The sequence below is a fragment of the Sarcophilus harrisii genome, chromosome 6 (genome assembly GCF_902635505.1).
Source record: "Sarcophilus harrisii chromosome 6, mSarHar1.11, whole genome shotgun sequence".
In the NCBI taxonomy this organism is placed as follows: Eukaryota; Metazoa; Chordata; class Mammalia; order Dasyuromorphia; family Dasyuridae; genus Sarcophilus; species Sarcophilus harrisii.
The window spans coordinates 17510394-17798751 of NC_045431.1; the positions used below are offsets into that span (position 1 = coordinate 17510394).

The 288358-nt window shown below is 34.5% G+C and overlaps 1 protein-coding gene across 1 annotated transcript; it reads left to right on the forward strand.

The window, feature by feature from the left end:
* Positions 1-105163: 105163 nt before the first annotated feature.
* LOC100915232 (polyserase-2-like) lies at positions 105164-111670 on the forward strand. The gene is made up of 14 exons (XM_031942636.1): positions 105164-105254; positions 106797-106832; positions 107132-107300; positions 107693-107994; positions 108375-108547; positions 108931-109165; positions 109242-109371; positions 109530-109768; positions 109858-110018; positions 110119-110350; positions 110588-110723; positions 110819-111060; positions 111213-111334; positions 111506-111670. Exons 1-14 carry the CDS (start codon positions 105164-105166, stop codon positions 111668-111670), a joined length of 2433 nt encoding a protein of 810 aa, XP_031798496.1.
* Positions 111671-288358: the final 176688 nt, after the last annotated feature.

Here is a 288358-nt window from a genome sequence, read left to right on the forward strand (position 1 = left end):
CAACATATCTTTTCATTCAAATTTTACAAACAAATATGACTCATCTGTTCATTGTGAAGTGAGAGGATACAGAAATCTCATTTTAAGGTCACCTCAGACTTCCCTATTAATAGTAAACATAGGGGCAGCTAGTTGGTGCAGTGGATAGAGCACCAATCCTGAACTCAGGAGGACCTGAGTTCAAATTTGATCTCAGAAGCTTAACACCTCCTGGCTATGTGACCCTGGGCAAGTCACAACCCCAATTGCCTCCGCAAACAAACAAACAATCAAAAAAAAGTAAACATAGATTCTCCAAAAGGAGGAAGAATTGATGGCTTAACACTGAATTTATCAGCTTAATTTTCTAATCTCACCATTTTCTTTAATGGAAGAAACCAGCTCCATACTTTTCTTTCATCAAAAGGTATTTGTGTTTATTTAATCTAAAGTGTTTATAGCTTTGCAATCTGAATAATGCTGACTAGTCTATTTTTCATGTTTGAAATGTATGTATATGTGTTTATGTGTCGATCGATATCTATAGTCATTGCTATATTCATCTATAGCTTTATTTAGCCTGTATCTATCTGTACATTTATAAACATCCACATCTATTCATCAACATCATATGTATAAAATTTTGATTTCAAACATTTACAGAATTTTATTAACACACTCATTTCCACATTCGTGTTGACAACTGGGCACATCTGGACTCTATACAGTAGAGAAAAAAAAAGAATGCAAGATTTTCCAGAGACTAGTAATCTACGAGGTGCTTCACTATTTTTGCTTGCCCTTCAGAAGAAGCATTACAAGAACACTCTCAAAATTTCTCTGAAGAACTTTTGTATGGATTATAAGACATGGAAGAAAATGGCAAAGGACTATCCATCATGATGTGCCTACATCCAAGAAGGCACTGTGCTATCTGAGTCAGAATCACAATAGCTCAAAAGCAATGTGAGATGTGAGAGAGGTTTCTCAGAAGATGATGGAATAGACTGGTAAATTTTAAGCTCCCCCAATTTCCTCCCATAAATACAAGAAATTTGCACCTCAGGGCAAATATATAACGCTATGAGAGACCAAGAAATAACAAAGCAGATTGTAAAAAATGAGAAAATAAAACACACAGGAATATTATTGCCCAATTGTGAAACCTCCCCATATGAAAGAAAAAACTTTGCAAAAAAAAAAAAAAAATCAAGTAGACTGGAGCTACAATTAAAATTGTATAACACTCAGCAGCAGCTATAATAAAAGACCACAGGTCCTGGAATCATATCTACTGACAATCTAAAAAGATAGATCTGGAGCGAAAAATATTATATCCAGCAAAATTATCTATACTTTTGAATGAGAGAAAAAAAAAAAAAAAAAAAAAAAAAAACAGCGGATCTCCAATTAACTTTCAGATTTTCAGGACATTCAAACAAACCCAGACTTAACAGAAAATTTAACATATAGCAGCTAATATCAAAAATCAATGTTAAGGAACTCAACATGGACAAAGAGTTTAAACCTGGACAAATTGTTTATATTTTTATTTTTTACAAAAGAAATATTATATGTTTAAGATTTATATCAGCAATAGGGTGGCTCAAAAGAAAGATTGGTGTAGTTAAGGTAAAAATAGTAATCATGTTATAGAAATTAGATACAGAGAAAGAATGGACATAGAAGATACACACACACACACACATCCACCCTTCACACATACCCATTTTCTTGATCTGGTCATTTCTTTTTATATATTTATATATTTTGAATCCTCCCTGATATTCTGCTAGGTGCTTTATTTTGTTTTGTATTCCTTTTTCTATTTTTCTTTTTTTTTCTTTGAATTTTTTCAAATGAAATAAATTTAGAAAAAGAAATATGAGGAGATGTATCCACCAATTAGTGTATGGCTGAATAAATATAGTATATTAATATAATAGAATACTATTGTGATAAAGGAAATGAAGGAAAAGACACTATTTCCGAGAAGCCTGGAAAGAATGACATGGATTGATGAACAGTAAAGTGAGAAAATAGAAATGAACTGTTTTGAAAGACTTAAAAACTTTCAAAAAGGTAATGACCCATCATAAATGCAGAATGTTCCTAGTTCTTGACAAAGAAGTAATGTACAAACAAAAAGAATAAAATGACATTTTTGGACTGAGGCTATTATGCATATTGTTTATTCTTGACTAAGTTTATATGTTACAACAATTGTGTTTTTCTTTTTTTTTTTAAGTAGGGAGAAGAGGTAGGAGGAATAAAATGCTTAATAATTTTAAAAAGTTAAAATTGAAGTTAAAAAGTAAAAGAAAGAAAATAAATGTGAAATGAGCAAATCTAGAAATATATGAATCTCCAAAGTTTAAATGGATTATTTGTACCCTACCTGTGTTTGAGCCTTCCAAGCTCTTGTTGGACTGATCAAACACAGTGGGAAACATTGTAATTTGACTCTAACTTTGTGCTATCATTGGTCCTTTTTGAGTATGAATGACAAAAAAAAAAAAGAAGAAGAAGAAGAAGAAAGAGCTCCTTATGTATTTGATAAATATCATTTTGTACCTACTCCCATACTCCCATTATCCCAGACTCTTTAAGAATCTCAAACCATCCACAAAGCAAATGTCACTGATGGATTATTTCAAGCTGAAGTGTCCTTCACAGTTTTCAATGCCATCCATTCATCATGAAGGATGGATCGTTGGAGGCAATGCCAATATCTTGCCAATCTCAGCATCTTCTGACAACAGTGACTAAAGTCTCAGCAATCTCTCCCTTGATTTTCAGAAGGTGGCCAACATAGAGAGATTTACAGAAATATAATATATAGTATAATACCCTTATATTGCCATCTGACACAGACAAAGGTAAAAGAATAGTTAAAAAACGTTTTATTTTTGAGAATTTTTTAAACTATGCAGTATTTATGATACTGTGGATTTCAAGTTATAAATAATAAATATTGTATGAAATCAACATGTTTATTCTTTTTATAAGATGTTAGCATAAGAGGTCATATAATTCTAGAGAATTATTAGCGAGAAAAATGTTTTGCATGTTAACAATTTTATTTTATGTAGTACATTGTATGGGATATTTCAGAAAAGTATATTTTATTAGAATTCATATCTTCTTATAAAGAATCTTATTCAGAAAAGTGTATTTTTAGTAATATGTAGTGTAAAATTTTACTTTTTGGTAGTTGTGTGAACCAAGTCCCCTGCTTTCCATAGGTTCAGTTGATCAATATTCATGTTTTTTACTTTTGCTCCATTTCCTACCTCCATGGTAGTTGAAAATTAATTGTATGTGTATAAGTGCATGTAACTCTATACACATACATGCATGCAGCCATGTTTGTATATTCACAAATATACAATACATAATGTGGATTACAGTGCATATATTACATATGAATATATCTCTGTTATCAATATATATATTTTACATGTCTATGTATAATCTCATGTATATATATATATATATATATATATATGTCTTTGTGTGCATGGTTGCATGTCTAGCTATATAGAGATCAATCACTCACTGAGAAATTATGCTATAGAGTAGAATTGCAATGTTTTGTGTATATGTACAATACATACACACGTACTCCCACAATGTTCTGTGAAACACAATACACACCCACCCACCTCCAGTTCCAGACCTAAGGCAATGTGTCCCAGCCCCACAAAGCTTCATGGCCAGAACTTTCATTAAAGGGGGTTCAGGAAAAGGTATAACAATGAGGGAGAAAAAAAGGGACAAAAGAAACTTTGTATGTATCTAGCTCCCCTCCTCCCCACATCCATTCCCCCAGCATGGGAGACAATAAAGCCTTTTTAGATACATCCTTGGTATTCTCAGTAACTGTAGTGTGTTTCTCTGCGACCTATAGCAGATAGGAGAGAGATGTAATGATTACATCATAAATTTAAGAGCTAATAATTTTTAATTCTAAGTGTCTTTGAGTATATTTGGGCTGGAAGAAGAAGGATTATACTTATTCTTCTTGGCTTCAGAGGGCAGAACTAAAGCCAAATTTGTCAGTAAATCTGTCAGTAAACATTTGTTAAGCACTTACTACGTTGTACGAGCTGGGCTAAGTGCTAGTGATACACAGAAAGACAAATGACAGTCCCTAGTCTAACAAGAAGACAACATGTCAACAGCAGCCCACAAACAAGACACAGAAGATAAATTGGAGATCATTGACAGAAGAAAGGCACCAGCATTAAGGAGATTGAGAAAGCTTCTTGGGAAAGTTAGGATTCTAGCTGAGACTTGAAGGAAACCAGGGGAGATAAATAAAGGAAGTGAAGAGGGAGAGATTTTCAGGCATGGGAAGACAACTAGCAAAACTGCCGGAGATCATGAAATGATATTTTGTATGAGAAGAGTAACAAAGAAGATATTGTTGCTGCAGCAGAGAGTAGGTTGGAGGGAATAATATCTAAAAGGAAAAGGTTAGGAGGTGGGGCAAGGATGAAAAGAGTTTTGAGTGCCCCAAAGAAGGTTTTCTCATTGGTTGTAGACATATTAATAGGAAGTCACTTTGACTTTATTGAAATGGTAGATCATATGTACAATTATAACTGCAATTTAAGAAGAAAAGAGAGCTGAGGAGATAATGGGATGGAGTAGGATACTTGAAGCAATTTTTTTAGCAATTATCCAGGCAAGAGATAATGATAAGCTTCTCCAAAGAGGGGGTAGTATCAAAGGAGAGAAGGAAATGTATGTGAAGGATATAGGATATTATAAAGGGAAAACCAATAGGATTTAGCCACAGATTGGATAGGATGAGAGTGAGAGAGAGTAAGGAACCAAGGAGAGCACCTAGGTGACCAGGAAAATGTTAGTCATCACCAGAATACAGAAGTTTTGCAGGCATGTTTGTATGTATGACTGACCAATGGAATTCTTTGAAAAGAAAACTCTGATAGATTTAATTTTTTTTTTAAATTTGAAGATTCTTTCTTCAAGCAAAAGATGCTTTTGTTTAATGGTTTCCCATTTTGTATTTCTGTGGCTTTGGAGAGTAATTGCAAAGTACTGATCTTTAGCTCAGAAACGCAAGCCCAGAATATTCAAGATCCCATTGATCCCAGATGAGAAGTTTGAGTGTGAGGACTCAGACAGGGTCTTCAAAGTCCAAATCCAGCAGACTTTCTATGGTCTCATGTTGCCCCTACAAATACTGTATAAATAAGATCATAAGACTATGTAGGTGTCAAGTAGCTTAGAAATCATTGTGTTTGACTCAATGCCCTCGACTTTAAAAATGAGGAGCATGAGTCCACTGAAACCTTTTTTCTTGCCCAAGAAACTGAGGACTCAGTTTCTTCATCTGTAAAACAAATATAACCATTCCTTTAAGATGTCCCCAAAAGGCTGTTGGAAGGCTTAAATGAGGTGGTATGTAAAAAGCAATCACTAGATTAGAGCCTTGGGTCTTAAATCGGGAAGTGTCACATATGGCCTCAGATACTTTCTTAGCGGTGTCACTCTGAGCAATTCACTGAATGGTTCTAATTCAGTTTCCTCATTTATAAAATGAAGATCATAATTACAACACCTACCTACCAGGGTATTGTGAGAAGAAAATGGGATAACTTTTATGGTGACGTTGTTGAATTAAATTGAATGATTAAATTGAATGGAATTTCTGTCTATATTTTGAGGCCCAACTTAAATTTTACCTCCTCTATGAAACCTTCCTTGGCTCCCAAGTGCTACCTCTTCCAGCTACACCTAATACTTTGCTTATATCTCTCATTCATTTACCATTGTTTATTTTTAATGCATAAATTTTATTTCACTTTTTAGATTTTAGCATTCATTTTTGTAAAATTTTGAGTTCCATATTTTTCTCCTTCTCCTTTATCCTTTCACTCTCCCCAAGAGAGCAAACATTTTGATATGAACAATCATATTAAACATATTCCCACATTAGGTGTGTGATAAAAGAATCAGAAAAAGAGGGAAAAAACACACAAAAAACCCCCAAAGAAGTGAAAATAATATACTTCAATTTCCATTCAGACTCCATAGCATTTCTCTGGATGCACATAGTATTTTCCATCATGAGTCATTTGCCATTGATTTTTTGATACCTTGTTTATTTGTACATATGATAGATTTCCCCAACTACCATAAAAGTTTACAAATTATACAGAACATATATAGATCCAACGCATCACCTAGTATTTAAGTTAGTACCCCAAATATGGTTAGCCTTTAATATTGAATGAATAATATGACAAAAGATAATATATGTGTAATTTTTAAAAAACCAGAATCTTAATGCCTTAATTTGAAATAATCAATGGAAACAATATTCTTTGAATATGGAACTTTTATCATACCTTTTGAAGTTTACTCCTTTGATTATAGCATGGGGTGTTCTGTGAGGGGTAGCTTGGAGCTCTGTTTTATCTTTGTGAAAGACGAAGTAAGACAAAAAGGATTCATCAATCTATTTAACAATATATTCTACAATTATTTATTGAGCAATTATCCAAACTGTGGTTTTTGAAGCAGAAATTAAGGTTTGGAATTTTAAAATTCTTTCCCTTTCTTATTTAAAAAATGATTACTTTATGTGGAGATTTTTTTTTTCAGGAATCAAATAACATGATTTATAACTAATGCTTAATGTTACTTGGGGAGCTCTTGCCTTGATATTTTGCATTTACCTGACACTTCTCCAAGTAAGCCTTGCTAATTCTCATTCTCCTATTCCCTTAATAAGCCTAGAGTGAGTATTTGATACTCTTTCAATTGCTTTGCCTTCATATTCCAATGAGAGAGAGCTCAATAATTGTATTAATGCTACTGCATCAGTGAATAAAGCCACATTATAATAATATTCAAATGAAAAATTGGCATTTTATACCTTTGCTTTGTAGAACTTGAGAATTTTGCAAGCTTCCTGCAAAAAATTCATTTAATGAATATTTATTGAAAGTGATAAATGGCATACTGTAAGGGACCCTGGACTATCAACCAGGTGACCTGCATCTTAGTCTTTGCTTTCCTACTAACTAGCTGTGTGCTTTGGGGCAAGAACTTAACCTCTCCAGGACTCATTTTCCACAACTTTAAAATGAGTAAATTGGCTCAAATTATCTCCAAAGTTCCTTAAGGCTTCCATATGGAACAATTTGAAGTACCAGCTGGTTTAGGAGTATGATTCAAGACCTCTGAGGAATATGAAAGTAATGGAAGAGCCTACAGTCTAGTTCCAGAGGTATATCATAGAATAAAACCCAAGGGAAAACAAAAGTTAACAAAGAGGAAACAAGGAGGTGAAATGGATTTGGATTTACTGGATCTGGTTTCAAATTGTAGCTCTAGGGCTTAAGCCTGTGCATCCTGACAATTCATTATAAATGACCAGACTATCATCCCCTAGAGATTGTTTATGTGTCTAGGAGGTGGTTTTTTGGTGAATTTATTTATTCAATTTTCCCCCCAGTAAAATTTCATCCATTTTGAGTTTCCAAGGGGGAATGACATTGTTTTTTATGTCCAAAAAGTAAAATCTCCCATCCCAAATTTATGAATTTCTGGTTGTGAGTTCTTTGAGGCAAGCACTACAAACATGAAATATTTAATGTAAAACATTGTACAATAGAGTGATTGTCACCAGTTAACATATGCATTTGGTTAATCATCCAACATATTTTCTAGCTTTCTTCTTTAGCATTTAGGAACCAGCCTGAAAGAGTTGATGAGGCATCTCAAAGGACATCATTTCTTCTCAGGGAACAATGTATATTCTCATTCCTTAGGAATGGCCTGATTCATTTAGAAAGTCTCTATACCTGGCACAAGGCTCTACTTAAAATTTCTGGGATTTTCACATAATGAAAAATAATTATTCTTTCTCATTATAGAGAAAGACAAAAACCAAAATAGGTTTTTTTTTTTGCACTTTTTTTAACTTTATTTTTTGCTAAGGATGTCTTATATTGTAATTCTTTAGAAAGCCTTTCTCTGTCCCCTCTGATGTTTGATTTTTGGCCCTTGGCAAGTCTCTTAATCAGTTTGCCTAAGTTTCCTAGCTTGTAAAATAAGTATAATATGAACAGGTACTGCTTAGGGTTGTTGCAAGGATCAAATGCTCTATTAATTGTAAAGGGCTTAGCACAGTCTGGCATATAATAAGCCCCATATAAATGTTAGGTATCATTATAATCTCCATCATCAGTATCATTATAATTATGTCTAAAACACCTCCAGTTCCCACTTGAGCAGCTTCACCTTCACTGGTTCCATGTTTTGCTGAACAGGAGCTTCCTGACGGTGCTTTCAGCCTCCAGATTTGTCAACAGCTGGAGAGCTCAATATTATCTTCTCTTAGCATCTCTAGAAAGTAACTCATAACAGCATCCTACTAATATTAATGATTTTCTTTCATTGTAACATTGATCAGGACATGGTTCTTTCAGCCATCTTGTTAGGCTTTCCAGGGTTAAAATCTAGGTTTTCCAGTGGGGGAGGGGGGGGGAGAGATGAGAATGATTTTGGAAATGGGAAAATGTAACCAAGGATAGAGTTCTCTCCAGAGAACTAAACGATAATCTCTAATTACTCTACATATGTCTTTCCTTAAAACACCAGGGAAATATACAGACCAGGTTCCAGGGAGACTCCCGGGTTTTATGCAGTTTTTCAAACCCATAATTCCATTCACAAATGAATAGGAATAAGGAGAGGGATGAGAGCTGTGATTTCATTGATTTAGGGAAATCCCAGGTAAGAAAATGTTTTCTAAGGTAAGGATAGTATCTTCCTTGTAATTTAGAGACTTAAACAGTTGCCTAAAACATCGATAAGTTAAATTATTTACCTAAGATCACACAGCCAATAGATATCAGAAGAAACATTCGAAAGCAGGTCTTCCTGAATTCAAGAGCTGTTCTTTATAGCACTAATATTGTTAATTATAATAAAATCACAATAGGGTTGCAACTAATCTACGATAAATTGTACCTTTCATTGGGAACCTTGATATGTAAAACAAAAGCATCATCAAAGCAATGGGATTTAATATCAGAATCTTGACCTGATATAATCTGAATGCTGAATACCTCCTTCAGAGTCCAACCCATTCTTTTAATATGTTCTATCTTATAAAGGTAAAATGTCTTTAATTAGAGGGAGAGTTTTTCCTGGTTTAAGGTGGCTTTGTACATTGTTCCATGGTTTTGCTCCAAAGGTGCAGAAATATAGATTAATAAATGTCAGAGTGAGAGGAATGTCTTTGAAATCCCATGAATCCTTTAATATCAACGTTACACAGTTTTTGTGTATTAAGTATCTAAAATGAGAAACTAGCCTTAATGACTATGCTCAGGTCAAGATACCTCTGGCTGCTTTCACAAGGGAATGTTAGAATGATTTGGTGAAAAGAGAATATTAGGTTCAGCAGTTCACATTTCTTTGTCTTGTTGTTGGGTATTTTTTCCCCTTCCAGTTAAGCTAAATTTAAAGTAACCTGTTCTTATTGTGAGTAGGACAACTAACAAAACCCTACCTCCTACTAAAATAATTAAATATATGAAAATGGAAACTAAATCTATTTATCCAATTCAGATTTTGTTTTAATTTTGAAGGCAATGGATCATGAAATGAATGAGAAAAGAGAGACAGAGAGCAAGACAGACAGAGGGAAGAGGGAGAGAGAGGAAGGGAAAGGAAAAAAAATAATTATCTTAGTTTCTATATCTCTTACTAGAGATGGGGAATTCTCCTACACCGATTTGTTCTCCATATAAAAGGTTAAGCAGAACAAATTTGACACTTTAGAAAGCATAAAGCCTATAAATGAGTTGGAAGTTATACTGCTAGTGAGAGTCAGAATGAAGCAAAGTCCTTCTCATTATTACCAAAGTTTTGCACCCACGCCAAATCTGTACTTGGGCAGACTCACCATTTGTGGTCGTAGTGTATTTGTGACCAGTTAACTTAGAATAAGTTGCCATGTAAAGTAGGGACTATCCTCACAGATAGAACAGCCCACCCTAGCAGTCACAAAACATGAGAGCAATGGTGTGGATATAGTGCTGGATTTATATGATAATGGTGTGGATATAGTGCTGGATTTATATAATAATGGTGTGGATATAGAGCTGGATTTATATAATAAATAGAACACGAAGGAGGATTTTCTGTGCAAATCCAAAGGGGATGAGGCCCTATTTAGCGAGGGTCTCCATCTGCTTCAGCTTGAGGTAACCTTGTGTTGGTTGCACTGAGCCCTAACATACCATAAGGTTTCCTCAAAGGCAGCTGTGGTGATTCAAAATTATTCAGACCATCTTGTCACATTAGAAATATAAAATAGATAAAGCAAATGTTCACAAGATGATGACACATCATTGGAAGGACAAGCCCATTGAGTTAGACCATTACAGACTGACATGGCAGATGGGCAATGAACCGGGCTCATAACTGAAGAGAGGAGGGGATTGAACTGATTTGAATTTGGGAAAATGTGCAGCAATCCCAGCAATCCCAAGTTGCTGCATACATGACAAAATCGACTTTAAAATATTAGTATTCTCTTGATCATTTTATATGAATGACTCATGGAGCGCCACAGTCTTGGAAAAAAAAAAACTGCAGGAAACTCAAAGATCAATCAGATTTTTTTTTTGGGGGGAGAGTAGAAGAGGGATATAAATAGGTTACAGCATATTATGGATACTTAGTCATTTAAATACATAACCCAGGGTATTTATGATCTCAAATTGTCACCATTATTTCCATTTTACAGATGAACAAATTGAGAGTCAGAGAGAACAGATAGTGTATGTCCACATATGTGTAGGAAGTTAGCTTGAGATCAGTTAAGTTCTGTTCTCTTCTACCTATTTATTTATTTGGGAACTGTGATTTTTCTCTAAAAGGCTACAGAAAGGTTACTTTCTCAGTCTTCTAACAATCTAGACAAATTAATTCCCAAGCAGAGGATTCCATAGAAATGGAGTTCCCTGGTGTTGCTGTGACCATCTGTGGAACATCAAATCTCCCAGTGATTGTGGCAAGCTAACAGAGGACCTACAGGACTTCAGCTAGCCTAGCACGTCATAGGAATGAGTGGTTCGGGTCTTAAACTCCTAAGTTTAGAGGTGGAAGATTATTGTTTCTAACCTCTTTCTTTGGAAGGTGAAGAAAGTAAGCAAAGAAAGTTTAGGAACTGGCTGAGGGTCATTAAACTGGCTCCTGTCTGAGTCATTTGAATGCAAGTCTCCCTGACTCAGCTTATTTGTACTTAGGGTAGAAAGTGGAAAGAATGCTGAGCTCAGTCAGAAGAGTTAGGCTCAGGTATAAACCCTAGAATTTACTTAGGCATATGATGTGGAGACAGTTGTGTAACTTTGCTGAGCTTCAGTTTCCCCATCTGTAAAATGGGAATAATAATGAGACTCAGTAATAAGAGTGGAAAGTCAGTTTGGAATCATTTACCAGGTATGAATCCTGGCTCTATTGGAATCATTTACCAGGTGTGAATCCTGGCTCTGCTCTCTACATAACTTTGGGAAAATCACTTCCATTTGGACTATTTCCTCCTCCATAAAATGGGCAGGTTGAGTGAAATTATCTCTTCATTCTCTTCTGATGTGAGATAATATGATCCTATGACTTGAGCCATCCACCTCAGATATTTATTGTGAGAATCACAGTGAAGTAATTATAAAAAAGATATTTGTAACTGTGAAATGCTAAGCTGAGCATTATGTGTATACGACTTACCAGAGCTAGTTAATGCCAAAATAAGAAAATTTTTCATTAGTCATCTCCATAACATTACTAAATTATGACAAGCCTTGATCACATAAAGATTTAGAGTACGGGGAGCAGCTAGGTGGTGTAATGGATAGAGCACCAATCCTGAAGTCAGGAGGACTTGAGTTCAAATCTGGTCTCAAACATTTAATACTTCCTAGCTGTGTGATCCTGGGCAAATGACTTAACCCCAGTTGCCTCAGGAAAAAAATAATATTTAGAATATAGTTTGGGTTAGGAGGAATATTAAATATTTCATTGACCCAAATCTTTACAAAATCATTTGAAAATCCTTTGGTAAAAATATTAGAAATATTTAGAATATTAGAATTTAGAAAAATAGAAAATATTAGAAATATTTAGAATATTAGAATTTAGAAAAATAGAAAATATTAGAATAGCAGGATCCATTTCTTTAGTAAGTGCTTACTATATTAGAAAAAAATCAGTTCCTCATGTGACTCAAAGAACAGATACTATAAAATAGGAATAGGGCATGCATGTAGATATATAAATTAGAAAGGCTTCAATCTTCTATAAAATAGGAATATGACATACACACAGACATATATCTGGAAAGGTTTCCATCTTCTATAAAATAGGAACATAACATGCACCCAGATGTATATGTCTGGAAAAGCTTCATGGAGAATGGGAGAATAAAGAGTTAAGGCAAGGGGCAGACATGAGGAAGAAAGGCATGCTAGCTATGGCATGTATAGTATGTTTTGTCAAAAAAAAAATAGGATTATATTAGAGGGAGTGATTTCAGTTCTTCATTCCTGTGACTCAGTGAAGAACATATTGGATATGATCAAGAGAACATTTTCTTCTCTTTCCCTCTCTGCCTTGTGATATTTGCTCGGAAAATTGAAAATACGGCCAGTCCTGTTCACAGAGAATGTCTCAAATCACTTTTTCCCTGAGAAAGAGCAATCAGTGGCCATTTATCCATCCTTCCCATGGCGCCCAGGAAAGGGCTATGCATGAGAAGAAACCCATGTCCAGCAGCATGTTTGGCTGGGCTCTTTGTGAGGAGGCCATTCCTGCCCTGGCACCGAGAGGACAAATCTGTGTTCACCAAGAAAACCCAGTGCGCTGGAGCTGGCTGCCACAGCCGTTCCCTTACTTTCATTTATCATTTCAAGCTGCGTTATTTTGATGGCTTTTCAGCTGCAAGACGACTGGTGCTGATGCAGAGATAATGAAATCCTGAAAGCATCAAACATCAGGGATGTCTGTAGTGGGTAATGGGCATCCTTCCTCAGTTTATTAACTCCAGCTGTGCTGTTTGACAGTTTTTGTGAAGAGGTACAGCACCATTTGGGAATAACTGAGCAGAGAATAAAGAAGCCAGTGTCAGGAGGTAAACTGGTTCACACATTATCTCTAGTACCTTGGTAACATGAGAAAAAATCAGGCCCCCACTTTCCCATTAAAAAAAGAAAGAAAGAAAGAAAGAAAAAAGGCACCAATCCAATTCTAGCATGAGACAAAGTGACCAATAGGTTTCAGTCCCTGGAGGTGTGTCTCCCTCAGTGATTACACTAGTCCTTGATAATGGATGTCAGTGTTTATGTTCTCTGACAGGACTCATTGAAATCTCCAGAAACTGTCAGAATCAACGTATGTAATAAAGGTCTAGAGAGTGATTTCTCCCACATTGTAGCTTATTGATAGAGTGAGTGAAGGATTTCTCTCTCTCTCTCCTCTCTCTCTCTCTCTCTCTCTCTCTCTCTCTCTCTCTCTCTTTCTCTCTATCTCTCTCTCTCTTTCTCTCTCCTCCTTCTCCTCCTCCTCCTCCTCTTCTTCCTCCTTCTCCTTCTCCTCTTTCTCCTCCTTTTTCTCTTCCTTCTTCTCTTCCTTCCTCCATCCTTCCCTTTCTCTCACTCTTTTTCTCTTTCTTTTACTTTCTCTCTTCTCTTTCTCTATTACTCCCTCTGTATCTTTATGTCTCTCTCTCTTTTATGCTGCATGAAGTAGTAGTTTTACTCAGTAGAGAGAATGCATTTGGCAATATTTTGTTCTTCAAGATCTCACTTTCTATTTTGAATGCAAGGGAAGTTCTTATCGTCCAGTGAATAGAATAATGGAAAAGTCACTGGGGATCCATTCAATATTCCAACTTGCCTTCCACAAAATTAAAAATAAAAAGAGGAAAATAGAGATATTGTTGAAACAATGTAGGAAGAAACTCTATTTTTGCTTGAAATTATCTAACTTGTATCCAGAGTGAATTTCCCACCTGTATAGAATCATGGCACCTCAGATTTGAAAAGAACTTCAGATGTCATCTAGTTCAACCTAGAGAAAAACAAAAATTCCTTCTACAAGATATTCCCTTTTCCAGATTTTCCTTAAAAAACCTCAAGTGAGAGGACAATCCATAACCTTCTGAGTCAGCCCATTGCACATTTGAATAGAATCTTTTTTTTTCATGCTTTAATAGTATTTTTATTTTTCCAAATATATGCATAGATAACTCAACTTTTACGTTATAAAATTTTGGGTTCCAAATGTTTTCCCTTTCCTCCTCCCTCCCCTCTCCTCAAGATAGGAAGCAATTTGACATAACATAAACATGTACAATTTTTCTAAACATGTTTCCATATTTGTCATGCTATGCCAAAAAATCAAATTCAAAAAGAACAAAAGCACAATAAAGGAAATAAACAAGCAAAGAAACAACAACAAAGGTGAAAATACTAAACTTTCACCAACATTGTATTAGTTTCCCGGTTTTCCCACATGCCCTCCAACATTCAGCATTATCTTTACCTGTCTTCTTAGCCAATCTGTGAGGTATGTAGTAGTAACTCAAAGTTGTCTTAATTTGCATTTCTCTAATTAGTAGTGATTTAGAGCATCTTTTCATATGACTAGAAATGGTTTCAGTTTCTCCATCTGAAAATTATCTGTTCATATGCTTTGACCATTTATCAACTGAGGAATGGACTTATTGAATAGCATCTTTGTAAGGAAGATAGTCCTCATATCGAAACTAAATCTAGCCCTGCAACTCCCACCGGGTAACCTATAAGAAGCAACCGTGTGGTGCATTGAAGAGACCATCAGGTCTGCAGTCAGGAAGACATGGGATCAAATACAGCCTCAGTTGCCTCTTTATGTATCTCTGGGCAAGTCACTGAAGTCTCACTTTTCTTATCTGTAAAATGAGAATAATAATACTGTTTCATAGGAGAATTATGAAAATAAAATGAAAATATTTGTAAAGCACTTGTGTTTATCCTTTGTTCTCAAAGAGGGCCATGATATTGGAGAGGTGATGTCATGGCATGCAAATGAATTGGATTTAAGTGAGGAAGGGCTGTACAATGGGTGCAGTGGCAAGATATAGATCAGAATGACTAGAGTTGGCCCTGGATTCAGTGGGAGATCTTGACCTTTTTAAGCTGCAGTCTTTAACAGGTCTCAATCTGACTGAGACAACTCCCCATCAGTGATGAAGGCTGGATCTGTAAAGCACTTAGCATAGTGTCTAACACATGATAGGTGCTATATAAAAGTTGTTGTTATTATTATTATTCCTCTATTTATCTTCTGGAGTTAAGCTAAATAAATTCAATCCTTTTTTCCATGTGACAGTTCTTGAAATTCTTAAAGAAAATAATTCTGTCATCCCCTAAATATCATGGTATGTTCTGCTTTCAATTAGCATGATTTCCTGGCCTTTGATTATTCTAGTTAATACATTCTGGATCTTCTCCAAATTACCAGTATCCCTTCTAAAACACAATATCCAAGTAGTAATTAACTAGTAATTTGGAGCGAGATTATCATTCCCCCAATCACAGATCTTCCACCACTCAATGCAGCATAAGCTTCTAGCTTTTGTTCTGGGGAGTATGTGGGGGAGGTAGGATTCAAAAACACACCTGCCATATCATTCTTTTCATTTATATTGAACATGCAAAAAATCTTTCTTCAAATGAACTTCTGCATAGCCCTATCTCCCCATTTTGTACTTGAGAAGTTGTTTTTGGACACGTGAAAGTTTTCTTATTAATCTCTAATATCTCACTTTTAAGTAGATTATTCTTGATTTTATTGTATTCTGTTTACCTCTGCCTCTTAGAATCCCAAACTTCAGAGTTATATTAAATTGCCATGTACAACATCCGGCCTTTCGCTATCCTCCGCAGCTACCAAATCTTCCCACCTGATATGACCTTGCCATTTAAAAAATATTCTTCCATGTGTATATACTTCAATATACTTACATGCACATGTGTTGTTTCTCACAGTAAGTTGTAAGTATTTCAACTGCTTTGAGATTTTATTCAAGTATTTATTCAAGAGCATGAATTTAATGTTTAGTTTTTTTTTTTTTAATTGATTGCTTGTGGACATAGTTTCTAGTAGATTATTTTTTGCTTTGTTTTTGGCTTGAAAGCACTATTATTTTATGAGTGTATAATTCCTACAATGGTTTTATTTAGATATTTATTATTGGTGAGGGAATGAGAGGGCACGTAATTAAAAGGAATCCTTTGTTTCTTGAAAAAAAAATTAGATGTCCTTTGCAGAGTCAAAGTATCTTATACACATTATCTCGTCAACAATTTTGATTTAAAAAATAATTTATGTCCTTTGCATTGTATATATGAGGAAATAGAGAGTCAGCATGCTTACACAGTTAATATGTGACAAGGCAAGCACCTGAGACTCTTGTTTTTATACTCCAAAGCCTTTCTCTTCAGAACTTTTCCATTATATCAAACTTTCTTCTCTTTCTTTGAAAGCTACTCTCAAAAACCTTTGTACCAATCCTAGCACCTCAGGACAGATGTCCTATTTGATCTGATAAAATTCTCAGTCATATGGGCCCTCAACTACAAGGGCTTAATTAACATTCAGCAATATGCAGACTTCTCTCAGTGTGATTTACAATGACTGAGTCAGATCTTCAGTAAGAACCAAAAAGACCCAAAAATAGCAAAGTGGCAATGCTGCTTAAGGTTACCACTTATGATCAAATTCTGAATCTGTTTCTTACTAACTTTTTACTTTAGGCAAGTCTCTCTAAGGCTCATTTTCCCTATCTGCACAATGGTTATAGCAATACCTCCTTCTCCCCTGGTAATTGTGAAAATAAATTGAAGTAATATGTGCAAAGAACTTTCAATCTTTAAGGCACTAAATAAATACCTGCTGTTATTATTATTATTTTCTATCATATCATTATTCTTACATTCTCTTCCTATGTGTGATAAATGAAATATCTGACTGTGAACTGGGTCTATGATATATTTATTACTTTTTTATTCCTAAATATTCAACTACCAGGGTTTGCGAAGTTCCTTAAATAATATAGATCCTTTTTGAATTATCCTATTACATAGTGATTACTACATAGCCATTTAAGTCATCAGAAGATAATAGATTTAGAGTTTACAGGACTTCGAACATATGCTCCGAGTCCAATTTACCGACCACCATTTTATAGATGACGAAACCGAGGATCATAGAGTGAAAGTGGTTTGTCCACATCATGCACAGGTGTTCAGAGGCCCCCTTTGAACCCAGATTCTCTAGCATCACAGTTAGTATTCAAATACCTTAGATGCAATCTTGAATTATTTTTTTCCTCTACTAGTTTTTCCATATTGTTTCCCAGAGCTCTTATTTGAAAGGGGAAAAAAAATCCCAGGAAACTGAAAGGGGGATAAAAGTTAATCTCAGTTTTCTTCTCATTCCAAGACTATAACAAAATTATGATGATAAAATGAAAATGGTTACAGGACCAGAAATCAAAGCTGTTGCAAGAGAAATGTGAGACAGAAGGGAAGGAAATCAAAGAGGGGCACAGGAGGAAGGATACCAGATGGGAAAGAGGAATATTGGTACTAAAAAACATTACCTGATAACTACTTAATTTTAGTCAATGATACTTAAATCATTGATTTTACAAAAAAAAAAAAAAAAAGGATTACTTTTAATCTACAGTTCTCAGATACATGGATGAAGTACTTCCTAATTTAAAAATGAAATATCATACTTTGTTTTACGGCCCAGGAAGTGACCCTGGAAATAATGGCCAAATTCCTTCCTGTTCTTGAATCTTCATTATAAATGGTATTTCAATAAACCACTGCTTTTTATTAGGGAAAAAAAACTCAAAGAAAAGCAGGAAATAGATTTCTTAAAATATCTTGTCCAGTGCCGAAGGTTCTCTTTTAAATCTGAAAGATATTGCACAAATATTACATTCATTTCTGAAAAACAATTTTTTTCAATTTCATTTTTCTTCCCTGATCCATTGGGCAATTTTTTTTAGCATTCAGTGTATTGCCCCCAAAGAGTATGAAAGGAGAGAAAAGTTATGATGACATCCTGATTCAAGCTTCCTTATATAAAGGTTTCAATAGGAGTCATCATAATGGATCAGGAAGCATCTGCTAGCTCAGTGGTATAAGATTTTGCTTTTCATTCACCCTTCATAGTTCATTGTTACTGGCTTTCCTCAAAAGATACTTTATGGACTAATCTTTAGTCTGAAAATTCATTTGAAATACATTCAGAAAACCAGGGACAAGTAAATAAATAAACACTTGAATGAATGACTCATTAATGAATGAAAAATTAATGAACTACTAAGAAGTAAAGGCATGAGGAAGGATTCAAAGACAAGTCTTGCTTTTTACTATTTACTTCTGTCACTTGTCAATAAAATCAGAGAATTTCACATTTTAGAGGAAAGAGAGGACTTAGAAGTTGTGTGGTCCAAACTACATCTTTAAAAAATAAGCTCAATCCTCTCTATTGTATACATGATGAGTGGCCATGCCGTATTTATTTGAAGACCTCCAATGAGAATAAGCTCAAGACAGCCCATTCCATTTTCAAATTGTTCTAGTTTGAAGGAATTAATTCTCTTTCCCCCTCACCCTGCTGTCCCTTTTTGCACTGGAATTCACCTCTCTACGATATCTATCTGTTCATTCTTCCTAGTTCTCGATGGTTTTGCAGACGTAAAACAAAAGAAAACAATTAACTATTCCATCTGAATACTTTTCAATATTTGAAGACAGATGTTATATCCCATCTACTGAATGTTTTTTTATCTTAGCTAAGCATCCTCAGGTTTTTAAGTGATTCCTCCTATGGCACAGTCTTATTCTTTTGGGAATATAGAGATTCTGAATATACTCTGATCATAGCAGGATACAGTGGGTCAATCACCATGCTTTTATCTAAATTATATATGTCTTAAATTCAATTTAAGATTAAATTATACACATATATGTTATATTGCATTGTATCATATCATACCATATTATGTAACGTTCTTATATAGAAATATTTTTCCTATTTTTGGCATCATGTTGTCGATTCATTGAGTTTTCAATTTACTCAACCCCCCAGATTTATTTTTTTTTCCTCAAGTACCATTGTCTCTCTTTGTCTTCACCTTATCCTGTACTCTTACAATAATTCTTTATGGACTCAAATATAAGAATTTGTCATAAGCAGAAAGTTTCCCTACTTAAAAATCCATAAGAGAACCAGTAATCATTTGCCTTCAGAATCCTTTCTGTTCAATTAAAGAAGAGTTCTAGAAAGTGTCTCATAGTTGTTGATGTTTACTCAATAGAATGCAAAGAGTTCAGGATGACTGCTTACATAGCCAAATATAGGATTCACATAAACTCTGATAACAACAACAATAATGATACAACCAAGGAGATTCGATTTTTGTATGCTCTTATTTTATAAAATGTTTAACATGAAACTCCAAAACTTGTAACAAGACTCCAGTGTCCCAGGAACAAGTCAAAAAATAGGATACATGGGTCATAACAACTCTGGAAAATGTTACAGAATTTATACAGAGGAAGACTTTTAAAAAGTGTTTTTAATGGCTCTACTCAAGATACCTTATGATAACCTGTTAACTCTCATCTGAGGAAATAACAATGCTCCCAAGTACTAATTTACTTCCCCTCCTTCCTCATGGTTTATGATAGAGCCTTAGTTATTAACCTATTCTTCAGATACGCTGGAAAATCTTTGTGGCTGAACTGAAACCTCTTGCTGTGAGAGTGACAGTGTCTTTCAAATTGTGTCATTGCAAAAATGTAACATTATGAGAAAGTCTGAGCTGTCCTTAAAAAATTTGGGGTATCTTACACCAGAATTTTCTGTCCAGTGGATTCCCATTTCTACTTTCCATTCTGTCTCTAAGATATCTGGGAGCCATCATTTATGGCATCTAGAAATAGAAAATCTAACCTTTTCATCATCATGGTATTCAGTTTACCTGATGATTCTTTTTTTTTAAGTTAAATTTAACACTAATTATGAAATAAGAAAAAACAAAATAGAAAAAAGACAGAAAAGAAAAAAAAAAAAAAAACAAAATATTGTCATGTAGCCAGCAGAACATCAGGAAGGATTCAAAATATGTAATGATAAATTTCCATTTCAAGAAAGCATATATAATAATAGAGTATATATTCATGACAGTGCATCTCTGCTGTCTTATAGGTTATTATTTTGTTTTAAGCTGCATATTTTTTACATTATTCTTTTTTCCCCTTTCATTCCTCCCACTTCCGCCAAGCAGGCTAGAGTTAAGCACAGGCATATTTACTAATATATAAATACATAGATACATTCACACACACAATACAACACATATATACACATTAACGTCTACCTGCATATACATACACACACACACATACATACACAGTTACACATATGTAGATATGCACCTAAAACAATATTGATATGACTGACTTATAATGTATTCAATATCTTGATTGAAACTTTAAATTTCACTTTCAGATCCATGATTGCTACTTTTTTTTCCCTAATGAATTCTACTTCTGACCTTTATTATAGTGTTTATTTTTACTTATTTATTTCCTACCCCTGCTTACCTAATGATTCTTAAAATTTTTCTCCTTGCTCTATTTTCTGGGTGAGTTGTTATTGCAATGAGCTACTTTAGTTTTTCTTTTTCTTCAATTTGTGGCATTGGTGTACTAATTTTCATGGCTTCATGCAGTCATAGTTTTCCCTTTGCACCATTCTAATTTTCAAGTTGTTGCTTGGGCACGGTTTTATACCTTTTATACTAAGCTAATTCCCTTTCCAATCCTTCCATAGTTCTCCTTTCTTTTCCATTTTTCCCATATTTCTTTTATTTAACACACACACACACACACACACACACATATACACACACACTTTCAATCTTTTTAAAATTTACTTCATTTCCTATAGGAGTTCTAGTTGAGCTTGTTTCCCAGCTGGGATTTTCTCTGAGGATTTACATGTAATTGTTTAAAACCCATTCTCTTCTTCTGGATTAGTATCTTGAACTTCCTTCCTACCATAATAGCTTTTTATGGTAGGATTCTTTTTTGTTTGTTTATTCATTTAGCCAACCTATTCCCTCACAATATGACTTGATGTCAAAGTGGGCTTTACTGATCCTTTGGAGGGAAGGTTGATCACGTTGCTGCTTTTGTGTTATTGAGTGTTGTATTATTGTAGGATCCCAGGGACAGAGTGGAGACCTGCAGGCTTTCACAACTACCAAATAATAATCTAGAAAAAGTATGATTTCTTTCCCTGGGATTCAAACTCTCTAAGTTTCTGACCTCAGTTTGGATCTGTGCGAGACCGTTAGACTCAGCCTGTATGAGTTAGTTTAATCCTGACAAATCAATGAAGTAAGTGTTGTCATTACCTTCATTTTACAAATGGTGAGATAGAAGTTGAGAGAGGTTAAATGACTTGATCAGAAGTGCACAGCTCCTAAGTGTGTAAGACAGAATTTGAACTTAGGTGTTTCTGATTAACTCAAACATTTATACTCTAGGCTACCCAACTGCCTCTGGACTTTGGTTTTCACACACATAAAGATCAGAGCATTCATCCTTCTTATTTTAAGGTCTTTGCCAGCTCAACATTAGGAGTCAGTAACTAATTCCCAATGTGTGAAAACTTCAGTTTAAAGATAGCTAAAAATAAAAATTTACATGGAAGCTCATTGCCAGCACTATGTTTTATGAGCAACTTAATCTAATTAAAGCTAAAGAAAAACAAAGCTTTTAGCTTCCAGATTAATAAAGGGGAAAAGGCTTTGACTATCAGAATGTTAATTTGAACCACTGAAAACAAAAGTGCTCTATCTAAATAGTAACTCTTGTTGTTGTGCCTACTGACTGATTGGAGAGATATTGCAAATTTCTCAAATCCCAAGAGCCAGCCTTTGAAAATGGTGGAAATGTCTTTTTAAACTATCTTCAGTAAAATGGAAGAAGGGGAAATGCTTGTTCTGTATATTGTGATTCATATACCTTGGATTAGTTTGACTGATTTACTGCTGAGCTCTTTTACTGGGAGGAGACTCCATCAGCATGGAAATCTCTTAGTGTTGTGAGGGAGAATTAATGTTTTCAAAGATTTAGCATCTAAACAAAAATGAAAAGTCACAATACCCATAGTTCATGGGTACATTTAAATGCACACAAAACCCACATTTTATCAAGTATTCAAAGGCCTCCATGATTTCATTGATTTGAATGTTCCCTCCAACTATACATATCGCATGTGCATTTGTCTATCTTGTGTGACTTGTCCTTCTATAAGTATGATTTAGTCTGATATATATATATATACACATATTTATTTATATGTACATGTATATGTATATATGAACAGATATATATTTATATTTAATTATCTTATATTATTTGTATTAATTAATATTAAATCACATTAAATTATTATTAATTTATTAATTGCAGTAATTATTAATTACAATTATTAATATTAATTATATTTTAATTATTGATATTAACTATAATCTTATTTGGCATTAATTATAACACACACTCAAATATATAGTACATAAAAATTCTATAAGCCTTCAGATAGATTCCAACTTAGTTCCTTTTCTACTTTGCAGAAATGTTTATGATGTTACACCTACACACATCTCTGGATATAAATATATATTTGTGTGATGGATATATATGTATATCCATATCTCTATCTGTATTTGAGCATTTGATTGGTGAGCCAAGAGAGTCACACTAGTCATTCCCTTGAGAAGAAATTGATTGGAGAGGGAGAAGAAACAGGTAGGACTTCTGTCTCCAATAGTGTCCTCTGCCTGTAAACTTGGAAAAGTTGGGAGACTTTACCTCCTCATTAGAATTCTAGTGGTCTCCCTGGGATAGCATCACAACTGCTGAACTCAGTCTCCTCCATAGCTGATGACAGTGTCTTCATCTGAAATAGACAGTTAGGAAAGGCTGCTTCAGAGCTCTACAGGGAGCCCAGCAGAAAGCTGTCCTCTGCTTAAGGGAAACTCCATAAATTATCTTCCAATAAACTATGTGCTTCTAATTTGAGCTTCCTTTCTCCTGGACCATTGGTAATGCCCTACCATCGTGGTAAACCAGTCAGAGTTTGTGTTCTGCGGCAACACCTTTGGGAACCTAAGATTACTTCCGTAGCTCCATGTCATGATACGGTAGCAGAATAGGATGTTGTAGGAGAATTTGCTCTTCTGTATATTGTATTACTATATATTATATGACATTATACAATTTATATTCTGATAGAATCAAAAATATTTGACAAATATATACATATATATCTATATACCCATGTAATGCCAAAGTTCCCTTTTAATGGGGTGACCAGTTCCTCCAATTGTCCTATTTGGTAATTCTGCCTTAGGTTATGACCATCCCCTCTTAATGGTTGAGATAAAGGTGTTATAGACATTCCTTAATGTCATTAGAATATCAGTAACCTCCTTCTATGAGGTGGTCCCCACCTAGGTCTCTCCTTTATGTCTTTGTTCTTATTATTCCATAAAAGGCTCCCTGCCTGGAGACTCGGGGCTAGACTCTTTGACATGATAGTCTTGTCTAGCCCTGGGATCAACATGGATGCATTGGTCCCAGTATTTCTCTCTATTTAATAAATTATTGAATTGGTCTCTAATCTCTGTCTTGCTCAGTTTCTTTGGCATTACACCCATACATATATATATATGTATGTATGTATATATATATATATATACACACATATTCATACACACACACACACACACACACACACACACATATATATATTTCAAGAGAGAAGTTAAATAGTTTTTAGATAGAGGAAAAAAATACCAGCTGACAAAATAGTTACTAACCTTTTAATCCACAGATATCATTTTTAGGTATATAGTCAAGAGGATCCACTGTAAAAAAAGAATGACTTTGTATATCATATAAACTTAGATTTTCTTGCAGCATTTTAAAAAACAATACTAAAGAAATGCTAACCAACAACCAACTAGATACCCACTGATTGGGGAATAGCTAAAAAATGTCGTACATGAATATATTAATTCTCAATTAGTAAGAACAATGAATGTCGTGAAGTAGTTTCAATATTTCACTTTTCCATTGGAATGAGACAAATGATTATAATTTACATATAATTATAAGTTCTAATAGAGCAAATCTGAATAATATGACCATTTCATGGAATTTGTTATTCACACTAATCAGGATCTAAGGAATAGCACTGTGTCTTAAGAAATGATAAATATAGGAATTTAAAGTAAGGAAAATTTTATATCAACTGATGCAAATTAAATTAAAAGGAATAATGACTATAACAGTTAGTCAGTGAGTCAATAAACATTTATTAAGCATCTAGGTATTCTTAGCAAAGTGCTAAGTCTGGGGGATACAAAATTATAAAAGCTAGTCCCTCCTCTCAAGGAACTCAGAACGTATACATTTGTAAATAGACCTATCTTCTAAACATTGCCCTTGGCTGGCATTTCTCTTTGCTTGTTAAGATCAAGATTTTGCTGATGAAGAAGCTTCTTGGGAATTTTGTCCTCTGTGTTGTACAAATTCTACTGTAAACATTAGAGGTCAGCTTTGCTAGGAAGACTGACTTCCTCAGTGGCAAGGTCCTGGCAGAGAATAGCAAGAGGTTTTCTTTTTCTTTTTTTTTTTTTTTTAAATTTAATAGCCTTTTATTTACAGGATATATACATGGGTAACTTTACAGCATTAACAATTGCCAAACCTCTTGTTCCAATTTTTCACCTCTTACCCCCCCACCCCCTCCCCTAAATGGCAGGATGACCAGTAGATAGCAAGAGGTTTTCACTGAGAAAAAGGTCTCTTCACGGAAGGCCAGAGTCCTGGTAGGCAACTGTCCCAAGGGGAGAGGTCCCTTGGCATGGCATAATTACTACTCCGGACTTCTGCAAGGAAATGAGTTTAAAATTGCCTTTTTTTATACCAAATTTGAGACTGGAGTTTCAATTAAATGAGATTCCTTCAATGTTATCACTGCCCCCAGGCCTAGATTTCCAGTTGGATGAGATCAATTAAGTTCCAGCTAAGTAGGAGTGCTCCTGGACTAATTTTCAGCTCAATAGAGGGTGCAGCTAGTCCCACCAAGAAAACCAAAAGAAGCCACTTTGTCTTGATTCCCTGAGGTGCTCCCCCCCCCGGGGAGAATTTCTCAGAAGTCAAGGAGGACAGTTTCAGTGTTCACCCCCATCATTTCCTCCCTTCCTCCTTTCCTCCCTCCCTTCCTTTCTCCCTCCTTTCTTTCCTCCCTCCCTCCCTTTTTCCCTTTCTTCCTCCCTTCCTCCCTTCCTTCCTTCCTCCCTTCCTTCCTTCTTCCTTTCCTTCCTCCCTCCCTTCCTTCCTTCCTCCCTGCCTGCCTCCCTCTCTCCTTCTTTCCCTCCCTTTCTCCCTCTTCCCTTTTTCCCCTGAAACACAAAAAATTGCCTTTTGAGACTTAATTGGCTTCAAAGGCTGAGTCCTGCTTCCTGCTGGCTTTCTCCTTGCCCTCTCCCCCATACCTCATGGTATCTTTCTCCTTGTTAGAGCTATCTGACTCTTTTAGGCTACTAAACTCCTCTGTGGATTTAGCCTGCCAGTCAGGGCATACTCCCACCTCATGATGTATTCCCTTTCTTCTGGTTAATTGTGATTTCCACTAGGGAAATTGTCTTTTCCCTTGTTAATTGTTAAAACCCTTTTCCTTGCTAACTATATGTCTCTTAAATCTATTTATTATTTACCATTTCTGGTGTTTATTTTACCTCTTCATTTTGTCTATAACCTCTTCTTTGAATGAATTAATAAGTGCTTCCTATGTGTTAAACTCAGGGGACACAAATACAGCAACAAAGACAGCACTTATTTTGTGGGAGCATACATATCAATGGGACAAACACATCAGGTCTTTGTCACCAAGAAGGAAAACTGACTCTGGTCTTGTAATTTCCTGGGCATAGTGAATGGAGCTTTGAGGAAATAGATTGCCATAGGCCATCTAAGAGCTATGGAGGAGTTTATTTGATGGTGATTAAATGCTCCTAGACCTAGAGGGGACAGATTAAAGTTCATTAAGGTGAGATAGTTGCTGAAGAAATTGTAGATGAGGTAAGAAGTAAGAATGAGAATGAAAATTTCTGGGTTTTTCCCATTCAGAAAAAATGAATGATCCATTTGGAGAAAAAGTCCACAGATTAGAAGTACCAAGGAGGCTTGTGCTGCTCCAAGAAGAATCTGAGGTGGGAAGAGGAAGGAATCATCTTTTTGTTTAGTTGTAACTCCAGAATTTTTGTTTATTTTTTTTTTAATTTTGCCCCAGGGCTACCTCTATCAAATTTGAGCCATACCTCAGGAATAAGACTCCATGTGATAATATCTCACATCTCCTTTCTCATTTCTTGTTAAACTTCTTGAGAAAGCTCTGGAATCAGCTCAAATGGACTTGTGAGAGCCAATTGTTAAAATCATTTATTTGAGTATTTACATCCCAGAAATCAGTACACTACAAGTTAGGGTTTGATAAATTATTTTGCTGATTGTTTAGACTTAAGAAAGTCAAGGAGACAATAGGAATTATGCAGATTAAATTGAAAAGCACAACATGCATATACTATTTTTCCAGAGAATCTATTATTAAATATTTACCAACATATTCCTAGAAAGAACTATATAGTGCTGACAATGAGGTCGAGGTGGCAATATCTGTAATAAATGACATTACTGGACTGATTTTCAGCTCAATAGATGGTGCAGCTAGTCCCACCAAGAAAACAAAAAGAAATTACTTTGTTTTGATTCCCTGAGGTAGCCCCTCCCAGGAGAATCTCCCAAGGGAAAAAAAAATGAGACAAATTCACAATAGCCATTCTCTTTTTCAAAAGAAAGGATTTTTTTAGAAGAAGAGTTTACAGACAAAAAAATAATAATAATAATAATAAGGCACAAGGAGTGGTCAATAGGAAAGAGTTGGGAGTGAGGAAAAAGACAGGTTCCCCTGGGCAACTCACAATTAACCAAGGAGAAAGGAAGTACTCCATGAGATGGGAGAAAGCCATTGATTAAGAGGTGATTACTAACCAAAGTTAGCTAGAATAAGGACAAAAGCTCCATTAAAGAGGGCGTTCTATGCCAGAGAGAGGATAACCTTATAGGGGGCTTAATCCATAAGAGAATTTACCAAAGATCTTCATGATAAACAGATATTTTATAGGGGAAATACAGCTTTGGGGTTCAGTTGCAAATGGGAACTCTAAAGGAGGGGTAAGGAGCCAAACCTGAAAGTTCAGAGGGAGGGGTGGATGGTACCTGGGGAAAGGTACCTAATTAATATCTCAAAAGTTTGAAGATACCCAGAGGTTAGGGGATAGACAGTGGAGATTGCTGAGGAGCTCTTTCCTAAATAGTCTGGGAATTATCTGATAATAGAATGATCTGATAATAGCTTCTTCCTGACAGAAGAAGAAAGTAAGTAATATCAATACCATTTGTTTTCCTCTCACTCTTTTCTTAACCTTATTTGCCCCTTCCCCCTTAGTTTCCCTAACCTTTTTTAAGAGTCAGGAATATTGTGCGCCCTTAACAAAAGAGACTGGCTTTATGTATGGGAAGAATGCCAGTATTGACAGAGTTCAAGCTGTAGGATTATAGATTTAGAGCTGCAAGGGCCCTCAGAAGTCATATTTTCTAACCTCGTTTTTTGAAGTGAGGAAATAAGGCAGACAAAGAGCCTTGGCTAGTATTACACAGGTAAGAAGTAGCAGAGTAAGGTTGGCTCTTACATCCAGATTCCAAATTTTCCATCCTTTTCAACATCCCCTGCAGCTCCCCATTAATAAATCCAACTGATTTATCAAAGATATCACATTTCAATTACCAGGAGTTCAATCAGTTTGTAGGGGGTCCAAAAACTTCCATTTCATAGCACCCTCCCTATCCATCTATGTTCTCCACTACGTCCAATGGAGAAACGTGCTGCAGATGAATGACATCCATATTATATTTTGTTGTTGTTTCATAGAGACCAATTTGCTGACCTTGAATGGCCCAGTCGTTGGCTAAGCTGGATTGTAGAATCAGTCCGGTACCAGACCGATGGTCACTGCCGGTATCATTTTTGAAAACTCAAAGCTGCTCCCATTGGAGGAAATGATTCAAAATATCTCAAAGTGGGAGCACATTTACTGCAACTCCCACAACATGAAATTAAGTAATAGATCACACTTAATGAAGCACAGTCTGAGACGCCTAATAATTCTCTAAGAATACAAAATTGGTTTCCCCCAATTTTTTATACTATACAAGCTTGAATTTACAAGTAAGATTGCCATACAATGAGGTACATCCTAGTTTTATTATCTTACATTGTCAGAGAACTGTGGGATTTGGCTTTTATTTAGGATGCATGCCCTCTTTATTTTCTTTCAGATTTATGACTTTAACAAAGAAAATCAAAAGTGCACATCTTTTTCTAAAAGTCTCTTCATTATCTTCTGAATAAAGACAATCAAGAACATTTGTTTAAACTGCTTTAATATTAATAAAAGTCATTAGCCTATGCTCCAGAGAATGATTTTAAAGACTTCAAGGTAACAAAGTACTATAAATCCTCTCAGCCCAGGTGTGACAAAGTTAGGAAAACAATACATATCCTTTTCTTTATATGTGGGACAGAAAAGCAAATACAGGATATTATTTGGAAAAGCAAAAAAAGAAAATCAAAGTATTTCCTCTGTATCCTGATTTTATTTCTCCATCTGCCTTTTTTGGGAGTTGTGTTTTTTTTTTTTTTTTTCTGTTCTGTTCTGATTTTGATAATGATGTTTTAATGACTGATGATGTAATGATTCTGGAAAAGTAAGATATTATAATCATTGTTTTATTAAAAAGGAAAAGGGAATTAGAGGAACACAAAGGGCTTAAATGATGTTTTCCTGGTCACAACCACTTTCAGACCAGAAGAACAACAAAACAATTTTCTTGCCCACTTACACTAAATTTTTCTTTTCTAGACCATATTGCCTCTATCCTTTCTCAGATTCTATTTAGGAAATAAAAATAAAAATAATAATAATAATAATATTCTGTTAGGGATAGATATTACATATTAAATATATTTATCATTGTGTCTATGCTGACTTTCTTGTTTCTCTTTTTAATCTTCCACTCTATTTTTAATCTATTGTCTGTAGTTAATATGAAATACTGATCTTTCCCCTCTTTTCTTTCAAGAATAAACAAACTAGACCCTGAGAAATCCTTCTTCTCAAGTATGGATACTTCAAGGTCAGGAATCCAGCATTAATTCAATCACCTCAGCATCCTTGAAGATGAGGTAAACAGTACAGGAATGCCAAAAGGGAAAGGGAGAAGCCTGGATGACCTGTGACAGTGAAAATATCATAATATGCATCTCAGGCACATCTTGTTCCTCCCTTAAGGGACAAACAAGAACATAATGTTTTCTTCTAATTAAGTGGACTGGAGGCTTCAGTTAATAAAAAGTCAGCTGAATGATGCAGACAGTGGCGAGCCCTGCCTTATACTCCTTTGCCACATACGAGGAACTGAAAGCAAAATAGTGCACGGTAATTGTTGCTTTAGAAATTACATCAATAGTTCTGATTTAATTAAACAGAACCTGTAGGCGAAACTGCCTCCAGAGGTTGAAACTCCAGTACTGGCTTATGTTGCTATTTCTCTTTTAATTGACGCTCAATAGCTCCCTTACTCTTCCATTTTCCCTAGCTTTGCTTAGCCTGGATGTCCCAGAATAGGAGCCCTTTGACAGCATTTCCCCTTGAGAACAAATAACTTTTCATGCTACGTGGCTGTAAGTTTATCTTATTTACAAATATTGTATTTACTAATATTACTTCATTGGATCTACCCAATAACCGTGAAAAGTATCATTATAATCCCATTTCATAGCTGAAGAAACTGAGGCAGGAAGAATTTGATGTGCCCAAGGTGGCACACTTAGTGTATCTCTGAGATTGAAAATGAATTTGTTGTGACCCTGGGCAAGTTACTTACCCAACTGCCTCAGCAAAAATAAATAAATAAATTTAAAATTTAAAAAGAAAATGAATTTGTATCTTCTTGAGTGTAGGCCTCCAAGCCCAGGGCTCTCTCCACTAAACTAGCAGCTGGGCTTTCTTAGCAAGAATCAAGTCATTTGGCCCAGATGAAAAGAAGCGTATATTGGTGGGAAAAAACCAAAAACAACAAACCCTTCTCCTGCATGTATTATTACCTGAACAGCATATTAGGAAGAAATGAGAAGTGAGCTGGAATAAAGCCTTAAAGAACATCAAATATTTGCTCTGTCGAAGGAAGAAAAAAGAAAAATTGTTAGAAGAAATTAAGTTATGCCAGTTTCACACTAGAGCTAAATCCCCATGGAACTTTATTTTTATGATTAATTATAAATGCCAACTTCATTATATGTGTTAATATAACAGGACCATATTTCAGCTTCTGAATATACCTAAACTAATCTTCCTTTTTTTCTTTCAAAAAGCTTTTTGTTTTCACTATCCAAATAGATACTTATTTTTGCAATATTCTTTCAGTCATCCTCTATTCTGATAATTGTGAGCTTTATATTCTGTGCTCAGGTAGTAATGCACTCACCTAGAGTCATGAAAAAACTATTTTAATTAGGGATTAGTGATTGATAAAGTCTTTAGATATATGTGTCAAGATAAGGAAATATTTAGGAGGAGCTGCCAAGATGGGGAGTAGCAGGAAGAAACTCCTGACATCTCCAAACTAACTCTTCCAAATTGATCTATACAATACAACAGACCAAATGCTGATAGGAAAATCCAGGAACAATCAGGGATTGATTTTTCCAGCTTGGATAAGTTTAGGGACTCAGAGAGCATTGCAGATGGTATTTGGCCAAGACGACCCATGGTTCCTCTCCAAGGGAGATATCATGCACCAGGTCAAGAAGAAGTATGTACATTTTTTGTGGGGAGTAGCAACAGGCACCCACTGGAAATTCTCTTGTTTTCTAGCCAGTTTCCAATCCTAGGTTTATTTGAGTTTAAATTTAACTTAAATTTAATTTTAAAAAATAATTTTAATTAAATTTGAATATTTAATTGAAGAGGTAATTTATGAAGGGCAAAGATAGACCCTACTCTGAGTAAAAAGCAAGGAACAAGTCCAGATGCTGTCCACATGGTTGATTCTCACTACCTCCTCCGACCTGAGCCATTTCTAGGATCTGTGAATTTTAGCTCATCATTTCTTCTCTATTCCTCTCCATTGCCACCACCAACTCACTCCTGGACTCTCTCTCTCCACTTCCGTCAGTCCTCCAAATTGATCTTTCAACAGCTCAGATCTGGCCAGAACTCTACTCAATCAACCCATAATTCCCTATCATCTCCAGGATGAAATATAAACCCTCTGTTTGGTATCAAAGTCTTTTGTGACCTGATGCTCCCCTATCTCACTGTCCATCCATGCTTTCATCCAATCAATACTCTCCAATGCAACGGCACTGGCCAACCTAAGAGACTCTGTTCTCTTCCAGTTCTTGGCAAAAAACACTTCAAGTCCTGCCTGTGAGCATTGTCCCTCAGGCCTCCAATTCTCCTGTTCCTCATCTCTACCTTCTAACTTCCATGACTTTTTTAAAAGTCCCAGTTAAAATCCCCCCTGCTACCAGAAGCATGTTCAGAACCCCTCTAGTCCTAGAGCTTTCCCTCTGCTGAGAATATACAATTTATCCTGCATCATCCCTTTGCACATCCTTGTACACAAGTAGTCTCTCATCACTCATTCATTTCTCTCCCTATCAGGAACTAATTAGCATCTGGAATATTAACAAATGTTTAATGTCTATGAGATGTCTCTCATCAGACCCTGAGGACCTTAAAAGTTGAGTCTCTCTTTTTCCTTTCTTCGCAATTCTAAAACTTAGCACAGTGCTTGCAGGCCCCCTCCCTCCATCCCCCCCAGGAAGGGAGTGATATCTCAAACCCTGCTTCCAGGTCCCACTGAAAACTTCAAAGTTATAACCAGAACAGAGCAAAAAGAAATCCACATTTCTCTTATTTTGACTCTTCAGTAGTTCCTAAAGAGTCAATAGAAACTTTTCTGAAATAATATTTCTCCCAATTACATGTAAAATAATTTTTTAACATTAAAAAATATATATTAGTTCCAAAATCTATCTTTCACTCCAGTTCCTCTCCACTCCCTGAGATGGTAAAGAATCTGATACAGGTTTTACATATGCAGTCATTTAAACATTTCCATATTAGTTGTTTTGTGAAAGAAAACTGAAACAAAAAAAAGCAAAAAAAAAAAAAACCCAGTATGTTTTGGGACATCAGTTCTTTCTCTCAGGACAGATACAGATTTACATATATGCATGTGTATTTATACTTACATATCTATTTGTGTATACATACATACAAACATGGACACACACACACACACACACACACACACACACACAAATTACCCTTGACTTTTTTTTTTTCTCCCAAAACTTTCACATCTGTTCTTTTGGAAACTTTTGCTGCCAAGACTTAGAGAATCCTCTAGGTGAGAGATGCTATCACTTTGATCCAGAAATGTCAAGTAAACAAGGTCACAGACAGGTTGCAAGGGATTATGTCAAGAGGTAGAACCTGTCATAGTTGTCATGTGAATTTGAGAAACCATGGGGAACTTTTCAAAAGGTTCAGAAAATTCTTGGTGAGAGAGCAACGTGACCAGGAGTGCTGGTGGTGAGCTCAAGTTGCAAGCCACGTTGCTCAAGAGTCTTTGCAATCTTTAGCACTTCAAGCAATGGAGAGAAGAAATTCTACAGATAATCTCCCTATCCCATTTTAAATCTGTAATTTAAACTTTTTTCCAGTGGAAGACTATGCATGTAAATTCGTGTACATATATAGCTTTGTTTTCTGGAGGGAAAAGGAGATGCTAAGACCAATAGAGACCAAAAAAAGGATTTGGACTGGGTATCAAATGTTACACAGAGATAGGTGCTCATTCATTTCTCTCACACTATCAGGAACTAATTAGGATCTGGAATATTAACAAATGTTTGATGTCTATTTGACTAAAGTTTTTTTGTTTTAATTTCCTGAGGGAAGGACAAACACAGGAATTTTTAGGGTGGGAGTGGCAACATGTTGATTTGTAATTCTTATCTCTAGAGGCAGTTTAAGGTGCCTGGATAGAGTCCTGGGCTAGAGTACTTGAGTTCCAATTAAGCCTCAGACAGTTACTACTTATAAACTGACCAAGTCATTTCACTTACACCTTCCTCAGCCATAAAATGGGATAATAATACGATAGTTGTGTGGATAATGATATATTTGTAAAAAGGATCCTTAGCAGAGCAACTGGCACATAATCAGTGCTTAATAAATGTTAGCTAGAGTTCTTCCTAGTTAGTTTCATTTGGGGAAATAGTTAAGCCAAGAATTAGTCCTTTATAAGACTGTGACCTGGTTTGTCCATTTTTGTTTAGGTTTCTGATATCAAATGTGGATAGAATCATTTTTTGATTCCATTCTTTACTTTATGATTCAACCCTACTAGCTAGCTTGTTTTCTTTTTCTTCCTTTCTTTTGCTTCTTTCTTTCTTTCTCTTTTCTACTTTCTTTCTCTCTTTCCTTCCTTCCTTCCTTCCTTCTTTCCTTCCTTCCTTTCCTTTCCTTTCCTTTCCTTTCCTTTCCTTTCCTTTCCTTTCCTTTCCTTTCCTTCCTTCCTTCCTTCCTTCCTTCCTTCCTTCATTCCTTCCTTCCTCCTTTCCTCCCTCCCTCCTTCCTTCCCTCCCTCCTTTCTTCCCTCCCTCCTTTCTTTCTTTCTTTCCTTCTTTCTTTCTTTCTTTCTTTCTTTCTTTCTTTCTTTCTTTCTTTCTTTCTTTCTTTCTTTCTTTCTTTCTTTCTTTCTTTCTTTCTTTTCCTTTCTTCCTCCTCCTCCTCTTCTTATTTCTTCTTGTTCTTCTACTTCTTCCTTTTTCTTGTTCTTATTCTTCTCCATCACCTTCTTCTTTCTCCTTTCTTTTTTCTTATTTCTTCTTCTTCCGTGAATCAATTCCATCTTCTGACTCTTATTTCCCATTTTTTGATCCTCCATTCCTGAGAAGCTTTCCCACTTCACTTTTGTTTCTTGATTTACCTGGTTTCCTTAGATTCAACTCAAATCCCAACTTCTACTGGAAAGCTTTTCTGGACACCCCATACACCCTGGGATTATCTTTTAAGGTTGCTGTACCTGCTTCTTTGTAACCTCATTCGTATTTTCTTTGCAAAGATAATGGAGTGGTTTGCCAATTCCTTCTCCAGTTAATATTAGAGATGAAAAAAGTGAAGCAAACAAGTATCTTGGCCTGGGTCACATAGCCAGTTAAGTGTTTAGGGCCAGATTTTAATTCAGAAAGATATCTCTTTCTGACTCTAGGTCTGGCACTCTATGTACTAGGCCCCAAGGTACTATCTACTATTTATTTATTAAATATAAACATAACACATAAATGTACACACCAATGATATGAGCACATTTTTATTTGCTTGTTCTGTCCCCTTTTAGAATGCAAGCACAATTAAAAGTTTGTTTGAAAAAAAAAAAAGATACAAAATCACCGAGGAAAATATCACTTCAAAAAATCAGAATTGCCCTAATAATGAAAAAGGGGCACAAAAATTCATTGAAAAAAAGAATTCTTTTAAAAGCAGAATAGGCCAAATTTTTTAAAAAGAGCTTTTCTGAAGAAAAGAACTTTTCAAAAAACTGAATTGACAAAATGAAAAAAAAAAAAAACAGGTTAAAAAACTCATTGAAGAAAATAATTTCTTTATTTTCCTTATCTCAATTCTATTTTTTGATTATTTACTCATTTTTAAAAAAAATTATAATATTTTATACAAAGCAAACCATCACATCCAATTCATTCTGCTGCTTGTAGAGGATTACTTCATAGTTACTAGATTTAAAGAAAATAACTTCTTAAAAATTACTTTGACAAGTAGAAACTAATGATTCCATGCACCTTCAAGAAACAAAGTCAAGAGAAAAAAAAAAGAAAAGATTATGAAAAATCTCATTGGAAAAAGAACTGATTTGGAAAATAGATTAAGAAAACATAATTCAAACATTACTGAAGTATGAAGTATTATCAAAAAATAAAAAGCAGCCTAGACATCATATTTCAAGAAATTGTCAAGAAAAACTGCCCTGATATCCAGAGAATAAAATAGAAATGGAAAATAATTCTCCAGTCTTCTCTAAATAACAACTTTCAGAAATATTACAGTCAAATTCTCAAACTCACAGTTCAAAAAGAAAATATTTGAAGCGCTTAGAAACCATTCAAATACCATGAAGTCACACTCAGGATCACATAAAATTTAGCAGCTATCACATGTCTTAGAGGATGATATTCTGGAAGGCAAAAAAGCAGGGATTATAACAAAAATAACTTGAGTTAATACTTCAGGCAAAAAGAAAGATTTAATAAATTGAGGAATTCTAAGCATTCCTAAAGAAAAAAATAGTGCTGAACAGAAAATTGATGTTTAAACAGAAGATTCAAGAGAACCAGTAAAAATTAAGCAGAAAAGACAAATTAGAAGTGATTCTATAAGTTTAAACTATTCATGTTCCACACAGGAAGGTGACACATAACTTCTAAGAATTTTTTCATTATTAGAGCAATCAAAAGGAAGGTAGATTAGGTAGAAGAATGATTGTGAGTTGATGATGTTGGAGGGATCTCTAAAAATAATATCGAGTTGTTCAAGAGGGATGCAGTGAGAGAAAGAGTAAAGATGTGAAATGAAGAAAAATTACATAAAGGAGATGTACAAGAAAGAGTTTTTCTAGTAGAATGGAAAATGGGAAAAGGTGGTGGTGGGCAATGATTGAAACTCAACTATCATCAGAATTGGTTCAAAAACGGAAGGATATATGTTTGTGTGTGAGAAATCTAACCCAATAGGGAGATGATGGGGAAGGAAATAAGAAATATTAGGGTAAAAGCAGATGATAAGAGGAAGGGTAAATTGGGCAGGCATTGGTCAGAAGTAAGATAGACTTTTGAGAAGAGATAGTATAAAAAGAAAGATAAAATGAGAAAAATGGGATGGAGCAGAAATGCCCAGTTAATGATCATAACTATGAGTGTGAATAATGTGAGCTAACCCAAACAGCAGAAGCAGATTGCAGAGTGGATGGAAACAAGAATCCAACAATATTTTGTATACAAGAGACATACTTTGGGACAGAAACACACACACACACAAATACAGTTAAAATAAAGGGCTGGAGCAGAATCTAATATCCTTTAGCTGAAGTGAAAAAGGCACGGGAAGCAATTATGGCCTAAGATAAATAAAAACCAAACTAAGCCTAATTGAAAGAGATAATCATAGAAATTACATTTTGCTAAAAGATATCATAGACAATAAAGTAATATATCAATCTATTTATTTTTACAGCAAGTCCCTGATAAATGCCTAATTTTTCAAATATAAAGGTAACTGAGTCAAATAGTAAAGGTCATTCCCCGATTCATAGATGGCCAAAAGATTTGAACAAAGAGTTTTCAGAAGAAATCAAAGCTAACTACAGTCATATATATAAAGAAACTAATCTGTAAAATATAATCGCAATTTTTTGTGGTGACAGAGAATTGGAATTTGAGGGGATGCTCATCACTTGGGGAATGGCTAGATAAGTTGTAGATGATTGTCATGTAGTACTAGTATGCTATGAGAAGGTGCAATTTCAGAAAAAAAGAACAGCAAAACTTATATGAACTGATGCAAAATGAAGTGAAAACTGAGAGGTTGTTATGCACAGTAACATCAATATTGTAATGATGATCATGTGTGAAAGACCTGGCTACTCTGATCAATACGTTCTGACCAAAAACAATTCTAAAGGATTCAGGATGGAAAATGATATCCCCCCTCCAGAGAGAGAACTAATGAAGTCAGTAAGCATAGGAATATGATTTTCTCACTTTTTTGCTTTATTTATTTATTTGCAATATGGCTAATATGGAAATGTGTTTTGCATGATTTCCCATGAATAATTGATATCATATTGTTTGTCTTCTCAGTAGGTGGGGGAGTAGGTAGAAGGGAGGGAGAAAATCTGGAACTCAAAATGTCAAAAGGAAAAATTGTTGAAAATAAATATTAAATTTTTAAAAAATCTGTTACTCCAGGCCCAGTGCAGCTAAGACCAGCCTTATTAGACACATGTTAAACATTCATATTAAGCTAATACTCTGTACCACCATATATTCCACAAGTGCTCACTAGTTTGGAAAGATTTTAATTTAGCAAATGAAAAGCTCCATTAGCATTGGCCAGGCAGAGAGTTAGATATCACTGTGGTATGACAAGATCTACTGTTCACAGTGCCATTTTCATAGCAAATTTGACCCTGGTGGATTTTCTGTTTGAGGACATTTTCCCTAATTAACCAGCGGAAATAAAATCCTCGGCAGAGATCTGGGGAAGCTGGAGGCTTCTGTCCAGCTATCCTTTTCTCCCAAAGCCAGAAGGCAAGAGGAAAACTACCTGAACTATCAGGGGAGGCTCTGCTGCATGGCTGAGACTGGGATGGGATGGACATCAATCAATTATTCATCAAGTAATTAATAGTCTTATGTGCTGTAGCTCAGGACCTGTGGCCAGCTACTACTTAATGAAGTACTTTGTTTGAATAAAACTTTGACCAAGCTTAGAATATTTATTTTTAAAAATGCTATTTTTTCTGGTGTCTTCTTGGAACAGAAAAAAAAAGTATATTTGTTGGCTTGTCTTTTCTCACAAACATATTATGTTTATCCCACCCTGGGCTTTGGTGATCCCGCTGCCTGGTGATGCCTCAGGAAAAGAAGCCTCCAACTCCCCCCAAGGCTGCTTCTTTCCCTTCTATCTTTGCAACCTGGAGAGAGCATCTGCTTGAAGCTGCCAGGTTATTCTCCTCACCCCTGGGAAGCACAACAGGGAAGCTCATTTTCCTCTGCATTTGGGAGAGGAAGGAAGCTGCTGCTCTTCTGAACTTGAGGGGAAAATTCAGGCTCAGCGGGCAATATGGAATCATGGGATAGCAAACTAGGCTTCTTGAAACTCAGTCCTAAAAGTAGATGCGAAATCTGTCACTGAATTGTGACAATTGTTGAGCCATTAAAAGAAAAATCCCATCCTGCGTGGAAAGCTTCTTCCTCCCTTTCTGAAATTGGAGAGTATTTGAAGTCAGTCATGGTAGAGTAGAAAAATAGGCTAGATTTGGTATCTGAGGACCCACACAGGGACGTGTTCATGTCTCCCTATGGCTGAGAACAAATCTGGTGACTTCCCAGCTAACTTTTCTGCAAAGTAAGGGAGTTGGTTTACATAACCTTAAATGGCACTTCTCCTCATCCAACCATTCTGCAGAGCAATTTGTAATTATGCCCAAAGGGCAAGCAAATGTCCTTTGATCCAGTAATACCATGACTAGGGCTACATCCCAGAGATTATGAAAAGAGGGGAAAGGACCTACATGTGCAAAAATATTTACAGTGGCAAAGAATTGAAAATGGAGCGAACATCCATCAGTAGGGAAATGGCTGGATAAGTTGTGGTATATGAAGGCGAAGGAGTGCTATTGTGCTATAAGAAATGATGAGCAGGTGGATTTCAGAAAAAAAGTAAATAAAATCAAAAAAATGTAACTTGGAAAGACTTACATAAACTGATGCTGAGTGAAGTGAGCAGAACTCGGAGAACATTGTACGGTAACATTATGCAGTGATAGATTTTCCTCTTTTTAGCAATGCAATGATCCAAGAGAATTCCAAATAATAAATAACGCCATCCACATCCAAAGGAAAACAAAACAAAACTCAGGAGCCTGAATGCAGCTGGTAACTACCTCTACAGAGGTAGCATGGTACATTGTCAATTGGTTCCAGAAGGAACAATGTGTGGCTGAAACATCAAGGATCAAACTAATGTTTCCCATAAGGAGCATCTTCAGTCCTCAGCTAACCATTCCTCCCCACCCAGTTCCCCAAAGGAACAAAGATGGCTTCTGACTACAAGAAACAAGCCAGCCTAGCTGGGCTTCTCACACTTTCGGAGAAGAACCATGACCTTTCTCCTCTCCCCTGCCTGACACTGTCCTTAGGGGTGTTGGAGGACTTGGGGAGGTTGGATGTGGAGGTTCTTGTGCCCTTCACACCAGGCTGCCACCTGAGGCCCAGGCTCTGAAGAGTCCTGGCTCATCTGTTGCCATCACTGTCACCTGAGGTCTGCTTTGACCTGTGCTCACTGCTGCTCCTTCTCCTGCTGCTCTATATCCCTTCCAGTGTATTATTTTAGAAGCCAGGAGACTCAGTACTCTGAAGGAAACCTTCTTCCCCCCACCTCAGCATTGTGGGTTCCAACTGGCAGGAGTCACCTTACCTGGGGACGAGCTTCCCCCAGCTGAGAGCAAGAACGCATTGGTGGACACTGGGCGCACTACCTGGCCAACCTCACAACCAAGACAACAGCCAAGTGGCCAAGCACCAAGCAATCAATCAAGTGCCTAAGCCTTTATTTTCTTGCTAAAATGCATCAAATACTGAAATAGATGAAATTTGAAGCAGACCAACGCCGAGATACCCCATTTTTTTCTTTTTTTGTGGTTTTTCATTTTGATTCTTCTTTCACATCACTAATGTGAAAATATGATTAATATGATTGTACACATATAACCTATGTCACATTGCTGGCTGTCTTGAAGAACAGGGAAAGAAGGAAGAGAGAAAAACTGAGAACTCAAAATCTTATAAAAAATGTAAAAAACTATCTTTACATGTAATCAGAAAAAAAATACGATTAAATGGGAAAAATAAGAGTTTTCAAACTTTTTGTCATCAGGAGGCCTTTAAAACAAAACATTCCCCCCCCCCCCCCAAAGAGTTTATTTTCATGTTTACCATATTAGGAATTAAAACATTTTAATATTATTATTAAAATAGTTTTGACCACACAGATCTCTAAATAGAATCTCTCAAGGATCTCCTGATTTACTTTAAGAACTTCTGATGTGGAAGATATCACTTCTATGAAGTCTTATTTTTTTTAAGAGTAACTGTTCTTGGAAGAGCCGTGACATGTAACTGCTAGAAATTATCAATATAACTAGCCTGATATAAAACCCAGTTATCGCCTCACATTTCCTGCTACAGATTTAAGAAACAGAAACACTCAGGCAAAGTATAAGTATTTATTAGGACCCTATTATACATTAAATACTATGTTGGGACATGTATACATACAGAGATATAAAATGTGATCTCTGGGCTCTAAGAACTAAGATCCTCTTGGTCTTCCTTCTCCATATATTTCAACTCTTACTTTCAAAGCTGAGAGGCCTCAGAGCTTGACTATATCTCTCCCAAAGGATTCTAGAGGAATATTAGGGAATAATTCTCTTATATCATCATCACTAGTTCCTGCCAGTATGCTTCCCCCAAGATTTTCACTTGAGAATCAGTTGGTCAGACATCTTCAGTACCTTTCAGAAAGGAGTATTTTCTGAGGAGACATAATAAGCATATTGTTCAGTCATTTTTTTAGTCCTATCCAACTCTTTTTTTTCATTTTTAATTAATAATTAAATGTACCATTTAATAGTAAGTCTATTCATTTTTAATATACTTTGTTTTATGAATCATGTTGGTAGAGAAAAATCTGAGAAAAAGGGAAAAACTATGGAAAAAAATTTTTTTTTAAAAAAAGTCAATTTAGCATGTGTTGATTTACATTTAGCTTCCTTAGTTCTTTTGCTAGATACAAATGACATTTTTGTTCCAAGTCTGTTGGGCTTGCTTCGGATCACTGAATCACTGAGAAGAACCAAGTCTTTCACAATCGATCAATCCCACATTCTTGCTGTTACTATGTACAAAGTATTCCTGGTTCTGCTGGTTTTGCTCAACATCAGTTCAGGTCAATCTTTCCAGGCCTTTCTATAATTAGCTTGTTCATCATTTTAAAAAGAACAATAATATTCTATTACCATCATACGCCACAACTTGTAATACCGAAGAAACTGAGCAAGACAGAGATTAGAGACCAATTCAATAATTTATTAAATGGAGAGAAATACTGGGACCAATGGATCCATGTTGATCCCAGGGCTAGACGAGACTATCATCTCAGAGTCTAGCCCCCGGGGCAGTGAGCTCTTTATGGAATAACAAAAATAATGACATTACTGATATTCTAATGACATCTGAAATGGATAAACCTTTATCTTGTCAAACATTAAGGAATGTCTATAAAACTTTTATCTCAAACATTAAGAGGGGACAGTTATAACCTAAGACAGAATAACAAAATAGGACAATTGGAGGAACTGGTCACCCCATTAAAAGGGGACTTTGGCATAACAAACTTGTTCAGCCATTCCACAATCGATGAACATCTACTCATTTTCCAATTCTTTGCTATCACAAAAAGAGCAGCTACAAACACTTTTCTGTATATGGATCCTTTTCCCTCTTTTATGATTTCCTTGGGATACAGACCCAGTAATGGCACTGCTGGATCAAAGGGGAAGCACAATTTGATGGCCCTTTGGGCATAGTTCCAGATTACTCTCCAGAATTGTTGGATTTTCACAACCCCACCAACAAGGCATTATTGTCTCCTTTTTCCCCACATCCCCTGCAACATTTATCATTATCTTTTTTTTGTCATCTTAGCCAAAGTGAGAGGTGTGAGGTCCTACCTCAGAGTTGTTTTAATTTGCATTTCTCTAATCAATAGTGATTTAGAGCATTTTTCATATAACTATAAATGGTTTTAATTTAGTCATAGGAAAATCGTTCATATCCTTTGACCATTTATCAGTTGGGGAATGATGTGTGTTTTTATAAATTTGACACAGTTCTTTATTTATTTTAGAAATGAGACCTTTGCAAGAAATATTGGCTGTAAAGTTTGTTTTTTTCCCCCCAGCTTTGTACGTCCCTTTTAATCTTGTTTCTATTGGTTTTGTTGTGCAAAATCTTTTTAATTTAATGTGATCCAAGTTGTCCATTTTGCCCTTTGTAATGTTTTCTAATTTTTCTTTGATTCCTCCCTTCTCCAAAGATCTGATAGGCAAATTATCCCTTGTTCTCCTAATTTGCTTATGGTATCACACTTTTGGCCCAAATCATGTACCCATTTTGACCTTGTTTTGGTATGGCATGTGAGATGTGGGTCTATGCTGAGTTTCTGACATATTATTTTCCAGTTTTTCTCTGTCCAACTCTCATGATCCCATTTGGGGTTTGCTTGGAAAAGATTCTAGAGAGACTTACTATTTTCTTCTCCAGCTCCTTTTACAAATGTAAAAACAGGCTAGTAAGTGGTCAGACAACCAGTAAGTGCCTGAGGCCAGATTTAAATTCAGGAAAAATAAACCTTCCTGACTCCCAGCCTGATACTCAATCCACCTCACTTAGTTGGAACAAAATATTCTCTGTCAAGTCTGTGATACACTTTCCCACTGTCCTATCTAGGGAAAAGTGATTTCAGGCTTGGAGAGTACTTATGGTAGTAGTTACTCTGAACCTGCTTACTCTTCTAGTATTCATGATTTACTTAAATTGCCCTTAACCACAGTGAATCTGCATTCTGTCTTTGCCTCTAGATAAGAGTACAACTTCCTGCCCATCTAGGAAATTGTTTGGGAAGATAGGACAACCAACCTCCCCTGAACCCTGGGAACTTTGAAGGTCTTCCTCCAGCCAAGGGGAAATCCCTGGGTTAGGCAGACATGGAAGTCCCCATTCCAACCTACTTATTCTGAGTGCTCAAAGGAAAATTGATTGGACATTTTATTGCTTATCTTAAAAGTTATGGGACTGAATAAATAAAATCATCCTATTTCCCCGTCTATAGGAAAATAATCACTGATTTCAAAACAATGGCTTTGTTCTAGTGATTTTGTATAAGTAAATCATAAATGTTTTACTTAAAACATTTCAGATTTTTATACTATTTCCATTTATTTTGGGTAAATTCTGTTTTGCTAAATAAGGTAAATGAATTCTTTGGAAATATAAACTGTGGGATATAAAGTAATGGAAATCAAGTCAGAATGATGGGTAGACATTTTTGGATAAGTAATAATTTTAGGTTTCTATTGATGAGTAGTGAAATGTAAGGTGGGGTCATATTATAGAGAAAAGGAGATTGATGATTAGAGAAAAAAAAAAGAAATATAAGAGTAGAAACAATAAAGTTTCAGAAGTTCAAGAGATTTTAGCAACCAGTCAAGTGATGGAAAAACCTGGAATCAGAAGTTTATGATATCATTAATATGAGTAAATTTTAGGAATACATGGTGTATATCACTAGGGTAACTGTTGTTAGTACTCTGTCTTTTATAATGTTCACAATGTTTTTTTTTTTTTTTTTCAATTCTACATCAGATTAGAAAAAAGTTCTATTATTTTCTTGTAGAAATCAACCTGATTCCTGAATAAATATGTAAGTTAAACTCTAGGAAAGTACTTCTGGGATTTACCATACTTGTACTTATTCACTCTTCTAAAAATGAGTTATTGATCACAGAGTATTACTACAGTTAACTTTATGCTGTTCAGGACCCTTGGGAAGCCTTGAGATCACCTTGAGAAAAGATGTAATTAAAAAAAAAAAAAGGCTGCTGACCATATTAACAAAGCATTTGGGTCCATTAGAGGCTCAATTCTTTAACCCAGACAGAATTTAGATATCTCCAGGCAACTGCAAATTCAAGTATTTGAGACTCCTAAAGCTTGGGACCTGCAATTATATTTAATAATAATCCCTTTAATTTGTCTAGCTTTTTACACAAAATGCTTTTCAAATTATGAATTCATTTTCTCCTCAGTCAGATCCTATGAGGTCAGATATTATTATACCCACTGTTTAATAAATGAAGAAACTAAGACCATGTAACCTTAAAATATTTGCCCAAAATTATATAATTTGGCCACAGATTAAAGAATAGAAAGTACTATTCCCCCCCCCCCCCATTCCACAGTATCTTTTCCATTAAACAAAATTTATTTGAGTTGTCATCAAATAGCTTAAATATGTCATCACTTTTAATTGTTCAAAAATACTTCACTAATCTAAGTTTATTACATCCTCAAAACTCTGAGCTAGGTCTTGGCTGAGATATAAAGGTTAGACATTCATTGATCTCAGTGATTTTAATGATCTAATAGATCATAATCTTACCATCAATTGGCACATGTTTAGTGACTATTGTTTGTAGATTTATAATGCTAGGTAATGGGGATAATAGATAATTTTATATTTTCAGATTTCCATTCCTGATTTAAGGAATCATCATCTTGGATATTATCTATCATTCTGAAATATCTCACTGAAGTATGTCTATAATGGAAAGTCTTAAGCTCTGCCTTTTAGGATATTATAATCAGCTTTTTCTTTGCTTTTTAAAATGTCTTGGATCCCTGAAAATTTAGCTGCTCAAAATCAATATGCACAATGTTTTATTTCAGCACCATTTTTTATATGACAATGTCCCTCTCAATTTTTGCATCCTATTCTCTTACACAAATAAGCAAGATATTTTCCTGAGATGTTACCAAAAATAATGACTATTTCTTTAGAATTCTCTCTCTCTCTCTCACACACACACATATATATTTTTATTTGGCTTAGATTCTCTTTACTAGACCTGTTGCATAGTTTCCTAATTATGTTAGGGGTTGCAATGTTACCATGAGGATTACATGATATCATATATCTGAAAGCTCTCCATAAATGACAAAGGCTCTATAAATATATGGTGTTATCATTACTAAAATGTATGAACATGACTTTGAAATAAGTTGTCTGGTCCCCAGTCTGCCGGCTATAGTCCTGTTTCCAGGGTCCACATGTTCAGATTGTGTTGTGATAGTTTTCTCAGCTGCCTGCTCATGTCATTTGTCTCAGGCATTATTGATGAAAATGTGCGAAGGGAATAGGCAAGCTTTAACAAAACACTTTCTACAGCAGATCCAAGATGCATTCATTACATAGCCAAGGTGTGGAATATGTAAGATCCCACTGTGTCTACTGATGGCTGATAAAACAAAATAAAACTTTATATAGTAATGGCTTAAAGTTGTTGGTTTTTTTTTTTTTTTTTCTTCTTCAAATCAAATCTCCATTTCTATGAACTCCTTTGTATGTGGACATTTCCTTCAAAAATGCTATCTCAGTCCATACTGTGGGACTCTCCTCTGTATGTTCCCATTCAAATAGGGGTTCATCTAATTCACTTTCTCTTGACCTCAGCCGGATGAAAATAATTTGGCTTATTGTTCCAAAAAAGGATAGTTAAGGAGAAAAAAAATCAAAACATCTCAGAACTAGATAAGAAAGGGGGATGAATAGAAGAGCAGATAATGAAAGCAAAAATTATGTAATTGATGTAGATTAATGTGTAAATTCATTCTTTCAATAAGTGTGGGATGCTCACTGTTTATTTTTCACCCTTGCTATATAACCAGATCAAGGTTTTTTTTTAAATTTTCATTATTTTTCCTTTTTTAGAGGTTTTATATACGTATAAATAAATATGTTTATATATATATGTATATGGAGAGAGAGAGAGAAAGATAGAGAGAAGTATAGGTAGATAGATCTTAATGATACCCTTTACACAGAGCTTCTCTTGCACAGGCCCTTGGTTGTAATGTGAGATCACCTACTTACACCCTCTCAGTATTTTGTGCTCTTTGGATGATCCTCAACTTTTGACATCTCTGAGAATGTCATGTTCTGTGACCCTTTACTACACATTTGAATTAGTGATGTAAAAGAGGTTTTAATATTCTCCTCTAACAATGTGTCTCTCATGGATGTGTCAACATTAAACAAGATTTTTTTTGAAGAATATAAAAACAGAGAAAACCTTGTTCAACAAGTCCCTGATTGTTACTATCTAGCGAAGCATAAAATAGAAAAATGTATGCTCAGCATAGGAATTGGCTATTGTCATTGAGAAGATTTAGCTCGCAGTCCAAATTGAAGAAGGAGACTGTAGATGGTTATGTCCTTTCACTACTCTTGGCTGCCAATGAAATTGCACCAAACGACTCAGACCCTGGGATGTTGTCGAATTTCCTAAATGAAATCCAGGTTCATTAAAAATAATCTGTCTTATCTTTCCAAAAGAGGGACAGTTAAGGAGAAAAAAATCAAAACATCTCAGAATTAGACAAGGTAGATGAGTGGAAGAGCAGCTATTGAAAGCAAAAGTTATGTAACTGATGCAGATTAATTTGTAAATTCAGTTCTTTGAGTAAATATTGCTGCTGCTCTGATGTCTTTACTTCCAAGGAAGATCAAAGGAACATATACTTAGTTGATAGACAATTTTTAGGACTTCACAGGAAACCACTATAACTAAATAGCATCTAAAAAAAGCTCCTCTTAATGATAATTTATTTTTCCATTCCCAAGGGTACATTTTTCTTCAATTCCAAATTTATGTGCTTTGGAGAGATTGTAAGGCATTACCCTTAAAGAGAAAAAAAATTGTTTGCCTTTCAGTCAGAATTGAATAGCAAGTTTTTCAACTGTAAGTTGTCAAGATCATAAACACCATTCTTGGTTTCTAACCCACTTGCCGACTGGGAGTTTCTTTAGAAATGATGGGGGGTAGCTCCTGCTGGCTTCTTATTCCTATAATCAGAGCATCCACTTAAAGAAACCATTTATTATTCTCCAGATATACTTTCTCTAAGATTTTCTAGCAAGCACATACGCACGTGTGTACATACACACACATACACAACCTGTTGCTTTCTCTCTGAACTAGTTGTGTTGACTTGAATTACTTGGTAGAGTATGTAGCTCTCCATGTCATTTACTAGGATAACGAAGCTTCACAACAATTATGTATGTTTCCCAGAATATAAGTTTTCTTGATTCTCTATTTTAACCCTCTAGAAAACCTTTGCCACGCTGCTTAATGGTTTTCCAAAATTGTAAGATTTCTATGCTTATCTGGAAACACAGCAGTGATGATGTGATTTTTTCAAGTATGTATCTGATTTAATGGAGATTTTTTTTCTCTTCACTTTGGTAGGAATCATCCTCATTATTCTTTTCTAAAAAGTTTGACCTAGAATTGAAAGAGATCTCAGAGGCTATCTAGTCTCCTAGACTTGCAGATGAGCAAACTGAGACCTCAGGAGGTTAAATGATGCACCCAAGACCACCTAGTAAGCAGGTGAAGTAAAGTTTGAATCCAGGTTATATTGATGCCAGTCAGGAGTCTTTCTACTTTACCACTCTCCTTGCTAAGCACTAAGCAGAGAGGGATCAGTAAAGGTCAGGCAGTTTGTGATTTTGTGGAATGAATTCAGATTGAATAAAACTGAATAAGGGCTACAGGTTTCTCATCAGGGAATCCCAACCACTTGTGTCTCTCCACTGAATAGACCTTTAGAAGTCATTTGTAGTTTCCCTGACTGGTTACTGGATTTATACTAGGAGACTAAGCAGTGGATAGAGTTAACTCTTTAGCAGCTGAATGACCTAGGGCAAAGCACTCCATCAAACTTGCCCTCAGCTTCTGCCTTGCTAAGATGAATGCAATGAACAAGAGCATCTCTAAGGTCTCTTTTAGTTCTGACACTGTGGTTCCTGAAATTCATATCTCCAGAAAGGATTATTTTTAATTAAATGTTTTGTGACATATATGTATATGTGTGTGTATTATATATATATATATATATATATGTATATATATATATATATATATATATATTACACACACATATATGCAATAAGATCCTATAGAACTGGATGGGATTGGTAGATTGAAATCCTGATAAGATTACTCCCTGAGGGAAGTAGGGAAGGAAGGGCACGGATGGCAATCAGCTCAGCCTTACAGTCCTGCCTTCTGTGGATGTCTTGAGTAACCCCACCTTACCTCATCCAATCAGAAAGACAAGTACTGATGTCAAACCCTGTGGTTAAATTTCCCCTATAAATCTGTCCATGGCTAATGGAATTTGCCTATCATGGTAATCTACATCCTTTCTCCCATGCTTCATTGGTATCTTTGCCCTTCTCATAGCTAACTAATTCTTCTTCTTTTTTTTAAACTAATGCTTTTAGGATGCTAAACTTCTCCTATGGATTTAGCTTGCCAATCAGGGACATACTCTCACCTCATAGTGTATTTCCTTTCTCTTGGTTAATTATGAATTCCCTTAGGGGAACTTGTCTTTTCCCTCATTAATTGTTAAAATCCATTTCTTTGCTAACTATATGTTCTTCCATATATATTTCATATTTACCACTTTATGTCTTCATCTGGTCTATAACCTCTTCTCATGAATAAATGTACCTTCTGGCAAGGAAAAAGCCCTTGTGAGTTCTTCATGTGAATTGCTCTGGATCCCCATACTTTGATGCTCAATCTCCTCGTGTGGTACCAATTGCATCACCACAGTCTCATCATTTGGTATCTTCACCAACCCTACCATATGGTGTGCCTACATCACTCATTCTAAGCTCATATATGCATATTGTGTATTTGTGTACATATGAACATATATATATGTATATAGAATTCTTTTATAAAAATCCAATTTTTTTAAAAAAAAGTTTCCTCATTGCCTAGCTTCCCTCCTACAGTCTAGAGAGTTTTCTCCATCTGAAGTCTGCCTCTACAGAATGATGTTAGGAAAAAGTATTAATTTTTTTTTTTTATGGTTTATGGTAAAGGGGACATGAATGACATCTGCCTTTGTTATTACAGTCAAACAGCTCTGTAAGGATGTGAGGATGAGCATGGGTCTAGAAGACCTCAGTATTATCATAGTATCATAGACATAGATAGAGATGATCTAGTCAAACTTTATTTCACAAATGTTGGGTCTTTAGTCACTTGGTCAGTCAATAGATATTTGCCAGGACGTTGTACTGAGCTCTGGGGAGACAGAGCAAGGTAAAAGAGAACCCTTGAATTCATATTCTAGTGGGGAAATAACATGCAAATAGAAATGGCCAAACAAGCCCCAGAGAGGTGAAATAGGAAATGATAAAAGACACTTAGTGTGAAAAGGAATGGGAAAAGCATCTCCTGGAAGATGGGATGTCCATAGAAATCCAGCAGAAGGATCGTACCCTGTTCAAGGGCACACTAATAATGAGTGGAGCTGGTTTTTCAACTCAAGTCATCTTAACTCCCGAGCTCTTTTCCCAATGCCAGAAAGGCTTGTGTTCAATTTTGACAAATTTTGATCTGCTTTTGTAAAAAGACAGAGATGTTCATATGCATGGGTTAGAGTTTGGGAAATATCGTAGAAAGACACAACTGTTATGTGTGTGACTATAGATTGTAGATTTTGTTAGTTATAAAAAGTAAACTCTTCTTCATTCTCAAACTAGTTCCTCAGTTTGAAATCAGTTAAGTGTTTCAGGACTACCAGGGTAATATTTTCTTTCTGAAGAGCAATTATTAAAAAGCTCCCTTGGAGAGTTGTCTGATTTCTGTTTGTCCCTTTAGAGATTATTAGTTTTTGTATTTTTGCACTAATGTGCATTTTTTCCAATAATTCTTATTGTGGTCATTTAAATTCACCCTAATTACCAGGATGGCACCTTTGAATATCAAACTAATTTCTGCAATAGTTCTTGATGATAGTTGGCTATTCATCCAGGGGTCCAAATGAGATGAATTAATGAGGTTGGTGAATAAAGGTGAAGATTTTATTTGGAGGGGAAAAAAACCTTCATAGATTTTATTCATCAAAGTAGGTATTTGATTAAGGCGTACTCCAGACTACTCAGCATTTTATTGGCTGTGCTGGTAATCCAAACTCATGTAAAATTAGCATATACAAACATGAGGTTTAACAATCAGATATACTTGGGAAACTACATTCTATTGGCTTAAATACCTAGTAGTTATAGACAGTGTTGAATCTGAAATAAGTCCCTTTTTTAATAGTTGCTCCTATTAGTATGAACATATTTGAGGGGGATTCCATTATGGGCTCAGAATTTTTCAGAGGGTGTTTAAATATCTTGTAGGACTTTTAACATCCCCATCACCTCCACCCCACCATTTACAGATACTTTAGATCACAGCTGAAGTTCCTCTAGTATTTCAGCCTTCATTTTTTACTACCTTTGGGTTTCTCTAATCCAATGGAAATACTTTTGCAGCACAAAGCAAATTGTAAGTGCTTTTAATTAACACCCATTTGCAGGTCAAATTTGAGTGCTTTTGTCAAGAATACTTGTAAATCCTTGAATGCTTCTTATACTGGGAACCTTGAAGCTTTGGAAGAAGCAGCACTTCTTGTTCTATGGTCTCCCCCTCCTTCTTGTTCCCTGTATCACTGACTTCTTTTTGATTTTCTTACCTTGGCTGGCTTGATATTTGAATGCTAGTTCTACTTTCCAGGTAAAAAGGTAATGGTTGAAAATGATTAAGCGTGAATGATTGATTGAATCCTGCAGCTGGCTTGCTTCTTTCTACATACTGTCCCTTCATTTTTAATCCTGTGTCTTGTGAATCCAGGGTACGCTTTTCTCTGCGATTATGTAAATTCAAATTGGCCAATATATATCATTGAGGAACTTATGATATTCTTGAGTGCTGTTTGCTGGCTTTCTGTGATAAAGCATAGTTTCATTTATATGTGATAGCTAATGGTTGTATAATCTTTGCAAAAGCAAATGTTACAAATAAATTATAGATCTGATATAATTTCTTACCTATGTTGATTGAATTATGTGACAGATGTGGAAAGAAGGAAAAAAGAAATGAAAGAGAGAAAGAGAAAGAAGGAAAAGCAAAAGAAAGAAAAAAGGAAGCGAGCAAAAAAAAAAAACTGGATATGCTGGTAAATATTTAACAGCTGGAGGAAATTGTATATAAAACACATTTTTGACTTTAATCTGTTTTATTAGGATTTTCTTCAATACTTTCATAAGTCTAGAGCAGCAAAACAGTAAATGAAGCCCTGATTTGGAGCATTTGCTGAGGTATAAATGCTGACGGTAAAAATTTAACAATTGACTTTTGAGAGTCATTACAAGTTGGTTCTACTATCCCTTAGATATAGATGTGGAAATTAAGGTTCTATGTTCAAGACTGTAGAGCTATATTAAACATGTTTTATTAAATGGCAAATACAGGCCTCAAAACCAGGTCTGTGGGGTTCCATTTCCAATGTTCTTTCCACTAGACTGTATTCAGGGTCAGAAAATCACAAACCTGAAGTTGGGAAGGACATCAAAAGCCAGCTCCTCCAGTTCTCTTATTTTACAGATGAAGGATTAAGCCTAGAGAGAGAAAAACAATATTTCCAAAGTCACACACGTGGTAGGGAGCAGAGATGGGGTTCAAATCCAGCTCCTGATCCTTAATTTTTTTTTCTCTCCCTTTTTTCTTTCCTCTCTACACAAGCTTCAGTCATGGCCTTATACAAGTCTTTCACATACCCCTGTTTAACTCTGCTTGTTAGAAATCCTTCCTCAGGTTCAAGCTTGCTATTCTTGCCAATAAATTTTACTAAAGTGGAGACCACAGAGATCTCTGGGGTTTATGATGAGGTCTTCATGTTGGGTGTGGTTGGCAGAGGAATTAAATGAACCCCTAAGGCTAGCAGGAAGAAGGCTTTGATAGTGGAGATCAGTTCCTTGGTCCCACCCTCTACAGGTAAAACAGTCAGAAATCCAAATTATGTCAAGAGCCCGAGGTTTAATTTTCCCTATAAAACAGCTCATGGCCCATGGCTTTGTTGCTAAATCCTTTGGATGAGCCCACCATGGCTCTCAGCCTGGTGGTTCCTTTTCCCTTCCCCCTCCAGGGATATCTCCCCTAACTCCACTTTGCTTCCCAGCCCCCCTTCAGGATTTGGCTGGCCAGCTTGATATGAGCTTGGGGGGTGGGGAGGCCCCAGGGATGGGAAGGAAGGATCAGATAAATGGAGAGCTAGATCTTGTTGGAAAAACTAGAAAGAGCTTAAGAAAGTGAAAGGGTATCATGGTGTTCTATCCTTAAGTTTCAAATAGTGTGTATTGACTATTTAAATGTCAAGGTTTAGGGAACTGGGGAAATCCATAAATGCCAGAACAGGACCTTTGGATTTTAGACTAGAAGAGACTTTAGAGATAATTCTCTTCCACCTACATCATTCCTTATTTTGGAAGATATCTGAGGCCTAGAGAGAGGAAGTAATTTACTTCTATTATGCAACTCAGGTGCTGCTGCATCCACATTCAGGGTCCCATGCACCCCACCTTCCAAGGCCAGGAATAAGTGGCCACTTTTCTTGGCTACTGGGATCAGAGACACTCTCTGTGACTGACTTGCGGCAGGTTTTTATTCCTGACCTTGGCCTTCTTAATTCAGTTCTTTAGCCCAAGAAACTAAGGCCTCTTCCTCCCTCAGAGGGTCAGTTTCTCTCGGTGACTTTGGGCATTATTCTGACAAATGGAGATTATGCCGGTAAAGGGCTTTGAGCTAACTGTGTGAGAGGTACAGCAAGCCCAGAGTATTATTGATGGAAAAAATGGAGAAGTGTATTATGCACAGCAATAAAATGAAGGTGACCTTGACTGTACAGCAGGGTGGAAATAATGGTAAACAGACTTTGTTTGTTTGAATGGAGTCTCTAAACCACAAACCGATCTGAAACACTGGTACCCAGAAGCTTCTGGACTGACAATAAATGCTTCACTCATTTACCAAGAATATCTAAGAGCTGTCAGCTGAATGTGCGCCCTGATTTTTCTCACTCGGTGTAAGTTCAGTGACTTCAGCACGGCAAGAGTCAGCGCTGTCTCTTCACAGTTTAGAGAAATGCTGCAATAACACCTTCCTTTATCAGAGATGATGAACCAACGTCTAGTGCCCTGTCAGGTATTGATGATAGCCATTGTTTGGGATGCCATTTCTTACTTTTTGTGCCAAAAAGAAAAAAAAAAATGGATTGAGTCAGAGGACTTGCATTCAGATTCTGATTCTGCTACTTCTGAACTGTTTGAGTTTGAGCAAACCAGGTTATGAACCTGTTTTTAAATCTATAAAAATGATGTTAGACCGGATTTTTCACTACTTTTTGCTCTTTCTCTCTCTCTCTGTCGGTATCTGTCTCTCTTCCCTTCTGCATCTCCATCCCCATTCCCTATTGTCAAGGCAGGAAAGGACTGGGGAAGACCATAAACAGTGACTAATACATGCCTTGTACTCTGTAGACCAGCCCTAGTACTCTATGCATTATGGCATCAACTAGCAGCAAAAATTCTTGTCACATGTGATTGAGGCCCAGAACTTGTCCCCAAGGCACTTACAAGCTGTAAGAATTTATTCTCTTAAGTCAATCTGAAGATAAATAGGAAAAGCAAGCATTCTGTTCTAGGTGGTGAAGGGAAGCTGGTGGGGACAATTGCAAGGGGCATTCACAGAAGGAAATGTCCCCCTAGTCTTCGCCAGTTGGAGAAGACTAAGGAGGAAGTAGAAAATAAAGGAGAAGTACAAGTTATAAAGGGGAAGTAGAATAATAAATATTTGATTTATTATATATATACTTATAATTTATATATTATATTTTATTTAATATTTTATTATAATTAATTTATAATAAATATTCTGTAATAAAGTAGAAGCAAGACTGTAAAACCACCTTATACATACAAAATTGACTTTACTGAAGAATTTTGAAAGAAATCTGCATCTTCCCAAACAAAACAAACACAAAAATAAAACTATTATCACAAAAACAACAACAACAAAAAAAACACAATAGTTAACTATTGTGTACAAGCACTTTGCTTTCTCTCTGTTCCTGCCTCTTGGTTCAGTGGTCTCCCACCCAAAACAAACAAACAAAACACTTTATAGAAAAAATCTTCCTAGTGAAAGCACCAAGGCAGCCACTTGGCTTGAGACCTTCAGGGTCAAGAGAGGTGACCTTTCTTTATGCTCATTTACCTGGCTCTGTCCCCTGTTTCCTTCTGCAGGTTCCTTGTCCTCTCTTATCTGTGTCCAATCCTTAAATGTCTACCCCAAGTGTCCACCAGGTCCTCATGTGATTGTTATAAGTTAATCTTCCTTCTAAATCCTGTCTATTCTCTCCCCACTGTGTGTTGACCTCTCCCTCCAAGGCTATGGCCCACTCTTTGTCTCCCTCCAGAGAAAATTTAAATCATTTGAAAATCATTTTCTGTAGAAATCCCCTCAGGTAAAAGGAGAACTGTCCCATAGGACCTAGGAGACTGGAGGATTTGTGAGCCTGAAAGAGAAGCAACGTGAACAAAGAAGAGCAATTCAATATTATAAACATTACTGGCAAAAGGATTTGGAATTTAGGTCAACTTCCCTCCTCACGCAGCAACTTTTGATCAATCAAATGCCTGCTGAATAAAGCTGACTCATGCATTTTGACTTTCTTCCAGAATAAATGGTATTTATGAAGCCCTTTTTAAGTGTCGAACCCCAGGCTAAGTGCCGGGACCACTAATACTTGCCCTCACAAATCTTATATTCTAAAAGGGAGGGTGATAGGAGGACATCACAGCACAATATAGAGTGGATCTCCTGAGGGGCGTTTCTCTACTTCCAGGGGCGTCATTTATCTGATGAAAGCTGGAAGAGTGGGGAGAGAGAATGATGAAAAAATGGCTGGAATCCAAGTCTGTCTAAGACTAGGTGGGTCCAGTGGGACACAGGAGCCATTCACCCACCCATCAGAATATCTGCGGCTCCAGAGTGGGAGAGACAGTGGAAACATTTCCGAAACAAAGCAAGGCAAATTGATATTTAAAGGAGATTAATATGGAAGTAGACTAGGGTATAGAACCAATGGGGAAGGAACTAGAAGTAGGAGAGCCGTAGGGAAACTCTTACTCATTGTCTGGTGATCGCTGATATGTCAGGGTGGATGTGGAAAGGAAGGGCAAAATAATAAAACAATTTCCTTGTTTTTATTGTCCAGCAATGGACATAAATGACAACCTGAGCTAAAACATTTAAAATACTATATAGAAATGATCCCTGCTGATCTTCTTATAAATATGGCTTGAAGTCAAATTAGAGTAAGATTTGGAGAATCTGTATCTTTTTGCTATGTTTTAAAATCAGAATAAAGAGGCCTTTTTTCCTTTAAGAGAAACATATATATATATATATATATATATATATATACACATTACATACATATGTGTGCATTTACATAAATGCACACGCACTCCTATATAGACACATACATATATTTCCTTCACTTTTCTTTCAAAAAAAAAAAATCTCTGCACTGTTTATGATAGTCATCTTCTTAGGCTCTGATTTTTTTTGTCAGTAATATTCACTCATGTACGGGAGACAGATTTCAGCAATGCTAGCCATTTTAAAAGCGGTTACATACTCCAGGGCATGTTTTATACTTTAATAGCATTACTTGTGGGGTTCTGGAAAGCACTCAGACTTTATCCTTAGTAAAATTGGACCCATTATATTGTAATGTGTACCCTGAAGTACATTACATTGCCAATAAATAGTGACCTTCTTTAGCATATAGCACAGGCTAGCATATTAAAATTAGCCAACTAAGGAGCTTAATATGCTAACTTTAACTTCAAGCTTAAAGTATGATGCATTTGACTCGGAGGCTGTGTCAATGGTACAATACCATTTCTTCCATTCGGGGTGTGTACATTCAGCTAGTTCTGCCATATTAGCCAACTTATTTCACACGTTCCGCAGCCGGTGCCCGTCAGCTGTCCTAATGACTGACATAAAAATTAATCACCTTCAAAATAGCTGATTATGGGGTCTAAGTGGCACTGGGTGGAATTGTTAGCTGAGGAAATAGTGCTTGGAATTCCTACTCAACTTTCTGAGAAGCCTCCGATCCCTGGGGAAGCACATGAAAATAAGAGCCTAGACTTATGGGAAGTTGAAATATCACGACAACACGTTGTTATCTTGTTGGCAACATATAAAAAGCACATAATAACCCTGGTGTTGCTTTGTTAAATATGTTGTTCTATCATATCTGTGGAGCTTCCAAAATTGGAAAAGTTCCAAACCCCTTTTTGTATGAATTTGCTTGAAGCTGTAAATCTCTCGTTCTTTCCTTATCTACTCCCAGAACCCATCTGGAAATAAGGAAAAAGACGAGACCTATGACTTCTTTGGGAAGGAGAATTCCCAAATGAGAAAACATTCTTTATGGATGCAGGTTGGGACTTTCCCTGCCATTTGTAGTCTTAGAGTATCACCTAACAGGGGTCCTCAAACTACGGCCCATGGGCCCAATGCAGCAGCTGAGGACCATTATCCCCCTCACCCAGGGCTATGAAGTTTCTTTATTAAAAGGCCCACAAAACAAAGTTTTTGTTTTTACTAGAGTCCTGCCCTCCAACAGTCTGAGGAACAGTGAACTGGCCCCCTATTTAAAAAGTTTGAGGATCCCTGGAGAACATTGTGAAGTTAATTGACTCATGCAGGATCACACTGCTGGGTGATTGATTGAAGGTAGACTGGAATCCAGGCCAAGTCCTAAACTGTCTGTTTTTCTTCCTCTCCTGAAATTTATAGTTCTCTAATCTCTCAAGCAGCTGCAGCAATCCACTCTCTTAAAATCCATTGGCCCAGATGTTGTAGGGAATCAACCCCAAATCACCCATCCGTTCATTCAACAAACCTTTACTTTTCTATTATATAGAGGTATAAAATGAAAATTTTATAGATATAAAGCTTGATAAAAAATTATAAAATAGAGATATAAAAATGAAAATAATACAAATAATGGTATTCCAGTAGCTTACAATCTAAGAGAAGGAAAGGCATATAGATAAGTGACTGTGAAATGGAAGGGAGTAAGAAAAGCATCAAGAAGAAACTGAAACAAAATAAGAAATTGGAGGAAGGTGGGCCAATTTTCACTTGGGTTAAAGAAGAGTATCATAGAGGCTATGGGGCTAGTTTGGGATATTAATGAAGGAAATGCAAGATTTGCAGGTAGAAGACTGGGGCTCAAATGTAGCTTTTCTATTTAAAATATGTGTACTTACAGCCAAGATATTTAACTCCTTTTTGACTCAGTTTTCTCATCTGTAATATGAGAATATTGGTCTAGATGACTGACAAATGAAGTCCCTTTTCCACTCTAAATTTAGGATTTTATGACAGTGGACAAGAAAATTATTGAGAGATGAAAATGGGCTTTGCTAAGTTCCTTCCTGATATATTCAGTTATTGAACTCCTTCGAGCAGGTCAAGACCTGGATTGAAGAGAATTCTAATTTGACTGACAGGCTATATCAAGGATTTAGCAGAAGGCAAGTAAAAGTCAATTGCTTGTGGAGGGACTTAAATTCCAGTCATCAGTAGTTTTTATTTTATTTTATGTAGGTAATAAGGCAATATTGAAACAGAAGAGTGGAAAGTGTTCAGAGTGCTACATTAAGAAGATAATCGTTGTGGTAGTATACAGGATGGATGGGAAGAAAGGACAGTTTAGAGTTAGAGGTAGCTACAGAAAGGAGCAAAAGCTCTCTCATCACCGATGAGCAGGTAGATCCTTGTCTTGTAAGTTGCTATTTTTATGGGTCTCTGATGGAACACCCTAGACTTCATTTCGTTCGATAGAGACGTGTCTTTGGCTTTGGGAAGTTTCATCCTTTGGAATGATGCCCTAAATCATTGTCCATTAAAAGCTTACAAATAAGCCCTACTTTAAAAGTTAATCTGTGAGCAATATAAGTTGGCTGGTTAAGGAAAACCTATCTGGTGACCTCATCTAATGGATAATTGGATTGTGTCCATCAGTGTGCCTTAGTGAAAAACAGACACAAAGCTCAGAACTAAGAGTTAGGAGTCTGAATACTAGTCTTGGTTTTGCCTTCATATGTTGTGTGATTTGGGCATCTTACTCCATCAGCTCTTTCCTTTTTTTTTTGAAAATTAAACAATTTGGGCCAGATGATGGTTCAGATCCTTTCTAACTCTAAAAGATTATAATTCATCAAGCTAATCTCATATGCCCCAATAACAACATTAAAAAGCCTAATACAGTTTTAAGATGCATTATTAGAAGTATAGTGTTCAGGGAGTAATTCCAATTTTTTTCTTTTCTGGTCTTACATAATTTAGTTTTGATCACCTCATTTTTAGAAGGTTTTGTTCAGTTTTGATGACCATATTTTCAAGAGGACATAGAAAAGCTATGTTACTAGTAACTTTTAAAGCAACTTATTCATAAAAAAAAATTTTTAAGTTTAATCTCCATCATAAACATTTTCTACATCACCTTTTACATTTTCTTTTCCTTGTAGATGAGTGATAATTATTAAATACCAAACTAGCATAACACTCTCATTTCATAGACTAGGAAATTGAGACCTTTCTAAGGCAATGTTTTATCCACAGTCACACTTGAGCCAAAGTTCGTTAGCTTCAAAGTCACTGGAGGGACAGCCAAGGTAGAAATAGGGCACCGGAATGAAGGAGACTTGTCACAATGACATTCTCAGTATTATTTTTGAAATAAGACATACAAGAAAATCATTACTTAAGTAGCAAGCTAACAGTTTTCATTAAATTGAGTCCGCTGAAAATAGGGGCAACATCTTTAAGTTTCAGATTCGGTATCTTGAGATCTAATTCCCAGCTCCAAACCCTAGATAAAATGTCTAAACCATTTATCTGCATATGTAGTATGATATTTAATCAGTGTCTATATATGTGATATGTACTCTTATAGCAGTTGCTTAATTTTTCTAGAATTGGCATTCTTTTCAGAAAATTAAAAAGAATCATAAGTTTGGAGGTTATTTCTCAAAGTAAAGTATTTTAAAATCTTAAGCCTATAAGAAAGTAATTTTAAAAGTTCTATTATTTTCATACTTTCAGATAGCTTACAAGTATTTTTTTTCAAGTACACTCAATATATGTAATGAGGAAATATAAAATTCTTTCAATCTATCACAAATTGTAAAATGGGAAATTGCTCTCTAATAATGCTTCTCTACTATTCACACATCAAATGACCCTTTTATGTTACTCAGAGGAAATCTCGTGTTGTCATGCTATAGCTATTAACTTGAAATTTAATTTGTGCTAATAGGCCTTAGGTGGATAAAGAACAAAATTAAGTTACTGATTTCATGTCAGATTCTATAGCTCATAGAAAATGAGAATAAATATGCTATATTATTTTATGTATATGAAGGAAATGGGCCTTTTTTCCTTTTCTTTTTTTTGAGGAAATAAACCAGAGCTCTAGTTCCAATTTTATCACTAATGATTTTCTGTTATTTATCATAAAAAATGTAAACATCCTTTTTAATGGCCATGCATTTCAGTCTTAATTAATTTCCTTTCAACTGTTTAATCTACATATTTTATGCTACATTTCTACAATGTGGGTAGGTCTATAAGCCTCATTTTTGCTGTTTGTTTTTTACATGTATTTAAGATTTTTTTTATTTTTCCCTCTATTACTCCTCTGAAGTAGAGCAAAAACATCTGGAATAAGATTGCCTTTAACTGAGACTCAGGTTTCAACTAGTTTTCGGAATCTGGGAAGAATCATGTCATTTCTCTGTTCTTTCTTGTCTTTCTTCTAATTTTATCCTGAAATCCCATTGGGATGATTATATCTCCAGGTGTATTTTCTTTAAATTGGCTCTGTAACTACTCTCCATTTCATAAAATGATATTGATCATAATTACTGGTCATCCTTCTTCATATGAGTTTACAATTAAGTTCATATCCTGAACCATGTTTTCCTTAGTTGCCATATAACTTTGATTGGCAAATAAATCAAATGACTGCTAGCTAAGGCGCTGGATAATTTTTTTTTTTTGGTTCCTGAGATACGATAATTGATTTACATAGTTACCTTTTAGATGGAATCATTGTAGTCTTTGTCCATCCCTTTCTTCTCTCCATATCTTTATTTTCTTCTTGTTTAAATAGAGCAAAATAGAGATTTAATAGTACACTATAGTTTTTTTTTTTGCTTACTTTTATTACGTCTACTTTTGTGCTAATTTTTGTTTTTGTTTTAAGAAGTTGTTGCATTGATTGCACATAGATGCCTGATTCAAGAAAAACTCATATTGTCAAAACCCCTTTAATTAATGTCAAAATACAATAATTTTAATTTTTGTGATTTTTTTTTTTTTTTGTGCTCTACATGTTCACCATTTCTTAGGGAAAGTTTTTTTTTTTTTTTTTAATAATATAAAAGTATAAAGTTCCTGTATATGCTAATTTCTCTCATTACTAACCCCAAATAAATATTTCTCACTAACCTCAACTATGTTCTTTTTGCATTGAAGTCAATGAATATCACTGCATATATAATGGCACAAAATTAGTCAAACATTATTCAAAGCTTATCTATGAAACACATATCTTGGAGAAACACTGCAGAAGAAAAACGAGTTGATTTCTGAATTAAATCATGAGTAGGAGAGTGAGCTTGGTTGCTTTTTAGAAATTGCAAAGAAGTTGACAAAGTTTCCTTCGACCCAAAGACAATAAGAAGTATAATTTCATGGATTATTGCTCATCTCTTGATAAGTATAAGCAAAATGACAGCTATGAAGGTAAATGAAGTTTACATGCTAATATTTTCAACAAGGAGTGAAAATGGAAAGACCTCTAGTCCTTCTTTTACTTGTATCAATATGATTGTATTTATTATTGTATTTAAACAAACTTCTTAGTCTGCTACCTAAAACTATTCATAATTTGGCTCCCATCCATCATTTCAGGCTTATTTCCTATTTATCTCCTTTACCCTTTATAGTTCCTCCAGTCCTTAGAAAATGAGTAAGTAGTTCCCTGTTCTAATCCTGACATCCATGGTCTTGTATGTTTGACACATAGTTTCTCTTCCATGCCAAAAATGACCTTTTTAAAAATCCTTTCTTCCTTCAAGTCTTAATTGGGGAAATAACTTTCTCTTTATAAATTTCTCTGATTTCCAGTTTCCATGCTTCCTGCCACCCCCCAAAAAATTAATAATGGTCTCTTCTACCAAGAAGATTCTCAGGGCACTTCCTATAGTTTTTTCCCTGTCCCACAGACATTCCTGCTTTCTGTGTATGTATAAGATGTCCCCAAAGTCTCAGTAGAAATTTAAGCTATTGAAGCATATCTCTCACAGGATTATTGTAAGGATCAAATGAGATAATATATGTAAAGTGCTTAGCATGGTCCCCGGTCCAAATAGGTCCCATTTGTATGTGAGACAGGGAGTTGACGTCATATATCATTCCAGTCCCTCAGCTGTGTTTTGCTACATGTTGAACAGGTGTTTTGTTTTATTTCGTTTTTCAATCTGTAGTAATTTTGTTCCGGTTCCATGTTTCATTTATTAAATACTTACTACTTGCTAGCATGTCCTAAGTGCTGAGGGTAGAAAGATAAAGAAATAAAAATAATTCTCTCTATCTCTCCCTGAGAAGATAAAGAGCTCACAGTCCAATGGAAAAGACAACATAAAAGATATTTAGGATAAATTAGAGAGAAACCGAGAGGGAAGGCATTAAAACAAAGTCAATTTGAGAAAAGCTTCTTTCCAAAGGTGGGACTTTAGTGGAGCCTTAAAGAAAGTTAGGGAAGCCTGGCATAATCTCCCTTCCCCACCTGTAATTGCTGGTGATGATGATTCGCTCCTGTATCTGCAAATAATTCGGCATGACAACTATTCCCTAATGCTTGTGGCGCAGATTAAAATGAGAATCCTTTTACAGGTATGAGTTGAAATAGCCATCCAGATCAGAAATCCCTTCCAACTCCAAAGTTCTATTATTTCATGTTCTGTTTTGCATTTGCAATTCTCTGATCTTTAATTTAAATAATATTTCAAATGATTGCTATTATTGTTCTGTTACTTTGAAAACTGCCCGTTACATCATTTTACCTATTACAGATTTATTGTTATAAATTTGTCAGACTTTTGTAAATTCTGGAAGTCAGATTTCTATCAGATATATTTATCCCAATCTTTTATTTTTTTCAATCTAGTTTTCTTCTTACTTTATAAAGTAAATGTCAGCTGGTATTCAAAACCAGACCAAACTACATGCAGAACCCTGAGCATCTTTCTCACATGCAACTTTCACATACTCCTGTTGTCATGACAACAAATCTTTTCTCCCCTCCCTCCCTCCCAACCCCCTTCTCCAAACACAAGCCTCAGATTACTTCCTTTCCTTTCCACCACTCTCACCTACCTTTGTTTCTTATGTTTAGGCTCTTGATTCTGTTGGTTAAGGCTGCCTTTAATCTTGCTGCAAATATAAGTGATGGGCCATAGAGTATAATTTCCTACAGGGCTCAAAACTCTCTCAAGGATCGGCTGAGGTCTTGACCAAAGTGACATTTCCTTGGGAGCCAGAGATTGTTCTGACCTGTGGGTGATGCAGGTGGATGCCCCCTGAAGCTGACACTCTACAACTGTAGCTGGGGATATACACAGGTGATTATGGGAGCATCCCTTCAATTCAATGAATACTTATTATGTATATTCACTAGTTCATTCTGTCATAATTTTCCCTTCTACAGAGACTCTATGATAGCTGAGTATCCTCACTTTCCCTTTCCTCTCTGATTTTCTCCAATTTTCTAACGTGTCATTGTTCAAGGCATCTTTTATTTTGCATTTTCTGATTTATTTTCTGCAGCTACACTTAACATCTGGAAGGAAAACACATTATCTGCATGGTCTGTCATGAGAAATGTTTATCTTTTTGGAAATATAATTAAGAAGCTGGGGGTGTGGCCATGTGGGTGGTACTTAGTGACTTAGACATCTGGATGTTTGCTTATACCCCACCATAGGGGAAGGGAAATATCCTATGGATGCTATTGCATCGACACTACATGGGAGAAGGACTCTTCATTTTACTGTAATGAGAATTTTATTGGCCATGTGCATGAAAGTTAATAGTCCTACAGGTAGATTCTCACTTTTGAGGTCTTTCTGAAGAGCTTTGGGTTGATAAGCAAAATAGAATTGCAGTAGCTTTAAAGAAAAGTGGGGTACACAGATTTAGAGCCACCTCCACCCCAAATGTTAACATGGTTTGTGCCTGAGCTGTGGGAGAGGCTCCAGCTGGGGTTGGTCTGATCAGCCACAGTCCAACACCTTGTAACATGACCCCAACAAAGTGATCTCATTTTGATCCTCTTGGAGAATGAAATATAACAAGCCACTGATAGGTAGATTCTATTTTTAATGGTTACTATTTGACATTGTAATGTCTAGGATGATCCAGTGCAGGAAACTCTTAATATTTAAACAAATAAAATTTATTTTAATGCTCCTGCTCAGGATATTAGTGCTTCCCCTGCTTCCCATCCTTCCTTTTCACTGCTCTCATCACTACCCTCTTTCTACATTAATCCTTTTTGTTAAGGAAAGACACAATTGGAAGCAAACCAAAGTAGATAAAAGAAACATTACCCTGATGTCGAGGAGTTATTGACCCTAAATAGATCCTATCCTGCTTGCCTCCCAGATTGGTGTAAGAGACATTTTGTAAACTACTCTACAAATGGGCATCATTAATTCATGTAATAAGCAAATAAAAATTTCATAGTGCTATTATTCCCATTTTACAGATGAAGCAACGGAATCCCAGACTAGGTTGATGACTTATTTCCCTAAACTAATGCAAATAACACTTAGATACTCATCAAAGCTTCATTCAATTGACCCTTATTCTTGAGATATTGATGATTAATGGGAATTAACTAAAAGGATCAGATCCAATACCAAAGCAATTTATTTTTGAACCTGAAGCTTAATAACAGACATTGTGTTAATTAGCTTAGAATTACTACTGGATATCACGCCAATCTTTTTTGTTCACTCATTTCAATTATGTACAAATCTTCATTCAAGTCATGATTTTTATGTTGTACTTTTAGAAACCGTTACAAAGAAGGAGATAAGATTAGGTTGGAACCAAAATTAAGTTGGAGCTATGCATGTCTTTGGCTCAGGTCTCTGTTTGCAAGGTCCAGTGAGACTATATGTGAGAGTGTCACTTTTTCCTTTAGTAGTTTCCATACTACTAACACTACTCTGTATTTCTCCCACCTCCCCATTCATCCTATTACAATCTCTGCTCTCTTGTAGAGCCACAAAGACTACCCCTTACCACTATTTTGCTTTTCTCCCAAGACATTTCAGCCAAATTCATGGTCAAGTTTCCTTTTTATTTTTATTTTCCATTGGGAACACATATATCCATGGGATATGTTTTGTGTTGCTTGTCCCAGTCATGTGTCCCACCTACATCCTCTAAACATGTCTGTGCGCTTGAGTGTGTGCACATTATGCTTCTGTATTTGGAGTTTGATTCAGTTCAGCCTTCACTGTCTGTGACAACCAGTCTTGACTAAAGCCAACAATAATCAGAATCCCCAAATGAAATATTTCTTATTTTTCGGGAGCTCATCTTCCTGCACAGTGCACCCTGATGGTAACCTGGTACATCTAGATGTGCCATGGCTTCTCACCCTTCCAACTCTGACTAAGCAAGGCTGTGAGCAGACTAATCAAGGTTTCCAAAGTTAATTTAGAATTCCCTTCCTTTCCCCGCAGGAGGTTCCATTTCCAACACCATCGCAGTCTCTCCCTTTTCCCCATTGCTGTAATGCTTATTCCTCCTCCTAGTCCCAGGGTCTCTTTGGAGCTTGAGAAGAAAAGGATGATAAATGGGATTTTCTTTTCTTTAACCTGAGCAGCATCTAAAACCTCCTTTTTCTGCTTTGCCAGCAGCTGTGTATCTTATTTGAACGGATTTCTTATCCTTACCTTTCCTCATCGTAAAGACAGGATGACAAAACTTGCAGATTGCCTGGGACCATCTTGATTTCAAGAAAAAGACATCAATAAAACATTTTATTAACAAGGCTCTACAAAGGGGATATCTTCTACCAGACCTAGTCTCCCAGTTTTTGATTCAGAGACCGCATACTGTCTTTACAAGTCAATCTCCTCCAGGGCCAATTTCACAATTAAAAGTAGAAGGGTCATGTTGTTGGCTCTCCTCATGTGCATTGTATTTTTGAAAAGAGGTACCCGGTGTGATGGAGGGTCTCTCCTCTGCATCCTGAGTGTATGGAGGTTGGGTGCCATCAATTCTGTATTAATTAAGACTGGATTTCTCACAGCTGTTCATGATTTCCTTTAAAACAGGTCTCATTTCTTTGAGGCACTAGGACCAGGGGTCAGGCTTATTTGGCACAGCTGCTTTAATGACTAGCTTGGCAAATGATTTCTTTTCATTAATGACTATTTAGAGACAAAGAGAAGTCGGCAGGGTGCAGGAGATGAAGTCAAGATGAGAAGAAATACTGATTACCGATAGATGAACAAGCAGACATCTGTTACCTTTGGATTCCTGCACAGAAAAGGTTACAAAAAAGAAGGGAAAAAACACCCTGGTCCAACAGAGTATGTGTGGGCCACATGGACTGAAATAAGTGAAGAGGAGCTGAGGGTTATTCAGAAATTGGATTTCTGGTTCCTGGATCTCTGAGTCACAGATAAGTTGTAGGGTTATGACAAAGAATGGACAGGTCTGGCGCACTCTGGATGGTCCCTCCAAATCAGCGACATACAACACAGCTGTCTGAATGCTGCTGGTCTGACCTTTCCACGTTAAAAATTGTTCAATGATCAATATCTCTTCTTCTTTCTTTCTTTTTTTTCCAGCTTGGCACAAGAAATGGGCTTCTTTTTTTCTGCTTCCTGCACATCCAGTCCCCGATCTCGGCTTTTCTCTACTTTAACCTTTCTATGAACAAAAATCAAACATTTCAGATTTATTTAGAAAGATTATGGAGTAGACCTATAATAAATACATCTAGATCAGCTACCTAAAATAATTAGGTGTGGTGGAGTTTTAAGGCTGTCACTCCTTCTGAAGGCTAATTTATTGGTACTGGAAAATAGGGTAGAATAAAAGAGCATTACTTGACCCCAAATCAGGAGAATTGGGGTCCAGTTTCAGTCACCTATGAGACTTGTAAGTGAAATCATCGAATCTCTCTGGACTTCAGTTTACTTATCTCTTAATGGAATTGTAGACTATAGATTTAAAGCTGGAGGAGACCTCAGAAGTTATTTATTCCTAGAGCTGTGATCTAAGCCTCCATCTTCCAAGTCTAAATTCAGGACTGCTTTTTGGACCCAATGATCTCCCAAGCTCCTTCTGCTAGAAAAACGGTTCTGTGATTTTTTTGACCTCCATCTCTCTGTGTTATGCTATCAGCATGAACTCTGTTCCATAGGAGTTTACAAATGGGGGGGAAAAATCCTCCTAAGTTGCAAACCTCACCAGAAAAGTCACTTTTAATTGGATAGGAATTATGCCATTAGGTGTGACAAGATGGAAGGGTTTCGCGGGCTAATATTTCAGCCGAAATGCAGCCTCTTGCTTCTAATCCCTCTCGAGCGTTATCTCATGATTACCAAACACCCCACTTAGATATGCCTTATTAGTTTCTTTTTTGGATATCTTCATTCTTAGGAAAACATACATCTGTATGCTGGAAGATGATGATGTTGGCAGTTTCAAATACTGAGCAGCCGTTTCAGCTGAACTCAGTAATTCACATAAATTAATCTATCCCTTTACATTAATCTGCAGGCCAATCAGAACGGTCCTTTAATCCAAGGAGTGTTATAAAGCAGTTTAAATCGCCCTAGTCCAGGTGCCTTTCACTGTTTAATGGAAAAGTAACAAGAAAAATTTAATTTTAAGATTATTAAGTATTTATGCCAGGGGCTGGGAGGTATCACCTAGCAACTACAGGGCCTACCGAGGAAATCTAATAAATAGCAGCTCATCCTTTCTGTCAACGGAGATCAAATAATCAAGACAAGCGAAGTGCAAGTGCTGATGACATTGAGGGGATTGGATGATAAAGGACAAGAGCATTTAAAGAAGACAAAGGGTAGATTGAGACAATGCAATATGTCTCGTAAAATTACTAGGAAGATGCACAACTTGATGAAACACATCTGAATGTAGTGAAATGTTTGGGGGGAAGGGAGAGGGGGAGGGAGAAAAGGATTTGAAGAAAATTTGAGAAAATGGAGAATGAAGATATGGGATAAATGTAGGCAAAGTGCAGAAGTAGGGGGAAAAAAAACTAAGTAAGATGCTGTCGAGACATCCGCCTTGGTGAGGTTTATAAAAAGAAGGGCAGAAAGATTAAAATTTTATCAGATAGCTGAAGGGATTGTGGCGTTTATAAGTTTTAACACAAGAATCTACTTTGCAGAGGCCTGTATGAGGTTGTTAGTGTTAGGTACTGGGTGAGGGCGGGTGGATAGGAGGAGTTTGGCAAAGGTCACTCAGAAGTTCTTCCAGTAAAAGTTGATTGATCCATCAACATGCATTTATTAAGCACCTGCTAATATCCATTAAGCTCTGCACTGGATATTAAGGAAATAGGGTAGATCAGAAAAGACAGGTAGTTCTTTGTACCTCTAGAACAGTCCTTTGGATCCCTGTCACAAAAATATAGTCCTTTAAGAATATTTGGGCAGATCTCAAGAAATGTAAATCTATCTTTTATAAAAATAGAAAGGTTCTAGTAAAACTAAGAGGACTTTGAAAAATCATGGAAGCCAGGCTGAAGCTGTTGTTCTGTTTTTCATTTTGAAAATTAATATGTCTATGTATTCTCAGGTTGTGGATGTGAACATGTCAAAAAAAGATCCATTTCCCTTGATCTTTCAGTCTCAACGAGTACCAATGACATTATTAAACCGATGTCTTGATTTGCTGGTGAATTGAATGTAAGTGAAGCAGATCTGTGCTAAGGCATCGCCCTCCCTCTGCTCCAGTCATAAAACCTAAGGCCAAATGACTGGTGATGGGCCCAGGATACAGTGGGTGACCTCGGCCTTTCTAAATTCAGGCTCTATTTCCATGCTAATAAGAAACTAGGGGGAGTGTGGCAGGAAAGTGGTGGGGGGAGATATGTCTCATAGTTTATTTTTTATTTTTGCTTTTAAACATGTAGGCTGAAGAATGTGACAAGGACTGGGAAGGGTAAACATTTGGAAATGGCTTCTATTCAACATGTTCATCTTGAATCATGAATTGTCAAAGGGACGTGATTAATAGTTAAGATATTCATATCCAGATACTATTATTGCTTTTAAAAAATGATCGTTGGACACAAAGTGATAGGGATTAAAAATGGGTTAAAATGGTCTCTAACCTTAAGGATCTTGGAGGCTAATAGGAAGGTAAGGAATATACAAAAGCACTATAATTATCAATCTAAGGACCTGAAGATGAGTATGATGGATAAAACATAGGAAAAAATAGAGATATAGTTTTCATGGAAGATTTGTCATTAAACTAGTTTTTGCATGATCAGGAAAACTCAAAGAAGAGACAACAGCATTTCTATTGTATTCTGAAGCAAGGATGTATCTCATAGGATTAAAAATTAGCTAAGAAAGTGGCCTTAATTAGACCATCTATGCCAACCCCTCGTTTTATAAATATGGAAAATATGAAAGCTAGAATGGTTAGATGATTTGGCCAAGATTATTTAAGGGATTAGGTAAGAGGGGCAACTCTCAGAGATCCTCTGAGAGTAAATCCCACTCTTTCCAACATGCCCCACTAAATAGTCAGCTTTTGACAGTGCAATCCAAAAAAAAGTTGAAATGAATTCAGACTGTAGAGGTCCTTGAATAGCAGAATAAGAAAGTTGGGTATTTATTTCCCCCTGATCACTTAGGGATGTGTTCTTTCTGAGGGATGTTATAATTGATTATAAAAAATATTGTAATTAATAATCATGTTTTAAAATGAAATGAATAGTATACAAACAATGGATGAGAGGTACTTGAAAGTCTAATTTTAGAGAAAATGCTATGTCTGAGCTAGCAAAAAGGGACAATAATACTAATGAAAAGAAGAAGAATGAGAATGATGAGGATGATGATAATAATAGTATGTAACAGTTATACAGCATTTATTGTATGCAAATCTTGGGAGATGGGGGGCTCCAACTATCTGTATTTTACAGATGAGGAAACTGAGGCAAATAAAGGTTAAGAAACTTATCCAGGTGATACAGCTAGGTGGCATTATAATAGATAGAACAATAGAGTCAAGAGAACTTGAATTCAAACTAAGCCTCAGACACTCAACACTTAGAAGTTGTGTGATCCTGGGCAAGTCACTTAACCTTTAATTGCCTCACAAAAGGAAAAAAAAAAAAAAATATATATATATATATATACACACACACACACACACACACACACACACATTTAAAAGAAACTAGCTAGTGAAACCTGGGTCTTCCTCACTTTCAGAAGCAATGCTCCATCTACTTTGCCATCTAAATGGCCCCAACATGACTTATTACTGCTGTATCTTGAAATCCATATTTTTTAGCTTGTGTTATTTCTAAAGGTCTATGATCATTTAGTTATTCCCATCATCCTGTCTAGTAAGTAGGTCAGTGTGTTCTGCTTGTAAGAAGAACATATGTTCTTTTCATATAACTTCATTTTGCTTCTCTTTTGTCAGATTGTTCTTCTCTTCCATATATTTAAAGTCCCACTTATTTATCTCTTTTCCATCTTTGAGGAGGCTGATCATGATGGAAGTGGATTTAAGTAGTTTTCTGTTTTCTAATGTAAAAAAATTCTACTTATTTTATGTGCTCTGCAGGCCACAAAGTCTGCCGTTTGCTCCTTTTTTCCTTCTTTTAAGATGATTATTTCTCTCTTGAATCATTTGAGAATATTCTGTCAAAGTTTCATGTTGTTTCGGAAATCCATATGGTTCTCTGTCTCATCAGGTATGGGTTCAATTTCCTCTGTCTTGCAAAAATGTTTAGAGATGTGTCCTGTCATTTAGTAGTCTTGGCTTTTCTGTTTGATCTATCTGTTCACGATAACTTTTTTTTCCCTCCCGAGATCTTCACTGGTTTAGTATACTTTGGTTTGTGCTTTTTTTCCATATGTCCCCCTATTGTTCATTTTCTGATTGTTTCTTTGATGACACATGCTCCAGATGGCAGATTTCCATGCTCTTTCAGGCTTCTTTTACAGTGGGGAATTCACTTGTTGCTGACTTCATTTCCTTCTCCCTCAGACTTTGAGGAGGACAGAACTGTCAATAGAAGGATGCCAGATCACTTTCTTCAGGCCTAGTACATCCCTAAACATGTGTTGATACCCTGATTCCATTTCTACTTTTATTTAATTTACCTCAGCACACTCAGTATTCTCACAGGGTCTGGAACTTATTAAGTGTTTAGTAAATAGTTGATTGCAATCAATTCCTTTTATTTTTTTTTTTTAAATCAAAGATTGTTTCATTTTTGAGTTGAATTGTTTTATTTCTTTTGAAATTAAATATAAAAAACGCAAAAAAGTATATTCACATGTACAAAGCACAACATAAAAAGAGGATTCAATAAAAAATCATGAATTTTCATTTCAGTTTACTTTTTTGAAAAAAAAATATAATAAATGTTATACATTGTTTTCAAAGCTACCCTGCCTTTCTGTGCTTTCATTTGTTTCTGATGGGCATTTTTAATTTTTCACTCCTGCCCTTCCTACCTCATCTTAGAGAATGCTACATTAGATGTAAATGTGTGTGTGTGTGTGTGTGTCTGTGTATGTGTGTGTGTATAAAAGCATTCCATATTTTAATGTTTCTATTTTTCTAGACATGGGTAACATTTTCCTTCATAGGTCACTTATAGTTAATTTGTGTATTGGTAATAATCAAAATGACTTAGTCATTCAAATCTACATCTACAATGTCGTCTTGGTGCGGCTCATTTAATTTTTCATTATTTCATGGGTTTTAATTTTTAAGGATGCTACATATCTAGTTTTCTTTTGCTGTTCTTTCTGCTCACCAACTTCCCTTCCAGCCTATCCAGATCTAATATAAATGGTTTCTACATGAGCAGAGTTGAATATTGCTCTCTATAGAATTCTTAGTGATTAAAGAAAAAATCGGTTCAAAAGAGAACATAAATAGCAACTCATGACATAAGAGAACTCCTTACTGGTGGAATACAGATGCTAAATTAAAGGTTAATCAGCAAAAATTTTAATCATGCCATTTTGGAACTGTTCCAGTTATAGCACCTCTGGTTGATAATGGCTTTCTTTTTTTGTTTTTAACTAAGGTTTGACTTTTATATAAGTTTTGATAGTGCGCTTATTTGCAAGTTATATTAAGGTGAAAACATCTACATGATATACCTTTAATTAATTTTTAATGAAGTATCAAAAGTATATAAGGCTTCATTTAAAAATCACATTGCAATAGACTGAACAAAGCACAAATAAAATGATTTTCTGAACCGTATTTCTTAATTTAAAATAATTTACTTTTCAGGTTAAACAAATATGTCATTAATATTTTATTAAATTTAATTTACTCAAATTTCATAATTTTATTAAATTGTATAAGTTTTAGCACAAATATTTGTAAAAGCTATTTCATAATCTTTGGGGAATTGGAGTTCAATTTTATTTGAAATTCAGAATTCATTTCAGGATGAAGTAGAGTTGACTGATACTTCTCAATCTGATAGATTTTCAAATGCATTAAATATCTGAATTGTGTAATATAGTTATACATTGCATTTCAAGATTCAGAGTGTGAGATAGATGATCAAAATAAATGAAAATAAAGACAAAGTTATCATGGATTTGTTTTTCTTTCATGTATTTGAAGAACCATTCTTAAAAAGACAGTGACAAAATATATAACAATTTATCTTTAGGAAGCATCTTGTTACAATGTTTTAGATTTATATTTATAATTTCCATGTTCCTACTCAATGATCTTTCTTTTCACATTTAAAGACTTGGCTCACAAGAAACATCTAAGGAGGATATTACTTTTGTGCTTTGAAAGATGTAATTTTGTCACTTGGGTTGTTCTATCTATCATTGTCACTATACCGTTTCATACTATGTGATCCATATGTAAGTTTTTCCATGAGTCCTCAATAGACATTTTCCTGCCAGTGTCAGAATCCTTTTTCTTAGAGTTTTAAATCATCACAGATATAAATGGATCATTTGTTGTCACTCATGATGTTAAGATTATTTCCTTTAGTTTTTATGAGTTTTTTCTTGACATTATATATATAATATATATATTATAAAAATTATGAGTTTAGTGAGAACAATTGTTTCAAATTATTTAGGCCAAATAAATCTAGAATTTTTCCTGTGCTTCGATTTGGTGACATAGGTGATGGAAAAGTTTTGTAATCATTTTATCAAAGTTGAAATATAAGCTCTGCCTCCCACTATTTATGTAACACTAGGGATGTCCCTTAGCTGATTTTACATACAAAGAAAATGAAATTAGTCCAGGATTATGCAGAATGATGATACTTGTTGCCCCGTGGACAATGGGTGGGCCTATATTTTCTCATTTATTGGAAGAAAACAGCATAATTCCAAAGAATGGAAAGAATTAATTCATTATGTATAATATGGGAATTACCCTCTGAGATTGCATCTAAGAAAAAACTTCTGTGATAACAAGTATAATTTCATAAACTTTGAAGGAGATATTTTTAGCAGCAGCTTTTCTCTGAGACCTTTTCTAGAAGTTTAAGTAGACAAGCCTACCTCTTTCTAACACAGGTCTGAAATATGAAGAATACAGAGAAAATGATACATTTATATATAAAGAATGAATAACTGAGAGAATAGCATTCTAAGCAACTAGAAAAATAGAAATAACATCAGGAAAAAATGAAAATGAATTCTGTGAAATTATTATTAATCTTTGGTTCAAATAAGAGAAATGAATTATTTTTCTCTCTCTTTTGTCAATGTAAGGAATTATGAGTGGAGAAAATTGCTTATAATGTCTGACGTGGAAGATTGTCTAGTTTGTGAAATGGTTATTATTGTTATCCTTTGTTTTTGCTTTTTTTTTTTTTTTAAAGGATGTCCCTTACGAGGGGGAAAAAATCAAGAAATAAAAATAATTTTAATAAACAATATTATACCCAGTTAGGCTATTACAAATGGCCCAAGTGGGAAATGTTCCTGAGTTGGCATTCACCAGATTTGAATGTTAAGGCTATTGAAAGTCACTCTTAAGCCATATAGCTTTTCCTAAAATCAATAATGCTGCAGCATCCCGGTATGGATGTCCTCTTGTATTGGGAAAGTCTTGGCTAACACCTGTTTACACTTATTTATTGGATAATAGTCCTAAAGAAAAGATGATGTCAATATATTTTCCCCTATTGCTAGTCACAATTTTCTTCTAGGATTTGGGTTTTAGGTAGAAAAGAAAAGTAGTACAATAGAACAGTCAGGAAAGCAGAAACATGGCGGTGTGAATTGGCCCCTAAACAGCTTAGGTTAATAAATTAAAATGACCACACTGTGTACTCTAAATGTGTGTTCATTTAATCTCCCTCCCCAAACGCATCTTTCCAATTCTGTCTCGTGACTAGCCATTTTATCTTGCTTCAGTGATTGATTAGTCTTTAGTTTAGGCATGTATTTTTAAATGGAATGAGGAGATGACTAACAGTATGATATATCAAGTTAAAAACAATAAGTGAATCCTTCTAATTGGATCTTCTCAAAAATATATGGAGTAAACCAGCTTACTGTATATGGAAAAAAGTGTCCCAGAAGCCAGAGAAGAAAATTATTTGTTGCCATGATGGCCCCCATCAATAGTGCAAGCTCTATGAAAGCACACACACACACACACACACACACACACACACACAGAAATACACACACACATACTCACCAACATCTGATTCAAGTGTTGAGATGAATTTTGATAACAATGGTGAATGAAGACCCATAAATCTTGATATGGAATCTAGGCTTTGTTCCTTAACAGATTATGTGAGAGGAAGAGAAGAGAAGGGAACTGGCATTTATCTGCCCAGGAATGTGTTAGTAACATGTTATATAGGATTATATAATATTATGTTTGTTGTGCATATTATTTCATGTAAATCACTTAAGTGCTCTGGGACTCAGTCTTTTCATTTCCAAAGTGGGAGGTTTGATAGTATCATATGAATAGAGCTGGACATAGTGTTAGAATTTAGCTCATTAGGATTTAATTAAACCTGGGATCTATTCACTTTTTAAAATTTATTTTTCTTGATTTATTCCATTATATATTTCTCAATTATAAATAAACTTTCTAAATTTCCATTTAAAAAAAATTTTGAGTTCCAAATTTTCTCTCTTCCTCTTGCCCCTCTCCCATCCATTGAGTAGGCAGCTAAAATCTGTGAACTTAATCAGCTTAAAGTTAACTGAATCAACTTATAGTTGATTTCTTCATAATCCTATGTACATAAGCCTTCATATACTTCATAATGTTATTTTGAGAAGATGTCTGTAGACTTCTCCAGATGGCCAAAGGAATCTGTGACACATAAAAAAGTAGACTCCCTGAGATTCTAGTGCTAACCCTCATTTTATATATGTAAAAGAAATAAAGGCACAGAAAGAATAAATAATTTATCCAAACTCCTACTCCTACTACCTCTATCTGGATTTAAACCAGGATCCTCTTGATTCCAAGGTCAGCACGGTACCTGGCACATATTAGGAATACAGAAATGCTTACTCCCCAATCACTGACTCATAGTCATGGAGTCAATCTTTCCATTCCTGCCCAAGAATAGGTAAAAGGAGAAACCATAAGGTGAGCAGAATTGGAGAAGATTAGCAGGCTTATCAGTCACTATTACTTCAAAGCAAAAACCTTGAATTATCCTTACTGCTGCCAAGGATTATGGGAATTTGCAATGAAATGACTGCTTGTTCTTCAAATTTACCTCTCTATGGTTACATACTCTACTCATTTCTTTATCTAATATTTTGTATAACTTGTTTTTAGGCCTTACCCATAAAAACATGAACTAAGGCATCAGTGAGATAAATGCAAATTTAATTTTGGCAAATGAGTCAAGTTATTAATGCTCTTAAGTTGGGGTTCTGAACATCAACTTGTGATTATATTCCTACTTGTTTAATATTAATTTCACAAAGCAGCTAAGGGATATATTGCCCCTGGATTTAAAAAAGAAAAAGGTATAGTTATGACATCAACAGTTATTGATGTTAAATAATGTCGTCTTAAAGTGTAGAAGCCAGTGTTCTGGAGAACTGATTGTTAGTTCTCCAGCATTTGGGGGCTCATATACAAACCCCAAACTCAGGCAGTCTTGTCTCTCATTTTTACCTTTTAATAAAAGTAGCATTAAGTGAAGCAAGAAGCACAGACAGAAGCTTCATTTGTTGAATTGGTCATAGGCGGCTGACACTAAGAGTAGGAAATAGATGGGGAAAAGATATGGTCAAAAAACCTGAGCACTGAGTTTGTGATCTTAAAGCTGGTACAATTCTAAGAGAAAGCAAGGTTGAAGAAATAGTTGTGTAAGTGGGAGACTTAAAAGGACTAGAAATGAAAGTATTCTGGAGTAGATAAGATCCAGAAGCTGGAAATCTTGGCTGCTTAGTCATTTGAAGACCTAGAAGATGCTGAGTCAATGAGCATTTAAAGTGCCTACTATCTCTCTCCTAGGTATTGTGATTCATACCTCATTCCACATGTAGGCACAGTCTAGTCTTATTGGCTATAAGCACTTTGGGTTAGGAGAAATCTTGAAGGTTATAATGAAGCCTAAATTAGAGAGATGTGATCTAAAACCGGGGACTGCTGAGGTGCCAAAGCCTTGGGCAGATGCAGTGTGCCTCTGGTGCTCAGAATGGCTTTTACAATAAGTGCATTAAGGAAGCCCCATCCAGGGAGGCAGAGGCAAAATGCCAGCCAGGTTAGAGCTCTTGAAGCAGCAGCCAGCTCCCAAGGAGTCTCTTCCAGTACACAGAGGCTAAAGAGAAGGGATCATCATTTTACAAAGAGACAAGAATGATAGTACCAGAATCACCTGAACAGGAAAGCAAACAATGTGTATAAAAATCATAATGTCTGGGGGGGAGCGTTGCACGTCCATTTTGACTTATAGGAATGACTATTATATTTTAATATTTATAAAGTACTTTAATTCCCACCAAAACCTATGAGACCAATAATGCAAACATTTTTGTTCCTTTTTATAGATGAGGCAACTGAGACTTGGGGAAATCAAGTGATGGCCTAGAGTCACATAGTAAGAAAGTGATGGGACCTAAAACTGAACTCTGTTTTCTGCCTTCTGGGTAAGTACTAGGATAACTCATGAGGGATGTCTTGCTATAAATTGTGATTGTACAACAATGGAGGATGGAAGCTAGAGGCTAAGCTATATTCTCTGTCCAAAGAGGTCTTTTTAAAAATGAATTTTCATCTATGGTTTACAAGGAAAACATTATATAACTCCCGGGAAAAGAAGATTTGGAGTAATGAGAATTTTGAGCATCATAATAGCCATAACCTTTTTTAATTTAGTTTTTTCTTATTTATTTCTCTTATAATTTAATTCTTGACTGTATTCTGTCATTTTAATTTGCTACTTCTCAAACATTAATTTGCTCTTATTAATCTCTTTAGTAATTATATTGGTTTACAGGCTATTTTTAGTCATTTTATGATAAACATGATAAATGTTTGAAATAGTGTTTATCAAACTCCCTTTCATTCATCCTTTTTAAAGGAGCAAACTACTTCTTTATATCTTTCTGGTTTGTATTGAGGACTGGAATGAATGTACTTGATCTCTTTTATCTACCACCATCTATATATGCATAGAATAGTATTACTTGGAGGGGCTCTATTTTATAGATTGGCAATCAACAAAATGGTGGTTAAGGCTAAATCTCAAGGGATGTGATCAATTATACAGGATGCTTGTAAAAGGTTCCATCTCACCTTCTCATCTATAGCCAATGTGTTTCCAACTCACCTACCATTACCTTTCAGCAATCCCTATCCCATTTCTTCCCTTTGTCTCTGGAACCTCAGATTCTTTCCCTCCAGTTTCCCTCCCGTCAAAATCAGCCTCGGACTTGCAGGACATTATAACCTTACAATTTTAGATCACACACAATAGCACATGCACAGATTCATTTTTGGATGCCACTAGGTACCTCCCTCCCCCAATTTGTACTGCCCCACATATTCACTCTGGGAGAATTCTCCAGTGTGGTAGATCATCTTCTGACAAGATAGGGATCTGTCCATTAAGCTCCAATAGAAAGGGACCAATGAATAAAAATTCCACCTTCCCTGTCTTCATTTTTAATGAAACACAGTAAATCACAGAGGATGTTGGATGGATATTGTTCTCATCATGTTACATTCCTCTTTAATGTACTCTTCTCCCTACCTTCCCTATTTCTCTTTAAGTTGACAGCATCCTTCCATCTCTCAGGCTCAAAACCTCATTGTCATCTCTGATTCTTCATCCTTCCTGCCTCTAATTTTCTTTTCTTTTCTTTTTTACATTGTGACATATTAAATAGTAGTGAAATTTTGCTGTTTCTTCCTCTTGCGAAAAATTTTGCATCTTTTCCCTTTCCCTTTCTCATGTGGTACAAGTCCTCACTTCTTGTTTAGACTATTGCAGTAGGCTCTAAGTTGATTTTCCTAGTTCAAATTTTATCTCATTACAAATCATTTTGCAAATTATTATGAAAGGCATATATATATATATATATATTCAGATATGTATATAAAACCAAGCCACTCCCCTACTCCATAAACTGAATTTATATTTCATTTTAGCACATCTTTTAACATTTTACCTTTTATATGTTTTATTATGTATACAAGCATTATCATAGTTATACATATGCAATTAATACATACATAAATATGAACATATTGGGGGGGTGCATACTCAACAATATTTTACTGGTAGGAATTACTATAATTAAAATAGCTTGAAGACTATAGATATGAATATCAGTCTTCCTCTGGGGAAGAGCCTAGTGTAAGAAACCTTTGTGTATGTTCTTAATCTTATACCTGCAACTGCTGCTTTAACCTCCAAGAATTTCTTATGTTACTTTGAAAAGCCATAGAGGATATAGAATTTCGTACCCGTGAGCCCTAGAATTCTTGATTTTCTGCTCTCATGAATCATTATAATGTATTTCTGAAAGAGATAAGAACTGAGTTGATTATATGTAGAATCAAATTGTTGATTATCAAGTAGAATTATTGCTCATCACAAGCTCCTTTAAGTCAGGGACTATTTTCAGTTTTTCAGGTGTTTTTTTTTTTTTTTCTTTTGGTATCCTCAGAACAAAAAAAAGAGCATAGAGAAGATATTTGATAAATGCCAGTTGATTTAAACTAAATAAAACTAAATAATGTGTTATAGGATATGATTCACTGGACCAATTTTTTGGTGGTGGGAAGACAATGAGTCGTGATGGGGAAGAATCCTTAGCTTGGACGTAGATGTAGCTCTCGTCCTCAGCTTTGGCACTTTGACACTATGTGATACTGGATAAGTTACTCAGTTTTACAGAACCTCAGTTTATACAGAAAGGAAGAATGTTTATAATATTTATAATAGTTACCCCAGGAGGTTGTTATGTTAAGAAAGTTTTTTTTTTAATAGAATGTAATATAGAAACATGCTGAGTTATTATTATTCCTTTCTCCAACAAACTGTGGTTAAACACGCTTTCTGTTCAATAACACATGCTAACTACTAGGGGAAATAAAAAAGATTAAAAAGAGAAAAAGGTATATTCGTGCTGTTAATAGCTTAATCTATTGGGATATTATAATTTAATTCACATACAAATAAAATATGAAAAATATACGCAAAGCCTACAGAAAAGAGACAAAAAGAGATTACTTTCAATTGGGGGAGGGAATCAAGGAGGACTTCATGGAAGATCCTCCATCTGAACCTTGACAGATGTACAGAAAGTTAAGAGGCAAAAAATAGCATAGCAATGGATATTCTAGAAATCAAAAAAATATATATGAACACCTTGGATAGAGGAAGACATGATTCTATGAAAATTTTCAACCAACACTGACTTTTTCACATAGCTGCCAGGATCCACAGGAATAGTTAGTAGGACAATCACAATGGTTCATTTGGAAGATTAAACCGGTAGCTGTGAAGGGAGCTAGGTTGTATGGTGAAAAGAGTACTAGTCATAAAGTCAACAATACTTGAGTTCAAATGTGGCCTCAGAAACTTATAGCCATGTAAACCTGGGCAAGTCATTTAATCTCTTTGACTCATTTTCCACTTCTGTAAAATGGAGACGATAATAACATCTATTTTACATGGTTGCTGTGAGGGTAAAATGAGTGAACATATGTAAAGCAATTTGTAAATCATTGAATGGTTCATCTTTTTTTTCATTTTTCATTTTTTATTAAGGCTTTTAATTTTCAAAACATGTATGAATATTTTTCTTTTTATTTTCTTTTTAATAAAGCATGAATGATTCATTTTTATGAAATGAAATCTCATAGAGCTCTGAATAAATGCTAATTATTCTTATTTTTATCATTAGTTAGGATATATATTAGAGTGGAGGAATAATGAAGGCATGGATGAAGTGTGTGATTGGGAAAGCTATGAACAAGTCATGGTGACATTACTGACAACAACAACAAGGGTAATTGCCTATTAAGTTAGAGGAATCTTCATTGGGAAGTTCATTTGACAGCCTGTTTGATAGTCTCCTACGGGGATAAGAGGATGGTGTAATGCATCTAGCCCCATAACACATCTCGCATGGAGCCATGTGTCCATTAAACTCTGTTAAAAACATATAGTGATAATGAGGTAACTAACATAAAGCAGGTGTCCTAGGTGAATTAAAAATAATTCACTATATATTTCTGCAGGACATTAGCCTTAGAGTATGGACAAAAAGCTGCCCTATGATGTGAGGAATTCATTCACACTGGGTCCTAAGGGAAGACAAGGAAACTATTATTTTTAAGACTCTCAGATCCTGAGATAGCAGTTTTGATCAAACCCCACTCATAACTTACCAGTGACTTTTGTGACATTATCAGAGAAAATGTGTTCCTTTAGTTTCAAATGAAATAGAGGGATTACATATCCCCACCATCAGATATATAACAAATGCTGTAAAGCTTTGCAAGAAAATATGAGCTGCAGTGTTTAGGTAATGCCTGCTAACTGTGTACTATTGATTTCTATGCCAAGGATAAATTTAAGAAAGACGAGAAAAATGTGAGCAAGTACTTGAAAATTGAAAATAAATCCACTATTGAGAAGATCATTCTCTTTTCAGGATTTACAATGTAATATTGTGTTTACTCCTATGCCATTATCCAAAAAGAAAAGAAAAAAGAAAAAGAACCCTGAACGGAAGCCAACTTGTCCAAGGCACATTTGAAAAAGCACACCTTCTTTGGCATCTTGAATAAATTGGTCAGCCAGTCTCGGCTAAACACCACAAATAAAGGAAAATCCACTGCCTTCAGAAACCTATCGCTGAACTGTAAGGTTTCCATGCTTATGTCCTAGTGCTGAAGCAATAGCTTCCTCTGCAACTGTCATCGATTACTCTAAGTTTGGTCTTCTAGGAATAAGCTAAACAAGTATAGATCCTTTTCTGTAGTGAGACTCATCATATACTTGAAGAAAGAAATTAGGTCTCTCCTAAATATTTTTCTCCTTATATTAATGAGAGTCTCACCTTTCCATCTATACTCAGCTTGTCTCCAGCTCACCTTCCATTATCTTTTAGCAGTTCCTATCCTATTTCTTCCCTTTATTTCTAGAACCTCTGATTCTTTCCCTCCACATTCTTCCAGTCAAAATCAGCATCAGATTTGCAGAGAAGTTATAAGCTAACAGATTTTTAGATCACACACAATATTGCTGATTCTTTTTTTTTCTTTTATTTAATAGCCTTTTATTTACAGGTTATATGTATGGGTAATTTTACAGCATTAACAATTGCCAAACCTCTTGTTCCAATTTTTCACCTCTTACCCCTCACCCCCTCCCCCAGATGGCAGGATGACTAGTAGATGTTAAATATATTAAAATATAAATTAGATACACAATAAGTATACATGACCAAACCGTTATTTTGCTGTACAAAAAAAATCAGACTCTGAAATATTGCACAATTAGCTTGTGAAGGAAATCAAAAATGCAGGTGGGCAAAAATATAGGGCTTGGGAATTCAATGTAATGGTTTTTAGTCATCTCCCAGAGTTCTTTCTCTGGGCGTATTGCTGATTCTTTTAACTAATTCTCATAGCCTGGTTCGAGTTCCCTCCCCATCTGCTTACTTTCTTTTTGGGCATACTCCAGATTGTCGCTGTCCTTCCTAAAGTGTGAACTGAAAGTGCTATTCAATGGGTAAACCAGAATGCAATGGAACTATTATTGCCTCAATAATAGCCCTAGTTTTGCAAACTGGGCTTCAGTTAATGCAATCTAAATTCTGTTAGTTTTTTTTTTTTTTTTTTTTTTTTTTTTTTTTTTTTTTTTTTTTTTTTTTACTTTTTAAAAATTTTATTAAAGCTTTTTATTTTTCAAAACACACTCATGGATAATTCTTTGACATTAATTTTTGCAAAACTTGTGTTCCAATTTTTCCTCCTTTTCCCCCACCCCTTCCCCTAGATGGCAAGTAGTCCAATATATATTAAACATGGTATAAATATATGTTAAATCCAATATATGCATACATATTTATACAGTTATTTTGATGCACAAGAAAAATGAAGTCAAACCAGAAAAAAATGAGAAAGAAAATAAAATGCGAGCGAAAAGAGTGAAAATGCGATATTGTGATCCACCCACGGTTCCCACAGAACTCTCTCTGGGTGCAGATGGCTCTCTTCATCACAAGATCATTGAAGCTAATCTGAATTATCTCATTGTTGAAGACAGCCACACATCCATCAGAAATTCTATAGGTTTATTTGGCTACCTCTTATCAAGGTAATTATGGACTAATATTGAGATAGATAGGTGTAGTAAGGTTTTAGATTTGTGGTATTGGCAAATAGAAAGAATAGACTTAAGATATGCAAGGATAATTGCTGGACAATTCAGGGGGATCTTCAAGGCAGTTAGGTGGAATAATAGAGAGCTTGGAATTAGGAAAACCTTGGTTCACATGTGACTTCAGGTGCTTACTAGCATTGTGATTCTGAGTAAAAGATGTAAACTCTTTTTTCTTATTGACTTCATTTCCTTAACTGTAAAATTACCATCTATTTCCTAGAATTGATATGAGGATTAGATAAGATAATATTGTAAAACATTTAGCACAATGCTGGATATATAGTGAATACTTAGAAAATGCTTTTTCCTTCTCTTCCTTCAAGGGGAATCATTGATGATGATGATGACAAAGTGTAACAAGCCCCATAACATACTTAATGGAATACACATGTCCATTAATGTCTGTAAATGTTCAGTTTTATGATCCATAAATTCTATGTTGATTTTATAACACATCAAAAACTCAGGTATTTCTCATACGGATTGTTGGATAGCTTCATTTGCCCTATCTACGTCTCTGTGTATGCACAATTCTATTCCTTTTTTGAAACTGTGTAAAACTTCATTTTTTGGCCTATTAATTTTTTTTCTCATTAAGTTTCTTTAATGGCTCTATAACTTTGAAATACTTTTGGATTCTGATTTTGCCACCTGATGCATTAACCTTCTCTGAGATTTGGGACATTCACAAACTGTAAGTATATCACTAATATTTTTATGGACATTACTGATGAAAACCTCAGAATTTTTTAACCTCAGTTTTCTCTCCTATAAAATGGGATGGAAAGGATGAATTAAAGTTCCTTCCAACTCTAACTATACATTTCTTCAGTTTGACTTTGATCAGTTAACCATTAATTTGCAGTTTTGTTATTAGACCAATTTAGAACAAATGTAAATGTATTATCAGCTGAGTTACATCTCTTCAAGTTGTCTGTTTGATACAAACTTCATGCCACAATTCTGGAATTCTTCTCTGTCATCAAAGGAAGGGATGTCAGTCTGACATGAACTATTCTTGAAGATACCTTTTCATCATCACTTTAGATTCCAAATGCCCGCAACTTTTCTTTTAAGAAATTATTTCTAGGATGGGGAGGAATCAATGTTAAGCCCTCTATCAATCATTTGAAGCAATTTATTCTCATTCTGTTAGTGAAAATTGGGATCCCTTTTACAAGTCATTTACAATCCAGTCTTGCAGCATCTCTTCTTCAACATGTTCCCAATGGCTTAGCTCCTACAATTTTTGTCATTAGCCTGGTGTGTAGTTCATCCAGACCTTGTGACTTGAAGTCACTAAAATAGACATTTGCTCTCTTACTATTGCCTTACCTATCTTGGACTTCAATTTTCTTTTTTTAAATTAGCAAATACTGACGTTCCTTTGATACTTCTTTTTATTTTATTTTTAAATACACATTTCTTTGCGAATCATGCTGGGAGAGAAAAATCAGAACAAAAGGGAAAAAACCATGGGAGAGAAAAAAATAGAAAAAAACAAAGAAGTAAAAACAGCATGTATTGATGATTTACATTCAGGCTCCTTAGTTCTTTTTCTGGATGCAGATGGGTTTTTTTCTATCCAAAGTCTATTAGGATTACTTTTGATCACTGAACCACTGAGAAGAATCAAATCTTTCATAGTTGATCATTGTGCAATCCTGCTGTTAATGTGTAGAATTCAATACTGATTCTACTTCAGCATCAGTTCTAGTAAATCTTTCTAGATCTTTCTAAAATAAGCTTCTTATTATTTTTATAGAACAAAGAAATTCCACTACCTTCATATTTCACAACTTATTCAGCCATTCCCCAGTTGATGGGCATCTACTCATTTTCCAATTCTTTGCTGAAACAAAAAGAGCTTCTACAAACATTTTTGCGCATATGGGTCCTTTTCCCTCCTTTATGATTTCCATGCAATACAGATCTAGTAGTGACACTTCTGGCTAAAAGGGAATGCACAGTTTCATAGTCCTTTGGGCATAATTCCAAATTGTTCTCCAGAATGGTTGGATCATTTTATAACAACAGTTCATTTGTGTCCCCGTTTTCCCACATCCCCTCCAACATTTATCATTGCCTTTTCTTTTCATCTTAGCCAATCTGAGAGGTGTGAAGTGGTACCTCAGAATTGTTTTAATTTGCATTTTTCTAATCAATAGTGATTTAGAGCATTTTTCATATGATCATAGATGGCTTTAATTTCATCAACTGACAATTTTCTGTTCATATCCTTTGACCTTTTATCAATTGGGGAATGACTTGTATCCTTATAAATTTGACACAGATCTTTTTATATTTTAGAAATGAGACCTTTATAGAAACACTGACTTTATACTTCACTTTTAATCTTGTTTATATTGGTTTTGTTTGTGCAAAAACCTTTTTAATTTAATTTAATCAAAGTTGCCCATTTTGCATTTCATAATGTGCTTCTCTAGTTCTTCTTTGGTCATAAATTCCTCTCTTCTCCAAAGATCTGATAGGTAAATTATCCCTTGATCTCCTAATTTGCTTATGGTTCCCACCCTTTATCCCCAAATCATATGCCCATTTTGACTTTATATTGGTATAGGGTGTAAGATGTAGGTCTATGCCAAGTTTCTGACATATTATTTTTTTCCCAGCAATTTTTATCAAATAGTTCTCATCCTAGAACCTGGAGTTTATGGGTTTATCAAATATGATATTACTATAAACATTGATTATTGTGTCATGTGCATCTAACCTATTCCACTTATCTATCACTCTATTTCTTAGCCAGTACCAAATGGTTTTTGATGACTGCTGCTATATAATGTAGTTACATATCTGGTACTGCTAAACCACCATCCTTTGTATTTTTTTCCATTAATTCCCTTGATATTCTTGACCTTTTGTTCTTCCTCAATTTTCTTTCAATTGATTTTGCTGTATATTTCCTAATTTGAAGATCTTTCATACTGTTGGAAGCAAAATAATTTCTTTCTTCCATGTGGTAGCCATTATGTTCATGACATTCTTTGGGAGCAGCTGCGTTTTCCCTTTGGTTTTGTTCTCAGCTCTAACATAGCTGAAAATGTCCTTTTTATTCGACTTAATTTTCATCATTTGTCATAGAGCATTTGATGAGAGTCAGGTGATCTTTCATCTTGATTTTTTTTTCTGTTGGTTCTATTTTCTTCATTCTAGAATATATATCACTTGATCCAGGTTCATAAGATCATAGAATTAAATCTGGAATGTATCTTAGAAGTCATCTGGTTTAGTTCACTCATTTTATAAATCACAAAACTGAGATTTATAAAAATTAAAAACTTACTAAAGGACACAAAGGTACTAGGGGCCAGAATAGGGATTAGAATCCAGGTTCTCTTACACAAATCTATACTCTTTCTATTTTGCTATATTGCATCTACAAATTGTTCCTATTCTCCCATTTCCTACTCTATTTTCCAGCTATTTGATAATTCTACCTCTACAAAATCTCTTGCATTTATTCCTTCCTCTATCTTAATTGCCTCATGAGGCTCTACTTACCCCTAGCCTGGACTGTTATAATTGCTTTTTAATTGAACTGTTCTTTTTCCAAACTGTTAACCACTCAGCTGCCAAAATAGCCTAAACAAAGCATAAATCTAACCAATTTACTCTCCAATTAAAAAAAAAAAATCATCAAGACTCTCTTTTGTCTGTAAAATAACATGCAATACTTCTCAGGTTGACATTTAAAGCTAATATTAATAAAATCTCAGTTTTAGCCAAAATGTCCTCCTTGCAGTTCCTTGAACATAAGATTCCATCTGTTCCCTTTATGCATTTACACAAGGTGTCCTGGAACTTAGTCTTCTCTCTCCTCTGTTTTATAGTTATCTTTGTTTATTTAGTTTTCTACAAAAGTCACCTCAGAGGTTTGCTCCTGGCTAGAATCTTGCTAAAACCCCAAAATCTTCAGCAAAAATGTGGTTTTCATCCTTATCTTTCTTAAATGATTATAATTTTGGACTTGTTTTATCTGAAATAATAATTGCCTTCCTTTGCTCATATTTTTTAGTGCTCAATCTATTTTTTCTCTAGTCCTTTATTTTAATTATGTTTAGTTTTTATGTTTGAAAAGATTTTTTATAGATAGCATTCTGTTGGATTTTCCTTTTTTAATCCATTGTTTTAATCCCTTCCATTTTACCAGTGAATTCATCCCCTTTACACTTATAGTTATAATAGTTAATTATTTTCCTCCATTTTGTCTTGTACTTTTCTCTTTACTTCCCTCTCTCCAGTTGTTATCTGTCCTCCAAGTTTAAGATTTTCTTTGCTTATGACTAATCTCTCCCTGAAACTCTCCTCTTTCTATATTTCCATTTTGTCTCTTATTCTGATTTATATTGTTTTTCAGTTCCGTTGTGTCTGTTTCTTTGTGACTTCTTCTAAGGTTTTCTTAGCAAAGATACTGGAGAGGTTCACTATGTTCTTGTTCTGCGAATTAAGGCAAATAGAGGATAAGTGATTTGCCCAGCTATTGAATGTCCGCAACCGAATTCGAACTAAGGTTTTCCAGAATCTCAGCTAAGCATTCTGTCCACTGAATCTCCTAGCTGCTTTTATTCCTAGCTATATCCCTGATGAATTGAATGCACGTCTATATTAAAATCTCTGTGTGTATATGTGTGGTGAATGTATGTTTGTATTTTTCTTTCTCTTATGACCATTATGATGAACGTGTAGTTCAAGTGATACTTAGTACTGTCTCTCCATTCCTCCCATGTTTGCAAATAATTACTTGTGCAATCTGGTTCTTTCTTAATGGATTCCTCGTTTTTTTTTTTTTTTTTCATGTATTTTCCTTACTTTATCTTTCCTGCTACCATTTTAATTTTTATTACAGCATCCTCAAGAAATTATAAAATGGTTTAAAGTGCATTATTGTTAAAGAATCATTCCTGTGGCTTGTTTTTTTAAGATTTTAAAATAATATCTATCCTCTCTATTATAATGTAAATCATACATATTTAGAAAATAACTTCTGATTTTTCATTTTCTCTTTTTTCATTTTTCTTCCATATTTTTTCATTCTTTTTCTCTTTTCTCTCATATTTACATATATTTATCATTTTTTTTGAACTCCTGGTATTCTACCAAAGAGGGTCTTTCACAAACCTAGCAACAAAGGACTTTTAAGGAATCTCCTTTACTAGGAAAGTATGTATACATCCTTAGCTCTAATTGGTAAATTCATTTTTAAGAGACAAAATGTGGCAGAAAATTCTGGAATTTGAATTAGGAATATTGGTATCTTGATCCTTACTATATGTTACATTACCAGGAAAAGTCTCAGCATCTCAGATCTTTTAAAATTACCTCATCAGAAAAATAGAAATAGTAAGCTATCTTTGTGTTCTTTATAGGTTTCAAAAAATTTAGTAAACTCTAGTTAACTTTGGTCAAGAGATTTGCAGACATTAAGGAATTATACAAATGTAAACTGTGGAGTATTGTAGTAATAACTTATCTTCATAAGACCAATAATAGATAATCATAGAATTTAGGTTCAAGTCTTTCCTCTGTCACTTAATCATATGATCTTTGACAAGACTCAATTTCCTCACTTTTCATATGACATTAAGAGCACTTGATCTACCTTGCAAGATATTGTGATACCAAACTGAATAGTATATGTAGAACACAAATATTCTATTAAAATCAGCGGTGGAATCATCAATATCAATATCTTTATCCTATTAAAAATAATTGAGGATCTGTTCAAAGAGTTTCTATTTGTGTGGTTTGTAGCTATAGATATTGATCACATTAAAAATAAAAACTAATTATGAATTTGTAGACTCTCTGAAAGGATTTCAGAGATTCCCAGGATGCTCAGGACCAGACTTTGAGAACCACTGTAAGATGAAGACTTTAAGTTGACAATCTGAATTGGTAGAAGGGATTTCCTCACCAACAATAGAGCAGTTCTACTCGGAAGAAATCATGGATCCACTCCCCAAATATTTGTTTCATCATATCCCTTTGGAATTATTGAATTGCCAACAAGCAAATGAAGTTAAAGAATTAAGTAAGCCCTGGCAAATAAGGTCCCTTTGTATTCAGATTATAGGGGTAGAAATACTTACTATTACTGTTCAGAAGTTTTCAGCTCAAAAGATAAAATGGAAAAGTAAGTCTTGAGGAGTTCTCCAGTTTGGAGAAAGCAAGAGTCTTTATAAATGAATCTTGACTTGTATTTGATCCAACTGAAGAACTTCTATAAGAACTTGAGCACCCCAAAACTCTTGATCTTAGTTTCTACTAAATCAAACTTTTGCCCATTTTTCATTTTAGAAAAATGATTCTAAGTTAAAAAAAATCAGTCAAAATATCCAAATTATTTTTTTCACTGGATTGGGGTAGGTCTCAAACATTTTCTATGCCTAGGATGCTATGTAAAGTTTTAGAGCATAACAACATTAACTGTAAATCATTTTTCCCCACTAAGGCTATAAAACAGCAATAAGAGAAACACCTGCAGAGTCCCAAACAACAAATAGCCCTAGCTCTCAGAGGAATGTTTAGGGAATCACAATAATTTTAAAAAATGAAGTGATTTCCTTTGTTACTGCCTTTATTGAAATGCGAAAAGCTTCATGTACCTGGACCCAGATTGCAAAGTATGCATTACCAGGTTGACTTGTTAAACTCTTAGGCTCATTAGTACCACATTTAAGCCTGTGGCCTATCAAATATTACAAGAAATGAATCAGAAACAAAACCATTCCATTAGCTCTAATAAATGGTCTTTAGAAATCTAACTGGAGGTAATTCTCTGAGGGACTGACCAGGGAAATAATTCAATGAGTTGTATGGATCCTGAAATAAGTGTTTCATGTCCTAGTTGTACTGAAAATATAGATTATCTAGAGAAACGGTAGCCGTACCACCATTTTCAGAACATGTGTTCATTAATTTATAACAACTACTTGTTATACAACTATTGTGGACAATAAATGATGCTGGGAAAAATGCAAGGCAAATTAAAACATAGCTTTGCCTCCATAGAGTTAACATGAGGCAATACAGCATATTAACAAATGTCTAATTTTGTGCCATCGCTCTACAGCAGATGTGATATCAGATAGTGAGTATATTGTGGGAGGTCTGAGGAAGAAATGGTCAGTAAATTAAAATGTGTTGGTTGCGGGGCAGAAGGGGTGAAGTGGGCAGTAGAATTGAAGCCGCTAATAGTTCCTGTTGTTATCATGCAGAAATATCCCATCAGGGCTTTACATCAGCCCAGTTAGCCTCTGAGTGGCTGACGGCAATGTATGATAAAGGCTCTTGTTTTCAACTGCTTACAGAACAAGGAAAAGCAGATTGTGAGAATTGTGAAAGGAGAGTTTTCATGGTGAAGAAGCAAATTTGGTATGCCACATATTAAATTCTTCAAGACTGCTTGTCTAGCATTATTCACAGTTCTGCCTGGAGAGATTCCATTATTTGCTTAATTCCCTGAAGGTGCTGGAATTTGGGGGAAGTCATCTTCTACATAAATGCATACAAGATATGAAATGTATTATAGAACCTCTTCTTGCAAGGAGCCCAAAGCCTTTGATAAGTATCAATGTTATTAAAGGATAATTGGCAAGGAATTTTATTTCTTATTTTGAGAACAAGAGGAACTTGGGAACAAGAGCCTCCGTATCTTTGACAGGCCAGGGAGCAGGTAAAAAGTACCTCGGTGGCAGAGTTGTGAAGTAAATCTGATTCTCTTGGTATTCTCCCTTCTCCTCTCATAAACTGATCTTTTCCCTAAGGTGTAATATTTCTCCAATTAGAAATCTGAAGTGGGCAGACCACCTTGTCACTTTGGCATTTAACTTTAGAACATGTGTTTAGACCTTTCTTGATTTTGATTCTGAGAAATGAGTGATAACCTAATTTTCTTTCGGTGATCTTGCAGGCTTCTGAGACTCACCTGATCCAGTCTTGTCATTTTCTGTTTATCTAAAAGCCCAGGAAGCCATTTGATGGGGTGCCACATCTGTTGGATCTGGCTGAATGATCTCTGTGGTTTTTAAGGTACCACATTACAATGTCCCTTCTCCTTTATTTTTTCAGTACTTGCTTCACTTAGCTATGGAAATAAGCCATAATAAATCAGACCAGCTCATAAACATTTTGCAATTGAATAGTGAGGCAGTCATGATCTTCTTAGCTATCATTTCAATCTTGATATTCAGCAACTCTCTTGTGGCTTCGCTACTGGGAGTCAGTGATCTTGAGGGTAATCAAAAGAGGACAGATGACTGAAGTCCCTTGCCTTTGGATTAATTCCTAGATGGTAGTTCAAGGCTATGTTGCCTTCTCAGGCTCTGACCTCCCAGAATACACTTGTGGGGATGTATGGGCATCCCATGCTTTATCCAAAATAAGTTCAAATGCTCTCCCCTTGCGTTTGCTTAAGGTAAAAAAAATCTTTATTTTTATAAACCAAATACCAATATATTCATGCAGCTGAAACATTTTGTTTGTTTAGATGAATAAAGCAATGTTTATTAAGACACACAGTTCTGTGATAGTATAGTAGTATATGTAATAGTAGTATATAGCTCTTGTAATGAAAAGGAAAAAAAATGGAGACAGCTTTTTTTTATGAATAGAAGTTAAATTGACCATGAATGAAATTTAGGCAGCAAAATTAAGTAATGGGGAAAAAAATCTAAACTCATCAAGATGTGATCACCTGGCAGAGGCTGGATAGTAGAATAGACTCAGAAACCTAGCCAAACTGTCTCAACATTCCCTTCCAAAAATCTCAAAATAATATCTTAGATTGAATTTTGTGGTGGCAGAGACAACAAAAGGTCATAGTGAGAAGTTTTGTAAGTCTGTGATAATTCTGGAGGTTATCTGGAGAGGTCTCAGAAACTCTGACAGTATCCAGAATACACACAGTGATAACAATAGTGGGCCATACAGGTGTTTGTAACAGCAACAGAAGCCCACCCAGAAACAGTAAGGAGGGTTTGGAAACTTGATTAGAAAGAGATTATATAAGGTGGTATTAAATTCAAGATTGGGAGCTCTTTACAATTAATTCTTTGCCTCTGTACAGTTCCAGGTGGAAGAGATACTTTTGATTATTTGCAGGGAATAAGGGGAAGCCTGCAGGGAAGCAGGGGAGCTTTTTTGGGTAAAGAACAGAGCGGCATCTGCTCTTCTTGCTCTATCATACCACCTTGGAAGCATGAAAATTTGCAAACTCCCAGAATTAGTCCCCCAAATGCCAGAAGCTTGTAGCCGTGCCTCCCTGCCTACAGTTAAGCAAAGTCCAACTTTAGCATAAAGTTCAAAATAGACTTAAAAATGAGCAAATAACAAAAAAAGCAGAAAGAGGAGCTAGAGGAGAAAGAGGAGCAGGAGGAAGAAGCAGTAGAGAACAACAACAATATGACAGTGGATACCTATTATAATTGCTGGCAAAATCAACATGCAAAATCAGAAGATAATAATAATGTAAAAATAAGACCCAATGAAAACATGAATTGAACCCAATAGGAATTCCCGGAGGCATTAAAGAAAGGGATGAGTAGTAGAAGAAAGACTGGAAAAATAAAGGAAAGTTATTAAAGAAAATCATGAAAAGCAAATAAACAGCTTGATTAGAGGTACAAAAATTATTGAAGAAAGTAACATCTTAAAAAGAATTGTTGATGAAATGGTAAAGGGGGAAATCACTGAAATAAAAAATTTCTTAAAAAGGAAGAATTGATAAATTAGGAAAAGAAGAAGCACAGAATGTCCCTAAAAATAGAATTCCTGAGTAGTGGAGCCAAGAAGCCAAGGATAGCATGAAGTTGCCTTAGCTCTCCCCAGTTTCCCTCAGAAACGATGTTAAATGAAGCTTCTGAAGAGATTCTAGAATAATAGAATATCTAAAAAAAGATGGAATAAAACAATTTTCTAGCTTAATATAATTTGGAAAGACTTCAGCATCAGGTCAGAAGGCAAATTTCTAGTCCTTGAAACCAGGTAACAATAGGTGCATCTAGCTTGGACTACTCTAGCATGGTAAGCAAGTCATCAAATATTGAAGGCTCCAGTCCTCAAAGTTAGAGACTCTACCCATGTTTCCCAGCACAAAAAGCTTGGGACAGTCTTGTGCCCTAGAAGCAGAGTTCAAGTTTGAAAGTCACAAAATATGCAAAGAAAAACAAAACTCACAAGAAACAAGAGTAAAAAACAAAACAAGACAACTAATATTGTGACAGGGAAGATCAAAACACCAACTCAAAAGAAGTCAAAAATGCCTATGTATGAAACCTCAAAGGGAAATATGAATTGGTTTCAAGCCTAAGAAGCCTTCTTGAAAGAACTCATAAATGACTTTAACAATCAAATAAGAGAGTTAAAAGAAAACTTGGGAGGGAAATGAGAATTATGAAAGAAGTCAACAGTTTGGAAAAGGAAGGACAAAAATTGGCTGAAGAAATATTTCCTTAAAAATACACGTGGCCGAATAAGAAAAAAATCCACCAAAGAAAGCAACTCCTTTAAAAGTAGAATTCTTCAAATGGAAAAGGAGGTGTGAGAGCCAACTGATGCAAACCATACCTTAAAAATTAGAACTGGGCAAATGGAAGCTAATGATTCTGAGAGATCAAGAATGAGTCAAACAAAAACAATTAAAAAAAATAGAAGAAAATATAAAATACCTCTGGTAGACAACTCCCAGGAAGCTCCAGATTTCAGTACCTGAGATGTTCCCCTCCTCCAGGTTAATCAAGGGTGCATTTAAGCTTGAAATCATGTGAAAACATAAGGTCCTGGCACAATTATTGAGACATTGTAAACTTGGCACAAGATTGAGTCCCTAAAAACTAACAATATGCTTCAGAAAGTTAGATCAGAGAAAGTAAAAATCAGGGTTGGCCACAGAACAATGCCTTTCATATTATATGGTTTTAAAATATATAAGCAACATAATTTATCTTACTAAACAGCTCTGTTGAATTATCAGCAATATATTTTCAACTGCCATTAGCCCATTTGTGTTGTGCTGGTTACAACAACCTCATTGGGAAAAAAAAAAACAATCAACATGAAAAATATACTTAGAAAAGATAATTTAAGATTTAAGGTACTTGAAAACCAATGCTGAAAAAAAGAACCTAGACAGCATTTTTCAAGAAACCATGAAAGAAAACTGCCCTGATATCCTAGAACCACAGGGTAATACGGTCATTAAAAGAATCCACTAATCACTTGCTGAAAGTGATACCAAAACGAAAACTCAAAGGAATATTGTAGCTAAGTTGCAGAATTATTAGGTCAAGGAAAAAATGCTGCAAGTAATTAGAAAGAAATATCAAGTAGTCACAGTCAAGAATATCCAGGATTTAGTCGTTTCTACATTAAAGGACAGCAAAAGGCTACAACTAAGAGTTAAGTATCTAGCACATAATGTTTATGGGGAAATATGTACTTTCAACAAAATAGGACATTTTCAATCATTTCTGATGAAAAATAGAACTAAATAGAAAATTTGATTTCCAAATATAGACTAAAGAAAAGCATGAACAAGTAAACAGGACAGGAAAAAAAAAACATGCTATTTAAAGGTTAAATTGGAAGAAAATACTTGTAATTCTAGAGAATTGTATCTTTATTAGGGTGATTAGAATAGACAGAGAGTGTGGTACTATGTTGATTTTGTTATGATGATATTAAAAAAAATTGGTAGAAATTGTATCACAAGAAGAGGAAGGGGGAGGGGGTGAAAGGGGTTAAATTACACTAGAAGGAGAGGCACAGAATACCTGTTTTGTGAAAAGAGCAGATTTGACTCAAAGAGGGAATAACATATGCACTCACTTGGGATAGACTTTTCTTACCCTATAAGAAAGTAGGAAAAGGGAAATAAAAGGTAGAATGAGTGGATAAAAGGGAGGGCAGAATTAATAAAAAAAAGGAAAAAGAGAAGAGAGGAGGAATGGAGAAGGAAGGACAGATTAAAGGAGGTAGTAGTCAGAAGCAAAACACTAATGAAGAGAGACAGGGTTCAAAGAGAGAAAAAATATAACCCGGGGAGAAATTAGGATGGAATACATTAATAATCATAATTGTGAATATCAACGGGATGAACTCTCATAAAATGGAAGTAGATAGCATAGTGGATTACAATCAGAATCCTACAATATGTTGTTTACAAGAAACACAATTGAAATAGAGACACATGCAGAGTAAGGGTAGAGGTAGCAATCTGGATCTCAGAAAAAAGAATAATTCTAATTAAAAGAGATAAAAAAAGAAACTACATCTTGATAAAAGGTATCATAGACAATAAAGTTGGTTTGTTGTTCTTTTTTCTTGAAGAGGACTATGTTACAATAAAGTTAATAGGTACAACTGTGGCTGATCAGACCAATAACAGCTTGGGAATGCACTGCCACAAGTCAGACACAAATATCCCCTATGAACCTTTGGAGTGGATTCTCTAACTTTGCACATCTGAACTAATGTAATCCTGCTTTGTTCATAGAGCACAGCACCTTCTTTGTGAGGGCACACCATGATGTTTTCATGTTATATAATCCATTCAGATAATGAAGTAATATCAGTATTAAATGTATAGGCAGCAAGTTGTATAGCATCCAAATGCTTAGATAAAATGAGCGACGGAGAAATAGACAGCAAAACTATACTAATAGGGGATCTCAACTTTCCCCTCTCAGGATTAGATAAATCTAACCAAAAATAAACAAAAAAGAAGTTAAGGTGATGGATAGATTAGAAAAGTTAGATAATATTGATCTCTTGAGCAAATTGAATAAGGATAGAAATGAATATATCTTTTTTCTCAGTGATCCATGACACCTACAATAAAATTGAGAATATATCACAGCATAAAAATCTCACAATCAAATGGATAATGGCAGAAATGTTAAAGGCATCTTTTTTTAGATCATAATACAATAAAATTACATGCAATGAAGGGACACAGAAAGACTAAAAACTAATTGGAAATTTAAAAATTTAATCCAAAGAATGAATAGGTCCAAAAGAAATGACCAATATTTTGTTGCAAGAGGATGCCAATAATGAGACAATACTCTAAAACTTATAGGATGCAGTAAAATCAGTTCTTAGAGAAAATGTTATATCTCTAAATACATAAATAAAATCTCATAAAAAAAAGACTAATAAACTGAGCAGGCAACTAAAATAAGCTAGAAAAAATATTAAAAATCTCCAATTAAATTTCAAATTAGAAATTCTGAAAATCTGAGCAGAGTTTAATAAAATTGAAAACAAGAAAACAATTACACTAATAAATAAAGCTAAAAACTGGTTTTGTGAAAAAAAAAACAAAATAAAAAACAGAATGGCTTCAGAAAAAAATCTGGAAATATGTATATAAATGAACTCAAACACAGAAATAGCATAATGACAATCAACTGGAAAAGATGTAGTTACTCTGATCCATATTTGCTATAAGATTACTTCAAAGGATTTATTACAAAAAAATGCTACCTCTGGAGAGAAAAAAGAACTCTAAATACAAATTAAAGTATATATATTTTTTTACTTTTTTCTTACTATTTCTGTACAAAATATCTAATGTGGAATTTCATTTTGCATGATTTCACATATATTATTGATATCATATTGCTTATCTTCTAAATGTATGGAGAAAGGACTGGAAAAAAGGGACAGACTTTGGAATTCCAAATTTAAAACTAAGAGTGTTAAAATTAAACCAGTAATAAATTTGAAAAGGAAAAAAGAACATAATCCATTGAGAGATGGGACTTTTTCTTTTTGTGCATATTTATATATTCAGTGGTCAACAAAAGGTCTGGACATAGAAGTTGCTTAAAAATATTTATGGACTTGCTTTGAAATAATAGTTATATAAAAGCATGTGATTTAATATTATGTCACATGCTTCAAAAGCCTAGTATTATCTGAATGCTACATTGGAGTAGAATCTTGTATAGATGGTTTTCTTAATCAAGTAAAAAAGTTACACATAAAACAAAGAAACAGAAACAAATGACAGCAATAACAAAACAATTCACCCAAACACTATCCCTAATTTTAGATCTAGTATACTTTTAACTCTTCCCATTCTGTTTCTTTCCATTCAAAGAGACAGAGGCTTACATTTCTTTAGAATGATCTTTTGTCTAGCAAAATTCCCCCAACTTTTTTTTAAATGAATCTAAGAATGTTGGTTTGTATTTAACATCCTGTTGAATTATACATTATATATTATTATACTATATATATATATGTATATATATATATATATATATATATATATATAGCTTCAGGAGCACTCTTTGTAGGTGTCAGTTACTTCTCCCCAACCTCTCACCTGTGTGTCTTTTTATCTAGTCAGGGTTAGAGGGTCCTTTGACGATGATATGGGAACTTTTTTGGAGCAAGTGAAATATTGCTTCTACTGTTTCCCAGACTTGCTGATGGTTCATACTTACAATGGCTTCACAGAAGAATCCAATGATCTAGTCATTGATGAATATATTACCTTAAAAAAAATCAAAAATAAAAAAAAACAAAACATGATATATTTAAAGGAAATCAGTAACTTAACAGAGTAGATCCCAAAAGATGGGGGGCAAAATAGTTCCGTTACTAGGACAGTAACCATTCCCCAAATTGGCACAGTGACTGATACCTCCAATCTATGGTAAAATGTATCTTTTTATGAATTCTCACTTATGTGATTCAAGATAGAGCAATTTCCCAAAGTATAAGACTACATATTTCCAAAATGGGACAGACTGGAAGTGCTGCAAGAGGAACCAGGAATGTTATGAGAGCTCTGGCTATGATAGATGTTCTTTGGGCTACAGAAAGCTCTTTTGTATGGTAGTAGTATATGATTAAAAAAAAAAAGAATTAGATTTGAAATCAGAGATTGAATCATAGGTTGTTCTCCTTAAATTGCTTCTCTCTTGTTGACTGAAGGACCTCTTTCATCTCTAAATATATGAACCTATGATTCTTGGTCTTGAAAGTTCAATAAGTATGACTTCTAGCTCCATTTTTGCTCCATGAATAAGGTGACCTGTTTCACCAAGTGAGTGGATACGCCTAAATCGATTTCATTGTTTCTCTGTGGCCTCAAAGACTGAAAAAAGGAAGTTTTTTTTATCAATAAAAGGGTCTAGTTAGTCAATAAGTCAAAAGATTTTAGTAAAGTCCAAAGATTAAAAAAAATGTGATCTTTGCTCTCAGTGAGTTCCCCAATCTAATGAGGAAGATGACCTACAAATAAGTCTATGTACATAAGCCATATGTTGCATTAAATGGAGATAATCACTAGAAGAAAAGGATTAGAATTAAGAATTAGGAAAAGCTCTGTAGATAAGACTGGCTTTTAGTTATATCTCAAAGGAAGTCAAGGGAGCCAGAACATAGAGAAGGGTGGGCAGAGGAGAGACCCAGTGAAAATGTCCATAATTGGGAAATGGAGCATCAGTTATAGGGAATTTAAGAAAAGAGTTAATCAATCAATAAGAATTTACTACCTGCTTATTGAATGACAATTACTATACCAGGTTCACAAAAAACCCCAACAAGAATGAAACAGAGTAAATCCAAATAAATAGAAATTAATCAAGTATAAAAAGAGGGAGCGAATTAGGAAAGGCTTTATTTGGAAGACAGAATAGTGAGGGACTATCTGAGATGGAGGTGTGGAGTAAATACCATTCAGACATAGTGGATGATGGGTATGTAAATGTAGTAGCAGAGGGTTGTGTGTGAGAAATAAGAAAGTATATTAGTCTGGCTGAACAAAAAATATAAAAGGGTAACATTCAGGTTGAGAAAGACTTTAAAAACCAAAAGAATATGTGTGTATGTATAATTTCACAGATAATATCTCTATATATCTCTTTAACATATATATTATATAATACATTTTTATATGAATATAATATATAATATAATATAATCTTTATATATAATATATATCTTTACACACACATATGTACACATGTGTGTGTGTGTGTTTGTGTGTGTGTTTACAAGTAATAAAGAGTCTCTGGGTTGACTGAGTAGGGGAGTAGATGTGTTCAGATCAGTATAACTTGGGAGCTAATGGCATCTGTTTTATAAGAATCAAGGCTCACTGATCATTGGGAAATGCCTGGCCTGTCGTAGGTGCTTGGTAAATGTTTGTTGATTAATTTAGGCTTGAAATGGAATAGATAGTCTATGAAGTCACTTCCATGTCTCATATGCTATGATTCCCCAGATAATGTTTTTAATTTTGTCAAAGTTTAATTATTAAGTTTTTTTTTTTAAATATTGAAATATTTCTTTTTGTGTATAATGTCTACCCATTACTGATAATTACCCTTTGGGACTAAACTGAATAAGGCTATTCAAAAAAAAATGCATGGCATTTGTTTAAATATTTGATGACAGAAATCAAATCTTCTAAGTCTTCTTTTCATCCCACTAATTGATCATTGAATCCTCATATGTGATAATCTCTATTCCCCACACCAATCTGTTATCATCTTCCACTTTTATCCAGTTTTTTAATTCTATCCCTAAAACATGGTCCTTGTACTAAATATAATATCATAGATATGAACTCAAGAAGGGAACTATGAGATTGCAAAATGATTTAAATTAAAACAAAAGGAGAATATATAAATACATACATACATATATATAAATTAAAGAAAAAGTCACTAGCCTGAGAGGCATTTGTAAGAACCAAATATATATTAAAAGGCTAGCTCTTATTAATACTATAATTATAATGAATATCCATTTAAAAATAAACACTAACTTTGAAGCCAACTGATTGTTAAGGGTAAGAATATTTCAGGGTACAGGATAATTTGAGTGAATTTCTGTGACTCAGGAAAAGGTAAAGACACAGGGCATATATTGCTTAGTCTCTGGTGCCAGAAGGGCACATTTCCAAGTCTTTCTCACCAAAGATGATAGATTTGGAAATCTATAAGGATCTGAGTTTTTTGATATAAGCTCGTTCGATGTTGTGAATGGTGCCATTCTTATTTTGGAGGTGTGGGAGGTGGTATTTCTAATTCTATTTCATTAACAGGAATGAGATCAATTATATTTTATGTAGGCAAAAAAAAAAAAAGTATCTACCAAAGATTTAGAAATAATCCTTTTCAGCAATTTCAAAAAATATGCAGGCAATTTGCTGGGTTGTGAAATACATTTGAAAAGTAGGCTTATCAAGAATAATGATTTTCTGACCTCCTTATTTCTTATCAGGCCCTTCCTGAACTTTTAAAATGTATTTTCATTTTATATGAGCTCAGCACTCATCCTAACTCTTAAGGCTCTATACGTGAACAGCTTGCCTTTCATTCTCCATTCTCATTTTTCAGGTCACATGGATTCAAATTAGAATGTGCTGCAGTATTTAGAAATCCTATTGATACTGACCAAAATAGTAATAGGAGAAAGTTGATTTTCTACCTATCATGTTTGAATACGATCCCTTGGCAAACTGTTCTTTTTCTAAGGGCAACCGAAGAACACGCGTAAAGATGTGATACATTCTGGAGATGTAAATTGAAGTTTGATATTTTCAGCAGAATGTGCAAAATACCTAATTCTCCTAGAACTCAGGGCAAGGACAATTCTAAAAATATTTGCATAATCCATTACTGGAGAGGGGATCCCTCAGAGCCACCAACATTAATAACCTACCGTTAAGGCAATTCCTGTTCAGCATGAACAGTGAACTTTGCATTTAATTTGATTTAATAATAAAATAGAATTTAACCCATAATTCTATAACTGGATAGATGCTGAGGGAGTGAATGAGATCTGTCACTCTGTGAGATTCTTCCCATATCTATAAATAACAGCAGTAAAAAACATATGACATTGACTTTATGTTTTTGATCCGAGGTAATTTAGTAGAGTGGTCAGCACATAGAAAAAAAAAAAAAAAGAAAGTGCTTAATAACTATTTATTGATTGATTGGCAAATATCTTTAATTGAATTTTCTTTGATCAAGATAACTATCAATTAAATTTCTTGATCCATGGCATGATTTTTCATCCTCTTTTATGGAAGAAAAGATACTAAAAATTTAATCAATTTTCATTTAAATTGAGAAAAGATTCTTTGTTTTCAAAATATCCTTTAAAGAAAGAGTTTCATCTAATGTATTGGTTGTGATTATAAACCTGAGATGTATTTCATAGAATGATTGTCTACACTACAAAGGCAGGAGTAAGGATGCAAAGAAAGACTCATTTTATTTGAGAAATAGTTATATAATTTTATATGGTGGCATATAGTAGAGGGTAAAAGAATGGATTTAAGGAAATAGGGCAAATGTTACATGCAAGTGTACAAAGCATCTGTTTAGATGGTATAATCTGAAAGTCAGTATAAGATCTCATCCACAAACAGCTCTGTTACCATACTCTTCTTTGAGGTTTGAGATTTCAAGTTCCCATTTTTGGTTAACATATCATCTCCTATTTGAATATCACATCAGATTTTTAGAGCTTGAAGGCACTTTTGAGTTCATTTATTCAAATATTCTTGTTTTATGAATGAGCATAAATATTAACTGTATATTCTCATTTGTTCCTTGGGGAGAGAGTACTCACAAATGCACCCAAAGTGGGAGCTATCATGCATTTTCCCCTCACCACCACCAAAATCATCAGGTTCACTCATGATTATAGCAAAGGAAAATCATTCCCTGGAATATATGATGTAGTCTCAGGCACATGGCATCAGTGACACGTTGGATGAAGTGGGATTTTCCTCAGGGCTAGATGAACACATGTCTTAACTATTTCAACTACCAGCAGTTTGTGACATGGACTATTTCTGCTGGACCTCTTATTACAATTCTAAATTCTAAATCCAAAGTTCAGAAGGTCATTATCCAGTTTATTATATCTCCAGTGGGTTTTTGTTTTAGATCAAGAAAGAATAAACACAACAAAGATAAAACAGAGAAGTAACCATATATAGGTTATGACCATAAATCCAACTGGAGAGGGAAATAACATTGCTGTTGGGGCCAGTTCTTACTGCCTTTTGGTGGCTTTTAGCATTTCTTCTTCTCATCAAAGCCATTGGGGAGAAATATCTTTGGTCTCTCTGTGTTTTTTATAATCTCCCTTATTTCTAGATTAACAAATAATTAAAAGGTTTTTCATCATTATTTGGTAAATTGTAAAGAGACACTCATTAAACCTGAACATCCTCCAAATCAGATGGCAGGGCTTCTCTGTTATACATTAAAACATTTCTAGAAATACTCACCAAGTTTCTGGGTGGAATAATCTTTGGCATAAAATATTTCTGAGGACTGTGTCACTGTGGGCATGTCCCCTTTCCCTCCCACCTTAGTTAAAACAAGGAAAAATAAATCTTTCTCACAAGGCATTTGCATTTTGTTTATAAAATTGCATTTAGAGCATCCAGAAAGTGTAGATAATTTGAGGAGGGGAAGAATAAAAATAGGTAAGTAGGATTAGGAAATATTTCTAATAAAATTCAACTATTTGAGCCTGAAAGGAATTTTCTGAGAGATCAATGGGGAAGAAGTGTATCACAAATCTGGGGAAAATGATGTACAAAAAGGTATAGAGGTGAGAGGCACAGTATTAAACTCAGAACATAGAATACATAAAGGATAGTAACATGCTATATCTTTAAAGAAATGAACTGATTAACTAAGAAATTTGTTTTTTTATCCCAGAGTCAGAGAGAGCTATTGAAGCTTTTATAGGAAAGGCAATATTGTCAGACCTGTGCTTTAGGAGGATTACTTTTGGAGATGTATGGCAAGGGGAGAAAGAGATTAGAAGCTCAAAAGCCATTTAAAGGACCACTACAAAAAGTCTGAAAGAAAAGTGATGAGGTTCTAAGTTATAATAATGAATGTATCCAAGGTGATAGTTGTGAGAGATATCGCAGAGATAGAATTGACAAAAATTGGCATCTGATTAGATATGGGAGTGGAGTGAATGATAGGAAAGAGTTAAGGATGACTTTGCAATTATAAACAAGGATGACTAGAAGAATAGTAGTATCTTCACCAAAAATGGAGAAGTTTGGAGGAAACATGGCTTTATAGGAGAAGCTGGTGACTATGTTCTACATATATTAGTTTAACAGAAATCACATTTTGGTGGTCATGGTGGCTTTTAGGTTGCTTAGATCTCCTTGTTATAACAATTGATGTACATAGATGAAATTTCCATGGGAAAATGCCTGAATTTAATCTCAAGGAAGAAAAATGTTATGTCAAAGGTAATCTAAAATCATTGCAAAACTTATAACATTGCTGCAAAATAATAATAATAATAATAATAATAATAATAATAATAATAATAATAACCTATACCATTCAACATCAGTTTAGGGGAAAGATCAAGTTTTCTGTGATACTTAGAAAACTATTAAGATATGTTCTCAAATATAGTCAATAATGATAGTCAGGATTAGGCTTAATTTTTAATTCTTAGACCATCAAACAACAGCTATATAATACTATGTCAAAAGAATTTGTTCTTTATCTAGATCCATTAAAACACAGAATTTGGGGGATGGAAAGGATAAGAGCTCACATTCTAATTGGCATGACAACATGCAAATCACTGTATGATACCTATATAGCATAATTTTGAATCTACTATGTTATGTCTACAAAAGATTTAACTGCTTAAAAGTTCAATGAGATTGTTGGTGTATTCTGTACTATTTGGAGGAAAACCAAAATATACAATGAGGGTTAGAATGGCAAAGTAGGTGAGTGAAAAGAGTAGATTAGTCAGGAGAAGGGAGGAGAATGAAGGAGAGGAAAAGAAAGGGGGGTGAAGGAAAGAAAAAGTGTTTAGGGCAGAGAGAGGGTGGTGATGGGGCATTGAGGAGAAGCTTCCTAGAAGATGTCCTAAGGCATCATTAAAAATATGCAATTTGTTTTTTTTCTTTGTTGTGTTTTTTTTCCCCTTTTGATTTGATTTTTGTCATAACATGACAAATATAGAAATATGTTTAAAAGTATTGTACACCTTTACCCTCTATCAGATTGGTTGCTTTCTTGGGGAGAAGGGAAGTAAGGGAGGAAGAGAGAAAAATTTGGAAAACAAAGTCTTACAAAAAAGAATTTTGAAAACTATCTATACATGTATTTGGAAAAATAAAATACTGAAGGAAAAATATGTATATAAGTAAAATGTACACAAATGTATTTAAAATATACTAGGGTGATTTCCCTATTTCAAGGAAACTTGGAGTAGATCAGATACTTTTGTAAAATGAAAGGATTTCTCTTTCTTCCACCTGGCACTAATTTTTAAAATTATGTAGCTAATTTAAAACTTGGGTTGGGGAGAGCTGTTGAGAGGGAAGGGACCTGAGAAATAAGGGTCACAAGTAGGCATGTGTGTGCTCAGTTAGTTGTGTTAGCCAAGAAACCTCAGTGCCAAAAATTACAAGAACTTCAGTACTTATGCTGAAAATTTTGAGATGCCTCCTGGAGACTCTGAGAATTTTCTCTGTAAGTTTCTCTATCTCTCCAATTTCAAAAACAAATTATCTAGGATTTAATGTTCTGCATACACACACACACACACACACACACACACACACACACACAGTAAAACAGTGTTGTAAGAGTTTTTAAGATGCTGGCTAGCCACTGTACAAATAAACCAACAAAGGATGGACATGTGTGTCTCACAATTTCATATATGAGATTTATAGATATATAGAGGAGAGATGTTTACATATCTATAGCTATAAAATAATATATATAAAATCTGTCTCTTTTGGGGGGTGGGAGGGTCACTTCTCCAGATCCAGTTAGGTAAGTTAAGGTTCATAGGCAGGCTTACATAAAGCATTTGGGTGTAAATGCAAATAGGTCATCACATGTTTTTTCAGAAAACATAAAAGATACTAAGACCTTTAGCTTAACTGTTTACAGCTGGAGAAAGAAAACTGCACCTTCTTTATCAGTTAATTGGTATTTGTTATAATAATAAACAGTAATAATCAGTTATTGGATTAACTTTTGTTAACCCCCTTAGTACTATCTAAATAGAATAAAGAGATGGGGTTGCCTTTTTAGGAACTATTAAAAATCCTCAAAATGGTTTTGTGCTTTTTTGGGTTGTTATTGTTGGGTTTTTTTATTGGTAACAGGAAGGGGGAGAGAGGGAAAGGAGACCTTGAAGGAGACAACCCAGGTTCCATAGGATAAGAAAGAAATGTAACTATAGCAAATGCAGCACCACAACCAAAGTTTTCTTTTTCACCAGCTGTTTCTGCCTAGGTCAAGCTAGGGGAAAAACTCTCTCCCCTTTGGATTAGGTTTCCCTTCTTGTTGCATTATTCCTAACATTGAGGGACAGATTTTGGTTTAGATACTTGTCTGGGGCCAGCTACTTTGGTTATCACCAAGAGGGAACAGACAGTTCTCTTCCATTCCTCCCACTGGGATGGAGAAGAAACAGTGATGTGAGAGTTCCCCACTTTGGGAAGAAAGGAAGGCACTATGGACTAAGTTTATGCATCTCGTTGACACCCCCTCTGTTCCCCCCCCCCCCAGTCAGCAGCTTCTTCCTGCTCTTGGTTGTCCCTGTAGCTGGCTATCACTCTTTAACTTGGGATCTCTGAAGCTCTCCTCTGCTTGTCCTTGGCTCCTAGCTCTTAGTATTTCAGTCTAATCCTTATCATCTCCATGATCTTCTGCTTCTTCCCACCCTCCTTGGCCCGGCAAGCAAGAAGGGGTCCCAGCCAACATGGATGATAGCCAATATTAAGCATCTGAGTAACATTCCTGCTCCCTTCTCAGTTGGCCCTTTTGGTTCTCCAGGCTTCTCTGTGAAAATTACTCTGAGGTCAAAAGCCCATTGAAAAATACTTGTGGGTCCACCAAGACTTCATGGTAATGATTCTAGGGGAGGCTTAATATCTTTTGAGATAAGGGTGATGTAGGTTTGCCTATAGGGGGATATGTCTGCAATAGGGAAAGTTTGGGAAGGTTGGGACCTTGCTGAGCTAAGAGACTTGTGGGAGCTTGCAGCTTATTCTGACTCTATTGACGGTAATCCATTGGTGATGATCCGAGGGACTGATTAGATATGTAAGTGACTCAGTGAAAAACCTGAGAGAAGAAAGACTTCCAAGGGCTCTAAACAGGAAATATGAGTTAGGGAAGCAGTTCCATACCTTACTCCATCCCCCACCCCCCATTTCTGCATTCCCACCCATCTCACAAGAAGTCTCCTGCCCTGATTTGTACTCAGTGTTTTTTGTTGGAGAGTCTGAAACTAAGAACTGAACTATGCTTGCTTGGGGCAGCTGAAAATGAGAGGGGTTAGCCTTCCAGTCATGGGAGGCCCTCTGTGAACCTCCATTTCCTTCAGTGCAAAAGGAGAGAGGTGGAGTTTCCAAGGTTCCTTCCAGTTCTGACATTCTACGATTCCAAGCCAGCAATTGATAAGGGAGATGTGCTCAGGGGCATGAGGCACTGAGGGGAGAATGGAATGCTGGCTCTCCATGTTATCTGTGAGTCTGAGTGCAAAAAGCCTTGGATCTCAGCTGGATCTTCTCCCTTTCCATAGTCCAAGCATCCTGCCTGGCTGCCCCAGGACATGGGATCTGTAATCAATTGTTCAAGACTAGATCAGATTCCCTAGGCTCTTCTCTCTGGGCTGTCTAGCATGGGTAACTAGAGAGGTGTGGGGTGGAAAAATCCCAACCCCACAATCCATTAGACCACCCAACTCCACCCAAAGCAGTGGTGAGTCACTCCTCCTCCTCCTCGGCACCCTAAATCCCAGGGGGACCAAGCAGTGAGTAATCTTCCCCCTTCACATTCACAAAAGAATCTAGGATTTTCATCTTCCAATTCCAAGAGTTCCCATAAACTCTACTTTCTGGTAGGAAATCTTTAGGTGGTCTGGTTCTCTCTCATCTGTCCTTCTGGCTTCATTCTACCCCTTTTCCCTCTCCCCCCATCTACAGAAATCAGGTGATCCCTTAGGTCCTATTGTTCCATTCTTCCCACCCATCCTCTTTGAGAAGCATCTGGCCTTAGGGAGGGGCAGTCAAACTCCCTCTTATCTCCTTTAACCCCTGGACCTCTCTAACTCCCTGGGATGGGCTAAAGGCCTAGAGGGTGGGACAGTTCTAGAGATCAGTGGGACTGCTCCAGGCAGTGGCTCTTGGGACTATGAAAGGGAGAGGTCATTTACTTATATTTCAGAGCTCTGGTGTCCCCAGACTCAGCAACACTATGTATCCAGCCGTGCTCTTTCTGCTCCTTGGTAACTACTGGCTTTGGTTTGGGGGGTTGGGGGGTGAGCAGGGGGTAGTAGTTATTACCATTAGAGATCATCTTCATTGGCAAATGACCCAGATCCCAAAGAACAGTCTTTGGGCATTAGGAAGGAACTAGGGTGCTCAGGTTCAGAATGCTTCTGCAAAAGCAGAAATGTGTAATAGCTACTAAGACCACCTAGTGCTCTCTTCTGCAGAAAAAGTCTTTGACCTTCAGTTTGAGGAGCAATTCATAAAGGTAGGTAATTTAGTGGGAAAGAGTAAATTTAACCATATTTGTATTTTTGTGTGTGTGTCTTCGCAGCCTTCTACTCCATCCCAGGAGAGACACACTATGCAGGTAAGATTTCTTTTCAGAAAGATGTAGTTTAAGGTGGAAGGTGAGTTCAAGGGGAGCCAAAATCCTGTTTTTGAAAAACAGCAATAGGAGCTGGAATGTGGTTCCCCCCACCCCCCAGCCTTCACTTCTATACCTTTCTCAGAATTCTGAGAACTAGGTAAAGAAAAGATGCCAAGGAGACAAACTCTAGCCTCTGGTTTGGGGGATTCATTGGAGTGTCTTTGCAACTGGCTGAATGGGGAGTTGTTGGGGGTGAAACGGGTACCGGTTCTTGAGTCTTGGACCACTCTCGTTTACAGAATGTGGTCAACCTCTTCACCGGGACCGCATTGTGGGGGGCTCTGACGCATCTCTTGGAAAGTGGCCTTGGCACGTAAGTGTCAGCAGAAAAGGGAAGCAGCTATGTGGCGGCACCCTCATCTCCAAGTCCTGGGTCCTCTCTGCAGCTCACTGTGTGATGTCCTCGCAGTAAGTATCAGATCTCTGCATTTCTGTCTTTGCCCGCACTTACTCCCAATTTATACCATCCTGGAGCATGGATCCACTCAGTCAAAATGCTCCCGAGTGGATCCATAACTTGGTCTGTATCGGTCTTTCCAGTTACGATTGATAATTAGCTTTTTAACTATAATATAAATATAATCAGTTTATTCAGGTTTAAGTTTCCCTAGAAATCACCTGAGAATATAATCCTATAATTCTAAACAGTTAAAATTATCAAAGTTTAAGACTGTGCTCCATATATTTGTTTTGTTAATCTTAAAAACTTTACTCGCAACTTTCCCCCTTGACACGGAATTAGTAGCAAATGCTCTCTTACAATGTATCACGTTTGACTTTTCTAATTCTTCTTTTCCCAGCTCTTTGTCTCTCATTCCACCACAGCAATTTACTGTTGCTGTGGGTTTGAACTCTCTACGGTCTTTAATGCAAGACCCAGATTTATCAGATGGCACGCTTCAGAGAGTGAAAGTGGCAGATATTCTGGTTCATGAGAATTACTCCAAACCTGTTCATGGAAATGACATCGCCCTATTGCATCTTGCTGAGCCCGTCAACTTCACAGACTATGTGCGGCCCATTTGTTTGCCCCGAGCCAATCACAGTTTCCCTCACGGAGCTTCCTGCTGGGCCACGGGATGGGGAGATGTACAAGAGAAAGGTGAGTCTCCAAGGGGATAGGAAAAGGTGTTTTTCACCTTCTTAGGTTCTGGGTATTTCTCTTGGTCCTTGGGTTTTTGCTGTAAAATTTAATTCCCTTTCCACAGTTCTACCCTATTTAGAATTGTTTAATTCCAACTACACTCTGTATTCTTATTTGGGATATAGTCAAATAAACTAGTTCCTGACAATTCTGGTATTTTAAGCAGGAAGTGTAGGGGAAATGCTGGAATCCTAGCAAGAATCGGGAACAACTTCAGCTACTACGTGGAAAAAGTGCTTAAACCCTGTAAGGTCTAGTGAGACCAGAGTTGCTGAGTTTAGTGACTCTGAACTTCAGTGGCTATAAACAGTGGATGATGACTTTGCTCTTCCCCACAGAACCCCAAGCGATCGAGTCGGGCTTGATACTCCAGCAAGTAGAACTAAAGATCATTGGACCTAAAGAATGTCAGTGTCTCTTCAACTACAAGGGTCCCTTCAATAAAACCCGGAAAGTGTTACCTATTATGCTATGTGCTGGCTACAAGGAAGGGAAAAGGGATACCTGCCAGGTAAAATGGGCACCAATCCTCTGCTTCATCCAGTTGTCATTATCCTATTAATAGTAGTTACTAAAACCTTTGCTCCTCCCCAGCTCAAAGGACTGGTACTACATCTATTGCGTCACCTAGTGGCCTCCAAATCTGATTTTCCAAATATACTGAAACTTCGGATTTTCAGATACGAAAAATATATTCCCCCTTGCATCCTTTCCTCCTCCCCAAATTATTTAAGCACATTCTGCTACTTCCCTACTGGGAATTTCAAGTGTTAACCACATAAAGGCTGCCCCTTACACCTTTCCACTTTTGATGTTCCCACCTCCTCACAGTTCATCCAGGCCAGTGGTGTGTGTAGATTCTTTGAGCACTTAAGTATTATCTAATTTCCACAGGGGGACTCAGGAGGTCCACTTGTCTGTGAGGAACAAGGCCAGTGGTTCCTGGCTGGAATCACCAGTTTTGGGCAAGGCTGTGGGAGGAGGAACCGGCCAGGGATCTTCACCAACGTGGTGGTCTTTGAAGACTGGATCCAGGAACGAGTGGAAGATGCCGTTTTTCCTGAGCAACCTCAGCCTATCCCAATGCCTTTGGTAAAAGAGTCTGACAATTGCACCATTGCCTTGCCAGGTAAATGAGATTGGAGTAGCCCGATTTCTGAGCTGGGCAATGGGAATTAAGCCTAAATGTTAACTTTCTTGACCAGAATGTGGCACTGCTCCCAGACCCGGTGACTGGCCCTGGAAAGCTGTAATAATTACTCCGACATCTATACCCTGCCATGGGGTGTTGGTAGCGGAGAAATGGGTTCTTGCGCCAGCCAGCTGCTTTCTGGGGTAAGTAATAAGAAAATAAACTTTCTGAGGAATTGTCTTCCAGAAGGAAGAATGGGGGGAGGGTGTATGGGTCATGAATAACTGAATGATGGACAGTTAATTCTTAGTACATTAGTCATAGGGTTCCTCCACTTAAATAACTTCTCTCCAACCTACAGCCTAAAAGAGGACATCAGGAGCTGGCACGTGATGCTTCCACCCAAAGCACAAAGGATATCCATCCTCAGCATACACTCAAATGTCAACTACACACGGGATTATGAGTATGACCTGGCCCTCTTGGAGCTAGCAGTACCGGTGTCTTTTACTGAGGATACAAGGGCCGTGTGCTTACCCCGTCTGAATCACCACTTTTTGCCTAGTAGCCAGTGCCATCTGATACAATGGGGCCGGGGAGGTGAGTCTGCAATTCCCCTCTGCGTATCCGGCTGAAAAAGCTAGGAAACACAGCAACTCTTCTGGCTTTCCACTTTGTTCTCTTTCCAGAGCCACCCATGGCTTCCAGGTCCCTGCTGGAAGCTGAAATGACCTCTAGCAGGTGGTGTTATTGCCTCCATGATCAGGAGCAGGAGTTGGTACCCAGATCCGGGGAGAATCCTAAAATCCTTTGTGCTGAGTACCATGAAGAGGAGAAAACCAGATGTTGGGTGATGGAGGGCTCTGATAACCTGCTTAGGGGAGCAGAGGGGCCCCACGGGGGCATCTGGGGCCCCGTCCATATTTCTAACAAACCTCTTCATTTCTCAGATAGGAAGCCGCTGGGGTCTCCTGTGCGAGGAATCGGGGTCCTGGTTTCTGGTGGGCATCTCGAAGCCTCCAGAAGATTGTCTTCGGCCTCGGGTCTTCTCCCCTCTACAACTTCGAAGTACCTGGATCAAGCATGTAGCCCTTACATCCTACATGGAGGATCAGCTCAACTGGGAGTGGACGACGCCATTGAACTTTGTACCGATCTGTCCCCCCCAAACCAAGTTTGGAGGTGAGAATTACTTAAAAGTCCAGCTCTGTGGACAGGAGGCAGCATAGGTTTGGGTAAGGGGGAGATCCAGAAACACTGGACTGAGGGGTGGTTAAGGGAGGCATTTGAGGAGGATTTCAAATGTTCAGTGGTGAGGTTCAGGGTTGTTGGGAGGTGGGGGGAGGAAGGAGCGGTGGGGCCATAGCAATGAATCCTTAAACTGGGACTAATGCCCGCCTGGGCATCTTCTTTTTCAAGCTTGTGGTATTGAGTCATACAAACATAGGGACCCATGGCCCTGGGTGGCAGAGGTGCACGGCGCCAGGGACGAAGTTTGCATGGCCTCTCTGGTGAGCCCCGGTTGGGTCCTAACAGACACTCACTGTGTGGCCAGGTAGGTTTCTTTGAGGGATGGAAGGGGGGAAAGTATAGACTAGCCCCTTTCTCTGTATAATTTTAAACAAATAAAATTGCCCTCTTCCTCCACAGGCAGGGCTCCGTAGCATCCCGTCTTCGGGTTAAACTGGGTAGAGCACATTCCGGTACCCTGGGCCAGGTGTCGAGGCCGGTCAGCAGCATCGAGTACACTGTGGGATCTCCCCTAGTCCTACTGCAGCTAGAGACCAGGGTAGAAATCTCAGCTTCTGCTCTGCCAGTCTGCCTCCATTCTGGGCCAATCTCAAAAGCAATAAGCTGTTGGGTGCTAAGCTGGAAAGACTCTGTAAACCGAGGTGAGTAAAGGGATTCTAGGGTCCTAAAATAGGGATTTTGGGGGGTATAGTCCTCTAAATATACCAGTGGGTTGTAGGGGAGGGATGGGGCTGATGCATTCATGTAAGACATTGTTCTTTTGTCTCTGATGGGTCTCCATTCTGTTCCCAAGTCCCTATGGCGGTAAAGGTCTCCATCTTGACCCTCCAAAAATGCCCCTGCCTCAACAAGCACACCCTGCCTCTGGGAACCATCTGCGTAGCCTATGGCAAGAAAACAATAAACAGATTTGAGGTATGAATGGTCTGGATGGTCAAGAGACAGGAGAGCTCTGGTGTCCAAGACCAGAAGGGCAAGGGGGAGGGAAGCTGGGATTGGGCTCAATTGTTGGTAAAATACCAAGTACTGTCCCCCTCCAATCTCCAGAGGTTCTGGAAGCTGAGCTTTTCTTATTCTTTCATGCAGGCTGACTCGGGCTCATCTCTCGTGTGCCAACAAACATTTGATTCCTTTGTCCTGATGGGCATTTCAATAAGGGGAAGCCCAGAACTGTTTGCCCCAGTGGGAGTCCAGCAGCCTTGGATCTCTCGGACTGTGAGGGATGCACCTTTTGTGCAATTCAGGCAGTGACTCCAGACCTTGTCCAGACCCCGTAGCAGAGCCTGAACTGCTCTTCCACTGCAATGGGGGGAGAGGATGAAGAAATGGCTGCCTCTGGAATGCACCCAAACCAGTTCCATGCTGGGAACCCCGAAAGCTTCAAGAAGGGTGACAATGGTGATGACAAAACTGGTGTCCATTCCAACTGCTGATAATTTGAGCCAAAGAATCCTGGGGTGGAATGAATGTCTCCAGCTCAACTTTTGTGATTGGCAATATTCCTAAGCCCAAGGGCTCATCTCCCTTAAAACCATGTTTTTAAAACTCTAGTTATTTTAACATTATATTTAAAAATTAGATTAAAGTGAATTATAGCGAATTTTCCTACTTTCACAAAGGCTTTGCCAAGAGTATTCTGATCATTTCTATCATGATAAAAAAGTTTCAGGTGTGGGCTCATGTAATGGGCTGAGGTTTGAGCTGATGCACTGAGGTCCCAAGTACATGAGGCTAGATGAATTCATACCTTATTAATATACATTTAAGAAGGTCCCCCCCCTGGCAAGTCCGATGTGTTATATAGGAAATGAAATTTTGGGGTGGGAGGGGAAGGAAGGAAGACAAGTGGGAGAGATTGGGGGTTCGAGACCCGGGTTGGTTTATGGTTGGGTCGAGCTAGCTTGACCAGGCACAAGATCGTGATCTTTTTCCACCTCCGATCCTTCACTGAGAATAAAGATGACGATTTTCCCCAACCTGAATTCCGTCCGTTGGATCTTAAAATACACGATCATTTGGCGCCCAACGGTGGGAACCAAGGACTGAAGAAGTTCCGGGACCAGGAATTGGGGTATTGTTAATAGACAAATAAGGAACTTATTTTTTAAAAACAAACCAGTAATCTTTTTTTTTTTTTCAAAACAAATGCTACAAAGACTCTCCATCCTCCCCCAACCCCCACCCAAGAGTGGTGCTATGGAAAGCATGATTAAGTGGACAGAACATTTATTTATAATGGGAACAGATAGCGAGATTTGGGGGTTATTAAACGCACTCCCTTGGATTAGAGGAGGAGATCCCTGAATAACTGTCCCGGGTTGGACAAGAATGTTCAACATTTCAGAGAATATGGTCCTACCATTTCCATGGAGGATTTTATTTATAAATGTATTTCAGTTAGCACAAGAAAAAACCCTTGGCCCTTCCCCACCCTCAAATTCAAATATTAAGGAGGAAGACAAGAAGAAAGACCATATCCCCCAGGGTGGGAGATTAAGGAAAGGGGTGGTGACCTTCCCCTGGGAGGGTCAGCCCCACCCCAGGAGCAATGATTGACCTCCTCCACCAACCCACCCTCGGGGATGGGGGAGGAGGGCATGGGGGGCAGTGAGGGGGACCAATCTTGAGAGGCTTCAAGAGGGCTTTTAATGGGCCAAAAAAGGGGGTGGACATCCGGGAGCTTCAACCATTTAGTTTCCTGTAATTTCAGTCAATGCCCCAGGTCAACAAAGCAAGATACGTCCTTTTAACGTAGAAATATTAAAGATCTTAAAAAAGGCTGCACCAATTAAATTAATAGCTTATGTTAAGATGTTGTTACAGAATTTGGCTTTGAAGTCTTGACTTGATGACTGGAAACTAAGCAAGGGTGCCAGAACCTGGACAAATTCATGGGTTTTGAAATAGTGAGCTCAGGAACAAGCCCAACAAAATTGCTTTATCGGATCACCTATGACCTACTAAGGTATAGGTCCATATGCAAGGTCACAGCACAGGTTAATTATTCTAGCAGCATATGAGCAAATTGTGCCCAAAGTACAAAGCGTGGGATTCGATTCAAAAAAAATGAAAAGGTGAGGCCTCTTAAATAATCAAGGGCCAGATGAGCCCTTTTTGACTTTTGGGGTTTGCAGACTGTACCAAGAACTAATGGGGAAAATCCAACAACAGATGTTTTTACAACTTGTAAGGAAAATGCTAATGAGGTGTGCAGAAGGATTAAATAGACTGCCCAAGGAGTTTTTAGAGAGTTCATAAGACGGGCCACAGTGGGCACAAATGCCTTTTATACCAGACAGATGAGATTCCCAAGATCCCAACATGGTAGACAGGGTCCCTTCCAGCAAGGGACCTAGAGAGAAGTCAATGCCAGTGTGGAAAGAGGGCATCTGAAAGCTCAATTTGGGGCCAGAGGAGAAAAGGGTGGGGAGAAAAGCCCAGTATCCCATGTCCAAATGCAACAGAGGCCCATTGGGCCTCAGAATGGACAGGTTCAGGGAAGGGAGAGGGGCCCAGCCCCAGGGCCCCAAAAACACTTGGGGGCAGATGGCAGCCAATGGTGCCCCAGAGGCCTTAGACGGCCAAACCCCAATATGACCAATCAGCCAGGAAGCCAAGATGGCAGAAAGGGATTAACAATCAATCAGCCAGGAAGAACCTGATGGAAGAAAGGGGATTACAATTAGGAGAATAGAGTTGATGCAGTGAGACAACTGAGATACCCCCCGGAGAGGTGAAACTGTTCCCCTCCAGCCTATGGATCCCTTTGCCCCAGTAGGCTTGGACCATTTACCTCCCTGAGAGCGTACAAAAAGTGTCCATCCACATACTGAGGGAAACTGGGGAATGTAGATAAATCCCAGTCACCAATAAGGAGACAATGTGACATCACCCAGGAGAAATAGTAGCATCAGTTTTACCATCAGAACCTAATAACACCCTGGTGATAGTCACCCAGATTCTGATTCCAGATCACAAAATCCAGCAATTTACTGGACAGCAGTTGTAACAACGAAGACCCATGCTCCAATCTATAAATGGCCCCTTGGGGATTTGAACGGGCAGATCGAGGTCATTAGAGGTGCCAGCTGGCCCAGCACCCAAAGATTAAAGCAGACACCCACTGCTTTGGGGAGGATCAAAGAGCGAAGTTGTGCTGCCCCAGAGATAACCTTGAAGGCAAAAACAGGGAGTTTTTATTTTATAGTTGAAAACCCATCAATCTGTGGGGAAGAGACGTTTAAGCTTAGGGGTTAAAATGAGTACTTGGTTTTTAAAGAGCTGCTGTTGAAGGCCAACACTTTCACCTGTTCCTATCCAATGGAAAACTGAACACCAGGTGGATAGAGCAGGGCCCATAAAGATAAAATTGGCCTTATTGATATAGTAAGGAAAGCTTGACGGACACTTAAACCTTCTAAGTCCTTTGAATTCCCCAGTGTTTGTTGGAAAAAGAAATCTGGAAAATGGAGGATGTTAACGGATTTAAGAAAAGGAATGAACAGATGGAAACAGGGAACTCTTCGCCTGGACTTCCATCTCCCACCAGTTGCCTAGAGAATGGCCTCTTTGGGTCATAGATATTAGATTGTTTTATTCTATCCCCTGGATAAGGAAGATAGGAAAAGATTTGTTTCAGTGCCCAATTAGCTGAGCCTTGTAAAGATAGAATGGAAGTTTTCCAAGGAATGAAAAAACAGCCCTACTATGTCAAATGTTGTTCCTTTTTATAAGAAAAACCATTCTAAAAGTTATTATTACATTACATGGATGACATTTTGGGATGGCACCTGAGGAACAAAGTTAGAGGCATGTCTACAAGAGACCACAGAACACTAAGGAATTACAAATTAAATAAAAAGAAAATTCAAAGACATGTCCTTTTCAATATTTAGGGTATAAGATACCCTAAGGTGCTTACATTAAAACCTTTAAAACAAAGAAAGCTAAACAATTGAATTTTTCAGAAAGATAGGGAGTTCCCAATGGGATGCGACCAGTGTTAGGTTTGACACCATCGTTACAACCGTTATATGAATTTTAAGGGGAAAGGTTTTAAATTCACCAGAGCCAAAAAAGAAGCTCAAGAGGCTTTAAAAGTTGAACTGGCTTTTATCCAATGTGGGTGAAAGGCACCAAAACCCTTGAGTATCATTTTTGCCAAAAGGCACCCCAACAGCCTTCATCAAGGACACTGTGATAGAGTGGGTGAACCTCCCCACAACCAAATCAAAGCCTTACACCCCACCCAGTGCTTGTTGGAATTTTATTGGCCATAAGCGAGCAGTACAATTATCTGGGACAAGACCCGATAAGATATAACCCTTTTTATACCAATACAAAAACGTGTTTGGGAGAATCCCAGAGTGGCAAATTTTTTAGCCATGGTCAAATTTTTACTGGGTCTAAAAGAAACAGACTATTACATAATTGGCAATGGACTTTTGAAGAAAAGTTTCTAAAGTTCCTCTTCAAGGACCAACAATCTTCACGGATGCATCCAAAATAAATTTGGCTGTGCTCATGATCTAACTATAAAGAGAGTAGTCAGGGAACCCTTTTCAGTCCACCAGCAGAATGAATTAAAAGCGATCATTCTAGCCTTTATTATCCAGGAGAATAAAATAAACTGATTGGCCTATTTAGGTATGGACAAAGAATTGCCAGCCCAAATAAAATTTGCAGCCTTATATATCGTTTAAGAAACTTCAAGAGCAAGGAGAAAAAGCATCCAGGTAAGATCTATATTTCATGTCCATTCTCATAGTGGACTCCAGGTCCCATATTTAATGGCAACAAAGGCAGATAGCCTTTAACATGTTGGTCAATACCCTTTTTTCCAAGAAGTCAGGGTTCATTCTAAATATCATCAGGCTTGAGTTTATGTTTTACAATTTGAAAAAAAAGAAGTTAGGAATATTAAATCCTGTAGGCTTGCCTTCCTTTCCACGCTCCCACTGCTCCAGGGAAGAAAACCCCTGGTTTGAGACCCAATGAAACTAAAATGGATGTACCCATTAAAACTTTTGGTCGTCTGTTTCTCCATGTTGTAGACACCTTTTCAGGATTCACTTTGAATGCCAGCAGCAAAAAGAGATAGCCCGAGGGTCACAACCCTCATACAAGATTTCATTATGGGTGCCGAAGCAAAAAAACAGAAATGGTCCTGCTTATACTGAAACATTTCACACTTTTGTGCACAGTATAAGATTTTTAACACCACGGGCATACCTTTTAATCCTCAAGGAAGGAAAGTGGAGAGGAGAAAAGAGAAAAGACACTACTCCAAAACAAAAGAAAGGGGAGCCAAAACGTGAGAACTTCTAAATCTATTTTATACTATTAACTTTTTTTTTTTAAAAAGATGCACTGGCTCCGGCTGACAGGTTTTAAACCCACGGAAGGTCGTGTCCGGGGGAGCAGCCCACTATCTTTAGAAATCCCAGGTGATGTGGAGAGACCCGAAAGGGTGAATGGAAAGGACCAGATAGGCTAACTGCTTTAGGGAGGGGTGTTTGATCTCTACAGGTGGAGAAAGAATCAGATGGGTGCCAACGAGCCAATTCGCCTTGTCCATCACAGAAAGACGGACAGACCTTGAAACAAAGGAGAAGACCCAAGAAATATCGGGGGTTGTTGGATTGTGCTCACCATTGAAAGAGGTGGCAGTTATGGGTTTGACTATGGAACAAAGATTGTTGGATTTAAAACCCTAGGAATCATTGATTCTCTGAGACATAGGATTGAAAACCTCAGGAATCATTGATTTCTGAGAAATATCACAACACTTAAAATCTGTGGAATCATTGATTCTAACAATAAAAAGACTTTTTTAGGGACTTCAAAAACTCAGGGGACTTTATTCCCTGACATTGAAACAATGGACAAAGATTGGTTTTGGACATCTCTTTGGCTGCAAGAAGATGTATGTGTGACTGTTGTTTACAACCCATTTTCTAGGACTTCTGGTGATCTTTTCCAACACCATGTTGATTTTATTGTTTGTATTCCGCACTTATTGTACAACATGTTTGTTACACCACATCGAGCCTCACTGACTGGAGGGGAGGGTCATCCCCATAGCCTTGGTGTTATTGTATGCTTGTGTAATACCTCCCATGCTGATGGGTTTGTGTTTAAAGACCCTTTTCAGCCCAGAAACCGCTAGCAACCCCCCTTTTTGGTGCTTTTCATCTCCTTCCTGAGATGTCGGTAGGGCGGATCACTCCTTTAGGCCACCGCTTTTCTGAGAAAGTCAGGGAGGCTGTGATCACCCCTTTTCGGTGCCACCTTTCCCCTGGGGTTAGGGAGGCTGGATCACCTCCCCTTGGGGTTTGACCCCTGAGGAGTCAGGGGATGGCATGACCACCGGGTTCTAAAATAAAAAAAGGGAAATGAATGGGTGAGGTTTGAGTGATGCATTGAGGTCCCCAAGTACAAAGCTGATAGTATGGAATTTTAATACATGATTGATAAAGAATGGTCCCTGCCCACCTCTTAAGTCCTGATGTGTTATATAGGAAATGAAATTTTGGTGGGTGGAGGAGGGAGAGAGGGGGGAAAAAGTGGGAGAGATTGGGTGGTTCAGACTAGCTGCTGGTTGGGTGTTGCTGGTCGAGCAGCTTTTGACTCCCAAAAGACGCCAACCCTCTTCCACCTCCCCCTTACTGAGAATAAAGACTGACGATTTTCCCCTAACCTGAATTCCTGTCTCGTGCTGATCTTAAAATACACGATCTTCACAGGCTCAGCAATGGGCTATATTTGTTTTCTAAGACAGTTCTGGTTAAATATGTGGAGGCTTATGAGAAGACTGTCCTTATGGTGATGAGTTTTTAACTTTGACAACCCTGGAAGAAAAGTAAAATAGAAAATTAATTTCAATTCTATCGCCCCAGTGGGGGTCCAACAGCCTTGGATGTATCGGTCTGTGGGGGATGTACCCTTTGTGTGACTAATTTTTGCTTCTACAGTGACATTAGCAGAAAAAAAAAGTCACAGAGGGCTCATTCTCTTTCACAGTTTTTAGGTATTTCATAAACATTAGCTTGTATTAACTTGTGTTCATTTAAATGTGAGTTTCTTGATCCATTTTTCTGTTTTATCACCTCTTTGTTGATACCTCTGGGCTTGTCAGAAAAATGTTTCTAAATCCAAAAGGCAGAACACATAGGATTGCAAAGGAAGAGAATTGTTTTGAAATACAGTTATTGAAAAGTTTTTTAAGAAGTCTGTGAGAATAGGTTAACCACTCCTCTACTGGGGGACCACAGAATGGGTGAATTACAGAGCAGCAAAATTATATTAATGATGACATTCTTCCTTTAAAAATTATAACCAGAAGCAAAAAAAAAAGTTTTAGTTAAATGAAAGAATGTCTTACAAGTTCTCCTTGGAGAATAAAATAAAGAGGTTGGTGGACTTGGATTTATTGTGTGCTCAAAAGGAACAGAAATGAAATTTTATTGCTTATAGCGCATTGTAAGTTAATTGTGAATTGTTCTTTTAAAAATTTATGAAATGGTCACTAAAAAGATAATGGTGTTATTGTATATTAAGCTCTACTACAGAGAATGAGAACAAAGAGATTTTATTTAAAAAAATATAACTCTTCCAAATCAACATAAACCTTAATTTTTTATGATTGTGATGGAGCAGGAAGGCAGCAAACAATATTTTAGAAAAAAAAAGATTATATAGAAATGGTGTATTTATGGGCAGCTATGAAGCTTTTCTCAAAAAAGTGAGTTGGAAATACTGGACATGATGAGCATCAAGTATCAGAAAAATGGTCATATTTTAATAGATGGGAAATGAAATTTTGTTATTAGCTAGCTGTCTTCATACGGTAACATTGCTGACTTCTTAGAATACAGATCAAAATCAGTCACAAATTATATAAGAGAGAAAAATGTGAAGACAAAAATGAAAGTACAAATGAAACTGCTAGAAAAAAACCCGGCATTGCTTATTGAAAATTCAACTACCAAGTCTCTTGCCAAAACACATTGATCAAAGGAGTCTAGAAACCATGATGACCATTAAACACTTGATATTTTGCCAAATAAAGAACAAGAATAGTCAAGGAAAACACTGCTTTAGTACATAAACTCATTTTAATATCTTGAGCACGTCATTAGGAAATTCTGAGCTATATCTTTTCATAAAATTAAACAAAAAGTGTGGAAAAATAACAAAGCTCCAGAGATCTAAATTGGTTCAAAGAAGGAAGAATAGGGAATCAAAAAGACAGACAAGTTAAAAAAAAAAAAAAACTAAGCTGACCTTTCCCAGTGTTGCCTTCTGAACAACTTTAAAACAATGCTTCAAATCAAATTCTGGATTATCAGGTCAATAAAAGGCCAGGGGGAGTCATTTCTCAAGCCCAAGAGAATCTAAAAAATTGAAAAATCTGTGATGAGGGGACTTGACCCAGAGTCCATGTCAATGTAACTTCAGGGGTAGACGAAGTCATAGCAAGAGAAACAGAGACAGTTTCTAGAATTCATAGAGCTGAGCAACTTTGACCTCTTCAGTATCAGTGGTTGGAGTATAAATTTGTATTATTATAACACTGAATAGTTTCTCCTGAATTCAAGCAGATATTATTCCATCATTTTTGAGATCGTACCACAGTACTTTTTACCTTTTTATTAACTATGATGGATAATCTATTTCTTCTAAGGGATACTTTACACACACACATACACACACTTATTTATTCATTTATGTTTGGGAAATTTTCTGCTTCCAAGTTGGTGTGATGTAGAGAAAAGTACAGTCAATCCTTTTCTTCTCTGCACTCCAGTTCTTATTCATGAAAGGTCCCTGATCCCTTGGATTGCAATGAATGCTCTCTTCAGCACCCTTGTTTTCTGTGACCAAAAGCAATGATGTTCTTCAAAGTCCCCCCTGATCCCTTAAGGCTGGAAGCAATACTGTCCCTCAGGGCTTCCACACTCTCTGGACCAAAAGTCTCCTCCTTGTCCATGAACTATGACTCAGATGTGAGAAGAGACAGTGGAATTGCCAATTAGTGTTTGTCCTGTGTTCAGTGTTAGCAAAGGAGTCACTGAGCACATTCGTTAGATTTCCTTTGAGAAAACTGATGGAATAAAATGGAAAAGAATTATACGGGATGAGAAATAATGGACAGATTGTGAGCTACAAGGGAAGAGAGATGACCTATGTCACTCAAATGATAAATTAATTAAAAGAGTAAAGTCAGGACTGCAAAGTTGACTATAGACAGTGCTGCATCATATGGAAACGTGGTCACACAGGCCTTTTATCCCATTCAAAAGTTGTTTCATATACACACACACACGTGTGTGTGTGTGTGTGTGTGTGTGTGTGTGTGTGTGTAGATAGAGTATATAGATCATAGGGAAGTAAATATCCAGACATACTTTCACGGATACACTGCTACTCTGTAAATGGAAAATATGATATCTACTTAAATATACAGTAGGTAGAGCAAAAAGGGTGGTTTGGTGAACTCATCATTGGGAGGACTAAATTTGTTTTATAGAGCTAGTCTGTGCTCCCATTGTTTTTTAATAGAATAAGGCTAAAAGTGAGATACATCTTCAGACGAGTTAAAATGTGGAATTTGACCAAATGAGAAAAGATGGGCGTTCTCCCTTCTAGGTTTAAGCCCCTGGAAGGATAGGGACATGCTGTCTCTGGAAAGACAATGCAGCTTATTCTGTTCAGTCCAGTTTTTAAGGCTCTTTGACTCTTACTTGCTTTAATCATTTCACTAGCTTGGTTTTAACAGAGAAGGTAGAACTCTTGTATAGCTCTTTAAAATTTTGTAATTTAACCCATTGTTGTACAGGATGATTAAGTTTTCAACTTTTTCATTTCTTTTATTCCCCCCTTTTATAAAAAAGTCAAGTGGGAAATAGTTGTACATGATTTGAAGTAGGTGGAATTTTATGCATCCTAAAAGAAAATCATCTAGCAACAACAATGACAACAAACCTTGGCCCTGAGATGTAATTGAGAATATGAAACTTCTTCCCTTATTTGCAAAGGTGAGCAATTATGGGATGGGACAGTGCAGATAACTGGGACTGGGTTGATCTGATAAATCATTTTTGTGATTGGCTTTGGTAAGATTTACTAAAATATTTTATTCCTACTTTATAATCTTTTCATAATTGCCATGAGGAATGATAGAAGCAAATATAGGTGATATAAGTGATATAAAAATTATACATATATATTTATATATATATATACATGCATATATATTACATATATGTATACATATAACACATACGTGTGTGTGTATGTATCTTTATCAAACATAACTTGGGAAGAATCAAGAAAATAGACTTTTCTCCATTGAAGAAGAGATACATTATGTCAATGCTGTCATATACTGTCTAACATCGTTAGTCATTCAGGTTTGTTTTTGTTTTTTGTAGTACCACTTTTCCCTCTATTTAAAAAAACAAACAAAAAAACCCAAAAGTTTCTTTACATGGAACATTTCAATAGGGAGTAGTAGAAAAGAAAAGATAAATTCACAAATAAATGTGATACTAATGCATTGTTGGTGGAGTTGTGAAATGATCTAACCGTTCTGGAGAGCAATTTGTAACTATGCTCAAAGGGCTATAAAATAGTACATACTCTTTAACCCAGCAGTGTCACTACTGGGGGCAGGCCTGGGAGTATAAAAATTCTACTTAATTTTTCCCCCACCTCTAAACTGGAGGGTATTTATCCCTTGGTTAACTAACTCTTGGTTAACAGCTAAGCACCTAGACATTTGACTTCAATTTAATGATAAAAAGAGACTCTAGTCTCTGGCTTTGAATTTACAGTTCAATGATTACACTTCTGTATCCCAAGGAAAAGGACCCAAATGTGTAAATATGTTTGTAGTGGCTCTTTTTATGGTAGCAAAGAATTGTTAAAGGAGTAAATGTCCATCAATTGGAGAAGGTCTGAATAAGTTGTAGTATGTGAGGGTAATGGTATATTATTGTACTATAAAAAACAATGCACAATTTGATTTTAGAAAGGCCTGGAAAGATTTAGATGAACCGGTGCTGAACAAAACAAGCAGAATTACATTGTACACAGTAGCAGCGAGAATGTGTGAGGTTCAACCGTGAAAGACTTGGTTCTTCTCAGTGGTTTGGTGATCCAAAGCAATCCCACCAGATTTTAGATAGAAATACCATCTGCATCTAGAAAATGGACTATGGAGATCGAATGCAAATCAACACAGGCTATGTTCCCTTCTTTTTTTCTTTCCCCAACCCCCCCCTTCCATGATTTTTCCCTTCTGTTCTGTTTTTCTCTTGTAACATGATTCATAAAGCAATGTATATGAAAATAAATAAGTTAAATTAAATTTAAAAAAGTAAAAGGAATGAATGTGATAGTGTATAGGAAGCAACAATGCACGTTTCAAAGCCAAAAAAAAAAAAAAGGCTTATTGTTTTATCATTTGTTTTCTTGCATATTAGGCTAGTATGGACTTGTGAACAATATTGTGTTTTGAATCAGGAATAAATGGGTTTGAATCCTCCCTCTGACTATCATTATTACCCTGAGCAAGTGGGCTTACTCTCTTTTTTTTTTTTTTTTTTTTTAATTTTTTTTATTTAATAGCCTTTTATTTACAGGATATATACATAGGTAACTTTACAGCGGCTTACTCTCTTTAAACCTGTTTTTATCTGTAAAATGTTTGTGGCCCTGGAATCTTTAAGTTATTTTTCATCATGCCCAAGAATGGAGTTCTATCTCTTTATTGCTTTCATGAATATATTTTCCCTTTTTGTAATAAAGACCAATAAAATCTGAATAAAACATTTCATGCATTCTCCTAAGTGTCCAATTACTTTGGTATTTAAGTCAGTCATTTAGATAGAATTGACTAATCTATTCATCCTTCATTTTGATGGTCTTCATATTGTTCATGGTAGAATAAAATCTGCCAGTTACCAATAGAAAAGATTTTGCAAATAAAAAAAAAAACAAAAAAACACATTCTTTTGTCTTTCTCTGGAGTTTTTTTGGTTGTTTCTAAACCTTCATAGATATTTTCCTTTTAAAAGGACAATATTGGGTACATGAAGCAAATACTGGTATCACAAATGATTTAGTGATCTACTTCACAATCTTGTCCATTTTGCAACTCCATGACTAAAAAAATGTAAAGTTTAAGAGTATGTAATAATAAGGTGTCAGGATTTATAATTCTAAATCAATTTTGGGGGGATCGCCAGCCATCAGGAACAGTGCAGTGTGATTCCTATTTACAATGAGTTAGGAGTTGGGAGATATTCTTCAAATGGACCACATTTTAAAACTCTGATCAATGTATCAGTTGGGAGTAATAAATAATGTAATCATGGAGATTATTCTTGAATAGTAATAATATAATATTTAAAACATCATTATGAATTGCCCAGTACTGGGGGCAAGTTGACTGACTGCATCTCCCTGCTACTAAAAGGGAGCCAGGGAATGAAAGAGATTATTTGGGAGCTGAAAGAGTTGGGATTCCTATTTATGGTTGAAGAAAAGAGAAGGGGAAGTAGGGGGCACAGGGAAAGAAGGGAGATGTTTATTTTATTAGACGTTCCGTTCTTTTCCTTTCTTCTAGGCTATATGCAACACATAAAGTAACAGATAAAATGGAAAGCTTAGTTGGAGAAAGTTTCTCTGTGCCCCCCATCTCTGTGTGTGACTGCATGGAAAGGGGACACTATTGGGTATGTGTAGCAGGGACTACTATAACATATACTGCTTCATAGTCATGTCTGCTCTTGGATTGAGCAACTAAGAAAGTAGAGTTTCAGAGTATGCAGGGATAAGGCTTCAGGATTTTCAATACTAAATCATTTGGGGGGAAGTGCCATCTAGCTGGTCCAGTGCATAAAGCATCGTGGCTGGATTCAGAAGACCTCATTTCAAATTTGACCTTAAACGCTTAACTAACTGGGAACCAACAAAAGTCACTTACTTTCTGCTTGTTCAAGTTTATTCATCAGTAAAGTTAGAATAATAAATTAGCCTAGGATTGTGATAAAGATCAAATGAGATAATCGTGGTAAAGCAGTTTGCACAATGTCTTACATGTAGGAAGTACTATATAAATGATAATTATCATCATTATTATTAAACTGATTTTAAACATGTTAATAGCAGACAATCCTGACAGGGAAGAGACATCTATAAAACTAAAAAACAATATGTAATCTGGAAATTTTATTCATGGCTTTCACAGATCCTGATTTTGTCTCTGAGGTTATTTTGCTCACCTCTCAAACTACTTGGTTTTAGTAAGAAAAGTTATAGGAGTTCTAGTCACTGTTCTGATATCAATGTAAAACTCACATGGTTTACAGAAAGATCTCTTAGTTCATTTTGAGGTAGGTCAATGTGGAAGGTATATATAAGACCACTTTGTAAAAGTGCCACTGCAGGTGGTGGGAATATGGCAGAGTGGATAAGCTTCAGGGGCAGGTCAGTGAAATTTTGATCCAATTTTTTATTTTTGATCCTTTCTCTTTTTTGCCCTTTCTCTTTTAATGTTAGTTTTACTGGAATTCTTCAAGACTCAGATCAGATTTCATCTTCTCTTCGAAATCTTTCCTTTTCCCTTCCCATCTCCATTAATATCTTTTTTTTTCCAGAGATAAAGTTCTATGTTTCAAGTTATTTTACTAAATTGTTTTTTTCATTAGAAATGTTTTTGCTTTTCTTTCTCTCTCCAGCCTTCTCACAGTGTTTACTGACTAATTGATAATGCAGATTGGGAACTCATTTGTAATTTTTATTCATGGATAGTTGCTTATGTCATTAAGAAGTGAATTGTTTTGTCCATAGTCATATAAACTATTTGTATGTGAGGAAGGTCTTGAACCTACAATTTCATTATTCAAAGGCTAACCCCTTATCCTCTATATGATGCTGTTTTTTATTCTCATCTTTAGTGAAGAACAAATAAAGTCCATAAACATAGGGGCTGACAAATTGAATTAAATTAAATTTATAGTCATCTGGTTTTATAATTACCAATCATGAATGAATTTGAAATAATTTCTATAACTATAATTTTATAGACATCATCTAATTAAAAACCACTAAATAATTGTTATTTTAGTTAGATCTTTAGCCTAATTGAGTGAATACTATTTATTTTACAAGGTCTTTTAACTACTGTCCCAGCTGAGTGTTTGAATACAGCTGTTATTGTGACATAATCAGGAAAGAGATCAGGCATATTTCATTTTATCAGGAAAATTGAACATGTAGACCATTGAGAGGCAAGGGACTTGTGGCTTTTTGGGAACCAATTAGCATGTAAAATTTCATAGCTACGCTTGAAATTAAACAAATCGGAGCTTCAGAGATCTAGACTCTAGAGATTATGAATCTAGCAAATAAGCCCCATTTGGCTCATAAATTCCCTGCTCTATACCTTCAGAAGGCTTCAGGAAAATTGCTGTGTTTTTCCCCTTAAGTGCTTACTTGATTTGTCTGATTTCCTCAGTTACTTGCTCCTGAGATAGGAAGCTCTATAACTATCCAAACTAGCAACTGAGATACTATATTCCTATTTCATAGTTTTGATATGCTAGTTGGCATTAACCCCGAGGCTTATTTTTCAAATGTGAAAACTGGGTGTCCCCAGTAATCTTTGGGGAAGCCATATATTAAAATTTTTTTTTCTTCCTGAAGCTAAACATGTTGATTTAGGAATATTGTCAGTTTATTTGCCACATGGAGCTAGATTTAACCATTAGGGAGTGATACTGACCATTTAGTGATCCTGTTCTATAAGAAATATCTGGTATTATCAGTTATACACTCACCATAGCAGTTATGTACCTGATCTAATATAAGAGGGACTCTCCCTCACTCCCCTTCTGAGATTGTCTATGGATCCTTTTTTTAAAAATTATTATTATTATCACTTTTCCTCTTATCTACTCTTCTTGAGTATGGCAGCATGTTTTTATTTTTCAGTTAATCTAAAGGTTTCTGGTTTGTATTCTTCTTTAATTTGACCTTAAATACAAGGGGAGACGGATTTTTATACACTGGAAAAAAAAATTCAACAAGTTCAATTAATTCAAAGGGAAAAAATAACTAGTTTACATCATTTTGTTGCTTATTTAATTCAGTCATACCCGACTATTTGAAACCCTATTTGGGTTTTTTGTAAAGGATTTCTTCTTTTGTTTTTTTGTTTTGTTGTATTTTTTTTTAATAAAGATCCTGAAGGGGTTTGCTATTTTCTTCTCTAGTTCATTTTACACTTAAGAAAACTGAGGTAAGCTATTTTAAGTAATTGTCCAGGGACAAGCAACTTATAAGTACCTAAGTCCAGACTGGTAGTCAGTTCTCAAGGTCTGGCATTTTATCTACTCCATCACCTGACTGTCCTAAAATTTCCCCAGGGAAAGGTCACCTTGGTAAAATGGAATATACACAATGTAGGAATGTCAACACTAAATATATATACCAATTGACACGTTATCTACATTCTTCAAATTTAAAGAATTAAATTAAATTTAAATTTAAATGAATTATAAAAAGAAATAACACTGAAACTACACTGATGGGGACCTCAAATTTCCCCTATCAGAGCTTGATAAATGTAACCACAAAACAAAAATAAGAAAGAAATTAAAGAAATGAACACAATTTTAGAAACATTGAATCTAATAGACCTCTGGAAAATAATTATATGGGGCAGTAAAGGAGAGTATACCCTTTCCTTTGCTGCACATAGCACCTTAACAGACTATATTAAGGCATTAAAACCTCAAAACAAATACTAAATGCATCCTTTTTTGGGGGTACCATAATACAAAACAAGTGGTATTTAATAAAAGCCCTTAGAAGCACAGATTAAAATTTAATGGGAAACTCAATAACATAATCCTAAAAAATGAATGATTCAAACAACAAATCATATATAAAATTAACAATTTATTTAAAAATAATGACAACCAAACTGTCTTCTGGGGGAGGGGATGGGGGGAAAGAAGGGAAAACTGGAACAAAAAGTTTGGCAATTCTCAATGCTGTAAAATTAACCATGCATAAAACTTGTAAATAAAAAGCTATAATAAAAACAAATAAAAAATAAAAAAAACAGAAATTGAAAAAAAAAATAAAAATAATGACAACAATGAGACAATAGCCCAGAATTTATGGAAGGGTGCCAAAGCAGTAACTGAGACAAAATATAAATCTCTGAATGCTTATATCAAAAAAAAAAAAAAAAAAAAAAAAAGATGAAAAGCTGATGAAAGAATTATACAAGAAACCAAATAACTAGAAAAAAAAAAACAAATTCAGAATCTTCAATTAAACATCAAATTGGAAATCTTGAAAATAAAAGGAGAAATTGATAAAATTGAAAGTTAACAAAAGCCTAATAAATAAAATTAGGAACTTGTTTTATGGAAAAAAAATAAAACTTGGTTAATTTGATTTTGAAAAGAAACAATATCCTGGATCAAAAAATTTTTAAAAAGGTAAAAAAAAGATGAAATAAAGGCAATTATGAGGAGATTTTTTTTTAACCAATTATAAAATTTACCTTCTTGTTAAATGGGTGAATATTTACAGAAATGAAAACTGGCAAAATTATTAGAAGAGAAAATAGAACACCTCAATAAATTTTAGAAAAGGGAAATTGAACAATCATAAATGAGCTTTCTAAGGAAAAAGAGTGCAGAAGCAAATCTTTAAATTTACCAAACATTTAAAGGACTATTAATTCAAATACCAAAAATATTGTTGAAAAAATGGGTAAAGAAAGAATACTATCAAATTTCTTGCATGCCATGAATATGGTTCTGAATCCTAAATCAGACAGAGTGAAAACAAAGAAATTTGAGGACAAATTTCCCTGCTGAATATTGATCCCCAAATTTTAAATTAAAATATTGGCAAGGAGACTATAGCAATTTATAGCAAAGAATATATTCTTACCAAGTAGGATTTTGAAGAAGGACACAGGACTAAATCAATATAAGGCAAACTACCAGAATGATTGGCCTTATTTATAACAAAAAACAATAAAAATCATTTGATTATTTGTTAAATGTAGGAAAAAGCTTTTCAGCAAATATCCATGGCTATTATAAACATTAAAATGCATAGGAATAAATGGAGTCTTTCTTATAATAAGCAATATCTATCCATTCTATCCAATATCTATCAAGCCAAGAGCAAATGTTCTCTGTAAAAGGAGATAAATCGGAAGCTTTCCCAATAAGATCTGGACTGAAGCAAAGATAGCCATTATAACTAGTATTCTTTAATATCATAGTAGAAATACTAGCTATAGCAATAAGACTAGAAAATACATTTAAGGGGAAAATACACAATGAGGAAATAAAACCACATCTTTGCAGATGCTATACTGATATTCTTAAAGAACTTAGAGAATCAACTAAAAAACGAGTTGAAACATTAACTTTACCAAAGTTCTAGACCATAAAATAAGTACACATAAATCATCAGCTTTTCTATATGCTACCAAGAAAACCTAATACAAAGAGATAAAAAGAGAAATTCCATTAAAATAAAACCTCTATAGGCAATATAAAACACTCGTGAATCTGTCTGGTAAGACAAACCCTGGTTTTATATGAACACAATTACAGAACATTTTTCACACAAAGACATATCTACATAATTGAAGAAATAATAATTGCTTATGGGTGGCTAAGCTAATATAACAAAATGATACTTCTATCTAAATTATTTTACTTTAGCAGTGCCAACCAAAGTATAATTTTATAGAGCTAGAAAATAAAATAAAATAAAATCATCGAGAAGAAAAAGCATACGGATATCAAAGGAATCAATAAAAATGAAGGAAGCAGATGTCAAAGATTGTTATACATAGTAATTACCAACACAATTTGCTATAGTCTAAAAAAAAGAGTATGCATCAGAGGAATAGAGAAGGAATAGATCACACAGTAATAATTGAATAGTACATATTTTGTATATGATAGACCCAAATTTTCAAGGTTTTTGAGCAAGAGCTCGCTACTTGACAAAAATGGCTGGGAAAACTAGAAAATAGTTCGATAGGATCTAGTTATCTACCAATATCTCATACATATGCTAAATAATATCAAAATAGACATAAAGGGTAATATCATAAGTAAAATAGAACATAGAAAAATTTACTTATTCCAACTGATAAGTATCTGTTTATTTTAAAATAGATGAGTATCTTCTCATTTCCCAATTTTTTCCAGTATAAAAAAAAGTTGCTATAAACATTTTTACACATGTGGGTCCATTCCCCTCTTTTATGTCATCTTTGGGACACAGACCCAGTAATGACACTGCTGGATTGACGTGTATGAGGAGTTTTATAGCCCTTTGGCGACAGCTCTAAATTGTTCTCTAGAATGGCTGGATCAGTTCACATCTCTCCTAAAAATTTGTTACTGTTCCAATTTTCCTATATCCCCTTCAACATTTATCATTATCTTTTTCTGTCATCTTAGTCAATCTGACAGGTGTGAAGTATTTCAGAGTTGTTTTTTTTTTTAATTCATGTTTCTCTAACCAATAGTGTTTGAGAGCATTATTTCATATAACTATAATTGGCTTTAATTTCTTCATCTGAAAATCAGAATTATTATTAAAAGCAAGTTTCTATGAAAAGGGGGTCATTTCTCACATATATAGGGAATTTCATCCTATTTATAAAAATAGAAACTATTTATCAGTTCTTAAATGATCAAATATATGAAAAGGCAGTTTTTAGAAGAAAAAACAAAACTATTGATATTTGTTTTTAAAATGCTTTAAATCACTACTTATAAGAAAAAATGCAAGTTAAACAATTATGAGGTGCCATATTATACTCATCAACTTGACTAACATTACAGAAAAGAAAAATGACAAATTCTAGAGTAGACACTGAGAAATAAGAACATTGGTGAACTGTGAAAAGCATTGTAAATGGATCCAAACACTCTGTATAACAATTTGGAATCAAATCCAAAAGTTAATAAAATTGTGCATACTCTTTGACCCAGCAATACTGCTACTAGCTTTGGATCTCAAAGAAATGAAAGGAAAAGGAAAAAGAAACTATGTGTATCAAAATATATCTGTTATTTTTGTGTTGTCAAAGAATTAGAAATTCTCCATTAGAATTTTTATTAATCTTTATTAATTAGTAATCAGATATCGGAGAGAAATGTTTTATAATTGAGATGGAATTCTATTTTACTGGAAGAAATATAAAGGAGGATGGTAGCAGAAAAATCTGGGAAGTCTTATATGAACTGTTATAAAATAAAGTGAGCAAAACTAGGAGAAAATTTTAGAGTAAATATAATGTTGTTTTTAATAGTATTTTCCCTGATAACCTGCCAATGCAATTTTTAGCATTCATTTTTACAAAATTTTTATTTTTCTCCCACTTTCCCTCCTTCTCATCCCTTCTTCCTAATATGCTAGGCAATTTGAAACAGATTATATACATGCTATCTTATAGAATACATTTCCATATTAGTCACCATTGTAAAGAAAAAAGATCAAGAGAAAAAAAAACATGAAAAAATAACATAAGTAGAAAAATGTTTCAATCTGCATTCAGAGTAGATGGATAATATTTTCCCATATGAATCCTTTGTACACTTCTTGGAGCATTGTGTTTCTGAGGAAAGCTGAATCATTCTTAATAGATCATTGTACAATGCTGCTTATACTGTATGCAATGCTTTTCTTGCTTTGCTCATTTTACTTTGCATTAGCTTGTACAAATTTTTCCAGGATTTTTTTGAAATCTTCTTCTTTATTATTTCTTTTTGCACAACAGCATTCCATTGCATTCATGTACCACAGTTTGTTCAGACATCCTCCAGATGATGGACATCCTTTCAATTTCTAATACTTTTTTTATCACAAAAAGTAGTTATTAATATTTTTGCACATTTTTGCAGACCTAATAGATGGATCAAAAATTATGCATACTTTGGGTCCCCTTTGGGCACAGTTACAAATTGTTAATAGAATGGTTGGATGAGTTTATAACTCCACCAACAATGCATTAGTTTCTCGTTTTAACCAACATCCTCTCCAACACTTATCATTTCCCCTTTTGTCATATTAACCAACTAATACTTGGGAAGCCATAGTTCAAAGATGTTTTAATTTGAATATCTCCAAACAGAAATGTCATATTTGCTCCTGAAGCTAGTAGGACATTATCAGACTTTATTGAGTAGCAGAACAACATTATCAGATGTTTTGGAAAAATTGCTTTAGGGACTTTGAATGGAGAGTAGATTAGAAAGTGAAAAAAATATGAAACAAGCAGATCTATCTGCAGTATACTGTTTTAATATGAGGTGAGAAAAGCATGAAGTAAGAAAAACCTGCACCAGAATTATGACAGGGTCAGAGAGAAGGGCATATAATTGGGAGATGTTGTAAGTGTTGTAATCAGGGTCTTGGCAAGAGGCTGGACATGGGGGTGATATGAGCTACAGAAAGGAATTCAGTATAATTTCTCAGTTGGAAGCCTGAGACATTGGGAAGTTCTATGTAGTGATAGGGAAGAATAAGACTAGGGAAGGGTTTTAGAGAGGGAGAAATGGAGTCAGAGTCTTAAAGTTCTCTTTTGGATGTACTGGCTTTAAGATGTTTACTGTACCTATAATTTGAGATGTCTGAAAGGCAGTTGGAGATGGGAAATTGGAGGTTTGCAGAGAATTTGGAGCAAAATTGGTAGACTACAGAATAATCAATGTAGAGATAATAAAATAAAATAATAAAAGATAATAAATCCATCAAAACTGACGCGATCAGCTAGTAATCAAGTAGTAATTAAGAGAAGGGTTTGTTTTGTTTATGATTAAGTCCTCCCTGAATCTACCTCCCCTTTATTACCTACTTTTCTGTTCTCATTTTCAAATTTTTTTCCTATGGAATGAAATATATTTTTGCCACCATCTCTCTGCCCATGTTTTAAATCTATTTGGATAAATGTGAGCTTCAAACACTTATCATTTGGGAAATGGCTCTTATTTTAATATATTTTAATTAAGTACTTTCACAAAAGTTTTGTCTAAAAAACTTGCTAAAAATAATTTCTCCCCACTTTGCGGTTTCTTTTCTGATTTTTAATGATATTGGCTTTGTTAGGGAAAAAAAAAACTTTTAAAAAGTTATTCAATTTAAAAATCCATTTTTCTGATGAAACTCTTGGTGGCTAATGAACTTTTCTCCATTCATACTTTAAAATTATATTTTCTTCCTTCTCTAATTTGTCTGTGATGTAATATTTTACATATAAGTGATATTTCAATTTGGAGCTAGTCTTGATTTATTGTGCATGGTACTGGTCTAAACCTAGCTTCTTCCAAGCTTTTCCCTCCCATTATTTTTCTGTAGATTTTGTTGTGCCAGCAGTTGAGCTCTTTGGCTTTATCAGAATCTGTGCTAGAGTATTTTCTTCTGTATGTTGTGTATTTGCTATTTTCTTTTGTTTCGCTTTTGTATTTTTAAACTAATATCAAATCTCTTTTGATACTTGCTGCAAAGCATAATTTAACATATACAACATCTAAGGAAACCCCCTTTCTTCCTACCAGTTGCATAATTTTCTCTTGAGATTTTAAATTTTTATTCTTCTAATATTGTTAGATTTATACTAAGAATAATAAGATTGGTGTTATTCACCTCTTTCAGTGTCCTCTCTACTTATTGGTCATTGGGCAGGGAACTCTTATTTAGAGCATAATGTTTTTTTTTCCAAGTAAATTTATTTATTTTAATTTAATACACATTGCTTTATAAATCATATTGGGAGAGAAAAATCAAAAGTGAAAAACCATGGGAGAGAGAGAAAAAACAACAACAACAAAAGAAGTGAACATAACATGTGTTGATTTATATTCAGTCTCCTTAGTTCTTTTTCTGGTTGCAAATGTTATTTTCTGTCCTAAATCTATTGGAATTGCTTTGGATCACTGAACCACTAAGAGCTACCAAGAACCACCATAGGAGTGAGAACCCCTACTATGAAAGACTAGATCATTGCACATTCTTGCTGTTATTGTGTACTTGGTATAACTGGTTCTGCTTGCTTCACTCAGCAACAGTTTGTGTAAATTTTTCCAGGTCTTTCTAAAATCAGCTTGTCCATCATTAGAGTATAATGTTAAAGTTCATACATTGACTAAAATCTATGTGATTCTCAGGTCTTATCCCCATTTCCATCCCTTCTTCCATCAACAATGCAGAAGCAAAAGAATGTAATAATTTGGTACTTAGTGTAGTCTAATAGTAAATAAATTAAAGTAAGGATTAATAGTGAACCACCTTTTAATATTTAATTTACATTAATTGAAGATTTAATTCATATCAGAGAAATATTATATTTAAATCAAGCATGTTGTTTTTCTTTATATATCTTTAAGGGACTATGTGCTTTTATTATATTAGAGTATGCATTTAGTGGGTAAAACAATAGAAAAAATCCCTAATTATCTGCCTTTAATCTCAGGAAGAATCCATGATGTTCTCATAATTAGTGAAAAAAAGTTTTTTGGGGGAAGGTAGGATTAGGTAAACTGCTTAACTCGTATGGGCTCCTTTCAAGCATAGGGCAATAATTGAAAGGAGGTTGGAAGTGGGAGTGAAATGATTGGTGAAAGAATTAATAGATATAATAAATATTCTTCAGGGAAAGAGGGAACAGGTGGAAAGTGGGAAGAAATTGAAGAAGTCATGCTGATGTGTTCCTGTGTTAAAATGAAACACTTTAAAGCAGAAAATGACTTTACAGACTCATCACTGCTTGTTTTCCTTCCTTTCCTCCCTCCTACACCTTCTCAGAATGACTATGTGGTTAGTACATTATTACATTCTATTTGGTAATCTATTAAGATCCAGAGAATCTGCTCAGCTCAATAAAAATATAACTGTTCAGTTTAATATTTTAAGCAGCTAATAATTACCGTGTGATAGCTTAGCAAATATGGTAAATTCTACTTTCATCTTTGTCAAGATTAATATCTTATCTGCTTTATTTCATATATGCTGACATCTCTATTATTTCTATTTATTTTACAAAAGTTAATAATGAAACCCCAGCACTTACCCTCTCTCCAAGTATTTGTATCTCTACATTGACCAAAGAAATTTTGAAAGAGGGAAAAGGAACCAATCAAATAACTGGAAGGCACAAAATATTAATATGTGTATATGTGTATGCATGGGTATATGTGTATCAGATGTCTTTATTATTAAAGTATTTCACTCAGAAAAACAAAGTGCTTCTTCAAAGGTTCTCCCACATACTTTAAAAATAATGCAGTTGTCTCTGCCAGGTACTACTAAAGAAATAATTTTGTACAACTAGTAATTAACTACTAATATGAAGCAAGATAGCAAATAAAGATAAGTGCCCACTTTGGGAGCTCTATTTTTTTACATGAAGTAAGTAAATGTCAGAGACAAGATTTGAACACACTATCTTCTTGAATTCTCTGTCTGCTACTCCTTTTTCCCATCTCCCATTTTTTCTCTCTCATTTTCATCATTCTCCCAATTTTTTTTCTCCTTCCTATCTTCTGCATCTCTCACTCATCTGTGTCTCTTTCTCCCTCCCTTGCATCCACTCTGTGCATGCATTGTTTAAACTTGCATGTATGCAAGTTGATTCTCCTTATAAACTTTGTTTTCATTTGCCCATCTCCTTGTGCAATGGTTGGCACTTTCTAGTTAATAAGTACATGTTTGATGGATGGATGCTAAATGAAAAATGACTCTTTTTGATTCCAGGTCAGACACTTTGTCTACTTCATCAGCTGACTGCCCTAAAATTTCCTCAGGGAAAAATCACATTGACAAAATGCAGTATACACAATATCGGAATGTCAATCCTAAACATACTCACCAATTGACACATTATTCACATCCTTAAAGGAAAATTTAAATGAATTCTAAAAGGAAATAGACATTGAAATGAACACTTGTGAGGTATCTCAACTTTCCCCTACCAGAACTTGCCAAACCTAACCATAACACAAAAATGAGAAAGAAGTTAAGAAAATGAATATAAATTTAGAAATATTAAATCTAATAGATCTCTGGGGAAAATGTAAAGGATGATAAGGGTCTTTAGAAGAAGAAAACATAAAATTCAAGTTCTCTGTCACACATTTCAGTATATTGCTTATTATATAGACTTGGGTTACCTTGATCACCCAGTAATTTCTTAAGATTAAATTACAAGGTGATGGAACTATCTTTTCAGGGGAGACTTATAAGAATAATTATGTTTTTGTGAAGTCAGTTATCAGACACAAAATCTATCATTTGTAGCCTTGATGTGATTGCCTTCTGATAGACCCCTCTGAGAAGAAATAATAATGGTTCCAAGAAAGAAAAACATGTTCCTTTTGTTGCCCACCCTTCTTATAATCTCACAGAAGATGCTCTACTTCGCAGAGTTAGAGGAATTACCCCAAATGTTCATAGGGACTATTTGTGTCCAACTTGTGGCAGAGCATTGCATGCTCATATTGGTCTGATCAGCCACTGTCAGGTGTACCACAGTTCTAACAGAGTTGTCATTTTGGACCTCTTTGAGAACAAAGGGTAATGACCAACTATTGTCTTAAGGGCAACATTAGCTTGTCTGCATCAATTTTAGAATCATAGAATGTGAGAATTGGAGGAAATTTCTAGTATAACATTTCCAAGACATTAGTATTCAACCTCTGCATGAAGACTTCCAAGGAGGATGAGCGACTACACTCCTTCTGAAGCACTGCACTGTTAGACAGCTCCACATACTGAAAAGCTTCTCCTGTCATCTATCTTACACACTTTGATTCCTCTCTTTGGCACCAAATGGAAAGACACCTAATTCCTTCTTTTCACTATGGATCATTTAAATATTTGAAGAAAACTATCACTCAATTGTCATTGACATAATTGCATAATTTCCAAATGTAACAAAGCAGAATTTCAACCACTAATAAATTAGAGACCCGATTCATTGTCCATTAAGAGTATTTGTTCAAAATTTGTCCATTTCATCCAGTGGGCTGCCCATCCAAAATTATACATGTAACGTGAATTTGTCACTGAGTTTTTTCAGTGTGTATTACTGGTTCAATTTATCTTCAGTGAACATGGATTCCACTAATCACCTCTGTAAATATAAAATGGAAAAGAGTTCTTTTGTAATTAGGAAGAAGATGATTTTAATTGTCTGTAGAACACACAGTACAGAATTTGGCAACAAATTTTGTTTTGTTTTCTGGAAATTACAGCAAAATCAAACACAATAGTTGGCATAACTTTTGTTTCTGTCTTTTGTTAGAAAGAAACATATGCATCCTCTATTAAGATAAAGTTTTCCTTGGAAATTGACCCAAGGAAAAATTTATCAAAAGGAACCGTGTATGAGAAACATTATATGACATAATGGACAAAATATTCAGCCACAGTTTTTCAAAAGATCCAGCAGTAAAATTGGGTTCTCCTAATGACTCTATAAAGGCAGCGGGCATACAAAAATGTAACTTAATGAATGAATTTCTGTAGGGAGCTGAGATAATGAGGTCCAGGATTTTTTCTTTTAATGTGTTTGTGCTATCATTATATTACTAAAAATCTGCTCCTTTGTCAGGATGAAACAAGTTGATACAAACACCATGGTACACATTGAAAAAAGTGAATATGGATTAATTTATTTATTAAGTCCTTATTATTTACACTGATTCTTGGGGCTTCAAATAGAAAAACACAACAGTCTCTGTTCTCTCTTTTTTAATTGCTTTTCCAATTATATGTAGAGATAATTTTCAACATTCATTTTTGTAAGATTTTGAGTTCCAATTTTTTTCTTCTTATTATTCTTATTTCCTCCCTCCCCAAGACAAGAAGCAATCTGATATAGGTTATACATGTGCTATCATTTTGAACATATTTCCATATTTGTCACATCATGAAAGAAAAAAATCACAACAAAAGTGAAAAAAAATGAGAAAAAACAAAGCAAACAAAAATGAAGATATGTTTCAATCTGCCTTCGGTTTTCATTGTTCTCTCCCTGGATGCAGATGGTCTTTTTTTATCCCAAGTCTTTTGGAATTGTCTTGGATCACTGTATTACTGAGAAGACGACTTAAGTCTTTTATAGTAGATCAACACATAACCTTTCCTTTACTGTGTATAATGTTCTTTTGTGTATAGCCTTCTATCACTCCACTCAGTATCAGTTCATATAAGTCTTTCCAGGATTTTCTGCTCCTCATTTCTTATAGAACAGTGTTATTTCATTATGTGAATAGACCCTATTCTTAAGGAAGTGAAACTAAAGAGGGAAAATAAGGAAGGGAAAATGAGGCACTGAAAGAACTGATGAAGACTTAAAACAATTCCTACTTAATAAAATTGTGATAGAAGGGATTTTTCTTAGACTTTTCCTCTGTCTCTTAAGGCTTATTTATTTATTTACAATTTTTCAGTGTTCTCATGATAGTCAGTGGTTCTCAAAAAGGAAAAAAAAAGATTTTTTTTTTTTTTTTTGGTAAAACACCATCTTGGCTAAGGCTGCAGAAGCAAAACTGCTCTTGCTCATCATTAGCTGAGTATTACAGAGTTTGTTATATGATCTGATCATTCTTCTCTGATAAAAAAGTGATTATTAGAATAACAGCATTTTTCATCTTTATTTTTCAACTTACAAGGAAGATATATAAAGGAAAAAAAACTTTTAAAAAAAATTTAAGCATCCTGGTATAAAGTAAATTTTTTTTCTAGTATTATTTGCTATTTGACATACCCCATAAGTTTTTGAGTCGTATTTAGGGCTGGGAAGGACCCTTTGAGACTATCTAGTCCACCACTTAATTTACTGTTGAAAATATTGACATCCAAGGGATGTTAAGTGATTCTCTGAAAGAATTATAGCAAAGATAGTAAGTTAAATGATAATTTTTAACTATTGCTTACCTAACTTTGTGTGTGTGTGTATCTTGTATATGTATATAGGATGCTATGAGTATTAAATACAAAGTTATTTTAGCTATTATGGGAGTAGTAATAGCCTACAAAGATCAGAAGAGGTTTCATGTGAAATGAACATTTGAGCCTAAAAGGGAGCTAGGGATTTCAAAGGTCAGAGCTGAAGAACTAATATTTCTTGCCTGGGTTGGTTTTGAAAGTAATGGAGACAGAAAATGGAATTATGTCTATGAGGAGGCCACTGTGACTGGAACATAGACTGTTTGAAAGGAATTGATACTATACAGGCTACTAAGATAGGTAGCAATTACTTTGGAAATAGATTTTAAAGGGCTGATATTATATCCTCAAGGCAAAGAAGAACTGCTGAAGCTTCTTGAGCAGGAGTAACATAAGAAGAACTGTGTTTTAGGAATATAATTTTGGTAGCTTTATAGTAGGACATGTAGAAAGGAGAAAAGTTGGAACTGTGGAGACCAATTGAAGAGGTCATGAGAAAAAAACTGGTCCTGCCAAAAGTTAAGAAGTACTAAATCCTTTAGAAATGGATGAAAATCCATTATTATCAGGCAATTTAAGGTAAATGTCTAATTGGCCTTTAGTGAAGTTTTCTAAAAGTCATTACTTCATCCTACAACTGCATTTTGGCTTGTAGAAATCTAGCATTTACTAAGTGCTTTAAAAAATTTTTTTTTTTCTTGAATGCATAAATGACCAGCACCATAATCAGGTCATTAAACTTATTTTTGAAGCCAATTTTATATCTAAAAAAAAATTAAAGCCAACCTAAGTAAAACCTACCCCTGTGAGCTTTTCCTTAAAAGTAGACTCATTTATTTTGTCAAATACCTTGATATTGTTCTCAGGGAAAATAGTGTTCTTAAAAAAATCATCCTTGTAAATTCATTGATTTGTCTTTAAGAACTACTTCATTTTTTTTTTTCCAGTTTAGAGTGTCAATAGCAAGACATAGTACAATGTTTTGTAAAGATGTATGGGATACATTTTTTAAAAAAATAATGTTGGGATAATCCATTTCACTCAGTGACTATAACTTATATGCTTTTTTGCTGAAATTGATCTAGAGAAAATGAATCCAAAGGCCAAATATTTTCTTTGTCTTGTGCCTTTGGCTTTTGATGCAAATTTAACTTTAAAAAAATCATAAGATTGGAAAGCAGATATTCCTCTAAATCTAAAACTAGACTTATCAGATTTGCTAGCAAAGTCCCTAAATTGCAGTACAAAATATACTTTGAGCCTCTCAAACTCTCTGATATTAGTTTCTTCATGTGAACTATATACAGGGATACCATGCATGCTCATGCTTAATTCTTCTTCTAGGAGGAACCTCAGGAACTGAGGAATTGGATGTATTATTTTATCTAGGGCTTCTTAAAGTTTTTTTTTCACTTAGGACCTCTTTTAATATAAGAAAATTTGATATGTCCTTTAGTACATGTATATCTATATCTATATATTTGTATACAAACCTAATATTTTCTGGTCATAAATCATAATTTTGCAACACCCACATTCAGTTTCAAAAGCCCATTTGGATAATTGGGATTTAATAAACAAACATTGACCTGTTATTTCCCAAGTTATGGCTACACAGATGTAGAGAGAGAAAGAGAGACAGACAGACAGACAGACAGACACAGAAACAGAGAGACAGAGAAATAAATGGTGGGGGGGGGGAGATGGAGAGGGAGAAGAAGAAAAGGAGGGAGAGCTAGAGAAGGGCAGGGTGACTATGTCATTCATTTGGGATAGGATACTCTAAAGAGACTCTATGTCAGTACCTTCCCTAGAGAATTGCTTAGAGCACTGGGAATTTAAATGATTTGCTCATAGCTAGTTTGTGTCAAAGGCAAAATTATGAATTTAGGTCTCCCTAGCTTTGAGGCAAACTATTTAAATCCATAGTGATTTGCTTGATATTTTAGGAAATTCATCTAATCTTTTGCCTTGAACTTTCCCTTTTGAATCCACAAAATTCAATTCTAGATGTATATTTATAGATATTTTTTCATATTTCAAATATTCAGAGTGTTTTCCAGATTTACCTTTTACCCATTCCAATTAGCATGCTCCTGCTAAGTAATTAAAAACAGATGAACCAAAACAATGACTATTCTTGAGAACACAGGCAAAATTTCACAGCCATATTTCCCCTTCACAAAATGTGTGTGATACATTTCCTTATCGTTTCCCAAAAATCGTGGCTATCATAATTACCCAGGATAGATTTTTTTTTTGTTCTTTTTTGTTTGCATTTTTGGGTTAACTTCTTTATTCCCCAAAGTATAACTATTTGATATTGTTATTACCCAAAGACTGAATTACTTGTTTTGAGCTCAGTTGTTTTAAGTTCTCTACTCTACTTCCTTTCACTTTTGAAAGTATCATTCATTAAGCTCTTTTAATATCGCTGCCAGTCCTGTCCCTAAAGACAGGGACATATGGATTTGGGAATCCATATATTCTCCAGTGACATCAGGTTGTGATAACTGAGGCATGATTTAACTGGAAAGCCAGGACATCAAATGTGCTCTGAATATTCCAAATGAAATCTTTTAATAATATCTAGCATTCATATAATGCTTTAATACTTGCAAAGCACTATGTATCTAATCTGATTTGAACTTAATGTGTGCTTATATACTTAAATATACTTATATATTTAAATAATTGTGGTGTTATGCTTTTGTAATTTCTCTTGTAAAGTAGTATCACAATCACCTAGCAGGATCTCCTAAATCTGAGGTCACTAGTGACTGGGATCTGACTAGGTCCAGCAATGGAAGTCGGGAAAACTAGCTTTTAGAGCTTGCCTTTTCTACTCTCTTGGTTTCTAAAACAAATCTTTTTCTCATTCTTTGCCTACCTGTCTGCCTCTTCATACTCAGGCACATTTATTAGATGAGTCCTTCTCACACTAATTAAATGTGGGTGTCTCTTAATATTCCATTCTGGATTTTTCTTCTTAACCCTGTATACTTTTCCTCTTGGTGAGCTCATCAGATTCTGAGGGAATGGGCCATTTGTCTTCTCTTTATAGATAATTCCCAAATCCATATATAGAAGTCTATTCCTTCCTTCCAGTCTTACATCACCCTCTGCTCATTGGTCATCTTTTCCCAGAATGCCCATGTACATCTCAAGCTCAACATGTGTAAAGCAGAACTTAATATACTCCTCTCCCCACCTCAAGATTCAAATTTCAGATTTCTCTTTTAATATCTATTGAAGGAACCTCCATTCTTACAGTTGTGAAGGTTCATAATCTTTCTCTTGACACTTTTTTTTCCCCATTAAATTAAATGATAAATCAGTTTCAAAGCTGATTCTTCCTTGTAACACATCATAACTATTCCCTTCTCTCTTCTCCTAAGTATCTACTGTAGTTCAGAACTTCATCTCTTCTAGTTTCCATTATTTGTCATGAGTATTGCTACCTCCATTTCCACACCATTCTAGCCAGCTACATAGCACAGTTGATAAAGTACTAGGTCTGAAGTCAGGGAGATTGGAATTCAAATCTGGATTTAGACTCTTTCTAGGTGTGTAATCCCGTGCAAGTCATTCAATAATCCTTTTTGTTTCAGTTTCCTCCAAATGTAAAATGAGTTAAGGAAGGAAACGGCAAAACTCAAGTATCTTTGTGAAAAAAAAAATTCAAGTGGGGTCACAAAGAGTCAGACAAAACTGAAATCACTGAACAATAACTAACCTAACTAGCTTGCTATTTTATTCACATAGAATTTACATCTCCATATATAACATTTTGTGTTCCATTGCTTTGTCTTTATTCTGGTGAACCCAGACATCTAAAAAGCATTCTCTGTTGTAAATTAATAAATCCAATCATTTGGAAAACACTTTTGATTATGTTTTAAAACTCATTACATTTTGCATATCCATTGACTAAATAATACTACTAGTCTTGTACTACATACAATTTTAAATAGAGGGGAAGCACATATGAAAATATTCATAGAGAAGTTTTGTAATAGCAGAGAAATGAGTGTAAAGTGGGAAATAGCCAAATAAATTGTGGCAAATGAATAAAATGGAAAATTATAACCTGGTAAGAAATGACAAAACAATTCAGAGAAAACAGGAAAGATGCAAAATGAAATAAACAGTATTAGGAGAATAATCAATGCAATGACCTCAATAATGTAAAGGAAATCAATGTGGATAGACAACCCGACAATTAAGCATGAGTTATATATTTTCAGACACTGTTTGTTACAAGGGATGTTTGTGTGGAGTTGAGAGTCACTAGGATCTTATGCTATTGTACATCAAAAAACAAAGTATATAAAAGACATTTTAATGTGGGGAGAAAATAAAAACTTCTTTATATCTCCCTTTTAGAATCTCCAGCTTCCTTCAAACTACAGTTTAGGAAGGGTCATAAATGAGACGTTTCCTGATTCTAGCAATTGATAACTGATGATTTATTTCTCTTAAAATTGCTTGCCATTAATTTATGAGTTGATTTTTTTCTTTCAGTTTTAGGGACAGATCTGTAGATTAATTGGAATAGAATAATGAGGTAAGGAAGGTTCCTCTACTGATTCAAATAAGCAAGGCTCTATAATATGTTCTTATAGTGACTTAGGCAAAACAATGGTTAATCGTTCAAGGTCATCCAGGGAATATATACCACAGAACCTGAACCCTGAGTGAGTCTTTCTGATTTAAAAACTGACTCTCTACTATCCTTTGTTGTTTCTCCCAATGAGTAAAATTGAATTCACACAAAATCAATCTAGTACCTAATTTTTTTTTTAATGTATTTAAAGGAGAATAGGCCCCAGAATGGAGCATTAGGAGACATCATATTTCTTCAGTAGGAAAAGGATGATGAGCGCAGATGGGCACACGAGGTATGTGTGGGCTTGGCTGAGTGTTTTAAAATTAGCTTCATTTTGTGATTTTGATCACTCTTTGGAAGCACTGAGAAAACTGCAATAATAAAATGGATAGAGAGCTGGTTTTAAGTTAATCAGATCCAAGTCGACCAGTCTTAAATAAATACTGACCATGTAATTCTGGATATATCAAATAACTTTATCCAAAACAAGTTTGTAAGATGACACTTTGTTAAAAAGTTGCTTGGTTTTTATTTTTGGTAAAGATGTCACCCTGATTATCACCTTTACTAATAAAATCACAATTCTGAATGCAAAAAAAAAGATCATCAGTAACAACAATATTTGTGTTTATGTGTTTTATGACCTTTGAAAAAGAAAATAATAAAATCACACACTAGGATATATAATATGACCTTGACCTGAAAAACAGTATAAGTAGATTGCTATGATTATTATTATTTTGATGTTCATACCTTTGATTTCATTCTACCATAAGGAGACTCTCTTGACTCAAATAGAATAACTGACCTATACCTTCTTAAAATGGAGAACTTTTGAGAGAGAAATTTGTGATTTCAAATATGACCTGAGCAAATCCAGCTCTTTCTGATTCAAAGATTTTCTCTTCAGCCACTATGACACTCTAATTATAAACATGATCATGATCACTAGTATGTGTGATTTGCAATTCAAACTTTTCACTCTGCATGCCTTCAGTATCTGATGCTTTTTGATTTCTGATATTGATCTTTTTTGTTGATCACACTTTTAAGTGAACATATAGGACGTTATTTTAAAATCAGCTATTTCTGGGAGATCAGTGGACTCCACTTCATAATTCATTAGTTTTCAGTGTCTTATAATGAAGTAATCATTCTTTACTAACTTAAGTCATCAAAGTCATCTCGGGACACCATACTGAAGTTTTTTGAATAACTTTCTCCACAGAGAAAGGTGAACCATGATTCTTTCTTCTTCTTCTTCTTATTTTTTAATTTTCTAACTACATTTGGCTTAATGATGGACATATTTATGTACCTCATCACTAACTGGCTACATTTAATGAATTAAAAAAAAATCTCCACATGGATCTGTCAGGCAAATACATCTTATTTCTGTTAGGCTTCTAATTTACAAGCTTGAGGATTTTTTTTTTTCATTGTATTTATCTAAGATCAGAAGATGTTATAACTCTTGATCCATGGAGGAATGTTGCCGAATAACTGCCTTTCTAATTGGGTGCTAGTGTCATCAGCCATCAAGTTCCATAAACACCAGATACCTGTGGGATATTAACCAACTTGATGAATAACAATATATGCCATTAAGATGACAGGAAAAAATAATGATGATTGTTGGAGGGGATGTGGGAAAACTGGGACATTGATTCATTGTTGGTGGAGTTGTGAACGAATCCAACCATTTTGGAGAGTAGTTTGGGAACTATGCTCAAAAAGTTATCAAACTGTGCATACCCTTTGATCCAGCAGTGTTACTACTGGGATTATATCCCAAAGAGATTATAAAGAAGGGAAAGGGACCTGTATGTGCACGAATGTTTGTGGCAGCCCTTTTTGTAGTGGCTAGAAACTGGAAACTGAATGGATGTCCATCAGTTGGAGAATGGCTGAATAAATTGTGGTATATGAAAATTATGGAATATTACTGTTCTGTAAGAAATGACCAACAGGATGATTTCAGAAAGGCCTGGAGAGACTTACACGAACTGATGCTGAGTGAAATGAGCAGGACCAGGAGATCATTATATACTTCAACAACAATACTAGATGATGACCAGTCCTGATGGATCAGGCCATCCTCAGCAACGAGATCAACCAAATCATTTCTAATGGAGCAGTAATGAACTGAACTAGCTATACCCAGAAAAAGAACTCTGGGAGATGACTAAAAACCATTACATTGAATTCCCAATCCCTATATTTATGCACACCTGCATTTTTGATTTCCTTCACAAGCTAATTGTACAATATTTCAGAGTCTGATTCTTTTTGTACAGCAAAATAACGTTTTGGTCATGTATACTTATTGTGTATCTAATTTATATTTTAATATATTTAACATCTACTGGTCATCCTGCCATCTAGGGGAGGGGGTGGGGGGGTAAGAGGTGAAAAATTGGAACAAGGTTTGGCAATTGTTAATGCTGTAAAGTTACCCATGTATATATCCTGTAAATTAAAGGCTATTAAATTTAAAAAAAAAAAAAAAAAAAGACTTATCAAAATAAAAAAAAAAAACCAATATATGCCATTATTAAATATTTAAAGCTAAAGTATTCTCTTTTTGAATGTGCATATGATCATCATGACAATTGGGGGAAGTTATGTGAACAGGGAGCACATGCCCACAAGTCAAGACAGTACAAAATGAAAGCAAAGAAAATACCCCTCTGATACCTTATTTCTATTTGTCATAGACCATTTTCGAATCTTGATTACTGAGGGGATTAAAATCTTGCCAAATAACTTCACGGTAACTACACGAAGTACAAGCAATGGAGGATGCATAAATCCAATGCATGCCATAAGCTATCACTTTTGGAATATTTTGTATATGTCAGTTATTTTAAGATTATGCATAGGGATCATTGCAAATTTTATTGGAACTTGCATTGCCAGTAGTTTTCTGTACTAACTGAAATGTATTGGGTATATATTTTTATCTGATGTTTAAAATAAGCAAAAAATACCATGGGATGATGAGATCGGTTTTTCTCCTAAACCTAAATCTAAATTGATCCTCCCTGCATCTTGTATTTCCTTGCATAATTGAAGACAGTTTATGCAGGTAAAATGACCTAGCTCCTGTTGTTGATAGGGCTAACTCTGGGATTTCCAGGTCTATAGAACCTGAGGCTTAGCATATAATTTCTCCTCTGGAGGCTCTGAGTCTCTGAAAGCAGTTAAATAACAAACTTCTTTTTACTTTCTGCAAACTAGGAGCTTCATGGCTTTTCAGCTGCTTCTACCAAGTCTTTACAGCTATTTCTCCTTGCAGCTGTTTCTGTTAACTAGAGCAATCTACACATGGGGTTTGGGGTGAAGGTCTAATTATACAGAGAAAGTGATCTTATATTTACTTCTTAAGACTGAAAATGGTGGGAGTAGTAGGAAATGTGTGAGATGGATAAATATTTGAGAATGTATGGTAGGGAAGATTTAAGGGGAAAGATCCAATTAGAATAGTAAGCAGCCTTCATTTTTTTTTTTTTTTTTTTTTTTAAGAAGTGATACCTGCTGTGGAATTGAATATGGCCTACTTCTTAGAAGAAGAATCCAGATAGAGGAGTCTTTATGCTATTTTTGTCTGTTATTATCAAGTCTTGGCCCTTTCTGCACCCCAGTTTTTCTAGTCCTATTTAACCTTTAATTCATCTCAGAAATCCATAAATAGAATAACCAGAATTGACACAGAACTTTTAGGTTTACAAAAGATTTTACATTTGTTATCTCATTTGATCCTCACAACAATAGTATGATGTAGGTACTCCTATTATACTCCTGCTACAGATGAGGAATTGAAAAGGATTAATTGACTTATATGGGGTCATTCAGCTAGTAAATAGCTGGAATAGTACTGAAATTAAGTTCTTACTGACCCTAAGTCCAGCACTTTCTAACCATTATTCAGGCTAATTGTTGATTTTTTTTAAGACTGCTTTAATCTTAAGAATTGAGATGGGGCTCATAAATTACCTATCCTAAACTCCAATCCTATGTAAAAAATTTCTTTATAATATAATTGACAAGTAATTATTGAGAATTTGGGGGAATGGGAAACTCACTACCTCAAAAAGCAGCTTATTTCATTATTATGAATTAATTATTGAAAGTACATTCTTCAAATGAGTTATTTTAACCTTCTTGTAACTTCTAATTAATAACTGCTAATTTTATCCAAATAAATTACATGTGGTCCCATGTAACTTCCATGAAATAGGATTTCATATGTGAAAGCAGTACTAAATAATCTATAATGACCTTTCTTGTTTATTAGGAAAATGTACTTTGTCAAATACTTTTCTGAAACCAGTGAATACTATTGCTGCCCTCATGGTCATTGAAGTCTCCCAGTTACATGAAGAGGGAAGAGAGATCACAGCTGCAAATACTGTAAGAACTCTTAGGTTATGATATAGAATACATATTGTATGTTGGGAAGCCATGACTTAGTGACAATTCTCCAAAATAGAATTCTTATAACCAGAATTATAATGTCTGAAGATATGAAAGATGCGGTACAGAGTTAGACTTCAACTTAGTTTAAAGATAAGTTACATAGTGCGATTTTGACAGAAGTCATATATTATTATTAGTTTAAAATTGATGTGTAATATTTTTTAAATTTATTTATTTTCAACTTTCATTTTGTAAAAAAAAACAGTTTTAAATTCTTTCTGCTACTGATTGAAAAGGAAAATAATATGATGCTCATTATATATGTTGGCAGGCAAAACATATTTATATTTTATATGATGGGGGAGAAAAAGAAAAATCTACAATTAGATCAGATCAGTTTTCTCTATGGAAATGGATAGTATTTTTCAACTTAAGTCCTTTGTAATTGCCTAGGATCATAGTCATGAACAGAGTAGTTGAATCTTTACAGGCAATATCATTATAATATTGTTATTATTGGGAATAGTATTCTCCTGGTTTTCCTCATTTTACTTAGCAATAACTCATATAAATCATCTTAAGCTTTTCTGATATTATCCTGATCATGATTTCTTATAGAATACAATAATATTTCATCACATTTATATACTACAACTTGTTTAGCCATTCCTCAAATGCTGGACATCCCTTCAATTTTCAATTATCTGTCACCAAAAAAGCTGCTATAAACATTTTGTACATATAGGTTCTTTTATTTTTTTGATGAATTCTTTGGCATACAAATCTAATAATGGTTTAGGTGGCTCAAAACGTATATGTACATATATATCCTGTAAATAAAAGGCTATTAAATAAAAAAAAAAAGGTATATGTACTCATATAGACCTTTTGACAAAGTATTCAAATTGCTCTTCAGAATAATTGAACTAGTTCACAACTCTGTTAATAATAACACATTAATGTACACATTTTCCCATACATCCTCCATACTTTTTCATTGATTCTCCAGGATTCTCTAAGAATAACACCATGTTACCCACAAAGACTGTTGGTTTTATGTCCTCGTCTATTCTTATTCCTTCAATTTCTTTTTTCTTATTGCTATAATTAGCATTTCTAGTCCAATATTGACTATTAATGTTAAAAATGTACATCCCTTGCATTGTTGGTGGAGTTGTGAATGAATCCAAACATTCTGGAGAGCAATTTGGAACTATGCTCAAAAAGTTACCAAACTGTGCATACCCTTTGATCCAGCAGTGTTACTACTGGGCTTATATCCCAAAGAGATCATAAAGAAGGGAAAGGGACCTGTATGTGCACGAATGTTTGTGGCAGCCCTCTTTGTAGTGGCTAGAAACTGGAAACTGAATGGATGTCCATCAGTTGGAGAATGGCTGAATAAATTGTGGTATATGAATATTATGGAATATTATTGTTCTGTAAGAAATGACCAACAGGATGATTTCAGAAAGGCCTGGAGAGACTTACACGAACTGATGCTGAGTGAAATGAGCAGGACCAGGAGATCATTATATACTTCAACAACAATACTATATGATGACCAGTTCTGATGGACCTGGCCATCCTCAGCAACGAGATCAACCAAATCATTTCTAATGGAGCAGTAATGAACTGAACTAGCTATACCCAGAAAAAGAACTCTGGGAGATGACTAAAAACCATTACATTGAATTCCCAATCCCTATATTTATGCCCACCTGCAGTTTTGATTTCCTTCACAAGCTAATTGTACAATATTTCAGAGTCTGATTCTTTTTGTACAGCAAAATAACAGTTTGGTCATGTATACTTATTGTGTATCTAATTTATATTTTAATATATTTAACATCTACTGGTCATCCTGCCATCTGGGGGAGGGGGTGGAGGGTAAGAGGTGAAAAATTGGAACAAGAGGTTTGGCAATTGTTAATGCTGTAAAGTTACTCATACATACAACCTGTAAATAAAAGGCTATTAAATAAAAATAAAAATAAAAAAATAAAGACCCACAAAAAAAAAATGTACATCCTTGCTTCATTCTTGATCTTATTGGGAAGCTTTGATGTTATCACCATTAAATTTGATCTTGCTTTGAGAGAGACACTACTTGTCATTTTTAAGAAGGACTACTTTTATTCCTATGTTTTCTAATGTCTTTAAAAGGATTGGGTATTTGATCAATTATGTTTATAGCTGAACCAGTTCAGCATTTCTGATAGAAATCTTTCATGGTTATAGGGAATGATTTGTGTGATGTATTACTGCAAACTCATTAGTATTTTATTTCATTTTATTGCATCATTAATCCTGGGGGAAATGATGAATAGTTTTCTTTCTCTGCTTTAGCTCTCTCTAGTTTAGATATAAAAATCTTTTATTTGCCATAGAATTGGATAGTACTCTTCCTTTACTATGTTTTTCAAATGTTTTATCTAGAATTAGAATTAATTATTCCTTAGATATTTGGTAGAATGCACTTGTAAATCCCATCTGGTGGTGGTGGAAGTGTTCTTGGGGAGCTATGCAATTTATCTTTTTAAGAAAGATTCTTTTATTTTCCATTCTGTTTATTTTGGCAATGAATATTTTCTATAAAGATTCATCCCATTGCATTATATTTTCAGATTTATGGACATATAATTATGCAAAATACCTTATAATAATTGTTTGATTTCATCTTCATTTTTTGTCCATTCATAGTTTTCATTTTTTTGTTACCTTGTAATGCCAAAATTCACTTTTAATGGGGTGACCAGTTCCTACAATTGTCGTATTTCGTAATTCTGCCTTAAGGTTATAACCGTCCCCTCTTAATGGTTGAGATAAAGGTTTTATAGACAATCCTTAATGTCATTAGAATATCGGTAACCTCCCTCTATCCCCACCTAGGTCCCTCCATTGTTGTTATTCCATAAAAGGCTTGTTTTTCCGATACTAGGGGCTAGACTCTTTGAGATGATAGTCTTATCTAGTCCTGGGATCCAGTGGTCCCAGTATTTCTCTCCATTTAATAAACTATTGAATTGGTCTCTAATCTTCATCTTGCTCAGTTTCTTTTGCTATTACAACCTGTTGTTTGATTTTCTTTCTTTATATAAATTGAATTAATCAAAGTTTTATCTTATTTTATTTTTCACAAAACTATATTCTTGATTTGTTATTAGTTTTCTTTCACTTTAAATGTTATTAATCATTTGATTTCTAGGATTTGTATTTTGGTATCTAATTGGGGATTTTTAATTAGTTCTTTGTTTTTGTTTTTTAAAGTTGCATATACAATTTTTTGATCTGCTTTTTGTCTCTTTTATGCATATATACATAAAGGAGTATAAAATTTATTTTAACTACTGTTTTAGCTGCAGCTTACAAATTTTGAAATGTTTCATAGTTGACATTCTCTCTAATGAAAATATTGACCATAACTATGATTTGTTCTTTGAATTACTCATTTTTAAAGATATTAGTTTTTAATTAATTTTAATCTGTGTTTTAATAGCTCTTTATTGAATGTACTTTATTGATAGTGTGAAAAAGGGTCATTTAACATTCTTTTTGTGTTTTAATAGAGGGTCAGTTTTTATGAAGGTGTCATGTACAACCAAGGAGATGATATATACATACCTTTATATTCCTATTCAATTTTCTTGATAAGACTTCATAAATAGCTTTTCTAAAATTCTATACACTTTCTAAACAATTTTATTATTTTTTTTGATTTATCTAGATTTAGATTTATCTAGTTCTGAGAAGGGACAGTTGAATTCTCTCATTAGTATAGTTTTACTTTACACACTAATGAATTTAGAGATTGGGTTATTTAAGTATTCTAATTTTCTCTTATTTTAATCAAATCAGCTTTTACTTTTCAAATATATAATCATCCATTTTGCTTAAATTTTCACTTTTGATTCTGTGTGAATGAGCAAATAATCTCTAGGGATTGCTTTAATTTCTTCTTCCTTTCTAGTACATATATATTTTCAACTTTTTTTTATTGAATTAATGAATGGTTAACTTTAAAAAAATAATAAAACCAGCTCCTTTTTTCTTTCTTAGTTCAATGGATTTGTTACTCTCAATTTTTAAACTTTTCATTTGATTTTCAGGATTTCCATTTTGGTGATTTATAGTGGATTTAAATTTGTTTCTTTTCTAGTTTTCTTTTAATTGCATTCTAAATTTGTTGATCTGCTCCTCCCTCCTCCTTCCCCCTCAAATTCCCCCACATTAAGAGATAAGTATTACCCTAAGTACAGCTTTTTTGGCATCCCACAAGTTTTGAAATGTTTCATAGTTGCCTCATTGGCTTGTTAATGAAATTAGTGATTCTCTCTTGATGTCTCTTGAAATCAATCACTTCTGCTTCCTTAATTATACTTTTAAATTATTTTCTTCAATGAAGTTAATCCTCCCCTTTTTAACCAATGTTATGAGCTTTTTCTTTAGTGAAGTTTTATTCTTCTTTTATGGATCATTTTTTTAAAGAAGTTATTTGCTTCATTTTTTTCTTTTTTTTTTACTGAGCTGTTAACTTTTTTCCTTATAATTTTCTTGCATTTTTCTCATTTCTTTCCCCTACTTTTCCTTCTTCAACCTCTCTTATTTGATTGATTTACACCACTCCTGAACCTTTGTCTAAATGTATTCTTCTATGAAGTTTTGATTCTAGCTATTTTCATGTTTCATCTTCTAAATTTGTGTCTTGAACTTCCCTGTCAACAGAGTAGTTTATTACAGCCATTTTTAAAAAGTTTACTTTTGTTTACTCCTTTCCCAATCTTATTTCATGATTGAACTTTATCTTAAACTTAGGTTCCATTCACTTGCAGAATGGTGAGGGAGGAATTGTCCCAAGATTCAGACTTTTTAATGTTGTTATTCACATAACTACTTCCTGAGACCTGTATGTTTTCAGTGCTTCCAAGGTTGTGAGGTCCAAGGAGAAGTATGGGTACTTCTCTCCTAGTCTGTGTTCTACTCCTTACCTAGAAAGGGTCCTGCTTTTTTGTAACTGCTAATACTTGTGCTCCTCTATATCCTAACACTTACAATGACAGTCCCTCCTTTGTGACAATAAGCATGCCTTTATGCCTTAGAATGTCTACCTGGAACTGGGTCTGAGTAATGGGATTTCCAAGCAGTGCTTGTTTCTCTGCCTGATACCAGTGCACAGGTCCCATGTAATAACCTTCTGACTTGTTATCTAATTCTTTTTTTGTTTGTTTGTTTGTTTTATTTTTATTTTTGTGATGAGAGAGCCTAAAGCTGATATTCCATCGTTTTCAAAGTTTGTAGTTAGTATTGCTGCCATCTGTTCTGTAAATCACCCCAACAACCAACCAACACAGCCAATGTATGTCAGTGGTAGGACTTAAACAGATCTTTCACCCACAGTAACTCTATCCAATATATCTAGAATTTAGATATATCTAGCTACATTAATCAGCCATCCATTTAATGCCAAAAATGATAAGATAAAGGTTAACTATTCCTTTAAAGTTTTTGTCATCTGTCAGTTTGATAATCATTCTATTTAAATATCCATGTCTTTATTCAAATTGCTAAAAAATGGCAAATATAGGGCCATGGGCAGACCCTGGGACAATCCAGTACAGATCTCCCTTTGAGTTTACATTAATCCATTAATGTCTTGAATCAATCATTTTAATGGTATATGATTGGATGATGTCCCCTATATGGTAGGATGGTGTATACTTATATCAAGAAGTAAAGAGAAATAAATTTTGAAACTATAGAACTGTGAAAGTTCCAGGATCTACCAAAAAAAGGATATATAGAAACCTTTGATGAAAACATCACTTTCTATGTCCTAGAGAATTATGTTCCATTGATGAAATCAGTGGAAATAATGAGAAAAAGATTAATGGTCATTATGATAAAAATAAAGCATATTGGTAAGTTGATGAGTTTCTGTTATGGAGCTGAGATATGCATATGTAAAAGTGACATGAATAGTGATTCTACTACCCCTTCCTAGGGGATTTGGAGAGGTTATGACCTTTCACAGTTTGTCAGAACTTAAAATCAATTCATACTTCTTAATGATAATTGTTGGAATAAATTATATTAATAAAAGGCATTTTTAAAAATCTCATGGTATTAAAATATAATATAATATAGTGGAAAGAACATTAGAATTGTAATCACAGTATCTGAGTTTGTATCCCATGTTGATTATTTCCTATCTTGGCTACTTTGGTTAAGGGCATTCATCTTCAGAACTTTTGACTTAAGACCAATCACAAAGTTCAAACCAGTTCCATACAGTCCACAATATTTATTAACTAGCCTCAGCTACCAGCTCATGTCTCAACTCCAGTTTCAACCCAGTTGTTTTGTAATGAGCCTATACTTTTGATACCAAGCTCCTTCACTTCCATTTTCTAACTTTTAGGCACTATAATCAAGCCAATACTAAAATTATTCTTACAGAGGATGTGTCCATTGTCTGCCTTATCTTAATTCACTATCTCTAAGATTTCCCCAAATCATAACTCCTTTCTCTGAGCATCATTCCCACAATATGTTGTTCTCTTCCATTAAAAAGCAAGTTCCTTGAGGTCAGGGGCCTTCTACTTTTAAATTTGTATTTTCAGTCCTTAAACGTGTACTCCAAGTTTTCACGTTGGAATAAGAAGCAATCAGATATTTAATATTCTCTAAGTTTCTTTCCAGTTTGAAATCCATTCTTATTTGGTTTTTATAATTCAGATATAAAACTGTAGTGAAAAAAAGCTAGTTAGGGGAAATGATTTGCTGGTTAAGGAGATGATGTCAGAGAACAAAATTTGGCCTGGTGTTCATAATACTCAAATAATAGCTCTTGTCTGGAGATGGATGTATAAAACAAGGTTTAAGACTGTATTTCCCCAGAGATTTAGTGATCTGATCAATGAAAAGAGAAACTTATTCACATAAACTAAATCATATAATAGAAAGAATTGCTGGTATATGATGTTGGTGAAGAGGCATAGAAGTTCCCAGGAGACAGTATCCAATGAGCAGGGCAGTAATAATAATTACAGTCTAAAATATCTATGTATTGTAGATGTGGAGGATATGGTAAATAGAAAAATTTAAAGAAACAGCTTCTTTTAACAATTTTTTGGGGAAAAACATGACTTTAATATAAAATTTGACATGTAATATACAAGCAAAAAATAAGGTAAATATCAAATTTAATTTCCAAGGATTCAGTAAGGAGTAATTCTTAATGTTTTATAAATGGATATGTAAACCATATGTCTAACATTGTCATTAATAATTAGTTTGAAAGATTGTGATAAAGTTGAGTATGATGTGATTCTAAAAAGGAAAACCATATAGGAAAAGGTAAAAAGAGTAATTGTGTTATGTGAATGAGGTGGGGGAGCAAGAAGTGACACAGAGGATTTAGATGGGGGAAGAGGATGGTCATATATATATATATTCATATATGAATACAAAAGTCCTCTAAATTTATAAAACATAAAAGGGGGGAATAGGATGAGTCTAGAAGGGTGAATAGATTAATGAGAATGGAATAATTTGTAGATTAACAAGAATGAGAAAAAGGGAGGGAAAGAGTGAGAGGGAGAAGAAGAGAGGGATCTTTGGGGGGTAAGGAAAGAGAGTAAATAATAGCAAAGCAAGGTACCAGGAAGAAGTAAAGCAGAGCAATAAGTAGGGATTTAAAATAACTAGATAGTATAAGATTGCAATATTGCTCTGATGTAGGAAATGATAGATTGGTAGATTTATAAAATTATGGACTTGTAAAGGATGAAACAAACTGGAATAGTATGGCCTTACATAACTATATACATGTATATATATATATTATATATATAATGCATATGTATATCTGTATACGTTTGTGTATATAGGCATATATAAATATATACATGCTTAATTGTAGGCGTCTTGGAAAGCTGTGAGGAAGGAAAGTGAAAAACAAAAAATACAATAAAAAGTGCACAGCAGACATAAGAGGAAAATCTATAAAAAAGCAAAGATGGACTATTCTAAATGCAATATGTAGTATTTGTTATATAAGCTTTCAGTATTTCATTTCATATTTTCAAGCTAATTTTAAATGTTTTGTTGTATTCATGGAAAATTTTGTTTCCTGTTTTTTAAATCTATTTTGTATTTCTATTTTGAAATTTAAAACCAAGTTAAAAAACACATGATCAAGAGAACGAGAATGTGGACCAATGGCAACAGATGTCATTGTATTTGAACTATAGTATTCTATACAAGACTTGACCAAAGTGAGAAAATAGATGATGAGATTGGAAAATGGGCCTCAAACTTGACAATGAAACATAATATAACTACTTCACAGGTCCTGTCTAATATTGCTCCTTTATGTGATTTAACTAGCCTCTCTCAAAAAATTTTTTGCATGTGTGAATTCAAGTGTTTACTTCTAAAGGGGGCATCATAGAATAGTGAATTGAAAGCTAGCCTTGAAGGTAGAAAGACCAGAGTTGAAATCTAAAATTAAGATGTGTGTGTGTGTGTGTGTGTGTGTGTGTGTGTGTGTGAGAGAGAGAGAGAGAGAGAGAGAGAGAATATTCTCATCTCCATATGCTTCTCATTTTTATTGTCCTTTAAAATAAGTATTCACTTTTTTAGTCAAATGATATCTGCTATGCCTTAAAAAAAAATAAACTCATTTGTCAATATACTGAACCCTCTCTTACAACAAAGAGAATTTAAGCAAGAGCCAACCAACAAAAAGATCATAACTAGAAATTTGTGAGTGTATTTTATTATTTTAATAATCATTATTGTAGCAGTATAATTTTATTATATTTTCTACTCAAAAATGTAATGTTCAGATGTATAATGAATTCTTTTCCCTGTTCTGCGGATCTCTTCCTTGATCCCTCACAATTTTTAATGTTCTCCTCCTCCTGAAATTATCTATAATTTGTATTTATCTGAATATGTGATGTAGTATTTTAATAGAATGTAAGCACCTTGAAAAGTAGAGACATTTTAAAAATATATACAATCCCTAAGTGCTGCTTTGTATATTCTAGGTATTTAGTAGATGCTTATTTAATGTAATGGAATCTATTTACTACTTTGAGCATTACATACCCTTTGTGTTATTGGTTCTATTATTCTAACTTCCTTTAGATAAGAGCTGAATGTTTCTCTGTCATCTGTATCTTCCTGAGGGCCTAAAAATATCATGTAAAGAGGAAGTACTCAATAAGTTTGTTGAATGGATAATTAATGAAAAATGTGTTCAAAGCTCCAAAATGATCAACTTATTGCTTACCTTTAGAGCATGAATCAATCCTGTAAATAGAGCACTGGAAAGGGTTCTTTGAAAAAAAATATACTTCTAAAAGATCATGAGATATTAGGACAGCATTCCATGTGTCAGGGTAAATCCTGGACAAAGCAAGACAAGAAGAAAGAGAGTTAACAACTGCATAAATCGATAGAAAGTAACGTCAGAAAAAATTAAGCCAGTGCAGTCCGATTCTATGAAAGCTGGCCTTTTGGAGGGCATTGTCCATCACCTGGCGCATTGTATCTGCTTCACTGATATGTGATTGCTGAGAGATTAGATTCTAAAGTTAGTGCCATGTGCTGTCAGGACTGTGTCCTTCACAATTTCTAAAGATCTCTGATCATCATAGGGACTATCTACGGTTACAGTTACACCTCCTTAACACTTCAATAGATCCTTTTAAGAGTTACTGTAGCAAATATTCTTTCTCGGACCCTAATAGGGCTGTGATTTCCTCATTGCTGATATATAATATCTAATGTTGCAGATCATACTCTATCCATTCTGTGATTTTGTAGATTGTCATCGCCAAAGAATTAATAACTAAATGATTGATATATCAGTAATTTAATCATGATCCAAAATCCAGGCAATTATCTAGAAAAAACTTCAAAAATCCTGTCCAAATTATACTTGAAAGGTTTTTAGCATTGTAGAATCCCCCAGAAACTATGTCAAAAACACTGGGTCATTTCTCTTCCACGTAGAAAAAAAAGCATTTTGTGAATCCAGTATTATCTCTATGTCATGACAAAGAAAAAGTGAGGTACCTGACTGCAGACAGCATGGCCTAGGAAAGGTTAAAAAATGGGGTAGGACTGAGCTGTGACTTTGTGAGCTAACGCTGAAGTGATTTTTGATTGCTGCCGGTTCTGGAAGAGAGTTAAGAGATGTGAGCAAATTTTAAAGGCTAAAAGATTCACTCACCTTAGCTGAAATTTGTCAGTTCTGTAGGTTTAATATTTCTTCCTATAACAATGCAGTTTAAAAAGATCCCTTATACCTTTTTTTTTTTGGTAAAATACAAGGCATTATATTAGGAAATGTTGAAATGACTTTAAATCAACAAGATTTTAAAATCAAATTGACTTGTCCTCAAAGTGAGTTAAAATCAAAATGAGTTACCATCAGTATGAGTCCAAATTGGGTCATGTTAATAAAATGGAAAAAAGCGTGAGCAACCTGATGAAACTTGGCAGTTTCATCATCACAAACATTCCCTGCTGAGATAATGAACTTGACAATAACTCTTCATATTCTTAAGATATGATAGCACAAAGTCATTGCAGGAAATATCAGAATGATGGCAATTCATACCGACTACAATATCATTCCAAAGTGACTCAGATCGCCTGTGATTGATGCATTATTGCAAAGTAAGTTCTCTTTCATTTCCGTACATGAATACCAGGAATAATAATAATGAGCAGGTACCTTGGGTTATATCTGAGTGGTGCTAGAACCAAAATTATAATGGGCGAATTACCAAAACTGGTCATTTGGAGTTAACTTCAATATTTCCTTGAATATTTCTTATAAGAAAAAAGTGTCAGCAGACAACTCCACCCTCCTATTAATATTGTCTGTTCTCATTTATCTCTTCACAACTTAGCAAATTCTGATTCTTTTACTGCTCTACAAATTTCTATTTTGATTAAAATCCTTCTCTCCTTAGAATGGGCAGTGCGCAGAGGAATTCTAGACTTAAAAAACTTAGATGATCTTTGAAAACAAATCTAAACACAACTTCAGGTAAGGAAGCGATACTCAGAAAATAAAATTTGCTTACTGTAAGGTCACAAGGACAGAAGGAAAATAATTAAGATCTGAACCCATATCTATTTCCAAATCTTACACCATTCTGTCAACTCTGGATGGCATCTCAGATGGCTCAGAAAACCAAGGTGGAGCGCTCAGGTATTTATTCTTTCATACTTTAACACTTAGCAGTGGGCGTACTTTTCAAGCTAGAGAGGGAAGACTGAGTTGAGATATTATGTTGACTATCAGAACATGAAAGAACCTTTAAGTCCCTCTAGCTCATTGTAAATATGAGGAAACTCATACCCGTAGAGTTTAAGTGACTTGCTCGAAATTGCAGAAACACTAGTATTAAGACAGATTTTGACTCCTAATTTTATCAGTGCAAAATCCAGTGCATTTTCTAGGACACATATGCAAATTAAATGGTGATTATTTGGACAAACTTTTTCTTCCTCAACTGATCCATGATAAGAATAGGAAATATTTTTAATTCTATATTTCAGTTCATTAAACATTTAATAATTATCTCTCCTATGCCAGAAACAGTGCTGAGCATTGGGGACACAAGAAGAAAATCTGAAAATCAAAACACTCCCAGGGGATCATGTTCCTTGGGGCTCCAACCAAGTAGGTGTGCAGATGGAAAATGGGGTATTAGTTGGGGAGTTCATACTCAACTCTAACTGAAGAAAGCTTTGGGAGGAGTTCAGTACTCTATTCTCCACATCTCTAGTCAGAAGAGAGAGGAGGCTGAGGGAGCTAGAAATGTGTCCAGTATCCTAAATGGAGTTAAACTCCTCCAACCTGATTCCCTTTGAATGTAGCCAGTATGAATTGCCATCTTTCTGCTATTTCTAACCATGACTTAGAGTTGTCTTATCTTGAGTATATGAAGAGTTCTTATCAAGTTCCTTGTTGAGACAGAGTCCATCGGAGACATCATTGATTTCAATCTGAGTTCTGCTGCTTTTGACATAATTTGCTTTTCACAGAGAGGGTAGAATTTTCAGCAGAATAAATAGAATGCAATGAAGGGGTGCTTATTTTGGATTTTAGCCCACATGCAAACATTGGTATAAGTAGACATTAAATATTGGAGTTGCATGTTTGAAACACTCAGGGACCAGTGGGGAAATCTCATATGGAAGCTGACTTTGAATTAAAATCACAGAAACACTCTTCAAGGGCCTGAATAAAAAATAGAGCTCTTGAAATTCTCTTAAATAATCATCATTAAAATCATATATATCCTTATTAGAATAAATCTTAAAGGAATATATATATTATTCCTTCTTTCATTCATTTTCTCTGCATGCCTTTGTCTCTATCTCTGTGTGTGTCTCTGTTTCTCTGTTTTTCTCTTTCCCTATTTCTCTCCATCTTTCTCTCTCTCCTCTCCTCTCCTCTCTTATTTCATAAACACCTAGGGTTTGAGCTAGGAAGCAGAAACAAAAACAAGGTGGAAAACACAGGTTGTCCTTCACAATTTTGGTTTCTGTAGCAGGAGTAGTCATTGGAATAGGATCATCCAAACTAAGCCAAACCCATTGAAAGGTGCGATAGCCTGCAGAGAGGAAAATGTGGGTTGCTCATTATCTAGTTCATGAGACCATCTATGGTAGAGCATTATGATCTTTTTTCTCATTCTGCTTAGTAAAGTATAGTGGCATATTTTCTATTCATTAAAATATTACTTTCCTCAAGATCCTCAAATTTGGGAAACTCCAGATTCTCATGACCTCTTGTCTTCCCTATTATCACTACTTTTTAAAGTTCTTCCCCCTGCCGCAAGTTTCTGTCCATACTAATCCATGATCCATTGATCATCCAAAGGGATTTTCTTAAAATCCAGATTTGCTTAGATTATACCAACTTCCCCTCCTCCCTCATTAAATGCTGGTGAGCCATTGGCTCTCTATTGCCCCCCGGGATAAAAGAGAAAATCTTACTTTTGGTACTCTTCCCCACCTTACCTCTGTTTCTAGGCCTCCTAGACTTGATTCCCATCCACTCACTCTCAAATCCAGCTGTATTGAGCTACCTGTTGTTTTTCACTCATGACACTTCATCTTTTGCATTTGAACTGGTTGTGTCCTATACCTAAAACATATCTCCAACGAGCTTCTGAGCTCTTTTATATTCTATTTTGGTTTCCTTTTAAACCTGCAATGCTTTGACATAATAAGCACTTAATAAATGCTCTTTGACAAGATAAAATCTTGTTGGCTGAATGACTTAAGAAGACAGAAGGAAGTAATTGGTGGTAAACTTTCCTAAGTGCTAGTCTAGCAGCGAGTGGGTGTGTTCTTTTGCTATAACCAAAATATTCCATATTTTAAATTTCTCTGGCATTGTTTATTCAATTTGTCAGAAAATTTACGTAGTACTTATACTTCTCACACTTTAACTACCTTCCACTCCTGTAAAAGATCTCTTCCTCATGTTGACCATTTCTTCCCAGAACCTCCATTTTTAAGGTGGACAGCCCAGGTAAACCATGGCTTCATTCTTTATCAGACTACCTTCCAGTTTTTCCTTCTACTTTCTTTCTAAGTATGCTCTCAGTTTATCCCCAGTTTTTCCTTCCTATTGCCATTCACATGCCCCTCTCTTTCGCCTTCCTTTTTATGTGTTGTCTTTTCCCTTTAAAATGTAAGCTTTTGAGGACAGGGACTGTTTTTTTTTTTCTGGTTTTATTTGTATTCTAAGAATGGATCTAACATATTAAAACTTAACAAATGCTTGATAACTTTGATGCTTGTTGACTTCTTGATGAATGAGTCAGTGAATGAATGAAAATAATTGAAGAAACGATACTGTGTTAAGCACTTGGAATACAAAAACCAAAATGAGACAATCTTTGCCCTCAATGAGCTTGTGTTTTAATAAGGGAAATAACATATACAAAGTAGTGATGGTCAGTAAAGGCAGTTTTAATCTGGAAAATCATAAAGCTCTGGAATAAAACAAAAGGGAAGTAAATTGATACATCCTTTCTAGAATAAATGCTACTTTTGAATTTCTTAAGAATAAGAGACAAAAGTGGGTTATCCTCCCTCCCAGTCCATCCCTGCCTGCCATACCTCCAGCATCATGCATCAATGTCTAAGATCCTTTTCAACTTTAATATCCTACGATTAGAATAAACATCTATACTATTTCAAAGATATTCTCTGGTTATACAGGTAATAATTCATCTATTGATTAAATTGTTTCCAATGAGTTATTTATAATATTTTCTAGTTAACACAGACACTAATTAAATAATATCCCTTATAGGGATTGAATGGTAAGGTCAACAGTGACAACCAGGACATCTGTGTTCTAGTATAATCTTTGCCTTGCTGTGATGTGCAAAATAGGGGAAATTTCCTGGAGCCCTTCAGACTTGGGTCTTTTTTGCTCCAAGTAAAGGGTTTGATTAAATTTCCCTCACTTTCCCTTCTAATATTTAATACTTCTAATAATTTTCCCTGAGAATAATCTTAGTAATAGAGATGTGGACAAATCAGCTATTGTTGATAAAAACCTCAAATTCTAAAATCCAAGTATAGTTTGATTATGAGACATTTGAGGAAAAAAAAGTATTTTTGATCTTATTTAAGAGGCAAATGAACTTTTTTTTATCCAAATAAACCTAAAAGATGCAAATCAAAAGTCTGCCCTAGTTTGTACAGGGTGCTTCAGATTTTAAATCAGGAAAGCTGAGAGTCCAATCATCTTTTAGATTTGCAGATGTCGTTGCTATGGACACTGCAATTTCAAAGTTAAAAATGCAACTATTCTACCCCATCCCCAACAATGAGACATAATGGGCACTTGTCTAGGCTTTATCCTTTATTTTCTAATATCTTCAAAAAATCAATTATTCTGAAGCCGACTGGATCAACCCTGTGATGATCTGATTTGGATGAACTGAAACGATGAGCTCACATTGCCGGATTCTGATTGATTTTTATTGTATGTGGTAAGAAGTGAAGATATTTTTATCATATTATTTATCTTATTTCCCCTACTGTTCTATCTCTTATTGCCTGATATGGCTGGAACATTTGCTAAGGCTGTCAACAAATGCTAACTGGAAGGAAGTTTTTATTTGATAGAGAAATCTATTCATTGGTTCCCTGGACTAAGGCATATATATTCGATTAAGGACTGATCACAAAGAATACTGAGAAATCTACAGGTCATTGCAGCCTTTCTAAATTGACAATGTACAGAAAAATTTTAATATACAGTAATGATTTTATTTTTATTTTTCTGACTTTTCTTATTGTTTCCGTTCTTTCTTTTTATGTGGTGAGTTAATTTTCATTTTTAAAAGTTCTATAGACTTGTGGAAATGATAATTCTTAATCAGAAAGCAGTTTCTTTTTAGTATACATAAAGAAGTACTTCAAGCCAATTGGGAAAGAGAAGGTACTAGAGTAGGAAAGGGGGAATCAATCAGTCAATCAATTCAATTTTAAACTCCCACTATGTGACAAGAAATGAAAAAAGTATTTTAAATAATCTTAGAGACCTCATTCATCAATAATTTGAGTGACTTAAGGCAAACATTGTTTTCATGTTTCCATCATAGTATTGTGATTATGTTTTCACAGTTCTATATAGTATCTTCTATATTACAACTCCCCAAAATCACTACTTGGAGGCTAGGTATAGAGAAAGGAATGCTCTTTTTCCTGTTTTCCAGTTAAAATCTGGCTTCAGACATTTACTGGTTATATGATCTTGGGCAAGTCCCCCCCAGTTGACTCAGTTTCCTCATCTGTAAAATAATTGGAGAAGGAAATGGCAAACCACTCCAGTATCTTTGGCAAGAAATCCCAAATGTTAGCATAAAGAATTGGACACAATTGAAAACAACTAAATGAAAAAAAATATTTCTGCACACATAAGATCCTTTTTCCTTTAGTTGATCTCTTTGGGATACTGACCTAGTAGTAGGCTATAGGTCAAAGTATATCACAGTTTTATAGTTCTTTGGGGATGTTTTAATTTATTCTCCAGAATGAACCATTTCACTATTTCACTAATAGTGCTTTAAAGTCTCTATTTTTCCACATACGTTTCAGAATTTGCCATTTTCTTTTTCTGTCATGTTACCCAATCTAATTGGTGAGAGCCAGTATCTCAGATTTGTTTTGATTTGCATTTCTCTAATTGGTAGTGATAAAATTTTTTGAGTATAAGGTAGAGATTAAGATTAAAATGTTTTTCATGTTGGGGTTTATAGGTTTGATTTCTTATTTTGAAATTGGGGTATTCATAACTTTTGATCATATATCAAATGGGGAATTTTTAAAAATAATTTTATTCTGTTCCCTGTATATTTGAAAAGTTTGTTGGAGAAATTTTTTAAAGAAATATTCTCTCTCTCTTTCTCTTTCTCTCTCTCTCTCTCTCTCTCTCTCTTGATATATCTATCTATATCTATATCTATATATCTATATATATATCATTATGATTCATTTTAGAAAAAATAACATAGTTTTCTGATTAGCTCTTTATATAAGGTCTGTATTTGTGTGTGTGTGTGTGTGTGTGTGTGTGTGTGTGTTTGTGTGTTTGAGAACAAGATTGCTACTCTTACTAATTTTTTTTATCTTAGCTTTACTTATCAAAATAGTATTTCTCCCAGCACCTTATGTTAAGTCTGTGTGTTTCTGTTTCAAGTGAATTTCTTGGAAACAGTTTATTGTTCCCTTCTGATTTCTAATCCAGCCTACTACTTGCGTTCTTTTATCATGAGTTTGTTCTATTCCTATGTGCAGTAGTGATTACCCTGCATTTCCCTCCATTGTATTTTCTTCAGTTTATCTCTCTCTTTTTTTATCCTGTCCTTTCTCAAAAAAGTCTTTTTTTTTTTTTTTTTTTTTTTTTTTTGCTTCTTACCATTTCCTCTCCTAATTCAATCTTCCTTTTATTGCCTCTTTTTTGGTATCTCCTTCCCCACTTCAATTTCCCTTTTGGTTAAGATTTCTCTATACAAATTTTACTTCCTATTTTCCCCCCTCTATGACTCACCTCTTTCTTTAATATTTTTAGGAATTCTTGCATTTTAATAGGTTTTTTTCTCCCATGTTGTTTTTCCCCTCTGAGTTTGTGTCTTGATATTTCATACCACTATAGTGGATATTTGCTCTTTCTTTTTAGTTTATATCTTGATTTTAAATTTTATGTTAAAGTTCATCTGAGGTTGAAACATTAGTGTTCCAAGGTTTAAGCTTTTTCATATTTCTGTTTTCAGAGGTACTTCTGGGGATCTGCAAATCTTCAGTATTTTTAATGTGATGTTATTCTGGCAGAGGTGTGCTTATTGCTTTCCTAGGATTGCTTTGCTCTTTACTAAGAAGGAGTCCCTATGTCCCAATAGCCAAAAATGCTGGTACACATTTTTGCCCTTAAGGTAAAACCAGACCCCCTAGATGATTTGGGTTGACAATCCCTACATGCCTTAAAAAATTCCCTAGGACTTATTAATTAAGTCCCAGATGGATTGAGATTTACATTGGTTGTAAGAAGTTACAAAATTAGTATTTCCCTCTTGCTATGGAAATCAAATCTTCTTAATATGTTTGTTTGGAAATAATCCAAGTAAATACTTTGTGGTCTTTAATATGGAAAGGAGATATGTGAAAACTGCTAAACTTATTTACCTTTATCCATTTATCAGCTATACTTATAGATGCAAAAGAAAATCTCCCTATGTGATCATGTTAAACGTGAAGCAGATTTCTACGCACTACAAATGTTTAGAAGTATCCATTTTGGTATTACTTAAATGGACAATGAATGACACTCAATAGATAGCTTTATATGCTGATATAATTTAGATTATATTAAACTTGATGATAAACCCTGTCTTGTAATATTTTCAATTACCTTACTTGATTTCATGTTGGTTTATTCAATATTCCATTAGATAAAAGTCATAGCACTCAAATGTGCTGAAGGAAATGAATTCCCATTGATTTTTATCAACACTGTAGAAATCTTAAGAACAAGTCCTGTTGGAATTAAAGAATGATAAAAATAAACAACTTCTTTCCTGTGAACAGTGACATTTTATGAAATAGGGTGGCTCTGTAGAATGCATTTCACTTAGAATCACTAGTAATATCAAAGGGGGATGCAGGTCTTGAAAATTAAGGAATAATTTTGTGCATGAGGTTGGATATTAAAATTGTTCACCTGAAAAAGAGCAATGTGCATCATATCTTAGTTAAGGCCAGCTCTGAGAGAGTCCTTGTGTATGTACTCTAAAGTTCATTTTTCCTTGTAATTATTTTCCTCTAAAGTTAATTGATTTGCCTTCATGGCAAATGTACCTTCATGGTACAAAAGTAATTCAGATTTGGTACCATGGACTCATGGAGGTAGTATGCCATTGACATGACCAAATTATAGAATAGAATGGAAAGCATGTCCCATAATAGATCTATTATTTTTCAGTGTTTTTAAACCATAATTTCTGTTTTGAAAGTGGGTCCACAATCTATGCAGAAGAGACTGTGTTTCTTTGTTGGGATAGAATTTTTTCTGTGCTACTATGATCAGCCTTATGAGTGTATAGAGGATGAAATGAAATGCTTTGTTTATTTATTTTTTTAGATTTTCTTCACATTTCTTATATCTGAAAGAAAATAGCTGTAGGCTAGAAAGGGGGAATATTAAATTCTCCACTAGATATCAGCTATTATTGGGGCAATGGGACTGAGCTTGTACTAAATACCAAAATATCTGTGGCAGATCAAATGGAGGAAACTAAGAGGGAGAGGCATATGACCCACTGTGGGCTAATTTTTCTACATTGTTTCCTTACAGCTTGAGATCAGACTAAGTCTTTGTTGTTGTTTTTGTTTGTTTTTAGTTTTAGGATACATTCAATCAAAATTCTTTTTTCCACTCTTTGGAACTAGAGAATGGCTCTAAATAATGACATTTTATGGAGAGATGACTAAAACTTTCTATATGACCTTTATTGATCTTCATCCACCCTAAAGAAAGAAGAAACTAAGATTTAATTGTGCCAAAAAGCAGGCAGGTTTGAGATGAGAAAGAACTTGCCGACAGCCTGGATTGTTACACAGCTATCTCAGCATGGTATAGTAGAAGAGCCAAGAATGGGGGAGATTTCATGGACTAAGTTTGAGTAGTAGTAGTGCAGTAGCATCTGCAGTGGAGAGAGAGTTACTCTCTGAGCCAGAAAGACAAGCAGCCACATTCTGCATCTGACATACATTGTCTTTGTGATCCTGGACAGCTCCCTCATCAACTCTATAACTCTACAGTCAATCCTGATCTTCAGGGCTGAAAGAGATGGAGATATCCCTATATTGATGAATTTCAAGTGTGGTCAAAATCTTTATCATCATCATCTTCAGTCAATTAACCTGAATTGAAATTTTGCCTCAGATAATTACTAATTGTGTGTAAATTATTAAAACTCTCTCAGTTTTATTTTCTTCATCTGTAAAAATGAAAAGATTGAAAGTGATGCTTTCTAAGATTCCTTGTAGCTTTTCTTCTTGGTCACTAGGATCCTCTAAGTTAATCCATTTCCCCTTCCTTTTTTCATTCCTTCTGAGCCAAAATGCTACCTTTACTTCCCTAAGGCTTTTTTTTTATCTTGCTGTCCCAGACTCTGTTTTTATTAAATTAGTTGCTTATATAAACTTTCAGGTTCTTAATGATCCATTACATTTAATGTAGAACTTCTTCTAAGAGCTGTATTCACTGACAGATTCCTCCACACCATTGAGAATAGACTGTCCTCAAATATTGAAATGGCCAAACATTTAGTGTTCTGGTAATCAATATTGTTATGTCGAAACTTTTGGTGCATCAATAGCCTTATACAATGAAGATACATGCATCAGTCATTGACAGATCAATATTTACTGCTTTTTAAACCCATAACAGAGATAGTGACCCTATTGGAATAGTCGTCAAAAATCCCAAGTCATGTAACTCCCTTCCCTCCCCCCCTTAAAAAATGATAAGTCCTTGTTCTAATAGGTGTGGGATAAAAAATACTAATCACATCCAGAGAAAGAACTATGGATACTGAATGTAGATAAAACCAAAGGATTCTCACTTTTTTTGTTTGTTTGTTTCTTTCTTTCTCATACTTCTTTCCCCGTTTTGGTCTGATTGTTCTTACACAACATGACAAATATGGAAATATGTTTAAAAAGACTGCACATATTTAACCTATATAAAATAGGGTGCTATCTTAGGGAAAGGGGAGTTGAAGGATAGAGAGAGAAAATTTTAGAACATAAAGTTTTTAAAAATGAATGCTGAAAACTAGCTTTACATCATTTGTAAATATAAAGTACTACTTAAGAAGAAATAACAAATCCTCAAATTTATTTTTAATATGTTGCCAAAAAATCTTCATCAAGATACCCCATATAAAATATCTTCAAAACATCCCTAGGACTCTGCTCTTCCTAAGTCACTGCCAGGTTTAAGAGCCGTTAGACCCCCTCAAGCATGTTTTAGCAGTTTTTGAGACTTTTGCTAGATGTAGCCATTGTGCATGCTGCAGCTTCTTGCAGTCATGGGTGAGAATTAGGATGCTGTCTACACCAAGCAGAAAACTTCTCAGTGAAATGGGCAGATAAGGATAGCTTGTTCCAATGGCCGTGAAGGCAGCTGAAGCAAATGCTGTGGAGTACTTAGAACTTGTTCAGACATTGAAGATGCCAATGTCATCCAATATATTGAGGACCATTACCAGTTGTCTTGATTTTTAATTTGCCCCTGGATTTTGATTATTGGAAAAAAGCGAGGAAGATTATGTTGTGCAAGTGTACCTCACTTAAATCCAATTTACACTTAAGTCAAGACATCAACCTATGATATCATTGATCTTCAAAAACAAAGGGTAAATAATAGGAATCTGGTAACCCAAAGTCTTTTATCCTTCTTTTATGTATGGAAAAATTAAAGCTAAGAGTGATGAATTGGCTTGTTCACAGTAACACAACCAGTAAGATAAAATAAGTCAAATTTGGAAACTGTGTCTTGTGATTCAATTCGTATGTTCTCTTCTCTATACCAAATAATTTTGCAGCTAGTTCTGTCTAGCTAGACAATGATTCCCTTTTTTTGTAAAACGAGCATTTAGTCTGTATGGCGCTCGTGATTGACTCAGCCTTTCAAATTCTAAACTTTAGTGATGGAAGGTCCATCATTTCATAAGTGGATGTCATTAATGGAGATCACAATTCATCAATATAGAGATATCCAGAGTTTCAGGTCCTGAAAAATGAATCAAACTGTTGCCTAACTGGAGAACCTTTGGAAATTCAGCTAGATTAGCAGCCCCTAGTCAGGTATTCAGTGTATCCTATGTCTCTTAAGCAAAATCCTTCCAAAATGGAACATATGCTGGCATGGCTTTCCAAAAGATAGGATCACATCATCATGCTATTATTTCATCTAATAATTTGTTAATTATTACTCTGAGGTAAGTAATGATTTGCCTCCAAACATGGGGAAGGCAGGTAGGCTGTAACATCACATAATGACTAACTCATGTTTTGAAATCCTTTCCAAATTATGATACATATATTATCATTAATAATAGTATTAAGTATTAAAAGCTAGAGCTATAATTTACTAATTATAATTTATACATTCAAATATCTATAATTTTTTCCTAGATGTTTCTTCTCACTGAAATTTTTTTTAACATTCAGAGTCTGCTAAGGGGGTATCTTTTCCTAAAGAGTGTGGTTGGTGACCCAATAATGGCTACCATTGGAGCCAATAAAAAGAACAATTCAAGTTTGAAGTGGTACCACATCAAAGTAGTTCTGTTGATTGTGAAACATTTTGCTCATATTTAGCCATTACTTTATCTCTGTCACTGGATTAGCAGTTGTCCAAAACATTGATTCTATGAGGCTTCATATGGAGAGAAAATGCATGTGCATCTATCGGTTTAAAGTTGTATGTGTGTTTAGGTATCTCTTCATATATATATATATATATATATGCACACATTTATATGATCTGAAAAGGAAGGGCTGAAGAACCCATTTTGCATTTTAAAAGTCAGATACCTGCATGCTAAAACTTCAAAAATAATTACAATAGCACTTTATTTAAATGTGTTTCTTAAAAAGCCATTCTTATCTTACAAGTCTTATGAAAAACTGAAATATCTAGGGCTCTAACTTGCTGAATTCTGGTATATAAGATTATGTTTTAATAAAGAAATTAAGACATTAAAATCTTTCCCATTATCTTAAGTATATATTACTGTGAAAATGAATACATTTTAATTTAAAATAAATCAGATTTTTTTCTCATGATTTTTATTTTTTTGGGGGGGAAGTTCTGTAACTGTAGAAGGCAACATTCCCTGGAGCTAACGATCTCCCCCCTCTAACTGGTCTTCTACCATTCTCTGAACTTCAAGTTGTTATGCTGGCTACATTGGGCTTCCAACATCTCCTGGTCTTATTTTATGCAGAATTTTGTTCAAACATGTAATCAGAATAACAAATGTTTTGTAAAGATGAAGAACAATTTTTGGAAAGTGGTAATGTAAGCTAGAAATGTAAAACTTTATGAAATTAGAGTTCAGGATCATCTACCCAAGCCTGTTTACACATTAAATCTAATTACAGCCTTGTGCCTTAGGATCAAAACACTGCTTTGTTATGTTTAATTGTAACAGTGGAGAGGATCTGCCTTCAGAGAAAACTTTCTGTTTTACTTAAATTCCAGTGGTTTTCATATTTCTTGGAAGATTGCATCCAGGTCATAATGCTTCAGTTCTTCCATGATGTAAATATGTTTTCCATCATCTTGCACTTTTCCATGAATATGTACATATACTCAGTGTAAAGATTTCTGGATAGTCTTATTTTTTTTTTTAAATTAGGAAATTCTGTTGTTAAACTAGGTGTCTTTCCCAATATGGATTAAGCAACAAGGAGAATAAAGAAACTGGGTGTGACCACTTACATTTTTAGCTTCTGGAAGCTTTAACTATAACACATGTATTTCTCTGGGGGAAGAGAAGAACCAGATTGAGAAATGGGGAACATATCTACGCGGAGATGAAGAGATTGTATTTTGCTGCTTTGAAAAGACCTTATTCTGAGAAAATACTATTAAATCAAATCTAAACCTGAACTCTCTGCAATACTTACAGTTTCCTGAAGTTCCATCGCACAATAAAGGCAACACACAAATAACTATTTCTGGAACTTTAAATTATTTTATATATTTATTGAAAAAAGTTGGTCGGATTCACATAGATAAGTTTTCAATCTCCAATTTGTGCACGCCTCACGATGCCCCGTAATTTTTTTTTCAATTACAGTAGACTGTTTGGATCCCCACATTCCCTCCCCAGAATTGACAGCTTACAGTTCCCCGCTACTTTCAGAGAACTTAGACCTGAGGAACTTTTGCTGAGGGCAAACATTGAGAAGGACACAGATTGGGAGAGTTTGTTCACCTGCCAAAGGGCTGATTCAATAGGAACTGCAATTTACATTCTACTCTTGGAATGAAATTGGTGAAGGCAAGTTTGAACATTGAAGGTTTTAAATGATGGCTTCACTTGACAAGGGTGACCTAATTCATAAAAGCTGAGTCGTTAAATGTTTTACCCAGAAGCATGAAGGGATTTTTTTTTTCAAGCATCCACTTTCCATGACACCTCGATGCAAGAAACTTTTAAAGGGAACAGTCAATGTCTCTGTGTATGCACGTGTTTGATGTGTGTATGTGTGTGAGCATGTATGTATATGTGTACACGAGTGGCTTGGGGTGTGTTTGTGTACAAGTGGATGTGAGAGAGAGAGAAAAAGAGACAGAGACAGAAATAGAGACATAGATGAGATGGAGAGGATGAGAGAGACAGAGACCGAGAGACAGATGAAATGGAGAGGAAGAGATAGAGATATATAGAGAGAAACAAAGACAGACACAGAAGAACAGATAACCAGAAAAGCCAAATAGCTAAATAATCTGGGTTCATACAGCTGCAGGAGTTTTGTCCTGCATTTTGTGTAAAGGCATGAGGTAAAAGGAAGAGAGTATATAAGATAAAGGGCAGCTAGATGGCACAGTGGACAGAGTTCTGGGCCTGAAGTCTGAAAGAGATCTCTCTATGTTCAGATTTGGCCTCAGACACAAAATCAAAAGATTACCCATGGTAAAAGTGGGCACTGGTCACTCTACCCACCCCTTACTCCGAGTTAATCTGATTTTTCCAGCCACTACAACATCTGCCTATTCTCCATACCACTGTTTTTTTGTAAGTGGAACTTGAGGTGTCTTGGGCTGGCTGGCAGGGTTGAGAGTGATGGTTTGTGACTGAGAAAGTTAGAAGTCCAGTCAGCTCTAAAGCCACTTCTGGATGAGTGTAATAAAATCAGATATTTTAACTTTTCAAGTGCTTTTTTTGCAATGAAGCTTGAGGTGAAAACAAACAAACAAACAAAAAAACCAAAGGGAACTTTGAATGGAAACTCAGGAACCTGTTTTGTGTTTGGGTAGTGGGTGAGTCCCAGACCTGACTCAGAATTAATCTAAATTTGAACTTTCAGTGGAGCAGAATCTTTTGACTTCCTGTAATTTATACTAGATGAATTCAGATGCATATTTCTGGTTAATTTTTGGAGACTGACTTTATTTTTTTCTTTTTAGAGAATAAACAAAGAAGAAACTTTTTTTTTTGCAAGGAAATTGGAAACAAAGCAAAGAAAAGAGCAAATGTGATTTGAGCTGTCTTTATCTACACCTAGATTTGGAACCTGCTAGATAGAGGCAATTATTTGGCAGTTTGAATAGAGAACTGGACTTACAATTGCAAAGACTTGAGTTCAATATTTTACTCCAAGTCATTTGAATCTGCTCACTGTGTTCCCTTATCTGTAAACTGGGGATAATCACAACACCTGACTTATTGAGATGTTGCCAGCTTTAAGGGTCTTCCTCAATACATATTAACTATTAGTAGAAACACAAAACCAAATCTTCTACCTTCTGAGGGATATTTTAGAAGTCATAGGAGTTTTGATTGGAATCAAACTACAGTTTAGCCTGTAGTAGAATGAATGACCGCTTATATGCATTGGACATACATTGTCTTTTCTCTGTACTTTTGCCCATGCTATTCTCTCCACCTAGAATGAACTTATTCCTCCATTTTTATTCCATTCCTAGTCAGTCTTTGATAGACCACTCAAATACCTCCTTCTCTATCTTTCCTTCTGGGTTTGTCAAGAAACATCCCTTTTCATCCAAACTCCTAGAGCCTCACTCTCCTGGTACTTGTCCCTCATGATATTTTTAAATACTTATTCAAACACTTTATGAAATTGTAAATCATTATTGGGGGGAAATTTCCCAATTTAAAATAACCATGGTACTGATTATAACTGTTTCTTGCACAGAGAAAGGCACGGATAAACATTTGCTAGATGAATAAATGTATGACACTGAAGTGATTGCTTGGGGATGTGATGATATTGGAACTTCTCTGTTTTAGACACTCTTCTAGAAAACAAGTTCAATGACTGTGGTCATGAAAGTGATGACTATCTAGTTGTGTGACTTTGAACAAATCACATTCATCTCTGGTTTGAAGTTTTCTTTATCTGTCAAATGTGAGTGTGGAGCTAGAATTCAGCTTTCCAAGTTTAATATTTTATAACTCTATGAAAATTACAAGACATTTCCTCTTGTAATAGGAACCTTGTAGGATCTGTCCACCTAGGAGTCCTGATACTGATCCACTGATCCACTGATCCCGTGGTTTTGTACACGGGAATATCTAATGTTAGAATGTCCTACCTTCTCCCTCATTTTCAACCTGTCTCTTCCCTTCCACTCAGCATCTTCTTCTCTTAGCTTCTTTTCTTTCTTGGTACACACTTTTAAAATCTCTTAAATTCTTTATTCTCTCCTCCTCTTTTCTCTCCCATCAGAATGAGCTGGTAGCTACAGCGGTTAGGTGCGATGGGTAATGAGGGTTATATAAATAATTAATAAGAGAATGGGAATGGAAAACGTAGTCTGTCAGCAAGGATCCTGAGAAACTGGGACAGCTGCTGACTGACCTTTGCAGTCAAAAGACAGCTTTGCATCTCATCACATTTTATGCCAACTCTCAATCTGCACAGTGGCCAAGAAAAAGATTTGGCAAGAAAGCCAAGGTGCGGCTTTAGGTTAGTCTCAGCTGCTTCTGCACTTTTCTAGTCTTCAAACTTTGTTAAAAACATTTGTTTTATTTTATCTGAAGGGAATAGTTCTAAAAGGCAGCTTTCTGATCAACTGTCACAAAATCATATTTTCCTTGATTGCCACATTATTTAGTCCAGTGATTCTCAAATGTATTGATCTCAGGATTCTTTGATCCACTGAAAAGTTATTAATGCTCCTACTTAACTCAAAATATTTTTGTTTGTATGGAGTATATCTACCGATGCTTAAGATATTATTAATAAGTCATCTTCTTATTATTTTACAAATTATTTTGATTTCACTGACCCAACAAACAGACAACTATTACTCTGTGGCAGTAGGGAAGGATTGGAGTCATAATGGTAACTATTTTAGTTCTTGAAACAGACTTAGGCAAAGTGATTTTTTTTTTTAACCACCATGAATTAAGGACTAAATTTGCGAATCAAGAACAAAAGAGATAGTAGTGTGATTGAGTTCTACTTTGTTCATACAAAAATTTGAGTATTGCATTCGGTTATCAATACTACATTTCAGGAGAAACATTGTAAAACATCAGTGTGTATCAAAGAAGGGCAACTTGGGTGATGAGATAACTTGATTTTTTTTTTCCCTACACAGGGATAATCTGTTAGGAATAGAGAAATAGAGTGTTTTCAGAAGATTGGCCCCATGGATAGTAAATTATTATGTGGAACAGGAATTAGATTTATTCTGCTTGCCCTCAAAAGAGAGAATCTGGAGGATTTTCAAATTAAAAATGTTTAATTTTAGATAAAAAGCAAAATAAAACAACTTCCAAACTTAGAACTGTCCAAAAAATGAAATGTGAGCTACTAAGTGTATAGAACCATAGAACCTCAGAGATAGCAGGGACTGTGGAGGCCATCAAGTCTAATTTGTACTTGAAAAGGAACGTCCTTTAAAGTATTCCTGACAAGTAACTTTATTTTCCTTGGGGAAATCCATCAACTCTTGTTAATCGAAGTGTTCAAATAGTAGTTGCCCTAAATGACCTCAGAGAACCTTTGGAATTCTGCAATATTATGGTACTGCAATTTACTGTTGGCTTTATACTTTGAATTTAAATTGTTTATCATCTATCTATCTATATTCATCAAATTTTAGAGCAGGGAAATAGCTCCTGATCATCTAGACCAACACCCTCATTTTATAGATTAACAAACTGAAGCACTGAAAAATTCAATATTTATTCAGGACTTGATATGTATATGGCACTTTCCTAGAAGTTACTGAGCATAAAAGTCTCACAATGAATCAGCAATATAAATGGAAACGGAGCCATAAAATCTCACAATATTATAGTGAGGATAGTGTTCAGAGATTATCCAATTCATTCCACAAAAAGTCCATCTGTGACACCTTGTCCCCAAATGGCCTTCTATCATTCACTTGAATACCTCTAGCAAGAGGGAACACTACTCTTTTTAGAATATCATTCTTTTTTGTAATAGCTTTATTAGGGAGTTTTTTTCTTTTTCTTTTATTAAGCTTAAATTACTTATCTTTCACCCAGAACTTTCATCCACTTTCCTAAGTCTTGCCTCTGGGATCAAACCAAAAAGTCTAATCCCACCTCTATGTAACAGCCCTTCACATACTTGAACAGATTTATTATGATCCACCTAAGTCTTTTCTTGTTCTAAATAGACTTTGCTGGTTCCTATATATCATTATATGAAATTTCCTCAATATCTATTCATCCCTCTCTGAATGTATTATCAATTACAATGTTCATCATACTTATTTTTATTATTTTCATTTGCAAATTGTGTCAACAACATTTTACAAAATAATCATCTCAATGATTTCCTTTAGCTCAGGATTTTCTACTGATGAATTGAATTGTCACTATTTTTATAAAAGTCACTATTTTTAAAAATTATTTTCTTCCCATCATTATGAAAGTTTGATAAATTTCTAATTCTCACAGCTTCATGATTGTATAGAGCTAGGGAGTGGGCTTTCAATTCATTAAAATAAAATTAAACACTCAGTAATAAGGAAATTTCATCTAAAAGAATAGATTTTCAATTTCTCTGTAACTTGTAGATGTAGACAATTGTATTGAACCCTCACAGGTCAAGTGACTGACCCATAAGCCAATGTGTATTACTGGAACTAAGATCTTCCTGATTCTATGGCTCTCATTCTATCTACTACATTATGTAGCCTGACATCTTAGAATCGGCCAACCTTGTACAATTTAAAAATATGAGGAGGTGGGAAAAGGAATCTTTGTGGACAGGTTAAAAAAAAAATTCTGACCTCAACCACATTTAACCACTCATGAAAGCTTTATTACACAACACTGTTCTTTGTTCATTTAATTATTCCAAAGAATATGTAGAAGCACTTAAATGATCTCTTTTTTCTACATTCAAAAAAGATCATTGATATTTATATTCCAAATAAAGTTACAAAGCAATGTGGAAAGGTCCCAATTTTTAAAATGTATGAATGGTTTTAGTGTTCCTGCAGCGCCTGACAAAATTGCTGACAGACCCCTCAAGGCCTCCTGCTAGGTACAGTAGCATTTATTGGGAGCTACATTAAGGACGGAGTGGCAAGGTTGACATTGAATTGTAGAATAAAAGTTCTTTCTCTCTCATCATCTTATACATATGGAACGTTTTTTTCTGGAAAAAATATTTTAAATTCTCTGGAGAGAACTGTAATATTTGTATTTATTTTTTAATACTTAAGAAAATAAGGAAACAAGAAAGGCCACTCTGGTCTTTTGCATTTCTGGTTTTGAAAAACAGTGTTAACTGAGTCTTCCAAGCTAATCAGAATTTAGCTTTTTCTGATATAAGCAAAACTATAACAAAAGGATTATGCTGACCTTTTGCATACAGACAATTATCACATTCTTTTTATTAATTGTCTACTAATTTTTTACAGAAAGAAGAAGAAAACAAACCGTTTAAACAAACTAGCTATTTGACCATATGTGGTCCATAAAGACAACATGGATGTTTGAGCTACTTTTATTTTTGATCTAAATTCATTCAGACTCAATTATGTTTGGAGTCATAATGCCAAGACTATATTGCAACCAGTAGAGAATGTTAGACTGTGGTAGAATCTGTATGTTTTCTAATTCAAATCAAGAAGGTAATTTGGACCACCATCAGGCCAATCTCAATTTTTAAAATAGAAATTTGCTGTTACAATGGCTATCTCATATATCTTAGATAGTTGGGCTTTAGCATATTTTAAATATAAGCAATACACATAAAAGTGAAAACTGTGCAGCATTGCAGGGAAAGTAACATTTTGTTTAATGGAAAATCTCTGCACATTCATGCAATGAAATCATTTGAGTTGTTAGAATACATATGGTTCCATTAGTTGAAGAAAACATTTCCATTAGATAAAAGACACAAAATGATCGTGAAAAATGTTCTTTTTCCCCACAATTTACTCTAAATCAAACACTAAATAGTACAATATGTTTTAGGTTAATTAATTTAATCCATTTTTAATTAAGTTGATGTTTCCATGCCAACAAATGGTCTTGAAATTGTTGAAATCTTGATGGTTCAGATGATGACCAAAAAAGTAATAACTGCCAAAGAACATTTATTTTTGTTTTTTAGCTAAGGAAAAGAAAAACACTCTCTCTCCATCTAAGGTACATCTAATGGCTACAAGCTTTATGTGAAAGGCTTAGTAATAAAAGTATTATGAAATATATTGAACTGTAGGCATTATATTTAAATTTCATTATAAACTCAAGCACTTTCCTGGAAAAGAGGCACAGAAATAATCTAAATTCCAACCCCCTTTAAAAATGTGGATGTAGACAATGATTTTTAATGGGTTACCTCCCTATAATACCCTTCTGTTTCTATCATTTTCTGTTTCTGTTCTTTCCTTTCCTCTCCTCTTCCTCCAAATCTGTCTTCTTCTATCTGCTTGTCTTTGTTTCACACACACAAAATCTTACTTTATAGCAAATGAACAAAGAAGCAATTAAATAAAATAATTGTATAGACCTTACATGCAAAATTCTACATAGTTCTGGTGAACAAATATGTTTGAACATTGAAACTAAGACTAATCCTTGCATTTCATCTGAATCCTTATCTGTCTTAACTTTTTTTTTTCAATATAAATTAGTATGGTCATTGGTATCCAATTCCCTTGTGCTCTTTCCTGTTATTTTCTCAGTATCTCAGGTCTTTTTCTTTACCTTAAACTGAAAATGGAAAATTAAGGCCATTTGCAGCTTGTAATTAAGAAAGGAAGTGTCTTTAGAATGTCCTCAAAACACATTGGTCAGGTCAACATCCAATGTAAAAAAAAATATTCATATAGAGATAATATCAAATGAAGAAAGAAATGTACCTTCAGTGAATGAATCTGGGGTGGGGGGCTATAGCCTTTAAAACTACAGGACATATCAAATGTACCATTTCCCCCCCAGTGATTTGAATAATAAACAAAATATTATTTTGTAGATAGGATGGCTAAGACACAAAGAGGAACATTAAGCAGTAAGAGAAGTTGTTTTTATCTTTTGCTCCATTAATTTTGATCCTATGTGCCTGATACTGATCTATGAAGGCTTATAAAGTTTTATTACTGGAGTTTACTAATGAGAAAGAAAAAAAAAATGGTATATGTATTTCCTAAGCCCATTTGGAACTGCCACACTGGGACTGTGCTTTCCTGTTTTGTGAGAACCTACTTTCTGTGGCAGGTCATAGATCCCTGACCATAATGCATGTGACCTGTGTCCCATACGGTCCATGTTGTTACTGCTTCCTTAAAGATCATAACCTAAAGGAACTAAGGAGTTCTGTTAAGTAATACCATGTTCTGTGTCCTTGACTTGTTACTGCTTAGTACATTGAACTACTCAAACCCCTGAGTGTACAACTTTTTTCATGGTCCCCACAGAAGTAAAGCACTTCCCCCAAGGGGGGGAAAAACAGGGAAAAAACACCTTTCTACTCCCTCCTCTGTAATCTAATCAATAATTCCATTTCTTCTGAAAAAACACATTGAGTTACGCCCCACTACAGACCAAAGAACCCTAGCCACTAGCCCTTGCTATTTGCCATATATCCAATTACAGTGCAAGCTCTTGAGGCCAGTACTGGATTTTTAAAAGTATTTAAGATTTTCTGTTCATTCGTCATTAGAACCAACTATTTATAGATTTTGGTTTTGCTCTTTGCATTGGGTTATTTTTGCTTGATTGGTTCATTTCAAAACAACTAGCTCTTATTTTGATTGGAGTGGTTATCTAAAAACCTAATTTATACCATTGAGCTCAAGGAAAGCTTTGCATTAAAGAGTCTACAAAATAGGACAGATAATAAAAGAGAGAATTTATGTAGAAGAGAGAAGGCAAACATTTCCAGGAAAAAAAATTACACATATCCAGAGTAATGTTTAGAAGATAAAAGTGAATTGAATTGGGATTATTCCAGAGCACTGCCCAATGTTGAAGTGAGAATAGATACTAATAGTTTGTTGTTAATAGAAAACCAGGATAGTTTTGATATTATCTGTTTGATATTCTGTTTTGTTCTATTATGATAATAAATCAGGAAAGGCTGTTTTGTGAAAAATTTTGCTCCTTTATCCTATTAGGACATTTACAAATATATATATATATGTGTGTGTGTGTGTGTATATGTATATACATACATATGTATGTGTCTGTGCATTTTTAAAAAAGGATGAGCCAAGCTTTAATCCATGATGCAGTTCAAAGATATTAAAACTTAAAAAAACACCAGCAATTTTGGGGATTCTATATTACAAGGCAAGAAGATGCAGACTGGCTAAGATGCAAGAAAAGATAATAATAAATGCTGGAGGGGGGGTGTCAGAAAACTGGGATAATAATGCAGTGAAGTCATGAAATGATCCAACCACTCTGGAGAGCAATCTGGAACTATTCCCAAAGGGCTATAAAATTGTGTATATCCTTTGACCCAGCAGTGCCATCACTGGGTCTGTATTCCAAGGGAATTATAAAGAAGGGAAAATGACCCACATGTGCAACAATTTTTGTAGCAGCTCTTTTTTGTGATAGCAAAGAACTGGAAAGGGAGTAGGTGCCCTTCAATTGGGGAATGGCTGAATAAGCTGTTATATATGAAAGTTATGGAATTTTATTTTTCTATATAAATGATGAATAAGCTGCTTTTAGAAAGGCCTGCAAAAGTTTACATGAACTGATGCTGAGGGAAACAAGCAGAACCAGGAACACATTGTATACTGTAACAGCAAGAATGTGCAGTGATTAACTATGAAAGACTTGGTTTTTCTCAGTGGTTCAGTGATCCAAAGCAATCCCATTAAACTTTGGATAGAAAATGCCATCTGCATCCAGAAAGAGAACTAGGGAAATTGAATGTAAAGCAACAATACATGCTATGTTCACTTCTTTTTTTCTGTTTTTTTCTCTCCCATGGTTTTATCTTTTTCTTCTGATTTTTCTTTCTCAACATGATTTATAAAGAAATGTGTATTTAAAAAGTAAACATATATGTAAAAAAGAATATCCCCACAAAAAAATGGCATTGGATGAACATTAAAATTAGACTGTCAAGATACTCATTGAAGATGAATTTCCAAAACCTAATAGCAGCTCTGTTGAATTGTTTTTTTTTAATTGAAGTGGTTTTTTAAAATATATGCAAGGATAATTTTTTTAAATACTTGCCCTTGAAAAACTTTTTATTCCAATTTTCCCCTCTTTTCCCACCTCCTCTCCTAGATGGCATGTAATTAATGTATGTTAACCATGGTAAAATATATATGTTAAATCCAAAATAGGCATACATATTTATATAATTATCTTGCTGCACAAGAAAAATCAGAACAAAAAAAATGAAAAAGAAAATAAAATTTGAGCGAACCACAACAAAAAGAGTGAAATTCTATGTTGTGGTTCACACTCAGTTCCCGCAGGCTTCTCTCTGGGTGTAGATGGCTCTCTTAATCATTGAACACATGGAACTGGCTTTAATCATCTCACTGTTGAAGAGAGCCACGTCCATCAGAACTGATCATTGTATAGTCTTATTGTTGCCATGTATAATGATCTCCTGGTTCTGCTCATTTCACTCATCATCAGTTCCTGAAGGTCTCCCCAGGCTTTTCTGAAATCATCCTTTTGATCGTTTCTTACAGAAAAATAATAATCCGTAACATTATTATATCATAACTTATCCTCCAATTGATGGGCATCCACTGAGTTTCCAGTTTCTTGCACTACAAAAAGGGCTGCCACAAATATTTTTACACATGTGGGTCCCTTTCTCTCCTTTAAGATTTCTTTGGAATATAAGCCCAGTACAAATACTGTTGGATCAAAGGGTATGTTCAGTTTGATAACTTTTTGAGCATAATTCCTTTTTTTTTTTATTTAATAGCCTTTTATTTACAGGATATATGCATGGGTAACTTTACAGCATTAACAATTGCCAAACCTCTTGTTCCAATTTTTCACCTCTTACCCCCCCCACCCCCTCCCCTAGATGGCAGGATGACCAGTAGATGTTAAATATATTAAAATATAAATTAGATACACAATAAGTATACATGACCAAAACGTTATTTTGCTGTACAAAAAGAATCAGACTCTGAAATATTGTACAATTATCTTGTGAAGGAAATCAGAAATGCAGGTGTGCATAAATATAGGGATTGGGAATTCAATGTAATGGTTTTTAGTCATCTCCCAGAGTTCTTTTTCTGGGCATAGCTAGTTCAGTTCATTACTGCTCCATTAGAAATGATTTGGTTGAATCTCGTTGCTGAGGATGGCCTGATCCATCAGAACTGGTCATCATCTAGTATTGTTGTTGAAGTATATAATGATCTCCTGGTCCTGCTCATTTCACTCAGCATCAGTTCGTGTAAGTCTCTCCAGGCCTTTCTGAAATCATCCTGTTGGTCATTTCTTACAGAACAGTAATATTCCATAATTTTCATATACCACAATTTATTCAGCCATTCTCCAACTGATGGACATCCATTCAGTTTCCAGTTTCTAGCCACTACAAAAAGGGCTGCCACAAACATTCGTGCACATACAGGTCCCTTTCCCTTCTTTATAATCTCTTTGGGATATAATCCCAGTAGTAACACTGCTGGATCAAAGGGTATGCACAGTTTGATAACTTTTTGAGCATAGTTCCAAACTACTCTCCAAAATGGTTGGATTCGTTCACAACTCCACCAACAATGCATCAATGTCCCAGTTTTCCCGCATCCCCTCCAACAATCATCATTATTTTTTCCTGTCATCTTAGCCAATCTGACAGGTGTGTAGTGGTATCTTAGAGTTGTCTTAATTTGCATTTCTCTGATTAATAATGACTTGGAGCCTTTTCATATGACTAGAAATAGTTTCAATTTCTTCATCTGAGAATTGTCTGTTCATATCCTTTGACCATTTTTCAATTGGAGAATGGCTTGATTTTTTTATAAATTAGAGTTAATTCTCTATATATTTTGGAAATGAGGCCTTTATCAGAACCTTTGACTGTAAAAATATTTTCCCAATTTATTGCTTCCCTTCTATTCTTGTCTGCATTAGTTTTGTTTGTACAAAAACTTTTCAGTTTGGTATAATCGAAATTTTCTATTTTGTGATCAGTAATGATCTCTAGTTCTGCTTTGGTCATAAAGACCTTCCCCTTCCACAGGTCTGAGAGGTAAACTATCCTGTGTTCCTCTAATTTATTTTTTTGAGCATAATTCCAAAACGCTCTCCAGAACAGTTGGATCCATTCACAATTCCACCAACAATGTATCAAGGTCCCAGTTTTCCCACATCCCCTCCACCATTCATCATTATCTTTTCCTGTCATCTTAGTCAATCTAAGAGATGTATAGTGATATCTCAGAGTTGTTTTAATTTACATTTCTCTCATCAATAGTGACTTGGAGCACCTTTTCATATGACTAGAAATGGTTTCAATTTCTTCACCTGAAAATTGTCTGTTCCCATCCTTTGACCATTTATCAATTGAAGAATGGATTGGATTCTTGTAAATTTGAGTCAATTCTCTATATATTTTAGAATGAGGCCTTTATCAGAACCTTTGGATGTAAAATGTTCTCCTAATTCATTGCTTCTCTTCTTATCTTGTCTGCATTAGCTTTGTTTGTACAAAAACTTTTTAACTTAATATAATCAAAATTATCTGTTTTGTCAGTAATGATTTCCAGTTCTTCTTTGGTTACAAATTCCTTCCTTCTCAATTGAATTGTTAATAAAGAACTGCTGTCATTAAAAATAATAATCTGGAAGACTAATCATGAAAATCTGCATTTCTTACAAATTGAGTGTCTTGGGATTTTACTTGGGAGGCTCTCAAGTAACATCAGTCAATGAATCCCACAATTTATACATATATAAACATTGATGGGCTATTGATTCCATGCTTTAGGTACATAAACACAAATGGATACTTTTATCTTGCACTTGGGGAGAGGGGCATTGCAAGATCCTTTTGCCTGAATCTAGTTTTTAACCCTGAACTTTTAACCAAAAAATAAAAAAAAATTCTTGATTAAAAAATTCTTGAGAAAGAAAAATTAAAAGCCAAACAACTTCAAAGGATGCATATAGTCTGACAGTTTTTTTTTTAATGGAAATAAACATCTACAAATAATGTGGGACTTGTCATTCCAAATACCAGTCTTAGCCTAAACCTCATTCTATCTGAGACTTTTTTTAAAAAATAGAGCTCTTCCTTTTTAACTCTGCATGGATGCTCTCTTAGGCTCAGATCCCTCCGGAGGCCGGCTCACAGTTCTAGAAGTTCAGGTCAACTTGTGAAAAGCTGACACACCTTTTCTCTCTCAGCTACCAGGTATTTGTAGTTGAGTTTAAGGAATCCTTCAAGCAGCTAAAGCCATTCCCCCACAGACATCGAGTTTCCCTGAGCACTTATTCCTTTCCTTGTGAGCAGCAGAAAAACAAAAACAAGAACTGAAAAGTCACATTGAGAACCCACTAAGGATGCAATTTTCCCTGAGATCAATTAATTTTCTTCCATCAGAAGTAATCTTCCATTTTCTTCTTTAAAAAGATGGAGCAATATATAGAGATCAGATCCTAGAGTCAGGAGGACATGAGTTCAAATCTAACCTCAGACACTTAACACTTCCTAGCTGTGTGACTTTGGATGAGCCACCTAACCCAATTGCCTTGCAAAAAAAATAAATAAACAAACAAAAAGATTGAAGCAACTTAACATAATGAAAAGTATCCTCCATTTGGACACACAAATCTTTTTTTTCTTTTTTACTTATGTGAGGAAAGTCACTTTACCAATGGCTCCTCATAATAATAATATCGCATGCAAATGGCACTTTTTTACATAGAAGTCCCATGCAAATATAAGATTGTATTATGGAGCTAACCACAATGTTAACATAACATTTGGAGGTGTCCAGAGAACTTTACTGCACTGGCTGCATTATCCTATGTGATACCCACAATGGCCCTGCCAAACACAGACAAGAAGTATTATTATCCAGGTTTTGCATGTGCAGAAAAGGTAGCTCAGGAAGTAGAAGTGATTTTCCCACCATCAAACAGTAAGGATCTGAGATAGTATTCTGAATGCAGCACACTCTAGCATACCTACCTCATAAGGTGTTGAAAGGTTCAAATGGGATAATGATGTAAAGCACATTGCCATTTTTCACCACTGTATAATAACTGATTATTATTATCACTTTTATAATTTGAATTTTTATTATTATACAACATTACCTTTAAGTGTATAGCTAAGGCAGGGAAGTAGGCAGTGGATAGTTATGTTCCTTAAGTTTTACATCTTAGAAATTGGGAGCAGAAATACATAGGGCAGCCATACACTTGAACAAAAGACTCTTGCCTTATTAGCTGCCTGCTTTTATAGTTTCCAGTGTCAAATAGAAGCTTTTAACAATTTCAAACCTTTGCACACCAAATACCAACAGGATTTTCCTTGTACATAGATTTAAATACCTTTTAAATAGCTTTAAAAAACCAGAATGGTTTTCATAGACTTCTTCATTCAAGCAGCTTGTGACATCTCCAGCTTCTGCCAAGTAATTGCCTTCTACTCCTTACAAATGCATTTCTAAGTTTCTTTCTTCAGGCTTCATGGAGCCTTACTTGGTTAATTAGTGCTTCATCTAAATGTATTGCTGTAATGCCCTCCTTCTCACTTCTGCCTTTTAGAATCTCTAACTTTTCTTAGAGCTCAGGTCACATTCATCTTATAGCTGAGACCTTTCCTGACCTTCCCTTCCCTATTTGTGAGAATTACCACCCTCTATTACCACAAAATCACTTTATTTTGTTCATATTTTGTATTAACTCATCTGTGAACATGTAATATTCCTCCTGAAGTTTATAAGTTATTTGTTGGCCGGGATTATTAATTTTTTTTCTGTTTGTTTAAACTCCATTACCTCGAATCATGCCTGAGATATTGTGACCACTTAATAAAGACTTGGCAAGTCTAAAGCAGATCATAGATATAGTCATATTTTTTGCTGTATCTTTAGAAGCTGTAATTCTGTATAAAGGGTATAATTCTTGTCTTTATTATATTATATATTTTTAACTTCATATATATTCTACATTTTATTATGTTATGTTGTGTTGTATTAAAGCACCTGGTGTTGAAGTGGTCAGAATACTAGTCTAGGAATCAGGAAGGCCTGAATTCAAATCTAGATTCAGACAGCAGATATGTGACACTGCTCAAGTCATTTGTCTCAATTTCTTCATTTTAAAATAATAATAATAATAATAGTAATAACACCAACCTTGCAGCGTTGTTGTGAGGATCAAATGAGATAATACTTATAAAAAGTACTTAGTCCAGTGCCTGATTTACAGCAGGCTCTATATAAATGCTTATTCTCTCTATTACATTATACACATGTTACATGTCATAATAATACATTATATCAATTGTTTTATAATTTATAATATGTTGGACCAAATGAGAGAAATTATTAAACACTTTGCAAACTTTAAAACTCTCTATATTAGCTATTATAATTTTTATTATATGTAACTAATATATTATCATATTTCATATTAGCTCTATTATTAGCTATCACAATTTTATTATGTCTAATATAATCTCACTAATTATTAACTAATATAATAACTAATTTAATATATGTTCTAATATTAGATTCTGTTAATCAAACTGTGTTTTTTCTCCAAGATTAAAGAGCAAAGTATTAAGGTTTGTGCAAGACTAAATATTCACATATATACAAAGTGTGAAATAACTTACAAAAGTCCCCTATGATTTCCATTATTTAATTATGCCTATACACAAACGTGCATCTATCATTCCTTCTTTTCTTTGAACCAAAAAACAAATTTAAGATTTTTTGCTACCAATAAATTGAAATTTCCCTCCATTATAGAGGGGAGATGGTTTTTGAACATAAAGACAGCATAACAAAACCTTGGTCAAAAGCTTACCAAGTCACCAAATAGAGCTTTAGTGTTTGCTTACTATTGGACTATATGTCTGGCATGATTCTGCTCACAATAACAAGATTAATTAAATCTAGAAAAGCTTATCATCAGAAAATTAACTAGGGAGTGTTTTTAGTTTGATTCTATCTTATTTTATTATTTATTTATTGACATGTATTTGCTAAAGCAATGATGGACTTCAATTTGTCTCAGAGAAGGAATTCTCATGTCTACAAAAGTATTGATTTTTGAAGGACCAAAGTATCAATCTAAATAAAGAATAAGAAAATAATAAAGCATAGTTTTTATTCAAATTATATTATAAATGATCAGCCTTAGATGACAAAAAAATCTTTAGTGAAAATTAGCAAAATAAGTTTATCTATTAATTCCTGCTGCCTCATAATCTACAGCTATGAAATCTATTTAGAAAAGCTCATTTTTTTAGTGTTTTATTCTCAAAGTTGTCATTTCAAAAAGCAAAATTAAAATTAACAAGTCAAATGGCCCATCAAAATCTCTGATTATTCAACCTTTTCTTTTCTTTTTTTGGTCCTAGTTTGGTAGTGTTGGGATGTTTTTTCCAGTCCTGAGAAGGTCCTTGCTTCTCAAAGCTTGCTTGTGTGTCCCTTACCACAAAACAAAAAATAAATAAAAAACAAAAACAAAAACTGGCATACAAACTACTGTTTTTTAAAATCATATAGATATGCTAACCCTGTTTATCTATAGAGGAATAAAATCATGTGAATCAACCCTACCTACATATTTAGACCATGATTTCAGAGTCACTCTCAAATCAACACACTCTATGGCTTTACATGTATAACCCAAGACAATGATTTTGGGGTCAAAAAGGTTCTTTTAGTGCTTTTTAATCAATTATATTTTAACTGCCTTTTAGCTTTTCTATATATTATGTATGCTCAGCAAGGCATATAAGCACTTAATATGTAAATTATAACATTAAAATATTGTTTGCTCTTTAGGAATGCCTGGGAAATAGCTAGCAAGGAGGGAGGAAAGACAATGAATATTAAGATAGCTTTTATTTTTTGCCAGGCACTATGCTAAGTATTTTACAAATATTTTGTCATTTGATTCTCACAACAAACTTGTGAGGTACGTGCTTTTATTATAAACATTTAAGAGGTTAGCAAGGATTGCACAGGTAACAAGTGTCAGTCTAGATTTGAATTCAGGTCTTCCTTCAGGTCCACCGAGTTGCTCCAAGCCCAGTGACTCTGTTTGCCATTAGGTGCTTTATTTCTATGGAGCCAATGACACGGTACCGGGATCTTTAATATTCCTTTATATATCCTGAGATTCAGGGCCACATTAAGCACTGTAGAAAGTTCTGAACATATGTATCACATAGTCTTTGCCCACTAAGAGCTTTCACCAAAAGTCGGGAGACTAGATACTTTCAATCGGTATGTTCTTGGACAAAAAGTGAATGAGAAACATTTTTATAATTATATTTTGTAATGTTGGAATAAGGAGTTGAATTGTCATGTAAACAATTTAAAAATATAGTGCTATATATTGATGTACTGCATATTTCACTAGACAAAAAAAAAGAGATAAAAGAAGAGATCAGTTTGGCTGGTTGCATCATGGTTTCTCAGATAAATTGGAATTTGATCCAATGCTTAAATGTTAAATGTTTAATGGAGACAAAGTGAGTAATAATGGAATATGAAGATTAGTGAGTGATTATAACATGAAATATAGAAGGAGGGCACCTAGATTGTGTGATGGATAGAGTGCTGGTCTTAGATTAGACTCAATTTTGTGGGTTCAAATATTGCTCCAGATGGTTGCTGGCTATATGACCCTGGATAAGTCGTCTAGTCCTGTTTGCCAAAATTTTCTGAACTGTAAAATGAACTAGAAAAGGAAATGGCAAATTACTCCAGAATCTTTGCCAAAAAATGCCAAACGGGGTTACAAAACCTTGGATGAGACTGAAATGATTGAAGAACAACAATACTAAAGATCAGGACACAGGTTTGAAGTGTAAATATGGTAAGGTATTGGGGAATAAAGTAAAAATAGAATGGATCAGCTTATGAACAACTTTAAACACAATCTGGTCTCAATGTTGGCTATGATGGGTTATTGGTCACTGAAGTTTTAGGGAAATGAATGTGCAATTATCTATGATCAAAATCAGAGATAAGACCATCTTAACAGAATTATAAAAAGGTAAGAGTGCTGTAGAGTGGAAGAAGTACTGAATCTAATTGTATCAAAGGACAGTCTCTAATTCCTAATTCATCTACCTACTGGTGACATTTTCTTGGTCTAGAACCTTAATCTCCAAATGTAACCTACCTAAAATATAAAAGGAATAACAATACTTGTAGTTTTAGTTGTTATAGAGTTCAAGTGAAATACTCACTGTGAAATAACTTTGTAATCATAAAGCAACATATAAATGTGAAGTCTTTGTATCACAGCAGTCCAAAGAACGGAACTAGTTGGATCCACAAAATAAAATGATTTTTTTAAAAAAGAGAGCAGTATGTTGAGAGAAAGTTGAAGACCAAGGACCATATCTGAAAACTTGCAAGACAAAATAGGTTTAGGACTAGAAAGAAAGAGAGGAACCAATGAATGCAGCTTAAGGAACATAATTAAGACAGGAGTGAGGTGCATTATATGAGAGTCATAGGAATGAATTTAAAGAAGACAGATATAGTCTATAGTCAAATTATTATTGAGAGATAAAGGTCGATGAAGAGTAAGAAAAGATGTTGATGTAGACCAGAATATGCTCATCTAACTCGGCTGTCTGACTTAGTAAGTAATTGAAGAAACCAGATCTTGGATGGTTAAAAAAAACAGGCAAATAAAAATAAGCAAAACCACCCACAGATAAACAAAACCTACAGAGAAAAAAAATGGCAGCCCATTCCTTAAGACAGAAAGGAGAAATAGGATGTCTTTGTTTTCAATGATAGTGACTAAAGGTGTGAAGTATTGTCTAATTTTAAGAATTTAAATGACTTCTTGCCCAAATTCTTGAGTGCATTACCGGGCCAACACAGTCCCTCTCCTTGGGGGAAACTACAGACCTATTGAGTCTACTCTGTAAACCATCTGGAGTGATATGGTGACATTTCATTTTCTTTAATTTGCTCTCAGTGTGCCACTCAACTTCCTCTGTTCTCTAAGGACATCCCTGAGTTTTAAATTGGATGTTTTCCTTATTCTTTATCAAAGACTAACATTAAGACAACACGGGAAATAATGTTTCATTTCAAAATAACAGCTGTGTCGTTCGCCACAACGCTTTATTAAAAGTCTCCGAGTCTTCTGCCACATTGAGTTTTTAACCTTTCAGAGAATGGCACCAGTTTCCATTCTCCTTTTCTGGTTTTAATGAGCAGTTTCCCTGATGTCTGTGTCAGAGGGGAGAGAGGTATGGTTTTGGGTTTCGGGCTCTTTCAATTAGTGAGATGATCATTACTGTGAGTAGTCTAACATCTCTAATAAATCTGATTAAGGGAAGGTCTTTCTCAGAGGGAGACTCAGTTACCATTGACATCAAATATATTGATAATTACTCCAGATTGATAGAACTCAACTGTTTTAGCAACAGATGCCTTTCTTCTCAGAGGGTGCAAGCCATTATTTATCTTCATTTTTTTTTTCCTAGTATACTTTTGAACCATCATTCTGTGCATCCCTAAAAGCCCAGAAATAAACAATCTCTTCAAGAACAAAGTGAGCAGGAAACAAATTCAAGTTTGAATCCCGTGTTCAAAGCACCTCGGGTCACAAAGTGCTGCATAGCTGCCCAAGAATTCATTTGGAGCTTGACAACACTTCCATGCTGTTCCCACAATTGGAATAATTGGCTGATTTATATTTCCTGCTGACTTTCAAACATTATTGTCAAGAAATAAAACAAATTAACTGTAATAATAAAGAGCACCAGAAAATTGCGAGGGGGATGAGAAGGGATATGAGGATGAGTTCTCAGTAAGGTACTTGATTGATTGAGCTCCACCTAAAAGACTTCTCATAAATTGGTAAATTAATTAATGATAAGATAATTTATTTGATTTTAATAGATAAAAAGGCTTTGATAATGAAACATCCTTATTATTTTTTTCAAAAAATGTGCAATTCTTATCATCCCAAAATGTTACCTTTCTTTTTAGGAAAGCAAAAGTCATGCTTTATTTGAGAAACTTCACTTAAAAATGAAAGGAAAATTAAAAAAAAAACTTTTGGACCATATGGTATTTTATGAAACAAAGGTGCAGCATATTGTCTATTATCAAAATATTTTTTCTTAATTTGACTTTGTGGCTTTAAATTTTTCTTCTAGCATATTTTCCAAAATAAAAACAAGCAGCAAATATTCTCAAATATTCCCAATTTTTTTTGTTTAAATATCTAGTAAGGGGAGAACTTTCTGTAAGAGTTTGGCAAAAGAATTAAAAAAATTGTTTTAGTGTTTTAAACAAAGAGTGAATGTTTGCAGAGTAATATTTGGGTGGTACGGTAGGAGCAATAGACAACTTCTTAAATTAAAAAAGAAAGATTCTCTGGGGTTTCATGTTTGAAAAGTCATCACTCCCACATGATATTGGGTTTTCAAAGTTTAGAGTGATATAAATAAAGCATCTGTTAGTATCAGCAGATTACAGCTTTAAGGCTGGAAGAGACCTGTGAGGCTATTTAATCCAGTGCCATCTTGTTACTATGAGCACTCTGTAGCTTTCTCTGAAGCCTGCAGCCATGAAGTGACTTGGCCAAAATCCCCCAAGTCAAGAACCGAGCCGGCATCTGAACCAAGATCCACTCATTCCAAAATCAGCACTTTTTACCCTGAAGATACATATTAATATAGATGATTTCATATATTTCGCTTGTATTTTCAGTTGATATTTCTTATACCCTCTTCTTAATGTTCACTGCTACCCACTGGGATTATAAACCTGGCCTAATAGACTAATGAGACTGGACAAACTAAACAAAATAAAAACCCAATAATTCCTGTATTCAATAATTCCTGGAGGCAAAGGGAGAGAGGCTTAGCTGAGATTTAGAGGAAAAGTTAATCTACAATTATATGTACGTTGTACAGACATAGAAGGCCAGGATATCTGGCCCAGGTACAAATCCATACATGGCAGGAGAGGCTGCAGCACAAATGGTTCCTTGGTGACAAGACTTTTATATTTCTTCTGAAAGTTTATCTGTGCTTGAATTGCAGTGTACCTTTTTATTCATTTATTTTTTTATTGTTGATGCTCCCCAGAAAAAAGAAAACTACAAACTGCCTGGGAGAAAGTATAACTATGGAAAGATTAGAGTCCATAATAATTGAAAACAATGTTCTGTAGTTAAAACAAGAAACAACATACAGATAGAGAAAAAGCTTTAAGCACATGGCAAATTCTTAAGATATTATTAAAAGAGCTCTGTATTTTTCTTGCTTTATAAAATGTATAAAGAACAAGATGAATAGGAAGGGGAAAAGGGGAGCATTTTAAAAGGGAAACTGAACCCTACATAGGCTTCATGGCACTGCAAAATTTTAGCTTTTTGAACCTGTTATTCTGAGTGTTATATTTAGAAAAAATGATGTTATATTTGCATGGCTATATTAAATTTTTCAAGGCAGTAACATTCTTTTCCACATGTGATTCTTTAAAATAGGCAGCACACTCACGCATGTGTGAAAAATGTACATACATGTATATATACACATGCATAAGTACATATTTATATAGACTTACATGTATGTATGCATATAAGTACATAATATATATAGAAAGTTCTAAAGATTGATCTGAAGATGACCATGTTGTCTGCAAATAGGAGCATCTGGAGGACTTCATTAGCTACAAGGCATCCTCTCTTCATCCTTGACTATATATTGGAGCTCCTCCATTTTAGAGAGAAAATCTTTAGAGAACACACATCTCTGTCATTATGTCTTAATTGAGATTATGATCACATTTGTTGAATAGTTTTCTTCTTGCCATTATATTGTTCAATAAGATTTGAATGTAATTTAGGTATAGATGCAAAATACTTTATTTTTAAAATATCTGTAAGGTTGCACTTTACTTTAATGGTTTAAATGCTATATTTTTTTTATCAACAGAAAATAAGAACCGTAAGATTTTATGCTATCTACAACTGAAAAATTCTCAGATTCTGATTTCCTCTTTCCTGCCTTTATGATCCTGGTCAAGTAACAATTTCTCGCTGCCTCACTTTATTTGTTAACAGGATGAGAAGTTTCAACTTAATCAGAATCTCCCAAAAGAATCTGGGGCTTGAAATGTATTAAATTTGAGGTTTTCCCTGGAATGGTGATCCATGCTTGTGGACACTGCTACTAAGGAGGCAAAGGCTGTGGATCACTTGAGTCTGAGATTTCTGAGCTGCTGGAAGGCTACAGCATATTGTGTACCAGAATTAATGGAGGCCTCCACAAATATGGCGAGCCTGTTGGTGAGTGGGACTCTGAACCCACAGGCTGAGGAATGGAATATTAGCCTAGTCTGGAAAGGGAGCAGTCCAAAACTTTTATGGCAGTCAGCAATGCATTAGTCATGCTTTTATCCTGGATGAGAGAGACAGAGACACACAGAAAAACAGACAGAAAATAGACATCAGAGAGAGTCATATACTCACAGAGAGACAGACAGACAGACGGACAGACGGAAAACAGACATCAGAGAGAGATACATAGTCAGAGACAGACAAAGAGACAGAAAGACAGACAGACAGAAAACAAACATCAGAGAGAGACAAATACACACAGTCAGAGACAGATAGAGAGGCAGGCAGAGAGACGGACAGGAAACGGATATCAGAGAGATATATACACACAGTCAGAGACAAACAGACAGAGACAGAAAGAGAGGGGAGACAGAAAGAGTTGAAGAAAAGAGCTAGACAGGAGAGATGAAGAGAAATTGAAGCAGAGAATAACATGGAGTTTCTGTGGTTGAAAGCTTCATCCATTTGGGTCCAACTTGGGGACAAGCCCTTCTAAATTGACAGTAGGTATTCTGATTTTCTGAAGATATGATTTCTGTCACTGAGATTATAAGTGAAGATTTTCCATTGTGAGTGGATATACCAGAACTTTTGTCCTGCTATTTATTATACCCTTTAAGGATGCAAAATTATCATCTCTTTGCCAAGATGAAGAATTGAAATAGGAAATACAATGAGCTTCCAACCTTGACTCCAAGGAGTGTTTCTGTGTGTGTGTGTGTGTGTGTGTGTGTGTACATATGACTATTGATCAGTTTATTCTGTACTGTGAATTATCTGTGTGTGATATTGCTATAGTCAAGATAATGAAAGATCCAAAAGAAGTCTAAGGTCTGTTTGAGTCCACTATGAAGTATTTATGGGAAGCAATGGAGAAGATTCACTTAGCTTGAAAAGGAGTAAATGATTCATGAATAAGAAAATGTCCACATGGATGAGCTATGGCTCTATCCATCTAGGTATCAGGCTGGGAAAGCTTTCCATAAAGATGTTTGCTTTAGAATTTACTTTTTTTCACTTTCTTTTTGTGTTAGACATTTCAGGATTTCTCAGGAAATCCTTTATCTTTGTCCAAGTTTGGTATCATCAATGTTACACTGATTGTTCTTTTCCAGTGGGTAAAAAGAATTACCTTTTTTTTTTTACCTGTTATCTGTTGCCATTTGATGGGCAAGAGAATGATAATGGAACCCACAGGCAGAAGGTGGGTGAATGCTTTGTGGACAAAAGCTATATGCTCAAGGAAGAGCTGCAATGTTGATGCACAAATAAAACATTTATCAATCACACAGAACAAGTTTTACTCTCTAATATTTAGGGATTAATTCTAACAAGTGAAAAGTAAAGAAATAATTTCTTATTCCAATTCCTATTTATTTGATTCTTAAGCTTTCCTTCCTTCCTTCCTTCCTTCCTTCCTTCCTTCCTTCCTTCCTTCCTTCCTTCCTTCCTTTCTTCCCTCCCTCCCTCCCTCCCTCCTTCCCTCCCTCCCTCTTTCCTTCCTTCCTTCCTTCCCTTCCTTCCTTCCTTCCTTCCTTCCTTCCTTCCTTCCTTCCTTCCTTCCTTCCTTCCTTCCTTCCTTCCTTCCTTTTTTCCTTCCTTCCTTCCTAAGCATTGTGTTTTGATGATGTAAGATTCATTCTTCTAGATGTTTGTTTTAGTCATATATATATATATATATATATTTGGCTGAAGCAATTGCAGTTAAGTGACTTGCCCAGAATCATACAGCTAGGAAGTGTTAACTGTCTGAGACCAGATTTGAACTCAGATCCTCCTGACTTTAGGGCTGGTGCTCTTCCTGGCTGAGTGATCCTGGGCAATCCCAATTTTCTCAAGAAAAGAAATAACAAAAATCTTACATTTTGTGACTCTGGAAAAATCGCTTAACTTTCCATATGCCTCAGTATTCCTATCAGCCTTAAATATATTTCAATGTCATTAAAGTACATCTGCAAATTATGAAGTAAATGTTGCTGAACTATAGGTTTTAAATATCAATTTATTATTACTCTGGTTTTGTTGTTTGTTAACAGTCTGTAAATCTCAGGAAGTTGAGGGTTAATCTGCTATGAGATTAAATAAATATCTGACCATTTAGGGAGGAAGACAATGTGTAAGTTTAATTTTTCCCTTCATATAGTGGCTCCTAGCCATGGCAGAAATAATATAATAAATATTTGTTTAGTTATCTTCAGTGACACTTTCTGACCCCATTTGGGGTTTTCTTGGCAAAGGTACTGGAAGAGTTTTTGATTTCCTTTTTTTAAGCTCTCTATAAAAAATGAGAAAACTGAGATAAATAGTGTTACATGGCTTGCCCAGAGTCACAATCTAGTAGATGTCTGAGGCCAGATTTGAACCGAGGAAATAGAGTTTTCTTGAATCATGGCCCAGTACTCTATTGACTGTGCAAAATAGCTTTACCTTAGAATAAATAGGGGAAGCTTTGAAGGCTTTTACTTACCAGAACAAGTCAGAATTTAACTGATCCTGTGTATGTTCTGTCTTTCTTTTGTGTGACACATAATTAAGTAACACTGGTAGATTCTCATTTTACTTTTAAACATTTTACATTAATAATGCATGAGGTGCAATTAGGAACTTTTGATAATTAAAAACAAACCTCATGGGAGTCTTGGTGTTTATGGTGTTGCTCTCTCAAATGGTCCCTTTCTCCCATGTAATAAACATCCTCCGGGTCTCTGTGTACTGCATTGGATATATACGTAGATGCACTAGTGGTTTGGTAATGCTTTAGGGTCATACAAGATCAGACTGTAGAGCAAAGTAGATTTATTTCCTTTTTTGAATGAAAAGAAAGGAGATTAGGGATGCTTCCCCCCTCCCCCCCCAATAAGGGTATTTTCTGTATGAAATTGAAAAATCTCTCTCTCTCTCTCTCTCTTCCTCCCTCTCTCTATTTTCCTCTTTATCCTTTTTCCCTTCCTCTTCCTCCCCCTCTCTCCTTCCTTTTCTCACTCCCTCCTTCCCTCCTTCCCCCTATCTTTCTCTTTTCTTATCTCCTTTCCTTCCTCTTCTCTCTGTCTCTTTCTCCCTCCATTGCTCTTTTCTATTTTGTCACTCTCTTTCTAACTATCCCTCCCTTTCTTTGCTTCTTCCTTCTCTACCCTTTGTAATTATCTGTTTCAAGAAACTTATTTCATAGGTATTAATTTTCAAGACTTTAGACTGACAAAAATATTAGGTTTGTTTTGTGAATATAATAATTCTTTGCTGTCAACCCACTAGCCAATTCAATTCAAGAATAATATGTTAAGATCAGGAGAGAATTATGTGAACTGATGCTAAGTGAAATGAGCAGAGCCAGGAGATCATCATACATGGCAACAAGAAGATTATACAATGATCAATTCTGATGGACATGACTCTTTCCAACAGTGAGATGATTCAAACCAATTCCAATTGTTTAGTGATGAAGAAAGCCATCTAAACCCAGAGAGAGGCCTGTGGGAGCTGAATGTGGACCACAACATAGCATTCTTACTCTTTCTGTTGTTTGCTTGTGTTTTGTTTTCTTTCTCAACTTTCGTCCCTTGATTGAATTTTTCTTGCCCAGCAAGATAAGTTAATAAATATGTATACATATATTGGATTTAACATAATTTAAACATATTTAAAACATATTTAACATGTATTGAATTACCTTCCATCTAGGGGAGAGGATGGGGAGAAGGAGGGGAAAATTTGAAACAGAAGGTTTTGCAAGGGTCAATGCTGAAAAATTACCCATGCATTTTTTTAAAAATATATGTTAGATACAATATGTGTATATATATTTATACAGTTATCTGGTTGTGCAAGAAAAATCAGATCAAGAAAAAGAAAAAAAAAAACAAGAAAAATGCAAGCAAATAACAACAGAGAATGTGAGAATGCTATGCTGTTCTGTTTCCACAGTTCTCTCTCTGGGTGCAGATGGCTCTCTCCATCACAAGACCAGTGGAACTTTTTGATTCATCTCATTGTTGAAGAGAGCCATGTCCATCAGAATTGATCATTGTATAGTCTTGTTGTTGCCATATATAATGATTTCCTGGTTCTGCTCACTTTCCTCAGCATCAGTTCATGTAAATCTCTCCAGGCCTCTCTGAAATCCTCCTGCTGGTCATTTCTTACAGAACAATAATATCCAATAACACTTGTATACCATAACTTATTTAGCCATTCCCCAACTGATAGGCATCCATTCAGTTTCCAGTTTTTAGCTACTACAAAGAGGGCTGCCACAAATATTTCTTTACATGTAGATCCCTTTCTCTACTTTAAGATCTCTTTGGGATATAAGCCCAGTAGTAACACTGCTGGATCAAAGGGTATGCACAGTTTGGTAACTTTTTGAGCATAGTTCCAAATTGCTCTCCAGAATGACTGTATGTATTCACAATTCCACCAACAATATATCAGTGTCCCAGTTTTCCCACTTTCCCTCCAACATTTGCCATTATCTTTTCCTGTCATTTTAGTCAATCTGACAGGTGTGTAGTGGTATCTCAGAGTTGTCTTAATTTGCCATGCATATATTTTATAAATAAAAAGCTTTTATTAAAAAAAGAATAATATGTTCTTCACCAGCTAAGGACTGGGAATATGAAAATGACAAAATGTTGCAGTTTTATTCTTAAGGAGAGCACAGTCTCCTTGAGGGATTTCTGGCCAACTGAAATGCAATAAAAGAACGTGCAGTAGAAGGGCAAGACCATATATTCTAAGGACATTTCAGGAGATGAAGAACATGTTCAGCTGCAAAGAATTAGAGGAGAAAGCTCAGAGTTAAAAATAATAAGAATTCTAGCAAGTAGAAATAATGAGTGAGTGGATTTCAAACATAGTGTTTGGCCTGCCAGGAGACATATCAAGTCAAGTTCCAGAAGTGCACAGACCAACTTGAAAGTGAGGTTAAGTGAAGGAAGGCAAATTATATGAAATAAGGAAACAAAGTAAGTTAGATTAAGAATATGGAGGGCTGTGAGTGTTGACCTAATATCCTATATAATTATTGTATAGGCTTGTTGCCTGACTTATTGACTTTATTAAGTCAGTGAAAGATTTTGTGCAGGGAAGTCACATGGTCAAAAGATTGTTTTGACGGATATATGAAGGATACATTGATGGGAATGAGCAACTAAAAGCTAGAAGATCAATTGATATACCATCATAATTGTCTAAGAGAAAAATGATGTGGATCTGAAATTGCATGGTGAATTACTAAAGATGAAGAGAATGCTGGGGAAGCATTAATGGCAATTGAAGAGATGCAGTAGATGAAGGAGAAACATTAATAAAAACAAAAAAACCTTCATGTCGTGAGCCTGCGTGAATGAGGGATGGATGACAAGAGAAATAGAGCATCTACGTGAAGGGATAAGAATTTTTCAGGAAGATGGGATTTCAGTTTGGGGAATGTTGAGGAACTATTTGTTTAAGGCTGTTCCAGGGAATAAAATTTAGTTATGACCTAATACTATAAACAAATCACAGTAAGTACCGTGGGGGTTAATGAAATGGATAAATCTATTTTGACTGTTGCTGTTGGGCAAGAAATTTCATGGGCAAAGAGACTTGAAGTGATAGCTGGTGGTTAAAAGTATATGGAGAAATCTGGTTCCTTAATAGCTTAGCAGTAAAGGACATATTCTTCAGACCATATGCAATAAAATAAAATTTTAATTTGTCATTTGATGATTAATGTCTTAAATTTACAATTGGCAAATTTCTAAAGAATCATTTTATTTTACATACACTTTAATTATATTACATAAATATTAATTTTTTGTCATTCAAGTTTACTGATGTTTACACAGACATTGTGATAGTGTTTTCAGAGGGATTTTATTTGAAAATGTTGACTAAACTTTTCTCTCTGATATGGGTTAAAGATGTATTGGAGTGAAGCATACTGCAATTTAATAAGTCAGTTCATAAGTCAATCTACAAATATTTATAAAGTGCATGCTATGTGCCAAGTATTGTGTTTGACCTGGGAGGTTCTAAGACAAAGATTAGATAATATCTGACTCCAATAAATGTTGGAATCTTTACAAAGTGATAAGCCATTGGAGTTGATTTGATCTTAGAAAGAGATATTTTGGGCCAGAACTTGAAACAAGGTACTAAGTGGAACTGATAGAACAATGCTTGTGTTCACACCTTTAGAGAGCTCATAAGTATCTGAGTACTCAATGTAGTTCACATGTTTGGGAGGATGTAGGGCTTAGTAGAGCTTTGTCTGAATTCACACCTCCCTTCAAGTTCTTAGGACCAGAGAGAACTCTGGGAGATAACCCATAATCCCTCTCCCTCCAGAAGGCGGAGTTAACCTTTGAGAGATCACATATATAGGGAGCTTTTGAAGTTTAGTTTTAGTTCTTCTTGTGGGACTTAGGAGAGAGGACTCTGGAAGAAAGCCTACAAGCCCTATCTTCAAGGCAAGAAAGATTCATTCGTATTTTCTAACTTGGTGCTGGCTGGAGGCTGAAGAAAGAGGCAGAAGCCAAGGACAAAGATGCAAGATCTCTTGGAACCAGGCAGAGAGTTAAGCCTCAACTAACCGGGCTATGTTGGAAGGAGAAATAAATGTTTGCATTTTTACCAGCTGGTTGCATTTTGGAGTAATTATTGATTGTAACTGAAACTAAGGCTGCCTCCGGAAAACCTTCACAAATAAACTTGCATTTTGCCAAGGAAAACAATATGAGCATAGAAAAATACAAACGAATATAAACAATAACTAAAAGTAATTTAGGGCACATCAATTGCATTTAATATCTGAGTACCATACAGCAGTATCAGTAGAATGCTGATGTTCAAAAAATGGTCCTTTATAAACTGCAGATATTTTGAATCATTAGAAAAGCTTCACAACTTCTGAAAAGCAATTTAGCTCATCTGTCTCCTCTTGCTCAACTCCAGGTCCAACTCATCATTATTTTGTATCAGCTATATATACTGTTAAGCTGTCTTTATGTACTGTCAGTCCTAATGCATATCATAAAGTGGTTAATATACTTTTTGCCTATTTGGTATTTCTTGTGAGGAAGATTATACTTTAATCAATTGAAATTGAATTGAAAATGAGTAGCATACAGAAAACAACCGAAAAGCAAGTGGTAAATATGAGTGGGCTTACATATGACCAATAAGAAACATTCAATAGTCTTTCAAAAAAGAAGAGGAGTAAAATATATTATCAGGGAAATGCACGATTAGAGAGAGAATGGATTGGTCACATGTTGAGATAAGGTATGTCAGGTAGACAACTAGAGTGATCAGTCAGTGAATAAATATTTATGTTGGGCACTGTCCCAAGCTGTATGTGAAAATGTCAAGAGAAAATGAGAAAAGCTCCCAGAGCAAACCCTCATGATGGATTTTTGGTACAATCTGAACAAGGACTATGTGGGCCGGTGTGGATTATTTCAATGTGTATCTTCAGTGGGACTATTCAAATTGATCATCAAGGCATTTAAGATTTGAGTAATTTGGGGGAACATTTTGAACAATAACAGCTGGACTACCAGTAGAGGTAGAAGGAAACATGGATTGATTCTTGACTTTGTGATTATTAATATTTTTCTCTGTAAGTTCAATAAAATAATAGGTGAGTTATTTCTTAGATGTATAGACAAAAAAATGGTGGTGGCAACCAATAAACTCCATGAGAATATTGAGATTAAAAACAATTCATCATGTTTAACTTCTCAAAAATATGATGAGATTTAATAGGGATAAATTGTATTTGCATTGAAAATCATTTTTAGAAATAGTAAAGGGAACCGGATTATCTGGATATACGTTTATCTGTGAAAAAATGGGTATTCTCATAGACTCAATATGAATTATAACAAGAAGCCATTCAAATCAGTTCATATCTGTTTGAGAATGCTGTATATATTATACTTCTCAAGTTATTTCTAAGTATAGGAAGAAAGCCAGCCATTGATTGAAGAAGAATTATCTAATAACAAAGCCTAAAGAGTACTGAAAATCTAGGTTAAGACAACTCTAGCACTAGAATGGCAAATTAATACTATACTCTTCCAGTGGCAAATCACTTCTAGAGTAACATAAGCAGTTCTAAAGACCGAATTTTAGGAAGCATTGGTGATAAATTAGAGAGTGCCTAAAAAAGGACAATGAGATTGATGAAGGGCATTCAGGTCATGTCTTATAAGGAAGAATTTGGGATGTTTTTCCAGGAAAAGAGGAGTAAAGTTAGAGGTGAGTTAAAAAATTTGAAGAGTTTTCATGAATTGAGGATTACTTATTTTACTTCTCTCTAGAGGATTGCTTTAACAAAAATAGCCCTTAAATTTTAAACCACCAGATTTAGATTTCTTGTAAGGGAAAACAAAAATCACTTATCAGCAGGAAAAATTCCAAAGTACACTGGGCTACCTCAAGATGGTAGAAAACTAGAACGATCAGTCAGTCAATATATATTTATTAAACGCCTCGTATGTTGGGCACTGTCCCAAGTGTTCATTGAAAATGTCAAGAGAAAAATGAGAATTTCAGTAATGATAGTGGGATTATCATATTTGAACTTTCCCACCTCAGCACCTGCTCTCCTGTGAAAAGAAATAGCAGTTATATTTAATAAAATTGTATTTAAATGGAGGGAGCCCTAATTAGAAGACAATTCCAGAAGAAGGCAATAATTACAACCATAACTACAGAAAGTAAAATAAAGATAGCAAGAATCAGGGAATAGTGAGAAGGCCTAATGAAATAATCAAAGAAAGAGATGATAAATGGAATTAGAGTTCTTGTTTTTGTTAGATTCTCCTTCAAATAATTCTCTTTATCCATGGAAAACCCTAATAAACTAATGGACATTGAGGAAAAGGATCAAGAAGAAATCAGAAGTTGATAAAAAGCAAAATTGAAAGAGTAGATAAATTATTTACAAATGAAAAACCAAACAATTGATTTAGAAAGGAGGACTCACACATATGATTTAAAAAACATTAACCTTCCAGGAAAATATAATGAAGCAACATGCTTTAATACATTATTTCAGAAAATTATAAAACAGAATTGCCCAGAAGTTTTGAAACCAGAGGTTAATGAACACACCACCATTTTGGACTTCACCCAGGAATATAATTGTCATCCTCTAGATGTTCCAGGTCAAAGAGAAAATAGTGTGAAGTGAGCATAAAGAAGCATATGACTTGTTAAGGTATGTTAGTTAAAATTTTGCAGAACCACAACCATCAAAAATAAAAGAAAAGAAAAAAAATTCACCAAAAGCAAAATAAAATGATTTCCCCCAGGGTTTATTATTATCAAAATCTGAGCATAATCCTATAGGGGAAAATGGATTTTATGTGAATTGATGACATAAAATTAATTTAAAAGCAACAACAACAAAATAGTCTTGCTAGTTTATTTCAGAATACAAATAGGGCAAGAAACTAAACCTTAAAAAAGCAAAAAAATAAATTCATATCACCAAGAGATCAGTTAAAAATTCAGATCTTATATTCTATAAGATCCCTTTGGAGTTCTACCTTACTTAGTAAATAGTTGGGAAGGGGATATTGGTCTAGATTCTTACTGGGGTTGTGACCAGAGGTCCATCAGATTACTATGTCCATTGTAATATTGATGTAATTATTGTTCCTAAAGTGAGAGTCAGAGGTGAAAAGATGGTGAGAGCAAGAGAATTGGTTGACCCCAGGACAAATGGAATGATAATTAGGTTGGGTAGGCCGTGGTGTTTGATGGAATGCTTCTGGATGGAAAGCAACTCTCATCTAGGGAAAGGCAGATGAAATTAATTGAGATGGATTTCTACTCACTCACCAATTAGAGTAGCTCAAATCAGATTTTAATCCAAAATTGCATGGATAATTTGGGGGAGAGGGGATGGTCTTCAAGGGTATTATTCAGGAAGCTTGAAAATTCTCTTTGAAATAAGGGGGTAGGGGAGCATAACAGATAGCAATATGCACAGAACATTTTCTGGTGGAAGGAGGAGGACAAAAGTTAATTGCACTATGGTAAATTACTGACATTTTATAGTAATATATTTTCAGTAATGATAGTGGGATTGTCATATTTGAACTCTCCCACCTCAGCACCTGCTCTACTATGCAAAGAAATAGCAGTTATATTTAATAAGATTGTATTTAAATGTAGGGAGCTCTAACCAAATAAAAAAGATGTTAGTGGTAATGAAATTTTAAAACCACTGAGGTATCGATTTTCAAGATACCTCAAAGAAAAAAAAAATAAGATTCCAAAGGTATGAAAAATAAATTACTGAGAGTGCTTTTATCACCAAAAAAAGAAAAAAAATGACTGAGAAGATATTAGCAACTACCAGTTTCTGTAACTATGCTCTTGTTTCTATAAATGTTTTTCTAAAGAATGATTTGTGAATGCATTGTGAATATCCTTGAGGAAAATATAATTCAATGCACAGAACTGTACATGTAATTTTCTATTGTAGAATGTATTATAATTATAGAGAATAATCACTACTATTGTATTTATAATTTATTATTTTTAAGAAAATATCTGATTTAGGAAAAGGAAATGAACCTTGAAGAGGTTTTTTTTTTAGGGAAAAAAAAAGTATCTATTGACCAGACATTAAAATTATACAAGACACTATGAGAGATGTGGCCATGGAAATGACTTAATTCAGTGTTCTAATTAATATCACTCTCTATCAGGTATAAAATTGAGAAACATTCTTAACAAAGTAGTCACAGAAAATTTTCTCTGCAGTCTAAAGAGAAAAAAGTAAATGATTCTTCATGACAGGTGTCTCTATAAGTGCTTCTACTTTTAAGTGACATTTAAAACAAATTCAATAGTGTTCTGCAACACAGTCTTTCTTCCCCATACAATTCAGAGCAATTTGAATATCATTCACATTAAAGTGTGAGGAAAGCATCAAGTCAGATTCCATGATGAAAATGGTGCAATGATTTTAATCATTCTAAAATGCTCACTTTCAAAATAGCTCAACTCTTTAATTCTTACAAATTGTTTTGTAAATGAAAATGTTTCTAAATCATGGATTAAGAGAAAGAAAATAAAACTTGAATAATGGACATAAGGAGACTACAGTATTGTTATCAGTGACAATGTGCAGCTTAAAAATAGCATGAAAGGCATGCATTATGGAAACAGAACATCTGATTGAAAACTTTGGTTTGGATTTCTGCTCAGGCATTTATAAGCAAGGTGATTTGGGATAGTTATAAGAGTTCTCTGAATTTATAAAAGTGGGACCTTGACCAGATGTCCTGCAAAGTCCCTTCTAGATACACATCTCTGATTCTGATGGGAAGCCATAAATGATCAGGAAGAATGTGATTTAGTACCCATGAACTTTTAGCATATTCTGAACCAGACCTAACACAGGTCAATATAGCGATTCAAACTCAGTAGTGAAAAAAATGAAAAACAAATGAAATAGAAAATGTAATAAAAGCAACTTCAATATACATGACACCCTCACCAAAACTGACCATGTATTACAGCATAAAACCTCATAATCAAATGCAGAAAGGCACAAATATTAAATGAATACTCTTCAGATCATGATGTAATAAAATTACTTGTAGTAAAAGACCATGAAAAACAGTCCAAAAACTAATTGGAAACTATATAATTTAATCCTAGAAATTGAATGGGCCAAATAACAAATCATGGAGACAATGAATAATTTTATCAAAGAGAAAAACAATAATGAGACAACACACCAATACTTATGAGATGCATCCAAGGCAGTAATTAGTGAAATTTCATATAGCTAAATGCTTACATGAATTAAATAAGGGAAAAGCAGATCACTACATTGGGCATACAGTTTAAAAAAGCTAGAAAAGTATAAGTTAAAAATCTTCAAATAAAGAGCAAAACAGAAATTCTGAAAATCAATGGCAAGATTAGTAAAATTGAAAGTAAGAAAGCTTTTGAACTAATAAATAAAACTAAAAGTTGCTTCTATGAGAAAATATTAAAAAAATAATATTTTAGGATATTTGATTTAAAAAAAAAAACACAAATTATCATTGTCAAGAAATCAAAATGTGAATTTACCAACAGTGAAGAGCAAAGTGAAACATTAAATAGGAGTTATTTTGCCCAACTTTGCCTCAATAAATCTAACAATCTAAATGAAAGGGATAAATATTTACAAAAACCATAAATTGCTCAAATTAACAAAAGAAATAAAATAACCTCATTTAGAAAAAGAAATTGAAAAACCCCACTAATGAACTCCTTAAGAAAAATCTCCAGGATCAGATGAATTTAAAAGTGAATTGTACCAAACATTTAAAGAACAATTAATGGCAATAATCCATAAATTATTTGGCAAGAATAGACAAAGAATGAATCCTACTAGATTATTTTTATAACACAAATATAGTTGATACCTAATTCAGGAAGAGCCAAAACAGAGAAAGAAAATTATAAACCAATTTCCCTAATGAATTTTGATGCAAAAATTTTAAGTGCAATATTAGGAAAGATAGCCCATGTCATTTGTATTGTCCTATTGACAATTGTTAATGACTATTATCATATAGTAACAATATTGTTGTAACTTTGTAAATTTATTTGATAAATCTAAAGATTTCTTTTATGTTTCTTGGACAAGAAATCAGTATTTAACAAAAACTTCTGAGAAAACTGGAAAAATAATATAGTAGAAAATAGGCATGAATCAACTCCTCACACTCTATGTGAAAAAAATCAAAATGCTGCCATGTTTAAGACATGATTATGACACCATAAGTGAAGTAGGAGAACAAGGAAAAGTTTATTTATCAGATATATGGAGAAGGGAAGAATTTATAACCAGAAAAGAGATAGAGAATATTATGAAATACAAAGTAAATACTTTGATTATATTATTTTTTTTAAAAAAAGATTTTGTATTAGCAAAACCTATACAAGCAAGATTGAAAGTCAAATATTGTTTTAGATGGAATAAGATACTAGGGGCAGCTAGGTGGCGCAGTGGATAGAGCATCAGCCCTGAAGTCAGGAGGACTTGAGTTCAAATCTCATCTCAGACACTTACCACTTCCTAGCTGTGTGACCTTGGGCAAGTCACTTAAACCCAAGGGCTTCAGCAAAAAAAGCAAAAATAAACAAAAAAAAAAAAAAAAAAAAGAAAGAAAGAAAAAAAGAAATGATAGTGGTCTTAAACTAAATTTTGGCAAATTGCGTTCTAGTTTTTCCTATGAGCTCTTGTTTGTTCAGTCCCTCTCCTAGTAACATATTCCATAAAATTACTATATTTTATTGCTTTTATTTCTTATTTATTTAGTTTAACACACTAGTTTAGTCATTTATTTCCAGTGATTCCTAATCACTAATTTTATTTTTTTGTCTACTTCTTTATACTATAACTTAGGGTCTGGTAATGCTATGCCCCTTTCACTCATAATTTTCCTTAAGATTCTTGACATTTTGTTTTTCAATGTTTTGTAAATGTTCTTACAATTTAATCTTCTATTCTCAGAAAAAGAAAGGTTTTATATAATTGATTCCAAAATTACATATACTATAAATTATCAGAGGATTCTAGAAATGAAAGAAATCTGTGTTTGAAGTTATTTTTCCTTATAAATCAACATAGTTTACAAGAAGCCAAACCTAAGATCACAAAGAGTGGTTTCTAGATTTAAAGGCTTCCTAGAGAGCTGCATTATTTGTATTTTTTGGATGCCTTATAATATGGGGGGAGCGAGAAAGGAAAACATTGATACATGGCGTTAGTATAAATGGGTAACAATATTTAGAGAAAGTTATTCTCTCTCAGATGTTATAGGCAAATTTATCAACAGCTATTTTAACTGCAAAAAAAAGTTGTGGCTTTTCAACTCATTGCTCACAAATACATAAGATTTTTGAAGATTTTTGTGACCAGAGTTAGGAGCAGTTAAAGTGGGGGTCATTTTTTTAAAGGATTCATCTTTTTTCCTTAAGAAGAACAAAAGAGAGAATGTGAATAATGTCTCCATGTTGGTAGATGGATGAATACTCAATCAACATAGGCATCAAAATGCTCTCTAGGGTAGTCAGAGGAAAAGAAGTCTCTCTTCATGGCTTCTTGAAGAGCTACTGCAAAGAGCACACAATCTGACCTTCAGCACCCCAACTGTTCTAGACACCTTGCTTTATTGAGCAGTACCTGACAATCATAGAGAATGAAAGCATCATGCTAGTTGGCCAACTCTGTCTTTTACACAATTGATTTCTATTCATTGTAATGTAGAACATTTGTATTGACTTGTAACGTTGAATTCAAGCTGTACTGTAATACTGCTCATCATTAATTATTATTATTACTATTATAATTATCATGATTTTTGCCACAGCATTAATTCATAATGGATAACACTTTGATTGATAACTAAACATCATCTGAAATACCTTGTAAGCTTAGAGGTTATTTTCTCCTCCTGCTGCATAGGGAGTTAGATGTATTAATCAAAATGAGCATATTCCCAATGCAGCCATTAATTTATGTGAAATCAGAAAATGTAGCCCCATCCTTCAGCCCTGCAATTAACAGACGTCCCTAGCCAGAGCAGGTTCTCAGGCTAAAGTTACCGAGCTGATGTATTTGTGCAAAACCCAAGTGAAGTTTCAGAGATTCTAAAGAATCATATTAATGCTATGAAATAAATCCCTATTTCTATGTATTATAAAGTGAGGGAAATGACTGCCTACATATAGAAATGATCTCTATATATAGTCGGAAGAACCATAAGGAGAGAAAGGAACTTGGCTTTCTTGGAGAAATTATAAATGGGTCCTTGTTAACAATGTCTGTTGAAAACCAGGTAAAGGTTTATTTATTACAAAGATAACAATGTTATTTCCTTTTTATGTTAGCCAATATTTTAGAATGGTCATTCCTCTCTTGAACTAGACACTATATACAGTATCTAATAGTGTTTTATCTTGATTGTCTAATTAAAATCAAGAATTTGAATCATTCTGGTCAGCTTATATAACAGACTTCTATAAGTAAATGAATCACAGAGATGAAATGACCTTCAGAAGGTAGCTAGTCCAAATTGTTTCCCTTCCTTAATAATTATTTGTTTTCAGGCTCCGGGAACCTCTCCTGTCTCTTTCTCCACAATTATAATGAGCTATATGGTGCTCCACTTCCCTGGGTCATTATTCATTTGACCTGGAGATCTGACCTTATTTAAAGTAGCATGGCACTACTACTTAGTACTTCCTAGATATCTTATTCTTCACCCCACTCTTAATATTTTATCTATTTTACTCTATATTTTTTAGTCTAAAGCCTAATTCTTCTTGATAGAGAAGGAAAAAAGTAGAATGTCTCTACTTCCTTTCTGTTATTAGTAAAGTGTGGTAAAGGAGTAACATTTATTAAGCACCTGTTATGTGGAGAAGAAAAACAAATAATTTGTAGTCAAGGAACCGGGTTCACTTTCCAGCTCCAAGAGAAGAACTTCAACAAGATTCTCTCAGTGAAGAACAAGGAGTATTCCAAGTACCTCACCTCAACCAGCTAGTTGAAGAGAATGAGGAAAAGTTCATCAGTATGTGAAAAAGTGGACAAGTAGGTTGTATAAGGATAGAGAAGAGGGTTGGATCAGGTTCCATCAGGTGAAAGGAGTTGGAGAAAAAGGGGTAGATGAAGGGAAGTTTTGTACCAAGTGAATCCCTTGTAACTTCTGAGAAAACAGTGCAAGAGGAGGATGGCCTTGGTCACAACTGTGGGGTGGGAGGGTTGAAGGAGGTGGGGATAAAGAATCAGTGAGGACTGAGGAATGGGGTTTATATGAGGTCCTATAAAGGAGTTGACACAGTTCTTTATATATTTTAGAAATAATAACTTTAACAGAAATACTGTTTCTAAAGATTTATCCCAGTGCGTACTTCCCTTTTAATCTTGTTTCTGTTGGTTTTGTTTTGCAAAAACTTTTTAATTTAATGTAATCTCTTGTTCATATTTGGTCATAAATTCCATTCTTTTCCAAAGATCTGATATGTAAATTATCCCTTGTTCTCATAATTTATTTGTGGTATCATTCTTTATGCCCATATAATGTAGTTATTTTGACCTTATTTTGGTATAGGGTGTGAGATGTTGATTTATGCCAAGTTTCTGACATATTTTTTCCTGTTTTCCCATCAATTTTTATTAAATAATAAATTCTTAGTCCAGAAAATGGAGTTTGGGGGTTTGGGGCAATTATTAGATTGCCATAGGCCTTGATTATTGTGTTGTGTATATCTAATCCATTCCACTGATCTACCACTCTATTTCTTAGCTAGTACCAAAAGATTTTGAGGACTGCTGCTTTGTAGTATAGTTTTAGGTTTGGTACTGCTAATCCATCATCCTTTGCATTTGTTTTCATTAATTCCCTTGATCCCCAATCTTCATCTTTTGTTCTTCCAGATGAATTTTGCTATTAATTTTCTAATTCTATAAAATGATGTTTTGGGCAGTTTGATTGGTAGATTTAGGCATTTTTATAATATTAGCTCTGCCTAGCCATGAACAATTTATATTTTTTCCAGTTGTTTCAATCTGATTTTTATTTGTGTGAAAAGTATTTTGTAATTGTGTTCTTGGGTTTGTCTTGGCAGATAGACCCCCAACTATTTTATTTTGTCTACAGAAATTATAAATGAAATTTCTCTATCTATTGATGATGGGCTTTACCAGTAATTTTTAGAAAAGTTGATTATTTGTGTGGGTTTCTTTTATATCCTGTAACTTTGCTAAAGCTGTCATTTGTTTCCAGGAGATTTTTTGATGATTTTCTAGGATTCTCTAAGTATATTACCACATCATCTCCAGAGAGTGATAGTTTTATTTCTTCATTGCCTATTCTAATTACTTTCATTTCTTTTTCTTTTCTTGTTGTTAAAGCCAACATTTCTAGTACAATGTTGAATAATAGTGCTGATAATGGGTATTGCAGCCAATTTTGATGAGAGTAAAATTCATTCACTCCCTCTCTTTCTTCATTTCCTCTCCACTGTAAAAGCTTTTTTGCGCCTCTTTTTATGGCAGATAATTTGTACCATTCCACTTCTTTCTTTTCCTTTCTTCCAATATATTGCCTTCTCACCTCATAATTTCATCATGTAAAAAAAGATATTATCCTTTCATATTGAACTCACACCCATGCACTCTATCTATATATACTCCTTCTAAGTTCCACAATTGTCATGCTGAACAAGAAAAATCAGATCAAACCGGAAAAAATGAGAAAGAAAAGCAAATGCAAACAAACAAAAAGTGTGAAAATACTACGTTGTGATACACACTCAGTATCCACAGTCCTCTCTCTGGGTACAGATGACTCTCTCCATTACAAGCCTTCAATTCTATTTTTTAAGAAATTATTTCCCTCAGTGAGCTTTTGTACCTCCTTTCCCAATAGGCAAATTTTGTTTTTTTTAGGGCATTCTTCACATTAGCTTTTTGTATTTCTTTTTGTACCTCTCTCAATTCTTTCCCTTATTTTTCCTGTATCTCTCTTACTTGATTTTCAAAATCCTTTTTGAGGTCTCCCCTGGCCTGAGAATCCTTATTTTTCTTAGAGGCTTTGGATGTAGTAGCTTCAACTTTGCTGTTATCTTCCAAGATGATTCTCCTTGTCACTATAAAAATTTTCAGTGCTCAGAAAGTTAATTTCTATTTTTTACTCTTTTTTCCTAATATGTTTCTCAGTTTTTAACTCTTTGTTAAAGTAGGGTTCCAGAAGTCACCAGTACTGTTGCTGATCCAGAGATCCCACTTAGCTGAGTTGGGGTCTGAGATGGGACTGTATAACAGGGTCCCAATCTGGTCCCCCAGACCTGCTCCACTGAGCCCCAGGCTGGGGTTGGGTCAGGGGCTGCTCTGGCAGACCCTACACCGGGTAGGCACACTGGATTCCCATGCCATAGACCATTCCTGATGAGCTTCTGAGTTGCCTTTGGCTGGAAAATGTTCTACTCCATCTTTCTGGATGTTCTTATGCTCTAACATTTGTTTAGAGTCATTATTTAAGGAATCTGGAGCAGTTTGGGGGAGAGGTTGAGCAAGTTCCTGCCTTTACTCTGCCATTTTGGCCTGCTTCCCACAATCTTATTTTTCTTTTTCTAAAAAGAGAAGATATTTCATCTTGAGAAAAGTTACCCTTTGGTCTATATTTGAATCTTCTGTTGCAAAGTGCTTGAATCTCCTTCTAAGGGTAAAAGTTTACATTGGTGAACAACATAAATGAATGACTCTGGGGCCTTGGTGCTAGAGGATACAATAATTGTTCATAATGAGATAATGAAGAGACTCTGTCAGGCCTTTTTAAGCAGAGAAGCTTGAGGATACAAATATTTGAAAACGGAGAATACCAATTAGTTTTTGTGCTTCCCTATTAGCAAAGCTAAGAGTTGGATTTGCCAATGAAATGAGGCAAAACATTGGGTATGTATTTATTCTTAAACTGAACATTGCAGTCATCACCATTTTACTTAGCAAGGCCACAGTGACTCATTTTCATCTGGGTCTGTAACTCACCCAGCAATACTCTGTTTTGGTGAATTGGAAAAAAATAAAGCAGCTGTCCACTTCCTCTGCACTGAAGGAGTTCTAAAGACACTTGTATTCCAGAGATGATGTTTACCCTGAACAATTCAATAACACTTTAGCATAATCTTAATTTTATTGCTATTAGAATCATGACCTTTACCAACAGATAGCCACTGGGCCTGGAATGGTCATTGCAATTTGTATTTAAGTCCTGTATTCTTTGCAGGTGTCCAGCATAATGAACATTTTAAATACCCATGCTCTAAGGTTAATTTGTTCTATAAAATTGCCCAAGCTTCTCCAGAGTATTCATTAGTAGGATAAAACTAAGAACGAATCCAGATAGTTGCTGAAGGATTGTTATTTCTCTGGAAAGGATGACTTTGATAAAATTCTAATTGGAGTTACCTCCCAGAGCTTGAACAAACAAAGCAGATTATGATAAATCTTGGCTCCAAAATGGGCCCCGCTACAATCAGAGATGAAACTACTGAGGGAATCGGATCAAATTCCTCATACAGCTACTAGAGAAAATACAGTGATGCTGAATAGACAGTTCTACCAAATATCATTAAGATCCAACAAGACTTTAAAGCACTATGACATGACTCGGAGGACAGCAGCATTACAGTTTCATATCAAATAGTATTTAGTTTAATTAGATCCAAATTGGTAGAATGAAGTTGATACGTGGGCAATATGCAGCTTGGTCTTTTAGGATGTTTGCAGAGCTGACTTTTAAAGCTCATACTGCAAAGAAAGCCATTTCCCATGAAAACTTCATAATAACTTCATAATAACGTTAGGTAAGCCTGTGATTATTTAATGAAATAAAAGCATTTTAATTGTTTTGTTTTAAGAGGCACATCTGATAAGATTTTCATCATTACTATTCATTACTGCTAGTTTCCTCTCTTGGTTATTGGGTTTATTATTTTCTGTCTACTCCCCTGGCTCGGTGGACATTTATAATTTCATTTTCTTTGAAGAATACCTTTATTCAATTTTTTTGTTCTTTTTTAGTGGTTAAAAAGGCTTCTATGAAAAACCTAAGACCAGTAACATGTGCCCCATCTTTACTGCTGCTATATTTACTCCACTCATTTGCAACCTACAGAATTTCATTTTATATTTCCTATTAGTTGTGTTGTGGAAACAATAGTTTCCCTGCTCCCTCCCCCCAATAAAGTAAAAAAACAAAACCAAAACCAAAAAAAAAAACGATGCTTTGATCTGTATTCAAATTTCATCAGTTCCTGCTCTGGGGGTAGATAATTTTTTTTCTTCATATGTTCTTTGGAATTATCTTGGAGCTTTGTGTTGTTGAAAAACAGCTACATCATTCACAGTTTATCATCATATAATATTGATGTTACTGTGTACAAAGTTCTCTTGGTTCTATTCACTTCAGTCTGCATTATTTCCTATAAGTCATTCCAGGTTTTCCTGAAAGCATCCTGCTCATCATTTCTTGTAGCACAATAGTATCACTTCACAATCTCATACAACAAATTGTTGAACCATTTTTCAATTGATAGGAATCTTCTCAGTTTCCAATTCTTTGCTACCACTGAGTTACTAGAAACATTTTGTACCTATAAGTCCTTTTCATTTAAAAAAAATCTCTTTGGCATAATGGACTGAGTAGTGGTATTACTGGGTCAAAGGGTATTCACAATTTGATGGCACTTTGGGCATAGTTTCAAATTACTCTCCAAAATGGATGGAACAACTCCAGAATTTTTACATTTTCCTTTTAATTAAACAAGGATATAGGAAGGGGAAACCCTTCTCTTTGACATCTTTTCCCACTTAGCCATATTTTTTCTCCTCCAACCCCCAACCCCACTCCAATTATGAAGCATATAATTATTGGTAACTGCTCCCTCTTTTTTAGAACCCAATGTCAGATGGGATTGGTTGATTACATTTAACCAAAGGCAATTAGGTTATTGCCCAAGACTTTGTGAGAGTTAACAATTATTTTTTTAAGTTATAGGGTTTGAGTTAGAACTCTACCTAATAAGTTAATAAAAAGTGACTATTTGCTTGACCTTTCCAGGTATTTTTTTTTCTCTATAAAAAGTTAATAAAATCAAAGACACATTAAGGAAGATGGTAGGCCCTAAGGCTTTCCAAAACACTTTTGCTATCAAGTTAACTGAGCTAACTTTTATTAACCTCATTGACTGCTGAAACTAATATTGTTTGGAGTAATAAATTCACCACTTAGCCCATTCACATTTATATTCTGGTAAGATGACCAGATAGAATTATTGAAGATAGGGACTGAATAAGAGGTTATTCTACAAACCTAAAGTAAATTATAATTTTTATTTCTTAATTCCAAAATCATTGTCTCAGTTTTGTTGGTGATTGTCAGAATTTTTCTGACAGAAATTAAGGCATTTTACAAAACTGGTCTGCCTAGTAAAGGATAAGTCATCTAAAATTTTGATCACAAACATTGAAATCTGTGAAAAATAACATTATACAAGATTTGATTAGAAAATATACTTTTTTGAAGCTTCATGAGAGTAATTCTTTCTTGAAAGTCTCTCTTCAATGGCTTTTTATGCCATAAGTGATACTAGTTTCTTTTATGTTGTGATAAAACTCTGAATGATTCTACTATGCCTAGTATATATTGGTCCAGCAACAGATTATATCTGTTCTCCGAGGACCAATTCAAGTAAAGAGGGACAGTCTATTCACCAACAGCTTTAACACCAGGTGGTAGATTCTACAGCCATGGCAATACATGGCAATCAATGGCAACAGACAATATTTCCTTCAGTCCTATGGAGATGGCAGTGAGAAGGGTAGGCTAGTGGGAAACAGAAAGATACCAGGACTCATGGAATATTATTTATTATAAAATATTTATCATAATAAATATTTATTATATTGGACTGAGATTTCAAGGGTAAAAAGGGATTTTATGAAATTGAGGCATAAAAGGAAAACAATATGCAAGAAAGAAGGTAGTAGATGTTGGTACATATTGAAGTGTTTAAATATGTTAAAATATATGAAAAAGATAATAGTAAATAATCCATATAAATATATGTTAATGTGCCATAGCTCTCATATCAGTCATAAAAGATTTGGCTCAGTCACGTAGTGAAATGAGAGCTAACATGTATTTTGAGTGTTGAACTAATACCTGGGAAATATAAAAAGACCCAATATATCTTGCCAAGAATTTACAATGAATCATTGGAACAACATGACCAAGAATCACTCAAGAGGAGACAATACAGACATGGTGCATTCCCTATCACTGACTGGAATATCCACACAGATGAAAATGGAAATGTACTTAAATACTGAATGATTAAAAAAGGTGTTTGTACTAATTTAACATTTGCAAAGCAATTTATCCACAGTATCCCATTTTATCTCACAACAATATTAGAAGCTACCTCAATCGAGTAGCACCTTGGACAGAGCTTGGTATCAGGAAGGTTCATCTTGGTTCTTAGCTACTTCGGAGCTCTGTGACCCTATGCAACACACTTCACACTGTTTGTCTTAGTTTCCTCATCTATAAAATGAATAAGAGAAGGAAATGTCAAAATAGTTCAGTATATTTGCTAAGAAAAGCTCACAATATATGGAATATATAAATCATTTTGATCTCAGATCTTAGCAGATCAAACTGTTTTACTAACTCTCTACTGGGTATATCAATCTGGATGTTCCCTTACTACTGACCCTGAGAAGGAGGGATAAGAATTTGAAATAAATTATCACATTATGGCTCAGCAGGAAGCCTCTTCTGTCCAGCATAGCTGGAGGCCAAGTTCAACACCTTTTATATTCTATCTCTGCCTAGTTTCAGTATCCTCGTCTCACCAATGGCTGTGATTTGGATGAGTCTTTCCTTGTCTTCTCCTTCATGGCCTTATATCTCTTACTGTTAAAAGAGAAGTTCTTAATAAGTTAGAATGCACCCATCAAAAAGCTCCATTAATTCAGTTTGTATATAAAAAAGAAAATCATGTTGACATAGCCAGCTTACAGAAAGGCCACCTCCCTTCCATCAATATTTGTCCCAAAAAAATCACAAGCATAATTGCTTCTTCCAACCAATATCTGCTGTCTTTTCTGAGCCAGGGGACTAAAGAGAAAGCACCAACCTGTCATCTTCAGAAAGAAGGCCTTTATGTTAATTGTTCTAACTCCTCATATAGAGATTTAGTCCTGTTGCCTTCCAGAAATGAATCTGTTTCTTCATTCAGTCATAATTATGGCTTGCCTAACTGGGATGCTTCAGAAATGGAAAGAAAACAAACATTTCGCTAAGATTTTATCTTTTTTTTGTAATCTTGATGGCAAAACAGATACCAGAATCTTAATTTTATTTTTCAGGAAAACATGTAAATACACAGAGGCCCAAAACTGATTGGAAATATGGAGGAGATATTTCATTTTAAACATTTTTTTTTAAAATAAAGCCTTCTAGCTGTATAATAAGCCAAGAGAAGATAGTAAGCAAGATTGATTACTTAAGTTTACTAGTGTCACTTAATTTTAGCTAGTGTCACTTGAAAATATCTCTGGGTCTGGTGTTAAGAAGAAATGAGTTTAAATTCAGCCCCAGAAAATTATTAACTCTGCGATCCTGAACAAGTCCCTTAAGTTCTGCCCTCAGTAGCTTAGGTGTGAAACAGGAATAATAAGAGCACCTACTTCTCAGTGTTGTTGTAGGGATCTGAAACAACATTTGTAAGTGATTTAGCTTGATTCCTGCCACATAGTAGCTACTTAATAAATGTTTATTCTCTCTCCCTCACCTCTGTTCTTTACTTCATAAATCAGTTTGAGAATAATCAGTTTGAGAATAATGACATATTTCTTAGAGGATCAACTATCCTTAAAATGCTCAAATTTAGAAGTTTATGTATGTTAGAAATATACTTAGGGAAATTTGCCTTCCAATAAAATAATGATTATTCAAACACATGAAATCAAATTATTTCAGAGATTGACGATTTTTTCATTATTTTCAATACAATGCAGCATCTTTAAAAAATAGCCTGTGAGCAAACAGCTAACTTGGTCTAATGTTAATGTTTCTATTTCTGCTTGACATATAACCTGAAGAATTGTCATTAATTCCTACTAACATTGGATGAATGATCACCACTGTTTTTAATCACTGAGATTTGAGTGAACTAAGAGTTGGGTCATAGGGAAAATGTCAGGTATTGGTGATTTCAGTGTTACCATTATTTTTCATGAGCTGATAAAACAAAATAAACACCTGAGTATTTTAATGTGAACATAAGGTATTGAATGAGTGCATAATATGGGAAGGAAGGATCTACTTTGTGGTGTAGCTACTTATGCAGTATGTCATTCAGTACCTTTCTATTTCAACTATTTTTTTTTCTTGCCAACTAAGTACTAACCTCAACTTTCCTTTTGCTGATAAAAGACACAAGTTCTTTTCTGCCATGAGGCATACCTACAACCTTTTTTTAATCTTTTTGATACATTTTAGGATCAGATCTATAGTGGTAATGGAGCTTTAAAACTATATAGTTCAATCCCCTCATTTTACAGATGAGGAAAGTGAGATTCAAAAAAGGATAAATTACTTTCCCAAAATCATACAGATGATTGTCATTAGTTATATTCGAACTCATATCTTTATTTCTAGAAGAAATTTTGCTCCTATTATACCAGAGCTCCTTCCTTTTATTACTGCATGTATTAAAAATAAATTTCTTATTCATTCTTAACTGATCATGGTCCCAGAAACTAGATTTAGTTTCTGGTTTCTATTGCTACTGGTTCTCCTCCACTTCACCTCTTTATCTAGTAAAAGCTTCATAGACATCTAAGTCCTGAGATTCAAAGACTTCCAAGGCCCTTTTCTTGTATCCCGCTTATCAGCCCTTTTAATTGGCATCCTCCCAGTCATTTGACAAGATTATGAGTGAAAGAAAATGTCACAAAATTCATTGGATTTCTCTCATATATATCTTGGAGGTACCTCACTATTTACATTTTATCTCTCCTATTAGAATATGACCTCTTTGAGGGTAAGAGGTGATTTCTTAACCACTTTTTCAATCCCCAAACCTTAACATGGTACCCAACACATAATAAACAGGCAATAAATGGTTCCTAATTTGTTTGCCCTTCTGTTATGCACAGAGACCTAATTAACTTCCCTAGATTTGAGTATTATCTGTATATGTAAATCACACAAAAATCTATATATCCAATCATATTCTTTCCCAAATTGTATTTGTGTGGATATAAATTCTTGGTAAGCAAGAGATGTTTCTTTTTTTTTTTTTCTTTCTTTCTTTCTTTTTTTTTTTTTTTTTTTTTTTTGTTTTGTATCCACAATTCATAGGCCAGTGGTTTTAAGAAAAAGAAAAAAAAAAAGTTCCTAATAAAATGTCTTTTTGATATTAAAATGAAGATGTATAGTGTTGTATATATATTGCTTGATCAACTTTTAAAGACACTACCTTCTTAAGCATTCACTGACTTTCAAACTTATAATTATTTTGTTGTAATTGATATTAAGTAATTTCAGTCCCATCTAATTCTTCATGGTTCCATTTGGGGTTTTCTTGGCAAAGATAATAGCATGGTTTGCCATTTCCTTCTCTAGTTCACTTTACATATACAGGATTTGAGGCAAACATGGTTAAGTAATTTGCCCATGGGCACACAACTCCTAATATGTGAAGTTAAATTTGAAATTAGGTCTCCCTGACTCCAAACCTGGCACTGAATCCACTACCCACCTAGTTACACCTTTTATTTTCGAGAATGACTAAACATACAGATTAAAACACACAATTCAATTTTGTAGCCAGATAGTGGGATGTTTGGATCAATATTTGTACAATTGAATCTTTTTAATTACATACAGATATTTTAGTTTATGCCAGCATAGAATAAGAGTTAATTGTGAGAAATGGTCAAGAGGAGAGGGGCTTGTCTGGAACTCAGAGAATACAGGTTCAAGTCCTAACACTGTCATGTATCAAGTATGTGACCATGGGCCAGCCACTTAGTATCTCAATGAATTAGGCAGCTATGACTGACTCGGATTGATTCTCATCTGTGGGCGACATTTCTGCACACACATCCACAACTGGTTTGCTTGTGTTTGCTAGCAAGTAAATGCGTGTATGTGTATGTTAGTATGTATGTGTTTATGTGTTACAAGGGATGAAGATAAATTTTAGACACACTAAGTGATTTGCTGAACACCACTAACAGAAACAAGGGTGTTTTACTGAACACCCTTCTCCCTCCTTCCCTCCCTCCTTTCTTCCCTTCCTTCCTTCCTTCCTTCCTTCCTTCCTTCCTTCCTTCCTTCCTTCCTTCCTTCCTTCTCCCTTTCCCTGTAGCTATATTTTAACTACTTTCACTTGCTATTTTGCTATAGTTTACATTTTAACTTTTTGAACTTGCATCTTTGAATCTATATTTTCAATAAACTCTATATATTTGAATATTCAGATATTTGGGGTTACCAACGGAATTTTTCTCTACCCCAGGAACCATATAGAGACTTCAGTAATGTTTCATAGCTTCTTTGTTTTGTCTTTTTTTTTTTCTGTCTTCTATCTCTCCTCTATGTGGCACTACCTATACTTTCATTATTGCCACTAATTTTATTGCTATTTGATTCCAAGTACTGCAGATACACATTTCCAGTGGTATATGTGCAGATTGTCAATGTTCATTCATTCTTTAATTTTATTCAATAAAACATTATTAAGCCTATGTTGTGTAGAATGTACAAGATCAGGTTCTGGATCGGTTAATTTTTTTGTTCATGGTATTTATAGGCTCATGTGGGAAAGTGCTCGAATACTCATGACTGTAATTGGCAATTTTATAGGATAAGTGCATAAGAGACATATAAAACAAACTACACAATTGGGCCATTATCTTTCATAACATTCAACTAATTAAAATCAGAGAATCTTTGAAATTATAAACACTCAAATCTTAAGCATCATCTTATCCTGATCAGGCCTTACAGAAATTCTTTCTAGAATGTACCTGACAATTAAATTTGTTTTTTCTTAGATACTTCCATCCATATGTATCTTACTACCAGATGGGTTGTCCATTTTACAAGAACATAGTACCAAGATACCTGAAATGGAGTAAAACATTTTATCTAGGAGATATGTGTCTGGTAAAGAAAGTGTCCTCGTCATGTAATGTTTGAATTGTGATATTATAAAATATGGAGGTAAATCTTCTGCACATTATGTGGATGCCTTGTGGAAAAATGCTAGGAAGCCATTAATAAGAATCACAGGATTAAAAAAAAAAGTGAATATGTTGTAGAAGGCATCATTTGACGGACTATGACATTGATGGGATTACAGATCAAATGATAGGCTGAACACATTTTGTTCTTTATTTTCAAATGACTAAATAATCATTTATTAAGCATCTCCTATATAACAATCATTAAAGTAGGTATTTGAGACATTAACAACAAAAATTTAAAAAGTCCTGATCTTCAAAAAGGTCCCATTCTAGAGAGATTTCAAAACATATTTATAGATAAGAAAATTTAAAATAGGAAATATTTTGTTCTTTCTGAGAACTTTTTTAACTAAATTAAAATCTGCATCTTTATAGTGAGTTCTCATTAGTGCTAATTCTACTTTCTGGAGAGAGACAAAATACAGCTAGATCCCAAGTTGTGTAAATAATAAATCCCATGAAGTGCTTATGTGATTGGAATTTATATTGCATATTTCTACTAGGCTACATCCAAATACCATATTTTAAATAATTATTCAAATAGTACAATTTTCAGTATATGAGACTGTTTCAAAGCTGCAATGTTAGCCTTTCAGATATTTGAAGATAGCAATCATAATTTCATTTTCTTCTTCATTTTAAATAATCCCCAGTTCCTTTATCTGATATTAAATTGATATGATTTCACATCCTTTAGCCATTCTGGTCCCTGACTCTCGATCTCAATTTGTCAATATCCCTTTTAGAATATGGTAGCGAGAACTGAACATAATATACCAAAATTGATCTGATCACAGCTTCGTTCCTCTTGAGAGTTTCTCATCCACAGAGACTTATTAATTCTGGAATTTCACTACAACCCTAGACTTCACACATCAAAAATACCTTTTTTTCCCCTCTAATTTCTTTTTAGAACTTTTCTTTTAAGGAACACTGGTGCAGACCAGTCATGTCTTTATTCCACTTTAGAATGCATTCCTAACCATCTATTCTTTTTCTATCATGCTTCTTTACCATTCATCTTGACCCCTTCCCTGTGCTCCCTCTTTTCGATTTCCATTCATAAAAGCTCCCGGGGCACAGGAGCTACCTTTCTTCTTCAATATATTTGCATTTCTAGTACTTAACACAGTGATTGGTACATAGCAAACCCTTGTTTGCACAAATTATCGACTAAGTCATTTAATGCACTGGAATCATGATAACTCTTTTGGTAGACACTATTTCTTTCACTTCAGATTAAGAAAATTATCTTGTTTGGGATTCACATGATAAAGGTTCAATTGTTGCTGCAGAGAAACTAAAGCCCCCAAATCTTAATATTTGATCAAGTATAAGTCTTGCTGTTATTCCCTCATTTTTAGTCATGTCTGTCTCTTCAGGTCCCCATTTGTGGCTTTCTTGTCTTGTCATTTGCTTCTCTAACTTGTTTTAGAGATGAGGAAACTGAGACAAATAGTGTCAATGGATTTTCTTGGGATCAAACAATTAATAGTGTTTGAGGTCAAATTTGAACTCAGCAAGATGAATTTCCTTGACTTCAAGCCCACCCAAATGTCCTCGAATTATAAATATTATAACTTTTAAGCAGATGAAATTGCAAAATGTAAATTCTGCTATGGCTTGTCACAGTCCATGAATATTAAATGCAAATAAAGAACAGCTTAGTTATACTTCCCCCTTTTCTTCTATCAATTAAATCTATACCTGCTTTTATATCTTCCCATTTTTTTTGCATGCAGGAAAGATTTATTTTACATTCTTGCAAAAACAGGTACCTAAATGAGTAGACAAACCTTTGAAACTCCCAAGAGAGCATTTTATTTCCTATCCTGAAGGTTAAGTCCCTCCCCTGATTCCTTATTAATTGGATGTTACTGAAGTTACAGGACATGAATCTCTATCTCTCCTTATACAGCTAGTCCCTGCCTCAAAGGAGTTTCCATTCTAGAAGGGGAGCTAACAGACTATATTTTCCTGCTTTTTCTCATCAGAAGATAATGTTACTTTATCCAGAATAACTGGAATGTATACAAAACAGCACACTTGATATTCCTGAAAAGAAAAATAAAATATCATTATAAAAAAACTGATACAAAGTCATAACTGCTACCTTGTCTTTTCATATGCAAATTATTCTGAACTACTGCAGAACGTACAGTCTGGACAGTACAATTTGGTATTTGATTAAATATTTTCTCATATTGTTCCATGAATGTTTCAGGTGTGACTCTTGTCTGTCTCACCACATTTATTTTGTTCTTCAAATATAGACCCTGTTCTCACACTTTCTTTTTATCCTCCACATGTCACTTAGAAAACTGCCAGGCACAATATGGACCCTTAATAATTATACAGTTCATGCTAATTAACAAATATACATAATTTCCCCCCCCCATCTGCCATAACTTATTCATTGTGTCATATTGTATCATGTCCTCTCACTGCAAACCCTCTTTACCTGTAGAAAGAAAATTCACTCACAACAAACAAATATAGGCAACTAAGCAAAATCTTACATTGGTCATGTATGTCTCATTGTAGACTCACCTGTCTGGTAGTCTGATTCATCTTTGGTCTTTTGGACTCAAGATTTATGATTTAATGCATCAATAATTTAGTCTTTCAAAGTGGTTTTCTTTGTAATGTGGTCTTTTTTTGTAAATTGTGTTCCTCATTCTAGTCCCTTCATTTTGTAACAAATCATAGCGTTCTTTTAAGTTTCCCTGGCAAATGCTATTTGTAATTCTTATCCTTTATTTATATTCTATATATCACAATTTTGTAACCATTTCCTTATTGCAGGCCATTTCATTTGCTTTCATTTTCGGTTACTATTAAAATACTTATATATCTTGTGTTAGATATCTGATATGAAGGTCCAGAATCAGGATACCCTTTCAAGACATTTTTTTTCCTTCTGAAATTCATAAGCCCTGAAAAACTAATCTCATAATTTACCATTTAACCACATTCTGGATTTTGCCACCAATTACCATTGCAAAGCATTTTTTTCTCATTAACTCAACAATTTAAAGAGTCTATTTACAGGTAAATTAAATCAATTAAGAAAACATTGCCCTCCAATGAACAAAAGCCAGTTTAACATCAGCCGGATCTGTCACACAATAGATGGCAATTACATTTCTGTTCTTTGGTAAAGTTTCTTTGTATGTCCTTCCGCACTGAAGGTTTGATTATCTAAATGTATCAAGTGCTACATATCACTGCACCTTAAATTCTTGCCAGATCGTAAAATATGGCATCTGATGTTCTTTTCTTATTCTTAAATTCTCTTTCTCTCAGTAAGTTTCTCATTGCAAGGTTTTGCTACATCCTACCATTGGTTTCCACTTCAGTAGCCACATGGTACTACAATGAAAAATCAGAGACATTCTCCCAATATTCTTTTATCGGGGATGAGGATTTAGGGATTTAAATATCATCTTCTTTGCTTCCAGGACAGAGATTCATAAGAACCCTGTCCTTAATTTCTCTACTGTACTTCAGCCAAATTTCTTCCTAATAAGGACAGATGAGTTTCAAAATACTTATTATTTCTGCCCAATTTATCTTGGGTCACTGACCTTCCCAGATAAACTGTGGCCCTTTCTTACTTCTCTTTTCCTCAATAGCTTACTGAGTTTTCTCCATAAGTCCATAATTTCTGGGGAAAGTCACAGACAAATCTTATGCAGCTTCCTGAGATCCTATGATAGGTTGAATGACATTGAAATATAGGATTATTGAAGATATAACCTAATCCTCGCACCCCGGCATCTTAATGGAATAGCATAATTGGAAAGTTTATGATTTATTTCAAAATTTGATATAAGGGGAGATGGTGAGATCCATTGCTATGACTATGTATATCAGTGTATGATTATTTTGATGAGGGATTTAGTTGATCAATTCTGTAAAAACAAGCAAACAAAAAAAACCCAGTCCATTTATTCAAGCATTAAAGTAAGTTTGAGCACTGTTTTATTGCCACTAAATTTAACCACTTCTTCCACCCTTTACCCTAATACTCTGGGAGAAAAAAAAGAAGGAAATAGTCAGTATTTGGAATCTAATCTCTCTCATTAGGGCCCTAGTATTAGAAACAATAATGGAGCACATGGATGGTTCCAGGAGGATTAACAACTCCAGTGTGAGGGCTTGTCTATTCCTTTCCAGGGTTGCTCATTCACTTTTATTATCCAACTTTCACCCAATTCTTACCTGTGGCTCTAAAAGCTAAAGTACTTATAGAACCCACACTCTATTAAACCACTGCAGAGTGGTTAAAGCAGGTTGTAGGTACCTGACAGGTCTTCAGTCTATTGTGATTTAGGAGGTCTGCTCCAAGTATGTGAAGACTTCTTCCAGTGGAATGGATGGCGAACAGATTATTTCAACAACGTTGATGGGCTGCAGTGGGTGCTGTGTTTGGTCAGACACTGAAGAAGCCCCATCATCCACTGAATGTCAGATTATTGCTAGTGACATTTGTGTCTTGTCACTGGACTTCAATGACTCTGGGAGAGAGAATGAGGTGAGGAGTTTGAGAAACTGTCTCATTTAAATCCAATTCACCCATGAATCAAGACATCACCAGATATGTCATCAGCCCTCTTCAAACAAAAGCCAAATAACAAGAAATATTGAAAACAACAAAATCTGGGTAGAATTTGAGGTAATATCTAAGAAAATATCTCTGGTTCATGCAACAAAATAGGAAAAAAGACTTGTTTTTTTAAACTCTCTTAAAACTCTCAGCTAAGGCTAACAAAATATTGATTATAGAACAGTTTTCTTTTACCTGACCAAAAAGCATATGTGCATGCATATAGAGAGAGCTTTTACCTGACCTCAGCCATCAAAAGAAATCTCCTCTTTCTGTTTTTGGGAGGATGAAAAGTATTCCTTCTTTAGTGTAGAATTGTTTTTTGAGAGCTATGAAGTACCCATTACTTTCTTTACAGTATCAGTAAGGAGATCATGCTCAGTTGGCTCCTTAGCCTCCATGATGGACAGTAGCAGTCACATGAGCATCTGGATGAGGAGGACTCTCATCAGATTCTTTTTTCTATCTTGTCTTTTGTCTATGACTTTCCTCATCACTGTAATATCTGAGAGCAGTTCCTTTTTTCTTTGTGTTCCCCAGAGTCACCTATAAATAAGGGAAGAATTATACAAATAAGAAGGGAGGGCCTATCAAATGTGAATTAATCAAAAACCTAATTGAATAGCATTTTTCATGTGTTTTAATATAGGATTAATATAGGAATAAAATAGGAAATATAGGGAAAATAGGATTAAATATAGGATTGTCTGTGTGTGTGCGTGTGTGTGTGTGTGATTCACATTTAATTAAAACTTGATTGGTGAAATTGCTGAATAGACAGTTACTGTAAATGGCCATTTAGTTATGGATGAAGATTCCTCTTTTTTTTTTTTCAAAAGTATGCTGAAGCTTTGAGATAAGAAAACAAACTACTCACATGTCTGCAACTATTACTCAATTGGACAGTTTCCAGTAGTCTGCTTCCAAAGGACCAACCTACATGTAGTAAGTGGAGCTTCCATCTTTTGTTATAAGCAAACACTAACATGTATAGAGGACTTATTTTTCAGATATTAAAACCTTGACATCATTGATGATGAGGTGTATGGAGAACTTCCAGGACACATGATGATAATTGTAGAATGGCTTAATAATATATCATCATGGCAAATTCAAAATTTAGAGCCAGATCTCCTTTATAATCCTGGCTTTGCTGCTTACTGTTATGTGTGGCACAAGTAACCAATAGATTTATCCCTCTGGAACTCACTTTCTTCATCTGTATAAATGAAGGGATTCAATTAAATGATCTATTTTTGAGTCTTTAATCAATGAGGGGCTTCTGGTATAATTGCTATCCCAAGCCACTTTCTATTTGAAATGTTGTTGTGACATTGCCCTTCCCCCATACAACAGAACACAACCAAAACTCATTTATCTTCTTTAATGTAACTTGCAAAGACTTCAAAATCTGTTCATTAGTGAGGGGTGAGAATATCGGCTATATGGTCAATGAATATCCTGGCCTCATCAAGAAACTTGTACAATATTTCCTTTAAAATCGTTTTCAGCAGCTAATACTGTTATCATTTAAGTGGTCATAATTATGCTTCCTAGTAAATGATAAACATTATTAAATTCCTAAATCCTAGCATTGAAACTGGAGATTCTTTAATAGCTTTTTTGCTTTTCGTCAGTCACAAAAAAGAAGTGAAGAAAGAGAACAGCAAAAGCTATGAGAATAGCTTATTATTCATCTTTGATAAAAACGAATAAAGCACTTTACTGAAAATTTGGAAAAGCCCTATGTTCATAGATCTTGAGTAACATAACAAAAATCAATGTATGTATCATGAAAGACAGTTCAGCTAACCTCATGCTATTTTTTTTCTCTTTTTAGAATTTTCTCCTTCTGTAGGTAATGTAAAGCTAGTACAGTTTAAATGCTGCCAACAATCTTATAAAATTGCTGCTTCCTAAACACTCTGTTTTAGATTATCATCTACCCATTTAATGAGGTTTTTATATATAGAAAAAATTCTACAAAGTTCCCCTAGCCCCCTTTATGAACATAGCTTAGACACTTTTACTGTTTTTATGCAAAAGCTTTTCTAAAACATGTTCCAAGGCATTGTGTCTAATATATCCAAATATGTGTTTGCATCTTTGCAAGAGTGATTTGGAATCTGTTTTCTTAGTTGTTACTTAGGTTCTTCCTTCCTTGCTTCCTACCTACCTTCCTTCCCTTTTCCCCATCCTTTCATTTTTTTTTTTAATACTGAAACAGCTAACATTAAGTGACTTGTCCAGGGTTAAATGTCTGAAATGGGATTTGAACTCAGATCTTCCTGAGTTCAGGGCCGGTACTCTATCCACTACCCCAGCTAGATGCCCTCCATCTATCTTTCTTTCCTTTCTTGGGTTTCCTTATTTCGCTTAGATTGGAGGAACAGCAAATATTCATATTTACTATTCCACTGGTGATCAGAACAGAAGCTTCCATCTGTTCCATTTCTAACCTCTGTCAATTTATCCCTCCATAGGAAATTCCTCTCCATTCAACTGCTTACTATGTAGTGTCAAAAAAGGGAGAAAAAAGAACCATAATCATTTCATGATATCTTGATGGCCTAATCACATGACTGCTTTTGGACTTAATACTAAGTCCCAATCACTATTGGATGACAAATAAAATGTAACAAACTATGCAAAGACATGGTAAAACCATTGGTCCCATCCATTGTTGTAATAGCTATTCAATCTCCTTGGAGATACCTGCAGCTTTGTTCAAAGGGACTTTACCAAATGTAAAAGTATTTATTCACATTTTCATGTTTTCTAATTTTAAACAAAGAGTATCTTTTCTAATAATAAATCTTACCAGCTTTATAGCAAAGTGGTCATTTTCCATGTACCCCCATTTTCCCATGACTGTTTCCAATTACCTTCTATTATGAAATATTTACTCATCTATCCTAAATTGTATAAGAATGCTGCTGATCAATTATGTAGATTAAGGGGACTGGAAAAGTTGTATTGGATATATATATATATATATATATATATATATATATGTATATGTATATCCCAGAAAGTTGAAGGTTCTCTGATAGTACTTTAGCATATCAATATATTTCTTTCCTTATAGTGTTGCCTCCTATCACAGATGCATACATACTCTTTTCATCCCCAGTGACAGTTATATCTATCTCAAAAGGTTCCAGTTCCCTTTGTTAAAAAAAAATTCCCATGTCCACATAGTGTGGACACCCAATGTACACTCTTTGTTTCTTAGAACTCCATTTAGATGGAGTATTAAGATTGTATTAATGTGTAGTGATATCCTAGATTTCATCCCACCTTTAGTGAAAATAATGGTAACTGCTGGGGAGAGAAGTAGAAGTATGGTGTATGTGTGTGTGTGTGTATGATTTTATGGATTGTGAATAGATAAGGATACTAGACAAGTGAATGTACAATGAGATAATTATATGTTCTCTCTATTTTCCTGTGTTTAGAATACCTTATCATCCAAAGCTTTGAAAGTTTTATCTGTAGAAACTCCAACAAGAAGACTAAAATCCATTGTTTTTTGTGCTTATTCTTTGCATATTGACATGATTGTGTTTGGTAAGTTCCTAGTGAAAGACAAATTTAAGAACTGGTAAATTTTTGCAAAATGGGCTAAGTGGTAAAGGGAATTTATGAGGGGAGATTGTGAAAAGCATAAAAGACATTTGACATTGCTAATATTTTTCTCACCCCCCAAAAAATCTTTCTACTATATGTATTGTGGTATCAACAATTGCATTCATATATCACATATTAATGTATGTACTACACTGCTAAAAGGGAAAATTGGGGCCAAACATACTGTCATGTTTAAACAAATATCGATGATATTTTGGATTGTGAAAAGGAAGAAATGGCCTGAAAAGATGGAGCTTTGGTGGTTGGGAAGAGAGCAAATAAGGACTTGGAGTACAGAGGAATTTTTCATTGACCCAGGTGGATATTCTAACCTATGGGAATATATATATTTCAGAGCCAGTTTTCAGCCATTCATCCCTTTTCTCCTTATTGACACTGAGCACAATAAGACCAGTAATCCTTTATCACTCATTTAGTCCTCAATTCTCTGCCTTCTTACAAATTTTCAATGGCAATAGACTCCCTGTCAGGAACCTTTCTATGATGATGCTGTGCTTTCCAGAAAAGGAGAATGGAAAAAAAGGCAAGGGAGAGGACAGAGAGGAAGACAAGAATGGAAAGTAGGAAAAAAATAGAACATTGTGAAATAAGTCAATTTAGGTTTTATTGTTGTTCTATTCCTTTCAATGACTCGTCACCTATTCAAGGTTACCTGATGTGAAATTCCATTGTATTCTTTCTTCTTAATCTATCTCTTTTCCTTTTCCTCTATCCTAAAATACTCGATGTGCACCCCATTTGTCCACTTGCCAATACTGCAAATGATTCAGATTAAAACTTTGCAAATTGATAATATATTACCGAGAAGCAATATGGTTTGGATGAATAGGATCTGATCACATAGTATGAAATTCTTGGTTCAATTTCCACTTCCATATTATCTGAGTGACTTAGTCACTTAAAGTCTCACTGGTCCAAGCCAAGCTCTCAGAATATAAAGTCAGATGTTTCAATCTTCATTGGTGGAATGTTTCTCTGTATGGACCAATGAGGTCACAGGATTGAATTATTTGTTTAAAGAATAAAATAAATATTTTTATATTTATATTCATAGATTTTGGTAAACTTTCAATTAAATACTCTTTATCTGATTTACTAATTATTAGAGGTTTGTTGAGAGAAGACAGTTATTATTTTCTTCTTTCTTTCATTAAAAACAAAACAAACATACAAAAAATCCAAAAATGAAAATCTGAAGCACATATATACTAAAATTCAAAGCATAAATATTTATGGCAGGTACTATTTAGGATTTAAAATATCAAACAGAGGGGGTCTTTATTTTTTCAGAGAAGCAATAGGAAAATAACCACACAAATTATTCTTGAACAGGGAAGCAATATAATGTCACTTATTGCTTAGGAATATCAGTTTGGAGGACGTATTGAAAAGTAGGCACACTAGGATGTAAGATGATCAATTGGACTCTATTACAATAGTTTGAGCTTGAGGGGAAGAAGTCCTGATCTAAGGCAGGGATCCTTTGAATGGAGAGCCCATAAATGTAAGACATGGAGTAGATTTTCTATTGATTTGGGATAACTTGAGTTCCTGGAATTGAGGAGGGAGAGGGAAGAGAAGCATTGTTTCTTCTATATTGTTAAGTGTTCCCCTTAGCATTTCTTAAAAAAAAAACCCAGATCTTTGCCTTACTAGAATGAGAAAACTTTCATGTGATTCTAGATTCAAGATGGAATAGTTGTTAGTAAGTCAGTAAAGTTTGCAGGGTGAAAAAAAGCAAAGCAAAAATAACCACCACAAAAGCCTTTTCTTCTAGTTAAAGTCAGACTCTTTTATCTAAAAAACAAACAAAAACAATCCACACCACTCACCTACTACTTCATTGTTTAACCATTCTTCCCATGTTTTTTTTTTTTTTTTTTTTTTTTTTTTTTTTTTTTTTTCATCTGAATTTGTTCTGGAAAGCTGCAGAGTCCTCTCTCATCCTTGTTCCATCTTATCCAACTTCTTATGATTCCATTTAGGGATTTTCTTACCAAAGATACTGCACTGCTTTGTCATTTCCTTCTCCAGCACATTTTGCAGATGAAGAAACTGAGGCAAAAAGCCTTAAATGACTTGCCCAGCGTTACCCAGCTAGTAAATATTGGAGCTCAGATTTAAATTCAGGTCCTCCTGACTCAAGGCCCTGCACTTTATCCACTGCTCCACCTAACTGCCCTGCAGACACTATTTCTTTCTAATTAAAGCTACAAATGATGCTAGGTTGATTTTTCTGAGTTTGAAGACTTAAGCATGAATATACTCTGAGCAGTTTTTATTATAAAGTGAACTTGAAGCAAAATAATTAGGCTTGGCTCATATTTCTCAGTAAGAGCTGTAATGAGTCCCAATCTCTGCTATACTGCAGGCAGCCTTTCCACAAAGTGATTTATTGAAAGGCATTAGGAAATAGAGTAATGAGATTTGGAACTAGATTTTTTTAAAGTGTTTCTAATTGATCCACCAATGTACTGGAACACAAAAAGCAAAACATTTTTTCCCTTCAGGGAAACAATTATTTTATCAACCATTATTTTATTTTCTCTTATCTAATGTTTGAAATAATGACATTAAAGTAAAATGTAATACATTCAGGAAACATGTTGGCTATTCCTTAGGGAGCTGAAATGAAAGAAACAGCAGAATATGTTTCAAAAAGAGTTAGCAACTAGAGGTCACCTACATTTGATGGATAATATATGTTTTTTTCCTTTAACATCCCCAATTTTGTGAACATTCCAGTTCATTATATACTTAGGAATTTTAAGAAATAGCATTGAAGATAATGATCAATTTTCTATATTTAGAGGGAATTTGGTATTCATAACTGTCAGATCATTGTGTGATCACCACTTTTTTTATAAATATGAAAATATAATAATGATCATTGGGCATATTCATTAAAATTCAAAAGTAGATAAATAAGTGAGTCCATTTATTGTTCTTTTAATTAGCCATTACTCCTTTGTTAAAAACACTTTCACATTTAAATCAATTTTTAGAGTTAAAAAGGAAATATTATTTGTCAGTGATTTCAGATGACTACCTAATTAAGCACTGAAGTGAAGATTCGCTTTGTTCAAGAAGATGTATTCTGAGGCTCAGCATGTTTTCATTGTCCTATATTTGATTTTGTAAACAACATGAGAGCTTCATATCCCTTCTCTTCCCCCTCACCTCCACTGCTCCAGTGGAACCAGCTGTTTGCTGGAGAGAAGTCTCTTGGAGTTAAGGTTTGTTCTGGAAGGATGACCCAGGAAGAACTATTACTTTGCTTTTTCATGTTTTATGATTTTCCAAGCCATCTTTCCTACACCATTTCATTTGATGCCTCATAGATTTTGGTAAACTTTCAATTAAATACTCTTTATCTGTTTTACTAATTATTAGAGGTTTGTTGAGAAAAAACAGTTATTATTTTCTTCTTTCTTTCATTAAAAACAAAACAAACATACAAAAACCACAAAAAATGAAAATCTGAAGCACATATATACCAAAAATGTGACTTAGATACCATTGATCCTTAATAAATATTTATTGAATTTGAAATAATTGCTGAATCAAGTGCTTTAGCCAAGACTGCTTCATATTCAGTGTAAATATTGTTTGCTACTTTTGGGTTAAAGTTGGCCAGGTGGGGCTCGTGTAGTATTCTTTTGGGTTGTCTTAACAAGTTCACCTGGCCTGCTTCTCCTTAAATTCTCTATTTATGAAGAGGTGAATTAGGCAATAGGAATAAATGTAAAGAGAGGGTTTGGCCTGGAGACTGCAGGGAACTTGCCTCGGGAGTATTTGTGCTGAATTTCTAAGCCAGAAAGGTAAGATGGACACCTAAAAAAAGAGTGTGGTTGACTGGTATTCACTCTGCTCACCTTAGTGCTGTTTTCTCATCATAAATGAAACTAGGAGATATAAAGAACCTTAAACCTATTGGGAAAATGTCTCCTACATTCCCTACTAGATAAAGACTTATCTTTTCTGAGTGGAGTCTGTAATCTAAGGCCAGAATAGATATGGGAACATGAAGATGAGAATAATGAGGAATAGGATTCATTTGCCCAGGATTTGGTTTATTTCCATTTTAGTGTATTTTGTTAGTTTAATGAAAAAACCTTTTATTTTTAGTTTCTTTGAAAATTAACCTAAAATGACCTTCTTGCTGTGCCTGTGTTTTTTAGTTAAGAGACCAAAAATTTTTATTGGAGTGAGATGTAGAAAATTGGACTGTCTTCACAGTGACTCTAGGTCAGAGGTTATCATGCTAATATTTACAAAATCTCTGTGATCCAAAGAGTATGTGCCTGTGTGTATTCTGTCAAGAAATTACATCATAAAATAAATATCTGTTGCTAAGGTTAGTTGCAGTTAAACTCTAGTTTTTAGAAGTTTTACCTCATGTTCATTGGCCATTATTATTCAATAAATTAAAGTGTGACCAGTTGATCAAAGGTCACTTCCTGACAAAATGACCAGCATGCTATACTGGTTCCCTTCTGAGGTGACTGACAATACCCTGAGGACTGATACAGGAACAGGTGGAGAAGAAGAGTATGAAATTAGACTTGTCATTTATCATTTGTCTGAGGTCTATTTTACAGCATCTGTTAGCTTGTTTGCCTGTAATTTGCTATTTGTTGGAAAAATTAGCAGTAGTTGGCCTGAATTAGAAACTATTTGTGATGACCCTGTGCATTTATTTTTTTTTTCTAAAGGTATAATGCACTTTGTCTTCCAGTATTTTAAATACATTGAGGAACTAACAATTAAAAGCACAATTCCTTTGCTAAGTTCTATATGTTAGAAGTTGCTGGTAGAAGACAGTTATTCTCTGTGGGGTATGAAGGGAGGGGTTGGAAAATCAAAACACACACAGACACACATAGAAAGTCTTTTTGTAAGAACTAGAAACTGACACAATTGGGGAAAGACTCTAAGCTAAATAGCGTGATACTGACTATCCTATCAGATTTTAGAACCAGAAGGGGCCCTAGAAGTGGTCTAGACATGGAAAACCATTGATGTCTAAGAAAGTTGAGGCAGCTTTCCAAAGGAGGTAGCAGAGGTGATTTTTTTGAAACCCTGTGCTCAAAGTACCTTTGAGAAAAACATCATGACTACAGTCCTAATTCTCATGTATTAACTCAAGATTGATCTAGATTTTTGGTAAAGATTCTCTTCAATATCATCTAACATTGATATAAACAAATATCTTGACAAGTTTGCTATTCAATAAATAGATATTCAGTCAATCAATTTAGTTACCACAGGGTTGTGGATTTAGAGTGGGGGAGGAGACAGATCTAAAAGGCCATCCTACCCAACACTCTTCTAAGATGTAGCTAGTAGAGAGAAAGGAAGAACTGATTTCAAATTCAGTCTTAGACATTCAATAATTATGTAATGCTGGGCAAATAAGCAATTAACCTCTTTCTGCCTCAGTTTCCCCAACTGTAATATGGAAATTATAACAGCACCTACCTTGAAGGATTATGGGATAATATAGCACAGTGACTAGCATATAGTGGACATTATGCAAATATGTGTGCCCCTTTTCCCTTCCTTTGATTTTAGGCAACTTGCCCAGACTCACATGATCAATAAGTGTGTGAGGTGGGATTTCAATTTATGGATCTCCACCTTCAAAGCCAGAGTCCTACCTACCAATCCTTGCTGCCAAAGACAAAAAAAAAAACTAAAATACAAAACAACAACCCAAAGAAATCATTTGGAACAATAAAAGAGAGTGATTAGAAACCATTTTAATTGACAAGCGATCATCTCATACCTATGTAATGTGTGTCTGCCATTTGCAATAAAATAATAACAATGATGGCTATAAGACTGTTGTATACCTAACCCATCCTTCCTTCATCTTCCCAAACACTTGGCAAGCCAGCATAAATTCCTTAATAATATAAATTGCTAGGGACAAACCGATTTTTCATAATCCAGTTTTTGGTTCAGGAAATTCAGGCCATCACTGTACTGAGAAATGAGAGACGTGTCTCTGCTCTTGTCTTTGTGCTTGCATGAACGGCCTAAGCTCTGTACCAGATATTACTCATTATTTCAATGAAATGGATGCAGCTATATTTTCTAGACAATTTTTTATCCTTTGAAAGTGGGAAAGGAGTCAAGTTCATCATTTGGACCCAAATTCTGCCTGGGAAAAATATTGTATGGCCCTGGGCAAATCGTTTAATTTCTCAGAACCTATTTCCATATCTCTACAATGGAGGGATAGTAACACCTACCTCAAAAACTGTTTGAGGGTCAATAAGGAGTTCTCTTGCGATTTTATTTTTTTCTGCAAATCTTGAGGAAGCAATAAAGTTGAACTATCACTATACTCCTAGGGCTATAGCAAGAATTAATAATTCATTCATTCATTTACCAATTTATTTCCTTATTTATGCTAGTCAAAATGCAATAAGAAACTATAGTCTGGTTTGCTGGTTAACTGGCATTTATATGCCAAACCTGACAATAATACTTGTATGGATCATTTCCTTACTTAGTTTTTTTTTTTTTTTTTTTTTTGTCTGAACAAAATATATTTACACAGGAATGCTTATAACACTTTTAGAATTGATAGCATTGTCAGTTCAAATTTTCTCCCTTTTTCCCTTCATTTCCTCACCAAGACAGCAAGCAATCTGACATAGGTTATACATGCACAATCATGTTATACTTATTTCCACATTAGTCATCTTATAAAAGAAGATTCAGAACACAAGGGAGAAACCGCCAGAAAGAAAATAAACAAAAAAGTGAAAACAGTAGGCTTTTATCTGACAATTCTTTATCTAGATGTGATCAGCAATTTCCACCGCAAGTCTTTTGAAATTGTCTTGGGTCATTGCCTTGCTGAGAAACCCTAAGTCTATCATAATTGACCATCTCACAGAGTTGTAAAGATTGTTAATAAATGCTTGGAAAAATAAATACTTGTGCTCCCTGGTCAATGCTACAGGGGATAAATGACTGCATGTGGTAGGTCACAGAGCAGAGAACAGGTCATGAGAGCAGGGATCATACATCTCCTTAGATCATAGCATCTTGAAAGGACTGAGAATTTACATACATTCAAGAATAGCTCTTAAAACAACAGCCTAAAAATTCTTGAAGACTGGGACAGTATTATCTCCACCCTAGGAGCAGAATCCAACTTTAACATAAAGTTAAGTAAAGAAAGAGATTGGAAAATGAGTGAGCAAACTAAACAGCAGCAGCAGTAGCAACATCCAAAATACCTGAGCATAAAACATTATCATATGCTAAGGAAAAATCAAAACTCAAATTTAGAAGACAGCAGTGAAAAAATGATTATATGCAAAGCCTAAAATAAAAATGTGAATTAATCTCAGGTGACTCTCCACATCAAAAAAACATTTCTGGAAATAACAAAAAAAATAAAAATGAAAAAGAGTGGTAAAACTTGGGGGGAAATGAATATTTAATGAAATGTAAACTTTTCAAGCATTTCTGATTGAAAAAAGCTGAATAGAAAATTTAACTTTCAAACACATGACACAAGAGAAGCATAATTAGGTAAATTGGAATGAGAAATCATAATGGTCTAGCTGTTGTACCTTTCTTCTTGCCTTTGATTATATTGGCTTTTTTAGCTTTTACATTTTACTATTGAAACAATGAATATATTTAACTTGGGAATTATTTTTTTAATAAACTTTAATATTTCTCAAAAAAAAAGCACATCTGGTTACTTATTTCCCATGTTATATTTAAAGTTAAAATAAAATAAATCCAAGAACAAATTTCATTTCTATATTCCCACTAAACTTTATCCTCTTTGACCCCACATAGTCTTTTGTGGGCTCTCATTAAAAAAAAAAAAAACAAAAAAACAAAAAAAAACTCTGACTCTACAGGATTCCTCTCAAAAGATTTGGGCTTCCTGTATAGTAATCTGTCTCAAAGGATGTCCATGACTCTTTAGCAGATAAAATCAATGGCCTTTTTTTTTTAATTAAAAAAAAATCTCTCTGAATCCTTTGAAGGTGATGACCACCTCTTTCTCCTAATTATTATCTGCTCTTTTAGTGTCACTATTATCTCTGTTATTCTCTATATTGTCAGAGAATTCTTTATCAGAATTATTTGTTGGACCCTTTAGCCATCACCATTTCTAAATAAGTAAATACCCACTAGTGCACTTTGCTGTGCTATCATCTTTTATTTCTCTACTTTTTTCATTGGTAATGGGTTCAATATTTGTCTTTATGTTGATGCAAAGTAGTTTCAGTAGCTTCCCTCAACATACTATAGATGTAGTTATCATTTCTTTAAAAGGCAATGAGATCTTTAAAACTGGTTATTCTTACTGGCAATGGTAGCTTTTTGGAGTAGGGGGATAAAGTGAAATGACAGAATCTTAAGTTTCTTTTCTTAGACAATTGAGAATTAACTCTTGTTCTAAGGAGAAAAATTAAAGAGAATTCCTTGAGGAATCTGTGAAGAAACCAGAGACTCATAATTCTCATTCTAGAGCATTAACTGTGTGAAAGAAATAATTCATGAGAGAATTGAGTTTAATCCTTAGGTGAATAAATAAGAAGACATTTTAAAAGAAATTTCAGCTACAATATACAGAGATGAATGGCAGAGAGAGATTATTGAACTGAGGAGTTAAGACCAACAAAAATGAAGAGTTGAAGATGATCTTACAAAAGCTAAAATGGTTGTCTCTGTCTCATTAAAAGTCACAGTATTAATAAATTGTAGAGCTTGTAACTTTATTATTTATTGAAATCTAAGAGACTAACGAAATACATATTTGTGTACATACAGTTATACTCAAAGAGAAACAGAGGTAGGGGGACAATTGCGTGGAGGAAAAGAGGCTTCTTTGGTTTATTAAATAACTATTTTAATAACATGGTATGATCAAGATATTACAATTTTAATAACATTAACAACATTCAGACACAGCCCTGTATTATTTTAAAACTTGGGAGGCTGAAATGAATATGATAGTGGGCCAAGTAGCAGGTTGATGGGTAATCATTCTAGGGAGGATCATGTCAGATTTGTAGCATTTCAAATCATATTATATATATATATATATATATATATATATTATTTCCACAGTTTATAAAGAGTTGCTGTATATTTCCAAAGATAAGTATTGTCAGTATTTCTATCTCAACATATCCAAAATACTACAGATTCTTTATACCTGTAGTGTCAAAATCAAATTGAAATAGAACCCTACTGGCTGTACCTTGACTTAGAAAACCACAAATTAATGCTGGATTATGCTTTATTTTTTATTAAAAATTGATCAATAGATTGTTATCTGGCTCAGGCAAACATTGAAGTTTTGCAGTCTGTGGAAATTTGATATTTTGGTTCTACACAGAAATCTCCCCTCATCAAAAATTCTCCTTTTTATAAAGGAGACTACCATCCTTCCATCACACAGTAACTTTGACTTTTTCCTTGGTGCTCCTCTTCTTCCAGTGCATCCTTCACTTTGAGGCCTATAAATTCTGTATCCACAAGGTCTCTTCATCTGCCTCTTCTGTACTCATACTTCTACCTTGTCATTTATGTCTCCTGTGATATACTACTCATGTTCCAAGGAGCACCTTTCCTTGCTTCTCTTCCTTCCTCTCTACAATTTATCCTCTAAAGGGTTAGAATCAGTTTCTTGAGTCGGAGATCTTATGTGGTATTTAGATACCCAATTGCCTTCAGTTCTTGATTATCACTTCTGTAATAACATTTAAATATTTTAAAATCTTCAGTAATCTTACTTTAGCTCATTTTTCCAGTCTATTTTAAATCATTCCCCACCATCCCTTATATAACAGTTATAATAATCCATTCCATGCCCAAATTTGACTTGCTATCCTCTATCTGTATTTGTTCCCTAAGTTGGCAACAACTTTCACACCTGCATTTCAAGGTCTTTTATGGCCACAACTCAAATGTCATCTTGTTTATTGTCTTGATCCTAAACTTTTCCATTTATTGATGACTCATTGTTTATTTTTATGAGGATATGCTATAACTTCTGTATATAATTTCCTTGAGGATATAGACCATTTTATTGAATTAGGACTAAAACTATATCTTACATAGAATGGGTACGTAATTTTCACCAAATTGAAAGGCATCAATTGACTAGGGTTTTAGTTCTATATTTATAAATTATTTGAGTTATACAATCTCTCAACTTAGCTTTCCTTAGTTTAAATGATGGGGATAATTATGCCTTGCCTATCTGTTTTGTAAGGATATTGAAACAATGATGCTATTATTAAGTATTAAATCAGTTTCTTTTTTTAATAATAGCTCTTTTATTTTCAAAATATATGCAGAGATAGTTTTCAACATTCACTCTTGCAAAATTCTGCATTCCAAATTTTTTTGTTCCCTTCCCTTGAGAACAAGCAATCCAATATACTATAAACATATATCATTTTTCTATATAGTTTTCCAAGATTATCCTGCTACACAAGAAAGTTCATATTAAAAGGAGAAAAAAAATGAAAAAGAAAACAAATCGAGCAAAAAACAACAAAAAGATGAAAATATGAATCCCCACAATCTTTCTCTGGGTGCAGTCTTTCTCTATCACAAGATCATTGAAAATAGCCTGAATCATCTCATTGCTGAAAAGATACAAAAGAACTTATTATCATATAATCTTGCTGTTGCTGTGTACAATGATCTCCTTGTTCTGTCCACTTAGCATCAGTTCGTGTAAATCTCTCCAAGCCTCTCTGAAATCACCCTGCTGGTAATTTATTACAGAATATTAATAATATTCCATAACATTCATAAACCATAAATTATTCAGCCATTCTCCAACTGATGGGCGTCTGCTCAGGTTCCAGTTCTTTGCTACTACAAAAAGGGCTGCTACAAACATTTTTGCATGTGTACCTTTTTAAGATCTCTTAGGGATACAGGCCCAGGAGAAATACTGCAAGATCAAAGGGCATGTGCAGTTCAATAGTCCTTTGGGCATAGTTCCAAATTGCTCACCAAAATGGTTGGATCAGTTCACAACTCTACCAACAATGTACCAGTGTGCCAGTTTTCCCACATCCCCTCCAATATTTGTCATTATCTTTTCTTGTCATCTTAGCCAATCTGAGAGGTACCTCAGAGTTGTTTTAATTTGCATTTCTGTGATCAATAGTGATTTAGAGCACCTTTTCATATGACTAGAAATGGTTTTAGTTTCTTTCTCTGAAAATTATTTGTTTATATCTTTTGACCATTTATCAGTTGCAGAATGCCTTGTGTTCTTATAAATTTGGGTCAATTCTTTACATATTTTCTAAATGAGGGCTTTATGGCAACCTTTGGATGTAGAATTTTCCCCCCAGTTTTCCACTTTCCTTCTTATTTTGTCTCCATTGATTTTGTTTATATAAATCTTTTTTTTTCAAGGAAAAAGAACTCAATACAGATGAACAAGACCATTTACTAGCAGAGTTGGAAGAAAACAGAGTTTACTTAATCCAATGTAAACTTAAAATATGAATTCCAAGTTGAACAGCTTCTAATTTAAAGGTCTTAGCTATGACATCCTTTTAGGCAGAGGTTTTTAACCTTCTTGTAATGGATCTCCTTGGTAGGCTAGTGAAGCCTGTAGAAATTCTTTCAAAATAACACTTTGAAATCCTTTCTAAATACTTGAATCTAAGAAGGAAACAACTTGTATTGAAATATAGTTATTAAAAATAAAACATGTTTATAGATACCAAGAGGAGAATTGCTATTCTAAAGAATCACCTAGAATGAAAAGCACCTTGGATATACAATGGCCTTCTTGGGAAGAAATGTTTGCACTGCTATGACTCATATCTTTCAGGATTCATAGTGGCAGAAAATAAATAATATAAATTCTAAATAAAAATTGCAGCCCTAAAGATAATCTCTTATCTTTTGTCTCCAACTGTTCTTCATTTTGATTATTTAATATGAAAGAAAAAATTAACTTTATTTAGAAACTATAATTGGGAATAGAAGTATTACAGGAGAGGAATTCATTTATGTTTCTCCAGAAGGATAAAGTAAATAAACTTATTAATTGTTTTTCCAACAAGATAATCATTACTTTGATGTTTATCACAAAACTTCTATCTAAAAAAAGTCATAGCTTTAGAACTGTTCATGAAAGGACTTTTAATCAGAGGCTATTCAACTATATATCAATGCTGTCTAATATGGAGCTTATAATTTAAGTTTACATTGGATTAGGTAAGCTCTCAACTTTCTTCCAACTCTGCTAGTAAATGATTTTGTTAATCTCTATTAATAATAGGTCTCCCTCTTATATGTACAGCTTTTTAAATAAGAGTATTTATTACATTTCTTGGGGACATGACCTTTTAGTCTAATTGGTTAAAAGCAATTTTTTTCATGTGTTTACAATTACAATTTTCTCAATTAAAAACATCATTTTCTAAATATAATTGCTTTGCCATTCATTTGGAGCCTTGAGTCAGAAAATTTTAAAGCCATTCTTTTTATCCGAATCATTGTTCTCTCTTGAAGGACCTTTTTCCCCCTTAAAATTTTTTCTTCACCTGTTCAAATCCTGTTTTCTTTACACTATTTACTTGGTGCATCTTATCTTAGTCATACCTAACTGAACAAGATAAGCAAAGAACCAATTTCCAGAAGTTTTCCCAGGAAATAAAACAGAACAAAACAAAACCTTCAACTCTGCCCCGACAAACTACATGTGTAATTTCACACTGAAATTCCATGTTTTTGGTAGAGCCAATTACTTTCTTGGCTGTTTTAATACCATAGCAATCATGTCCATTTTATCTACCTGTCTAGGTAAATCCCTGGCAAAGTTGAAAGTAGGATTCTTAATAATATTCCCCGATTCAATCACAATACCAATAAAACTATTTTTTGTGTCCAGAATACATCATTTAGATTTAGTTTAGATTTAGATACTGTCTAGAAACTTTGAATACAGACGCACATACACATGCATGTACATATGTATATATAGAATCTAGATTTGGAAAACATAAAATTTTATATGTATCTACCTGTCAGAGAATGAGAGTTAGAATTCTGCTTTGCTTTTCAACCAAGGTAAATTCATGACAATTTTCTTGGGATTAGGTGGTGAGAAGTTAGAATAAATAATCTTAAAATCACTTCAATATTGCAAATAACTATCCCATGACACTGTGATTTAGATAGTAGTTATAAGGTAGAACTTCCTGAAGGAGCTAAAAGCTATTTGTATACTTTCTATCACCCATAGCACTTATATGTACATGTAATTATATTAAATAAATTTTTAGAGCATCCTGGGTTTAGAGATGAATGGGACTTTGGCAATTCCTTGTCACCTTACATTTGAGCAAACTTGAAGTTCAGACAGGTAAAGGATTTGTCCAAAATGCTACTGGTAATAAAAAAGAATAGCGAGGTCTCTACCAAGATGATGAATGGAAGCAGTAATTCATCCATATTCTTTTATGTACCTCTCCAAAGAACATTGATATCTCAAATCAAATTTTGGAGTGATGAATGAATAAAAAAAGATAGGGATGGGACTTTTTTTTTCCAGCCTAAGATAATTTAGGAGATCCACAGGAGAGGTCAGTGACACTACGGTGAGGGTTGTCCAGAATGTACACTGCAGCAACAGATCTAGCAGGAAAATTGCTGAATAAATTGTAGTACATGACTTTAATGGTATATTATTGTGCTGTAGGACATTATGAGAAGAATAAATTCAAGAAAACCTGGAAAGACTTGTATGAAATCATGCTGACTAAAGTGAGAATCAAGAGAACATTGTACACAGTAACAGAAACATCATGTGATGATTAATTATGAATGATTTAGCTCTTCTTAGCAATACAATAATCCAAAACAATTTCAAAAAGCTCAAGATGGAAAACTGACAAAATGAAGAGATGAACCGATAGAATCTGATTTCAAATTCAAGCATACCATTTTTTACTTTTTTCCATATTTTCCCCTTTTGATTACTTTTTTCTTTCACAACATGAGTAATATAGAAATATGTTTAAATATCTGTACATATATAATATATCAAATTGTTTACCCCTTTGAGAAAACTGAATGGAAGCAGGGAGAAAAATCTGAAACTCATTTTAAAAAAAATCAATTTTAAAAAATTGTCTTTAAATATGATTTAATAAAAATAAGTTACTATTTAAAAAGAGATAAAGACGAGAGAAAAATTGAGCAAAGAAGGGAGAGTGGTATATGAAAATAATGAAAAGAGAAAAAACAGCTTGAAATAAGAGGTACAAAAAGTTACTGATTAAAATAATACTTTAAAACACACGATTGGTCTAATGGTAAAGGAAAAATAGAAATTTACTAAAGAAAAATTATTTAAGAACAGAATTTTCTAAATGGAACAAAGGCACAAAACTCACTAAAGCATCATTCTATAAAAATTAGAATTGGTAATTGGAAGCTAGTTACTTTGAGATACCAAGAAAAAAAGATGAAAGAAAAAAGAGGAAAAAAAAACATTAAATATTTCATTAAAAAAATCAACTGACCTGGAAAATAGATTGAGAAGGAATCATTTAAAAGTTATTGAACTACCTGAAAGCCACGACCAAAAAGTCTAAATATCATATTTAAAAAAATTATCAAGGAATAATAACTTAATATTGTAGATTCAGAAGGAAAAATAGAAACTGAAAGAATCCACTATTTTCCTCCTGGAAAAAAAAAAGTTATAATTTCCAGGAATATTATCAATATTAGAAGAAGAAAGCAAAGCTATTTAGAATGATGTGAAAAATTATCTGTCAATATTGGTGAGAGAAAGGCAAATTAAAATAACTCTGAGGCACCACCTTGCACCCATCAGAAATGACAGTTGGTGGAAGATATGAGGGAAAATAGGTACTCTTATGAACTGTGTATGAAATTGGGAACTTGTTTAACTTTTCTGAAAAACAATTTGAAACTACACCAAAGTACTATAGAACTTTGTATACTCTTTGATCTAGCAATTTCACTACTAGATATATACTTCAAAGGGATCAAATAAAAGGAACCTATATGTAGACAATGTTTTTTAGCAGCTTTTTTCCCTCCATATTGCATGGTGTACTTCAGGGGTACTGCTTCAAGTGGGGAATGGCTGAACAAATTACATCATTTGATTTTGATGCAGTGCTATTGTCCTTTAAGAAATGACAAGGAGGAAGGTAGTTTTAGAAAAAAAATCCTATAGAAACATACATAAATTGAAATGAACAGAACCAGGACATCCTTGTACAGTGTAACAGCAATATCGGGTTGCTTATCAACTGTGAAAGACTTAGTTACTCTGATCAATACGGAATGATTCAAGATGATTCCGAAGGGCTCATGTTGAAAAAATTATATTCACCCCCAGAGAGAACAGATAAAGTCTGAGTGTAGATTGTATATTTTTCTTACTTTTACTTTTTTTGTAATATGGCAAATATGAAATTTTTTAAAAGGATTTTTATATGTACAGCTCATATCATTTTGCCTGCCCTCAGTGGAGGAGGGTAGGAAGGAGTTAGAGAATTTGAAACTCAAGAAGAATGCTAAATAAATTTATATATAATAAATCACATAATAAATTTAAAGGAGTTAGAGGCAAAAAAAAACCAATCTCAGTATTTTATGGGTTAAAAGGTGTAACAATTAAAGGAAAGGCTAATTGAATGAAAGAGAGAAGCATTTAGCATGTCTAAATTAGTATATGATAGTCCCCTTTCAGAAAAAGGGGGAAAAAGTGCAATCATAATATATACTAATCAACATCTGAATATATTTATTTTTCAGAAAGTTAAATATCTAAAGTAATTTCTAAATGGACATCCAAAGGAGTATAAATAATATTCATTTTACAGGGCCTCTTTACAAAATGCTGATTTTATGCTAGACATTAAAACCTCATAACCAAATGCTAGCTTTTTTTTTTCTTTTTAGATTCAATGACTAAATTAGATATCAGAAGACATCAGTGACAGAGTGAGCATGAGTTTATGGTAGTTGATTTTTCATTTATGAGGAAAGGCAGAATGGTTAGAGAACACAGTACAGAATTGGTGCCCATGGAATAATCCAGTATGTCTGGAGTATAGAAAGAAAATCATTTGAAATCAATGCAAAGTGGTATTGTGGTAAGTGACTTTGAACTAGTGATTGGGCATGCCATTTTGTGGCAATCACCTCACCTCACAGGGCCATTGCTTTATCATATAGAATTATGTTTGCCTATGTCATAAAGATGGAAATATAAATAATTTAGAGCAAGTGGTATCACGTGACTGGATAACTCTGAAGAAGTTATTTCTGCTGAATGGAATTTTGCACTTGGGATAATCTTTGGTTTTCCAGCCCCTTAAAAATAACCAGAAGTTCCCAAGCTTAATTTTTTTCTACATAATGGTGTATTTCAGTCTTTGAGGCTATAAAATCTTATGATCTATAAATTATACTTCTGATTTTTAATAGATGTTTACAGGTCCTTATAAGAATGAATGTTAATGAGTAATAATATCAGAGAAAATAATAAAAACTGTTTTTTTTATTATTAAAAATGGGCTTGCATTCATTCGAATCGACACAGACTTTTTCTTAGTTCATTTGTGCATTTTAATGTGATACCAGCTATCTAATCATCCAAGTCAAAGATTAAGGTCAACCCCCCACCAAATCAGACCAGAAATCCAAACTTAGAACAATCAGAGTTCAATCAGCTCTTTGAACACCATCATTTTAAGACATTATAAAGAGGAAAATATTCAAACAAGCAAGAGGGTGATTTCATAGGGTTTCTTTCCCTGCTTTAATCTTCCTAAGCATCTGTCATAATGGAAGCATAACAGCAAACTGAGCCAGCAAGATGAGGAATGCTTAACAAGGTGAATTTCTCCCCCAGGACTTCCCAAACTTGAAAAGGTTTGCTTGGTCTCTGCCCTTAGTACTCCCTCATACTAGACAAACCCCATGAACTGTGCAAGACTGTTGTCTTATCTCACGGCGAAACCTTCCTTTTAACTTTTGACAAAGGCTGTTTAGGAAGCCCTTTGCGTGAATTTGTGGGAAAGATACTGTATAAAAATAAATGGCTTTGCATTATAGGCACTTTTCTTTTAGGTGAATCATATAGTATTTAAATGGAAGTACCACAGTTGTCTTAATGAATAGCAGATGAGGTGCACAAGTCTGAAAACAAATAGCATGGGGGATAGTCTCTCCTTGGTATAGATGCATCGGCCCTATTAATACCAGCCTGAGCTATGCCTGTGGCACTAGGAAAAGGATGGGGGAATAGAACTCCAGTAAGAACTATCAAATAATATGCAAAAAGCATCAGCGTTTGCTGGGGAGAATATCTCCAGGTAATAAGGCAGATGAGAAATGAGAAAGTTCTTACATGGCAAAGTTATTTGATACTTAGAGCAAAGCTTGCGCATAAACCCCTTGTTAGAAGGTTAATGTATACATTTATTTGTCATTCTTCTGAGAAGTTCCCCTATTAAAAGTAGTATTTCCTCTGGAATGGAAAATAAGTGGACTGCAGGTACCACATTAATAATGTATTCTTCTTCTATTTTATTTCCAGGTCTATGTCTCATGCAAAAACCTTTGAACAGCCTGGGTAGTCAGTAGCAGCTACACCCCCCCTCCCTCCCCAGTAAATGCTGGCAGGAAACTTAACACAATTATTTGAGGCAGTGTTTAGATCCCTGAGAATATTCCTGGGAGCAGGAACATACAGTAGGATTTAAGAGCTTTCATGGGAGCAGGAATATATAACAGGATTTAAGAACTTCCATAATGACCCAGTTCACCCAACATCTCATTTGTGAATGAGTCATGGTCTGTAAAATTTTCAGAATTAGAATAATATCTTTGCATATTTCCATTTTTCTTTCAGGGAGGAGTTGGTTAAAAGACAATGGTGAATATGTATTACCGCTAGTCGGATGTACTGATTTCAGTCAAATGTGTAGTTATTGAAGATATCTATCTTCTCTAATTGATAACTGGAATGAGAGCATGTTCTTGTATCTCATCCATATCACACTGGATTCATGGTGATATGACAATAATTTACTATTTTGTCTGAAATGACAGACATTTCTCAGGTTTGCTGTTAGGGTAAATCATGTTAGCAAGATAACACAGAAACGTAGTTCAGTCTGAAGTAGCTTATCAACATAGCTTACAGAGATCAAAGCCTCAATGGAATGAATCTCATAACAAATAAATTTTCTTATGGCACAGCCTCAGTCTGGAGCATAAATATTGTTACATGTAGTAGAATGAACATGGAACTTGGAGTAAGCATCTCTGAGGTACAATCATTCCTGTACATCTATTACCTGACTTACTGTATAACTCCTCTCTCTTTCTTGCCCCTCCATCATCCATATGAAGGCAAATAAATTGATAAGAGTGGTAAAAGTGAAGTCATCCAAAACACATTTCCATTTTAGCCATATTGCAAAAGAAAACGCAGCAAAAAAAATATAGAAAAAGAAAAATGTGGTCAATTATCTGTGTTTTTTTTTTTTTCTGATATTGAAGTATCTCTGCAATTCCCAGAGAAAAATATAACCTGGTTATTTGTGAAATACTACTGTAATCACATTATTTGTATTTTATTGAACATTTTTATGTTGATATTTATTAGGGAAATTGGTCTACAATTTTCTTTCTCTGTTTTTGTTCTCCCAGTTGATTTAGATAGCATCACCATAATTGTGTCATGAAAGTAATTTAGCAGGACCCCATCTATTTTTAGAATAGTTTAGATAGCACTGAAATTAATTGTTTAATGTTTGATAGAATTTATTTGTAAATCCATTTGATCTGGGGGATTTTTTTCCTGCGGCATCTCATTGATGGTTTGTTGAATGACTTTTTCTATCATAATTCAAAAAAGCATTCAATTTCCTCCTCTTAATTTAAGCAACTCCTATTTTTGTAAATATTAATTCATTTAAGTTAAGACATTAGTTTTGCTAGTATGTAATTGAGTAAAATAATTCCCAAAAAAGTGCTTTAATTTACATTGGCTCTGCAATTGCCTTTTCTATTTGTATGCTACCGATTTAATATCCTTTTTTAAAAAGTCAAATTAACCAAAAGTTTATCTATTTTATTAATTTTTCCTTTGATTTTTCCAGATTGCCATTTAATTAGGAATTTTGAATTTGTTATTGTTTTTCTTTATTCTATGCCCAATTTAATGATATGTTCTTTTCTGGAAAATTTATTTCTATTTAATACACATTGCATTATGAATCATGTTGGGAAAGAAACAATAGAATAAAATGGAAAAATCATAGGAGAGAAAAAAAATGAAAAAAAAAAGTGAATATAGTTCATGTTGACTTACATTCAGTCTCCTTAGTTCTTTTTCTGGATGCAGATAGCATTTTTTGTCCAGAGTTTATTGGGTTTGCTTTAGATCACTGAACCACTGAGAAGAACCACATCTTTCATATTTGATCATTGTACATTCTTGCTGTTATTGTGTACAGTGTATTCTTGTTGTCGCTTTGCTTGTTTTTCTCAGCATCAGTTCAAGTAAATCTTTCCAAGCCTTTCCAAAATCAGTTTGTTCATCATTTTTATAGAACAATAATATTCCATTACATCCTTATCCCACAACTTCTTCACCCATTTCCCAATTGATGAGCATCCATTAATTTCTCAATTCTTTGCTATCGCAAAAAGAGCTGTTACAAACATTTTTTGCACATGTGAGTTCTTTTCCCTACCTTAATATTTCCTTGGGATACAAGCCCGGTAATGGCACTGCTGCATCAAAGGGTATGTACATTATTATAGCCCTTCAGGCATAGTTCTAAATTGTTCTCCAGAATGGTTGGATCATTTCACAACTCCAACAATGCATTAATGTCCCAGTTTTTCCATATCCCCTACAACATTTATTATTTTCTTTTCCTGTTATCTTAGCCAATCTGAGAGATAAAATATGGTACCTCAGAATTGCTTTAATTTACATTTCTCTAATCAATAATAATTTAAGCATTTTTTTCTGATAACAATAGATGGCTTTAGTTTCGTCATTTGAAAATTGTTCATATTCTTTGACCATTTTTCAATTGAGGAATTACTTTATGGAATGTTATCATGTTGTTGACTTCTTTAATGAAAGTATTTGTTATTTATATGATTTGCTCTTTGACCCACTAATTATTTAGGAAGTGTAGGGGGCTGAAACTTTTGAGTCATTGCACTGAGGTCAGTTCAAGCACTTGGGGCTGATTACTGATTGGACAATACTCTATGGGCATATGCTTGGAAAATGGTCCTTCCCACTATCCTGTGCTGGCTCAATGGTTGGTGTATACAGAGGATTGTAGGAGAGACTAGGGTGTGGAGTAAGACTAGCCAGAGTCACACTTTGGCAGTAGAGGAGGGAGAAGGCAGTCACAAAGATTCTGCTTCCATCCTGTTAAATCCTGCATCTAAAGACCAAGAATAGAGACTAAGGACTTATGCTTATCTTGACTCCTGCTGATTCTGAGGTATTCTAGGTGCTAATGTAGTCATCACATTGAAGAAATTATTCAGTGTTCATTTAATTTTTAATCTTTGCATTGTTCTTTATTGAGTATATCTTAATTACATTTGGTCTGACAAGAACATATTTAATATTTCTATTTTCTGCTTTTGTTTGTAAAGTTTTAGTGTCCTAATTCAGGACAATTTTTGTGAAAGCATCATGTAAAGCTTTCTTATCTCATTCACTTTTGTCAAAAGGTTTAGAATATCTACCATTTAAAAAAAGATTCTATAAGTTTCCTTACTTTCTTTTTATTTATTAATTTGTTAGATTTATTTACCTTTTAGAGGGGAAAGTTGAGATTCCCACTAATATGGTTTTGCTGTTCCCTCCTTCCTAGATTAGAAAAATCTATTATTTTCTTTAGTAATTGGAATGCTATGCTATTTAGGATTTATATTTTAATATTGATGTTATTTAGTTTTACTGATTATGCCTTTTAATTAGGTCTATTTTTGCTTTTAATTTATCTAAGATCACATCATCTGGCCTTTATTTGATTTCAGCTGAAGTAGAATTCTCTTCTAGCATTTTATTTTATATCTCTTTCAAGTTTGTTTCTTGTAAATAACTAATTGTTAGGTTCTCATGTAGAATCCATTCTGCAATCCACTTCCATATAGGTTGTAAAAGGGAACTCTCTCTTCCCTCCTTTTCCCCCCCCCCCCCCCACATCTTCCCCTCTACCATAAGACTTCTTCCTTGTGAGATGATTTTATGAATATTTTTTTTCATTCTTCCTCTCCTCTCCACCTCTTAAGGGTATTACACTTTCAAGTATATCCATGCTTTTTTACATAATGTTAACATAATCAACTCATTTCCCTGCCTTCTGTATATGTATACTCCTTCTATCTCCTAACAATCTTAGAAATTACATGTATAAATTTCTCATATAGAAAGGGAAAAAAAATTAACCTTATTGAGTCCATTATGATTTTTTTTTATCTTTTCATCCTTCTCTTTAGTCTTATATTTGAAATGCAGATTTTCTATTCTCCTCTTTTCATTAGAAAATTTGAAAATTCTTTATTTCATTTGAAAATTCTTTATTTCATTAAATATATATTTTCCCTTGAAAGATTATATTCAATTTGGCTGGACTGCAATTATAAGCTCTTTTGCTTTCTGAAATATGTTTGCCCTTCTCTCTTATAATGTGTTAGTTAATAAATTCTGTGTGATACTGATTGCAAATCCACAATATTTGAAAATTTTCTAGCTACTGAATGTATATTCTCTTTGACTTTAGAAATCTGGAATTTGAATATAATATTCCTGGCATTTTTCTTTTTTGAATCTCTTTTAGGTAGTGATTGGTAGATTATTTTTCTTTCTATTTAATTTCCTGACTCTAGGACATTGGGCAGTTTTCCTTGGTAATTTCTTGAAATACAATGCATAGGATATTTCTTTAACCATGGCTTTCAGGCAATCCAATAATTTTAAATTATCTTTCATTGATCTGTTTTCCAACTCGGCTGTTTTTATGATGAAAATTTCTTATTATGAGATATGTCATGCTTTCTTCCATATTTTTCATTTTTGGCTTTGCCTTATTGTTCTTTGATATCTTATGGAATTATTGGGCACCTCATATTTACCTCATAACTCATTAATAATTTTCATATATGAGATTTTTAATTTCTTTTTTTCATTTGGTTAATTCCATTTTTAAAGGAATAATTTTTGTGCCTATTTTACCAATTTTTTAGTTGTCTCTTCAAATTTTTCTTCCTTTACTTTTGTTTCTTTACCTATTTTTCCTATTATTAGATTTTTAATATTTTAAGTCTTCCAGGAATTCATTTTGTACTTGTGACCAATTCACATTTCCTTTTCCTTGGAGGTTTTGTTTATAGCTGTTGTGACTTCACAACCATCTTCTGAGTTTGTAACATGAAATAGTAATGGACACAAAATGTGCAATTTTATAATTCCTATTACCAGTCAATAGCTATAAAGTAGAAATAAAAGGTGGACTCTGCTTGTGACTCAAATTTGAGAATTAATGGGATATGAAAATAGGAAAATAAGGCAATTAAGAATAGAGGTAAAGCTTATACAAGTGTCTGCTGACAATTTTTATTTGGACATTTCTAGTCCCGAACATCATTCTCCACTGTTGAAAAGAAAAACACTTACTACAAATAGTGTTATCTTCTCTGTATTTTACACAATCACTATTGTATCCATCTTATCACATAAATTGATGAGTAATCATGATACTTACCTACAGTGGCTTTTTAAGTGTATAGGGAAGAACGACAAATAAAAACCACTGAAATTTAAATATTATATTCAGTGAAATAATGAGTCAATAAAGTTTTGAAGTGACCAGAATAAAACAAACTGAGAAGAGGGATAGGCTTTTGTGGCAGATATAAATATTGAATACTCAGATATAGATTGTAAGCACAAAGAAGTACATGTTGGTGGATATATAATGTATTTCAATAATTCTGTATTTCAATTTTTAAAAGCATCATTTAACTCATATCATTTGCATTACATATTGGGTATGGAAATAGGAAGTCAAAGAAAGGTTCTGTATATTAAAATATGTAATTTTAAATTACATATACTGTAATATACATCCTGTAATCTTCGGGATAGCAAAAATGTGTCATAAAGTAGAGTATTATTGAATGGGAAATGGATGAAAAAAAAACAGGATATATGAATGTGATATAATTGTTTTAGGTAGTAAATAATTGAAAAATTCAGGCAATACAAAGCATAATAAATATAGGGCTATTACTGGAATCAGGAAAACCAAGTTCAAATTAGGTCTCAGGGATTTACTTGACCTTAGTCAAGTCACTGTACCCTGTTTTTTCCACATTTGTACAATAGAGTCCAAGAAAGAAATAGAAAATCACTTTAATATCTTTGCCAGGAAAACCCAAAATGGAGTCATAAAATGTTGGGCTTGGTTGAAATAAAAGAACTACATGTAAAATTCAGAGAATCATAGAGAAATAAATATAAATCAATAAAGGCATAAATAAGCAAAACTAAAAGGAAAATCACATGTATACACTTATCTCCACACATACACCACATATTATAACAACAAATATTCAAAAGTTCAGAAAATTTTTTGATAAATGAAAAGTTATCCTTTCAAGATGTAAGGATCTAGTAAAGTCTCATATCAGAGCTAACAAATCATACCTCTTCCCCCCGGCAGAGACATAAATGAGACTCCTGTAATGAAATATTTCATTTCTTATCAGAAACAATCACAGAACTAGATGAGTTTATTTAATAGCTGTTTTCTTTTTTTAATTTACCTGAAGGGAGTTTTTTTTTAATCTACTGGGCAGCTTTTAAATGACTATGGTAGAAAGACAAAAAATTTCAATATGACATTCTTTAAAGAATAAATAAAATTATGTTCCCACACTGATAATAATCATTTTAAAGTCTTATTGTTTTGGGCTCTCAGTTTTCATAAAGCTCTTAGGCCTTCCAGCTCCTCAACAAACAAATTGATTTCCAGTAAAACTGTGTTCTGAAGAGCTTCTAGATTTCTTGGAAATGTATATTGTTTGTTTCAGAAGCTGTTAAGCATGATGACATATATCTGTCATCCCTGATGCTGGAGAAACTGAGGCTGGTTTATTGATTAATTGAACTTGGGGGTTCTAAATTATAGTCGAGCTATGAAAAATTGTGTATTGACACTAAATTTGGCACAAATATTCTAAGCTTCTGGGAACAAGAAAGAGATGATTATTGGACTCCTTAGGCAGAAGATCTGGCCCAGGTTAGAAACAGAGCATATTTACACTCTCATCACCTTTAGAAAATGGTACCCTTCCTATGAATGACTAATGTAAGTATAGTGTTGGCTAGATAGAGACTGTGTGTGTGTGTGTGTGTGTGTGCACGTGCATGTGTATTTATGGCTAGGTCTGTGTGTCTGTGTAAGTGGAAATAGTATAAAAAACTATTTTCGAAAGATAAATTTACCATTTACATTTATTTTTGTAATCCTAAATAGTAAATTGATGTCTTATATTTTTTGCATTTTTATAAGATTCCAATACACTTTCAAAGATGAGCATTTTCTTTATGTTCTTTATGGAATCTTGGGATTCTACAGGGAAAAAGTGTTCATCTCTGAATGGATTTTATATAATTTAGATTAAATATCATCTCTCCAGTAGAGTTTAGTCATCCTAGTTCAAAGGTTACTCAGTAAGCTATATACTAGTTTCAAGATTTTTTTTTTTCTTTTTGATGAATGAAGATAATCTCAATCCCGAGATATTCTTTAAAACACAATTAAGGGAGCAAAATCATGATGAAGAGGAACTAGCCCAGTTGTCCCAATATTCCCCTCCAAAAACATTAAATTATAGTATTCAATAGCCAACAAAATGTTAAAGGGAGCCCATTTTTCCAGTCTAAGATAATTTTAGGAGGTAACGAGGAGAGATCTGGGTAGAGGTAACCTAGAACCCAAAGAGTAGCAGCACTAGCAGTGAGCATTGGAGGTGACAACAATGGTAGAAGCAGCTTAGGGATCTTACAGAGATAGTAAAAAGATTGCACAATTGACAGGAAGAGGCTAAAGGAGATCCCTGGGCTCACAGTGGGCACAGGATAAGGCCCATCTCTCCCTCCCCCCCTACTCAAAAGTATTTTTATTCTGACCACTGTCACCCTTATCTTCAGTCCTTTTATGAATCTTACTTGATTTTTTAAAAAAATACTCATTTAAGTGTATGTGTGTATTTTCATCTTCAGATAAATTCAGACAAAAGTGAAATTCAGCTTTCTTGCTTCCTTCCTCATCAATTCCCCCCCTATAAAAATACTTAAATATAATATATATATATATATATATATATATTTCATGTAAGATATGTGTATACTAACATACTAAAATTTCAGCCAAGTTTTGTTGTTGTTTTTATTTATTTATTTAGCATACATTGACTTATGAATCATGTTGGGAAAGAAAAATCAGAACAAAAGGGAAAAACCATGGGAGAGATTAAAAAATAAAAACATAAAAAAGAAGTGAATTTAGCATGTGTTGATTTACATTCAGTCTCCTTATTCTTTTTCTTCATGCAGATGACATTTTCTGTCCCAAGTCTATTGGGATTGCTTTGGATCACTGAACCACTGAGAAGAACCAAGTCTTTCAAAGTTGGTCATCACACATTCTTGCTATTACTTTGTACACAATACATTGTACAAAGTCTTAGTTCTGTTTGTTTCCCCCTACATCGGTTCATATAAATCTTTAGAGACCTTTGTAAAATCAGCTTGTTCATCATTTTTTCTAGAACAATAAGATTCAATTACCTTTATATACAACAACTTGTGCAGCCATTCTCCAGTTGATGGACTTGCCCTCTACTTTAAAAGCATTCCCTTATATATAGATAATTTCCCCCATTATTCCTCTGCATTTCACACATCTTAGTATGTTCCACTCTCCCCTATTATTTTTTTGAGCTCATTCAAGCAGTCAACTTGCTCTTTTATACTTATTCAATTTGCATAATAATAATAATAATAAAAATGTCATTAGTTACATGTCTCATTTTTTCACATAGGGATGTAAATAGTTTGATTCCTTAATGCTTTCTCTTTCACATTCACTATTTTATGCTTCTTTTCCATCTTGTATTTGCAAGTCATATTTTCTACTCATCTCTGGTCTTTTTTAGCAGGATTGTGCTCTTTTTCATTAAATACCCATTTTCCCCTGGAAAAAAATTACTCTTTTTTTTTTGCTGGACAGATGACTTTTGGTTGCAGCTCTAGTTCCTTTGCCTGTCACATAGCAAGCTCTCATTTTCTTTTAACATAGATACTACTAAATCTTGTGTGACACTGAAGTGCTCTCTTCATCATATGATTATTGGAATTGATCTGAATCACCTTATTGATGATGATAGCCAAGTCCATCAGAATCTATCCTCTTATAATCTTGATGTTGCCGTGTACAATGATCTCCTGGTTTTGTTCACTTTACCCAGCATGAGTTCCTGTAAGTCTCTCCAAGCCCCTCTGAAAGCATCCTGCTGATCAGTTCTTACAGAACAATAATAATCCATAACATTCATAGACCATAGCCATTCTCCAAATGATGGGCAGCCACTCGGTTTCCAGTTTTTTATCTCTACAAAAAGGGCTGCCACAGACATTTTTGCCCATACCAAGATATTTTTTAACCTTGAATTGTCTGTTGAAGTTGGGCTCTGTTCCTGGAATGGGTGCAGGGAGATACTGTCCCAAGTTTCAAGTTTTTGACATTACTGTTTTTAGAGTCATTTCTAAGGGGATTTGGACTTGGGTGGTGAATTTGATGTGAATTTTTCTCTAAGAGAGGAAAAAATAGAAAGGTGGAGAGGCAGAAAGGGAAAGGGAAGAGACTGACAAAGAAAAGAGAGGGACGGGGAAAAGAGAGGAGGAGAGGGAGGGGAGAGTGAATTAGGTAGGGAAAGAGAGAGCAAGGAAGAGGAATGTGTATACAATGTTCTCATATGAAGAAAAGCATGTAAAGTGATATTGCATTGCTCTTGAAGGCCATATTGAAGTATTTTCAGCTTCTAGAATTATAATTTTCTGGGGAACTAACAAGAAGTTAGAACAATCCTTTTTGGATCTTTCTTTAATTTGTGAATCCAGGTTCCCAACTACATAATTTTGACATTCTCGATGCTGTACAATAGCTTTCAGGAACAGCTTACATAAATCTAAATGTTTGTGAATAAGTTCCATGTTCATAATTGGGCTTCCTCTGGTGTGTTTTCCATCTTTGTAGTTAAATCCCGAAGAAGTTTTAGGAACAAATTCATTTAATTTTACTCATTTACTACCTAAATTTCACTAGTATACTGTAAAAAACAAACAAACCTTGAGACTAAGCTATTAAATTAAAAATGCTTTCACTATCACCATGAGTTATAAACAAAAAACCTATGCTCCATGTCAGATCATTGCCATTAGTGATACATAGTTATCAATGGTATTATTTAGAAGACCGGGTCTGGTTCATAGCAGCAAGAACTAATGAATTTATCCTGGGCTTGATATTCATTGCCTGCTAAAGTAACATCCCGTTGTCTGTGTGCCTCAGCTTGCTTTTATAAAGCAATGTATATTGTAATTGGTCATTTTGGCGATTATGACATCTGAGGAAAATTGCATTGAAATTCATTTTTAATTTACACATTAATAGTGGCATTCTTGCATCCTCCATAATTTAATACAGCAAAGCATAAAGCATCTGTTCATTAGTACTTAAAATTGTCTCCTGTTCTCTAAGTGTATATTCTTTTCTTAGCCTAAAGAACATTGAGATAAATTGGTATTCCTTTAACAAAAAAGAACAGGTGGTCAAGTCTAGGATGATCTTTATCAATTTTTAGAAGACAATGAATTTGTCTAAGAGGCTCTTTTTAAAAATCAAATCATGCAAAACTTCCAAGTCATTTATTCTGTCTTCTACATGCTGTCTTAGCATGTAGCTGCGACAATATTTCATAAATAAAACATTTCCATAAATTCTTCATAAACAGGGTACTTCTGCATAAACTCATGAGCCCAGTAGGGGGTCTTCTTTAAAAGTCTTTCTTTTGTTGATGAGGCAGTTAATCACCTTATGTAATTCGCTAACAAAGGATAGGAGATGATACTTTTAACTCTGCAGGATAAAATATATGGGGTTCTATTCAACTTGTTCTGCAGAACAGCCTAATCCTGGGGAGTCTTGAGGAAAGGTGTCTGGGAAAAGCAATACAGTATATAGGATAGAATGATACTTTGTAATGGCACTTGCAAGAAGAGATTTTAATTCTTTGGTGTGGGTCCGATCCAGTAATTTGAAAGATTTTACAGCTTTAGTTGACACAAGGAAAGAACAAGCACATAAATAAGTAATTCTGTTTTGGTGGCCTTGAATGTTTCTGTCGAGATCAGACAGTTTGCTTATTAATATGCATATGTGTGTATTTTTATATGCCCACATTGTGAGCCAGTTTTGCATCCTTAAAAAAAAGTCAAGGAAAATAATAGAAGCTCAAGTTAAAAATCTTAAAACATAAATAGATTATTGCATATATGTTTATATGCACATGGATATGGCTATGTAAAAGGAATAGAGTCCGGACCTGTGATTGTAATAGTATAGCTGACTCTCAAGTGAGAACATTTGCTTTTCCAATGGAAGTTGGTGACTTTTTTTGCAGTTTAATCTTAGAGTTTCGTAGAGCATTAAGAATTGGAATCATTTATCTAGGGTGGCAAAGTTGGTATGAAACAGAGGTAATACTTGATCTCATGACAGATGAGCTCATCACCCCAAGAAATCATTCTCCTTTGCTTTAGAAATACTGTTTTTAGTTAGAATGTGCTTTATGTTCTATGTTTATGTTTATGTTAGAATGACAATGTTTCCAGTTGAATCCTGATGTCACTGATTTTAGATATATGTTATTTTTCTCCCATTTAAAAAAAATCTACTGAAGAAATTCAAGCAGATTGTTTACTTTCCCATTTAGTCTAAAACTGGAAGATAAGAAAATTTGGACAAACTTTCACTATCAAATTTTGCTCTTCTCTCTTCTTTTCCGCTAAGACTCCAGTTTTTCTTCTCTTATTATTCTTATTGTTTTCCCTGTGAAAAGACTGTCTTGTATAATTTTCCCAAGAATATTAGTTTTTCTTTGATTGGATTGATTTTTTTCTGAAAGGTCTAAATTAAAGACAAGACAGAAGACAGCATACTAGAAATATTAGCTATTTTGGGTTGCTTTTTAAAATTTTTTAATATTAAGTAGTCATCCAAAATAACCAGTTTTCTTTGTCTGGAGTGAATAAAATTGGAAATCATAATATCTCAATTTTATATAATAGCATTTTCCCCTCAAACTATCCAAATTCTTCAAACTTGTTCTCACAGAAGGTCAATTTTTTTTTAAAAAAAAATAAATACTTAAGAGCCTGATAGGGAATCTCATGCAGTGCCCCCCCCAATGATTTTTCCACCTCAATTTTAAGACCCCAAATGTGGGAAAATTTATTGCTGATTTATTTGGGGTGGTGACATTCAGACAAAAACATGGCATTTGCTGGGAATAAGAACATGAGGGGGGGAAATAAACACTATTCTAAATTGTTGCCACTACCAATTAGAGGAAATCACCATGAAGGACCAGTTTTCTTTTATCAGTTATGGTACAGGGTCTAGCAATAACACATTGATTTTCATTTGCATTGATTTTGGCAACTTGCATGTATGACTATGACTATGCTTGTAGCAGATGTACCCCGAGTGACCTTGATGTTTGAAATGGGAGATAGAAAGCAAACAAAAGAAAAATTTAAACTTAGTATTTAAAAGAAAAATTAGTCATCTTGTATGAATGAAATGCCTTCCTTGGTCTCCGGGGCCCAAGATTGGGGGCAATAGTGTTAGGCATATAGCCTTCTCAGACATCATTCTTCACAGAGACTTCTCAAAGAGAAGTTTTCATTGAAACTGGGTTTTCATCGAAACATTCAGCTATACCTAAGTGTCACCAAGTAGAACTTTATCCATATTATGGCAAGAGAATCTCCCTTCCCTCTTAAGAATATACAAATGTTCAATAACACTCTCTTTGATCATTACAAAAATAAATTCCTGGAGCTTATAATGTGTCATTGATAAATAGTGATCTTGGATTCTCTTGGATATGGATGGAATTTGCTGCCAGTGGTCTCTGGATTGTAATGTAATGGCCCCATGGCAGGATTAAGGGTGAGAGATGCCATCTTCATTGTGAGTCTTTAGAACACTGAGCTTTCTGCACATTATGATAGTCTCCCGGCTGTCTTCCTGGTGGGGAAAGCTTTATGAAAAACAATTTCATTGTCCATGCTTCAAAGAAAGATTCATTTTGCTGTACTGTCTTTCTGAGAGTTTCTCTAAATTTCTATTCACCGAGTTTCTATCCATTGCTCAAATAATTCTTTAGGCAGGTACTTTCCAACTTGGAAAAAAAATGAATGTGAACTCACCATTAATAAGGTCACTCTTGTTTGGCAATTGTTAATGCTGTAAAGTTACCCATACATATAACCTGTAAATAAAAGGCTATTAAATAAAAAAATACTTCCTAAAAAAATAAAAAATAAGGTCACTCTTTCAATTCTTTTGTAATATTAGGATTGTCTTCCATATAGAGAGGTAGAATCCATGCCTCTGAAACTCCTACCCAAGTAAAATGTAGATTAACCCATGGCTATGTTTATGTGATGGCCTATAACCAGTACGGATCTCAAACCTAAACCCAAAAAGGACATATTGTTTGTAATAATGATGATCTAACAATGACAATGGTAACAATAATAGCACTAACATTTATAACCCTAACCCTAACCCAACTCTAACCCTAAATTATTTTTATCTGACAGCTTTCACTATTTTTTCTTTGAGATTGTAGTTTTCGCGTTTTGTAACCATGTTCTTTGGGGTTTTACTTGTGGGATCTCTTTCTGAAGGTGATCAATAGATTCTTTCAATGGATATTTCTTCCTCTGTTTTTATAACATTGGGGCAATTTTCCTTAGTGGTCTCTTGTAAAATGCTATCCAAGCTCTTTTTTGGTAAAGGCCTTCAGATAGGCCAAATAATTTTTAAATTGTGGCTTCTGAATCTGTTTTTCAGATTGGCTGCTCTTTTTAGGAAATAGCCTGGTTTCCCTCCCTTTTTTCCTCCCTCCCACCTCTTCCCTTCCTTGCCCAGTGTTGCTGAATAAAAGGATGTAGAGTTTTATAGGTTTGGGGATATAGTTAGTTTTGGGGTATTCCCCTCTAGAATAGATCAGTTTACAACTCTACCAATAATGCATTAGTGTCCCAGGTTTCCTGTATCTTATCCAACGTTTGTCATTTTCCTTTTCTTTCATATTAGCCAAACTGATAATTATGAGATGGTACATCAGTGTTATTTTACTTTTCATTTCATTAATTAATAATGTTTTAGAGCATTTAAAAAATAATCCTAGCTTTCATATGACTATCTAGTTTTGGTTTCATCATCTGAAAACTTCTTGTTCATATCTTTGAACATTTATCAATTGGGAATTGATTTGTATCATTAGAAATTTGATTTCTATATTTGAGAGATCAAAACTTAATCATAACTGCTTTCTGTAAATGATTTCCCTATTTTTTAAACTTTCCCTCTAACATTGGATACATTTGTTTTGCTTGTGCACTTTTTAAAATTTATTGTATCAAAACATCTCTTTTATATCCCATAATACTCACACTCTCTCTTGTTTGGTCACATATTCTTCATTTATTCATAAATATGAACCAAGGAAGTTTTTGAGAAATTTCAAAATGGAGGAGCTCTTCATTTAGCAAGTAATGCAAAATCACCATAATAATTTTTAAAATATTTACTAAAATATCTTCTATTAAGTATTGAGAATTTTCACATTTTCATTTTTTAAACTGTTTCATCTACTGGATTTTAAAATGAAAATCAATATAATATTAGAGGTGAAAAATAATTTCAGAAATGTGCCTATTGTAGAGTTGAAAATGAAATTATATATGGTCACTAAATTCCTATTGAGATTTTTCCTTTTTTCAACTATCTCAATGACCTGTTTTTATCGAGTAGTTTACATTATCTATACAATTTTATTGTCAAAATGGTCCAAGAAGCCAATAGGTGTGAGTCTCTTCCTCCCAAATAGGTTTCTGAGACTGTTGGACACACTACTCTCTAATACCCAACCCAACAAAAACTATGTTTTTGTAGAAGCCTTTCCTCCTTAGAGTTTGGTTAAGCTAAATATGGTCAATTAAAGTATTCTTATTTAAAAATAAAATGGTATTTTCTTTTTGTCATTTGTGTTGTACAACTGAAATGAATCCGCATAAGGATCGAGTCTAATTTACCCCCATTTTTTTCTATCTTTAAGGTTATACTAGGACAATCATTACAGCTGTAAATTGAAGTTCAACCTGATCAGACTGAAAATGTGAGTTTGATTTTGACAGGCAGAGGATATAAATCCTAATCTTTACAAATGTCAGACTGAAATTAATTTTCCTTTTGCATTCCCCAAATATTCGTGGAGATAATTTGTTGACAGTAACCCGATTAAGAAAAGTGTTTTGAACTGTGTTTTTTTTTCTTTAAGTTTCTTGATTTTTTTTTTTTTTGATCATTCCCAAATTAGAATCCTCAGATATTTTAAAGATATCTTTCAGTTTATCTTGGAATAGTTATTTTCTCTTATTCTGTAATATAAAAATTTACTCTAGCTTATATGAGAGGTTTTCTATATATTCTTTTCAGTGTTTATTGCTATTATTGACAATATTCTAAGGATATCTTTTGAAGTAATTCAGTTTCCTAGAAAGACAACAAAGAATTTTTAAATTGTGCCAGTAAACTTTTCTACTAGATTGTGAATTCATTTAGTTTCTCCCACTTTTCAAATCTTTGACTTCATCCTGTAATTCCTTCCATGTGGTATCACATCTTCCTGAAAGCTGGATGCTGTTTCCCCCACTCTACAGATTTGGCTTCTTTTCAGATATCTATTGAACTTCTCTTATCTAGATTCAAACATTTCTTCTTCACACAAATCTCTTTTGGTGACTGACCATCATCTTCCTCTGGAAAGTTTAGCTCATATTCAATTCTGAACCAATATCTTCCCTGATTTTGAGACCTTTTCAACAGCAAATTGTTTTCCTACTAACTTATTTTTTAATTCTCTCTTCCATTATTACATATTAAGGACTTTAAGTGTGGTTTCATTTATATCTAATTTCTTTCCTGGATATCTTTGCTGCAAAATGGAGAAAGGGCAACTTTGGTGATAGCTTTTTGTTAAAAGACTGATTAACCTAGTTTACAATCAAATTTCAAAAGCTATATTGGTAGCTCAAAGTAGTCCCTTATGTTCTTCCATTTATTGGTTCCTCTTTTTCTGTTATTTAAACAGTGCTCTACTTCACTATTTTCTTCTCTACCATCTCCCCATTGGTGACATAAGGCACTCTTATTGCTTTAATCATCACTTCTGTGTAAATGATTCTCAACTTCTCTGTCTCCTAAGATCTCTGCTTACTTCATCTGGATGTCCTACTGACACATTAAGTTCAACATGTCTCAAAATAAAACTTTAATCTTTCCCCAAATTTTATACTTTTGCCAAACTTCTCTATTTCTGTTAATTGACCTACCACATTTTCAGTCATATAAATCGCAAATCCTAGAGACATCTTTGGCCAGATTGAAAACTATCTGCCCTCAAGGAAATTTAAATCATTGTGACCCCATTTGGGTTTCTTTTTGTGGTTGTTGTTTGTTTGTTTGTTTTTTGCAAAGATACTAGAATCGTTTGCCGTTTTCTTCTCTAGCTCATTTTGACAAATGAGGAAACTGAGGAAAACAGGATTAAATGACTTTCCCAGTGTCACACAGTAAGTGTCTGAGTGTGAATTTAAACTCAGGTCTTCCTCACTATAGACTCAGCATTCTATTTACTTCACTCCTTAACTGCCTCCTTAACTTAACTCATGAAAGGCTTGTTGATTGGATTTAGGCCATTTTTGCTTTCCTTGGTATTTTTCTTTACTCAATATCTACAACATAAAAGAACTTAATTTTTTCCCATCTTTTCTCTTGTCCTCTCTATCATCAATTCATCTTGAAGCTACTTTCTATATTCTTCATTACTTTTACAGATTAGGGTGTGTGTGTGTGTGTGTGTGTGTATTTCATGTTGCTCTTAAATTGGACTGATCAAACAAGAGTATTATCAATGTAGAACAAAGCAGATGACTATAATATCTTTTACAAATAGATGGTTACTGAAGGTGGTTGAAGTAGAAAATGCTTTGTAAAACATTGAGCCCATTCTTTAATTCTAGAAGACATATGACATGAAGGACCTTGGAACTCTTCCTATTTACCTTTTTGTAATGATACAAGGCCTATGTAGGGTAGTCAATTCTAGATATAGGCATATATGCAAATTCCCATGACAGCATTCCAGTAAAGTTGGGTAATATTTTATATAAAAGAAACTCTTTTTAGGTAGAGGAATTAATTTTTGTTTTTCAGTTATTTTAGTCATGTTTGACTGTAGTATAAAATATTTCACTAACTCTGCCTCTTTCACTGTTAAATCAAGCAGGAAATATTTTTGAACAATGCCAAAGTTTGTTTGTTTGTTTGTTGTTTGTTTTTGTTTTTGTTTTTTGCTTAACAAGTACTAAACATATGATTGGTCTTTTCATTAACAAATCCACTTAAAATGAATTAAAACCATAAAGGAACAAGTTGTTTTTTTTTTTCCCTAATAAATACTAAAATTTGGACTGCTACAGTGGACAAAGATAATAATTGTTGTGTTCCTCAAAATTATTTTCCAAGTTAAAAAACACAAAAAAGGACTTGCACAGCTAATCACTTTCAGGCTTTGCCAGTAAAATTATGAATGTTAATTATGTAGAATTATCAAACTGACTCATCACCATTTTTGATGTCTAAAATGGTAAAAAAAAAAAAAAAAAAAAAAAAAAAAATTGAAGTTGTTGATCATGGTGTTCGTGGTTTCAGAGAGCAGAGGTATCCCCTTGAAACTAAATATGTGGTTTATGAAATGGCATAATCCACATCATCATCCTCAAAAATGATTTGAAGATATATTTGCATATCTGTCTACCCAGAATTCTATTTCATCCCTGTCTTTGGATCTTGGGAAATGAAGTTCCACATGTAACCATTCATAGGAATTTGGCTTTATTTAGCAACTTGCCTAGTCATTGACTGGCAGAGCAAAAATTCACATTCAGGTCCTCTGACAATTTTATGATATTTCCATTATTCCATAATGATATTTATTGGGAGTGTGTGTATGTTTACTGATGCATTCAAAGAGTACTACTAAGTGCTTCAGTCTAGGGTAAACGGATTCAAGGATCTTTTAAACATTCTACACATGGATAAACTAAGCATAGTGGTTGATAGAATTCCAATGGAGCAGTAGCCGCATTCATAAATATCATCAGCCTCTCTATCTCTGTGTATATGCTTTTGCTCTAACTCTGGATAATGGTTCATATTTAATCAGATATATTTGGCTAAAATGATTCCATAAAATTAACACATCATACTTGAATCTCTAATGTCTAAAGATATACAGTATGGTCATAAGAACTTGCATACAAATAGATCTTCTAATATTCTTCCCTCACAAAAGGTAAGTTTGGAAATTAATGCAACAATGGTTATAGAAATTTGGCAGATGAGAAATCTAAGATATAAAGATTTACCTGAGAAAATATAGTTAAGTATCAAAAAGTAAGAGCTCAAGCCTGGTAGCATTTAAAGACCAAAGATCTCTACTCATATCCTCTGAAGTTTGACACTTCCTCTGATGAAGCAGTTGTATCAATATACTTAACACAATATACTTAACAAAAATTATAATGGATTCAACCATCTATTTTGTCTGCCTGGATTTATTTTGAAATAGCCCTGGTTTTATGGCCATTTGTCCAAGATTGTGATAGTACCTGTGTTAGGGGCCAGAACTCTGAACTTGAAACAAGGAGCTAAGTCAGTGGAATTGATGAGACAATGGTTATCTAATTTAGCATGGTTCAGTATGATTGATTTAATCTTACAACGAATAATGCTTTCCTTGGGATACAATCATTGCTTTATACGCAGTGTGAAGCATATAAGCAGGGACTGAGAGCCACAGAAGAGAAGCTTTCAGAGGGCAGAGAAGATAGGTGGGAGCTTAAGCTCTTGGAACCAAGGATAGGCATTCATTTGATCTTCAGTCAGGCTCTCCTCCTGCATTTCTCCACTAAGACTAAGACCAGACTGAAAGGCTCTCCAGAAAGCTGCCATAAAGAATATGGACTATAAAAAAGCTAACCGGGCCCCAGGAAAGGAGACAAGACTTTGAAAGAGATAATAAAGGATTTAGACTTTAACCCCTGGCTATTTTTCTGGTGATTACTGAACTGAAGTGAAGGCTGCCTCAAAGACCCCCAAGAAATTGAACCAGAGAACATTACATACCTGTAGGATTAAGGTTGAGAAAAATGTAAATGAAATGGTCATGAATATATTTTTTGGATTTGCGAATTGACATACGTAAGGAATCACATATATTGATTTCAAAATGTATATTCAACTTGAGATTGTGAAAATGGCAGGGAAATACAAACTATACAATTGGCAACAGTGAATATTCAAGAAAATATTGTTAGAAATTTCATTCTAGCAGACTGCTTACCTTTAAATATTTTACTTTTGGCTATAGAATTAACATTTGTGATAAAGAAAGCTATTTAAGGAAGAAGTATAGTTTGGGGTTAAGGAAGAAAAGTTGTCTTAAGGCATAATTTCTTCCAAGAACTCTATTAATAAAAATCCTGCATTTTGGGATATGTTTTTGTATAGGATTTGTCTGAAATTATCCATTTTCACATACAAAAATGTTTGAAAAGTTTGTCTTTCAAATATGTCATCTTTTCAAATTTTAGTCTTTTCTGTGCAAATAGAGCAAGTACAAATTTGTATTCAGTATAAATAGATTAGATCTCAATGTGAAATAGTCTGATTTTCTTACAAGATGGCTCCAAAATACAATTTACTTATATTCCTTGTGGCCATGTTCTAATCATAACATTTAGCTTTAAAAGAATATATTTTATCATGTATATACATGAAAGGTTTTTGTTTTTGGATTTTTTTTTTTTTTGGACCACAATTCTTATTTTTTATATGTAATGAAACTTTCCTCCTTATCCCATATAGAAATACGCTAAAATGTCTTTCCCCATATATAAAATACTTATGGAGATCCATTAGATATTTCAGAAACTGAAACCACATGGAATAAAAACCAAAATTAATTTTGTTCCTCCCCCCCAGCCTTCTCTATAATGAATAAAGTTATAATGGAGATTTAAAATTGAAAAATAATTACATTTTATATGAGATTTGTTATTATTTATTAAAAAAACTTCAAAAGAAAATATAATTTTGTTTTTTCTCTATACTCCAACAAAACATTGTGCACTGAAATAATCAATTTTTTTTTCCATTCAGAAAGTATTTTATATCTTATAATCACACAAAGCCATAATTACATTTCATGGTATGATAGATATATGAAAGTACACATCATTGGAGTTACATTAAAAATGTCACTTGATAGTATTTGTTGTATAGAGTGGTAGGATAATTGGGAAAAAAAACAGACTTCTTGCCTTGGAGTCTGCCACCCTAATCTTGGCATTTGCAAATCATTCCATTTCTAGTCTTATTTAACTTGCTAAATTATTTTGAAGCATAAAACTATGAGTTGTATTTCTCTGGCAGTTAAAAAGTTAGTGTTTATTTCAAGAAAAGTTGTTCACTTATGTCCTTAGTTAACCTTTTCAAGTGAATTGGTTCTTTGAAAATGTAAGTTGCTTTTTCTATGCAAAACTAGGGTAACTTAATAGATTCACTGGTATATTTGGATTGTGTGTTCCCTAAAAATTAAGATAACAGCCTATTTTGTCATTTATAAAATGGGTATAATGTCTACTTCACAGAGTTGTGAGAATCACATGAAATATTGTATGTAAAATATTTTGCAAATATTAAAATGATGTCAAAATGGGAATTATTGTTGTCATTGCTTTGATTGGGGTCTCAGGAACATAGACATGGTCTTATATGTCAGGTAGTGAAGTAAAGCAGTAAATAGAATTCTAGGCATGGAGTTGGGAGTATCTAGTAAAATCGGCCTTAGTGATGAATTTTGCGATAGCAACACAACAGTCAGAGAGAGACTAGAGAATATTAAGTAGTACCACACAATCAGTGCTTTCAAATTGTGTTGATGAACACTTTTGAGGTTCTTGATCAGCAAGAGGGTCAACCCAGTCAATAATTAGAGAAATTAATTCAGGCTATTCACAGGAAGGTCAAATACTGGAGCTACAATACTTTGGTCACATGAGAACATGTGACACGGAAAAGAGTCTTAATGATGAGGAAAAAAAAAAAAAAACTAAAGACAAAAGAAAAAAAAGGACAGTGGAAGATGAGATGGACAAATAGTATGATTAAAACAACAAACCTGAGCGAGCCAACTAGCTTCTCGGTTTTGGTTTCCTCATGTAAAATATGGATTAGGAATAACATTTCATAAGTTTCTTGTGAGTATAAAATGAAGTAATATTTATTTTAAATAGTATTTTATTTTTCCAAACAAATGCAGATAGTTTTCAATTTTCACCTTTGTAAAACATTGTGTTCTATAATTTTTCTCCCTCTCCACCATATCCCTAAACACTGAGTTAGCCAATATAGGTTAAGTACGTGCAATTCTTCTAAATATCTCCATATTCATTATGCTGTACAATAACAATCGGATCAAAAGAGAAAAAACACCCAAGAAGAAGGGAAAAAAAGCAAACATGACAATAACAATAAGAACAAACAGAAATCTTGGCTGTAATACACAATGAGTCCCCATGGTCCTCCTTCTGGATGCAGATGGCTCTTGCCATCCCAAGTGTATTGGAATCTCCTTGAGTCACCTCATTGTTGAAAAGTTCAGTCCATCACAGCTGAATGTCACATGATCTTGTTACCATGTACAATGTCCTCCTGGTTCTGCCCACTACAAATCCTGATCATTTTTTATAGAACAATAATATCCCTTTACCTTCATATAATGTAACTTATTTACCCATTCCCAACTTAGGGTTATCTCTCAATTTTTAATTCCTTGCCACATTTTTTTTCTGAGACAATTGGGGTTAAGTGACTTGCCCAGAGTCACACAGATAGGAAGTGTTAAGTGTCTGAGACCAGATTTGAACTTGGGTCATCCTCACTTCAGGGCTGGTGCTCTATCCACTGCACCACCTAGTTGACCCCTGCTACAAACATTTTTGTAGATATGAGCCCTTTCACCTTTTTTATGATCTCTTTAAGATACAGACCCAGTAGAAATACTTCTGAGTCAAAGGGTAAGTAGAGTTTGATAGCCCTTTGGGTGGAATTCCAGTTTTTTTTTCTCCAGAATGGTTGGATCAGTTCTCAACTCTACCAACAATGCATCAAATAGTCAGTCTTCCCACATCTCCTCCAACATTTAAAATTATTTGCCCATAATTTTAGCCACTGATTCCTACTTTTAAGGGGGATATTTCCAGCTCCCTTCATCTTCTTCATTACAACAAAAAAGACAAAAGAAACAAAAATCACAGATTCAAGGACTAAATATCTTTTTCTTTTGCCAAGTTTGGGGCTGTCATCTCTCCCTCTTCTATGACCTTTCTGAACATTTTTCAGGGATCTTTCCCCTTGGATAGTTACATTTTAACCAGCCCACCTTCTGCCCACCTGTATGTGACAGGGGAATTGATATTTTAAGGACTTCTAACACACAGGCCTCCACTTTGTGGAAGAGGAAGGAGAGCACTATAATGTTGTTCAAGGGATGGATTAAAGAGTATGGGGAAGAGCAAGAGGAACCAGCAACAACGGGGATTCAAAATTTACTAAACTGATCACTGATGCTGCTTTCACTCCCTGTGATAAGGATAAAGTGTATCGCTCTCTTAGTTATTTAGTTACCATCCTTTTAAAATATTCATATATTTTTGTACAGTAAAAGTATCACTGGAATTAAAGGAGCTGGATACAATGTAGCTGTCACTTATTACAGGTGATCTTGAGCAAATCGGTTCACATCTCTGGGACTTGGTTTCCTCTTTGGTTAAAGGAAAGGAATAAACCCAATGGTATTTAGGTTCCCTTCTAACTCTAAATCCTTGAATTTATGAACTTCTCTCATGTTTCTTCTAAGTTTTATCACTCATAGAAACATAGATTTCTCCTGAAAATGTGAAGTGTCTTGGTACTTTCTTCAAAACTAGTTGTTATTTCTATGATATCACCAAACACGGTCATATCCTTTATCTCCTGCTGTTCTATCATCTTTGTTCACACTCTCATTCTGCTACCATCACTCAGAGAGATCTCTCTTTCAATGTCCACTCTGGTTAGATAATTATGACTGACATTTCTGGACCTCTACTTTAATTTCTCTTCTCATTAACGTGTTCACTAACTTAAAATCTATACTTCAACACTCACAACTCCAAATTAAGTCTCATGACCTTGGTCTCTGACCTCAAAAAAACACAAAGTTGAGAGTATTTTAATTGTTCTCAGACTAGTTTAAATGAATTGGTTCCAATTATCAGAGTTGCTAATGATGACTTCTTAGATCTGTCATCTTGAATACAATACAGGTTATTTTGCTATAAATTGTAAGATCCATGAGAATATTAACCATAGAAAAATAGAGAATTACAAGTACATACACATAGCAATAATAGAATTCAGTCTGCAAGTTCTTAAAAATGTTTTTTAATATATATGATATATATTATTAATATATATTATATATTTAATAATATTATTAAATATATAATATATTACTATATATAATATATTTATGTTATTAATATATTTATATATTATTATAAATTTATAATATATATATATATATATATATATATATATATATATATATATATATATATAATCTGGGGTCCCAGTGCTGGAGTCTATTTTAGCTATGGGATGTTTCAATGTTTTCTCAGGACTACACTGAAGCTTGTGGTAATCCTGCCTATGGAAGTTGCCTGGGGCTATGCTGAAGCCCAGAGCTGGGACTGCCCATTTGATTAGGTATCCATAGGCTTAAAATCTATTTGTTTCCCTGGGGCTCTGTTAAAGCTCCTGAACGTCTGGCTACTGGTTGCTGTCCATTTGACCAGGGCTACACTGAAACTTATGGCAGTTCTTAGAGATGAAACATGTGGTCCTGGTGTTGGTACTTGCACTGGGATTCAGGATCTCCCACTGGTTTGCTAAGATATGATGTGCTGTTTGCCAGGACATATCCTGTCTTGGATTGTATTCCTCTGTTAGTGAATAGGAGAAATCTTTCTAAGTTTGGGGGCTAAAAAATAGCTTTATTCCCTCTTTTTCTGATTCTGCTATACCCAGATTTATTCTGGTGTCCTATTTTATGGCTGTTTGGAGGTGAATATGTGAGAGTTCTGGTGTCTTACTCTTTATTCTGCCATCTTGGCTCCCGGGAATAGTCTACATAACATTTTGATAACCGTTCACCTTCCTCAAGGTAGTCATATTACAGATTCACCAAATTTCAGACTTAGAATGACTTCATCAACCATCTCTTCCAATCCACACAGGAAAAAAAAAAAAAAAAACAACTCTCTACTAAGCTACATAAATAAATAAAATGATAAATAAATAAGTGGTTTTCTATCCTTTTTAAGACTTCCAATGTAAGTGAGGTCACTATGTTCTAAAGGCAGCCCTTTAGGACACTTCCAACTGTTCATAAATATTTCCTGATGTCAAGCCTAGATTAGCCTCTTTATAGCTTCTACCCTTTGCTCCTACTTTTTTCTCTGGGGACAAAAATGACAAGTCCAATTTCTCTCTCACATAAAAAGCCTTTCAAATAATTGAAGGGGAAAGAAAAATGAACAGACTTGTGGATGGAAGGACTGTGTGACGTTATATGTGGCTTAATTTGATGTTAAATGCCTAGTGATATGGGAATATCTCTCAATGCATGTGCACATGAATTACTTCAATTCATATAAATATCAAAGAATGACAAATATACACTTTGAGAAAGATAACACAGTACCTAATGTAGAAATAATCTAAGATGGCTTTTTTCTTGCTGTGATAGTATCCAGGTTCAAGTCTGGGGCAATATATGACTCTGGTGATTGGTAGACTAAATGATTACATGATACATTACAAAATGATTACTCTTCTTGTGAGAGAAAGAGCTGGACAAAGTTTAGAATAGAAGTTTCTTCTGGTTTTTGGCTATAAGAAAAGGGACATTTTATTTTAAACTTACTTCAAGGAGGGGTGTGTGTATGTACGTATATATGTATGTGTGTGAGTCTGCGTAAGAGAAACAAAGATTAATTGACTTTAGGAAGAAACAGACAAACATGTAGAATTCAGAAGAAATCCCTCTATTTTTTACCTTCACAAAGACGCAGAAGTGGAATAATAATTCTATCTGACAATGAGAAGAGTGTTATTCAAACATGGATTCTGGAATACACCAATAAAGTTGTTACTTTTCACCCATTTATATGAAACAATTGAAAGAAGTCTAATATTTTAAAAAAGCTTACAAATAAACAAGTAGCAAGATCTGAAGATGGAATAGACCAGTGATTCTCAAACTTAAGTTTTCAGTATCTTCATCCTATTAAAAATTATTGAGGATCTCTCCAAAGTGTTTTTGTTTATCTGGATTATATCTATAGGCATTTTCCATATTGGAAATAAAAACTATTTTTGAATTTGTAGACCATCTAAAAGGGTTTCAGAGATACCCAGGATTCTCTAGACCACACTTTGAGAACCACTGGAATACACTGTTCATTTGCAAATAGAGTTCAGATAATGACTTATCTAAAGTCATCCAATCTACAAGTAATAAAGTCATGAATTAAGTACAAGTTGATCAGCTATAAACCTAATATTGTCTTCACTATATAGCACATAAAATGTTGGGTTTTTAAGTTTAATACTAAAGGAAGAAGTTAGTTTATTATTGAAATGTGATTAAATATAAAAAATTAATTTTTGACATACATTCTTTATTACTTTTCTATTCTATTCTGCTTGTTTGTTAATATATAATACATCTCCCTTTCTGGACCACGGACTCCTTGAAGGCAGGGAGCATCTCATTATGCATTCTCACTGACCTCTAACTCAAGATTTTTTTTTTTAAATGTAGGCGTCAATAAATGGTTGCCTGATAAAACAAAGATCACCCATATGTGATCCTGATCCCTCATGCAGTCAATTTCACAGGTTTTGAAATTTTATTTATCCTGTTTTTCTCTAGTGAATTGGAGGTAAATACCTTGTGCAAGTGTAGCTCAAGCAAGCCAAGCAGCTTAATTAACTTCACACAGCAAGCCCATGACAGTGTTGGGATTACAATTTAAATTGTGACTCACTTTATTTTGGGCTTAATGGACTGCACCAAACGGACTTTCCTTCCACAGTTTCATCTAAAAACCCTTTCTGAAATAACACCTCTTTTCCTGTGTGATAGAGATTAGTCACTTTTCCTAAGATCAAAAATCTGTGCTCAGAGGGAGGATGAGGGCCCTAAAGGACACTCTTCAGTCTCCTTAGTAACTGTCTTTCTAAATACACAATGTTTGGGTGAAGGTACCATGGAATAGGTGCTCAGAATAGCGTGTATCCACAAGGTAGAGAGTATACCCGTTTTTTTCTTCTTTCATTCAATGAATCACCATCCCACCTTATATTCACTCCTCTGCTTCACTTCAGTTTCTGTTCCACCAGGGATCCAGGGCTTCTTGCTTAATATTTGACTGCAAGTAACCTTTTCAAAGTTTATATTTGTTTCTCATTTATTTCTTCCATTTTAATAGCCCCCATATTGTAAGTGATTAACAGGTACCCAGCTGTCCATCAGCATGTTAAAAATAAAGCAATCAGTTTCATGTAGAGTCGCCTTATATAATTGAGCCTGGAAAAAGGACTCTTGGCCTTGGAATCTGGAAATAGAAGAAAGAAAATCATAAAATGAATCTTAATCTTAAAGGGTCACAGTCTTGTTCTTTTTCTTCTTCTTCTAATTTCTGGCTGTTTAAAGTTTAAATGCTTTTGCACCAAGTTAATACTTGTCTTTAGCAATGCTCTGCTTGTTCTATGTTGCATAAAATTATATAATTAGACTTTTTAAAATAGACTGATCTGTTTTATTTAATCAGAGCAGAGAGATTACTATGGAAGAAAGTGGCTGAGCAATTGCATCCTAAATAGAGACCAAAGCCTCTCACTAAAATTTAAAGATAATTCTCAGATTTGCCTTCTTTTTTGGCATAAATCTTTGAAATCCTGTTTATCAGTGCTCAGGACACCTAATTTTCATATATGACATGGAAGAAAAAAACAGGGACAGAAAGCTGGCTATTTGTGATTTTGTAAGGGCAGCAATGAAGTGATATGTGATAGGGAGATTTATTTTGTATATCAGTGTCAAAGAGCATAGCTTGGGAGGTATAGTTTTTAAAAATTTGCAGGTTTTGCAGTCAAAGCAACTCAGTTGAACCAATTGTTCTGGGCCTTCCTATCTATAACAACAGGGATGTCGTTTGACTTCTCTTTCAGAAAGAGTTAGAAGTCCTATGAGGTTCCCTTCAGCTTAAAATCTATGTTCCATTGATCTTACATATTGTTGTAATGGAGTAGGCCTTGTTCAAGGAAGCCTTTAGTAATTGAATTTGTCTGTGTGACTTAGATATCACTTTGGTAAAAAGCAATAGTTTCTTCTCCATACTCTTTAATCTCCTGGATTGTTGCTTAAAATCAGCAGTATGAAGATGTTAGCATCTCATCCATTGGACATCATTGAGTTAACTGTCAATTGTCAAATGTTCCCATAATCCTGATTTGTTTCCCAATCAGAACCAGGATGGCATAGTAGAAATTGCCAAACTTGGAGAGCCATAAGTTTTTAATTCTTTCCCCAGATCTGACAGCTAAATGACAGAGTAGACAGTATACTGGTTGGGGCAACAAGGTGGTGCGGTAGATAGAGCACCAGTCCTGAAGTCAGGAGGACCTGAGTTCAAATCTGGTCTCAGACACTTAAAACTTCCTATCTGTGTGACCCTGGGCAAGTCACTTAATCCCAATTACCTCAGGAAAAAAAAAAGCATACTGGTCTAGGTACCAAGAAGATTAATGGTGTGGAGATCCAATATAAGATATTTAATTTCTTTCAGCCTCAGTTTCCTCATCTGTAAAATGAGAATCAGAGGATGGGATGTTCTAGATAAAATGTAATTGCTTTAGGAAACTTAAAGTGCTACGTAATTAGCTATTAGGTACCTTCTGGATATGAACTACAGAGATGTTGTGCTTACCTCATTGTTGTATTCCTGTGAAACCCAGATGGTATATCAATGCCTCGTCTAGAAACTGAATTGCTTCCATTTGAATTGTCTTAGGAAGATTCTGAAGATCCCCTGGCAGGAAAAGACGCAGCCATTTCTGCAGAAACTGAGGTCCTTTCTCAAAGTAAAGTATAAACATTCAAACTCTACTGCAGACAGTCAAACTCCAATGGGCCTGTACAGTCTCTGAATGCCAAATGTAAGCTCTCCAAAAGTACTGTCTAGTAAGAGCTTACATGGGGCACTCATGTGTTGGTCAGAAAAAGCAAGACAAGGATGCTCTCAAGATCTTAAGAACTTTAGAATTGATTGCATGATATGAGACAATGGCACAGTCGTGCCCCCCTCAGAGAAAGATGTTCTTTGAGCAAAGAAGAATTGAATCAACCCCAAAGACATGTGAGATGTGCAAAAATAGAGAAGCCATCCCAATTGTTTAAAGGAATTAGTCATAACTGACCTCCAGGAGAGCATCCTGAGCTTATATTGCTTTGATTAACCACGATTAGATACACTTTAACTTAGCTCTATCTAGCATACTAATGTTTTTAAAAACAAAGGGCAACATCCAAACAACCAAAGGGATATGAGATCTCGAAGAATTCCCTCAATTTCTCCTTTCTTCAGGTCTCTTCTGTTCAGAGTAGGGCAAAGATCATAGGATCTCCGATTTGATACTGGAAGAAAACTGAGGTCATCTAGTCCAACCTTCTCATTTTATGGATTGTAGGATATTTAAATTCAAGAAAGAAGGAACATGACACTTCTAGTGGAATTTGGGGGGACTGAAACCGCACAAGGCTAAATAACTTCCCCAAATCATAGCGGTAATAAGTAATAGAGGCGTCCTTCAATGACAAGGCCCCCAAACTCTAATATCAGTTCTCCTCCTTATCTAACTGGTTTTATTGGGCTGACAAAATGTACTATTATGTGAGCTAAAGACAGAAGATTTATTATGATTGCCTGCTCTGTAGCCATTTCTGCACTCTTACTTGTCTTGATAGTCATCATACTTCAGTTGAAAAAGAAATTTTTGTGCTAGGAAGAAAATACCAAACACTTTCTGAGCTTCAATTCCATTTTTATGAAATGAAACTTTAAACCAGATGAATCCTAAGAGCCTTTATACCTTTAAGTTTGTAATCCTATAGATTTGGGCACCAAATACATAAAGGGGGAACTTGGATTGGCAGAAAATCATATGAAGAAAAGATAATCAAACACACAATATGAATTTTTTGTTCATTTGTTTTAAAATAGCAACAATAAGAAAAAAAATCAGTTGTTTCTTCACAGATGCTTTCATCATAGGAAGAAGTAGTCTCCCTATATTAAGAATTTTGATATTTTTATTTATCATTAGTAAATTAAATTAATTTATTAATTTAAATTAATAAATTAAATTATTGATTAATTTAAATCAATTGATTATCAATCATTTAATTAATTTTAAGGTCCTATCTAAAATATTTGGCTTGATTAAGGAAAAATAAAAGCAAATTATGGGAGAAATGAACACTGGGAGTTTTAGTAATCTGGAAACCATGTCACATGAACAACAATTGAAAAAACTTGGACTGTTTCTTATAGAGCAATTTAGAAGACTATACGAAGAACTAGTGATTGGAGTATTGATTAAAAAATTGGACTATATGATCTTCATCATCATGGTGATAAAACCCTACAGGAAATTTTAAAGGCTGTTTGCTAGTCTGGAGCTAGGTCTAACAGATCTGGAGGTGTGCTGAGCTTATTAGCTAGATGGGATCCGTTTTAGGTAAATATAGTCAGGTTAGGCAAATATGCAAATGGCGTTCATCCTGAAGACAAAGCAATACTTTACAAAAACAGACAAACAAAAAAGATGAAATATTTCTGATAGACAATAATTCTACTAAGGAAAATTAAGTTTCAATATTCCCCCAAATTCCTCTGAAATTCCCAAGTTAACCTCAGAACCCAAATATCTCTATGTGTGGAAATATTAGAAAACAGACTAAAATCTCCTTTCTTAGAGACTAACATCAACATTATTAGCATTGTCTAATAGTCATGCAAAAATATAATATCAAAATTGACAGAGATATAAGAAGTCATCTACATGTAGAGAGAGCTAGGTGGGGTGATAGAATGCTGGGCCTAAAGTCAGCAAGACTTGGAATATGAGAAGCTTATTTTCCTCAGATGTGAAATAAGGATATCAGAAGAATTTCACTCCTAATGTTTTTTTGTGAGGAACAAATGAGAAAATAACCCTTAAACTCTTAGTACAGTGTTTGGGAAAACAATAGGTTATAAAAGAAAGAAAATTCATATATCACAAGTTTATTTCACACCCACTACAAACCACAGGAGGGAATTGAATAATATGGTCTGATGAGTAAAATAGCTCAAAATATAGTGTATGGTCACATTCCCTGGAAATCTGAGCCTAATTCTAAATCAAAGTTAAAAAAAACATTTAATTAAAATGCATTTAGAATGTAGAAAGAAAAGCAGAACTGAAGTAGTCGCTTTTTTAATCACCATAAAAACAAGAATATAAAGAGTAAATAAAGACAGAAAACAAAACATCCACAAAAAAATGAAATGATCATTAAACAATTTGTATCATGCACAAGGATACATGGATAAAATCAGAAGTGGTAGGAGAAAGATATTAGACTGATCAGGTAATAGAAGTATTACATGTATGCATATTTTCTCCAGTATATTTGGAAACTTCTTGGGGAGAAAAAGGAACTTTTCTAATGGAGGAGATGGAGCAGTAGGCATATGGGATAAAATGATCAGGGGAACCTTCTCTTCTCTGTAATTGAGAACATATGAGGCTGTTTACAGATTGATGGCTATGAGCTATTATAAATAAATTTAAGATACTTGAGAGACAGCATATCTGATAAATGAAGATTTTAGAGGAAATAGGACATAAAGCACCAAGAGATTGGTAATATTGAAGAGGGATTCTTTCTTTCACACCAGACAGAAGAAATAGAGAATAAGGCATAAAGTTAAAAAGCTCTATAAAGAAAATGAAGGCAGTAGAGGAAGATGCTGTTAACTGGGTTTATTCTTTCCATGAAAAAGATCAAGATATGTTCTAAAAGTTTGATTTTATTCCCAACTCTCTTCATACTCTAATATGTTGTGCTTGCAGTTGCCAAAGTGAGGTTTCTTAAAATCTTATGCTAATCACGTTACCCCTACACACTCTTAAATAAACTCCAATGGCTCCTTATGCTTAGAATTAGATATGACCTCAGCTGCCACTGAAAGCTCTTCAAATCCTAGTGCCTTCATAAGGTTATTTCTTGGCAAAGTCATATTTTATTTAACATAAAGGAAAATGTCTTTCACACGTTCTCCCATCTAGTCATCCTTTTCTTCTTTGTTTCTCACTAATTTATATTTAACAAAAACATGACTATTCTTTGAACTGATTATGCTGCAGGTTCTGGAAACTTTTCCTCCAACCTTCATATACCATAATCTATGGCTTCTTGTATAGAATCAGCTCAATCAATATCACCTACAGAAGATCTTCCCAGTCCTTTAGATTATTCTCTTCTAAAGCTACCTTCCATCTACTACATTTTTGCATATAAAGATATATAATATATATATATATACACACACACACACATACATACATATATCTTTTAAATTAGAATGTAAGCTTTTTGATGGTAGATCTTCATTGTTGTTTGCCTTTTCACTGTACTCATAGCAATTAGCACAATGGATGTCATATAATAAGTATCTAATTTAAAAACAAATACAAGTTTGATGATGGATTCATAGAAATATGATATTGGAATAAAATAGGTTAGGGGCCTTGAAGAAAATTTGATCTGATATTTTCACTGACCAGAGAGTTAAAAAGGAAATATATCTTTAGAATAACTATACATTTAGCATCCACTGTCAGTTTTAACATTCATTTTGCTTGTGTAACTGAGATTTTTTTTTTAAGGGACCAATTAAAGTTTGTGGATGGTTACTTTAAAAATATCTCAACCTAGCACATTCCAGGATACTGATGCATAATTTAAGTTCATTTGAGCAGCATCGCTTTAAAATGTGTCATATTGAAGAACATTTTTAATCAATAGCCTATTAAAACAATATTCTACTTGATATGCTATGTATTTTTGGCATTTAAATTTTTAATGTGACATATATTAATGCATATTATAGAACCCTTTCTTATAAAGTACACTCTGTGCAGCATTTCTCATTTTAGCATCCTTTCACCAGCTAAATTCTGCATAATTATATTCTGATGTTTAAAGTTGAATAAGTAGCAGACCAAAAGCTTTCTTCAAATTTACACAAATATGGGGTTGCTTACTATTGATGTACCTTGGATTCCACTCACTTTTGAGATGACTGCAATGTAAAATTTGGTGCCAGTTTGAAGTTTTGTGCATTAGCTAAGTTTATAGATTTTAATTTCCCCAGGTGAAAAGTCCCTAGAGGACTAGATTGGACAGATATAGAGGAACCAGATTTTCTCAGTGTATTAACTGTTCCTGTAGGCTGTGTGGATCTATGTTTAATTGATGTGAATCCTTTGACTGACTTGATGAGTCAAGTCAGTAAAAGTCATCACTCATAACAAGAGCACAAAAAAAGTCGAACTTATCACCCAGACTTGACTAGTAATTTGGCTCCCGTGGTCAAAGTATCCAGAAGAGTAAAACATGTAGCATGTAGAGATCACATACAACACTCTGGAAAGCTGTATATTAAGTTAGCATATAATACATCGAAGAGGTGCAAGGCCCTAGCTCACCTGACTTTTCTCTTTTGTTCCAATCATTTGAGAATACTACTCAAGGAAAAGGAAAACTATTTTTTCCTTTACCTATATTGGACTTAGGACAAATAGAATAATGAAATAATAATAATAAATTAAAAGATATTATGTAGCTATTGAGAATCAACTTTTCTTGTCCCTGAAGTCATCAAAAAGACAGTTATTTCAGTACTGTTTTCTCTCTGCTCGTTGTGATTAATGTCCTCATAATTTTCTTCCAATTATCATCCAACTCAAGCACCAGCTAGAAGTTTACTATTCTCTCTTCTTTCCATGACTCACTTCTGCTTATTGCCTGACACATAAGTGTATTTCTTTATAATATAGAAAGATAGATTGAATTGAATTAATTGAATGACTTTTATTTTCTTTTTAATATGTCTTTTTTTATTATTTCATCACTTTTTATTTATAAGTTATACGTATGGGTAACTTTACAGCATTGACAATTGCCAAACCTTTTGTTCCAATTTTTCCCCTCCTTCCCCCCACCCCCTTCCCTAGATGGCAGGATGACCATCCAGTAGATGTTAAATATATTAAAGTATAAATTAGATACACAATAAGTATACATGACCACATTGTTATTTTGCTATACAAAAAGAATCGGATTCTGAAATATTGTAAAATTAGCCTGTGAAGGAAATCCAAAATGCAGGCGGGCAAAAATATAGGGATTGGGAATTCAATGCAATGGTTCTTAGTCACCTCCCAGAGTTCTTTCACTGGGTGTAGCTTTAATATGTCTTTAAAAAACCAGGGGCATGGTATACATTTGACTGATGTAATTTTCTTCATTTAGAGTCCAGCCAATGATTAGGAACTTGTCCTTCATTCAAAAAATAAATAAAATCTTTGTAGAACTGGATTTCCGTTGTGAATTTCCGTATGACAATTTTTAAGTCTATAAATTTTAAAAATTCTACTATTCAATGAATTTGGAGAATGTGGAGAGGCCTTTGATAAAAGACTTCAAGTTTTCAACATCACTGTTTTCCTTTATTACGAAGAGGTGCAAAATCATTTGAAGCCATGGTCTCAGAAAAATCAAATGAAAGGGGATGAGGGAAGTGAAAAGGCATTTACATAGCAACATCTATGCAGTTACTATCCTAAACATTTTTACAAATATTAACTCATTTAATCCCCATGACTACTGTATATTATCTCCATTAATCCCTAGATATCTTTATATAGTTATAAATAATTAAGGTAAATAGAGTTTAAGTGACTTGCTCAGGGTCATGCATCTAGTAATTATCCAAGTCTAGGTTTCAGATCACCTCTCCCCAATTCCAAAATCACAACTCTATCTGCTGTCCCAATAATTGCCACATCACTAATATTGACCCTATATTCAATGGAAAAATTTATGATGGATGTAAATTTGCAGTGACTTGTTTAGAAATGGAAATATTTTCTGGATTCATTGGTAATAGGGAAGGAATATGAGCCAGTCATAGGAGGAAAAAAAAACAAAGAAAAAATGGAAAGCCTAGGAATTGTCCTTGTACCTAGAAAATGTTAAAATCCTTGAGTAAAGGCTTTACCATCTTGAAACATTTATGAAAAAATTGGATCAGAATTACACAGGATCTTAAAGACATGGATGATTTGTGATCCATGCCAGTTTAAGGAATAGTGGTTTGGATTACATCATAAATTCATATAAATTTGATATATTGGGAGTTGTAAAGTGTATCTCAAAGAATTCCACGTGGTCAACATCTTAAATTTTCCTCAATATTAACTTTTCTGTATACTTTGGTGATTTTTGTGTACAGAATTGTACATAAGAAAGTAAGTCCTGCATTACAACAGTTCAGCTTTTGTGGAGACACAAAAGTGATATTTCTGAGGGTCTTTCTTTATAAATTTAGAAGAAATGTTTTCTTTTACTTCACTGATTCTTGACTGATTCCCTGAATTAATAGATGGGATGTATTCAAAGTGAACTAAATATAATATAATAGGTTGTCTTTGATAAATGTCACTTTTCATAATAGAGTTCTAATTGATGTTGTAGAAAATGATATTACATATATATAGTTGTATATGGATATATGTATAATGCATATATACATATATGTGCGTATAATGTGTGTGTGTGTGTGTGTGTATATATATATATATATATATATATATATATATACATACACCCATATGTAAAAGGCATAGTTTAAATGGTGTGATTTGAAGGTCACTGAGATATTCCACCAAGAGTAAGCTGATTGACTGCTGAGATAATTGGCTTGAAGTCTGGATATCAAATCAAAACAAAGATAAGCTGTATATGTGAATTAGAATATTGAGTTCTCTCTTCCACTTAGTGTCCACAAAGGAAGTCTCAGAATACGCTTTCAGAAACAAAGAAAATGAAATCATCTTTGGTCCCTCTAATGAAATGTCAGATGACAAGATTGATTCCTGAGAATATAATACTGCATCAGGAATTTCCACAATTCGAGTCTGTTAGATTAAAGCATTGTCTCCATAAATCTCCACTTAGAATATCAGCATCTAGAAAGAATCAACTTTGCTCTTACAGAAACTAACACTTGTACATGATATTTGTAGATCATGTTCAAGACATATGTACATAAAGTTAGTTTCATTAGGAAATGTTAGGATGAGGATAAAAGAAGGGACTTGGAAATGTCTGAAGAACAGATCATGGCTAGTAGTGGCAGATTTCTGAGTTGACTTGAATGAAGAAGGAGTAGCACAAAAGAAAAAAAGAAAAACATTGTATATATGTAGTCCCTACCTTGTGGAAGGGGCAAGTTATTCTGAACTGGTTTGGAATATATTCCTAAAACAATTTTGCTTATGGAGAAGTCCTTATTTATAGAAATATTAAAGAAAAAGAGGACAACTGGCTACTCTATCATGTCTTAGTAAGGAAAGGACCCAAGGTTGTTTTAATTCAATAATATCTATCTACCTAATTAGTGCAGAATTATTATCATACTTCCATGAATTTACATGACAACAAGCTAAATTGAGAAAATAGGGAACATGGATTATTGAGAGAGAACAATGATATTTACAGCAATATACACAATTTGGAGTGAAAAACAACAAAGATTTACAAGAAATCCCCTCTCCCATCTGTTTTAATGTTGTTACCACTATAGCTAGAATATACCATATAACATGATAATGACAAGGAACTTGAGTATAGTATATAATAGTTTATAGTAAGATATCTAATTATCACAACAATTCTGGAAGGTAGGTAAGGCAAATGTTATTATTTCCATTATTCACATAGGAAATCCGAAGTGAATAGAGTGCCATGGTTTTCCCCAAATCAGGTAGATAATAACTGATGGAAGATGTTAGAAGGTGGGATTGGACTCGAGGCTTCTGAGGCCACATCCAGTGTTTTTTTTTTTTTTTTTTTTTTCCCTAATGCCATGGAGCAGGTGATCCATTAAGTATGTTGTACCAGTTTAAAAGAAATATCCTTCTCTTGTAAAGATCACTTAGATTTCTTAGCAGGTAAAATCAACCAGATTTTCATCATATCAGTTCCTAGCAAATTACCTGGACTTTTAACATTTCAAATAAATGTACCATCTTCTATTTTGAGCTCAATTACTACATTGTTCTTTTATATTCCACTGAAAACAAATCAAGCTATTGTTGTTATTGTTTTTTGTTTTGTTTTGTTTTGTTTTTTACTATATACAATAAAGCTTTTGCCAGGCTCTTTTTATTTCAGATACTTTCTTCTCTTCCTATCTTCCAATGCTCTGCTTTCTATTTCAAAACACTATGTATAGTGGAATATCCTTTAAATATAATCATTCTTGCATTAGAGATATAAGGAAATCTGGGCCTTTGCTTCAAGAGGTGTTATTTAGAGGGAGACTAACACCACTTTCAGTCTTTTAGTACCTATAAAGTTAGAAAGTGATGTCCTGTCCTTAGCAGCTCAGTTAAGTTCCTCCCTTAATCATTTCTCATCATTTCTACTTAGACCTTCTCAGCATCAGACTATGTTTTGAAGTCTAGAAATATTTCTGGGAAGAGTCACTAATTCTCAGGAATTATTTCACTTCCAAAAGGAAAAAAAAAAACACCTCAAATAAGCAATAGCTTGAAGGATAAAGTACCAGGCTTATTTAGCATTGCAATAAATCACTATCCACATGGCATTATATAAAGGAAAATACAAAGCCCTTCTTCCTCACTGGACAGCCATGGTGCCTGGATTCCTTGTTATAACAGCTGTATATCCTTATATAAAAGTAGGCCTTATAGTGAGAGGATCTCAATTCTCATTTGTATATGAGCTTGCCAAGTAATTTCATGAGTGACTTTGTATTTTCATTCATAAAACTATCAGTGTCTATAACTATTTTTAAGCTTGTGTCAAGATAGAGAATATATACCATTAGGAATCTCCCATAAAAATCTAATAGCCCTTGAGAGTAAGTACAATATAGCCATTAGCCTGTAGATGGTGATTGGTCTATATGAATATTATGAAAGTGATAGCTAAGTCAGAATCTCAAGAATGACAGTGACATAAGGTTCTTCCACTCCAAGTATTCTCTACTTATTAGTAGAGAATAAATTGAGGGAGATGCTTTAGAAGTACACTCTGAGACAGATATTTCCAAGATATATCCTTGGGTCAATTACCTAGAGTAACGGTCTCTTATAGAATTTGTATCAGTCCCAGTTTCTTTTAGACTTCATAGTTACAGATACTTGAGCAATTAACATACTTCAGAAGTTGTTATTTAGTCTAAAATATGAATAGACTATTGTTTCCCTAATTCATACCCAGAAGACAGTTCTGAAAGGGAGACAAACTCTCAGAAACATAGGCTATTCAGTTAATGTCTAGCATTCGGTTAATCTAGAGAGTTGAGGTTTTTAAAAAAAAAAGGAAGCAATCCTTAGGATTTCTCTGAGTTACATACACAAATGATCAGCTTCTACTTATAACACTAATTTCCTGAGAAATAAACTATCTTGCCAACATTTCGGAATCATCAAGAATGGCATTCCCCATATCAAAGAACTCTTGAAAATGGCTTTTAAAATGAGGGCAGGGTAAAATTTAAGGGCTGAAAACCCATACCTACTATGTCATTACTTTTTCTGCCCTTTATCTTTGCTTTTGTATAGTTTTTTTTCCATCTTGGACTGTTAATAGCTGTATCCATTGTGTCCTTATGTCAGAAAACAGACCAACTTTACTTGGATGTGTTTATCAACTGTCATTTTTTTATGTACCTACTTGTCCCAGTTCCTGTGATCCATTGTCTCATTGTTGACAGGGAGAATGAAACAAGCCTATGTCAGTTCAGAAAGTATGGGAAGAAAAGAGAGATTTGATCAAGGTAAAGTGAAGTTGGGGGTGTAGTTGTCTATGAAACTTCAACCTTCACAGCTACATGTACATCTTTCATTGATACATTTTGTCTGCCTCTCTCTATTTACTTTCAGATCAGCATTGTTAATAATCTATGTGGAAGGAATTTTTTTTGCTTTAGAAGTGGTTCTAATCTTTGTTGCTATTATTTTTTTTCCATCACTGAAATCTAGATAGATGATGTGTAGGAGGAAAGAGAAATATAAAAACTCTGGAGGAAGCATACTTTTTAAAAAATAATGCAATTACATGGATGAGAATATTTCTCCTTCTGGCCATGCTCAGAATTTAGTGAAATATCTGATATTTCAGAAACTTATGAAAGAGTTCTAAAGAGAAGTTCTGTCATGACCAAAGGCCCTAAGTGTAAAGATATTGTGGGGATGCTGTTGTCTTAGCAGATTTGCAAATAATTGACCTAGACTTCAGTTCATCAAGATGTATGATTGGACAGACTACTCACTAATTTGAGTTGAGAGAGATTATTGCTTTCCAAACTGCCAGCTGATTGCACTCTTTCCCACTCAGATATAATGTGAATGTCATAGCATTTGAAATTACCTGTCAGATCCAAGTTAATTCTATTCATTGTGAATGTGACATCTATCTAAACAATCTGGACACAAACATCTGATGTTTTATGGAAAAGACATGCAGAAGTTTATCATTGTTTCTATTTTTTTATGTCTAGCTTTAATGTCAAAAAATTGCTTCTATTGCATATTATGAAAGTCAAATCGGTATAGACCTTCACTCTGCCTTAGGAAGCAGGTAATTGAATTTGAGTTTTTGAAATCACTTAAAATATAATGCATTTTTACAAATTTTTTGACCACCTTAATGGACTCTCAAATCATGTTAGTAAGAGTGGAACACTGAAAACCAAATAACCACTCCCTATATATTGATCTCGAAAGATATATTGAAAATAGATAAACATTTCAGTCCTGTAGAAGACATTGTTAGAAAGTAGATATTTTTGTTAAACAAAGTTCTTGTTGAAATCTATCTTCCTCTGTGAAATATGACTTGGAAGTTTCTACTTTCAGAAATTATAATCAACTGATCCTAGCAGGATACTCAGTACTAGGGTTTTTGTCTTTAATACTTCTAACAACACCTCTCCACCTTCCTTTTTTATTCTATTAAGAGTGGAATTCTGAGATGAGCATTTCACCATTTTTATTGTCATTTCTTGACATTTTTGCCCATTTTCACAAGAACTTCCCATAAATACAGAAATAAATAGCTCCATCAAGATCAAAGTATGAATTGAATAACATTTAAAATGGTTTTATATTTATCTGTCAATTTATAATATTCTGCTCATTAGAAATATTATGGGAGAGTGGAATTCCATAGCAGTTATGAAAAAGAGTCTTAGAATTACAGAAATATAGTTGGGATTAGTCTCAGAAGACATGTATTTTAAATAACAATAAGTCCTAAAATAAGGCTGGATTTAGAGTTGGAAATAAATGAAGAACTTAGGCAAAAAAGGAGTATTGCTTCTTTTTTTATTTCTTTAGCATTACACCACTGCAATTCATCTCTCTATATTTTTTAATTCTGTTTTTAATCTGATTCCCAAATTATGTTTTATTTTTTTCCCTAGGCACTTCATGTCGATGATTATTTATTAACTGTCTATTAAAAGTTAGAAGCTGTGTGCATGACAATGAGTACAACATTCTAGACTTTCTTTTCTTTCCTTTTCCCCTTTCCTTCCTCCCTAGTATTTTGCTTCTAATAACCCCTCCCTCAAAGTCCTTCCCTTTTACAGCACCTCCCTCTTTCTTATACCTTCTTATACCTTTCTTCTACATTATACCTCCGTTCTCCCTTCTATTAGTCTCCACCTTTCCTCTCCTTCTTCCCTATGGGGTGAGACAAGCTTCTCTATGAAGCTAAATATGTCTGATACTCTATTTTGAGCCAAATCTGATGAAAGTAAGATTCACACAATGCTGATCCCTCTTCCCTCTTTCCCTCAATTGCAATAGGTCTTTTTTGCCTCCTCACGAGATGTAGTTTACCCCATTTTAACTTAACTTTCCTCTTCTTACAGTAGAATCATATTTCCTCCCCTAATTTCTTTTAATATCACAATAAAATCAAATTTTACCTATACCTTCTAAGCACATCCATAACAGAGATAGAGATCTCAGGACTTAAACATATCATCTTCCCATATAGGGATATAAATTATTTTAACTTTCAAAAGAAAGTTATTTTTTTCTCCATTTTTTACCTTTTTATGTTTTCCTTGAATTCTGTATTTGAAGATCAAATTTTCTATTCTGGTCTTGGTCTTTTCATCAGAAATAAGTGAAATTCACCAATTTTATTGAGTGTCCATCTTTTTACCCTGAAAGATAATGCTCATTTTGCTGGATAGTTGATTCTTGGCTGCAATTCAAGTTCCTTTGCCTTTCAGAATATCAGATTCTATGTCCTTTGGTTCTTTAAAGTAGAAGCTGCTAGTTTCTGGGTAATCCTGATTGTGGCTCCTCGATATTTGAATTGCTTCCTTCTAGCTGCTTGCAATATTTTCTCCTTGATTTGATAATTCTGAAATTTAGCTACAATGTTCCTTGGAGTTTTGATTTTGGGGTCTCTTTCAGGAGATTATTGGTGAATTCTTTCAATAGTTATTTTATCTTCTGGTTCTAGGACATCTAACCAGTTTTCCTTGATGACTTCCTGAAAGATGATGTCTAGGCACCTTTTTTATCATGATTTTCAGGAAGTCTAATTATTTTTAGATTGTCTCTCCTAGATCTATTTTTCATATCAGTTGTTTTTCCAATGAATTGTTTTACATTTTATAATTTTTTTTTCACTTTTTGGTGGTGTTTGATTCTTGAAGTCTCATTGATTCATTCATTTCCATTTGCTCAATTGTAATTTTTAGTGCATTATTTTTTCAGTGAGCTTTTTTAAAAATCTCCTTTTGCATTTAGTCAATTGAATTTTTAAATGGCGTGTTTTGTTCATTGCATTTTTTTCTATTTCATAAATTCTGGTTTTCAACAAATTGATTTCTTCTTCATATCTACTTTGTAAGGAGTTACATGGTTTTTCTATTTCATCATAATGTCAGTGTCCCAGTTTTCCTGCATCCCCTCCAACATTCATCACTATCTTTTCATGTCATCTTAGCCAATCTGACAGATGTATAATGGTATTTCAGAGTTGTCTTAATTTGCATTTCTCTGATCAATAGTGATTTGGAACACACTTTCTTTCTTTTTTTTTTTTTAATAGTCTTTTATTTACAGGTTATATGTATGAGTAACTTTACAGCATTGACAATTGCCAAACCTCTTGTTCCAGTTTTTCCCCTCTTTCCCCCCACCCCCTCCCCCAGATGGCAGGATGACCAGTAGATGTTAAATATATTAAAATATAAATTAGATACACAATAAGCATACATGACCAAACCATTATTTTGCTGTACAAAAAGAATCAGACTCTGAAATATTGTACAATTAGCCTGTGAAGGAAATCCAAAATGCAGGTGGGCAAAAATATACAGATTGGGAATTCGATGTAATGGTTTTTAGTCATCTCCCAGAGTTCTTTCGCTGGGCATAGCTGGTTCAGTTCATTATTGCTCCATTGGAAATAATTTGGTTGATCTCATTGCCGAGGATGGCCAGGTCCATTAGAACTGGTCATCATATAGTATTGTTGTTGAAGTATATAATGATCTCCTGGCCCTGCTCGTTTCACTCAGCATCAGTTCGTGTAAGTCTCTCCAGGCCTTTCTGAAATCATCCTGTTGGTCATTTCTTATAGAACAATAATATTCCATAATATTCATATATCACAATTTATTCAGCCATTTTCCAATTGATGGGCATCCACTCAGTTTCCAGTTTCTATCCACTACAAAGAGGGCTGCCACAAACATTCTTGCACATACAGGTCCCTTTCCCTTCTTTATGATCTCTTTGGGGTGTAAGCCCAGTAGTAACACTGCTGGATCAAAGGGTATGCACAGTTTGATAACTTTTTGAGCATAGTTCCAAATTGCTTGTATTAGTGTCCCTGTTTTCCCACATCCCCTCCAACATTCTGCATTATTTTTCCCTGTCATTCTAGCCAATCTGACAGGTGTGTAGTGGTATCTGAGTTGTCTTAATTTGCATTTGTCTGATTAATAATGACTTGGAGCATCTTTTCATATGGCTAGAAATAGTTTCAATTTCTTCATCTGAGAATTGTCTATTCATATCTTTTGACCATTTATCAATTGGAGAATGGCTTGATTTTTTTATAAATTAGGGTCAATTTTCTATATATTTTGGAAATGAGGCCTTTATCAGAACCTTTGACTGTAAAAATATTTTCCCAGTTTATTGTTTCCCTTCTAATCTTGTCTGCATTAGTTTTGTTTGTACAAAAACTTTTCAGTTTGGTATAGTCGAAATTTCCTATTTTGTGATCAGTAATGATCTCTAGTTCTTCTTTGGTCATAAATTCCTTCCTCTTCCATAGGTCTGAGAGGTAAACTATCCTATGGAACACACTTTCATATGAGTAGAAATAGTTTCAATTTTAT

Coding starts and splice junctions, on each gene's coding strand:
- LOC100915232 (XM_031942636.1), top strand. CDS start 105,164: ATGTCTGCAATAGGGAAAGTTTGGGAAGGTTGGGACCTTGCTGAGCTA. Junction 107,301..107,692: donor CACTGTGTGATGTCCTCGCA/GTAAGTATCAGA, acceptor TTCTTTTCCCAG/CTCTTTGTCTCTCATTCCAC. Junction 109,372..109,529: donor CCAGCCAGCTGCTTTCTGGG/GTAAGTAATAAG, acceptor TCCAACCTACAG/CCTAAAAGAGGACATCAGGA.